This window comes from Netta rufina (genome assembly GCF_964035555.1).
Source record: "Netta rufina genome assembly, chromosome: 8".
Classification (NCBI taxonomy): domain Eukaryota; kingdom Metazoa; phylum Chordata; class Aves; order Anseriformes; family Anatidae; genus Netta; species Netta rufina.
The window spans coordinates 11,326,081-11,607,114 of NC_140131.1; the positions used below are offsets into that span (position 1 = coordinate 11,326,081).

The 281,034-nt window shown below is 48.7% G+C and overlaps 13 protein-coding genes across 22 annotated transcripts; 6 read left to right on the forward strand and 7 right to left on the reverse strand.

Annotated features, from left to right (window-relative positions):
* Positions 1 to 17,202: 17,202 nt before the first annotated feature.
* HYI (hydroxypyruvate isomerase (putative)) lies at positions 17,203 to 19,717 on the forward strand (the record flags this gene model as incomplete). The annotated part of the gene is made up of 8 exons (XM_084291553.1): positions 17,203 to 17,398; positions 17,488 to 17,599; positions 18,226 to 18,340; positions 18,478 to 18,556; positions 18,683 to 18,732; positions 19,067 to 19,136; positions 19,307 to 19,441; positions 19,599 to 19,717. The coding sequence occupies 8 exons, from the start codon at positions 17,203 to 17,205 to the stop codon at positions 19,685 to 19,687; spliced, it is 846 nt and encodes a 281-aa protein (XP_084147679.1). The 3' UTR covers positions 19,688 to 19,717.
* Positions 19,718 to 19,940: 223 nt separating this feature from the next.
* Positions 19,941 to 75,758, reverse strand: SZT2 (SZT2 subunit of KICSTOR complex). Of its 7 annotated transcripts, none has more exons than XM_084291035.1 (73): positions 75,715 to 75,758; positions 75,502 to 75,627; positions 75,221 to 75,394; positions 74,713 to 74,883; positions 72,656 to 72,787; positions 70,437 to 70,596; positions 69,823 to 69,929; positions 69,432 to 69,642; positions 68,096 to 68,266; positions 62,655 to 62,886; positions 61,906 to 62,035; positions 60,546 to 60,688; positions 59,800 to 59,952; positions 59,425 to 59,539; positions 57,532 to 57,737; positions 56,909 to 57,133; positions 56,466 to 56,544; positions 56,011 to 56,108; positions 55,618 to 55,786; positions 55,033 to 55,147; positions 53,422 to 53,535; positions 52,756 to 52,953; positions 52,526 to 52,638; positions 51,892 to 52,033; positions 51,343 to 51,507; positions 50,416 to 50,620; positions 50,066 to 50,178; positions 49,332 to 49,590; positions 47,855 to 48,020; positions 47,680 to 47,772; positions 47,418 to 47,499; positions 47,022 to 47,303; positions 46,521 to 46,659; positions 46,152 to 46,268; positions 45,992 to 46,055; positions 45,477 to 45,662; positions 45,068 to 45,406; positions 44,727 to 44,916; positions 44,284 to 44,358; positions 43,974 to 44,112; positions 43,662 to 43,773; positions 43,299 to 43,419; positions 43,019 to 43,171; positions 42,805 to 42,907; positions 42,315 to 42,432; positions 41,888 to 41,999; positions 41,334 to 41,452; positions 40,768 to 40,932; positions 40,058 to 40,142; positions 37,198 to 37,386; positions 36,897 to 37,094; positions 36,369 to 36,538; positions 36,012 to 36,178; positions 35,516 to 35,613; positions 34,798 to 34,930; positions 34,557 to 34,684; positions 33,856 to 33,986; positions 33,243 to 33,425; positions 32,740 to 33,010; positions 32,418 to 32,497; positions 31,972 to 32,097; positions 30,024 to 30,229; positions 29,812 to 29,905; positions 28,614 to 28,694; positions 28,096 to 28,170; positions 26,976 to 27,041; positions 25,612 to 25,825; positions 25,152 to 25,335; positions 24,699 to 24,821; positions 23,973 to 24,474; positions 23,566 to 23,682; positions 23,244 to 23,312; positions 19,941 to 20,721 (listed from the first exon to the last, which is right to left on the reverse strand). In XM_084291035.1, exons 1-73 carry the CDS (start codon positions 75,742 to 75,744, stop codon positions 20,578 to 20,580), a joined length of 10,965 nt encoding a protein of 3,654 aa, XP_084147161.1. In that variant the 5' UTR covers positions 75,745 to 75,758; the 3' UTR covers positions 19,941 to 20,577. The 7 variants fall into 7 exon arrangements, with proteins under 7 accessions (XP_084147161.1, XP_084147160.1, XP_084147159.1 ...); XM_084291034.1 differs by having other exon boundaries at positions 36,897 to 37,097; XM_084291033.1 differs by having other exon boundaries at positions 43,662 to 43,776.
* A 37-nt stretch (positions 75,759 to 75,795) lies between these two features.
* MED8 (mediator complex subunit 8) lies at positions 75,796 to 84,509 on the forward strand. Its single transcript, XM_084290835.1, has 7 exons — positions 75,796 to 75,835; positions 77,885 to 78,003; positions 79,040 to 79,184; positions 79,659 to 79,799; positions 80,195 to 80,276; positions 81,264 to 81,512; positions 84,045 to 84,509. Exons 1-7 carry the CDS (start codon positions 75,830 to 75,832, stop codon positions 84,107 to 84,109), a joined length of 807 nt encoding a protein of 268 aa, XP_084146961.1. The 5' UTR covers positions 75,796 to 75,829; the 3' UTR covers positions 84,110 to 84,509.
* An 11,202-nt stretch (positions 84,510 to 95,711) lies between these two features.
* Positions 95,712 to 106,763, forward strand: ELOVL1 (ELOVL fatty acid elongase 1). Of its 2 annotated transcripts, none has more exons than XM_084290918.1 (8): positions 95,712 to 95,755; positions 103,150 to 103,220; positions 103,606 to 103,796; positions 103,962 to 104,042; positions 104,210 to 104,266; positions 104,556 to 104,661; positions 104,814 to 104,950; positions 105,334 to 106,763. In XM_084290918.1, exons 2-8 carry the CDS (start codon positions 103,166 to 103,168, stop codon positions 105,586 to 105,588), a joined length of 882 nt encoding a protein of 293 aa, XP_084147044.1. In that variant the 5' UTR covers positions 95,712 to 95,755; positions 103,150 to 103,165; the 3' UTR covers positions 105,589 to 106,763. The 2 variants fall into 2 exon arrangements, with proteins under 2 accessions (XP_084147044.1, XP_084147043.1); XM_084290917.1 differs by lacking the exon at positions 95,712 to 95,755 and adding an exon at positions 97,544 to 97,611.
* Positions 106,764 to 110,194: 3,431 nt separating this feature from the next.
* On the reverse strand, positions 110,195 to 115,341 carry CDC20 (cell division cycle 20; the record flags this gene model as incomplete). Its single annotated transcript, XM_084290859.1, has 10 exons — positions 110,195 to 110,373; positions 110,705 to 110,822; positions 110,989 to 111,114; positions 111,303 to 111,534; positions 111,889 to 111,983; positions 112,661 to 112,857; positions 113,067 to 113,195; positions 113,648 to 113,744; positions 114,475 to 114,620; positions 115,143 to 115,341. 10 exons carry the CDS (start codon positions 115,339 to 115,341, stop codon positions 110,195 to 110,197), a joined length of 1,518 nt encoding a protein of 505 aa, XP_084146985.1.
* Positions 115,342 to 115,899: 558 nt separating this feature from the next.
* MPL (MPL proto-oncogene, thrombopoietin receptor) lies at positions 115,900 to 120,676 on the reverse strand (the record flags this gene model as incomplete). The annotated part of the gene is given in 12 exon segments (XM_084291514.1): positions 115,900 to 116,131; positions 116,222 to 116,309; positions 116,423 to 116,510; positions 116,590 to 116,970; positions 117,067 to 117,239; positions 117,525 to 117,654; positions 117,788 to 117,944; positions 118,011 to 118,264; positions 118,419 to 118,594; positions 118,688 to 118,817; positions 120,443 to 120,527; positions 120,530 to 120,676. Coding segments are annotated over 12 exon segments (2,010 nt in total). The 3' UTR covers positions 115,900 to 115,930.
* A 998-nt stretch (positions 120,677 to 121,674) lies between these two features.
* Positions 121,675 to 134,317, reverse strand: TIE1 (tyrosine kinase with immunoglobulin like and EGF like domains 1). Of its 3 annotated transcripts, none has more exons than XM_084291604.1 (23): positions 133,817 to 134,317; positions 133,061 to 133,348; positions 129,964 to 130,074; positions 129,687 to 129,842; positions 129,448 to 129,579; positions 129,062 to 129,202; positions 128,821 to 128,949; positions 128,294 to 128,439; positions 127,992 to 128,136; positions 127,606 to 127,764; positions 127,294 to 127,431; positions 126,898 to 127,188; positions 125,682 to 125,972; positions 124,833 to 125,146; positions 124,522 to 124,732; positions 124,251 to 124,361; positions 123,979 to 124,169; positions 123,795 to 123,908; positions 123,564 to 123,634; positions 123,307 to 123,347; positions 122,984 to 123,080; positions 122,683 to 122,782; positions 121,675 to 122,495 (listed from the first exon to the last, which is right to left on the reverse strand). In XM_084291604.1, exons 1-23 carry the CDS (start codon positions 133,860 to 133,862, stop codon positions 122,424 to 122,426), a joined length of 3,495 nt encoding a protein of 1,164 aa, XP_084147730.1. In that variant the 5' UTR covers positions 133,863 to 134,317; the 3' UTR covers positions 121,675 to 122,423. The 3 variants fall into 3 exon arrangements, with proteins under 3 accessions (XP_084147730.1, XP_084147731.1, XP_084147729.1); XM_084291605.1 differs by having other exon boundaries at positions 124,953 to 125,146; positions 133,061 to 133,363; XM_084291603.1 differs by having other exon boundaries at positions 133,061 to 133,363.
* A 3,072-nt stretch (positions 134,318 to 137,389) lies between these two features.
* On the forward strand, positions 137,390 to 140,602 carry LOC311212096 (leucine-rich repeat-containing protein 19; the record flags this gene model as incomplete). The annotated part of the gene is made up of 4 exons (XM_084291220.1): positions 137,390 to 137,479; positions 138,722 to 139,229; positions 139,941 to 140,087; positions 140,232 to 140,602. 4 exons carry the CDS (start codon positions 137,390 to 137,392, stop codon positions 140,600 to 140,602), a joined length of 1,116 nt encoding a protein of 371 aa, XP_084147346.1.
* A 5,830-nt stretch (positions 140,603 to 146,432) lies between these two features.
* TMEM125 (transmembrane protein 125) lies at positions 146,433 to 147,095 on the reverse strand (the record flags this gene model as incomplete). Its single annotated transcript, XM_084291520.1, has 1 exon — positions 146,433 to 147,095. The coding sequence occupies one exon, from the start codon at positions 147,093 to 147,095 to the stop codon at positions 146,433 to 146,435; it is 663 nt and encodes a 220-aa protein (XP_084147646.1).
* A 7,926-nt stretch (positions 147,096 to 155,021) lies between these two features.
* Positions 155,022 to 175,815, reverse strand: CFAP57 (cilia and flagella associated protein 57; the record flags this gene model as incomplete). Its single annotated transcript, XM_084291479.1, has 22 exons — positions 155,022 to 155,233; positions 155,516 to 155,642; positions 159,506 to 159,649; positions 159,772 to 159,906; positions 160,367 to 160,483; positions 161,603 to 161,746; positions 162,143 to 162,301; positions 163,088 to 163,261; positions 164,313 to 164,503; positions 165,411 to 165,504; positions 167,642 to 167,797; positions 168,273 to 168,434; positions 168,632 to 168,805; positions 169,432 to 169,644; positions 170,112 to 170,225; positions 170,603 to 170,768; positions 171,486 to 171,625; positions 172,353 to 172,505; positions 173,341 to 173,524; positions 173,678 to 173,961; positions 175,260 to 175,579; positions 175,659 to 175,815. The coding sequence occupies 22 exons, from the start codon at positions 175,813 to 175,815 to the stop codon at positions 155,022 to 155,024; spliced, it is 3,720 nt and encodes a 1,239-aa protein (XP_084147605.1).
* A 50-nt stretch (positions 175,816 to 175,865) lies between these two features.
* EBNA1BP2 (EBNA1 binding protein 2) lies at positions 175,866 to 180,570 on the forward strand. Its single transcript, XM_084291546.1, has 9 exons — positions 175,866 to 175,967; positions 176,055 to 176,138; positions 176,893 to 177,059; positions 177,368 to 177,491; positions 178,818 to 178,907; positions 179,089 to 179,164; positions 179,428 to 179,518; positions 179,814 to 179,976; positions 180,295 to 180,570. Exons 1-9 carry the CDS (start codon positions 175,893 to 175,895, stop codon positions 180,343 to 180,345), a joined length of 921 nt encoding a protein of 306 aa, XP_084147672.1. The 5' UTR covers positions 175,866 to 175,892; the 3' UTR covers positions 180,346 to 180,570.
* Positions 180,571 to 180,914: 344 nt separating this feature from the next.
* On the reverse strand, positions 180,915 to 182,011 carry CFAP144 (cilia and flagella associated protein 144; the record flags this gene model as incomplete). Its single annotated transcript, XM_084291562.1, has 4 exons — positions 180,915 to 181,102; positions 181,355 to 181,458; positions 181,653 to 181,712; positions 181,879 to 182,011. 4 exons carry the CDS (start codon positions 182,009 to 182,011, stop codon positions 181,013 to 181,015), a joined length of 387 nt encoding a protein of 128 aa, XP_084147688.1. The 3' UTR covers positions 180,915 to 181,012.
* Positions 182,012 to 182,156: 145 nt separating this feature from the next.
* Positions 182,157 to 188,803, forward strand: PIF1 (PIF1 5'-to-3' DNA helicase; the record flags this gene model as incomplete). The annotated part of the gene is made up of 12 exons (XM_084290677.1): positions 182,157 to 182,639; positions 182,716 to 182,821; positions 182,974 to 183,099; positions 183,195 to 183,348; positions 184,014 to 184,128; positions 184,199 to 184,305; positions 184,702 to 184,841; positions 185,526 to 185,632; positions 186,391 to 186,478; positions 187,079 to 187,224; positions 188,220 to 188,411; positions 188,747 to 188,803. The coding sequence occupies 12 exons, from the start codon at positions 182,157 to 182,159 to the stop codon at positions 188,801 to 188,803; spliced, it is 1,821 nt and encodes a 606-aa protein (XP_084146803.1).
* Between the last annotated feature and the right edge of the window lie 92,231 nt (positions 188,804 to 281,034).

The following is a 281,034-nucleotide window of genomic DNA, read 5'->3' on the forward strand; positions in this document are numbered from 1 at the left end:
GGTACCTGCAATCATTCCTGAGACTTCTGCGTCGCGGCTTTCCAAGCCCCGTCCTGGAGATAAGGGCAGCATGCCTCCCTCCCAGGTGCCTTGCACGCAGCTGTATGAAAATGCATTTAGTTGGATTACAGCCATTTCACCAGGCAATTGAGGCCATACTAGAGCTGCAGCCTGGCCTGCTCGTTATTAACATCCCTACCAGCCTCTGCATCACCTGCAGACCCTACAGCCCCTTCACAACCACCACAGCCCCTCCTGCTCATGGTGACCACCAGACAGAAACACGCACAGCATTACTGCAGGAGTAGGTTCCCCAAGGGACCCCAGGACCAAAACCCTGAAATCCCTCAGTAACCTTCACACTGTGAGGTCTGCCTGAGACAGGTGTGAGTCCTTCTAGCGTGTGCCTGGTAGTTCCTTATGTAGTGTGGGTTTTTTAATCCAATTTGCATGTGATAATAAGCAAAATGTTCTGAGGAAATCCAAGTTTGCTCTATTGGTACGCTTCCCTTTATCAGCCTGACCTATAATTCTGTCCAGAAAGGGACCCCACAAAAACACATAAGCAGCAGGGTTGATATGTGAGTCCCTGGGCTGCGCCTTTAAATTTTTCTAAATACTGAAACTACACTGACATTTCACCAATCTTTTGGAATTTGCCCACTTTTCTAAGATCTGATAAACCAAAGCATTGGCTTGAGCTAGTTCCTTCTAGACTCTTGAGCATCAGCTGTCCGGATGATCTGCAAATGCTGAATTCGAGGAGATCATGCCTCACATCCCCCATTGTTACAGATGGCAGGATTTATATTCCATCCACAGTATCATCTGGAGATGAATATATCCTCCTGCTTCATTCCAAATACAGAACAGAAATATCTACTAAACATTTCTGCCTTTCTGCACCAGTCACCATCTGGCAAGAGCAGGCAAGGAGCCGTGCTGAGCGCCAAGCTCGAGTGCTCCGTGGGGATGCTCGTGCCGTCCCCACCACCCGCACACACGTGGGGCACGGCGTGGTGCCTTACCCAGGGCTCTCCCCACTCCTTGGCCCTCCTCAGAAAGCAGGGACAGACCCCCGGCCCGAGTTCCCTGCCCCAAGGGCAAGCTTGCAGCCTGGCAATAGCACCAATTCCTGATTCAACCCCCAGCCAAAGGCCCCATTACCATGTAAATCACTGCGTGAGGGGGACCGGAGGGCGGGGAAAGGGGAGCTGCCCGATGGGGGAGGCTGAGATAAGGGTGCTCCGATTGAAATTCAGAAATCTTCTTTTCTTCTTTCCCTGGCTACTCAAAGAACAGATTAAAGCCAGACAGTCTTGCATGAAACGTGCTGGGGGAAAATACTGCAAGAATCACCCAAACAGTGACTTGAAGGTGCTTGCAATGCGAGTTACCTCTTTTATCTCTCCAAGGGGCTCCCTTGCTTGAGTCCCCACCACCATGGCACCGAGTGGCACCTGGTGCCATCACACACACAGGCACCAGCTGGGCTGCCCACCTGCAGGAAGGGCACACAGAGCAGGTGGCCACAGCCCCGGGCTGCTGCGAGTGAGAGCCCAGCAGAGGGAACCCAGCCTTTTCCTTCTTTTCTTTCAGTGTTCTTTATTTACTTTTTATTGCATATGGCAAAGCCAGGAGGAGAGAGGGTGAAAAGTGAATAAAATAAAATAAAATAAAATAAAATAAAATAAAATAAAATAAAATAAAATAAAATAAAATAAAATAAAATAAAATAAAATAAAATAAAATGGCACAAAGCCTGCAGGGGAGAAGGGAGGCATTCCTGTGAAGGTGTGCCATCCTCAGCCTTGGGACACCGTGGGACGCAGAATTCCCTGCTCCAACATCTGCGGTGCTGCTTTGCAGAGCGGGGCATGGGCTTAGCGCCAGTGCATGATCTGCTTCTCGCAGTGCTTGCTGCAAAGGATGGGGTCAGCCCAGCTGCACCCCCCTCAGCAGCACCGACCCCATCAATAATGGATGGCTGTGGAGCCAGGCAGTGCACTGCCAGAGCGGCGCGGACACCTGACACCCCCAGCAGCCCCCTCCGGCACAGTGCTGCTGGTTGATGCTGCCTGCAGGAGCCACTGCTCGTGAAGGTCACTTCTGCGTCCTTTTCCCAGTGTCTGGGCTGTGACACGGGGCGTTGGCACCCACCAACACCCAGTGCATGACCGATGCTGACTGGCACAGGAGGCACCATGCCTCGGGGGTCCCTCTGAAGAGGCCACCCTGCTGTCCCCGTGCACCGAGGTCAAAGTGAGCAAAAGTTCACTTGGAAACACAGAGGAATGCACTTTGTCCATCAGACTTCTCCCATCAGCAATAAGAATCCATTTTAAGCTCCATTTGATTTTAAAGAGCTGGAGTCTGCCTCCACCAGCCACTCCCGAGGGGGTGCAGACGCACCCTCCCCAAAGCTGGCGGTGCCCCTGTGCTGCCCTGTGCTCCAGCCTGCGGTGACGTCTGCCAGCTGTTTCTCTGATGTATTACAAATGCAGTGGCTGCTCCCCAGTGCTGGGGGCTCCTGCCTCCCCCTGAGCCCTCCCAGCACTGGGCTGAAGCTCTGCAGTGGGGTCGGTGCCACTTTGTGTTCACCACAGACCTCGCCGTAGTGGTGCCAGCGATGCTCGGCCCCCCAGGCTGGGGGCACGGCTCCTGCTGTGGCTTTGCTGTGCGTACACTGCCGAAGCATGTTTTGCTTTCTTTTTTTTTTTTTTTTTTTCCTTTCAGCATCCTTAAATCCCCCTCCTGTTTGCCTTTTTGAGCATCGCTAGCGCTTCAGCGAGGAACCCGCGGGGACGCAGAGGTCTGGTATCTGAATGGAAATGCAAAGCCTTGCAGCGCATGGAAACGCCGGGGTTGTTTTTTCACCGCGTGTGGCATTTTGCTGCATCTCACCCACCCCTGCCACCAGCCGTGTTGTGACCCGGCCGTGTCCCAGAGCCACTCCGGGGAGGGCTCCAGGGGGCTCCAGGCACCGAGGGGACGCCGGGGGGATGCGGGGGCGGCGCTCCCCCTGCACGGGGTTGCCATATCAACAGGTTCCCCGGCAGAGACCCTCGCTGCGGATGCAGCATTTTTGGAAGGCGTGGGAGCCCTGATGTGAGCCTGCCTGGCTGGCACCAAGCCCCTGAGCTGCTGCGGGCTCCACCCCAGCCCCACGTCCCCCTCAGGTGCCATTGCCACCCGGGTGGGCTGTGGGATCCTGAGCCCACAGCTGGTGCTCTCAGCATCCACATCAGCAGGGCATCAGGGTGCTGCCTGTCCTCACTTCAGGGTGGGGAGAGGAGTTTGTACCCACCTGCCCCTTGAACACCCACACTGTTACACTGTGGGGTTTTGTCTGAGCAGGAGGCTGAGGGAGCAAGGGGTGGTCACCGCGATCCGCCCAGGGCATGGGGTGCCCCAGGAGCCACCAGGATGACGGGAGGGAAGAAGGGAAGGAGGTCAATGTGTCCATGGGGTTAACACAGACCTGGGAGAGCTGCAGGGTGGTGAGGGGAGGCCACGTCCCCAGCCGAGGGCAGGGGCCCCGCAGTTGACTCAGGCGGCGGAGGGGAGGAATTTGCTGGTGAGGCACTTGCTGCCTCAGATAGTTGGGATGCCTGTGCCGAGGAGGGTGTTTGCATTCCCTCCCTTATCTGCTGCCCCGTGGGGCCCCTTCAGCCGCCGGGCAGGTTCTGGGGGTGGGGGAGCGGGGATCCAGGCGCCAGCGCTGCGGTGGCTGCAGACACCTGTGGGGCCAGGTACGGGGCAGGGATGGGGCCAGGGACAATGCCTGACCCCCAGCATCCTGGCTCTGCTCCCCACCCCTGCCCTCGTTACCCCAGGAGTGCCCCACGGGTCTGCATTCACCCCATGGGGACCCCCGCTGCTGCTGCCTCCTGCTCCCCATGCTCCCCACAGGTACACTGAGTGACACGGGGCCTGTGGGGAACCTGCCGGCCCCGCTGCTGCCCTGTGCTGGGATGACAACTGCCCGTTGATTCCTCCTCTGCTTTCTGGCTCTCCGTGAGCCTTTGATCCGTGGCAATACTTTGCCTCTCACTCCACGACAACTTAATTTCTATAGTAACCTCCTGTGCTGGAGCTTGTCGAAAGGCCTTTTGAAAATCTGAATAAACTATGTCGAGTGGTTTTTCTTCTACCCACTCTTTACTGGAGTATTAGAAGAACTCTAATACAACAAATGAGGCTGGATGCTCCTGTGCAGAAGCTGTGCTGGCTGACGCCGAGCACGTTGCAGTCTTCCAGCCGCTCTGCCTGCCCCAACCAACCCCACCAATTCGGCACGGCCACCCCTGCCCGACCCCACTCTGCTGAGCCCCCTGGTTCAGGACAGCACCGGCCCAGTCCTGGGTGAGCACAGAGGGGGGGCTGCAGCTAACTGCTCCAGCTCGTTACAAAAGTTTAATTAATCCACGGAAATTTCCTGTCTGCAAATAACTCAGACCTTATGAAATTCCAATAAAACCATTTATCACAGCTGGCAATTTGATGCTGCCAGCAAAGCTCTTGGACGCTCAGGGAGTAATTGATAGCCTAATATAATTTTAAATTAGGGTTTGTGTCATTAATTTCAGACCTCGGAAAACACCCCTTTGTTTGGAGTGACCCCCCCCCCATCTCCTGCTGCCTGTCCCACCGGTGCTGCCTGCGGAGGCTGGGGTCCCCCCGTGTCCCTGTGCAGGGCTGTGACACTGACCCTTTGCTTTTGGGATGGCCAGGTGGGGCCCAGAGCCCTGATCCCAGGCCCCATCCCACGGTTTCTGCTTGTGCAAGGAACAGTTAAGAGCACCTGCTCTGAGTAATTTCAAGTTAGGCATCCCTCACCTTGGGGCGGCGGTGGGATCCCTCACCCCAGCCCGTCCCTGCTGAGTAACGTCGCCACGTGTTGCCAAACACCACCGCAGCCTGCTCCGGGGCGGCTGCTTTTCGGAGGTGGGAGAGGGAAAATGATCCCTGTACTTACGTGGTCCTAACTCCACAACATGATCTAAACCTTGCAAAAGATGCTGAGGAAATGAATGCGTGATGACAGAGGCAGTGACAGGCGCAGTCCCCCTGCTACAGCGCTCACCGCTGATTCACAACGGAGCAGCACGGAGAGGAGCCCACGGCGGGGTGAGTCACGGGGAGCCCCCGCCCCGGGCAGGGCCACGGCCACGCAGAGCCCCCTGCCCCTTCAGGGGCTGGGGACAGCAGGGACGAGGGTGCAGGAGGGGCTGGGAGGCGAACGGAGAGGCTGGCGAGATGCAAGATGTGAGCATGTTTGATGTGGTTCATTAGTTAATGGGTGCGCCGGGGCTTTGAAAGTGCAAAGCACTGAACAGGTGCAAAGGAATTCGTGTTTTAAATTAGTTATCTATTTTTTTTTCCCCTCTTTTTCTAAGTCAATGCCACGAGGAGCAGCCGTGCGTGTCCGGCCATGAGCAGCCCGGCTGTGCCAGCGCTCAGTGTGGCCTCCAGAAATACCGTCGGGGCCATGCGTGGCTGGTGGCACCGCGGGGCCGCTGCACCCCGGGATGTCCCCAGCCCAGCCACATCCCCTCGCCCCGGCAGGACACGGGGTGCAGCTGCTTGGCCCCTTCCTGGGGACCATCGGGAGCACGCCAGTCCCGTAATTGAGCCGGGGAGCTATTACCATGTTAAAAATCTGGACACGACGCCGTAATGAGATTTGCAATTTGTCCCAGGCAGGCTGTAGCGTGCTCTCCCCATTAGGGGCCGCGTGCTGCTCGCAATCACATTAGTGGGGCTGGGATTTAGCAGCAGGAAATCAAAGTGCTCCCTGCAGACCCCAGTCAATAGCCGGGCAGCCGAGGGACCCAGGGAGCCGCTCATTCACCCGTGGCTGCAGGGGGCCGGGCTGTGCCGTGCCCACTCGCTGCCATTGCCCTGCAGGTGCTGGGCCCCCCAGGGATGCTGGCCAGGACCCGGCCATGCCATGCTCTGCTCTGAAGCCCCAAAAGCTCCAGGTCGCAGGGAGCTCCCCCCTGGCCACCTGGCCTCATTTATTTATTTATTTATTTATTTATTTATTTTTTTTTTTTTTTCCTTGGGATCTATCAGTTAAACAGATTTTAATCTACGCAGTCTGGAGCTATTGATACCATGCCGCGCTAATTTGTTAGCAGGCTGTCAAGTAGCTGAAACTAAATGCCAAATATTAAATGAAGTTGGTGTGGTGTGGAAGGGCCCAGCGCTGGGACCCGGCTTCCTGTGGCACCAGAGACCATTTGTGGGTCTCTCCTGCACACCCCAGCAACGTCCCATGCTCCCGGCTGCTCTGGGGATGTCTGACAGCAGCAGTGGGGCACCCACAGGACCCCCGGCCCCACAGGTTTAGGAGAGCAGGGGCTGCCCCACTCCCTGCCTCCACACGCTCCCTGATCTCTCCCCTCTCTGCCCCACGGCAGGGCTCTGTCCCCGCACCCCCAGGTGCCCCCTTTGCCCCCCGCACGGCTGCACCCTCGGCCTCACGGCACAGTGGCGGTGGCCGTGCAGGTGCGGGGGGCAGCGCTCCCCGAGCGCCGCGCCGAGGCGATTATTTATTCGGTGAGTTATGACTTTGTTTTCCCCTGTGTAAATATCTGGGAAGCGCAGCTAATGTTCTGTGCACAGCCGAGGCAATTACAGCCCTTATCAGAGCGCTGCCACCGCCCCCCCGGCCCCCTCAATGCAAATCAGCCCCGGCTCCCCCCACGCCCTGTGTGCAGGGAGCAATTCCCATGGATTCAGCCCTACAGAGCCAGCCCCGAGCTGCCCGCACCCCTCTGTCCCCCCAGCCCTGCTCAAGCCCCAGGTTGGCCAGAGGAGCTGGGGTGCCCTGCCTGCTGTGCTCGGGCTGCCCCCACCAGCTGGGCGCTGGGTTCCCTTCCAGCTGTGCTGGGGGCTGCAGATGTTGAGGGGTGAGCCTCCCGTGACGCGTGGGGAGCCCCTCCAGATGTTTAGGGACGGGATGGGGCTCCAGCCGTGCAGGGCTGCCCCCCCAGTCGTGCCTGCAAGGGGTGCTCCAGCTGTGCTGGGATGGCTCAAGCTGCCCCCGAGGAGCCCCACGGCCCAGTACAGATGGGTACAATCCCAGGCCGCTCTCCCACAGAGCAGAGCAGGGCTGCTGCTCCCATCCCAGGGCTGCTCGTTAGCCCTAACGAGGCGGGGAGCCAGGCAGCGGGGGCACCCGGCCCGCCACAGCCCGTGCCCGGCAGTGGAGACTGCGCGGCGGCCGAGCCTCCCGGCCCCAGCCCCTGGACGACAGGCAGCCCCGAATCAGCTTCATTAAGAGCCATTGATCTGTTTCCTGCTTAATATATTTTTCATTTCCAAATGTTTTTTTCCAGGCTCCACAGCGTTTGCAGCTTGTACCAATTAAGGCGGCAGCACAGAATGAGCGCTGCAGCCCATTAATTAAACTTATAGGGGGAGATTAAGTGCCCACTCCATCCTCCCTGGCAGCTCTCTCCGAGCAACAGGCGGGCAGGGGACTGGAGCACGGCCGAGCGCTCACGTGCCGCTCACCAGCCCTCCCTGCCCTCCCCCCAGCCCACCACGAGCCCCCAAAATGTGCAGACACCCATGGGTGCAGGTGTTGCCTGCGTGGGGGAACAGGGTGTGGGGCTCCTGTGCCCCGTGGCTCCGCTCCAAGGGGGGACACTGAGCCTTGGTGGTGCTGCATCCACTTGGGGAATGGGTGCAGGGCACGTGGGGATGCTGCCGTGCCCTCTGGCTGATGGAGAAGGGCACGTGGGTGGCCCCGCACACCCCCTGTCGGGATGAACACACCTTCGGGGATCACCCTGCCTGCAGCGAGGAGCCAGCCACCAGCACCAACCCCACAAGGCAGCCGCGCTCGCGCTGCCACACGCAGTTGCCATGGAAATGGTGACACTGTCACAAGCAGCCATCCTCCAGCCCCAGGCACCCGGGCACCATGCGGCCCCGCAGGCATGTGGGCTCCTGGGGATGCCGGCGGGATGCCCTGCCCCAACGGGAGGGGATGGAGCAGCGGCTCTTGGGCACAGCACGGGCAGGTGCAGGGGTACACGGGTGTGGATGGGCCACCCCATCGCCTGCTGATGAGTCCCCCAGGCACAAACCGCTCATTTGGAGAAATGCTGGAAAAATAGAGACGGGCCCAAAGCCTGCAGACCAACCCCGGCTGCTGGAGCAGGTGAGCTCCCCATGGGGGGGTCCTCCCGTGGGATCAGGCGGAGGCACCGGGGAGGTTTCGCCGTGTCTGGGATGTAGTTGGGGCCTCTCCCACGCTGGCTCTCCAGGTCTGGCAACCCGTGAGCATCTATGGCTGCTGCTCCCTGCTACAGCCTGTCCTCACAACTCTGTGTGCAAAAAGCATGGAGAAGGAGATCCCCATCAATGCAGACAAGGATGGTGATGGAAAAGTGACAGTGCAAACAGCAAAGGGCAGCTGGGGAGATGCTAAGCTCTGGCAAGCAGTGGGGCATTGATTGGGATTGTGTCAGCAAAGGGCTCGGAGGGACAGCGGGGCGCTTCCCAGCCCAGCACTGTCACACAGCCCCGCTGCCTCCTGGGCAGCAGCCGAGGCCGGACCGAAACTATTTGTACTTTCCATCAAAAGGCAAGCTAAGGATGCAGAAGCTTTGCTGGCTTGGCTTTGTGCGGGTGATACGGAGGCTTGCGAGATGATAGCCACAGAGATGTCTGCTGCAGCATCGCAGCCTGAGCTGGGGGCACAGCACAGCTCCCTGCACTGCAAGGGGTGGCACCACGGGGCTTTATGGGAAGAAATGGGGTCTCCTTCCTAACACACGCTGCTCTCAGAGGGGATGGAGGGGATGGCCCTGGGGGAAAACACCCCCAGTGGTAGCATTGGATGTCTGGTCTGGCCCTGAGGGCAGGGAGCAGCCTCAGCTGGGGTTAAGGCAGTGGGGTGAGGACTCTGGCAGTGAGCGGTGGGCTCAGAGGGGCTGGGGGCAGCAGAAGGCCCAGCCTGGCCGGGCACAGGGGCTGCAGGGAGCCGGCTGTGTGGCTACTCCCCGGGGTGAGCAGGGGCGAGGGCAGGATGCCCATGCCCAGCGTGGGGCACGCACCCAGCTGGGACCCCCGTGCAGCCCTCTGCAGCATCAGTGCAGCTGCTGGAGCACTGGCAGGCATTTTGGGACCCTCCTAAAGTCCAGACTTGGTGCACAGCCCCGAAAGGTGAGAGCTGGGAGCAGAGCGGGGCTGCAGGGCTGGGCTGGGCTCTGCTGCGCCCATGGCAGCAGTGCGGTGGCACCCGCTGCACAGCTCTGTTTCCCTGCCTCGTTGCTTTTGATTTAGCAGTTGCTAGAGAAACTAAAACTTGCAGTTTGGGGAGCATCTGCATTTTAATGAGCAATTACCAGCAGTGCTGCTCTGGCCCAGCTGTTGCTTGCAGGGTCCCCGCTGCTGCTCGGGGCTGCCCTCACTGGGGCCGGGTCGGGGCCATGGGGCTGTGCCCATGCCCTTTGGGGTGTCCCCAGACGGTGCTGGGTGGGACACCAGGGCTGGTGGCACTGTGGTGCCCTGGCCTCTGTGCTGCTCGGTGCCCCCTGAGCTCCTGGGGGCACCCCATGGCTCTGGGACCCACCAGCTGCACGGAGCAGTGGGGCCAGACAAAAGGGGGGTGCAGGGGCCCAGGGCAGGACTCCCACACTCCTTGCAGCCCCTCAGTGTCCCCTGTCCCCTCCCCGGCTCACTGGGCCAGCCTTTCATTTTAACAAGGCTTTCAAGCTTAAGTGCTGCTTGCCATGACTGGGAAAAATTGATATTTTGAGAATGAGCTTGCGAGGGGCCATGAATAATTCACAATGGGGCGGTTCCGTTCCCATAAACAGGTTGCTAAAAAAAAATAATACAAAACACGCAGCGCTTAACAAGGAAACAAATTACCATCCTGCAAACTCCAGGCCCCGCTCAGCCTCCCCTGAATATTTAATCTCCAGAAATGGGCTCTGGTGTGCAGGACTCATTGCCCAGGGAGGGCACAGCCCGGGGCGGTGGGACGGGACTCTTGTCTTCTGCACCACATCTGGGGGACCCCATGCAACACGGGAGCATCCCAAATCCTGCCCCAGTGCTGCGGTGAGGAGCCCAGGACCCCCATCCCCAGGCGGTGGGGACAGGATGGGGCCACCCGCTGCCCGGCGGTCCGGCTCCCCACGCCGAGCTGGCAGCCCACAGGCGAGCAGAGTCTGTTTGCTGCCACCCAGCTTCGCTCCCCGGCTGCTGGCTGCTGGCTGCCTTCCAAGCGAGGCGGCTCGGTGACACTGATCCAGCTGGCTTCCCAGCGGGGGGACCCCAGAGCACCCCGGGGACGGGATCCAGGGCTGGGAGCAGGTCAGGATGATGAGCATGATCTCATCCCCTCCATAGGCACCCCCCAAACCTGTCTGCCTGGGGATTCAAGCAGTGGTGTGGGAGCCCCCAGGTTCTCCACCATCACCCTGAGCCCCATGGACAGCGCCCAGGCCCTGGGGACAAGGGCACATGTCAGCTCTGTCCCCAGAGCCAAGGGCACGGCGCCGGGGCAGCAATGCTGAGGACGAGCCCCGCGGCCCTGCCACTGCGCCGGGAGAATTAGCGGTAATAAGTCATGATCATCCCCTGATGACGAGCACTTAATGTGTGCCAGTTCTGCTATCAAAGTGCCTCTTAAACCCCAATCGCCCTGTCGATAGCGATGGCAGAGGCTGATGGATCCCCAGCCGCCCGCTCGGGGCGCTCCCGGCATGCCCCAGGCGGGAGCATCGATTTCCCTCTGCTGCGAAGAGGCAAATATTTGAAAAGTGATAAATAAGGGGAGCTGCCGGCTCGGTTGCACGCGTCAGCGCCCGGGATTAAGGCAACGAGGTGAGACTGCCCAATTAAATCCCAATAAAAATGGCTGCAAATTCAATTTTTCCCCTCGTCCATATCCATTTCCAGTGCTGAGGGTGTGGGGGGGGAGCTGATAACACAGAGTTCATCGATTGTCACTGCCAGGAAGAAATCTCTCTGAATTCAATTAGCTTGGAAAACATGCTGGGCGGCGCGGGGAGGTGGCTGCCCTCTGTGAGCACCCACCGGGCACGGGGTGATGGCACCCACGGGTGCCCACAGCGCCCTGGAGGGGTGGAGGCATCGCCCTCGCCATGCACCGGTGTTTCTCCTGTACTGGGGAGGTCACCCCGGGTCTGGCACCCGCAGCTGGGAGTGAATTAAACGTGCCCTCTGTGTCCCCTGGGTGGACGGCAAGTGACCGGGAGCTGCCCACGTGTCCCCAAGTGTGGCTGCACTTCAGGAAGGTGCCCGGCCTGTGCTGACCCCATAAGCAGCAGGGCTGGCCCCGTGCACCCTGGCCTCAGGGGATGGGGAGGGCAGCAGGCCCTGACGGCATGGGGAGCTGGGGGGCTGGGGCTCTTCCCCAGCTCTGGGGCTTCAACGCGGCACGATGACCCTGCCGGGATGAACAGCCATCGTGTCTCATTGCCTTGGAAACCGAGCAGCAGCACTGCAAAGCCTTCCCTCTCCTCCTCCTCCTCCTCCGAGCTGGGCCCACAGGAAGGGGCCGGGGGGCTTGGGGACGTGGGGGCTGTGCCCCCGCTGTGCTGCCGTCCTCCCTGCTTCCTCCTGCCCAGGTTTGAGGAGAGATGCGAGACCCAGTGGACACTGAGCCCCCACGGGGAGGTGTGTGAGGGGCTGGGGGGCCCAGCTGGCTCAGAGGACAGCACCCACTGGGGTGGTCACAGTGGGGACGGTGACACCCGGTTGGGGTCTGCAGGCACGGGACAGTGGGGTCAGGGCAGGGCCCTGCCTGCCGCTGTTGTGTGCCTCCAGCGCTGCAGCACCAAGTTGCCTGGTAACCCTCCTCCTCCTCTTCCTCTTCCTTTTCCTCTCCTCCTCCTCCTCGCAGCCCAGGGATGTTCCTCTCACCAGGCACAACTGAGCTGCTCTTAGCAGCCTGGGCACTCAGAGCTGGTTTCAGCCTCACTGGCCCCGACTCCCAGGGAGGAAGGGAGCCCCCACTGCTGGCCCTGTGCTGCAGGGGTGGGCAGAGCCCCCAGGTGGGCACCCCTCAGGTGGGCACCCCCCAGGATGCCAGCCCCTGCCCCTGCCCCTGCCCTCCCACCGCACCCCAAAGTTCCTCCTGGGGCCCGGGCTGAGAGTTGATATTCTGCCCGCTCCCCTACACACATTGGCAATTAGATCATAATTGTAATATTTGCATATTCATAACAGCTGAAATTAATCGCATTTGCATAATGGTAATGAAAGGGACTTCATTAATTACCGCTTTTTTTTCTGGGGATTTTGCATATAAATGGCTTCCATTAGGCAGGTTCAGCGGGTGGGAAGGCAGCAGAGCTGTTTTGGGACGGGGCTGCCCCTGGTGCGGTGACTGTCCCATCCCTGGCTGCTGGCTCCTGCCCGTCCCCAGCCCCTAGCAGCCCAGCGGGAGCAAGGATGGGCACCAGGGCTGCTGCGGCCACAGCTGCTCGAGGGCCAGACCCGGGGGCACTCGGTTAGTGCAGGGCTGGGTTGATGCTGCTCGGGGCTGGGAGTCACCTAGTGCCGTCCTGGTGTCCCCATCCCATTGCCCTGCCTCTCCTCCAGGAGAGCCGTGCTGCCCAGAGGCTGTCACCGTCTCTCCCTCCTGCTGTCCCCAGGGCTGCCACCAAAAGGGGACACCAGCACCTCTGGGGTGTGGGATCACTCCCGTGTGACAAACTCGGGGAGTCCCTCTTGGGCAGCCCCACCACAGAGGGGATGTCCAGGGGCAGCACCAGGGCACCCGCGGGACCCCAGAGATGGGGATACGGGGACAAACGGTGCTGGCACCCCTTTGTCCCCAGATGAGACGCGAGAGAAGAGATGGCAGCTGAAGGTAGCACGTGGAGGCTGGAGAGCTGGGAGCAGGGAGTGAAAGCTGGCAGTCGGCAAATGCAGATGCTGAAAATATCAATGAGAGCCAGCGGCTGGCGGAGTTGCGGGGAGCAGGAGATAATTGTGGAAGCAAACTGAGATAAAATCAACTGCAGGCAGCAGCAGCCTGGTCTGGAGGTGAGGGAAAGGTGACAAAGCTGTGGCCTGGCAGAAACTCTGCTCTAGGTTGTGCTGAGTGCAGGACGATGGGTTCACCCTGGCATGAGAGGGAAGGGCAGCATCCTGCGCTGGTCCGGATGCCCCGGAGCTGGGGGCAGTGGGGAGCTCACATCCCATACAGAGCCGGGAACGTCTGACTGAGTGTGTTCAGGGCCTCTGCCTCGCAGGGAGGATGCTGCAGCTCCATCGGGGTGCAGGGGCACCTCTGCTCTGCTCTGCTGTGCCCCGGCCGGGGCCGCCTCCCGGCCCTCGTTGCCTCCTAATGAATGGCTCCGTTCCTCCTGCTCCCCTCTCGGAAGAGGCCTGCAGAATAAATCAGTGCAGGAGACAGATTATGGCAGCTAAAGACTCCAAATGAGATGATAATTGCCGTGGTAATGACAGCGAAGAAGACCTGATGCTGCGGATAAGGAAATATCTCCACTGCTCTTGGCTGGTGCCCGGCCCAGGGCTGGCACGGGTGGCACTGCAGGGACTGTCCCCAGGGCGCCATGACCGGGCACCGCTCCCCTCCCACGCTGCTGCTGGGGGGGCACGGGGCTGTCCCAGCACCGCCTTTGCCCCAGGAGCCCCCCGCAGCACCGGGGCACCCAGCGTCCATCCACGTAGCTCCCCAGCAGGCGCAGCGTGTCCCAGCAGAGGCGGGGATGCTGCAGCTTCGTGCGGTGCTGGGCTGTGCCTGGCACCCCAGGGTGCGGGACCAGGCACCGGCTGGGAGCACTCAGTACTTGTGGCTGGCCCTCTGCCACGGGGCCTGATCCTGCAGCCCACCATGTCCCCAGCACCTGCATCTGTAGGGGCACCGCTTGTGGGATGAGGCTCGGCAGGGGGCCAGGAGCTGGGGTCGGGGCGCTGGGCGCGAGGCGGGCGGCACTGCCGGGGCTGTTTGCCTGCCTCTCCCGCCGGCTGCGTGTCAGCTCTAATTAGGCAAACTTCTGTATTCATTGCGAGCCCAGCCAGCGGAGAATTCCACAATTGAATTTTAATGCCCTAAAAACACATTACAATCAGCCTGATTAATTAAGAGATGGCTTAACACGGTGACCGGGCTGCAGAGGGACACTTCAGGCAGGACCACGGGGCTGCAGCCTGCTGGGGGCCAGCAGGGCCAGTCCCATCCCCAAATCCCCACAGGGCTGCAGGAGGGGACGGGATTCCTCCCCGTGTCCCACCACCAGGACCACTGGTGCTGTGCACCCCGCAGCTGCTCCCCAGCCGATGGGTGATGGCACAAGCCCGCAGGTGCCCTGCAGCAGATTTGGGGCTGGTGGCAACGCTGGGCGTGCTCCCCGGGTGCAGGCAGCCGCCGACAGCGTGATTGCAGGCGTCTGCTTAAATATTTGTGTGGAGCGACAAAGCCCTGGGCTGGTGGGGAAATCGCTCCCCGCCGAGGTGGCTGTTACGGGGCTGATTGGCACCAAGATTACAGGGGTGCAGGGGAATCGCTCGGAGCTGACAAAATAGTTGTGACAAACATGCGTGTCGGGGGCGAGGGAGGCGGGCGCAGCCACGGCGCCGGCACAGGCGGCCCTGCAGAGGGGCAAAGCCCGGGGCAGAGCCTGCAGAGCCCAAAATTGGTGTCTGTGGGGGGCAACAGGGGGTGAACAGTGTAAAACGGGTGGGAAATGGGGAAATTCATAATCGTGGTAAAGGAGAAGTTACAAGCAGCAGCGCATAAATCAGGGGGAAATTGATAAAGGGAGCCTCTTGCTGGGAAGGGACCGGCAGAGGAGGGAGGAATGTCTAAGGCATAATAAGGCCAAAAGAAATCCTGGCAAGGCTATAAATCCTGCGCCCGCTGGAATTGTTCGAGCGCTAATGATCATGCAAAAACGCCAGACACGTTTAACAAATATTTCTGCTCTGTATTTGGAAAGAAGCGGGACGACATGTTTGAATCATACAAGAGTGATGAAGCCGTCTATTAATTACTGCCGGGAATGTTAAACAACATCTGCCAGCTCAGCAGGCCCAGGCACCGCCTGCACCGGCCTCCTCCAAGAGCTGGAGGAGAATTTGGCCTCCTCGTTAATTTCCCGTGAAATCTTGCGATGGCACGAAGAGCCCAGAGCCCCACGTGGGGCGAGCCCACCCGTGCTGCTGGGGCTGAGGCGGATGGACCAAAAGCGGCCAAATAGCAGGAAAATGATGCTGAGGGGCTGGGGGGTGAGTAGTGCTGGGCCTTCACCTCCTTGCCTTGGCCTTGCCGGGATCGATGTCACGTCCAGCCCCAGCTCTATGCTCGCTGATGAAGAATAGCCATAGCACCGGCGGCGGTGTGCGTTTGTTCCCCCGTGTGTGATGTATGGATTTTCATCTGAGCATTTTCGGAGGCTGCAACATGGCGAGCTCACTAAAGCACCCCGCAGAAATCCTCACCCAGGCTCTGTGGACAGGTTGGCAAGGTTCCCCATGTGGTGCCCAGCAGTGACACTATTACAGGTTACAGCTAAAAGCCAAAAAGTAAAATGACCCCCCAGCACTGCTGAATTAAAGGGGCTGTTAATCCAGCTGAACGAGAGCGAGTTTCCCCGATCCCAAGAGGAAACACCTCACATTTCTGGCAGGGGGCCAGCTGCTGGCTTTTTGTCTGCTGGTACCTCCTCATTCAGTCGGGATGGGTTTTGGGAGGACTGCCCACCCGGCAGGGTGATGGGCGCGGGTGGGACGTGCCACCCAGCCACCCCAGCCTGCAGTGGCGCAGCCCTCCTGGTCCCTGAGGGTGGCATCCAAGCCTGGGGACAGGTAGTTAAAAATCCAGAAACATCATTTTAAATTAAAACACGGCTTGTGAAGAGAGAGAGAGAGATGAAATCTTGCCCACAGCACAGCAAGCTGGGGGATTTAGGGGTGCTGTGAGGACGCTGTCCCCGTGGGCTCCGAGTTGGCTGCTGCTGGTGCCATGGGGCACCCCGAGGCACCGTGCCGGGGAGCAGGGCCCTGCCGCCTCCCCATCCCTGCCGTCACAGAGGCCACAGGCAGGTCTGCGCCAAAATGTCAGCTCGCTAATAAAACGAGCCGGAGCTGCGCTCTCCCCGGGACCATAAAGCTCATGGCAGGGATGCGTCCATGGCTGCCGGGGCGGGCAGGGCTGGGGGTGCCGGCGGCACAGTGCTGCCCCGGCCAGCCGAGCAGCGGTAAATCCTCAGCACCCTGTCAGGGTAAAGTGACAAAACACCCGACTGCAATGCAGGAACTGCAGTTATAACAAGAGAAAATCAATGAAATATATTACTGGAGATATAAAGATGCCATTAATTTGTAGAGCCCAGCAGATGCGCTCGGTGCCGGCAGGGCAGGTTTGATGTGCAGGCTGCCCAAATCTACGCCTCGTGCTCGCACCCATGGCCTCCTGGGGCCAGACCATGCCCCGTGCCTGACCTGGAGCCGTGGCTGTGGCCGGGTTTCCTGCAGCTGGAGCGGGCACGGCCTCAGCAGGAGCCTTGTGGCTCCACGGAGCAAGGGCCAGGCACAAGGGCCAGGAGCAAGGACTGGGGCAAGCACCAGGCTCGTTCAGGGGACGTGCCCCCGGGACACACAGCAGCCCCGTGCCTGCTGCTGTCCATCAGCGGGGACAGTTCTGATTATGGCTGAGAAGTCGAGTCAAGCTTCTCCTAATTGATTAATCAATAGCCTTAATTGAGTTGAGACTCTTTAACGGATAGCTTTGCTGCCACCTTCCCCTCTGCCTGATGTGCCCCGACCTCCTCCCAAGCCCTCCAGCCGCGGGTGGAGGCAGATGGGGACAGCAAGGCAGGGCCCTGGGGACACCTCAGGGGACAGCTCGGGTCCCCTGGCGGGTTTGTCACTGAGGGAGGCGATAGCTGGCTGTAGCCATATCCTTGTGCTGCTGTGATGGGGCTGGGAGCAGCGCCACATCTCCCATGGGTGCTGGGCTGGGGGCCAAGGATGAGGACAAGGATGGGGATGAGGACACGGACAAGGACAAGCACGGGGCTGGCCCTCAGCACCCGCCCCCCCCCCCAGCCCCAGCCCCAGCCTCGGGCGGGCTCCGGAGCCACGAGATGGCGGCGGCGCTGCCCCCTGCTCTGCATAACCCCGCCCCCTGCTCTGCATAGCCCCACCCCTACATTTGCATAGCCCCGCCCCGCCGCCATGTCGCTGCGCTTCTCGGCCAACGTCTCGTGGCTGTTCACGGAGCTGCCGGGGCTCCCGGCCCGCCTGGAGGCCGCGTCCCGCTGCGGCTTCGCGGCGGCGGAGCTGGGCTGGCCCGAGGGGTGCCCGGCCCCCGCCCTGCGCCGCGCCGCTCAGCGGGCGGGGCTGCGCCTCGTGCTGCTCAACGCCCCCCCCGGTACCGCCGCGGGGACGGGCACGGGGGGCACCGGGGGGGGCTCCGGGGAGCTGGCGGTGACCCCCCCTCTCCTCCCGTCTCTCTCCTAGGGGACCGGGAGCGGGGCGAGCTGGGGCTGGGCGCCGTGCCCGGCCGGCAGGACGCCTTCCGCCAGGGGCTGGCCGCCGCCGTGCAGTACGGCAGGGAGGTGGGCTGCAGCAGGTAGGTGCCCGCGGGGCTCCCGCAGCCGGGCTCGGGGTCCCGAGAGGAGCCAGCCCCGGTGGCGGCTGCCCCGGGCAGAGTCCGAAGTCTCCCGGCCCGGCTGTGCCCGCAGCGCCCTGTGCAGAGCGCCCCCGGGGCAGGACCCAAATCCACCCCCACAGGGTGCCCGGGGCTCTGCTCCAGCCCTGTGATAACCCCCGGGGGCTCTCATTCTCACAGCAGTCCCTATCATAACCCTCCTTTCCCCCCCTTGCCTCCAGTACCAGCCCTAATTTCCCCTCTGACACCAGAGTTGCTTTAGCAAAGTCCCTCTGACCCAACCCATGCAGCTGCCCCGAGCAGTTTGCGCTTTCCGTTAACAGGAGAGGGAAAGCCAGGGTGTGGGCACCATACCCCCTTCAGACAGTTTAAGCACCTTGCTGTCACCCTACAGTTGCTCTCTGCATGCAGGCTGTTGTGGCCCTGCAGCTGGCTGCCATCCCTAGGAGCTGGCCGTAGTGAGCAGTGACACAAATCCCCCCCTGCCCGCTCCCTTCACGGCCCCAGCAGTCAGACCCTGCTCCCCTGCACAAGGGGAGGTTGTGTTAGAGCCAGCAGCCACCTGGGGACTGGATCTGTGTCTGCAGGATCCACCTGATGGCCGGGCGGGTGCCTCAGGGTGCCGACCGTGCAGCAGTGGCAGGGGAGATGGAGGCCACCTTCATCGAGAACCTCAGATACGCCGCTGACCTCCTGGCACAGGTACTGAGGGAAGGAGCCCTCCATGGGGGCAGCTGTTAGGGTACCGAGGACAGGGATGCCCCAGCCTGGCAGGGGGAAGGAGAATTCCCCGCTGTGGAGGTGAGGGGCTGTGCTGCAGGGTGACACTGCTGTTCCAGGAGGACATGGTGGGGCTGGTGGAGCCTATTAACAGCCGCATCACCGACCCTCGCTACTTCCTCAACACCCCGCAGCAAGGTAAGGCGGGCACCTCTCCCACTGTCTCCTCCGAGGCAGACCCCCTGCTGTTACCTGGTTTGTACAGCAGAAAAGCCTGACGCTTCCAGCCCGGCAGTGACGGGCTCTCGCTTCTTGCCCCCGTAGCTGTTGCCATCCTGGAGAAGGTGGGACGGCCCAACCTGAAGCTGCAGCTGGTGAGTCTGCACTGACAGCTCCAGGGGCCACCTCCCACCAGGGAACCTTGCATCCCTTCTGCAAAACAACCCCAGTGCCTGGGCATAGCTGAGAACAGGAGGCAGGAGCCACCCAGCACAGCAGCGTGAGGGCCACAGGCAAGGGTTACACTTCAGGGCTGGGCAGCCCTGCTCCTGCAGCCCCAGAACACAGCACACAGGAGCACGGTGCCTGGCACCCCAGGGGAGTCCCAGTGGCTGGGGGCATGTTATCCCCTCCTGGGGACATGGGGAGGTCAGGGACCTGACACAGCCATCCCCAAACAGCTGCACCACCTTTTCTGTTCCTACACAGGACATCTTTCACTGCCAGATCATGGATGGGAACTTGTCCCGCAACCTGGAGACGTACCTCCCGCTCATTGGTAGAGCCCTGCTCCTGGACTGGCTCCTCTGCGACCAGGGGGCAGGAGGGACGGGGAGGGGACCCTCCTGCACACCAGCTGGGGATGCAGGGCTTCTCTCAGCTTACCTTGTACCTGCAGAAGGCTGCAGGCAGGGTTGCCTTGGGCACAGCCTCCCATTTCCTCTGTAGGTCATATCCAGATAGCACAGGTGCCAGGGCGGCATGAGCCCGACAGCCCCGGGGAGCTGAATTTCCCCTACATCTTTGAGCTCCTGGAGTCCCTCGGGTACAATGGCTACGTGGGGTGTGAGTACACTCCAAAAGGTGAGTAGGGCTGGGGGCAGCGTGTGGCCTGAGGCCTGCAGCAGATCCTAGCATGGACCAGCACTGGGGGACAGCACAGTCCCTACCTGGGGACAGCAGAGCAGAAGCTGTTCCAGCTCGCTTTGGGCTGCCAGCAGGACGCTGTCTGTCACTGCAGGAGACACGGTGGAAGGGCTGGGCTGGCTGCGCTCGTACTGGGAGAGCCGCGGTTTGCAGCCTGGTGGGACCAGCAAGGCAACGGAGTAAAGGAAATCACTGGAATAAAAAATCAAACCGATGGCCTAACCCAGGAGTGTGTCTGTCTTCTGGGGAAAGGAGGTAGGGAGGGAAGGTGTTGATACCTAGCATGAAGAGCATCTGTGTCCTGTTCCCCTTTCCCAGGCCATACTCAGCACCTTCACTTCTAGGGGGGGATCTAGGCAGAAGTTTCCAGGCCCCTGTGCTGAGGGAGCAGTGACTTCCAGGGAAATGAGTGAGTTTTCCCATTCCGCCTCGAGCTTGCTGCTCCTGCTCAGGTAGGAGTCTACAGAGAAAACCCAGCCTCCTCTGTTCCCAGGGAAAGCTTGCCACAAGTAGGGATCTGATTGAGTTTATTTCACAGATATGTCCATGGCTTTAATGTACACCTCCATAAAACCTTCCCCTGGTCCAGTTCACCCTTCCTGTCCCATTTGATGCTCTCTTGACGAAAGCAAAGGGCCCGGAGCAGGCCTCCCTGCCCAGCGGTGCAGTCTTTCCACGTGCAGTGCTGAGCAGTGCTGCCCGCTGTGCACCTCCAGCCCCTCCTGACAGGCAGAACTCACTGCAGGTGCCCAAGGCACATCCCTGAGAGCTGCTCTGCTCCAGCCAGGCTGCAGCAGCCGAGCTCCTGTCCTTGCGCTTTGGTTCAAGGTCACTCAAACCTGCACCCCGGGCCCCAGCAGGCAGCCAGAGACCAAGGTGCAGCCGGGGCTGGAGCCCCGAGGAGCAACCAGGCTGCCCGCACCCATCCGCAAGCTCCTGTTGGGTACCCATGCGTGCTGCCAGCAGTGCTGAGCACAGGTCCCGCCTGGCGGTCTGTCCTTCCCCCTCGTCACCCACGGCACAGGCGTGCAGAGATGCGGTACGTGTGTCCCTCCAGGACGCGGGTGCCAGCGCTAGAGCAGGCCTGTCCAGAGGTTGAAGCAGGCGGTGTTGATGACCGACTCCAGGTGGTGGTACGTGGACACGAGCTGTGGCAGGGGGCTCTCGCTGTTCTGGGGCTGCACTGGGAACGGCTCCCGGAAAACCACGGTGAGAGACTGCCGAGAGGAAGGAGCAGGTCAGGGGATAGGATCAGGAGGAGCACCGCGTAGCCCCTAGCGCAGGTGCGTGGGCACTCACTTGGCAGAGTCAGGCAGAGAGTTGGAGAAGTCCCAAAGTGCCAGCGGCACTAAGCTGTGCCTCCTCCTGTGACAGCATGTTTGAGCCTCCTCCCAATTTTCACGGGGGAAATTAGGTGCAAGGACGTGCCCACCCCCCGTCCCAGCCCCCGTGCATCTGCAGTTACACAAACCCCAGCAGCTGCCTCGGGAGAGGAGGGGATCCTACTGCCTCCACAGTAATAAGGGGTTCCAGGGAAATTAGAGGGAAATTTCTTCTACAAAGGCAAAGAGTAGGAGTGAAGCGAATGGGGAAGGGGAGGAGATTAGGTGTAATAACTGCAATCCTAAAAATAAATGCTAGCTGCTCTGTTCTCATTAATAACTGTACTGACAGGGTGGGGCAGGGGCAGAGGGGGGCAGAGAACAGGGTGCAGAAGAGAAGGTTGCAGGAACCAAAGCTGAAGAAACACCTGAGTGACTCAGTGCACTCAGAGCAGCACCGTGGGGGCAAGACACGGACTGGATGTTCTCCAGAGCTGAAGCAGAGCACACCTAGCAGCCAGGGCCTCCCAACAAACTTGTGAAGCCCTGAGAACAGCTACCTGACTGCAAAACAGCCACTGCACTGCTGCCACTTAGGAGGGAAGAGAAAGTGATTTGTGAGCCTAACTCCAGGAGTGTGCAAGGCTTTAAAGCAGGCTTGGAAAGAACAAGGGAAAGGCAGCTCTGTGGTACCAAAGCGATGTGCTAACAGGAGAGCTTTCTTTGATAAGGTCATATTTCTAGACAAAGGAATCATGGCACATCTTATCTGAGCTTCGGGAAGGATTTGATGTAGGGCCACATGGGAAATTTAGGTAAGCTGAAGATAGGAATTAATGCAAAAAAATTAAGGTGAAAAGGGTAGTGCTGGAAGGGGAAGTGGTTGGCTGGAGACGGGTTACAGATGGAGCTCCTCCAGAATGGGTTCATGGACTCACGTCGACGAGTACATTAGAGAGTGGCACAAAGATGAGGAGCACGTTGATAAAATTTGAGGCGCTAATTCAAAAGTGGATTGGGATAATACAAAAAAAAGCCCTAGAGATTTTTTGAGAGGCCACAGGAAAAAAGATGAAGGTTTAGTGGAAAATACACGGTTATAACAGAAATCAAATCCTTCATGTTCCTAAGATGGAGCTCACTGGGAGAGGTGGTGGAGGTGCGACAGGGGCTGGCTTGTCAGTGACCACGCGGTGGCACTACGAGCAGCAAGACAACCACGAAAAGGCAAAACCACCCCAGGTTGTACCAGAAGCAGCCAGCAGGGACAGACAGCAAAGCCTGTCTTGCGATTGCAGAAGGCTCTGCTGAGATTTCTCAGGCACACTGCGTGCAGTCCCAAACACCTGTGTTTACAGGGGCTGACCCGAGCCTTTCAGGCTGTGAAAGACAAGGAAGCTGTCAGGGAAGGGAGGCCTGAAGCTTGTGCAGCACAGGGCTAGCAGAAAATTCTGCCTTTAAACGTGGAGGTCAACATAGGGCTGGGAAGCAGCAGGTACATCTAAAGAGCTGTTTCAGCTCTGAGCTGCCGCTGGCTTCAGAAGTGGCAGATGAAAGTGGCTGCAACAAGAGCTCCAGCTCAAAATGGGAAGGAGGTGGCATCAGGTGGCAAGAAGCACTGAGCAGCCTTCCAGCAGGCACCACCTCTTCAGTCTCCCCTAGCCACGTAAGATGATGGTGTGCTGTTTGTTTCCAGAAGGATCAGATAGGCTGCAGTCCCTGCTAAAGCCTCACTGGACTGAAGCACCCTTTAGATCCCCTGCTCTCACACAGAGCTGCATTCCCTGTGACCCACCCGATGCCCTGCCTGCAGCACAGCTGATAACAGAATATTTTTTGCTTTCAAGTCCATTGAAGGCCAAGGCCCATGCAGCTTTGCTGTGACCCTTGCTCACAGTTCAGGTCCCCTTCCTTTTTGCTCAGGTAGGAGCAGCCTCCAATATTGCAGTTACGCGTGCTCTAGCTATGGACTGAATAGGAAGGACTCAGCCTGGACAGGATCTAAAAGCAACCCTGTGAAAGAAGAGGGGATCAACTGCTCACTGTTTCCCAATATAAGAACACAGGGGCATCAAATACAGAAAAAGCCTAAGTACGTCCAAAAAAAACAAGGCAGGGAAGCTCTTTACCCAGGCTGTAATTGCATCATGGAACTGCAAGTCAGGGGAAGTCACGGATATTAGAAATTAACCAAAAGAAATAAAGCCACTGAGGGCTATTAAATACAAGGCCTCTAGCTCAGGACAACCCTGTGCCAGATGGTCAGATGTTGGGACAGTATTTGGGAAAGGTGTCAAAAGCTTCTTGACTTGCTCTTATTCTTCCCACGGGCACTTGGTCTCAGCCACTGCTGGATGAATCCAAGCAGACTGCTGGCCTGAGCCAATAAAACTGCTCTTGTGTTTGTGAGTTCTTACCGTCTTTCCTGAATGAGAGTCGAGGAACACGAGAACGAAGCAATCTGTGAACTTCTGGTTGAGCACAACCTGTCAAGAAAGCCACAGCACACATTGGGAAGGAGACAGCACAAACCCCAGGGCAGGGCTACGCACTACACCCACCCAGGGACGTGCTGATGCGCAGGGTGAGGGGCCCGATCAGGAGCAGCAGAGAGCAACATGGCAGCACCCCAACTGTGCTGACAGCACTCACCAGGCCCCTTGCTGTGGGAAGCCACAGCAGGAGAGGGCCCTGGAAAAGGGGAGACAAGCCACAGATGGGCCACGGGCTGGATCTTACCAGGTACTGGGTGCCGGTTTCAGCGTTGTGGAAGTGCCGGCAGCTCTGGGGAAAGCGGCTCAACAGCACTTTGATGAGGCTCTGGTACCACGAGACCGTCATGGTGAGGAAGCAGCCCTGTGGGTGGAGAGGGGCAGATCTCAGCCGTACAACGCTACAGCAGCCTTCAAGAACCAAACCAGAAGCATCGCCCAGAGCCCACTGAGGCGTGCTGGCCCAGGGCCGGTAATTCTCCACAGACCGATCTGTGTGGCGTCCCCCTGCCAGCTAGGAGCCATGTTCCTGCCTCTGCTCCCCCATCAAGCAAGAAGAACCGTGCCCTGCAGGCCCTCCACCTGCAGCCCCACTCCATCCCCCAGCACAGGACGGCCACTGCTGGGCACCAGGATCACAGCCCTGCTGCTCACCAGCTGGGGATCCACGTCAGCGATGGATTTCCCATGCACGGCGTCGAGCAGCTCCTCCAGCTCCACCAGGGACAGCTTGCCCAGCTTCAGCTTGTCAGAGGCCAGCGGCTCCAGGAGGAAGAGGCGCTTCCAGAGGTTGTCCCTGCGGCAGTGGCACTTGGCCAGCTGCACCATGCTGCTGAGCTGCTTCTGGGCCGAGGCCACCTCTGAGGCCAGCAAGGGGAAGAGCGGCGAGGTGTAGAAGAGCCCGGGTCCCAGTTTCACTTGCTTGCCCCCCGCGTAGAACTCGCTGCTGTCCTCCACGTCCTGCCACAGCTCCTGCTCGGCCGGCTGCTGCCGTGCCAGGCTCGGCTCCGGCTCCGCGGCCTCCCAGGCCGCCCGTCCCACCACCGGCTCCAGCACCTCTCGCTGCAGGCGGGGCAGCTTCTTGAAGCGCCGCATATCGGCCGTCAGCCGGGGGAAGAGCTCCCGCTGGCTGGTCATGATGACGTAGAACCGCAAGCTGAGAGCAAGGAGACATTGTGAGCTGGGGAAGGGCAGCTCTGCCCCCACCAGCAAGGGTGTTCCTCTGCCCAGGGCAGGGCAGATACCCCACTGCCCTGTGAGGAATCTCCCGAGGTAGCACCACACCTGCCTGTGATGCCCCAGACAAGGCCAGTCCCTCCCAGAGCCCTCTTCCCTAGCCAGGAAGCTTCAGGGACATGCCTCCGAGCCCTCGCTTCTCACCGGAGCATGCGCCTCTCCGCCTCGCTCTGCTCCTCGAACGGTGCTGCGCTGTGACACACCAGCAGGGACACGTCAAAGTCATCATGATGACGCAGACCTTCAGAGTCCTTGTAGGAGCCCGAGCTGGGAGCAAAAGCACATCAGTGTGAAGGGGATCTCACCTGGTTCCCACAGAGCTCTTGGTCAGCACAGAGTTGCTGGGCATGCGAGATCTGACACAGTAGGACCCCTCAAAAGCACTGCAGGAAGCGGGTCAATCGCACGTGCATACACAAACACACATGGCCACCACCCCTGCTGGGCATCATCTCAAAAAGGCTGGGTAGAACCACTGCCTGGCGCTATGTAGGATAGAGTCAGCTTTGCTGGCACCTCTGAGGGCAAACTCCTCAAGACTGGGGTGGTGCCGGGCAACTTGAGGCAGCTCCAGGAGCTTGCAGCCGATGCACTCACCTGTTCCAGATAGAGACCAGCGCGTACTCGTTCTGCTCGGTGCCTGGCGTCCCCTTCTTGCTGTCACTGCCCGTAGCTGGCCGGGCCATGCGCAGGGGTTTCATGTGGTAGGTGTTGGCGTGGTCAGCAATGTAGTTGTAGAGCTGGTGGGCAGTGATCATGTTGGTGGGCAGGGCCAGCATGCCTGGTGGAGGAGGACATATTATCACCAAGGGAGTCACTCGGTGCCTGTTACCTGGGCAGAACACTGTCCTACAAACTGCTCTGGGGGACACAGCTCTAGAGCAACCAGCCTCCCTTCCATAGCGGGGCAGCAAGGACTTCCCCTAGAGGAGCACCTCATGTCACCCTCCTCCTGGATGTTTGCAGGGTCAGCTGTATTTGTAAAATACTTGGGAACCTTTTGCCAAGTCATGGGCTGGTGATCAACCCCTGACTGATTACCCGTTGAGCTACTTACCCTGGAAAACATGGTTGCGGCCAAATTTGGGGATGTCAGGGTGATGGGCGATGAAATCCTCCAGGAAGCTGGTGAGATGGTAGCCCTGGCGGAGAGTCATGTGGGAGCCCAGCAGGTACTGGTGGACTATACGCAAGTGGAAGTCGTAGCTGAATGAGTGCACGTGCATGAGGTCCCGCACCTTGTCACACTCCTCCGTGAAGAGCATGGAGAGCTGTGGAGGGATAAGGAATCAAGGCAGGCATGTTACCAGGCACCTCACACCCTTGTGCATGGCAGCACCAGTGCAGTCACCCCTGCCCTGACACCACAGCAGGATGCAGCCCAGAAGCTGTGTGCACAGTGCAAATAGCAGACGTGCAGACCTGGCCCCTGGGATCAAGGGAGCCAACTTGGTAGCAATTTCCAAACTTGACCCCATCACTGGTCTCCAGTAGCAGCACGGACTGATCAGCACTGCCTCCTTTTTGGCATTGGTACCTCTCCCCCTTAAACCAAAAGCCGTGTGGACGTGAAGGAGGACACAGCCTCCCTTCAGCCAAGTGCTGCTCTGCACTGCCTCGTCCCTGAGCAGGTACAGGATGCACCGGGGCTGGAGCCCCAGCAAGTTCTGGATCCCCAGGCAAGGACTGACTCACCGAGCAGCCCTGGGAGCAGGAGGCAGCACTGCAGCCTGGGCAGAGTGGCTGACCCAGAGATGGGCATCAGAGCTGCTAATGACCCATAAAGAACAGCGACCCAGCCGTGGCTGGTGTGTCACAGCCTCTCCAGCACTGCTGTCCCCTCTGCCCAGCATGCTGGACCTTCACCAAGGCAGCACCAACCTTCACACACACACGCCCTCAGCCATGCCCCCAGCACAGCTGCTGTGGCGGGGAATGGTGTTGGTGAAGCCTCAGCCTTGCCCTCATGCCAGGAGCCCACAGTGCCATTTTCATGTCTTTCAGCTCTTTGCCCTCTTTGGCAGTTATCCCACACCCTAATAACCTCTTGGCTTAAGGATGGGGCAAGCAGGGAAACCAGCAGGCAGGAGGCAGTGGCACAAGAACACATCTGCTCTCTGCCCCGTGAGCCAGAGGGCAGCCAGCACAGCCGGGACCAGCCCGGCAAGGAGCCTATAGCTCCGTCCCTGAAAGGGCAGGGTAAGGAGCAGGGAACACAAGGCGCTGCCCCATGCGAGCACCCAAGGCCCACCCCATCCTCCTCCCAAGCTGTGCTGCCCTCTGTGGCACACACTGCTCCGGCAGCAGGAGGTGAGAGGCTGGCTGCTGGGGCACAAAGGGTGAAAGCACAGCCCGTGGGTTCAGCCCTGCGCTGGGCAGGCCCTGCTGTGCCCAGCATGGCAGCGGGAGGAGAGGACGTACCGCGGACTCAGAGACGGAGCTGGGTCCCATGCAGCTCTTGCTGCGAGCTCTGGCTGCAAGAGTGCCCTGATGGAGAGAGATGCACAGCCAGTGGGAAGAAGGACAAAGCACTGCCCTGTTCCTGCTCCAGCCCGTCCTACACAGGCCCAGGGTGGGACATGGGGAGAGACGGGGCAGAGGAGCCCTGCCCCACCTGAGGGACCTCTGGGCTGGTTCCAGCACGTGGCAAGGCTGGCCAGCCCCCTGCAGCAAGCCCCGTACCTCTCACCCGCTGCTCCCAGCACCGTGCCCTCCCACTGCAGAACCCGGCAAAGCCTTTTCCCATGTGAGCCAGAGAGCCTGGACGATCCATGCAATGCCAGCTGCAGACTGGTAACCCTGCCCTATGCAATGCAGGCTTCCCAGGAAAGCCTCAGCCAACTCTCAGGGACTACAGCAAGGTCCTCGTAGGCTCTAAGCTTACACAGCTATTCTTGACATATGTAAGACAAAACATAGCTACAGAGCCACCCAGGAAAGGGAACTATGGTCGTATGTTTCTGCTGCCTCATACGGGCTGGAGGTAGCCAGCCTCTAGGCAGCAACCCAGTGCCCTGGGGTCAGGCAGGAGACACCCTAATGCACCAAAAGAGAAGGGTGCAGGCAGCCACGTGATGCTGTAGAACAAGGCACAGAGGTTTCAAGAACCAGGGCTCATGGTGTAGAAAGTGATCTGCTCCAGCAAAGGGCAGCCAGCCATGTTCACAGATCCCTGTTCCCATTCTGCTTCCCTCTTGCTCAATGGAAGCAGAAAGCTTCTGGCTTTCCATGCACTGGCTTTCTCTGGAGCAGCCATTTTTGGCCAAAATTGCTCCTGTTCCTTCCCAGCATGTTCTAAACTGCTCCCCAAAGCTAGGACAAGAGTCATCCTCTTGTCAAATCTCCCATCCCCTTGCACTGCACTCCAGGTCTGCTCAAGCAGCCTGCTACACAGGGCATGTGGCTGCAGAAAGCTCTGCATGGTTCTGCTTTTCCAGGAGGGAGCCGAGCATTCCAGAACTTGCTGCACCCGAAATGCCTGCTCTGTCCCACAGCAGCCCCTGACTCCAACGAGCACCAGCTGCGTTTGCAAAGCCATTACCTGGGAGTTGACAGACTGGCCCATGGGGATCCGCGAGCACTCCAGCGCGTACTGCTTCACACAGAAGTAATAGCCCTGGAGGAGAGAGCACACTGAGCACAGCACAGGCCTTGGGCCTCTCCGAGGAAGGAGAGCAGCTCCCACAAGGCTGGCTGCACTTCATACTCGTCAATTCACCCTCTGGGCTGGGTCCCTGACACTCTTGCTCCCTGTTTCATCTCCTCTCCTGTCTGAACTAAGCAGGCCTCAGGGAAGACCAGCCAACATGTGTCTGAAAACAGAGAGCACTACCTGGTGCTAAGTTCTTGCTTGTGTCAGTTCCACTCCAGGCAACTCTTACTGCTTCTCAGCCCTTCAGAACTGTCCCTAACTGATTCAAAGTCCTGCAGGACTGTGGAAGATGCAAGACCAGAAAGGACTAATCATATGTTCCTGCTGCACTCCTCATCTTTCACACTGCCTCCTCTTCAGACTGTCCCAGACTCCCACAGCCCATACTTTGTTTCTTGTTGTCTCACCTGGAAGGCCAGCTCCATCAGCACAATCCCGCCTGGAAGAGCTCTCTGCAGATGATAAGTGGCAACAGCAGGGCTTGTGCTCTGGGAAGAGAAAAACAAAGCTGGAGAAGCTCTCTGGCACAGGAGAGCAGCCCCCACACCAGGGCGCAGGGCTGCCATGAGGTTCTGTGGCAGAGGTGGAAACAGAGGAACCTCATCAACCAACCTCACTGGAGGCATGACAGAGCTGACTATGAGAAGAATTCTAACAAAGCTAATAAGCGGCCCTTGAGATGCTGCTCCCTTCACCTCCTGCCTACACTGGGGAGGTCTCCAGTTTGAAGGCTCTGTGAGCTGAGGGGTGATGCTGCCCACAGAGCCTCACTCCCACCTCTCCCTGCTGAGCACTCACCAGGTTATCACATCTGCCTCACACAGCAGTTATCAGAGGCATCCAACTGGGATTTAGAGCTTTGCTGCCAGAAAAATCACTTGCCCCTGCACTAAGCTGTTCCCGTGGATTGCTCTCTCCTTGTTTTAACTGCAAGGTGTTGTCTTGCCCAGTCCTGTACCAACTTGGGCCCCCAAGCATACCCCAAAAGCAGGTACCAGGAAAGGGTGACAATAGGGTCGGCAAATGCTGTGCTTCCATTCTCCCTGGGTTTCCTGACCCACAGGTGGATTCTGCCTACCTAGCAATTTTGATGGATTCCTCTTCCAGGTACTTACCTATTCTCTCTTTAACCCATATAAGCTCTTAACGTTCACAAAACCAGTGCCACCTGATGAATGAAGAAACACTTCCTTTCAACTTAGACTAGCCCCTAACATTCTCATTTGATAGTGAAAAAAGACAGCAGGTAGCCAATCCCTTTCCTGGCTAGCTATGCACACAAGAAGGCAGCATCTCCTGCCATCAAGTTGTCCTGCTGCACCTTCAAGCTGTTACTGTCCTCTTGAGATTTGCCCTGGTTCCACCCAGTCTCAGGAAGGGTTTCTGAGAGCTGCAGGAAGACAGGCAGGAAGGGAAGGAGGTCTCACCTGGCCCACCATCCCAAAGACGGTTCTGGTCTAGGTGGATTCTTTTCCTGCTTCAGTCCCCTCTCTACTCTCACACCTCCCTTCCATGAGAAACTGATTCAAAAGCCAACCATAAGTGCCCCACTCCACAGCCTGACTTCCATCCCAGTTCCACTTCTCTAGCAGCACAAGCACTCACCTTGGGACTCCCCTCTGCTTTTGGCTTTGTGTAGGAAAAGGATCCTCTCCCCTCCACACCCATTGCTGCCAGAGCTCGGATCCGACTTGTGCTACTGGAAGTGACAAGAGAGAGCCTTGAGCAGGGGAACCGACCCCTCCAGTTGTGCCAACCCAGGGCACGGCTCTGGGTCAGCCCTTCTCCACCAACAGCTCTCCCAGAACATCACTGACCTGCGAGTGGTGGGTGACGGTGGCCGCACCTGGACCAGGATGAAGCCCATGCTCTGCAGGTACTGGATGTATTGCTGCAAGAAGGCGTTGCACATCTCCTGCAGCCAGGGCTCCTCCTTCAGCTTGCAGGGCAGTCCTTCCGCCGAGTCACAGCTGTGGCTGCGGTCTCTCCCTGAAGCTGTGGAGTCATTTGAGCGGTGGCGCTTCTGGGAGAGAAAAATAATTTCCTGAGGAGAGCTGCTGTGACTGCTGTGCGAGGGGACGCTCGCTGGGAAACCACCAGCTGTGCTGGCTGAGCAGAGGGCAGATTTCCCGCTGCCAGAGAGCACTAACAGCTGACACTGCACGTGCTGGAACACAAGATCCAAGGCTTACCCAGCCCCTGCCTGACCTAACAGCACTGCAACCGACTGCCAGAAGAGGTGCACTGGCAGAAGGGGATAGATAATTCACATCTCCCCCCGCAGAATGGCTTACGCAAAGTCCTGCTTCACTCTCAGCTGGTTCACACAGAGCTCTGTGGTGCCTCAGCTTCTGCTGCCATGTAACAGTCCAATTCTTTTATGAATCCTGGTGACATCTCGGGTTTTTCTTACTGTGTTACTTCTAGTTCAGTAACACAGTATGAATAATGTTTCCTTTTAACCATTTTAAGTTCCCCTTTTGATGTATTTGAATACTACTTGTCTTTGTGCTATGAGACACTGAAGTTTCTTTTCTTGATCTCCCTCCTTTGAGCCTGTGGCTCTCTCACATATTTCTATCTGCCCTTTCATCCACCTGCCCCAGAAGTAGGTCTCTTTACCTAGAGTCTCTCCAGCTTCTCTCTAACCTTCTCCGAGTTGCTCTAGTTCAGTGCCTTAGCCACAAGATGCCTGGTGTCTCACTTGTCCAAACAAAGACATTCATCCACTAGTATTTTAGAAAAATATTAGAATATCATCCACAATAACACAATTTTCTGATGTATTCTAATTGGTTTGCCTTTTGTATCAAACTGTCCACGAATTGCAGAAACCCACTGGGCTGTCTACTCTGCTCACACAGGCTCTGCAGTTAGTGTGCAATATAGGAGGAATTAAAGTTTCTTCCCACATTGTGCTCTGCTTTCCTGGGAACCAGGTCCCAGCTCCAAAATACCCCTCATTTCACAGGCTTCTCAAGGGCGAGTTCCTTTCAGCCCTTCTGTTCGGAGCAATCTGAAGTGCTACACAGCATCTCCGAGCTTGGCATCTCATATGTGCTGCGATAACTTATCTGCAGATACAGAACCCAATACACAACCTTGAAACCCCTGCTGCCAGGCTCTTCAAATCAAATAGCCAATTTTCACTTTGCTCTGTTCCAAACACAAAGTTAAGATTTCATTGGGGTAATACTTTTCTTTTCTCTTTTGAGTGCTCAATTTCTGTAGCAACCTCTGCTTAAAGACCCTGTCAGAATCCTCTTGACATTTAGATAAATTACAACAGCTTTTTCTTCCCTTCTCACACATACAGACCATGAATGGCCAGTACAGGATCTGCACTGCTTAGACTCTATCAGGCTGCAACCTGCTCAGGATTCAGGCAGCTTGCTTTCAATTGTTCCAGCTATTTGCTGGGTCCAGGCAAGTTCTACCAAGTCTGGCTGCTGAATGCACAGGGGGAAGTTTTGTTTCCCCAACAGGTTAGAGCCAGACAGCTGGCTTTGCTAGACTCGCCCCTGGATTCCCTGGGTAGCCAAGTCTTCCTAGGGATGGTACAACAGCAGGAAAAAGGCTTTGATGACCCAATGATTTTCTCAGTCTCTGTCTTCACCATGGTGAAAGCCCTGGGCCAAGGGTGCAAATTCATCCTGTAATGCAGGGGTCAGCTCTCCTCTGAGCTATCTTGGAAAAAAGACTGCAAAGCCATCCTCTTTTTTCCAGTGCATAAAATCAAACCCACTGTCCCTTTCTGGCACTCACCTTCCCCTCTACCTTGCCCTGCTGGTCAGTCTGGATCTGCTGCCGGAAGGCTGGGTCGAAGAGCAAAGGGGTAGCACAGTAGTGAACAAGGCGTGAGGACTGCTTCAGGGTCTCCAGGTCTGCCAGCTGCATAGCACAAGAGGAACACAGTTACAAACATTACAAACACACATAACTCATCAAGACCAGGAACAAGCTGTCTGTAACATTACCGTGCTGCTCAAGTGGGGATCAAACTTTCTAGGCAACCACCCTGCTTTTACAGTTCTTCCAGTGCTGGGCAGCAAAGCCCCATTTGAAAATCCCAGCACTAGAGCCCAGCAGACCCAGAAGTTCAAGCAGAACACACTGCTCCACGGCCAGATACCACCCCCGGTACACAGCCCACTCCGAGCTCCGCTGCTCCTTTTTGGGCTCACTTTGCTGCCTGCCTGAGCTGCACTCACACTGATCGGCATGTTGGACTGCGCTGATCTCTGCTGCCAGGTCACAAAGAGATTCTCAATCTTCATCTGCTTCTCCAGCTCTGGAGGAAAGAGAGCAGCCATAGCTGTATCAAGCTACATCCCCAAATACTGTCACTGCATATCACTCCCATCCTCCCCACTCTACTTACACAGGCCACAACCCATCCCATTACCCCAAAGGAATAGCTCAGAACTGCCTCCTCTGCCAGAACTTCCAGTTTGCTCCTTCTGAGCTCCTTTTCCAGGAGCAGGGGTGGGAAGAGGCAGTTAGACTCCAGTGACAGCACGCCTCTTGCTTTACCTTTCCTCTCCATGCTCTTGATTTCCAGGAACTGGGCCCCATGCCAAGACACGGGGTCAAAAGGTCCCAGCTCGGGCCCATGGGGTATGTGTTTGACAGTGGTAACATCCCGCAGAGCTTCGTCGAAGGGCACCACATCGGGATGGAAGTGCAGAGGTGGCAGGCTGCGTGCGGAGCTGCTCAGCCGGCCTTGGTCCTTGCTGGGTGGGGGAGTGGGGCTCCGGATCAGTGCATCCACCTCCAGAGTGGAGTTCAGGAAAGGATTTGGCTCCTAAGCAAGGAGACACAGCCATGAAAGCCTCCTTACTGCCAGCCTCGGAGCAAAGACTCACAAGAACAGAGTAAACCCAGTTTCTGTCATCAGTTGGGCATGCAAGCTCCTGGGGATGCCTTCCAACTGGTGCACAAAAGCACAGAAGTGTCTGTAAACCTCCTCAGACCCCAGAGCTGCCAAGGCCCCTGCAGATGGGGAAAGGAGTGCCCTGCCGGGCAGGGTGCCCTACCTGCTTGCTGTCCTCATGCCACGGCGTGTCCATGAAGCAGTGGTGGTGGAAGAGTCCCAGCTTCTGGCTGATGAGGCAGTGCACGATGTGCGACCGGGCGTTCTGCCACTGCAGCAGGCGAATGAGTGAGCAGTTCAAGTTGGCTCCCAGGTCTGGGGACCAGTTGTAGGTGTAAAGTGTCAGCTGGAGAGAGAAGAGAGGGAGGAAGGGTGAAAGATCTGCTCAGTCCTGCACAGTGACACAGGCTGCTCCAGGTGCTTTGGGAGGGACTTGCTGCAGCTCCAGGTGGCTTCAGATGGTGAGGCTGGGACAGGAATAGTGACAGCCACCCATTTACACCACCCCATTAACAGCCACAGCAGAGAGTGTTGAACTGGCAGCACAAGTGCCATGGCTGATTTGGGCCCTGCTGTGGGCAACAGGCAACTGCAATCCACAGTGGGACAGCAGGAGCCAGGGACAGCTGCAGGGAACCACTGCTCTGCTTGTGGCACAGGGCTCCTGCCTGGGGCAGGCTGGTTGCCCACAGCAGCACTGTTCCTCTTTCTAGCCCTGGGCCAGCTGGGAAAAGGCTGGCTTTCAGCAGGCAGTATCACACAGGCATCATGGCTACCTTTTTGTCAATAATCTCCATGAAGAGAAACCTCTGCCGGGGTGCCAGGTCTCGTCCAGCGAGGCTTGGGTCAGAGCCTCTCTCTGCTGAGCTGAATTCCATGGCCTCGAAGCGCTGGAGCCCTTTGTGAGCTGGAAGAAGCCAGAGATGTCACCCTCAGTACCCAGAGCTGTCACCCTCAGTACCAGTCCATCCCAGGACAGCAGGATGTTGTGCCATGGTACTTACTGCTCAGCTCATCACTCCCAGAAGACATCTGAACAGAGTCCACACATCATCTAACCAAGACCCTGAGCAACAGCGTTGGTATTTTCCTCATCACAACCCAAAGCCTCCCCTCTTGGGGCCTTTGTTCACTTTTACCTTTATTACTTACGTTGCTGTGATAACCCTGTGTGATCACTCAGCTCACCCTGGCTCTGCTTCATCATGTCCAACCAAAGACCTCCCAGGCCCCACGATTTTCATCTCAATCCTATTTGCCCAGTTCTTCATATTTTTCCCTGCATACCTCCCCCTGAGATACCCCTTGAAATAGGCAGTTAAAAGCAAATCTGAGAATAAGATCCCAGCAGCTGACAACAGACACCTCACTGCCCACCTCTGGGCACAGGCAGCCCGTCCCAGCAAGGAGAGGCACCCTGCCCATACATCTCCCACCCCAAAAGTCCCCAGCACACAACCCCATGGAGCCTGCTCACCCTGCTCCGTGCTGCAGCGCCACTGGTGGAAGTTGCGCCCCAGCAGGATGAAGTGTCTGACGGCTGCGGGGCGAGGACTGGCACTCTGGCCGGGTTTATAGGGCAGGAAGGCAGTGCTCCCATGGCAGCTGCAGGGAAGAGCACCAAAGGTGTGTGACAAACAGAGCCATGGGAGCAGAGGCTGGCACAGCTGATGGGCTACTGCTGGTGCAGAACAGCCCCCGTGAGCCACGTAACTCACCTGATCTTTTCAAACACCTTGACGGTGGTGTCGCTTGCCAGGGCAGTGACCAGGTTCACCACTTCCACCAGAATGGAGGACAGGAGGAAGCGGGACACAATCTCTGCTGAGCACTGCTGCACGGACGGGCACCCTGTGGGGGAGAAGCACTATTGGACTCAGCCAGGACTCCCAAGCCCTGTCCTTGGCAGTGCAGAAGGCCAAGGGGGCCCCACTGCAGGGCTGCTGCCCAGGGCAGGCCAAGTTCCTGCCTCTCCTGAAGCAGAGGCAGAGCTGTAGAACAACGAATACAAAAAAGATAAAAGCTGAAATCATCCCTGTTTCAGGTTCCGGCCTGAAGTCAAGCCTGGAACAAAATTTCCACATGCCCTGAGCCTGGCACTTCATTCCTCCATACATTCCTTATTTCCTGCCTTATTCCTCATCTCTCTGATGAGGTGGACAGCTCTGCCTTGCCAGCGTAAGGTGTGAGGACAAATGCTGGAGTGCGCAGTATTCAGAGAGCAGCAACAGAGCAGCCACAAAGACCCAGATCCAGCCATCTGAAGGGCATCCCTCTTCCACTTTGCTACCTGCCTCCTCCTCTCCCTCCTTGCATGGGTGGGGGTTTTCCATGCAGCTTCTCAGTCCCAGAGTGTTTCAGAGGCTCAGATCCTTCCTCCCTGCTACATCTGGGAGCTCCATCATTTCCACAGCTGCTGTGGCCTGAGATACATACCCAGTTGGTTCATGAATGCCATCCACTGCTGGCAGGTTTGACTGAAAAGCGGGTGCATGGTGCCCACATCCCCTTCTTCCAACTGGCAGGCTCGGCGCCTGGGAAGAGGGAAGAGCAGCATCATTATACAAGATCAAAATCAAGACCAACAAAGGCAAAAAGGTGCAATGGTTCCCTCCCAGCTCCAGAGCAGAGCCCAGGGAATCCCCTTTTTGGGCTGCTATAGTGCTTGAGTTTTGTCCCCCTGGGTCTGCAGCCATAGGTGTTGTATGGGGAAGGGACCTCTGGCAGGGAGAGCCAGCTGTGCTCCCAGCAGCAATACAGATCACAGCTTTGTGTGTGGAAGGCAGCTCCCCTAGCTGGCTGCATAAGGGAGACACTTCAAGGAAAGGGGATGTTGTACAGAGGGTTGAGCTGCACAAAGAGCCAGGGGGATGTCAGGCCGGGGAGCTCTGCGCAGCGACACCCCAGCTGCCTGGCCACAGCCCATGCTCACCTCTGTGCCTGTTCCAGCTCAGCTGTGGCTGTGGCCCGATCCTGGCTCAAGTGCTGCTTGACGTTCTCCGTCTTGTGTCGCCGCCTTGTGCGAGCCTCTTCTGGCCTCTCCAGCACAATGTCATCAGTAGTCTTGGGGCTGCCCAGCTCTGAGGACTCTGCCTTGCTCTAGGAAGAAGCGGTGCAGGGTTAAGACTCTGCATATCCACAGCCCAGCTGTTGCCCTGATCTCAAACACCCGGGTTGCCGAGCCTGGCCTCCCTACCCCAGCCAGATCCCTCCCTTCTCTCCCTCCTGGCCTAACACCACCGTGAGGCCCTGCGGGCCCTGCTCCCCACCAGTCCCTCAGCAGTGTTACCAGCATATCCCAGAAGCTGCGGCGGCCCAGCTTGCTTGTGGGTGTCACTGGCTCCCCAGGGCTGGCTGAAGGGGCAGATGTGAACTGCAAGGGTGGAGGGCAGCTCTTGCCAGTCCCACTGGTACTCATGGCCAGGCCCTTGGTCTCTGACATGGTCCTCCTTAGGCCTCCTGTGGAGACAGAGCAAATGAGATGCCTCAGAGCCCCCCACTGTGACATCCACGTGCCCATGGCTTCTGTACACCACCATGGCTGGCCAGATGGAGAGAAGGGAGTGAGCCCTCAGCAACACCTGGCAAAGTTAATTCGGTCTTCTGGAGCAGAGATCAACCTCTAAAGATCTCTTCCAACCCTGTTTTTACGTTGCTTCTCCCCTGGGACATCACACAGCACAGCTGGCAGAGGGGACAGTGGATTCTTCCCTCCCCGGCCCAAATCCCCTCCCAGCACAAGCTGAGCTCCCACAGGGAGGACAAAAAAGGTTGGTGGGGGGCTCAGGGTGCCCGTCCCATCCCATCCCACTCTCACCTGCAGAGCTCAGCTCCTCCACGTCAGTGGCAGCCAGGGGGCAGGCGGCCTCCAGGCAGAGTGGGGCGGGCAGCACCAGGAACTCCATGACGGCGTCGCAGAGAGCGTGGCGCAGGGCCCCGCGCAGCTTCTCCGACAGCTGCAGCAGGCTGATGTTGCCCTTCTCCCAGATGTCCAGGCGCACCAGCACGCAGGGCTCTGCTGGGAAGAGGGTAGCCCTGTATAGTTCTGCACCCCCAACCTTCGGAGGCGCCCCAGGGGATGCAGAGGCAGCAGAGAATCAGCAATTTTCACTGCCTACCTGAAGGCAGGGTGCCGGCCTCAGGCTGGTGCTTGCTAACAGCAGTGAGACTTTCGAAGTCAGCTTCCTGCAGCAGGCCCACGATGGGTGAGGAAGCAGCTGTCCTCAGGTGGTCGGGCCTCTCCCCGTGGGGCAGCACCGTGGGGCTGCCGTTCTCATCCACAAACGTGAGGGCAATGCACGCGATCCCTGTGGGGAGAGCCCCAGACAGCCCCTGTCACCCTAAGGGGCACGGTGGCCACCCCACGCCTGCCCATCAGGGCTTGGGATTGTCCTCTGATCACTCGGGTTTCACAGTGCCACGGGTGCACACGGCAGGCAGAGCCCACGGGAAGGGAAGCAGCCAGGGGAGAGGTAACTAGCTGTGTTCATCAGGAGGCAGGGCAAGAAGCACGCTGCTTGGCACTGGGTGTCCCCATCACCCTGAGAATCTCCCTCCTGCATCCCTCTGGGATGGGGCTCACCATCCCTGTCCTCCCAAGGGACAGAGTACAGACAGAGCCCAGATATTCTCCAACAGCCCCCTCTGGGCTCACAGGACACTGACTCCCTGCAGAGCAACACTACAGGCAACACCTTGTTGCAGGTTACGCTCAGGGCCTGCTTCCCACTGCACATGCCTACAGACAGGGTGCCTTCCCCACACATCAGCACAGCTGGGGGACAAAACAAACCAGGAGCTCACCCCCTGCAGCCCATCTCCTGGCCAGGACACCAGGGGAACAGCAGCGGGGATGGAGCTGTAAGGTCCAAAGCCCCCCAGCCAATTGAGCCAGCACTCGGGTGACTGGATGGCAAAGCTGCCCCGAGGCGTGGATGGCAGGGTGTGCAGGGTGGGTGTTGTCACAGCCCTAGCAGCCTGTGCCCACATCTAACCAGCCGAACAACCTGGCTTCCATCCTGCCTAGAGAAGTGTAAACTCCTCAGCACCCTTTCCTCCAAGACATGCCAGGCGCAAGGGAGAGGGCACTGAGATGGAGAGCGCTGCTCCCAAAAGAGGGAGCTGGGCATTCAGGCAAGAGTGCAGCATCCCTGCATTCACGCTGAGGAAATCTTAATCTACAAGGCATTGGCAGAAGAATACAGAAGCTGCCTTATCTCATAGGTGCTCTGCACCAGACTGACATCTCTCTCCCCTAGCCAGGCACAGGAACAACCCTTTATCCAGCAAACAACGGAGAAATGTATCATTTCCTAAATATCAAAGCAAGAGGAAACCAGGACTTCACCCAGTCTCATCCCCCTTTGGAGCCTCGCTCAAGACCCTCCTGCCTCACGTGGCCTCTTGCTGCAGCAGGGCAGCTCTCTGGGATTTAGGTGTCAGTAAGTCTCTGGCAGGCCTCCAGACCACAGCCCTTCCTGGAGCTCCACTCTGCTTCAGTCCACCTGAAGCAAGGAGATAACAGCTGAGCACAACGTCCCATGTCCTCTTCATGCTAGGGACACGTGTTCCAGAAATGGGGGACCCACAGCAGTGCTTTCAAGCGGGCCAGGTCAGCAGCCACAGGAGCAGATGCTCGTTTGCACGTGCTCCCGAGAGGAGCTGGTTTGCCAAGCAAGCGCCAAGCACCGCAGCAGGCTCAGTCCCTTGGGGCAGAGCCGACGGCTGCTGCTGCCCTGCCAGCAGGGAACAAGGCTGCCAGTTCTGTCACAGGAGCACGGAGAAGCAGAAATGCAACAGGTAAGAAACAGCCCCGACAGGGTGGACACAGCCTGAGCTGTGTAGCTATGGGAAGAGGTAAGTTGGCGAGGGCTGCCAAAAACCTTCCGGCCCAGAGCCTTGGAGCTTGGCTACGCATTCATCCATCGCGCCCTGTGAAGATGTTGGGGTGCAAGTGACCTGCAAGCTCCCAGCTATGAAGGGCTCTCCAAGCCCCCTCCAACCCAGGCTCCCTGAAGGACAAAGTACACGCCTAGAGGTGCCCGGTCACTCCGGCCCTTCAGTGTGCAAGGCAGCCCCCAGCCCACACGCAGGGAGCATGATGGTGCTACGCCCTGAGGCTTGGGACTGCAACTGGAAGACTACAATCCCTGTCCTTCTCAGAGATGAGATGGCCATTTAGGCCTGTGGGGAAACGGGTTGTAGAACTTTGAAGCTCACTGCCTGCAAGCAGGTTGTTTGCTCATTTGTTCTGTTTGCTCATTTATTCTGTTTGCTCATTTACCCAGCCAGCAAGAAAAAGGCGACTCAGCTGGAAGGACACACACACAGACACACAGAGGAGTCAGAGCTGAAGCCACAGCACAAGGGGAACAAGAACAGCAGGGACCAGAGGGACCAGGGATCTGCATGAGAGGGGAAACTAGAGTAGTACTTGGAGCCAGAGGTGCTACCTTGGAAGTGGGAGAGTGGAAAGAGGTGCTGCACAAGGTCCGACATGGTACCTACACAACAGAAGAACATTCAGACTGTGCACAAGGGACACAACAAGACTCACGATGGCCAGGTAACAGACCACATGGCCTTGGCACAACACGACACAACAGCGTGCTGCAGGATTAGCCCTATCCAATCCTTCCTCCAGCAGTCCACAGGAAAGAGCAAAGGCATTGCCCCTACAGCTGTGCCCCAGGCTCTGTCTTGCCCCACAGCAGCTGCAATCTAGAGCTGCTTCCTACACCCACAAGCCAAGCTTAGCAAGTTGCTCTGGGGGACTCCTTAGCTCCGTTCTACCATCCATGCAGTTCTGCAGTCTCCCAGGCACATGCCCTGCACATCCCTTAGCCACTGCTCTGACACTGGCCCTCCTCAGTCATTCAGAGCTCTCCAACATGGGAAGTCGCTCCCCAATGCACAGCCCCATACCCTCCTTCAAAAAAAAAAAAAAAAAAAAAAAAAAAAAAGAGTTGAGCACAGTACCTTTGCCACCAGTGCCTTGGCCACCCGGCTTGTTGTACAGGTAGAGATCCTGGTCAGGGACACTGCCACTGTGGTTGAAGTAGTGCTGAGGGGCGCAAGAAAGAAAAAAGTGAGAGACGAGAGAACCTCCACTGACTGGAAGCAGAGGTCCACATGTGCAGAGCTCATTCCCCAGTATGTAGCAGGCAGTCCATACCTACTTAAAAACCACTTACCAGTGGAGTCTTGGCAACTGTTTGGCAGAAGGACCCTCCTACAGCTCTATGCAGTGTTACAAGGCACTGCACATCTGGCCTCACCTTCTATTCTTGCTATGGCCATGCTGAAGGAGTGGGTAGCTGCTCCCAAACTTTTATTAACCCCGATGTTTCAGTCTTTAGAGCTTGGCTGTGCAATGAACCAAGCTCAACTTTTCAAGTAGGTCTCTTCTTATGCTCCTGGGAGAAGACTAAAGCTCATAAAGCATGAGCTTTATGGCTGCTACGTTTTGCACAGCAAGCGACCACTTGAGACAAAGCGAGGCCTGTCCGGGTTTACACCAAGCCACACAGGATCTGCTTGCTGCCCTGCACAACTCCTCCAGACTTTACTATTCAGTGTCAATTCCTCCCTAACAACACACGGCAGAGCTGGGAACACAGCAGCTGAGCTGCCCCAGCAAGCACCCCCCAGCAGCAGGTGGAAGCTGGGCAGACAGTCACTCTCCTCACCTTGAAGTGGTGCTCCACGTTGCTGTCCGTGTACTTTGGGGTGTGCAGGAAGATGAGCAGGTTCTGGCGCAGGTAGTAGGCCACTGCATGCAGCCAAGGTAGAGCTGAAGGTGGCAGCACAAACTGCAGGACTTCTGTGGGTGGTGTCCCAGGGGGCTGGATAAACTGCAGAAAGAAGGCTTTAAAGCTCAGCTGAGTCTAGCAGGATGCCCTGGGGCATTGATATGCATCTGAATGACACCAGCTGGGTGCACAAAGGGAGAGCACAGTGTGCAGAGCTCAGACAGCACCCTGAGACAGACATGGGGCTAATGTTCCATGTGTATTCACAGGGAGGCCCTGCCATGCTGGGAACCCCAGCAGGGGTGATCCCACCAACTACCCTGGCACTCACACAGTGTGTATGTCTGTGAATGCCAGACTAAGCAACCACTGGAGCTGGGATGGGGTGCAGCAGACTGCCCTGGCCTTCTCCGCCCTGGGGCAGAGAAGGGCTGAGATGGGTCAAAAAGAAGGAAAAGAGTGATGTGCGACAGGATGAGCAGAGCTGTTATCCTGGTAGGTACCTCAACATCTGCCGGGGTCAACTTGCAGTTCCGCACCAGCATCACAGTGATGATATCCAGGGTGGCCTCATCCAGGCGCCTGCGCAGCACTTTCACCAACTCATCTGTGATCTCAGGCCCTAACAAGGAAGCAGAGGCACAAACAACTTTTTCACTTCATCCAGTAATGACCACAGCCACTTCCCTCTACCTGTCCAGATTGTACCACCCTCACAAACACCTCTCACAGGGAACTTATCTTTCCCCACCATCAACTTCTTCAAACATCATTTTCCACCTGTTCTTGAACACAAAAGGCTACTGACAAAGCAAAGACAAATGTACTTCTGCACAAGGAAAGCTGGCATAAGCCACCTGGTCTGCAAGAGGTCTCATCATGGGCACTGGGTACTTTCCTCACATTTCCACCCAGGCAGAACGGTCTAAGGAAGAGCAGCTTGCTCCGGAGGAATGTTCTCTCTTTGTTCTTCAAGCAAAGAGGGCAAGGACCAGAGCTTCATTCCTCTGCTTTGCAGCAGTACAGTTTATCTGCTGCCTGGTTTTGTAATGCTTACCTGCTGGGGCAACTCCATGGACCATCAGCTGGATGTGCCTGTCTACCTGTCCCACTGGACGAGCAGAGTCCACACTACGGCACGAGGCTGTGTCCAGAGAGGAACGAGAGCCCTGGAAAGGCAAAACAAACAAACAAACAAACAAAAAAAAAACAGATGCATGAAAGCAGTTCCCATGTGAATCCCAGAACCAGTACCAGCCATATCTGTCAGCATCTGTCAGCAAGGTCAGGCAGAGGCCCCTACTGCTGCCCCCCCCCCCCCCCCCCCCCCACACACACATCCGCAATATAAGTTTTACCCTACATAAAATCCAGGTAGCTGGAACTACCAAGTTTCCCCTTTTCCCCAAACACCCATCCTCCTCTACTCTACACACGCACTCTGTGACCAAAACCCACGTGCAGTCCCACAGAGCAGCACTCACTGTTAGATCCTCAGTGTAGATGGGCTCCTGACTGCGTGTCAGTGCCAGGGAGCGAGATGCTGGATTACCGGTGCTCTCTGCTTCCCACACCTTCCCGCTGTACGTGGTTTCAGTCAGCCTGAATATAGGAGGAAGACACGTCAGCCTCCCTTCCCAAGAATGGCAGCATCATACCAGAAGATATACATCCTCCTTACTCTCCCCCCTGAGGACTTCCCAGGAATCAGTCCTTACAGCACAGAGCTTGTACAAAAATGGGTCTGTTTCCCTCACATAACAACACTTTTCCTTCCAGGTAAAGATTTAGTGCAGGAAGAGCAGCAGGGGTCTGGTTTGGCATGACTCTGATTCATCAGAAACCAGACATTTGCTGCCTGGGTCACAGCAGGGTCCCTGAGGCTGGGTAGACACTTCCTGCCCCAAAGAGCTCTCCGCCTGGTGCAATATGTAGCAGGGCAGGGTTACACCAACACGTCAAGCTGACTCTTACCTGAGGTAGAAGACAGATTTAGTGGCACGCTCCTGGTAGACAAACATATTCTTCCTGTTCACCACAGAGAAGGCGTTGAGCACCGACCGAAGCGCCTGGATAGCTGTGAGCAACGTGGGATGTTAGCTACCCCACACCCCCTCCTGTCGTGCCAGTCCAGCCAGAAGCCAGACTCCTGACACACAAAGCGAGGAGGAACCCGGGCTGTACACACCTCGCGAGACCCCCATGTTGGGGCCCATCTTGAGGCGTGAATGCACGTGGATGAGCGTGCTCCACACCACGTCACAAGCAAAGTGCCCCGGCATGAACTGCATGGTGGCAGCCAGGTAGTCCCGGGGCTGGTAGCTCTCCTCTACTGAGTAATCTGCAAAGAAAATAGCACGTCCTTGGGGCCATCACACAATGGTGTTTTTTTTGTTTGTTTTTGTTTGTTTTTTGTTTTTAAGTCAGCTGCACTGCTGCTGAGGCAGAGCCAAAAGGAGTATTCGTACCATCTGTGGGCAAGACACGCTGCCTGTAGGGAGTTTCACTCTTCCAAATGTCCTCCTCGCTCTCTGCCACCAGCAACGAGTTGCATACGTGGCTGTCGTGCAGGTCTTGCAGCAGCAAGCGCTGCAACAGATGAGAAAAGACAAGTCCTATTGTTTCCACAGCCACACAAGACAGCAACGGGGAAGGCCTAGGGCCAGACAGAGTCCCTTTTCCTTTGACCCCCAAGCTGGGACTCCACCTGCTGAACTGGCTCCCACGCCCTGCTCAGAGCTGGGCCTGGACCAGCCAAACTCCAGAGGTCCCTTCTCATCTAAGCCATCTAATGACTGGCAGCTCTACCCCTGTCCTCTGCAATTTGTTACCTGATTGACAACCCTGCAGATTTCACTGATCTTCTTCACCACCATCTGGTTGAGACTCTGGCACTCCCCTGGCTGCTCTTCTTCTGTCTCTGCTGCCTTCTCCACGCTCAGGCTGCTTTACAGGGAAGGGGAGAGAGGCATCAGTAGGGCACCTGGACAGTGCCCATCTGTGTGTGCAGAAAGGATGGTGGCTTTCCCCACACAGAGCACCAGTCTAGTCCTGCAGCTCCCCACCCACACAGGGCAGGAAGGAGATCCTGCCCACAAAGATGAGCGAGCAACAATGAGGCCAGACAGCAGGACCCTCCTTACCGTGTGTGGTAATAGACTTCCACTCGGTCCTGCTCAATTTTTATGATGAGCCAGAAGTCCGGCATGAGGGGACACCTGGGTTCCTGGTCACTCATTAACGCCTCCTCGTACTCCGAGTCACTGCTCCCCCCATCGTAACCTGCAACGCATCCTCACTTCAGTCCCAGGCTGCAAGCTCTGGGAGGTTAAAGCCATTCCCAAGCCCTGTCCTCAGGGCTCAGCCCAGCCCAGACACACAGCCCCATGCCCTCTGCTACCGCCTCACTGTCAGCGCCTGGCTGCACGCTGCTGCTGTCAGCACCGAACTCACCCAGGTGGTCGGAGTCCATGCTGCCCTGGCTTGACACAAGGCTCTGCACGCGGCTGGGACGCTGCTTGCTGGAGCCTGCAAAGGGAAGAGGAGCTGATGAAAGCACCCGCTAAGCCCCTTCACATGCTCCACATATTAGAGAAGTGCTATGGGCAGGCAGTGCTGGGTACAGGCCTCAGGCAGCCATCACTGGTAACACCAGGAATTTCATGTCATTACGGCTATCAGTGCAGCAGCACAGACTACCCCAGGTAACATTAAACAGCAAATTGTCTGCACCCTGGCAAGGGAAGGGGAGACGAGTAGCTCTGAGTGCTGATTCTGGTGTTTGGGGACTGGAACAGGAATAACAGATGTGTTTCATGCACTACAGCCAAAATTGGGCCCTTCCCTTAAAAACTTCCAAGGCTGAGGTACACCCTGCCCACATTTGCAGCTCCTACCTTCCCTGCCCTGTGTTACAGACTCAACTAGGCTTGCTGCAGATGGTGTCACTAACGGTGATTTCTCACTGTTGCCCTTTTCAGAAGACGAGGATGGCAGGGACTGTATGGTTGTCTCCAGAGCTGTCTCCTCCAGGGAGTCATGGCCAGGTGCTCTGCTCTGCTCAAGGCTCAGTGCTTCTCCTGGGACCTGCACACAAGCCAAAGTCGCAAAAAATGACCAGAAAAACAGGCACAAAATCCAACCACACCCCTGCACATCACCCTCCTGCATCCCTCTACCTTCAGTTAGCAGAAGGTCCCACACCGTCCCACCACCAGACCACCTTAGTGTCCCTCACCTCATCCTGCACGTGGCTGCCTCCACCTACAGGGTTTCCAGCTTCTGGCACAACGCGCATCTCACTCTCTGGCCACCCCCAGAGACCCTGGGCTTCTTCTGGGAGGGCACAGCTTGCATGGTGCAGCGCAGAGCTCTCTGCCTCTGCCTCACTGCTCCCCTCCCGGCCCGCCTGGCCCAGGGCTGTCCTGGTGCTCCCTCCAGTTTGCTGCTGCACACACGGTGTCCCTGCTGGGTTTGGGGCTGCCTGTCTGGAGTGCAGGCGGCTGATGGAGATGTAGTGGTAGTCACTGCCTTCTGCATTCAGCACGTAGCCTGGTAGAGCCATTCTTCTGAACTCCTGCAACACAGGGAAGAATAAGCATCCCGCTAACTACGGGTAGGACGCTGCCTCAGGGCCCCCTCTTTACCTCCTTGAACTTCTCCAGCGAGTGCTCGGGTCCAAAGACGAACTGGAGCAGCACCACCTCGCTGTGGCAGCTGGGCCGCCCCTTGGAGTTGTAGATGTGGGTGGCCACCCGGTGCAGGATGGAGGTGCTGATGACCTGCGAGTGGCGCAGCGCAGACACGATCTCATCGTCCAGAAGCCAGCGAATCTGAGCAGAGCAGGGACACAGAGCAACCTAAGTCACCTCCAGCTGCAAGGCTGCCCCAGTTTTCACCCAAGTCCCATCATTATTAATTTCTTTCTTACTGTACCTAAGAAAAGGGTTCTGGAAGAGAGGCCCCCCTGTCCCACCCCAACTGGAGTAAGGATTTTACACATTTTTGGGCAGCACAAGGCCAACAGCCTGTGTGATACAAGCAAAGTCACTTCGGTTGACAGAGGCTACAGCCTGGAGCAGGCTAGGAAGCGTGGAGCAGCAACTGTGTGCTGTGGCAAATTGCTCCAGTTAGAAGCAAGCAACGGGCAAGGCTGCCTCACCTCATTCATAGTGGCTTCAATCGCCTGCCTGTGCACTCCAGGGAGGTTGGAAAGTGCAGGGTGCCTAGGGAATAGCACAAGAATAATCTATCAGTTGTTCTCATTCATGCAGCCACCACAGCGCAGCAAAAGGAGCCCACAGAAAGCTGCAGCACCATACCTCTCATCTCCTGTGGACGGGAGCCGGTCCAAGTTGTGCATGATATCCTCATCTGACCGGAAAGAGGATGGCTGCCCAGGAGAGCGGGTGAAGGACACGCTGCTCTCTGAGGTGCATCTGCCACAGGAGAGAGAGCGGGCTGAGCATCAGCTTCTGAGCCAAAGAGGATAAACAGACAGTCTCCAGAGGAAAAAGAAAGGATCCCTCTAAAAGGTGAGCCTATCCTGGAAAAACCTTAGTTTTCTAAGGGCTGTGGCAGGCCCTGTGAGGAAGATAATTCCCAGCCTCAGTACAGAGAGAGGACCTGAAACTGTCTTGCTGGGAAGGGCAGGCAGAGGATGGGTAAAGGCTGGGCCTCTCCCCACCCACCTGTTGTGGAGAATGTCTGTATTCACAACTTCTATCTCCAGGGGTAGCGTCAGCACAAAGATGTCCAGTGTCACACAGAGGTCCCCCAGATCAATCGTGTTCAAGCCCTGGCAGCTTTCCAGACAGCCCAGAACTTCCCCTGAGAAGAGATCCCAGATGAAGGACATCATACAACAAACAGCTCTGCTTGCACACACACACAGCCTGCTGGTAAGTAGAGAGATTGCAAGAGGTGGCTATTGTCCCACACCTGGACAGGCCCAAGAACATCACCATCCTCCATGGTAATTCCATAATTAAACCCACAGCAAGTGGGAGACCTGGTGAGAATGTCTCTCTCTGATGCTAGGAGACCGTGGGGGCTCCAGTACAGGGAGGGCTAGTCCATCGAGAGTGCTGTTCAGGACACAGCACGTTTATTTTATTCCAGGGGTGCTCCCCCAGCTGGGACTCCACAGATGCCCTGCTGCCCTGTAACTTCACAGCAAGGCTTGTGCTTACCTAGACAGGTTGGTAGGGATTGCACAGGCATGGAGCTGTGCTGGCTGCGCAGCTTCACGGAGCAGGTGAGGTGCACAAAGAGCGGGGGCATCTCCTGCTCCAGGAACTCTTGCTCGTTGAGCGAGTCCCCTCCCAGCACGCTGAAGGAGTCATCATCCTGGTTCACTGTGTTGGAATCTGAGAGGGAATCTGTGTCGGGGAACTCATGCTCCAGCTTCTCACGGTACTCCACCTCCAGCTCTGGGTCACTCTCTGTGGCAATGCAGCACCCAGACACAGCTCCTGTTGACACAGGATCCCTGTTAGCAAACAGACCCCACCAGACACAGCCAAGCTCTGACAGACATAACCACAGTGAGATATCTTCTTCTCCAGGACAGACCAAGCAAGTTTTACCTTCTTCACCTGCCAGTTCTGCCTCTGATCCCTCCATTTCCTCACTGCCTTTCCTGTCTGTCTGATCCCGGGATGCCTCTTCCTGGGGGGAGAGGAGAAGGGCAGGTACTAGAACCGTGCCAGGCAGCGAAGCAGGCTGTTGATGCCCTCCAAGGGCTCAGTCTGCCCAGGAGTCCACCAGCCCAAAATCCAGATCTGATGACAAGTAAAGCTACTTTGCTCCACAAAGACTGGGTGCCTGCCAGGGCAGCACCATGCCTACCTCCTTCTTGGCTGACGGTGGGCAGTAGAAGAAATAGTGAGGATTTGATGGCACTGGCTTGAAATGTAAACTTCCAATTTCCAGGAATTTTTCCTAAAACAGAAATCCCAAACATGAGGCAGACATTTCACTTCACTGTCCTGTGGGAGCCAAACCAAGCTCCCATGTTCCTCACCTGGATAATTTTATGCAGGTCAGGGTGTGCCTGGCAGGGCTGTCCAATTTCAAGCAGTGAAAGGGGAAACTCTGAACAGCAACTGGTGCCCACACTGCTCTTCGGCTCTTCTGTAGGGCTAGCAACATTATGGGAGTCCTGCTCACTGTAGTCCTCCATTTCCGCACTGAAAGGATTGCAGACAGGTCAGACAGGTGAGTCAAGAAGCAGTAGTTATATGTATTATCTACCCAGCAAGCATCCCACCTCACAGTTCCTCACATCTCATCTGTGTAAACACAAGGTGACTTGTATGTCCCCACAGTCCCCACCCGTGCAGCCCAAGAAGCCCTCCTCCCACCCACGAACCCAGATAAGCGCCCAGGCTGTCTGAAGCGAGGCCAGAGGCAGCCTAACCACACCAGTCCTGTGGTCACTTACTCTGCAGCACACTATCCCCTCCCTGGGGAACAGAGACAAGTGGCCGAGTATAAGATCAGCCTGGAGCAGTGTGAATTCCCAAAACCCAGTTCAAGGCGTTTCACAGCAAATATTGCCACGCCAGCATTCCTGATGTCTTGGCAGCACAGAGAGCACAAAGCTCAGGCCCACGCACACACATCGGCTCTGTGACAGAATCAGTCCCTACAACTCAGAGAAAGTGATCTGGGGAGTGCAATGAAGGTTGGTCGGAGTACTGCCAGGTGCCCAAAGTAGTAATACAGATGGCAGATACATCCTTCAGAAATGTTTATTATAAATCACCAGTCCCAACTCAGATTGTGTATTTTATAAACCAAGAAAAGTTCCCACAGCTTCTCTCTGTGAAAATTGCACTTGACGAAGTGACTGCACTATCCAAACACTGAGTATTCTTCAAAAACAGCCTCATCTCGCTGACTGACAACATGAGGAGAAATAGGGTTGGGGATTCCCAACAAATTCTAGTGAACTCACATGAAGGAACCAAGGATAGCCAAGAGCAAACAGAGGATGGAGAACTTAGAATGTTTCTTCAGCACACAGCATAGTGAGGCAGAGTATTTCTCCCTCCTTAGGTTTCCAGAGGCAACACAAAACTCAGAAATATCCTAGCAGGACAGACGTTTATGATCAAATGGTAAAGCTTGATGTCACCTGTCCTGTTCACCAGAGTCAACAGCAAATCTCTAATGAGTCAGGCAGCAGGAGACACATGCTCCAGAAACAACATATCTGAGAGTGTTACTTGCAGACAAACTGCCCTTCAGCCCAGGCCAGTTGGGACTTACGAGATAAGACTACAAGAGACAGGTAGAAGATGCATGTCACCAGAGATCATAAAAACAAGAAGGTCCTGGTAGACACCATACTAGGTGCATATTCCAGTGGAAATATCTTTCCCTACACACGTCTCTTAACACCTGCCCTATGACACCCTTCCTAGAAGCAGCAGCAGACTCTTGATCTGTCCCAGCCCAGCATTCAGAACACAAGCAAGACCAAGGCGGGCCCCTACCTGGATTCAGAGACCAAGACACCCCGCTCCCTAGAGCTCTGCTCCTCCTCTTGTTCTACGCTGCCCACTTGGAAACTGGCCGTCTTGGGGTGCATACGGAAGTGTTGGTGGCTCTCTCGGAAGGAGCGGACGTGGCTGCACACTGTCAGCAGGAAGTTGGTGATGTCGATCTCCTGGAGCAGCTCCTCGCAGTAGTCCATGGCTGTGAGCAGGTCCTGGGAACTGATGCTGTGTGACTGCTGAAGGCTCTTGAACAGCCCTATGGATCAAACACAGCTCTTGAGCCTACTGCACAGATGTGAGGCCATGAGAATCATGCAATAGGCACATTCTGGGGAGCAAAGACCAGGCTTTCACCAAGTGCCAGCACAGAGCTGCTGTCAATGCAGCCAGTGCTGGGAGACAAGACTCAGTCAGGACGTCTAACACTGTGCGTTAGCCTGGCTTTGGCCATGCCAAGAGTGGCCTAGGGACCTCTCACCCTGAAGGTGAGAGAAGAAGCCCAAGAAGGAATCCCACCACCACAGCACTGCACAGATCCAGGAACAGCCTGTGCAAGGCCTACATGGAATACACTGAGGCATCTTTAAATCCTTCCTGGTGAGAGAGCTGTCCCACAACATCTCCCTTTTTCCTCGGGGTAACATCACAGGAAAAATACAACATTGCTTTCTTAAAGGAGACCCAGGGCCCAGTCCCAACGCTGCCTCAAACCCCATCATGCTACTCCTCACCTTTCACGTAGCACTGGTGGGAGTGTTCCTGCAGCAGCGTGCAGTAACTCACCAGCTCCTTATGCTTGTGGTCTAACCAAGCAGCAGCAGGAGGACGCTCCAGAGACTGGGACCTGGGAAAAAAGGAGCCACAGAAGCCTTCAGCACCTGTAAAGCATGTTTTAGACTGTAAATGGCTCTGGCGCCAGTAAAGCAGAGCCATAACACATGCACAGGCAGTGGCTGCTCTAAGGTAGATAAGCCAAGCCAAAAGAAGAAGGCAGGGCTAGAGCCAGCCTCTTGTCAGGGGCACTCCTGACAAGGGATGCAGCTCTGCCCTCTGTCTAGGAGCCAAGTATGGTTGGCATTACCTGAAAAAGATGTCCCGGGGAGGACGATGTGTCCGTGGGCTGACAAGCTGCTCCCGTAACAACTCCAGAGAGCAGCTGTAGATATAAATGGGGCAGCGAAATCTGCGACACTCGCCAAGCTCATTTTGTGAGTTCTGGCGACAGAAGGAGATGTGGACATCTCTCCGTGAGGGGCCACCCTGTTCTCCAGTGTCACGGCTCACTTCTGCAAGAGAAAGAATCCTGAGACAAAGGCCTTCGACGGGCTCCTCATTCCTGGCCTGCAAGGTCATGGCTCCTACAGCAGCATCCACAGGCAGGTATTGGTTTTACAAGCTTCTCACCATGCAAACCCCTGTGCCGTTTCCCCCAGCCAGCACCCAACCACTCAGCACAGTGCCTCGGCCACACTGATGTCCTTCCTGGGCAGCTGTGACCTGTCACCACCGTCACCACCTCCTGCAGCAGCACAACCCGCCAACCCCAGTGCAGACCTGGCTGACTACACCAGGGGCTGATCACCCAAATGCCACACACCAAGACACCACCTGTGCCCTGCTCCCTAAGGCAATGCGCTGCTGGTAGTGCCAGCCTGGATCATAATGCGATAGTTGCTGACTTTCCTGTGCAAACCAGTGACTGCCATTCCTAGTAGCCTCTATAAGCCTGCAGCCTCCCGGTCCACAAGGAGCCAGCCTTGGGCCATGCTCACTTGGCTCATGTTGCTCTCCTTCACTCTCCCATAAACAGCATGAAAGTTGGCTGAGGTTTTGCTGTGCCCCTTGTCCTGATCCTGACTATGCTGACTGCCAGGCAGGAGCTGACAGGCTGCAGTGGGGCATTATTCCTGCTACCCAACCTGCCCACCAGCAGGAACTGGGGTGCTTGGGAATAGCCAAGGAAAGGCCTTGCCCTAATGTTAGCCGGGTGTAGTTGTGAGGGCAGTACCATGCGCTGGCGTTATGCTGAGGGTGGGTAACGGCACTGCAGCATCCCCTTCCTCAGGCTCAGCCCTGCCTCGCTCTGCAGGGACAGGTCTCAGAGTATCCTCTCCAGATCTACTCTCATCTTTTGGAGGTTTGTCCAATCCACACGCCATCAGCTTCTGCACATCTGGAAAAAAAACACACAACAATCCTCCTCTGTTCAGTGTGAGCAGCTTAACCCCTCCATGTACATCCCCAAGAGCGCAGAGGTTCCCGCTGCCTGTGTTCCAAAGAGTTCCTCCAGCTGAGCCTACCAGCCCCAATGCCCAGAAGCAGGGACTCTCCCAAACCATCCCATCAGCAGTGAGCGTCACCACGTCCAAGGAGAGAAGAAGACATTCATCACTTGGCACTGCTCTATTCTTGGCCATATAGCACAAGAACACTGGGTTTAGATTCTGCTGTTCAGTTTTCCCTCCATCCTAGAAGAGCTGATTCTGCTTTTATTGTTTTCCCGAGGAGGTGCTTGGGACTGCTGGATCTTCTCCCTCCCCACAACAGGGGGCCTCACCTGAGAAGGTGGCTGGCAGGAAGGTCAGGAAGACGTGCTGCGGGTTGACCAGCTTCGCGTAGCATCGCCACTGCGGGGGAAAGGGCCCCGAAGCATCACTGAGGGTCGCATCATCCTCAGGCAGCTCTGCGTTGCCAAGGCTCTGATGAAAGAGCAGAAGCTGGATAAGTTCACAGCACATGGCACAGCCTACCCCAGGGCAAGAAGCAACCACACAGAGCAAGTTCCTCCACGACTGCTGGTTGGCACGGTGCTGAAATCACTCTGTGGCGAGTCCACGCAGCATTCTCAGAGCAGCCTGGCTCCAGGAAGCACCGTGCACACAGTCACAAGACGCTTAACTCCAACCAGCTTTGCTGGGGCTGGTTCTGACCTCAAGGCAATGATTGCCTATGGTTTCTGAGCTCCTTGCAGCGCATCATCAGTGCTGCTCTAACAGGCTAGGCCCATGGTGAGTGCAACTGCCCACACATCTACTGGATACCTGCTTGACTTCAGCCACAGGCTGCAGATTAAACTGCTGCCAGTTGTGGAGAAAACAGCAGCCTCTCAATGCTCTCAACCCATTTGCTGACTCTCCTCATCCTCAACAGCTGCTGCCTTGCCCCAGAGAGGGACAGCAGCATAACAGTACCTGCAGAGTACTCGTGGAGCCAGTCATATCCCTGGTGCCATTGCTGCCAACCAGATGATAGGATGCAGAAGCATCCTGCTGCTCCCCGGTCCCAGAGGCTTTCAAGGTTTCTTCTGGAATGGAGCAGAGAAACCAACCTGAGGAACACCAGCTGAGGAAAAGACTAGAAAGCAAGGCTCCTGAGACACCCCAGCCGCCAGCGTCCCTGCTGCCATGCTCCTGGCCCTTACCTCGGATCACGGGCAGAGTGAAGGGTGGTTGATGGCCATCACGGTCCCGCTGCAGCACCTGCTCCATGAAAGCCACGTGATCAGCATCAGCCATGGGGATCTCCCGATCACTGAGGTCATGCTGCAGGCAGCCATGGAAGAGGTTTAGTAGCATTTCATTGGGCACAAATGAAGAGTCCTTGGTCACCTCCTCATTCTCTGCTCCAAAACAGAACCACGGCAACTTCAGAGACAGCATCTCCACAGCCACCACCAGCCCAGGCTCCCAGGAAGCAGCCCCTTGCAAAGTGACACTTGCACACAGCCACAAGTTTCCCCCAGCACCCCTGCAGGGCTGCCTTGGAGGATGCAGAGATGCAGTGCCAGCACCACGAGCTGCCCTGCCCTGACTCGCCATGCTACTGTAACTGTTCTGATGCCCAGGGAGAAGGACAAGAAACTGCCACACAGAGCAACTGCCTAGCTTGGATGCTTCCAAAAGCAGCTCAACAAAAATGCCATCCCAAGAAAGCCATGTATCTGCACAGCCCTCAGGCTGCAGAGCTGGGAAGAACAGAAGAGGCACAGCAGCCCCCCCAGCTGCTTCCCAGGGAGACAAGAACACACAGCGGGGTGCCCAAAGCCAGGCAGAGGACAGGAGAAGGCAGGCAGTGAAGAGGCACTTACCTTTCGTCAGCATCAGGAAGAACATTTCGACCTGCTGGCACCTGGGCAACAGCTTCATGAGGTTGAACTGGAACGGGATCTCATGCACTCGGAAACCAGACCCCATGTCCGGATCTAGAAGAAGAATTGGGAACACGACATTCCTCGTGGCATCACAGTCCCGCCCCCCAGGTCACCTGCACGTGCACGGCGCCAGCCCCAAACACAGCACACGAGCACAAGTGACAGCGAAGAGCAACGCTGCCCCAACTCCCCCGGCTTGGGAGGGCAGAGGAATACAAAGAATGAATGTGGGGGAAGATCAAAGCCTGCTGGAGCCTGGTTATGAGGTACCTGCAGAGAGGTACTTCCCTCTTGGAGTCCCCTGGACTTAGTGCCATCTTCATACAACGGCACTAAGCCCAGGGGACTGGGAAACCACAAGGCCCTACGCAGCCCAGGCCACCTGCAGCAGAGCCAGGCCCACAAAGAACCACACTTTAGTGTCACAGGAAACACTGCTGGAGGCCAACAGCCATGCTAGGACCCAGAGGCAGCCTCTGATGCCAAAGATGCCATGGACAAGGACACCTCTCTCTTCCCCCCAGCTCCTGCGAGCGATCTCCCAGCCGGCAGGCTCTGCACATCCCTGCAGACATTTCCTGTGCTTTTACTCAGGAAGGAGCCTCTGACCTCCTCCATGCCCTGAGCTTGCCTGGCCCTCTCCTCCTCCCACGGGACCAGTGAAATGACCCAATGGGGCTCCTTCAGGACTGCCCCTAGACTTTGGGATGATCTTAGCTCCCTCAAAACCACTCAACACCTGTTGTGTTATCCACTGGAAGGCAAGCAAACGGAAGATCCAGGATGGGATAAACTAGTGACAAGAAGCTTAACTAGCAGCAACATTAAGGCTAGATATTGGGGAAAAGCTTTAAAGCAAAAACAGTGAGATACCAGAACAGATTGCCTGGCAAGAGTGAACCCCCCCACACATTCCTGGATTTCTCAGTGAATTACGATAATCCTGTCAGATCAGAGTAGCACGATCCTACCCTGGAGGAAGAGGACAGACCAGACCTCCCAAGAGCTCTTTCCCTATTTTCATGTGATAATGGAACATTCACAGAGGGTTTAGAGATGAACAGGGCCACCACAACAAAAGTATCCCATGAGCTGCTCAGTTTCAAGAGTTTCCAGAGGACGGAGGAGCTCCTGCTTGCATCATTTGCGATTTCTGTACAACCACCTGCCCAGGCATCCCCTGCCCATCACTGCATGGGCGAGCTCATCTTCCTTCTGCTCCAGAAACCAGCCCCTCTCACAGAAGAGCTATGGTCACAAAGGACCTCTGTGGGTCATCTGGTCCAACCCCCTGTTCAAGCAGAGCCACCTCGTCACTTCCCCAGTCCGGGCAGAAAGTCTCGGTGCTTTCTTGGCCTTCCCAGGATGAAGCCACATCTCTGGTGGCTTAGCACAAGTGTGACAGTGACCCAGAGCCATCAAAGTCTAAGAAGTCATTGTAGAAATACATGTTCAACCTTGCAGAAGTGTCTAGTGTTCCCCAGTACGTTCAGGGCCTAGCTGCCTTTTGCTCCTTCAGAACTGCTAGGACATGTACGCTGTGCTCACCTTCAGTAGCTTTGGTGTCTGAAGGAGGGCAGACCCACTCCTTGTTCTGGCACAACTGGCTGATGTACTCAAATGTCAGCATGGTGGCAATGCACGCAAGGTCCCGTGGATAGAGCTGCAATAAGCAGTCAAGGCTCAGCTGTACGCAGCAGAATTTTGCTATCCCCAAATGCAGCAGAAAGCACTTTAAAGGCATGGAGAGGAAACACCCACGTTCCTGTTCCCTGACCCCTTTACTCTCAAAGCTCCCCACTGCTTCACCAGCCTGTCAGCTTCCCTTTGCCCTGCTCAGGGGGTACACAGGCAGTGCTGCCTGCAATCTGTTCTCTGACCCAGCCCGCTCCCCTCTACTGGAATGGCTCTTGAAACCACCTATCCCAGAGCACCCCCTGCCTTGCAGTTCAGAAGCCATTTCTGTCCAGCAGCCCAGTTCCTCTTCCAGAAATCTCAGCCTCTTGTTACCAGCACTTCTGGCCCATCTCTTCTGGCCCTCAGTGACTTACCTGCAGCGTTGTGGTGCACTTGCAACAAAGCCCTCTCTCTCTCCACAATAGAGCACATGCCCAAACCCTTCCAGGGACTCACCGCTTTGGGTATTTTCTGGTAGGGCAAGCCGTGGAGGTGCTTCCAGTTCTCAGCAGTACTGTGCACGTAGCCACTCTGTGGCTCTACCCAGCACTCAGTGACCAGGTTCAGCTCTGTGTCCACCTCAATGGCCTCCACCTCTGTATCATTGTCATCATCCGTGGAAAAGCTGTAGGGAAGACGTGTCTTATGAGATAGAACAGAGGCAGAAGCTTAGTGCAGCTCCTCTCAGAGCTGCGAGAAGAGCCACAAAAACTGCAGGTATGCAGGCAATGCCCCATCTGTGGTGAGCTATCTGTGACAGGTGTCTGTTCTGGTGCTACCTGTGAAGGGCAAGTCTGGAGCTGTGCCCCCTCTGCTGCCAGCCCTCCCCAGGAGGGGGGCCAGCCTCACCTGTCCTTGGTGGAAGTGGAATGCGGGGGGAAGAGGATGTACTGGACAACACAGGTGTGCTTCTCTCTGCCGCTGCTGCTCTCACTTGAGCCGTCGATCTGGAGGGGAGACACAGCATGAGCCTGGGCAGCAGCAACAGTCTGCACCTACCCAGAGCCCTGCTACACAGCACAGCCCCATCCTTCAGCTCATGGTGGTGGAGAGAGGGAGCCTGCACCAGCCCCAAGAACTCCTCAAGTACAGCCTGTCACTGCCAACAAGGCAGGTCTCTAACTGTCAATAAAGACAGGAAAAGACCCAACCCAAAGGCTGCTTTTCTTCAGGGGAAGAGGTCACTCTCCCTATACACACCAAGGGTACATGCTAGGAGCAGGTGGGAAGGTGAATCCCACACACCCACCACAGGAAGGTGAATCCACAAAGGATTGCATCCCCACTGCAGCCTCCAGGCTCACCTGTATAGGCAGCTCCAGCACCATGTTGATAATTCCATCCCCGCTGGATGCAAAGTGGAAACCCTCTGACAGACGGACCCTGGTAACAGAGAGGCAGTCAGCCAAAGAGGATTTCACTACCTGTACTGCAAGCCTTAAATACAAAATGACTCAACCCCTGACTCCATAACAACTCCCTTCCCAAGGGAGGGATTTGCACACAGAGAATGTGGCAAGGTGGCACTTTGCTCAGGACAGCCTGAGTGAAGCTCAACACTCTCCGGGCATAGTAACACCCCCTGCCCTTCTGTATGCCTTCCAGGACACTCCTTTTCCTCAACTGCAGATGCAGATCTGGGTAAAGCACTGGCCCAAGTAGCTCTGGAAGCTGTGTGCAGGACCAAAACTCTATGTCTCAGATCTGCACCCCAGAGAAAGCATTTTCACTGAGGTGTGCAACTTACTCTGTGAGTGTGGAAAGGAGCTGGGCTACAGCTGTGATGGGCACGGCTGGTGCCAGCCCCGACTGGACGCTCCATATCCATCGCTGGTGGTAGAAGTAGCGGGACAGCGAGGCCAGGGTGGAAGAGGCGGTACGATTGGCCACCATGGTGAGCGGGCCGGACACCGGAGGATGCTCCAGGTTGAGAATGAAGGGAGCTCGATAGTCAGAAGGCAGCTTCTCATACCTAGGAGAAAGAAAAGTTCGGCTTGCTGAGGAAGAACAGATGTTCTGCCCCGGACCAGAGCTGCCTGGATTCACAGCCTGCTTGCTGGGCCTGGGACGGAGCCCTCCAGCAGCAGAGTGTGGCTAGCCCAGCACAGTATCCCGCTCAGACAGTGGTACCTAAGGTTAATTCTGCATCATACTTGGTAAGAGTAACAAATCTGCCTGTCTAACAAGGCTCCCTGCAAGTCACAGCCCGCCAGACTACAGCCACCATTCCTGGCCACACAACCCAAAGCACCACAAGCCCAGGCTTCACAGCACTCCCATCCTGCCACCAGCACCACCACCCACGGCCCCTCTTCCTCTCACCGCCCAGGGCAAGGAGGCCGCACTGCCTGCCCGGCTCTCCATCGCTACCTGATGAGCAGCTTCTCCAGAGGCTTGTGCAGCACGACAAGGCAGGGTCTGTCCGACAGGGCTGACTGGGCCCCAGCCACAGGTGGAGACTTGGAGGGAGAACTGCTGCCAAGCATTTTCCTCTTCGCTTTCGGAGTTGCCTCCTTGCTCTGGACCCTGTGGGGAAAGCGGAGCTGCAAGATTCGGTCCCGTAACTCCTCCACTATCTGTCATGGCAGAAGCAAAAGGTAAACATGACCACCTTCATCTGGAGAAACAAGCTACGCAAAATGAACTTCCAGAACAAGAGCTTGACTAAAAGGAGTAACACACTCCTCGAATATGCTGAAGAAGAATTAAAGGTCATTCTATTTCTGAGGCCCTAGTAAGACCAAGACCAAAATGACACAAGGTTCTTAGGTCTGCATTTTAACAACCACAACAAATATTTTCTAAAAGCACAAAAAAGGTCAGAACAACCCAAAAAAGGTTTCAAGGCTGGAGAAATCACCTTCCATAACTCTAAGGAATAAATGAATTGCATGCTGGCCCCTCCACCGAAGCAGGCTAAATACCCACCCTCACTCCTCCTCCCATCAACAGCCTGTAGTAAATGTAAACTAGTACATTTAAGACAGGGCCACTGTTCCCACAGCTGATATATTCCCCCACTATCATATTCATTTGTCAAATCTCTACAGTAAAAGATTTCAACAGACTAACTGATTTTTTAAGGTAGGTTATTTTTTCCAAACTACTGTCCAAACGACCTTTGGCAGGTGAAAAGCGAATAGAAAAAGGATTGTGCATTATACAATTTATGATTTTCAGCTCCTGTTGCAATGCTCTGGAGCTTGCCCACAGCTGCAGGGTATGGTGCCTGGCTCACACCTTCTTCAAGAGGCAGGTTTTAACTTATACCTGCTAGAGAGAACTCCTTCATAAAACCTGTCCATGCAACCAGCACCCAAAGCCTGGATCTCCTAATGACTTGAAAGGGCAGGTCCCCCCGATTGCCAGAGCAGTCAGTGTTATCTAGGGTCATCATTATCTCAAAAAGCAGTGGTCCTTCATGTATGTCAGCTTCTCCTCAGACTAATCTAACTCTAAAGTTAAGTGAGACATACCAAAGATTTTTTTTCATGAAGCCCAAAGATCAAGGTTTAATGAACAACCCCTTGTTTATAACAAAAGGTTCACACAGATTACTAGTAGGACATCTCTGTCACACTTACTGTTTTACCTAGGAACACTTAGACTTGTCTCTGCCACTGGAGCTAGGGAAACAGTTCAGACAGTTACCCTACTTTCTGAATCTGACCGGGGCAGCCCGTTTCTTTGGGCACAAAGGGGTTATTAAAAGTCTATCTAGCAGACTTGCATCTCTCTAAAGCATTCTCTGTGTGCCACTTTTTTTCCATCCCTGTAGTGGTCACGCAGGGCATTGTTTGCATCTTAACTCCAACCCCTCCTTGCCTAGATTATACAATACATACTTGCACTTTACCACCTACTGCAGCAGATAGCCTAGGGAACATGTAATACATCCATCTTAGAGGTCTCCACATATGAGTCAGACAAGGATCTGCTGCTCCTGACAAACAGTATTGATTGTGCTTTGGTCACAGGGATAGTCTAGATAACCTGTGAGTCATTTCAAGGCCCACAATTCTATTAAGCAGTGGGAAGAGCATTCATGCGACCAGCTCTTTATTGATCTTCGAGTTTTTGGGTTTAGATCTTTTACAGACTTAACAAAGAAAGCTTTGTCCAAACTGTTCCTTCCTGTAACAGTAAATTCACACCTACCTAAGCCTTAATGTGTTAGAACGTTGCCTGTGATCTACCCACCACTTCCACATCCAAAACTACTTGCTTTGCTCCTACCCCAGGAGGCAGGCAGCCAGCTCTCACCTTGTTCCTGGCCTGTGCAGGTGTGCCAATGGGGAAGCCCAGTCGGAGAACCATGCATGGAGCTTTGGAGATGATCCGCACCACGTAGAATGAGGAAGGAGTAGGATCCTCAGAGCTAGGGAGGATGGATTAAGACAGGGCTGAACAAAATGTGACAGCAACTCATTAGTTCTAGCACACACACCCCAGCTACCTTCCCTCTCCCTCCAGGCTCTGCTGAAACCCCGTGGCAGCAGTTCAGAATATAGAGTTTTACATCCGTGTGCCTTGCTCTAGACATCAGCTTCTGGCCCACCACAGCACACTGGTCTAACTGGATCTCTGGCCTGGCCACGCGCCCAATTCCCCACACAGGACTGTCTCCGAGCCACTCACCCATGGATCAGTTTGACGTAGGAGTAGCCCTCCACCAGCACAAAGCTGCTCCAGTCCCGCAGCAGGGAGGTAAGGGCGGAGTGGGAGATGCGGCACTGGATGGTGCTGTAGCGGCCGTTGTTGCCCGGCGTGTGCAGGTGCTTGGGCACAGGCCTGCAGAGTGCAGCAAACAGTCATTTAAAAACCACAGTTTCTCTTCTCCTCCCGAAAGCTTAGAGAGACTTTGCTACATTCATTGCAACTCATCCAACCAGCACAGCCTTCTTGCGGCACATACCCTCCTTCCACCCATACCCAAACATATCCCATGCTCGTGAGCAAGAGCCACCCTCCCTGAGCACAGGGACCCCATTCTCCAGCTTGCAGAGAGCACACTCATACTGTTTCTAACTCCCTCCATACAAAAAGCAAACAAAAGCCTGTGGGATAGCTTTAACTGTATGGCCCACATCCCCTGCAGTCAGGCAATCCAAACCCAAGGACTTGAGAAACAATTTATACTCTCGAGAACAAACTCTCTCTCATCAAAAGCTGACCTCCCAACCACAGTCCCTCTCAGAGAAGCGAGGCTTTACCATCTGTCAGATCCAGATAGCAAAACTCTTCCCCTGGCCACAGACACCTGCAGCTCTGTAGCAGGACTGAATTGGCATGCAGTTTCCAGTGTTTGGCTGGACAATTCGAAGCTGTGCTTTCCCTGGCTGGCCTACCCTGTGCACGCAGGCTCAGCCCTGCCAGTTACATACGTGTCATGCTCCAGGAGGAGAACGATGCGATGCATGTGCAGCCAACGCTGCCAGAAGTTGGCATCCATGGAGAGGATAGGCTTCCAGTAGGAGGCAAACTGGGAATGGCTTGAGTCAGACCCGCTGTGCTGCAGGGACAGCACCTGAGAAAAATGACAGGATGGACAGGTTAGAGGCAATGGTCAGCAAGAACCTGTCTGGTTCCACCCAGAGAGCACAGGGATTTCTCTCGTGACCAGCTGTGTTGGTCTAGAAGGCTAGCCACATCCCTGGCTTTCAAAAACTGCCTCACAGAAAATAACGTGTTCACATTGAAACAGTACAACACAGGTAAAAATAAATAAGGCTTCTGAAATGTCAAGTTAATTAGGAATTTAGCTACTTAGCAGCAAGTAATTCAACTACAGAAGAGGTTGCATATGTAATGGTGCCTTTTCTGATAGCAGGATATTTGGCTTGTGTCAGCAGAACAGTTAAACACTGAGAAAACCCACCTGAGAGAGCACATGCAAATAGCGTACCAGCAATAGGTGGCACCTGGCAACTCTAGCATGCTTGTATGGTAACACTGTAGTTCCACCAACTACAGCAACACTGCTGACACAGGAATAAAGTGGTTAGCCATAAGATGGGATGCTCCAGACACACCGCGGGATGTATATTCATACAGAGAGTAAATTTATTACATAAAGCTTAAGGAGTAAAGGGCTTGAGCAATGAAATTTAAATGAAAGCTCTCCTAACTTTGATATCTGCTAGTCATCATCTTCCGCCAAAGCCAAGGACGCTACTAGCAAGGATCAGGTAGCATGTTAACACTTTTGCTCTGTGAACTTCACAGTGGAAACTTAGCTGATCATTTTTTGTTTCTGCTGTGCTGGTGACAAATATGTCTCTTTCACCCTTCACAAGTGCTCAGAGCAATGAGCCTATTAAATAAAAGCCATTTAGTAAAACCTATCTTCACCTTGTAATATATCACCAGGGTACAAGGCTGCCAGCAGCAACTCCATGCATATCATTGAAAAAAGCATGGCAGTAGTGTCAGCTTGCCCATCAGTCTCACACATCTCTGCAAGAGAAGGCCTTGCAGCATGCTTAGGAGACTTGCTGTGAGGCTTAGAGGTGTAGCTGCAGCTATAATGACAGAGTGATGTCGCAGAGGGGAAAAATCATGGGATGGGATGTTCACAGGTACTGAATTGTACTTGAGCTGTTACTGATTGGGAAAAAGAGCAAGAGATGAAGACTGAGTTACAGAACTTGGTTGCTTGTTGGGACTCAGCATGTCCGGGTGCAGTAGAGAACAGGCAGGAGAAACAACCTGCCCTACACTAAACAGCACAGAGAGGGGACGTACCGGAGTGGTGGAGCCTGGGGGGATGTAGAAGAGAGGCACCCCATTCTTGGTGCTCTCAGGAATGGTGAAGTGTTCTGGGACTGTGTCAAAAGACTGCAGATGAACCAACATCTGATCTGTCTGGTTGATGCTGAAAGAGAAGAGGCAGTTAGCCACACAAACCCATGTTCTCCCCTTCAATACCTCAGTCACCCAGTGGCTGTACGTGCAACACTCCCTGTGTCTTGGGAGCCCATCTGCCCCAACTCAAAAGACAGATGATCAAAGTTAGGAAAGAAATGCTAAGGAAGAAATGTGCAGAGCAGCAGGGAGCAATGGTCACCCTGGCCAGGAAATTGTTATAACACTCAGGCCTAGGAGACATGAGGGGTTTTCCTAGCATCACGGTGCAGCACAGCTACTGCATATAAACCTACTGCAGCACAAGCTTTCAGAGCAAGGCAGAGCTGTAGGAACACACCACCTCCATGGGATGGCAGTCAGACTTAAGGTTCACATCACAGCATCAGGACTCAGAAGAAGCAGTACCTTAGCCATGAAGCAACATTATGGACTAGGTCACAGGCCAGTTTGAACATTTTCCTTGGCCGGAAGACAAGCTTGTTGCCAGTGGTGCCTCTGCCTTGGAAGCACATTCCTTTGGGACCCTGGGCTGGGAAGGCCACCTGCATAACCCATGCCCACGCATGCCAAGGAGGGGATTTTTTGGTTACAATGGAGCCAGAACTGCTAGGGATGGTGCAGCTCACCTCTGCAAGGTGTTCCAGAAGCGCCGGATGACTGTCGTGCGGTACAGACTGGTGATGGGTTTCCTCATGGTGCAGCTGATATCGTGCAAGATGTCGTAGCTCCCCTCCATCGTCACCTCTACCCACGTGCTGCGCTTTGATGGGTCCAGCGGCCAGGGTGTCACAGCTAAGTACTCTATCCTCATGTTGTGCTTCCAAAGTAGCACGAGTTTTACCTCCAGCTGAGACCCACCTGCGTGAGAGCAGAGGAATAGTTAGGAGTGCTTGTTCTGCAAACAGCTGAGCTTTATCTCTGACCATGGGCTCCCAAGGACACAGAGATTGTTTATTGACCATGAGGAAGGCAAAGTCATCTAAAAACTGGCTGCTCCAACCAAAGTCATTCTCTCTCCTCTCCAACAGAGGGAGGCTTTGCTTGCTCAACAGCATTTGGTGAACAGTCTTTTACATGTACACATACTATCTAAACTACAGAAGGCAACCAAAACTTGGATGAGGTGCTGAAATTTGCAATGGGCTATCTTTACAGTCTCAGTTTTGTTTCCATGAAAACTTTTGCTTTGCACAGATGAGCAAGGCCTTTAAAACTTAACTCTGCAGACTGCACCTAAATCTATCCCACCGCAGAAACATGGACGTTTGGACATGATGGGACCTGATCAAAAAGGAAGGTCCTTGCCATGGAAGGTGAGGACCAATTCTTGATTCAAACTGCACATTCTTCCTGCACAGAGAGTATTTCATGCAATCTTCAAGAATCTTCAAGTATCAAGAGCTTCTCACCATGCTTACCTTCTCCTCTGCTGATCCCAAAGTGAATAAGTTAAGACAATATTCACCCACTCTTCACACTGCAGTTTTATCTGTCTTTCAGACAGCCGTTGCATCTCTAGCACAATTAACGCAAACACCCGACAGCAAGCCTCACTGAGCCAGAAGAGCAGAAAATGTCCCAGTCCTGCTGACTGTGCACATGTATTTGGTACCAAAACAACCCAGGGAACACATGATTTTCTACAGCAGCACCATGCTGCTGTTTCAACTGCTCGATCATCTGTTCTGATGTCCAGCCTGCTCTCCAGTTTGCCAGACCTGCAGAATTTGTGAGGTGAGCGATTAGATGTGCTGGAAACCATCCGAACAGGGCATCAGCCTAGATCTTGTTTCCTGCAAATTTGCATTTGCTGCTGTCACAGATACATCACGCCACCTCCTTCATGGGCTGATTACATGACACTTTAAAGCTATCTCGCTTTTTATTCCCCTGGTCCCTACTAGAAGGCTGCCTTAGAGCACCCACCAAAATTTAGAAGCAGCCTTTCAGAATACATGCCCAATTCATGCTTAGCTGCTGTTTTGCTGAAATTCTTTATATTCTGAGAAGTTTCGTTACCAGAAAATCGGTAAGAAGCATGTACTAGGAGGAGAAATCCTCATCCAGTTTCAGCTCTTACTGTGTAGGTTAAACTAAACCATAGCCAGCAGCCTATGATGAACTATCCACAAACAAGTATTTATAAATGGATGTATAAGCAAGAATTTATGAATGGATGTCTTCCCATTTCATGCTGCTAAAGTGCATCTTATTCCTACTGCTCATCCATTGCTTTCTGCACAATATTTTGGTTCTCATAACAAAGCCTTCCTACTTCATCAACAGCAAACATGATAAGTAAATTCCTACTTATTTTTCGTCTAGATCATTAATGAAAATATTTCCTCTTTACACTGTAGGAAACTTCCAACTGTTTCCATTAGTCATCCTGGCTTTGCTCTTACTATCCAACACAAGCAAAACTAAAATCACAGGCAAGAAACATTTACTTAGTTTGAAGTCATACCTAGATGGATCTTCAGCCTGTTCTTACTGCTCAGCAATCCATTTCTGTTTCCTGACTTTGTAGCTAATAAAGGTGTTTACTTCTTTGATTTCTTTCATGAGTCCAGCTCTGGTTTATGTTTTTTAGAAAAACAGAGATTTTTTAAAAAAAGAAAACACTGAGAACTGCTATTCTCACTGACCAGACTATGCCCAGCCATTTTTGGTGCTGGACTGGCTTCACAGAATATGAAGTTTAAAAAAAATGAAGTCCTCCAAGCTTTCCTTCTCTCCCCAGTGCTCAGCAACACAAAACAGTGTTTTTTTATTTATTTTTTTATTTTTATTTTTACAGACAGCAGTCCTCTGACACTGTCCCAGAAAGAAACAGGAGAGGAGCTGAGCTCTGTCACACCTTCTCAGGCCAAGCTTCTCTCTCTTCCATACTTCCCAGTTCTTCCCCTTTCATAAGCACTTCTGTATTCCCAACTAACTATAGTAGCCTTCTAAACACCTAAGTATCTGGAATTAAATCATGAGGGTAACCAGAGCACTTATAAACACCACAACCAACCTCTCGGGCACCTCTGAGCACAAAGCTAGCTATTTATTCTATTCTGCCTTTGGCAAAGTAAAGCAGAAAAGCGACAGTGTCAAAGTCCACAGCTGCACTCTTTCCTCTTGCTTCACAGCCAGGTTGGCTCTTTAACAACCTCTAGTTGGCAAGCTTTGGCAAAAGCTTTTGGCAATCCAGGTTAATTAACTGTTCTTTGTTAGACATTTCTCTACAGAATGGCCCAGAGAGCCCTGATTAGCCAAGCATGCTTTTACTTTGCAGAGGCAATGCTGGATGTCTAAATGTCTTGATCGTTTATAAATTCTACTTTAAGATGTTAGTTCAACAATTTTTTCTGATCAGAGCCAGCAATTCCCCGGGGCATTTAGCCTTTCCAAAGGCTAAGTAACATTATCTGCTACTATTCTGAAGGCTGGCATAGAAATACATGCTGTATTTTTGATAGTTCAGACATTTCGTTTTCAAACTCCTTCTAAAAAGATCTAATGGAAATACACAGGAAGTATTTTTGGCCCTGAGCTGCAGACAGATTGAGGGTGCTCAAAGGGAAAACAAAGGAAACGAGAACGGGAGTATCTACATTCACCCTATCCTTACTCCTCCCTGCCCTTAGCTACTCATCACCAAAGGCAACACCAACCCAGTGCAGCCACTCTTCTGCTCTCGTAAGAACCAACGACCAACTCGATGTCCAACAGCTGAAGGAAGGCAGGAAGATACCTAGAGAAAAGCACACGGAGCACGCTAAGCATGCGGTGATCTTTCTGACACATTCTTCCAGAGCCCAGGAATTTGCTGCCTTACAATATCATGAGCTAGAGGTTGTAGCTCCACCCTCGTGCAAAAAGGTACAGCGTGGATCTGTCTGACTGCTTTCGGAATGATTCACGCCCGCTGCCTCTTCCAGCATTTGGGGCTTCACTATCACCAGGAGCACTGCACCACTGTTGGCAGATCTAAGAAAGGCTCTCAGCAGTAAGCTGTGAGCGGGTGCACAAAAGGACAAAAGACGTAGTACTGAGCACAGCCTGGGCAGGAATTGACTTGTCGGGATGTTTCGTAGGCATTCATAGACAAGGAGAGCGCAATGGACCTAATCTGTCTGGATTTAACAGAAGCATCTCAGGCCACACCTACGGATTAGTGAAAGCAACCTGGGGACACTGTAAGGAGAAATGGAGCTTGTCAGTGGGAAACCTCCAGAGATTCTTAGTTTAAATAGAAAACTCCCAAAACAAGAAAGTTTGGGTGTTCCTTGAAGACCATCTTTAGGAATTACCCTATGTAATCTAACTGTTAGTAACATTCAAAAAAAAACAAACAACAAAACACACTGCTCAGAAAACAAAAAATAAACAAACCTCAAACAAACCAACACCAAAACAAAGCAAGGCCAACACCTTTCTACCCCCCCCCCCAGCTGGTTTCAGATTCATTCTGTTTGTAAAAAGCAACAGGCCAGAAGAACAACTCCCAGTCATCACGCAGGAAGAGTGAACTGACCACTGAGACTGAAACAAGAGATTAATTTAAGTCTACTGTGATGTGAAGAACAGCACATTTAGGGACTATTAAAAAGCAAACAAAACCGTAAGACTCAGCAGCTGGAAGCACAGGTACAGAAAAGATGTAGGCATTTCTGAGCTACCAATATAATACAATCATGGGGAAAGCTCATGCGATTCCAGATGGGGTATTTAACTTCAGAAGTACGAGCATTACTAAGCAAGGCACCGATAAAACCACATTTACAACACTCTTATCAACTGCTTCAAGAAATATGAAACCAAACTGAAAACGAATTGGAAAAAAAAAAAAAAAAACCTGTTAAGAAAAATAAACAGAACAGAAAGCCTGTCCTTGCAGAAGGAGACCGAAACATTGGCTTGCCTAACCTGCAGAAAGGAAGGTTAAATGGAGAAAGGCATTCTTCCTAAATAAGTGTGTGCTATGCCAGAGGAGGATAAACTTAATTAAGGATAATAAAGTCACACAAGTCTAATTTGGTCTGAGTAAGTTTAGAAAGGAAGCTAGAGAAAGAGCAAGGCAGCTCTGGGACAATCTTCCAAGCACAGCATGAAACCAACTTATATGGTCTTAAGGCAGAAGAACGTGCCATCACATGGCATGTTTGGAATTATTTTCAAATCATATCACAGACTTGATTCTCTCATACAAAATGTATTCTGTGTGCTAATATCCCAAAGAGGATAGTGAAGACACCGGATCACTAGGTGTCGTACATGTTTACACTGTGTAAACAAGTTTTATTCTACAATGACCAGCAGAAACCCTGAAGAAGTCAAAAGTAATTTGTTGCCTTGCTTGCAATTGATAACTTGCATTTACATTTTTCTCATCTCCCCTTCAGTTGAGGCTCTAGCCACCAGTCGCAGCTGGAGATGGAAAGTTCAGTAGGGCTTATGGGCACTCCTTGGGATACTCAAATCATTCACAGTCCCCTTATCAGTGGCTACTTCTCAAGGTGCCATAACAACTTCCAGCAAGTCAGACAGAATAGGACCACTGAACACTTTTGTGTTTTTCTAGCATTGGTCACAGTTCTGACTGATGGGACATTTTCACCAAACAATCTCTTTGGTTCTCCCAGTTTCTTTATTTGGAATGCTGTGGTTAGGAGGCTTTGAATCTTTTGTATTGAAGGGCTCAACTTCGTGTTAATATTTCGGAGTGCAATGAAAGAAATGGAGAGGAAAGCACAGAAAACTCTCCAACACAACAAGTTAGGTCACTAGTTTTCTTGCAGTCGTGAGGACTCATTACCAAGATAAAAAAGGTCAGTTTGTCTGTCCCTCCACACACACATAAAATAAGCAAGTACGCAACTGTGCAAACATCCTGAGCAATCTGTGTGTAACAATCTATGCCCCACAATTGTTACAGAAAAACTTTGTCACGGTTTGGGGAAAAAGGTTCCTCTCCCCCTGTACCAGCACTCTGCTAAGATGGCAGAGCCCACACTGTGCTGTGCACAGTTGGTACGGAGCCCTCTGCAAGCCTCCAGGCCCATTACAGAGCTGTCACCTTTTGTGATGTTGACCTCCCGGATGCTGTAGCCCTCGCGCAGCCGGACTGAGACAATGCTCACGAGGTCGGCGTGCACCTCCTTCTCCGTGTGCTTCTTCCTCCTCATAGCCAGAGCAGGGTTGCTGCTGGCAGACACCAGGTGCTCATTGAACAGTCGGTGCTGTGACACTGCGAACAACAGAGATGGGGTTTACGAGGGAGCAGATCCCCTGCTCCTCTTCCTACAGCAGCAGCCTTCCCCAGGTACTTTACAGGAGCTGCCTGGAACACCCAGTGGCCCGGAGAACAGTACATCCTTCAGGCACCACTTACACCTACTCCTGGTTCTGCAACACAGCAAACAGGTCTGCTGGCGTGGGGTGGGGTGTCAGGCCCTGCTTCCTATACGACAGCCTTTGTGACAAGGCATGTACATGTTTAGCCTAGACAAGCAGGAAATGCACTGCTGTTATAATAATCACACAGGAAGCTTTTGGGCTTTACCCCTTTCCCTGGAAAACCTCAAATTCCCAAGTACTTTCTGAAAGGTATCAGGCTGTGGGAGCTTTAAGTTTAAACCACTGCCACCTGATCCTTTTCAGATTCAACACCCCCCAGTCCCAGGCCAGCTCTCCTCAAACTTTTCGCTGTGTGGTTTCTGCTGGCAAGCTGCAGAAAGCACAGATGGCAGCAGCACTATAGCCGGGCACTAACCGGTGTCTTGTGCTTTATTGGTAACTAATCTCTTGGCATACTCCCAGCTGCTAACATACATAGCATGAGAACAATCAAGAGAGGCATTTGGGGTGGTTCTCAGGAGTTTAATCTTTCTATCCAAACCACCATCTGCAAGCCTGATGAGGACAAGCTTTCCAAGACGTCCCCATCTGTGAGCTAGCCAGTGTGGAGGAAGGCTTGGAAGAGAACTTCTCACCCCCTCCAAGTTCCAACATGTAAGGCCTAATGGCAGTTTGCTGAGTGAAGTCCAAAGGAAGGGGAATGGCACAAAATTCGGCATTAGTTTTCCCCAAACCACCCAATTCCTGGAACCAGGAGGGCAGTGACAGATTAGGCTGCATGGCCGCGTAGTGCCCAGAGCCTACAGGAGGCACGGAGCTCTGTGGAGTCGAAGACAGTGAGCACCCTCGGGGCCCTCTGTCTCACACAGGCACGAACTGCCCACGTGGGAAGGCAGCATTCCTGCCAAGCCACACAGACTGCTGCCTTTCCCTCACCTCCGTAATACTCACAAGGGCCCATAGAGGACAAGGGGGAACATCAGCATAACCAAGCCTGAAGACACTCCAAGCAGAAGACACTCTTCTGCTGGAAGGAAGACATGCATGCTCCTCACCACAGTAGTATTCTGGATTCAGAGACTCTCCGGTACGCAGGAAGGAGTACAGCAGAAATGCCTTGTGATACACGTTCAGATCCAGGCTCAGGGGATCCAACTCAGGGCACGTGGAGAGGTAAGCACCAAAAGTGGCCATGGCGATGAATTTCATCAGCTCCACATTGGGAACATGGCCAAAGCTGCAATCGTATGAGTAGACACCGCCCACCTAATGGAGGGATAAAGAAGAGACCTGAGCAAGCACAGCGCTGGACATGGGAGGACCAGTGAAGAGCTCAGGCAGCAAGGTCCCCTCTACCCCCTGGAGGGTGAACACTACCAGCAGTAACTCACCTTCCTCCGTCTGGCAGGAAGCAGCCCCCACAGTCCCTGCTAACAGCAGACATACCTGGACAAAGGAGCAGGCCACAGTGCCGCTGCGGAGCTGGTTGAGTAAAGTCTCACACACAGCCACATCGGGGACGCTGGTCACACCATCCGTAATTATTATTATACCTGTAAAGAAGGCATTATCTTAGCACATCTTCCACCTCAAGCAGCTACCACTCTCCTGGTATAGAATTTAGGCAGGGCAAAGGTAAAATGTAAAACCTTGGGATGTCTTGGAACACAAAAAAAAAAAAAAAACCAACAAAATCTTGGGACTGACACCAACAGCTTCCAAGGCATTCTAGAGCTGGCAAACTTCCCAACAAGGCACAGTGAAGCACTCAGCCTGGGCACAGCTCCGCACACCCTGTGTTATTCCAAGCAACAATCATGGCTATGCTACCTCACAAACTCTCCAATGCTGACACCTGGTGTGTGACAATGTTGTTTACCTCTCCACTCCACCACCACAATTAGCCCACAGAGCGCAGAGCAAAAGCTGCCTTTGGAATTTCATCCCTAACCGAAGTGTCCACGCACCAGCCCTTACAAAATTCATCTCAGCCTACAGCAAGAGGAATGCAGCCCTCTGCAAACAGCCGGGCACCCTGAAAGCCAGAGAACGAAGCCAACCTGCGCTGGAGTTGGAGGGCAGCAGCTGCAGTGCCAGTATTCCCTGCCGGACCATGCTGACCAGGCCAACGTCAGCAGTGACAACAGACACGCTGGGCTTCCTCCCTGATGGCTCCTGCACATCGCCAGGGCCCTCTTGGCTCAGAGGTGATAAATCCACCTGGGAGAGGAAAAAAGGAAATAAACAAACAAACAAACATCCCACTCTCCCAAACAGCCTTCAGCCTAGCAGCCCCATGGTACCACAGCCCTGTTGTGCTTTGGCAGACTCCACTTTTAGCTTAAATTTCCAAGTGCTCTTGAAGTCCTAGTTACTTGGGCCCCTTAAAACAGCTGGGAAAGGCTGCCTGGGGGTGGAGGAAGGGGACAACATGCTCAGAACTTTATTATAAGTTGATTTCTGACACTATGGGAAAGATGAGACACTTTGGGGTCACCCAAGCTCCTTTGTGGAGCAAAACAGCTCTCAATTAGAGATGCTGAATACCTTTATTTTTTTCCTTGTCATCTAGTAGAAGCTGCAGCCACTCAGCAATTCCTCAAGTAAAACCCAGAAAGGCAGAAGACACTCAAACAGCTGCATCTCACCTACGAAGCACAGCAGCAGAGTGTATAAGGAGCCTTGTAAGGACAAAGTCTAGTGCCTTCACATTTATCTGTTCAACCAGCACTAGTTATGCAGTGCTGATATAAGCAAATGCAAGTAGGCTTCTCCTGCATTTTCTATCAAAAGTATTCCCCAGGCAAAGGCTAAAATTTGTATAATTACAGTTGTGAGGAATTTATTGTGTTCATAGTCCCCTCATCTCCAGAAGGCTCTGACAGGGCAACCCTGTAATAAACTATTGCTTCATTTTTACTGCTAACACAGAGAATGGGTGAGACCCCCCCCCCTATACAGCTACAGGGATGACTGGAGCTTGGAAAACAAAAGTTAGAACAAACTGAACTTTTGTTCTGCACAAATGGGAGCAGCCTGCTGCTGTGAGCAAAAAACCTGACTATCCATCACTTCGGTTTGCTAGATGCCTTCAGTTCAGACTCTTGTTGACAGCCATACAGCTAATGCAACTTCAAAAGTTAAAAAAAAAAAAAAAAAAAAAAGTTTCAGTTCCTGCCTTTCCCCTGGGGCCTCCCACCTCCACCCCACAGCCTGTGGCAGAACTCGCCAGTTCCTCTGGCCTGCAAGTGCGTCTCTCTCTTGGATTTGCATGGCATTAGTTACAGGGTAGTTTGTTATGAGAGAAATACAGCAGCAAGGAGGAATGCATACAAAGCACTGCAAAACACCAGCTGGTCATGCCAGAAAACTGTTTACTTCCTGCAAGCCCCTTCCTATTCCAGTACTGACAGTCTTTGTATTCAGAGACAAATTTCAGCTAGAATGTGAGATTTTATGCACTTCCGATAGATAAATGCGAGGGGTCAGGAATAGTCTTTTGCTCATCTGACTGGAACCTTTTTTTTTTCCTGCCTTGAGCTCAAACACTAAAAACTAACACTAAGTAAGGACTAAATAACCTCAACCAGGCCAAAAATGCCTTTGACTGTGAGTAGAGTCCTCACAGATAAGATTCCAACTGCAGAGCAGCATGGCAGCACCCCAATGCACCCTCTCAGTGAGAAATTCGTAGACACCCCAAATTCCTACAAAGTCACACTTTTACCTTCCTCCTCAGCTGTAGTTTAAAGTTCTGTCATTAACTGGCTGACACCTGTATCCTTAGCTACTAAAGAGCATCTGCTTCAGATTTCAAGGAGTATCAGGAACTGCACCAGCTGCATATTCAGTTTCATGGTCAGTTTTTGTGGTGACAAGGAAGTATTTTCACTCAAGATTGTAATAAGGGCCAAGGGCATACTCACAGCTATTTATAGACTAATGATAGGGAAGTAATCACCTCTCCCACCATTTTCTTCAGAGAGAAAGCACATCCTACTGTCTGTCCCACGATGTCAAAGGAGTCAAGCTGCTTTACTGTACTTTAGTCAGGCCCTTTATTACAATAATCTTGAGGAAGGTAACTGCTTTCATCAGTCCTTCTCCTAAAAACTTACTGGTTCTGCTTTATTCAGTGTTCATTTCTTATTGCTGGATTCCAAAAAGTTTTCCTCCAAACTCCTGAGCTGCTCCTTCTCCAGACCTACACCACTCCTCCTCACCTCACAGAGCAGGCCTCCAGCGAGCAAGAAACCCCAACCACCCCTGCCCTCCTCACCTGCGGTTTGGGTTCATACTGCTGTTGGAGCATCTCTGCCACCTTGTTCTCAAAGGCACACAGCTGTGTGTAAACCTGGTGCAGGAAGGCTTCTCGCTTTGTCTCATCCAGCTGGCAGCCCTGGAACAGTACCTGGTCCGGGGACACACACGTCAGTCACCAAGTTCAGGTTTTATAGTGCCAGCTCCCACAATGGTACATGGGAACACAGTTCAGTGCAGCACAGTTCAGGCACGTCCCTGACAAAGGAGAGGTACAGCACAGGCCTCTTGTCCTGCCTGCGGCCAGCTGCCTGTGTGCACTGGTGTTTTGTGGCAACTGCAATGCACTCCGCAGCAGATGCTCACATCTGTCTCTGGGAAGTCTCCCTTTCGGGCAAGAAATTTCTACTTTTGCCTTCTTCTAAGATAAGCAGTAGGCAGGAAAAATTAACGTGATATCCTTGTTAGAAGGCATTAACTTTGGCCCGCCATTTCTAAGGAAGACCTGTTCACTCCAATCTAACCCAGCTACTGACTGATCCAATTATCTTCCAGTAAGTGGATGGATAAAAGAACAGTAAATTGAAATAATGGGGGAAAAAAGTTAAATCAGACATTACAGAAGAGGCTGTGAGACATAACAGAGGGAGCTTGCCACCAAAGAAACTCCCTAAGCTGACAGGAACAACGCTTGTATTTACAGCGACTTTGTACAGGCAAACCCCTGCCAAAATTAGGTATTGCAGAACAAGCCGGTGAAGAGGACACAATGTGTACACAAAGAATTCAACAGACAGCTGGGACATTGCACGTGATCCACATTCCCTCAACACCTCATAAAACTTGGGAAAAGTAAACAACTACAATATAGATGAGTTTTCTTGGATGAGTGATACGCCTACATGCCTTTTCCACCACAAAAGGCACACGCAGCTTCTCCACTTGTGCCCACAGATTACAGCCACCGGTCTCATACAAGAAACGGGTCTTTAGAGACATCCAGAGAAGAAAACCATAGCCACTTCTGTGCTCAATTTAGTGTAAATAGAGGTGATACTGAGCCAAAGCATGATGACACCTGGAAGAGAGCTGGACCAGACAACACACAGAAACATCGCTAGCAAATTGGAAAACTCTTGCTACACTTATTTTGGTAGTACCTATGACTAAAGCAAGAGCCCTTCAAGCAAATGCTCTTCAAGCAACATACAAACCAAGAGTTGGACTTGATGATCCTTAAGGGTCCCTTCCAACTCAGGATATTCTATGATTCTATGATTCTATGATTAAAGCCTGCAGACTGCCCAGAAGGCTTCAGTAGAGGTGAGCCAGGGGAGAGAGAGGGAGGAAGCAAGAAGAGACTTACAGGCTCATCCTGTTGCCACCAACTTTCCCTGGTTTTAGCAGAGGAACGAAACACACCATCAGAAATGTGAAAATACTGGGAGGTGGAAGGAAGCAACACAGGGAGGATAAACTTCAAAAACCCCTACAGACACTGTAAACCAGACTTCAGTTTACTAAACAGACCTGCCCTGGCTCAAGTAAGTGTGAGATTACTGGGGCTGGCTGCTCTCTCCACCAAGGAGAAATGCATTCATACCAATGCAAACAGAGAGCAAGATTTGCCAGAAGAGAAAATTATCATTGAATAAAGCATTGCTACACAGCTGGAGCAGGCAGTCAAGCTTTTAGGAACACAACCTCTTCCTGAATGCTTCAAACTAATTATCATAGGCCAAAAAGAATTAATCAACAGAGATTTAAAAAACAACAACAATCATGCAGTAAGCATGAAGGCAAGATGCGCTATGCCTTAACTCAGAGAACGCTGCCTGCAGGAGCCTTCTCAGAAGGGCCCTGCTCCCCCAAAAGAGACTCAGCTTCCTCCCAGAAAAGAGAAGTTGCTCACCTACACTCCGTCATCGCCCCAGGCTACACGTGAATCAAGGCTACAACATCCTAGTTAACAGGGCCTGGCTAACAGATGTCCCCTCTTTCCTCTGGGTTCACAGGAAAGCAGTGCTGCAAGCTGCTCGCACACCGAGATGCGCCAAGGGTGAGGCCAAGTTTTACCTGGTGGGACTGGAGGCCGATGATGGAGGAGTACGCCTGGATGGTGACGAAGATCTCTGGCCGATAAATGATGTCTGAGCCAGGGATGCGGAAGGGTCTCAACAATCCCACCAAGCATCGGGAAAGAGCGTGGAACACCTCATCAAAAATGATCTCCCCCGTTGAGTCATCCTGTGGAAACAGAGAAATGAGGCAGCTTTTGCATCTTCCAGGACTTTCCATCTCGCTGCACCACCACATGGAGCCAGCAACAAACTTTATTCTGCAGCAGCAGCTGCATCAAAACGACAGCTTCCTGCAAACCACGGGCACATACATGGCATTCAGCAGAGAAATGGAGCTGCCAAGGGGCTCTCTTACTAGGAGCATCCCATGCCTCGCTCCTAGGACATAAGGCAAGAGCCCTGCAGAAACAGAGGCTAACACAGAGAGAAGTAAGCCTGCTCAGCAGGGAGGCTGCTTCTCCTTTTTGGATGTACCACCCCGACAGCCCAGCCCCTGCGCTCACCACGATGCCCGTGGAGGGGCTCAGGTCCAGCTCGATCACGAAGCGGTACTGGCGGGCCAGGAAGGTGACGCGCGTGGAGGGCACGAGGAGGTAGGGCCGGGGCTGGACGGGCTCGTCGGGCTGCCAGCCGTGGGGCAGGATGCTCAGCACCTCCAGCTCGTTCTCCGACTGCACCTGCGGTGGGGGCACGGCGCTGAGACGGGGCCGGGGCTTCCCTGCACCCAGGGGACACCCCAGGGGACAGCACCCCAGGGGACAGCCCCAGACCCGTCCCCGCTCACCAGCTCGGGCTCGGGCAGCGCCCAGATGACCTGGTGCAGCCGGCTGAGCACCCACGCGAGCCGCACGTTGCGGGAGATGCGGTAATCCTTCTTCATCAGCAGGAACACGTGCCCGGCCTCCTCCACCTGCGGGGACAACCACGGCAGCCGCTCGGCTCAGCTCGGCCCGGCCCCCTTCGCCCCTCGCCCCCCTCCGCCCGCCGCCCCCCTCACCTCGCCCTCGGCCCTCTCGGCGGCCGCCATGTCCGCCCGCCCCCCTGCCCGGCCCCGCCGCCTTCCGCCATGACCCGGAAGCGCGGCGCTCCCCTAGCAACCGGCCCGCGCCGCCATGCAGGTGAGGGGCCGGGGCGGCGGGGACGGGCCGGGACGGGGCGGGTGGGAGAGGGACGGGACGGGACGGGTCGGGACGCCAAGCCGTAGCCCCAAGCCGTAGCCCCAAGCCGTAGCCCCAAGCCCCGCCGCCGTTCGCAGTCCGTCGAGGCCCGGCCCGCTGCGCTGTATCAGCAGCGGTCGCGGTTTGTTTCCAGGCGCGGTGCGTTCCCTCCACCCGCCCCGTTTGCCCCCGCAGCGCCCCCACAGCCCCGGGGCGGTGGCACGGCGGTGGCGAGGTGCCCGCGGCCCGTCACACCCAGCTCCCAGCGGCTTCGGAGACAGCCTGCAAAGCGAGGGGCCGGGGTCCCAGGGGTGCCGCAGGGCTGCGTGTGGTGGGTTTAACTCACCCTGCGGAGAGCTGCCGGGAGAAGCACGGGTGGTCGCAGGGACACAGACCCATCCAGGCTGGAAGAGGGCTCCAAGATCACCCAGTCCAGCCTCTGGCCTAGCACTATTCAGTCCTCCACTAAACCGTATCCCTAAGCTCTACATCTAAACGTCTTTTAAAGACCTCCAGGGATGGTGACTCCACCACTTCCCTGGGCAGCCTGTTCCAATGCCTCACAACCCTCTCAGTAAAGAAGTTCTTCCTAATATCCAACCTAAAACACCCCTGGTGCAAATTTAGCCCATTCCCTCTCATCCTGTCACCAGGCACATGGGAGAACTCGTAGTGCTGCCAGTGGTTAACCTTGCACAAACACAGTGCACACGAGAAGGTGCAGATTCATGGCTTCAGTGCAGCCAGGAGCTGACTGCCCCAGCACAGGACAGAGGGGAGTTGTGCTGCGCTCCTGAGGTGTAACAGCCCCCAGCCTGCTCCATGAAGCCACTCCGTGGACAGGGAGTGGATTTTAACAAAATGGACTCAGCCATTTCTTCTGAGATGGCTAAGTGAAGTCTGATCAGCAGTTTTTAAATAAACATAAAGCCTTTGCAGCCTAGCTACACTATAAATTAAGTAGAGTAGCTTTCTCGTGTACATGCAAAATACTTGATAGTCTCTCCCGTGAAGCTCGTGCTAGTTGAGTTTGTTTAAACAGTACAACGACTAACCCAACAGCAAGCATGCAAGCGGCCTGAGTCACCCCATCTGCTTTCCCAATCGGCATTCCCTTTCTATTATTTGATTGCTTTGTCCCACCCTCTTCATGGATTATTGTACAGTGCCTGACTTAAATTAGCAGTTCATTAGGGCTGGGACTTTAATTACATTTTGTGCAATTCTGTTTTATGAATAAGTAAGAATAGATAAGATTTTAGAAGGTTTTTGCAAGAGTCAAAGGTATGACGTGCTGCCTGTGGCAACAGATCACCAGACACCCCCTCACCCAGAGAAAAGGTGATTTAAGCAGTGTAGTCCAGAGGTAAAGGCAGGAGGTGATCTTTGCATGTGTCCAGCTACATACGGTCTGTCACCTCAGTGCTTCCCATAGCTGGGAAGGGAAAAGTAAAATAGGAATTCCCTGGTTTTTAGCAGCTGGTAGTGGCACTAGGGCAGGAAGAAAGTAACAAGTGAGGTTGAGGGTAGAAACTGGAATCTTTAGGCCACAGACCTGATTGATACTCGTTTTGCAAATGGCTGTGAACACATCACTGTGCCCACGTCTGCTGTCAGCAAGGGTTCAGAGAATCCTAATCTGCTTTGAGCTGGGTTAGCATAAATAGCTCACAAAGGTGGCGTGAGCCAACATTGATGACTTTGCCTGATGTGGTAAAAAAGCAGATGTAAGAGATAATGTCTTCTCTATTCTCATCTAGATCTTAAAAAGGACAGCTAGCCAGGGATTGGCACAGGTATGTGTCTCCTGCCTAAGTTTTTTTCCCAAGGAGACATGTTCCATGTGAAAATACAGTATTGTTTTCTGCAGGGTCTCTATTTCCTTCCCCTGCAAAGGAGTCTCTCTGTGGGAGAGATTGGACTATGGATGCGCGTGTGTGGACCGGAGTGGTCCTTGGAGAGGTGTTAAGCTTTGTCCTCATCCCTGTCTTTCCTGCCTTTTTTTTTTAGAGAGAAGAGAAGCAGCTGGAGCTGACCCTGGAGGCACTCATCAGCCAGGTGGCTGACCTGAAGAACTCACTGGTCAGCTTTATCTACAAGCTGGAGAATGAGTACGACCGGCTCACGTGGTAAGGCATCTCATGGAGACGGGGCACTCCTCATTCCTGCTGAAACTCTTCCAGGCTCTGCTCAAAGGACCACAAAGTATAATCAAAAACCACAAGCCTGTTGTCAGTAGACTTAAATTTGCTTTTCACATTTCTGCTGGAGGAGCCACTAAATGTCTGAACCAAAAAACAATTGAAAACCATTTGTTCCACACTATGCAGTAATGGTCATGCCAACACCCTGGGAGCTAGGCACTTAAGGGAGCTAGCGTAGATGCTTGCATCTGCAGTGAATGGAAACTCCTTGGATAAAATATCTTTTAAGACCCACATATGCTGTGAAATGAGCAATCATTCTTTCTGCATTTCTTGACCTTTTTGGCTTTCTCTGGCTCCAAAATAAATTGAGTTCTTATGCTTGTGGTTTGCTGCTTCAGCATGTTTTGCTAGACATTTTGAGAGGCTTTCAAGGTGGCATTCTTGTCCTGGTGGACCATAAGGATGATATATCTGCAGATTAATAACCTGTGCAGCATCTTATGCAGTAGCTGCCACTGAAGCAAAGCGTCACAGGCAGTTAGCATTAATGTTGCAGAAGGAAAGAGAGGTGATGAATTCCCCAGAGAAAACAAGCTGAGGGGGACCTCCTTGACAAGATTATCAGTTATTTTGCTTCATTATCCCCTAGTCTGGATAGCCAAGCTATAAATACTGTCTCTCCTGGCTGTATTGCTTAGGAGCTAAATTGTGTCTCAGACCTTGCTTTAGAATTTTACTGGGAGAGTTAGTGATAAGAAAAGCATTGCTTCTGTGTATGGTACGGAAATCCCAAACAACTGCCACTTCCAGTGGTACTTGTGATGTCCCTGGGCTGTTTGCAGCTTTGTGCGCAGGGATTTGTCCACACCTGCACACTCAGCCCTAGGTTTTACTCCTTAATGTCCAGAGTAGACTGATTGGAGGAATAATGTTATTTCCTCACTTTCCAGACGTTTGAGTGAGGAACAGATAAAAGCCATCTGTTTGCGTGCTCTGTCTTCTTTATTTGCTTTCCCAGGCCTTCCGTTCTGGACAGCTTCGCATTGCTCTCTGGACAGCTGAACACTTTAAATAAAGTGCTGAAGCATGAGAAGACCCCACTGTTGCGAAACCAGGTTATCATCCCCTTAGTGCTGTCTCCAGACCGCGATGAGGAGATCATGGTAAGAAACTTCCCAACGAGTGTCGGACTCATTGGAGTGTTACGATGTGCTTATGGACCCACTTCAGTTTGCTATTCTTGCACTTGGCATTCCTCAACTCTGGGTGTAAAGAAATAAAAGGTGATGAGTAGTTCTGCCTTGGAGCTGCTTTTCTCAGGGGCTTTCACCTTCCAAAGCTTGCTCTGGATATACTTTACAGGATGTGCTCTTCATAAATACTGTATTTTCATAAAGTCAGGGACAAAGGAGATGGTGTCTTAGTTTGTAGCTGGAAGGCCTCCTTGCCATCTTCTGATCTGACCAGACACAGTACAAATTCCTAGACAAAAGGTTGAAAGTTCCTCGTGCTCCCCAGTCAGGGTTTCCCCACAGCATGTGAGCAGCCTTGTTCCATGGCCTGTGCCCTCGTCTTGAGCTCTCTGAGCGCTTGGCTGGAGGAGGAGGCCCTGAGCGTGGCTTGTCCGACTATTGCAGCGGCAGACGGAGGGGCGCGTGCCCGTGTTCAGCCATGAGGTAGTGCCTGACCATCTTCGAACGAAGCCTGACCCCGAGGTGGAGGAGCAGGAAAAGCAACTGATCACAGATGCAGCTCGAATTAGCCCCGATGTGGCACAGGTAGGTGAAAAAGAGCTTGATAATTCTGCCTCTTAGCCCTGGGGCACAAATGCCATTTAACTCTGTTCCCTTCACTCTTCTATCTGACAGTTATCTTTTTTACTATGCCCTTTTCTGCCTGAGATTTCTCCAGATGACCTTAGCTGAGGTTTGGGTTCCTTCAGTCTCACAAAACAAGGGTGTCCAGCCCACTACCTGCTCACAAGAGGTACCATCACACCACAGAAACACGAAGGCTATCTCACCCCTGTAGTGCCCTCCTGCATGCATTGGAATTGGACTCTTTAGCTTTGCTAACAAAAGATTTGTTTGGTTACACAGACTGTTAATTTACCTTGCTGACTTGTACTGTGGTGGAGATACCCTGGCAGTTACTGTTGGTTTCCATTTTGCAGAAACAGATCCAAAGTCTGAATAAAATGTGCTCAAATCTGCTGGAGAAAATCAGCAAGGAGGAGCGGGAATCTGAAAGTGGAGGTATGTCATTGAGGTGGGAGTGGGGTGCAGGACCCAAGCAACAAACTTGAATGATGGTGGCAAAGTAGGTTAAGCAGAGAGCCTAAAACATGGGAAATGCAGGTTAGCACAGACAAAAACATTCAGCAACATGCAAGGCTGGCTGTCCTGGAGTCCCCTCATTGGGAAGGAGTCCTGTGGGTGCATGGAAAGGAGTAGGAAGTTCTGTGAAATGGAAAGGAGGGGCAGTTGTAGAAGCATACCTTAGTGTCTCCCCAAAACTACAATTTTTTTTTCTTGGAGTGTTGGATACATACAGAAGTGTATGTAAGCAATTATAAAATTGATGATGTGGGTATATATGAGTGGAGGCTGCAGAGGGCAGCCCTTTTGCTTAATAATGGCCTGCGACTCACTGCTACATCACTTCTCCCTTCACACACTGAGAGAAACGATAGCACTGTCACAGAGATATGCATGATTAGTCCTCTGTTGCTGAATCCAAAATTTTTTAAGCAGATAGCTCAGAGCTCTCAATAGGAAAGGGTCACTGCAGGCAGTATGAGACTCACTGTCACAGTCTAAATAAATACATCTGTAGAAAACAGGATTTAAGAACGTCATAGGACACTTACAGACACCATGCTGCGGCTGAGCCTTGCAACAGGGATGTTGCCATTGATTATTTAGAACCTAATGCTTGTTACCTGCCATAGGATTCAGTATGGAAAATAGTGGAGTTGGCTTCTTCTGACTCCCTTTCTTGAGCAGCATGCACCCAGCTCTCAGTGGAGAAGCTCTTGGGACACCACTGTCCTTGGACTTTGCAGCTTCTTTGGCCCTCCCAGAGCTCTTGTCGTACAACGTGTTAGAAGCTGATCTGTATTACATGCAGGAAACTATCAGAAAAGTAAATTCAGGACAAGCTATGCTAGCTTTTGGACTTGACAGCCAGAATGATCAAAAAAAAAATATATATATATATTTTTTTTTTTCTCTTTTCTACAGGATTACGGCAGAACAAGCAGACTTTCAACCCTGCAGATACCAATGCCCTGGTAGCAGCTGTGGCCTTTGGGAAAGGATTGTCAAACCGGCGCCCCCCTGGCTCTGGGGGATCTGTCCAGTCAGGGCAACCAGGAGCTGGTGCCATCATTGCAGGGGCTTCAGGCATGCAGCAGGTACCAATGTCAGGTGCACCAGCTCAGCAGCAGCCAATGCTGGCAGGAGTGCAGATGGCACAAGCAGGACAGCCAGGTAAATATGCTGCATATCTGAGAGTGGTTGAAAAGCTAGGAGCAAGAAAGATAAATGCAGGTGCAGAGATCCTTCCCCAGCCACCTTTTAAATACAACTGAGTAAGAGGGTCCTTTCTAGCCTTAATAATTTAAGTCAGATTGTAACAGTGGAGTAATACCTGCTTCAAATTGGCTCAGAGGTTGAAGTAGATCCCAGTCATTCAGCTTCCTAACTCACACTGCAATACCTGTTTAATAACAGAATTAGTGAACATAGGCTTTAGTATGGAGGGAGATCACAGTGTGGTTTTGTAAGGATCTATGCTGGGCGTTTTGCTGTCAAACTAGATTTCGAGGTAGGGAGTAAAGTAGAAAAGTTTGATGGTAATGAATTATTTAAGGTAGGTAAAAAAAAAGATGTCTGTAAAGAGTCACAGAAAGATTTCATATTCAAAGTGACTTCACTTAATTATAGTAGGTTACATTTGTATTAAATAGAAAGTGAAGCACAATGAGCAAAAGCAATTTGTCTTTACATGCCCAGTACCTAGACTCTAATTTAGTTGCCTGCATTTGGGAAATTAATACATGATACAATAGTTTTGTAAAATCATAAAGTAGCTGTTCAGCTGGGGCTAAAATGCAAACTGAATGTAAGGAATTACTAGGAGAGGAACAGGGAAACAGAGAATATTGTTAGGCCATTATATAATTCCATTGGGCACCCACATTTGCAATATTATGTGCAGTTCTGAAAAGTTCTGATAGTTCATCCTGGGGATAGCTACTGAGGTTAGGCTGGGAGTAAGAGGAGGAAAACATGAAAGCCTATAAAATCCCAAATTGTATAGAGGAAACAAATGGGGAATGATTACTCATGATTTCCCATGAAACAGAAGGATCAATGGAAGTGCACTAATGAGAATACTAGCTTGTGGGTTCACAACAAAAGGGAGACACTTTTCTGAATACTAGATAATCACAGTGTAGAGCACGTTGCCCAAGTGTGTGGTGGACACACAAAGTTTATATGGAATGGAAAAGTAAATTTCTGGATGAAAAATCAGTCAGTAGCTAATAATCCTGAAGACACCATCTCTGACTCAAAGTCTTAGAGCTACAATATTGGAAGCCAAGGGAAGTATCACTCTAGGCTTGCCCTGTTCTGGTATTCTTCCATAAATGTCCCCTGCTAGATTCTGTCAGAAATGGGTTTGGCTTGGGGGACTTGCAGGCCTAACCCTATATTGTCATTCTTGTGTTCATATTAATGGAGATTTTGGATATTGGATATTCTAATTGGTGTTTTTTTTTGCCTGCATAATGACCGTGTCGTTTAGAAATGAACTTGAGCAACGATATTAATCCTAAGTTAATTGGGTATTTATGTAAGACTTAGAAAGTAATTTCCACTGTAATTTTGAAACAAAGAAGCCTCCTGTGATTTCTGGCTGCATACCCACAAACACTGTCTCCATGATGGGAAGACATCCCCTCTTATACAGCATCTGCACACCGAGCTCCATGTGCTGGTAACAAGCACTTGTCCAGCTCGTGTTACCAGGGAGTTCCGATTTGATAAGAGCAGCTGTGCTGTTTGGCCAAAGGTCAATCCCCTTATCCTGGTCCTGATAGCGGCCCACAGTGGAGCCTGAAAGAGTTCAAGAATGAAGCGTATCCTGACAGGCACCTCCAGCAGCTGTTGTTTAGGCAAATTTTAAGCTGGAGTTTGGCTTCAGACCAGTGGGTGTAAGAACCATCAGTTTCTGCAGTTCCTTTCTGAACTACAGTTTTGACTCCTGCAAGGCTGGTGGCAAAATGTCCCACAGCATTACTGCATGAATTGCATAAAAGTTTCCTTTTTATGTTTAAGTCTTTTTCCCGATAATTTCATTCGATGATTCCTCTTTACCTGTGTAGTGAAAAACAGTGAATAATCATTCCTCGGTTACCTTCTCCATACTAGTTTTCATATTTTGGAATTCTGTCATGTTCTCCTCCCTGTGTACCCCATGTACAGTTATCCTGGGCTGCTAGGATCCCATGTGTGATTGGTGTCAGCAAAGAGTAATGCCCAAGAGTTGGTTGTGGTTAAGAGAAATTAAGAGACCTGAGAGGGGTTTAATAACGCAAATATATGCCCTGACTACAAATAATGCTACATGGAGGGGGATACAGCCAGTTGCATTTGTCTCTCTGAAATGAAGTGGAGATCAGTTTGATTTCTTGTGTCAGGGCTGTTGGTAGCAACTTCTGTCAAACTGAGCAAGCCCCACACTCCTGTAGAAGCCTCCTGACAAAGAGAAAAGCTTGTTTAAGGTGGAACAAGGACAGAGTTGGTAGGGAGACGCGGTACTTGATGTCAAGGAGATTTCTCAACAGAGAAAAGTGCTGATTTATAAGAGAGAGTGATTGAATTAGGTCAGAAGCTGAACGATGCTGTAGCTCATAAGCCTGATGTGGTGCCTGGGGTGGAAAAGGAGAAGCTTGGACAGGAAAGCAAATATTCTTTCTTACAGCTGATTTTGCACTGCTTGTTTTCTTTTTCTAGGAAAGATGCCAAGTGGCATAAAAACAAACATCAAATCTGCCTCAATGCATCCGTATCAGAGATGAGCCAACGCAAACCAGACCCAGGGAACAGCAGTTACCAACATTGTTCCTGCTGCAGCTACCACACACGGATTCCTTTTCGGACTTCTGAGTTCCTTCACACATCCATACACCATATCCACAGAGCTGGGAGTTATGACACCCTTCCCTGGGTTTTATTTAGTGCTGGGTGGCTTGTGTGGAGCTGCTAGGAGCCATGTCTCCTGGAGACAAGTACTCTGTTCAGCCAGAGCAGCTTTTTTTGTAGTAATAATCTCATTTTCTTCAGGTCTGGCCTGAAATGCACCTACCCTTTCTTGATACAGAACGTGAAGAGCAGCATGGATCATTCTGCTTCTTGTTTCTGTCTGTTGATTTGAGATGCTCCTAACTGTACTCCGTGTTGTTGAATAAAGACCTTGTTATGCACACTGTGAGATATTGGCGTCCATCTCTTGGGTTGCAAGTAGTCTCATTTCCCTTTGGGTGAGGCTACAGAGCAGCTCTGATCTGAAATAAACAATAAATTTTAGAGGCTGAGTGCTGGAGCTGCAGGCTTGTGTGTAAAGAGCTGTTATAAAGTGAATCAGCAGAGTACAAACATAAGTAGTAAACATCTTGTTCTTGTTCTTTGTAAACCCATTACAACTGTTCCCCGGAAAGCAAAATACCGGCAACGACTATTACAGGACCCACAGCAAGAAGGCAGCATTTCAGGAACAGAAGCACAGAGCTTTTGCACTCTGATGCTGCTGCAAATCCCATCTGGATCTGATTTCACTTCGATAATTCCCTGCTTCTGCATTCCTATAAAGTTCTGAATTAGCCAGGCCATGAGACCTGACCATTTCTGTTCAGAACCGGACGTTGTGAAGCCATCCCTGTTCTAATTTTGGCCCTTTAACTGTAACATGTAATCTGCTTAATGGAAGATTCCTCTGTGAATTAAGGGTGGGGACAGATGCCTACAGAGCACGTTGGTAAATACTAACGATCCAGAAGAGAGCCATCTTGCCTCTTGCTGCTCTTGCCTGGACTTCCCCTTTGACTTGTGGTGAAAGCCGGTGCTGTGCTTTACTCAATAGCATCTGTCAGCAATCTTAAGGGTGAGGAAATCTCCACTCAGCAGATACAGCCTGCAGCTGCTCCTGCACTGCTTGCCTCTGAGCTAATCAGATCCAGCTTATTTGTGGAGGCTGTTCTCCCAAAATGAAACCTTCCATAAAACTGTGACCAGGGCAGCTGCCAACCCATCTTGATGTGCAGAGCCTGGGCATTGTCCACCGGAGTTATGGACACTAATGAATTAAAACCTGTTCCTCAAAGAGGTGCTTTGCCGAGTTATTCTTTGTCGCTGCTTAGAAGTAGCCCTGTATCACTGAGGTTCTGCAGATGGCTTGCAAAGCACTGCGCTGGGAAGCAGAAAATTCAACTGGCAGCGCAGCCTGTGCGATAAGCAAAGCGGCTCCATTACAGACGAGCCCGGCTACGTGTCTGCAGCAACATCCTCCTGGCTGGGCTGATGGGGCTGCGTTCTGCCCCCAGCGAGCTGCTGGGAGGGCAGGGCCATGCTGCTGGCCCCGCTGTGAGGGCTTGGGGCAGCGCCGGGAGCTGGCTGATGGATGGGCTGCGTGTGCCCCGCGAGGGGCTGAGTGCCGCGGGGACGGCTGTTCCCTGCTCCAGCTCACGCCCCTGCTTAGGCTGAGAAGGAAGGCGGAAAAATGTCCGAGGAACTTGTGCCAGATGCGTGGCGCTCGTGGTCCTATGCAGAGCCCCAGCTCTGGGATGCTGCTTCGCTTTGTCCCCAGCCTGGCTTCCTTATAAAGCTAAAACATTTCAGGGCTGGGGCAGCCTGGGACATGGGCAGAGCGTGGCTGCCTGCCACCCGCGCTAACCTGGCTCTCCCAAAAACGCCTCCAGTGGGGCAGGCCAGACCTTTCACACACTTGGACAGGAGTAAGGGAAATACAGGCAGGGTTTTTTTTTTTTTTTTCCGTAGATTATAGAGCTGGGGAGGCCGGCAAGCTCGGCAGCGTAACTTCCTGTATGACACAGCCTGCCCTGAATTAGCGCTTGTGTAAATCGTTGTTAGGAAAACAGTTGATCCTGAGCTGATACAGCCCTGCAGCGGCTGGTTGGTTGTCGCAAAGGTTAATTTTCTTGACTTATTGCACCTTAAGTTGAGGCTGTATTGCTTTAATTCCCTTCAAGTTGCTGGATCCTGGCCAGGGAGTGAGCCCCTGAGTTGTTAGCCCCATGGAGAGGAGTCAGGGTGTTACACTCGAGCCTTCCTGATCCTTTTTTTACAACAAACTGAGCTGATGGAGGTCCCAGAGCCTTTTGCTTTAAGGCTTTTTTTTTTTTCTTTTTTTCTTTTTTTTTTTCTGGTTTCCAGCATTTGGCTCTCATCCAAATATTTTTATGCATTCGTGTCCTCTGGGACGTGGGACCAGGACACGCCATTCTAGCTGTGGGAATGGGAATTTCAAAGGCAGACTTTAACCCCTCACCCAGCCGCTGACAGTGCTCAGACGTGGACGCAGGGAACAGGAACGGGCCTTTCACCCACAAAGCCATGCTGGAAATACACGGTCCGCTGACTGTCCCTGTGGCCTGTCAGTCCAGGGGGGTTTCACCATTCCCAGTGCACCGTATCAGAATAAAAGCACAGCCCTGCATGGCCAGGGCCAAGCCCTGAGCCCTGCTGCAGCAGCAGCCCCAGCAGATGCTCGGGACCGGCTGTTCTCCCCGCCAGCACAGGGACGTGCAGCACGCAGAGCCCCTGGGACTCCTTCTCCTGCCTTGTCCCATCCCCCTGTGAGCCTGCCTCCTCCTAGCAGGATAATTTCGGCAGGGAGGAGGCTCACCCGACACACCAGGCGCTGCGGGGCTGTCTGGGCTGCTCTCCCCCAGCCCCAGGGCAGCAGGCCGGCCTGCAGCAGGCGATGGACACCTCTTGCCCTGGGGATCCCGAAGGCTCCACATTGCTGCCGTGCCCCCGGCTCCCAGGACAGCACGCTTTACCTGTCATCGCTTCGTCTCCTTCCAGGCCATCAGCTTTATGCTGTTTCGCATTCCCTGATAGAAGCAGGTCGGCGGTGCCAACTCCCCGGGGAGCATTGCCTCTGCTGCCTTGCGCCCGACCAGGTTGTCGGCAGCTTGTTCCTTGAGTGCTGTCATCCCAGCCAGCTCTCCCCTGGAGATTTAAGGCTACACGGTGCCAGAAGAATTATCATGTTAGTTTGACAGCTTTACTGCCTGATGATTGGTATTTATATTTTTCTGCTTTAAGCGTTTATTGATACGATCGCATATTTTCCTGTCATTGCTGTGCATGGAATGACTGTCGAACAGACACACCTGTTTACAAGGCCATGCTGTTTACTTTGCTAAAATGCTGGCATAACATCAGCTTTCTTGGCCTCCGGAGCTTCTCCAGTCCTCCTTGTCTCATTGAATGTCAGCATTTTAATAATTCATATATATATATTAATTCAGAATACGTATCTGTGTTTAAATTTAGAGGTGCAGGGTATGCGGACTTTCTGTATTTTTACCATTTTCCTTGTGCAAACGCTGTTGAAGATCTTCCTGAGTTACTGTCAGAGTGGAAAGTGTTTCACCCTTCTGACAGGAACACTTCATCTGCCTTCCTCCCGGGCACAGGACCGGGGGATTTATTGCCTTTCCTTCCTGCCCAGCTCACGCCAGTCCCACCGCTCCCACCACGTTCCCTGCAGCCTGTCCCACTGCTGCCCTGGGCTGCTCCTCCAGTTTGGAGGGGTTTTGGGAGGTTTGGAGGGGTTTGGGAAGGTTTGGAGGGGTTTGGGGAGGCTTGGCAGGGTGCCTCCACTTCCTGAGGTGCATCCTCTCCACATGCACCGAGCAGCACAGCTGACATCTGCTGTGTGTTTGTTCTCCTGGCACGTCCCCAGGCAGAGATGTGCCCGCAGGTGTCTCGTTTTCATTAAAAAAGAAAACACAGATGGGTTTTGGTGTTTGGTTTGTAACCTGCAGGTCTTTTTATGGAAAAGGGGAGGTACGTAAGGGTAGCAGAGATGTGACTGAAAAGGCCAGCGGGACAGCCAAGGGAAGGGAGCCTTTGCAGGACTTTACTCTCCATACTGAAGCCAAGGCAGGGACCCGCTGTCTGTGGGACTGGAGGTTTCTGCTGGTTGGGCTGAGGGAGCCTGAGTGCTTTCTCACTAAGACAGACAATGGGGTGTGTGCTGCCAGGATGCGATGAGCCAAGTTTTGCATCTGCATCATCCTCAAAGCAGCTTCACCTGCAGTCCACAGAGGCACAAACACATGGACACGGCAGCAAAACAAACTGGAAGCCAAACAGCTCGAAAACTGCTTGTAAGCCAAACATACAAACTGAGGAAAATGGCAGAGGTGGAAGCAGGGCCTGTGAGCTTGGTGGCCCCAGGAGAGCCAGGTCCTGTCCAAGTGACAGCCAGTGTCTAAAAATGAATATAGGGGCACTTTGGGAAAATCCCCCAGAGCCTTTCAACCCAGCACAATAAATCTTCATCTACCTTAGAGGTAAATGTTACCGCTTTGTGCCTCACATAGAGGCTGTAGAGGTAAAAGCATGCTCCGGAGGAGGATATTTGGAAATATTTGTAATACGTGCCGTAAGAATAGTTCAGACTGATGTGATCCCACAGTGTATTTATTGCCCTTACGACACTGTAGCTGTCTGGCTGGATCCATGAACGTCGCCTTGGTGGAAACCTGCACTTAGATATTAATAAAAACCTTCTGCAAAACATTTGGGGGCAACCCTGCACACAAGGGAATGCCGAAGGCCTACGCAAATTCTGTTGGCTGGCCTCCTGGAAGGAGAAGCGTTTGTCTTTTTTTGTCCGTGTGTCAATGTGGTTTTTGTTTTGTTTTTAAGAAAGGAAATTACTGTGTGTATTTTTCTGACGGAGACACATACTTTCCAAAGTCAGGGGATCAGGAGCTGGTTCCTGCAGTGGCTCTCTTGTCTGGGCTGCTCTGATCCTGTCCCTGGTTTGCAGGTTCTCTGTGAGGCTTCTTCCTCTGCTGCCTCCACGTCCCAGCAGCTTCTGCAGATCGGAGGTGGTGCTAAGGCCCTGCTGTGCTTTGTGGCATGGCAGCTCCATTTCTTCTGAGCAAGGACTGTGCCCCACTGTAATTCTGAACTTTTCTCATTGAGTATTCACGGGCCAATTTGGGGGCCAAAGGGCTGCGTGATGGGTGTCATTTCCTTGCTGAAGCTGCAGTATTCCCAGGATGTTGCTGATCTGACCCCAGACCTGTCCCTGCAATGCCTACTGCCAGGCTAAGAGAATGCCAAAAAATAAGAATAGACCTCGTGGCTGTGCTCCAACCCATGTCTTGAACATGCAGACCCCTCTCCTTTCCATCTTCATGCCCTGTGCTCTGTGTCTTTCCTGAGATCGAGTACAAAATGCTTGTCCCCACGCACTGTGCAGGCAGGAGGGCACCCGAGGAAGCCTGTGATGTTCGCCAGGAGCAAGACTTTTTTGGAGAGATGAGCATTTGCAAAAAGGAGGCTGCTATGTTCTCTGCCCACTATCTTGGAGCAGTTTACTGCGTATCTCTGTTTCCCTCCTGGTTGTATCTGTCCCTTCAAGGGAGGACGGTTGCTGCCAGCTATCTGGGAGAAACACTGCAGCCCCTCACGGTGGGAGCTGCCCTGCTGCTGCTCTCCTCTGTCCCTGTGCCCCTGGGCCCTGCCAGGCAGGTGTGGGAGCCCAGGACCCGCCATGGGCTCTCTTTTTCTCAATTTGCTTTTCCTCATCTCCCATTGTGGGTCTTGAGGGATGTGCTGTGCCACTGACTGCACCAGGGGAGAACATCAGAAGCAGAGAAGATGCCAGGAGGGCTGGGGAGGACAGCAGCCAGCGGGGAGCAGGCAGCGTCCCCCACCAGGCTGCAGCCCGGACAGGCAGGCAAAGCCCATCGCGGGCTGGAGCTCAAACACGGCCTCATTTCACAGCAAAACAATCCCTCTTTGTGCAGCCTGTTCTCCCAGAACAATCCCCCGTTCTGACAATGTCCTTTCTGTGACTTAGTCCCCGCAGAGCGAGCAGCAGTGCGCTCAGCCCAATGCCTGGCAGCTTGCAGCAGCGCCTGCCCACAGCCCCACGGCTGAGGTGCAGCACCCAGCACCGCTGTGGGGCCAGCCAGCCTGTGCACGAGGCTGTGCACACTGCAGGTAAAGGCAAAGGCTTCCCAGGAAAAGCCCCGGCACAGCTGAGGGCACCTGGGAGGTGTTTTTCTTCTGCTTTCACTCATTCCATGGCGATGCTGCAGCACGCGCTGGGAGGGCAGCCCTGGAGCATGGTTAGGGGTGGCAGTCACCACATCAGCCCAAATCCCCAACCACCCGTTGGGAGTGGAGAAGTGGCCGGGCTTTGAGGAGCAGCTCCCAGGCTCCAGGCAGTCTGGGACAGGTTGCTGGAGCCCATCCACCGCTGCGGGCTCTAAATCGCAGAGCCCAAATGAGATGGCTTCAGCGAGAGAGGGAGATGCTGGGGATGAGCAAGGCTGGGGCTTTCCCATCACCTGCATTTCCTCTCTTCCTGACCACGTGCCCGTGAGGCAGCTTTGGAAGCTCCCTGTGATGGGGCAGTTTTTTGGTTCCTACTGGGGGCAGAGCTCAGAGAGCTGCTGTGGTTTCCTGCTGCAGGTGGACACGTGTGAAGGTTGGCACTGGCAAGGAAGAAGAAGGGGGATGTTTTAGCAGGTCTGGCGGCTTCTGGCATGTCCTTAGAGGGTCCCAGGGTGTCATGTATTGCTGAAGTCATGTTGGCAGCCTATGATTGGGGTGTCAGGGCTCACGCCAGCAAGGCTGCTGGCTTCTATGCAGCTGATAAACAGTTCTCGTCATGGCAGGAAACCGCAGTCATGCATGCTGCCCACCCGGCCAGCAGGCAAAGTTCAGCAATTAAGCACAGCAGGGTGAAAGTCTGCTATCAAAGCACCCGAGCTCAGCCACCACAGTGCCCACAAGCTTTGCTTTTGTCTCACAGGACACCTTGTTCCAGGTGATGTTTTAAAGGGAAACGACAGCGCCATGCCACAGCTGGGATCTGAGCGGGGTCATTTCGTGGCTGCTGCCTCCAGGAACAGCGTGAGCTGTGTCCCGGTAGCTCAAGGGGCTTCCAGGCACTTGGGATGCTGAGGCTGATGGTATTTCGTTCCTCTGGCCAAAGGGAAGAGTGCAGTGCTGACAGTGCTGGGGTAATGGGCCTTTACTGCCAGGTTGATGTGATCAGCACGAAGAGAGGCAGGTTTGCAGAGATGAGTCACTTAATGCTGATAACAGCCCTGGAAGGAGGCAGCGTCTCAGCCACGCATGCGCACTGCACACAGCCTATCTGCCCATCCTCAGCTGTCGAAACCGTGAGTGGGCATTGTGGCATTTTGTAGTCTTTCAGGCTCCAAGCAGTGCGTATATCTCCGCTTTTAGTGACTACAAAAGCCCTGCTTTATTCTTTCAGTAGTAGACAGGTGATGTAGGAGCATCTCTTTGGGGCTCTCAACATAATCAGCCTCTCATTTCTCATCTTGAAGTTACAGAGAAAGTGTGCAGCAATGATACATGACTGATAGTGCTTTAGGATCCAACCTCAGGAGAAAGGGAGAAGGGTTAAACCACATTACAGAGCCAATTTACATGCAGGGTTTCTATCTGACTGCATGCATAATCCCTGGCTTTTCAGGATTAAAAAGAAAAAGATGGGGGAACCTGGACATCATCTTTTCAATCCCCAATTAGGTACGTGAATTTGCTAATTATGTGTGTCAAAAGTCACAGAAGAATTAGAGAGCCAAGAGTAGCTATGCTTACTTTTCACTTAATGTATCTTATCTATTATCTTTTATATTTTTTGAGTTGAATAATGTCAATATTTTGCTGACAAGAAACTCATGATTCAAGTTTTGAGTATTAAAAAAAAATATCATAGCTATAAATTCAGTAAATGATAAGAAAATATAAATGTATTATATAAATCAGACATGAGCTAGAAGGCATTTTAGATTCTTAGAAATCCAAGATCTTGAGGACTTCTACCTCTGCAGTAAAAACTGAAAAGCTATTAATGGAGAACATTGACTGATCTTAGTGCCTGGAGGGGCTCAGGCCCCACATATCCCCCCAGCTGCAGGGTGACTCCAAGCCATTTTCCCAGACTGGCAGGAGCAGAAAAGCTAAGAGACTTTGCTGTTTCTCCCACTGAGAAACCGCACCGGCATCTCTCATCACATACAGACGAAATTATTGTCACTAATCCCTAAGGTCATAACCCCTCATTGAACTTCATTCCTATTTTATTGCTCAGTTCCTCCAGACCTTCCCATCTGATAGTCCGATAATCCTCTGTGCTGAATACCTCCAGCCTTGCGCCTTCAGCAAGTTCCATTAGCACACACCTGCTTTTTGCACCAAGAGGAGGCAACGAGGAGAAGGAGAGCCACATCTGGCTGTGCGAGAGTGAAGGTAACAGCCGGGGGATGGCAAAACAGAAAGGCAGAGTGCAGAGACTCACACCCACATCCACCTGAGCGGACTCCCATGCTGAGAAGGATCAGCAGTCCCTCACTAAAACCAGTGTTGTGCCGTTCTCCCAGATGAGTGATGGAGGAAGAAGCCCAAATTCCCCAGAGCTGGTGCCCGGTGTGCCTCAGCCAGGCTGTACGCAGCCCATGCTGCTGCACGACAGCCAGGTTGTTTCTTGAATTGCAGGTGAAGAGTTAATGACCCGCAGGGCTTTGCCCACTGCAGGAGTGGTTGCACGTGTGCGACACGATCCTCTCTGTTTCGCAGTCCCGGCTGCTGCCAGGGACACGCTCGGCTGGCTGCTAACAGCCTCTCTCCATGCAGGCAGGGTTCCAGATCAAAGCAGATTATCCATTTATAAAAGTGTCTCTCCAGACACTCCGGGAATATCAGCCTGTGCATGACAGGCTGTGCCACTCTGTGGTTTTGCCTCCTTCATCCTCACCTCCCCCAGTTTTTGAGGGATTTTCTTTGCTCTGTGTGTTCAAGCTACCCCGCTCCCAAAGACGCCAGAAGGCAGGAGCTCCACAACACGCAGCAGATTAACCAAGTCCTTGCTGGAGACCTGACCCTAAGGGTTAGGAGGGGGCTCTACATCCCCCCAGTAACTGGGTGCTCTGGTGGACATGGGTCCTTGCACCTCCTGGAGCTCCTGCCCCGGCTGCTACAGCTTTGGGGACATGGTGGGAGAGGGACTCCAAGGAACTGCAGACACCCACAGAGCATGAGAAGTGCAAATGACACGCAGACAAGGGCAACCCATTAAGCAAATGACCATGAAAAGGAAACAAACAAACAAACAAACAAACACAACTAATAGAGGAGAAATAAAATGAAGAAATACATTTGCTGTGTTGGAGAGCTGACAACACAAACAGAAGATGAGGAAGCAAGGAAAATCTAAAGAGCAAATACCCCACAGGAATAGTGGTGGAGACAGCAGACGCAACCGGGAACTACAGGACTGAGAGAGAGGAGAAAGGAATTTAATTCAGAGCAGAAGACAGTGACCTGGAAATTTATTCCACCAGCAGGAAGAGGCTGGGCTGTGCAATTTGGGGCTCATTGTTAGAGCCTGACAAGCCTGCCAGCAAGGGTGGATCCAGAGGAGAGAAGGAATGCTTGGAGAAAGCTCTGAGATGTGGGATACAGGGCTGAAAAGTATCTGGTAGGGAATGGGAAGGAATCTGCTGGTGATGCCTCATCTCATGACAAACAACACAACAAGATTTCCACTTAACTGGACCAAGAAGCAACTAAAAGATTGATGGTTCAAATTAAAAGGAGGACAAGCTAACAAAAATATAAAATAAAAGGTGAACAGAACAAACAAGATTGATCCCTATACTTAACAGGGGAGAAAAAGTGATCCAGACAGCTGCAGGCCTGCCAGACTGATGTTAGCATTCAATTAAAGAGTAACTCAGCATATGGACAGGAAATGGAAAGTGGGATAAAATATGGTCTATTATGTCTGACTAACCTTTCTGCAAAGTAATTGGCCCTGTATAGGCTGCAGGGAAGCAGCTGATACAAGAGAAACCTTGGTAGATAGGTGGTGGGGGCAGAGGTGAGCACAGGAATTTCATGTGGGAAGGAGTGGTTAAGGTCAAGATGAAAGCAGAGCCTGGTGAAAGGGAGCATATCAGGACACGCTGAAGGTTACTGCTGAGGTACTTTGTGGATGTTCTTGTAAATTAATTTCCTTAAGGACCATCTCCTAAAAATATTAGGAGTATTTGGATGAAATCTGCTGGGATCCAGTGTCGTGAGGCATCGGCACTGCAGGAAAGGAACACGTACAAGGTGTGAAAGTCACCATGAGTGCAATTCTGTACTTCAGTTTTGGGATTTTGTGAGCTGCAAGCACCTGGAGCACAGTTACAAGTGCAGCACTGGTCTGTCCAAATGGGGAATTCTCACCAGGCGAGCACCAAGCGTGCCACCACGTCTGGTCACCCACCTTCAGGAGAGGGAGTCTGAACAGCAGCGTGACCAGAAGCACTGCCAGGCAGCAGGAGCACAGGCAGGCTGGCTAGCAAGAGGATGCTGGAAAAGCTTGTTTAGACTTCCATGAAATGGCCGAGAGGGAGGTGATTGCTGCCTACAAACACACTGGAGCACAAATACCCAGGTGAGGCCCTGTGTGAGATAAAAGACAGCGCTGGCACAGGAACAAATGGATATTAACTGGCCGTGAATCAATTTAAGCTGGAAAGGAGAAGATGATTCCTAACAACTAGAAAAGTGAATTCTGAAACTGCCTTCAGATCAGAGCGCGAGCCCAAGCCCAGACACTTTTATAGATCAAGCCTGATAAGCCTGTGAGGACAACACACGACGAAGCCGTGTGCGAGGCGAGGCAGCCAAACTCGATGTCTTTGAGGCCTCCCGCCCTGTGCTCCCCAGTGCTCAGCGTTGTGGTGTCACTGGAGGAGCAGCCAGGAGTGCAGGTGGCAGCGGGAGCTGGATGCTTCCCAAAAGCCTGACTGGAAGAGCCCCCCTAAAACAGTGAGCTGACACCCGGCTCTGCTGCAGGTGCACACTGCTGCCGGGGCGCTGTGGGTGTTGTGGGCGCTGTGGGTGCTGTGGGGGCTGCGGGTGCTGTGGGTGCCGTGGGCGCTGTGCTGGCTGCAGGCTGCGGTGTCCGGGTCCCTGCCCGCCATGACGGCCCCTGCGGGGGCAGCGCACCCTGGGGGTGCTGCGTGAGGTGCCACTGGAGGTACGTTCGGACAGCGCACTTTTACATTCTCCCCCCGCTTTAGCTGTCGGCAGCTCTCGCTGCTGCCCCTCGGGCTCCGCAGGGGGCTGCCTCGCCGCTCCCAATCACCCCAAACAGCCCCAAAATCCGCCCCCCCCCCCCCAAGGAACCCCCACAGCCCCTCAGCTCCCCGCGCAGCCCCAGCCCTGAGGTGCTGCCGGCGTGGGCGTGGCCACCACACGGGCGGGCTGCGGCTCCGCCGCCGATTGGCCTCGGGAGAGCACAGCCCCGCCCTAAAAGGCGGAGCTTTCCTCTGAGGACCAATCCGCGGCGGCGGAGGGGGCAGGGCGGCGCTATTTAAGCGCGGGGCGGCCGTGGCGGCGGGCAGAGCGGGGTGCGGCCGGCGGTGAGTGAGGGAGGCGGCGGGCGCCGCGCGCACGTGGGGGCGGCGGGGCTGGGGACGGGGGGAGCGGGGCGGGATCGGCGGGGGAGGGGGCTCTGGGCAGCGTCCGCCCGTCCCGGTGTGGAGGCGCTGCGCGGGCCGGGCGCCGCCGTCACCACGCGGGGCCGGGCGGGAAGGGCCGGGTGCCGCCGGGCAGGTGGCGGGGCCGCGGGGCGCGGCTGTCACCGCCCCGGGGAGGGCACGGCCGCGGGGTGACAGCGCCCGCCCCGCGCCGGGCTGGGGGCGCCGGGCCTCGGGTGCCCCCCTCAGCCCCCAGGGGCTGCCCCCGGGCCGGCGGCCTCCGCGCTTCCGGGGCTCGGGGCGGCCGCGCTAGGCCCCGGCCGGGCCCGGCCTCTCCCCGCCCCGCCGCGGGGCCCCGGCGCCGCCCGCTGCGCTGCGGGGCGGGAGGGGCCGGGGGGGGCCGGGCTGTCCCCGCCCGGTGCCGGCGGGGCTGGGGCTGCCCCCGGCCGGGTGCTGGGCGAGAGCGGCCTCCGCCGGCACCGTCCCCCGGCCGCCAGCATCAATGTGCCATTGAGAGGTGCCCCGGCCCTCCTCGGGCAGCATGGCACTGCCAGGCCTCCCCCGCGGCCGGCAGCACAATGTTGGCTTTGAGCGCCGGCTGCTGTAGGTGCTCGGCCGCCCGCCCCGGCGTGCCAGCGGCAGGGAGGGCCCCGTCAGTCTCCTGGGGGCCGCAGTGCTGCTGCTGGTGGGTTCATGCACGGGGCTGTGCCTGCTGGTGGCTGCAGGTGTGATGGACGTGGCCAGGTGCTCATCTGGCCTGCTGTAGGTGGTGCTGGGCTCTGCCTCTGGGTCCTGTGCAGGGGCAACCAGGGAAGCTGCTGCTCTGATCTTACAGTGCCTAATGGGACAGCATAAGCAAAGGGCATTGCAACAGGTGGGGAAGCAGACTGGACCTCAGTGTCTGGGCTGCTTCCCACAGCTGTACTTGGGGCAGCACAGAGGGGCTGCCTGATGCTGTCCCCATAAGTTTCTGCCTTGGTTCTGGAGTCCTAAGGGCAGGAAGAAGTGAGGGGAATGCCCCTTCCTATCCCAGCTGGAGGCTCACCGGTTCAGTGGATGGTGTGGGATCACACAGGCTGCTTTCACTGCTGCTGCATTCCTTTGGAGCATCTCATCCACTCAATTGCCATGTAGCAGTGCATCCATCCTGCTGTGCTGCCCCAGTGGCAGCTGTCCAAACCCCAAGGTGCTGTCCACCTTCTCTCCTGCCAGAATGCAGCCAGGGCAGATTCCTAGCTGGATGTAGCTGACCTTCCCACCAGACCTGCTGGGCGGCTTCTTAAGGATGGTTTAAAGAGTCAAACAGTTGGCTGAGCCCTTGGGGCTCGACTGAGGCTGCTGTGTCCTCATCTCCTTCCAGGGAAGCCCCTTCAGCTCCTCGGTGTTTGCTGCTGATGACAGCCTGTTCCTCTGAGAAGCAGCTCCGTGCCAGCTGTTGCAGCAGCCTCTTGCTGCATCTTGCTGTAGGGGTTAAGCCATGCCACCCACGCAGCCTGGGCCCCTGTGGTCCTTCCTTGTGTAGTAGTCTCACTTCTGTTTCCTGAAGTTCTGTTAGATATGCGGGGGGTGGATGGCCCTCTGGGACAGGAGCATGATAAAGGAGCCCTGGTGAAGCTGGGGAGGGAGGGGAGCAAAACTCATTCTGACCCAGAGGTGTCTTGAAGCCTGTTTTGTAGGTGAAGACAAGTGAGTTTATTCAAGGTGCATGGTGTCTGCAGCTTTTCCTGGTGGAGAAAAGCTTTTTATACCCAGGACACTACGAAGCTGCCTTTCTTGCCTGCCTGCTGCTGTGGGTGAAGGTGGGTGCCTCCCTTCTCTGCTGGGGCTGCAGCGCAGGCAGCTCTCAGGCTGAGGTCCTTCAGCAGGCACTCCCAGGCGGTATCGGCAGCCTGTGACAGCCTGGGAGATCTCGCCTGCGTTTCTGTGTTTTGTATTGGGTTTGTGCTAGCGTGCGCCCTGCTGGTTGTCAGATGGTGGGAGGACTTGGGCTGGAAAGTCTGGTTCCTGCCCGTCCAACAGGTGAGGCAGCCTGAGCTCCTGCAGGGAGGAGCTGGGCCCCAGGAGCCAGGGCTCGTCCCTGCAGGAGCTGTGGGGCTGCTGCTGCCCAGATGACAGGCTGCTGCAGTCACAGCCAGCTCCACACCTCGGCTGGGGACCTCAGTAGCTTGGGGCTGGTGGAGATAGCAACCGGCTCTGATTGCTCTGGAGTCTTCCTCAGTGCCTCAGTCTGCTTAATTTCGGCTTGATCCTTCCTGCGTGGGATGGATCAGGGTGGTGAGCTGTCGCAGCAGCAGCACATTCTCCAGTTTTGCTGCAAGGGGTGCTCTCAGCCTGCGAACCTTGTTCCAGTTACCACCTTGCTCATGGTTTGTTAACAGCTTGTTCTGGGAAAATGGAGTTGGATCCCATGCTGCTGCTACTTAATCCTGAGAGGCTTCCCCCTCTGTGCAGGAGCAGTGGGACAAGCAATAGCCCTGATCTTTCCCCTATGCCTGTGGAGATAACTAGGCCTAATGCTATGAGGTGCCTCTCTGTGGAGGGCTGAATGGACCCTGAGCTATCTGTGGTGCAGCTCTGCTGCTGCTGGAGTCTCTGGCACCTCTCATATTGCCAGCAAACATAACCTGTCTGAAGGTGGCTGTGTGACCGCTGCCTGCTCGGTGCAGAGGGCAGGGAGGCCCAAAGCTGCTGGTGTGGTGAGGTCTAGGCAGCGTCCCCTTGTCTTGATGAGAAGTGGCTCTGAGTCTGTACTCAGGCTTCTTGAGTGGTCAGAGCTGTTGGAGGGAGTTCAGGGGTCTCCTTTCTGCCTCTTGCTTTGTAGACTTCTCATGTCCATTTGTGTTAGTGTCTGTCCAGTTAATGCCCAGGCCTGGCTGGGACAGCACGCTGATCACCAAGTGAAGATACAGACACTGCTGTGGGAATGGGTTTGAAGCCTGTTGTGAGGTGTTTGCCTGATAAAACCACAGCTGGGTGCTCTGGTGCTGTCCCACGTACAGGCTGGGGTGATCCCCTCTGCTGGAGGGCTCTGAAAGACTCGAGTTATTTCTAGTGGCTGGCGTCAGGGTTAGACCAAGCAGGGCTGATCCCTGAGTTCTCTGTTACAGCTTAATCCTGCCCTCCCTAGGGGCCGTTTCCCAGGCGCCATGTGGGGCTGCCTCCACCTCCCTGCTACTCCAGTGAGCACAGGTTGCTCTCCAGCTTGGGGAGATGTTGGTTCTGCTTCTGTAGGTGTCTGGCCCCGTTTCTTTATTCCTTCACTTCATCAGTGCCCTGTTCCTTGTACTGCCAGGCTTCCCCTAGTATCCCATTTCCCTGGCAGCTCCTGCCTGTGCTGACAGCAGCTCCCTGAGCGTGCCGGCACAGTGCTGGACGTGACCAGGAGTGAGCCCATTCCAGCAGCTTGCCTGTGCAGCCTGGGGATGCTGTTTGTGGCAAAACACTGCTCGTGCTTGGGTGCAGTCCTCTCCCTGTGAGCTGCGTTCTTCTGGGCCCTCTGTACCCATTACCTGCTTCGTTTTGTACGAGGTTACCTGACCCTACTGCAGTGGGCTTGTTCCTTCCCCTGTAAGTTTGCGGTGGATGCAGTGGCTGCACAGAGCGCGCAGGGCTCGCCTGCTGATCTGGGAGTCTCTTCTTGCTCTTCCTTCCAGCGAGCTTGCAAAGGGGAGGACGTAATCTCTGTCGGATGCCATCCAAAGGCCTGAGGGTTTCACAGCTGCTGCCTGAGATAGTGGTGTGGTATTAACACCCACCTGCTCTGATGGAGAAACTGCTCTGCTCCAGACAGGTCACCTCCCGCACTGGGAGCAGCGCTGCCAGGAGCGGTGCCCAGCTCTGTCCCAGCCGCAGCCCTTGCAAGAGCTGCTGCATGGCAGGGGCTGGGGCTTGTCCCTGTAAGCTAAGGGGAGCTTCTCCCGGAGCTGTGACAGCTCTCGGTGACATCTGGAGGTGGCAGCCTTGGTGCTGCGTACAGCCCTGTCTGCAGTGGCTCCAGAGCCCCCAGAATGTTCGGGGTTGACCCATCCCGTTCAGCTGCCCCCAGCGGATCTCTCCCTGCTGGGGAGGGTGTCCCCCGAGTGCCTGGAGCTGTGGGGGCACCGCTGGCCCCCTGGGGGGTTTCTGGAGCTCAGGGAGGTGGGGCAGGGGCTGGTGCAGTGCTGGGAGGCCGCTGTGAAGGAGCTGGGCAGGGTGAGCTTGGTGGAGGCCTCCTGTGGAGCAGCGAGCCTTGCTGCCAGCTTGTAGGCCAGGGCTGCGGAGGGCTGGCACAGCCTCTGACCAGCCGCTTATCTTCTGACCTCTGAGGGCTGCTGCTCCCCCGGAGCCCCACGGGGCTGGACCTGCCCCAGCCAGCCGAGTGAGGACACGGTGCCAGCCCTCCCTGCGGCCAGACGGCTCTGGGGTCTGTAATTAAGCAGCGGGGAGTTCGGGTGGCTTCCTCCTCCCTTATTACAGGGCTGGTCCCCGGCCTGAATGCTGATGGGGCGGGAGGGCCGGGGCTGCTGCGTGCAGATAGCGTGCCTCTGCCCGGGGGAGTGGGCTGAGCTGGGCTGTCAGTGCTGGGGTCTGGCTGCTCTCGGGCTGCTGGGGCTTGTCAGAGGGGCTGGCTTCTTGCTGGAGTAGCACTAATTAGCTGTACAGCTCGTTTGGAAGGCTGTGGTGGACAAACTGCGTAGTGTGGGTATCGGGTGCTCAGCGTTGGTTATTGGGGCAGAATGTGGCCCACAGCTGGAACTTTCCCCTGGGAGGGCAGTGACACCCTATTGATGAGAGGTGCAGGTGTGTTGCAAGGCCTACAGATACTGTGTGGGGTGTGTTTGGGCCCCAAGGTGCTTTGGGATGCTTGAACCTGTTTGCTTAATTTCTCTTCAGCTAATCAAGGCTCATCTCCGGGTTCCCCCATCTCCTCCCAATCTCTTGCACAAGAGACTCAGGATCCTGGAGGAGTCTGAGGAGAGTTTCTCCTCTTCTGAGGGGGCAGGCACCAAGCAGGGAGCTGTAACCTGTGTTGTGATGTGCAGCATGTAAGAGCAGGTGCCTGGCGGAACGGTGATCCCCTCAACGTGCAGAGGAAATGGCAGGGGTGAGCTGAGGGTCCTGGAGATGTGCTGGAAAACCCCTGCCTGCAGCAGGAAGGCTGCCATGGAGCCCTCATGGCCCAGGCTGGCCAGTGCACTTGGCATCTTCCCGCGTGGTGGAAGGTAATGCCTGGGGCTGCTCTGTTGCTGCCCCTCTGCAGCTGCACAAGGGCAGGGGCTGCCCCGCAGGAGATGGCTGAGACACCTCTATCTGTGAGGTGGCCTTTGGTCTCTGCCTGCTGCAGGACCATGCAGTGTGCCAGGGTGGATACCAGGTCTTGTGGAGACCCAGGGACCTTGGGGAGGCCCTGCAGGTGTGGCTGCTGGTAGCTGAGTGCAGCAGGATGTTGTTCTGCCTAACAGAGCTGTGGGAAAGCTCAAATCCCTCTCATAAGGGTCTAGAGCGTAGCTGTGCCCTGGTAGAGGTCCTGGTGCCTGCCCAGAGCCCATGTTCAGGACAGGCCTTCCCTCGGTCTGCCAGGGCCAAACTGCAGCGAGCCCTCTGACCTGGGTCTGGACCGCCCTGGGACCCCTGAGCTGCTCTGAGCTGGGGTCCTGGGTGGTGCCGGAGCCTTGCTGGCATCAGGTTCAGAGGGACCTGTGGTGCCTGAGCGCTGTCCCTCTGCAGTGAGAGATGTAGGTCTGTAGGTGACTGATACTATCTCCTCATCCCAGCCTGTCCAAAATAGGCTCCTGTTCCACCCCAGATGTGTCTCTGCCCTGGCCCTGTAGTAAGACTGACTCACTGGCTTGATAAGATAAACACAGCTTGAGCAGTCCGGCACCAGTGCTGGGAACTGACTCTTGAGGGCTCCTCAATCTAGCAAATAAAGGTGTAGCTGGGTGTCGTGGCTGAAAGCTGCAACCCGACAGACAGGTCTGGAGCTCCCTCTCTGCCATTAGCACAGCGTAAAGCCTGGAGCTCTGTGCTGCCCATCCACAGCTGGGGCCTGAGCGGCTCTCAAGGGTGCTCCGGTTCCTGCTGCCTTCTTCAGGCTTCTGCTGGGTGTGTCTGGGACCTTAAATACTTCAGATCAGGGTGACGCTGCCAGTGAGTACTGGGGGATGGAGGTGAAGGGGCAGGTGTCGCACCTTGCCCCTGTTGCAGGGAGCTGGGTGTCACTGCCCGGTGCAGAGGAGTGGGGTCTGTGGGACGGCACGGGCTAGGACAGCTCTGCTGTTGGCTTGCATGGCGCCCTGGGAGGGTGCTTGTCCTCTGAGCGATGCTGCGGTGGTGCCTGGCAGCACCACATGGGTCCTCGGGCTGAAGGATAGACGCTGGCGATGGGTCAGGGTGGGTGGCTGCTCCCAGCTGGGACCTTGCTGGGCAGGAGGTTGCTCCAGCCTCAGCCTCCCACTGCCGGCCTGGCAGGAGCTGCACGCTTCCTGGTGGTGGCAGCAGCAATCCTCTGGAGCAGGCTGGGAGGGGGACCCGGTGGATGGGAAGCAATTCCTGTGCCCCTTCCTGGAGGGGCAGGTTGAGTGCCTGCTTGGCAGCAGCCCTGCAGGAAAATGCCTCCTGCTGCAGGGTCGGGAGGGGCTGGGGTCTGCACTGCCCCTGTCCTGCTGCCCTCTGGGCTGGGGGAGCAGGGGAGGCTGGGGTGAGGATGTGCCAAACTCCCCTGCCCGTTCCTCTGGGAGGCTGTGGCTGGGCTGCTCTGTGCTCCTAGCAAGGCTGAGCGAGTGTGGAGTGTGCCAGCCTTTGTGCCTGTGGTCATCAGCCTTCTCCTGGGGCTTTATCCCCAGCCTGGGAGTACTGCCCCTGTCTGGAAGGGAAGTGTCACTGCCTTGTAGGGCTTGCCTATCCCCTGAGGTGCTGGGTTATGGGATGGCAGTACTTGTCCGGAGCTGTTTGTGCCTGGCTGTGAAGCCAGGACCTCTGGGAGCAGCAAGCTGCTGTTGTGTTAGTTCTGCACTAACTGGCTTTGCTTCCGTGTGCAGCGGGTCCGGCAGTGATGCTGCAGTGCTACCTGCTGGCAGGAACCAGTGGGTGGGAGGCACAGCTCTGCACCACTCCTGGGGGCCTTGTGCCAGGGTGAGGCAGAGCAGTGTGCGGGGTGGGTGAGGCTCAGGGATGAGGGATGGGGAGCACGTGGCCTTGCTGCAGAGCGGGTGCTGGTGTGGAACTGGCTGGAAGCGATGCTGCCCAGATACTCAGGACCTGTGCAGCTGTGCTCACAGTGCCCTGTTGTGCAGGGCCGTGCTCCGCAGGCTGCCCTCCTGGAGCAGCTGCCTCATCTGCCCGTCCTCTCTCCACAGAGACAGTGCCACCACCATGGAGGGGATTGAGGGGATCGTGACCATGTATCAGGACTTCATGAAGAAAGCAGGTGGGTGTTCGGCTCTGCCCAGCTGCAGGGCAGGTGGCCCCGTGCTCTGCTGCCGCGGCTGTGGGGATGTACTTTTAGCCCTGAAGCAGTCGGGGTTTAGCTGCCTTCTGCCTCTGCCCTGGTGTAGATGCAGCTTTGTATTTTTGGGGACTGCCTGACAGTGTCTTGCCTCGGTGCCTGTTGGGGCACCTGTGCCCTCCTGCAGCTCAGCTCCAGGCTGTTCCTTCCCCAGTTTGGTTGGGCTCTCCAGCCTCTGTTACCAGGCTGCCCCCTGCCTGCGCTCCTGTCCTAGAACAGGATTTCCGTGTCCTTGCCTCCACTCCATGTGAGTGATGTTGGTGTAGCAGACTGGATGCTCACTGCTCTGCTCCGTGGCTCTCCACAGACCCCCGCATTGCTGATTACCCACTGATGCAGTCCCCGTTCCTCGTGATGGGCATCCTTCTGGCATATGTCTACTTTGTACTGTCCTTGGGTCCCCGGCTAATGGCAAACAGGAAGCCTTTAAACCTGAAGAAGTTCATGGTGCTATATAACTTCTTCCTGGTGGGACTCTCGATCTACATAGTCTATGAGGTGAGTTGCCAGCAGCAGGCTTTGCCTGGTGCGTGTATATAAAGCACTCCGTGCAGGCTGCGTGGGTGCTGGGGAGCTTTTGGGCTGTTCCCTGCCCTTCTGAGCAGGGCTGGGGAGATGCAGTGGCAGATATTGATCTTCACCCTGATGATGCTCTCGTTGCAGTTCCTGATGGCAGGGTGGCTCACTGGGTACACCTGGCGATGTGACCCTGTGGACTTCTCGCAGGACCCCAAGGCCCTCAGGGTGAGTTCTCTTCCCTCTCCTGATAAATGTCCGGGCAGCGGGATCGCAGCTACCTGCCTCTGCTCTGAGGCAGCTGACTCAGTAACTGGCTGATAGATGGAAGCATTCGGCCATGGGGCAGCATGTTCAGGTTGGGATGGGTCTCTTGTTACCCTCTTCTGTTGCAGATGGTCAGTGTTGCTTGGCTGTTTGTCTTCTCCAAGTTCATCGAGCTGACAGACACGGTGAGTGGGCAGGCCCTGTGCTGGGGGGAGGCTTGGTCTCTGCTTGTTGGACAGGGACTTGGAGTGGGTGCTTCCTTCAGCCCTTCCTGTCTGGGCTGCCAGTGCTTCTGTCTGGTGTCACTGCCAGGGAGGTCACTGGACTATGGCAGAAGCCACTTGCAGAGTGTTACAGCTCTGGAAGCTGTGGTGGCAGTGAGCTGCGGGATGGAGCAGCACTGAATGCGTGGTGCAGCCTGCTCTGGCTGCTGCTGGGGGTGCTGGTCCCTGATGCGTTGGGCTCTTGTTGCAGGTCATCTTTGTCCTGCGGAAGAAGAATGAACAGGTCACATTCCTGCACCTCTTCCACCACTCTGTTCTGCCTTGGAGCTGGTGGTGGGGAGCCAAGTTTGGACCAGGTAAGAAAGTAGCAGTGTGCCCAGCTGTGGGGAGGGTGGGGTTAGCACCAGCTAACCAGGGAAGGGTTTTTTGGCCCTGCTGGGCTCCTAGGAGCTGCTTGTACTGATTACTGCAGATGATTGACTTATGCTAATGTGAACTTGTCTAACAGGGGGAATGGGCTCATTCCATGCCATGATCAATTCCATGGTGCACGTTGTCATGTACCTCTACTACGGGCTCTCAGCAGCGGGCCCTGCCTTCCAGAAGTACCTATGGTGGAAGAAGCACATCACAGCCATCCAGCTGGTGAGTCCGCTGTGGGGTGGGGTGTGTGCCCTCACTTCTGATGTACATATCCTGGATGCAGCCAGGCGCTGTAGCTGTCTTTCCTACAGCCTCTCACCCTGGGTTTCTAGCAGCACTGCCCCATAGTAGCCTCCAACAGGGCATGGGTGCTGCTCAGCCTGCTGCCCCAGGGCCATGCTGGGAGGGTGATAGGCAAAAACTGCCTTGAGGCTTGTCCCTGTCTCTTCCAGCTGCTGCTGGCTGCTCCTCGTCTTCTCATCATGCTTGACCTGTACTGTAGGGTGGGCAAGGAGCCTTCTTCTTTAACTTATAAAGATCTGTGGTGGGAGATCCCTGGCCCTGATCCTATGAATAACTTGTCCCCACCTTTGCCTTATTCCCAGGCTCAGTTCGTGATCGTCTCTGTCCACATCTCCCAGTATTACTTCATGCCCAGCTGCCAGTACCAGTTCCCCATCTTCGTCCACCTTATCTGGATTTATGGGACCATCTTCTTCATCCTCTTCTCCAACTTCTGGTACCAGTCCTACACCAAGGGCAAACGGTTGCCTAGGGTGGCTCAGCAAGCAGCCCAGCACAACGGTAGCAGCATCCATGAGAATGGCACTGTCACCAACGGCAAGGTCAAAGCCAACTAGAGGGCAAGGCCCTCCCAGAGCCAATGAGAGCCCCAGGGCAGAGGCAGCTGGGACCTGTTCCCCTGCTCCTGGGTGCCACTAGCCAAGTCAAGTGCCTACAGACTGTTGTACCCCCGTGCCCAGCCCTGCTGTCCTCTGTCTGCATGCCCGGCCCCTCTGCTCTGAGCAGCCATGGGCAACTTCTCCTGCTCTCGGGAGGGCTCGTGCTGTTTGTAGCTGTTGCTGAGCAGAGAGGCAGCTGCCTGCATCACAGCTGTGGGGCTGCAGTCCCATTCCAGTGTTTTTCCAAAGGAACTTCCCCCCAAGTGCCTGCATCTGGCCCTTCTGCCTGGGGGCCATTTCCTTCTGAGTAGGACCAAAAAGAAGAGACTGGTCCCTGTCCTGGTGCCCTCTCCTCTTCCCAGGCTCATCAGAGCCTGTGTGGATGAACCGACTTGTCCCTGGCTGCTTGCTGCTGCCAGCTCCAGTGTGAGTGCTCTGCTCTACCATGCCTCGTGCCACCTTGTTCCGTGCCACAGTGCTGCGTGTCCCTTCTGGCCCCTGTGTGCCCAGGTGGGGGGTCCTGCCCTGCTGTCTGTGCTCAGGTGTGGCTGTGGAGAATGTAGGGGCAGCCAGTACCGGACTCGGGCCCGGAGCTGCCCAGTACAATACACATGCCCAGTGCCTGGTACGTAGTGGGGTGGTGACAGCCTGAAATGCCTCTGCCACATAAGCCCAGGTTGCCTTGCGTTGCCTTTCTGTGCCTGGGCTGGGTGCTGAGCGTGTGCTCAGCCTGCAGGATCCAGGGGGGCAGCTGGTGGCTTGCTCAGAGTGAGGGAGGCCGGGCTCATCTTGCATTGGACAACTTCCATTCCTGCAAACTCAAGACTTGAGCAATAATTGCCCTTAGAATTTGGCTGCTGTTGGGCCCAGCCCTCTGTCCTGGTGTGAAGGCAGTGGGGGATGGCAGTAGCGTGCCCCGCTGTGGTGTAACAGCGAGCGCCTCTTGCCCCCATCCATCCTGCTGGGCCTGGGTGAAGGTGCCCTCTGCCACTCTGCAGGGCAATGCAGCAGCTCTCTTGGGCCTGGTGCCCATCACCTGCTCTGGCTGTAACCAAAGCTGTAACAATGGCCTTGAGGATGAGGTGAAGGAGCCAGGCCCAGTCAGATTGGGCTGCTCTTCTATCATAAATAAACAGACAGAAGGAGAAAAGGCTCTGTCTTATTTTCTGGCTTGCTGTGCTCTGAAGCTGTTCCAGGTGCTTGGTCCTGCCCAGCGCGGTTGGAGGCAGGGCTGGGAGCAGCAGCTGGTGTAGCAGGTTTGTGTTGGGGGGAGAGGGTGATAGCAGGGTGCTGATGAAGCAGATGGCAGATTGTTTCCAAGTGCTTTGGTAGAGTGGTGCTGAGGGCAGGAAGTGTGTCAGGGCTCCTGTTGTGAAAGTGGCTCCACCCTGTGAAAGAATGGCTGGGGTGGAGCAGGGGTGCGGGCTGGGACCAGGGCCAGGAGAAGCTGCTGCTTTTCAGAAATCCTGTCCTGGCCCCAAGCGTGGAGCTGGGGGGATGCAGGTGAGGGGAAAGCAGGACCCTGGCCCTTTGCTTTCTGGAGGGAGAGGCAGGGGCAGTCTGCTTAGGCTGAAGGAGCTTCCATCCATAAAGTGCCATGGCAGTGTGGGGTGGTACAGAAAGCAGCCCAGGCTGGCTGTGGGGTGCATCTGCTTGCTCCTGATGCAGTGGTGCATCCTCCCCAGCTGTGTTCTGCTCTTCTCTACCAGCTGAGAGCCTGCTTCTCCTCAGGGCTGCCAGTGCTGCCTTCCCCATCACCGTGTGAGGAGCGGGGCAGGCCTTGGTGCTGATTCACAGCTGTGGGGTGAGGTGGAGCAGGTAACCAGCTCTGGCTGCTGCTCCTGGCTGTGAGGAACGGCTCAGCCCAGCAGGCTGCCAAAGCCGAGTTTCAGTGTAGGTTGGGTTGTGGTGTGGGAGGGCTGCAGTGGAAACACAGCCACAGCCCTGTGGCAGGGCTTGGTGTCAGAGAAAGCTCTGCACTGCCCAGTTAGACAGGGCTCATTGCCCTCCTATTAATTAAGCCCTGAAGGGGGGGGTGAGGCTACTGCCATGTGCAAGTGTTCTCCTAATTACTACTGCTCCGTGGGCCCGGGGAGGCAGGGGAGTTCTCATCCCTGCTGCACTCTGTATAGTGTTACTTGGGGTCTCAAGAGTCACAGCTTCAGGAGCTGGAGGAGGCAAGCCAGCCCCGATGGCTCTTTGCCATTGCTGAGCCTCCTTTCCCCTCCCTGCCCCTCCCAGTAAAGACAGGACTGTCTTTATTTTTGCCCAAAATAGTAACAGTGGTTTAAACTACTTGCACTTGGTATTTTAAAACAGGGGCTGTTCCTCCATGTGCTCTGCTCTCCCTTCCTCCCATTGTTCCAGTTCGCTGTGATCTTTCCATAGGCTGGCTGCAGCACTTGGTGATTTATTCCTGTCCCAGCCGTGACAGGGGTTGCTCCGAGCTGCGTTCACACCCTATATGGCCGGTTCCTGGGCTTGCTGTGTCAGAGCCCAGCGCCTTCCTCCTCTCACCCAGGGCACAGCGCTGCATGGCTGTCCCCTGCCAGCAATGCTCAGAGGGCTTTCAAGGGGTGGGTGAGGCAAAGTTTCTGGGGGTGTGTGTGTGCTGAGGACAGAGGCAAGATGAGCCCTGAGGAAGACAAACTGCTCTGACGTTGGGCTAGGTGGAAAAACTACACCAGCTTTTAGGCATGCAAAGCCTTTCTCCCAGAGACAGGCACCTATGACAAACACGGCTCAGCAGTGGATGCCACAGGGCAACTCTAACTTCCGGCACCACAGCTCTTAAATAAGCAGCCCAGGTCTGGGTTGGGACAGGCCAAACCTTTTATCTGGGTTCTTCCTCATGGGAACCAGCGTTTTGCTTCTCAAAGAGTCACCTTTTCCTCCACTGGCCTTTCTTTACGCTTCCAGGTGGCCAAAGTGGGGTGCCCCAACAGCCCCTTGAGGAAGGCACCTGGCTCAGGTGCTTGTCCTGCTGAGGCCGTGCCCTGTGCCCCCATCAGGTCCAGACCTCCCCTGGTGGGGGCAGAGGTGTGCTGGCTTGGCCCTGGCACAGCACAGATTGGTACCACTGCTGCGGTCCTGTGAAGGCTTTGGTCAGCTTAAACAGCAGAGGCAGAGCCTGGCACCCCATACAGCATGGTGCTGTGGTAAGAGGAAGGGGAAAACACTAATCCACCTGCAGCTAATTACAGGCCCATGGGTGGCACAGGCTTTGTTGTGTTGCTTTGCATGGGCCAAGGTGATAATCAGGCTGTGCAGTGCCTCAGGCTTCCCCAAACAACCCCTGGCTGTGCTGAGGCAGGTGCAGCTGAAGGACAGGCTTGATGGGGCTGGTGCAGCCCCACAGCCTCAGATAGCACAGCTCCAGCGTGCTGAGGAGCAGAGCAGCTCTGGGCAGGCTGCTCATTGCTCTGGTAAAGGTTCAATTATTCATCTACCCCAGCTGCAGCATAGCTAAGCATGGGATTTTAAGCGTTGGGAGGTCAAGTTTTGCACCTAGTCCCAGCTGACCACTGCTGCCTTGTGCCCAGGCTCTGCTTGGCACTAGGTCTTACCCCCAGAGCAATGAGGGCTGCTATAAGAGACAACCCAGTGCAGTGAACTGGACTGATGGCACATGGCAACCAGGCTGGCTGTGACAATGTAAACTAACAGCACCTGTGTTTTACATCAGGCATCACAGTTAATGGATTGAGTACAGCTGCATTTCTACCCCACCTTCTGCAACAGGAACATTGTGCTCATAAATCCCAGTACCTGATATTTCTTGAACTCTGCAGGAACAGGTATTTCTGCCCCTGTGGACCTCCCCGCTCCAGCACACAGGCAGCAGAACCAGCGTACAGGCTTACAGTGCCAAGGTCAAGGCCCCAGAGTGCTCCCCTCTGGTGGGCAACTTCTGCCCCGGCTGTGTGTGGAGGCACAAGCACACCAAGGCCCATCTCACCCAAGAGGCAGGATACAGAAGCTGTGCTTTTGCTTTTAACTGAAGCCTCGCTGCTACCCATCACAGCTGACTACCAGAGCAGGCAGCAGCAGGTCCCCAGCCCTGCGGAAGCTGACAAGGCCGGGGTATTCCCTCTTCCACCCTAGGGCTGGAAGTAGGGCTCAGTTTGATACTAGACAGTAACTTCAGCTGAAGAAGTTACTGCTGCAAAAGCAGAGCCACAAGCTGCCGTCTTTCATTGTTACAGCGTCCCCATGTGGGGTGCAAGCAAGCTGCAGACCCACAGGTGAAACTGCACAGTGTCAGCTCAAGAATGTGGCAGGTGACACACCCACCCTACCTGAGGGACAGAAGCACAGCCTCCCCGCAGCATCTGCCACAGCTTCAGGGCTGTGCTGGGCTCAGGCTGCCTGCACCCTGTCTTTATAGACAGAGAGCTCCACAGCTTGCCCAGAAAACAAAACCTTGGGGAAGAGTTGGATGCTCTTTGCTTCCAGGAAACTCCATAAGAAAAAAGCAAACTGAAGCCGTTTATTAACATTACCACTTAAAATACTGTACAGTGTATAAGCTCATTTACCCCCCTCCCACAACAACCCTGTGCACTCATCGGATGCCCTGGTGAATGATGCTGGTTTTGGCACTGTTTGCCTTCTCTTTTTCCTTCTTCTTTATGGGGTCCATCTCAAAACAGCGCCAGAACCGCAGCGTTTCATCAGCAGCTGCCGATGCCACCATTGAGCCATCAGGGCTCATGGTCAAGTTCAGGACTCTTGCAGTGTGACCTGAGGAGGTGTGCAGTCAGGGCTGTGTTTTGAACACAACCACATTTGCTCCCCTTCTCCTCCCCATTTTGCTCCCATGCATCCCATAAGCCCCACCAGTCCGCATCACTGTCCCCACATCAGGCTGAGGCCCTCTGAATTGATATCCTAGGTATGCATTTGGAGTGCTTGAACATCCCCCAGGCACGCCTCCCTCTAGCAGCACATCCCTCAGCACCATTCTCTACCACCAGTACTTCAGACCAGACCTACAGCAGGCTGCTCGAGCTGAGGGTTACACCCACCCTCCCCCTGACAGCCCTCCCTTCCCCAGGCAAAGGGCCCAGCCTACCTCGGAGCTCAGTGACCTTGGTCATCGTTGGGTACTTCCATATCACCAGCTGATTCTGTACAAAGCCATGGCCTGAAATGAACTCCTTGTAGTTTGTTGACCACAGGATAGAACAGACCTGGGAAGAGGCAGAAGTGCAGGTAAGCTACAAGCCACTTGTGCCAAAGCTCACCACCAAGGGATGAGCCCCTGATGGCTCCCCCTGCCCTGGGAATCAGGAGCCAGTACGTGTGTAGGGGCCCTGCCAGAAGGAACTTGTCACCGAGCTGATGCCTGTGTCTCACCTGGGAATGAGCATCAACAGCGCTGAGACAGGCGCCAGAACACACATTCCAGATGCGGATGTGTCTGTCGCTCGTTCCACCCCCAGTGGCTAGAACATTTGACTGCCACGGACACCAGGCCACCGCCTGAGAAAGAAAGGGTTCGTTGTAAGAGGCACAAGAGGCAGCCTGTTCCCTAGCTGCACATCCCAGCGCCCAGGCCACAACAGCTCCACAGCAGCCTCTGCACACAGCAGCCTCCCTCCCACAAGGCAAGGGGTACAGCGAGTGCTGCACACAGACATACACCCAACCCACAGCAGAACCACACTCACCTTGACAGCGCCCTGGTGCTGAGTGAAGGTCTGTACAGGAGCATAGTCACCGCTGTCCCCCTGGGTGGCTGGCCAGATGTTCACTAGGTTGTCATTGCCGCCGCTGGCCAGGTAGCGGCCATCTAGGGACCACTTGAGCCCACACACCTCCTGTGTGTGGCCGGAAAGTGTGGCCACGTGGTGCTCCGCCACTCTGACGTCATGGTGGTGGATGTGACCAGTCCGTGCCCCGCTGTAGGGAGGAGTTTTGCAGGGTCAGAGAGGCACATTTTCACCAAAAGCCATTTCTGTGCTGTTCCAAGACTGCCCTTCCTGCTGCTGGGTTTCAGCCTGCACAACCAGCACTACTGGCCTCCTGACATGAGTGAGGCAGCCACAGAAACTTCATAACTTCAGCACAGAGGGCAAAAAGCAGAGGCCTCCCCAAAATCCCAACAGAACAGGCTGAGTAAGAGCCTTGAGAGAGGAGGTAAGAACCCCTGAGCCCAGAGCAGCTCCTGTAGTCGCTAATCCACAGCGCTGACAGATCTAGAACAGGAAGCTCCAGCAGCTGAATGCTGTCCTTCAGCGCCACACACAGCTTTACCTGGAGAGGATGTAGCTGTTCCAGCTGAGGGAGCCCACACGGGAAGAATGGCTGACCATATTTCGGAGACGTTTCTGCTGCTGTATGTCCCACAGCTAGAGAGACAGAGCAATGAGTTCTCCAAAGGATAAGGAAACTCAGCCCTGTTGCTTTGCCCAGGGAACCTTACTACACAGGCTCTGGTATTCAACCTTTTCAGTATGGAAACTGAAATTTATCTCATGTACACAGAATAGTTATTGCAGGTATTGGAAGCTCTGCCTTGCTGCTGCAGTTGGTCACCAGCCACAGCTGGATGGGAACACTTCTACCCTGTAATGGTCTTTGCACCCTCAGCATCACAGGACAGAGGCTACGACCACTGGTGGTCCCAGGGCTGCAGAAAGGATTCGTTGCAGTGAAGGGCCCTTAAAGCCTTTTGGAGAGTGGCAGCACATGACAGCTGGTAAAACAATTTGAATTTGTGCTACTTCCTGATGACATGAACACGAGGACACCTTCAGACAATACTTATTGTTGCTGACATGGCAGGGCACACTGTCCTGAGATGCTCCCTACAGGCCTCTGTTAAGTCACCCACTTCACCCCTCAGTTCTCCACCAAGAGCTGCAGCTCACTGAACTCCAGCCAGTCCTAGAGTACTCCCTCCTCCAGCCTCAGGGTACAGGCAAGTAGAGTACACCATATCCTGCTTGTGCTAGCCAAGCCTGTGTTCCAAGGCCCCACAGCTCCAGCAACCCTTAGACAGCCCCTCTGGTTCCACTGCACTCACCTGGACCTCAGCATTACTTGTACCCACAGCAAGGTAGTTTCCTTCTTTAACCCATGACACAGAGGACACGTAATCGTCTGGATGCTCCATCTGCAGCAGATGGATGATTTCCCCAGAAGTACAATTCCACAGATAGACGGAGTTGTCCAGAGCCACCGCCAGGAAGTTCTGAGAGCTCCAGTCGATGAGATTCAGATCTGCATTTTGGAAGAGAATGCAGGTCACACAGTGCTGACCCACAGAGCCCTGCCTACACACAGGCTACACCTCAGAAACAGTCAGTGCCAGTCTGGGTGCATGAGAAACTGCAACAGCCCAGTTAGAGATGTCCAGTTCAGATCACACTGACCCTAGGAACTGCACTCCTGTGCAGTGATCCCAGCACTCAGCACTGCAGGCTACTCACAATAGTCATTGCGAATCTCAGGTGCATCCAGGATCCGGTCTGGCATTGAGGGAATGTATCTACCGTTCTTCCTGCTGGAAGTAGGTGTAGTCTTCTGGCTGTAGAGCACTTTCAGGTTATTCTGATAGCCTGCGTGCAGAGAAACAGCTTGGTTATCCTGAGCTAGTTTCCTCCTGACCACCCACTCAACTAGAAAACCCCTTCAGTGAAAATGAAGTCCTAGAGAACAGAACTACTCAGAACAGCACTGTGTGCTACCATCACTGACAGAATTAACTGCTGAGCTAAGGTGGGTTCCAGTTCCTTAATCCCAGTGTGTTCAGTGACCATTGCTGCACACTTTCTGGCCTAGGGAGTCTAAAGCTTCTGCAGACATCAGGAAGATTTGTCACCCATATGACATGTTAACAGCTGGCAGTCATCAGCTGACCTCAGGAAACCTGGATGGGAGACCCAGTGTGCACAGAACTCTGAGAAGCAGGCAGCTGATCCCTCCCATGGCCAAACACAGGGCCTCTATGTTGCAGCCCCCCAGCCCAGACCTCCCCAGTGGACCCACTTGCATAGACCCTGCATCGTACCTTCAGGAGCATTCTGTGGCTTCCCACTGAGGCGAAGGATCTTCGCCTCTTCTACATCAAAGCCATTAAGATTCACTGCCCAGGCTTTCTGTTGCTCCTAGAGAGAGAAACCACCCTCAGCAAGACTCACTTCAAATGCAAAGCCCATGCCACCCCTTAGACAGAACTGCAGCTAGTAGAAAATACACCCAAGCCCTCTTCCTTCTCCTGGAATCAGGTATTGGGCTGTGCTGTGGGAGTCAGCTGCACACAGGCAGCTCAAAGCAGATTTAGCACATTTTTTCTTCAGACACTAGCACTGTATCTTGCTCAGATTTTCATGTTGAGGTGTGGCAAATTCAGTGTCTCATGGCCAGTGGGGAAAGCCACAGCCACAAGGGACCAAATGCTTCATAAACACATTGCAGAGCACAGCATACACATTCCAGAACAGCTCTCCATGCAGCCATTGTCCTAGAACAGCTACCACCAGCAGTTTCACTGTGCACAGGCTCTCAGCTTTGGTCTCTGTAACATGCCCTATTTAAAAGAATCAATAGCCCAAACTTTGCTACCAGAATCCACACAGACTGCAACAGAAGCAGAGGTCTAAGGCTCTACATTCTTCTTCCCTGTGCATAAGCAAAGATCCTTAGAGAGCAGCTGTGTACCTGTCCCATTTGCAGGCACTACAGCTTCCACCTCACCCCAGGCTCCTGAAGCCCAGTAGCAGCAAGTGCCTGGTGCTGTCACCCCCGTATGTTTACTTTTGGAGCCTGCTTACCCATGAAAGGTCATGGAGGTCAAGGTGTTTGGCAACAGTCATGATCCTAAAGCAATGTGCTCACCTTCTTGGTAGGGGAGTCTTCAGCAGGGTCATTCTCTTTGGTTAGGAGGAAATTGGCCATGTCCATCTGCATCGTGCTGCGGTTAGGAATGTAACGGTCCCCCCCAGCTTTTGTTGGAGTGCTCTGGATTTTGGATCCAGATTTACCTGCATTCACACACACACATTGTCTTAGAGGTATTGAACAGTTTGTATTCAAGCTTTCCACAAAACCAAGCCAGCACTCCACCAGCACAGCCTGTGTTACATCCAACCTGACAAGTCCCACGACCTTATCAAGGCTCAGAGCACACAACCCATCCGAGTCACAGCTATCTCCTATTTCTCGCCTCCTCCCTGCAGAGCAGGCACTGAGCTCTGCTCAGGGACTCACAGGAGATAACACCTTGAGCTGTAGTGAAACAACATCTCCGGAGCCCAGAGCTGAGGGAGGGCAGGGGCCGCTGCGGCAGCGCAGGAGGCAGCCAGCAGGCGCAGCCCTCCCACACGAGCCCCAGCAGGGAGCCGCAGCTCACACCTCACGGGGCTCGGCTGATCCCAGCCCCACCACGCGGCTCTGCCCGCCCAGCGAGACGGGGGCGACCCCAGGGGCCGTGCCCAAGCCCCCATCCAGGCCGGGAGCCCCCGGCCGCAGCCAGCAGCCCCCCCACCCCTCCCACCGCCTCTCACCGGGGGTCCTGCCCGGCGTCTTGCTGCCGCTGGGCAGGCGGTTGGCCGGCTTCATGGGTGACACGCCGGCATCCGCGCCGGGCCCGGGGGCTCCGCTCTCCTTGGCCTTGCGCTGCCAGCGGGCGAGCGGCGCGTTGGGGATCGGCGTGTCCAGCTTCAGCAGCCCGTGCAGGTCCGCCTCGAACACCAGGTGCGCCATGGCGCTGCGGGGTGGCAGCGGCCTGATGGGGGGGGGCTCAGCGAAGGGACCCCCCCCCCCCCCAGGCCCAGGAACCCCTCCTCAGCACCCCCCATCCCCTCAAGGACCCCTCCTCAGCCCCCCGGCCCCCTCAGCCCCCCCCCCCATCCCCTCAGGATCCCCTCAGCGCCCCCCCCCCCCCCCCATCCCCTCAGGGCCCTCCCGGTCCCCTCAGCGCCCCCTCAGCCCGTCCCCTCACCTCCCCGTCCGTTGGCGGCTCGCGCCCCGCCGCGCCCCTCAGCCTTTAAATCCCCCCTCCGCCGCCCTCCCCCTCCCATTGGCCCTTTCAAACCCAAACCGCCGCCCGTCGCCATGGCGACCCCTCCCGCGCGCCGCGCCGCCATTGGTGGAGCCGCGCGAAAGTGGGCGGGGAAAGGAGGCGGGGAAAGGAGGCGGGGAAAGGAGGCGGGTCTGCCCCCCGGCTCGGCAGTCGGTGGGTGGTGGGGGACGGGGTGGAAGGGTGTTGCTGTCGCTGCGGGGGGCGGCGCGAAGGAAGGAGGAGGCGGGGAGGCGGTGCAGCGGTGGTCGTGGTTTATGGGGAGGGGGCGGCTCAGGGCGGCCCGCGCGGCTCCCAGCCGCTGACGAGCAGGTAGGACTGGTTGGCGATGTCCGTGCTGGGCGCCCCGGCGCGGGGCAGAGGCCGGCCGGCGGCGGGCTCCGGCGCTGGCGGCGTCAGGGCGGCCGCGGGGGCGGGCAGCACCTCCAGCAGGCAGGGCAGCACCGCCTCCTCCGCCGGCTGCTTGTACAGGGCCTGCGGGGGGCGGCCGGCACGGTTGGGGCGGCCCGGGGTGGGGGGAGCCGGGGGGGCTCCAGCCCAGCCCCGTCCCTCCCCGCCCCTCACCTGCCCCTGCTTGCCGCCGTCGTGCAGGAAGCTGCCCAGGGCGCGCTGCAGGTCCGGGACGGGCGGCCACAGCCGCTGCTTCACGGTGCTGGGCGCGGGGAGAGGCGGGCGTGGAGGGCAGGGCAGGGCAGGGCACGGCAGGCACCAGGCGCTGCCCCTGCCCCCGCTGCCCCCCCTGCCCGCGTCCCGCCCCGTCCTTACCTGCAGAGCGCGGGGAAGGCGCAGCGCAGCCCCAGCAGCGCCCCCGCGAGCCCCAGCGGCAGCAGCGTGGCGCTCGGCACGACCCAGCCTGCCCCGGGGAGCGGCGGCCGTGGGACGGGCGCTCCCCGGGCCCCGTCGTGCCCCCGGCCCCCGTCCCCGGCCCTTACCGGCGTCGGGCGAGGCGTCCACCGCCACGGGCTCGGACCAGGCGCTCCAGCTGCCCCGGTACCGCGGCCCCACGGGCCGGGCCCGCACCTGGGCGCGGTAGCGGGCGCCCGGCCGCAGGTCCAGGACTTGTCCCCGGGCCGCCCGCGGGACCTGCAGGACCTGCGGGATGAGCCCGGCTGGGGACGGGGCTGCTCCGGCCCCCGGCTGCCGCGGGGTGCAGGGCTGCGTGCTGGGTACCTTCCAGTCCGGGCTGCTCTCGGCCGTGTAGCGGACCTGGTAATCCAGCTGCTCCGCCAGCTGCTCCAGGGGCGGCAGCCACTGCAGGCTCAGCTGGCCCTGTGCCACCGCCGCCTCCACCAGCTGCGGGGCCTCCGTGAGCACTGCGGGGATGGTGGATGTGTTACTGGCACCCTACCCCAGCACCTTGTACCCAGCCACCGAGTGAGGGCCGGGGCTGTGCTGGCACTGGGACTGACCGGCCTGGTGCAGCCAGAAGGGCTCCTGGAAGTAGCTGAGCCCGGGCAGCCCGTGGGGCCGGGTGACGTTCAGCAGGACGGCGATGGCACTGGCATTGCTGGGCTGGAAGGTACAGGAGTGGGCTCCCTGCGTCCCCACGCTGGCCTCCTCGCAGCGCAGCCACATGTCTTCCCTGCACGGTGAGCGAGCAGGCTGTGAGCCCTGCCCTGGTGGCACCGCTGCCATCACCCTCTGCCAGCCCCACTCTGGGGCAGAGCCCCCTGTCCCCCAGCCGGCGCTGCCTCCCTCCTGCTCTTGCCCAGGAAAGTTGGTGTCGGAGCAGCAGCGTGGCCAGGGGAGGTGGCGGGGAGGTGTGAGGCTGATGCTGGTGGAGCAGGGCACAGTGCCTGGTGGCATGGTGCGGGATGGGGGACACCACTGCTCCATGCCAGCACCGCGTCCCCACCGTGCCCCTCACCTTATGCCAGCCCCACGTGGAGTCTCCTGGTAGAAGAGCTCGTGGAAGCTGCTGTGCTCTGCGGGGTCCCAGCTCCACTCGCAGCGCACGTGCTGCAGGTCAGGGGTGCTGCAGCACAGCCCGATGTCCCCTGGGCAGGCGAGAGCCGGGGCAGGGAGGAGGCTGCTTCCCCTGCCCTGGCCCCTCAAAACCCAGCTGCTGCACCTCACCTACCCCAGGACCTACTCCTGGGTGTGGGTGCTTGGCAGCCCCCGGCCTCTCACCGGAGGAGTGGGGTGTCTCTGCAGCCACCGCCTGCGACCAGGGCCCCCACACGCCATCCATGGAGGTGCCGTCGGGCTTGGTGCGCACCTGGATGTGGTACCTCACCCCCGGCCGCAGGTGCTGGAGAACCACCCAGGTGTTGGCCAGCACCAGGTCCTGCAGGAGAGGTGTGAGGCTTTGGGGGGCCGCTGTGTCCCTGAGCACCCCAGCCCCTGCACCTACCTGCCCTGCTTGCAGGGAGACTGCGGCTTCCCCGGCCGTGGGTGGGTGGGTGCTACTGCTCAGAGGGGTGCGGGGATCCCCAGTGTGCTGCTTGCTGGGGTCCCATGCCGTGCTGTGGGGGCTCGTGGTGCTATAGCGCACCTCGTAGAGGAAGAAGTTGGGGTAGTCAGGGAGTGGTGTCTGCCACGACACGTGGAGCTGCCCCGTGGCTCCGGCCCAGCGGGCACTGATGTTCACCGGGGGGCCGATGAGACCTGCAGGGAGCGTGCCATCGCGGTCCCCTCCTGCGGCAGCCCTGCACAGGCACCCCCGGCCCTGCTGAGGCTCAAGGTGCTGCCAGCCCCTGGAAGGGGCCCAGCTGTAGGGACGGTCCCGGTGCCCTGGTGTTGTGCCGCGGGAGGGACTCACCCACCACGTCCACACTGAGCTCCCGCTGGTGCCTGGTCTGGTTGGTGGCGGCGTCCAGGACGAGGACGTGGAGCTGGGCGAAGAGCCGCACGTCCTGGCTGGGGAAGGCGCAGATGTGCCGCGTCCCGCCGGCCTCGCGGCGCTGCGTGGAGACTGCGCACGCTGTGGGCACGTCCCTGAGGAACAGACGGGGTCCTCCAGCACCCTGGGCCTGGGGCCAGGTGGAGGACCCCACAGCACTCTGTGTGCCGGGCCGGGCCACGTCCTACCTGCTGTACCAGTAGTAGAAGTGGCTCATCCCGCTCGCCTCCTCTTCCTCATCCCAGAAGCACGTGAGGTCCTCGAAGGAGCGGGAGAAGCAGAGGATGTCCTCGCGCACCTCCTCCAGCAGCGCAGCGTCTGGCAGGAGGGTGGGCATGAAGGCACCCCCGGGCACAGCACCGTCCCCATCCCACTGAGCCCCTGCCAGCGTGGCACCGCAGGGAGGGACACGCACATCACTGCGACCCGGGCTGGCGGCCCCGCTCCCCCCTCCCCAGCACACAGGGTCCTTCGGGACAAACAACCATCCCGAAATAGCCCTGCGGTCGGAGGGGGCTCGGCCGGGCCCTGGAGATCAGCGGGAAGCACCCCTGCCCCGCTCACGCCGGAAGGCGCGCGGAAGTGCGATAAGGAGGAGCAGCGCCCCAGGGGCCTGGGGCTGGCGTGGGGGCGCACGGCGCTGAGCATGGGGGGTGTCAGCCCCAGCCCGGGGTCTGCGGGGGGCTCTGGGGCTCTGCACCGCTTCCTCCCGGTTGTTGCAGGGGTAAACTGGAGCGTCGCTCCCCTGCGCTGCCAGCGGAGCCCTCCCCAGGAGAAGGGAGTGACCGTAAGAGTACTGCAGTCCCCCGATGTCGTTGCCAGGTGTCCCCTCGCTCTCCCTGCCCCTTACCTTGCCCTGACCCCTGGCCCTGTTCCTCCTTTCCCAGCTCAGCATCGCCTTCCTCCCCCAGCCCACGTCCCCTGGCCACAGACCACAGCCACTCCCCACCAGCCTCCCTCCTACCTGCTCTTCCCTTTTCACACCCTCCCGGCCCCCCCGGCCTGCTCTGGCCTCCTGCCAGCACCGCGCCTCCCCCAGCCCCGGGGAATGGGATGGGACATGGGACGGGGTGGCACATGGTGCCTGGTGGCGCAGAGACCTGTGTCCCCCTGCTCCGGCTGCATCCCACGGTGCCGCGGTACCAGAGCATCTCTGCTCAGTGCTCAGTTTCCTAGGAAAGCTCAGTGCTCCGCAGCCAGCACGGAGCACCCTCAGGCATCGCACTGGCAGCGCTGCAGTGGTATCGGGGTGTAGAGGCTGCAGGCAGAGCATGATCCCAAACCCCTTCCTCCCACTGCCCCTATGGGAGAGACTTAAAGAGCCTACCCTGCTGTAGGAGGGTGGGCAGAGACCCTGAGTGGGTGTGAAAAGATGAAGCATGAGATCTACCGTTCAGTTAATCTGTTAATGCTTTTTATGGTGTTACAGAACGGATTAGAAGACCTACAGAGGGGCTCAAAGGCCATGCGGGTGGACCTGAGGCTAACAGAGCTGTGCAGCGGGCAGCAAAGCAGCAGAGAGCCCGGTGGGGCCAGCTCAGGGCTGGGTGGGAGCATCCCACCGGGGAGGTAAGGTCACGGCGCTCAGAGCTGCGAGGCTGGCACAGGAGCAGCGCGGTGAGCCAGCAGTGCTGCTGCTGCGCTGCAGAGCCGTGCCCTGGGATTTTGCTCACACCTTGTCATCGGGAGCCCAACATGATGCCACACGGCTGGCAGCTGCCACCCCAAAACTGTTCCTAAGGGCTGCCAGGTCCTTTCTGCAGTGAGGGAGGCACCCCACAGGTGAGTGGGGGCTCCATTGCCCACCCCGAGCACACCTGGGTGCCCCCTCCCCGATCCCACACCTTCCTGCCCGCTGCGGGGGTCTCTCTGCACCCTGCCAGGCCAGCACGCCAGCTCCCCTCTGACCCTCCTGGGGGGTTAAGAAGGCCCCCAGGTCCTACCTTGGGATGTCACCAGCTCGGGGGCCACCGTGGGGCTGCGGAGGCTCAGCAGGACCACGGCGAGCAGCGAGGGCAGCCAGCCCCGGGGCAGGCGGGCCACCACCATCCCGCGTGCTGTGCTCGGTGCTTCCCAGCGCCCCGGCTGCTGCTGCAGCTCCTCGGGGCGATACCTTTATCTGGGAAGTGTCGGCTGTGCTGCTCAGGAAGCCTGGCTGGAGGCTCCCCCCGCCCCATCGCCGGCACTTCCCCGTGCCCAAAACCACCGTGCTGCGGCCCCTGCGCCGCCAGCCGCAGTGCCAAGAGAGACTGCTCCCATCAGATAGGCAGCACGTCCTGCCCTTGTGGCTACCGGCACGCCGGGAGGCTGGGGTGGGAAGAAAAACAACCCCGAGAAAGCAGGGAGGCCCCTGCTCGGGGCTGGGCAGGCTGCTGGGTGCTCTGCGACACTCGTGTCCTTGCTGGCATGTCGGAGCATGGGGCATCAGGCAGCGGCTCCGGCTCCATCCCACCCCACGCTGCCTCTCGCAGCTCTGCACGGACCCGCTCTGCCTTGCAGCACCATCCAGGGCTGGGGAGCTGCTGGCACACGTCCACACTGTGCCACGGGAGGGTCAGCGTCTCCTTACCCCGCAGGGGATGGGGGCAGCATCGCCAGCCAGGGGGCACGGAGGGAAGGGGGGGAACAGCCAGCACCAGTTTGTCACAGTCAAGTTCTGTCAAACCAATCCCACTTCCTTCTCCATCTGGCGACTGGGCTTTGCAGTCAGAGAGGCAAAAAACTCAAAACTCAAAAAAAAACCACTTGAAACTTGGTTTCAGCACGGCTGGTGATGCAGCCCCATGTGCCATTCCCAGCAGCAGCCTCAGTGCAATGAGGGGCACACAGCACCGGGCTGCCTGCAGGGGCTGGTCCTGGTCACTTGGTCACTGGGCACCTCGGTGACAGAGCAGAGATCAGAGAGTCACAGAACCGTCCAGGTTGGAAGAGACCTCCAAGATCACCAAGTCCCACCTCTGACTTAACACTAACCAGTCCCCCACTAAACCATATCACTCAGCTCTACATCTAAATGTCTTTTAAAGACCTCCAGGGATGGTGACTCCACCACTTCCCTGGGCAGCCCATTCCAATGCCCAACAACCCTTTCAGTAAAGAAGTTCCTCCTAATAGCCAACCTAGAAGATGCTCACTGATGGCTACAGTTGACACCAAACAGCACTGGAGGCCAGAATAGGAAATCAAAATGGTATTGATATGCAGGTGGGTGCCAGCAGTGCCCGGGGACGTGCCCTGCGCCATGGGGATGAGCTGGGGGCCAGGCTCACCCCCACGGAGAGCCAGCAGAGGGGACGCTGGGGCAGCCCTGGGGCAGAGGACCAGGATGGTGGCAGAAGTCACTGCTGCGGCAGCAGAGCAGCAGACACCCTCCCCTCTGCCAGAGCCGGCTGCCCATTGCACTATGTTTATTGACCATAAAGCATAGCTGTTGATTTCCGAGGGGCTGGTGCTGAGCTGGAGGCCACGCACAGTCCTTCCTCCTGCACCGGGGCTGCCGTGTCCCACACCCACAGCGACGCTCGCAGCCCCGCTGGCACCAGAGCACGCCGAGAGCTGCGGGGCAGGGAGCTGCCAGGACTCTGCTTCCTTCTCTCACCCCAAAATTCGGGTCTTTGTGTCCTGCCAGGGCTGCGGCGTCCCCTGGCTCCTGGGGGCAGAGCCCCTCTCCTGCCCTCTGCTACATGCAGCTGGCGTTTGTCCTTCAGGGCCATCCTCGCGTGTCCTCCAGCAGTGTCGGTGCTGGGCCAGCGCTGCCGACACACGGGGAGGTACCCGGAGGGGATGGCACCGTCCTGCTGCCAGGAGGGCACTCACTGGGCCGCTGTCACCTGGCGGGGACAGGCAGCCTCTTGTCCCCGCGGTGCTGTCCCAGCAGGCTGGGGGCCGGCGTTGTCCCCCTGCGGCATGGAGCCGGGCGCAGCCTCATGCCTCCTCGGCGGTGGCGTCGATCCCTGCGTAGGTGAAGTTCTCGAACAGGGCCATGTTCACGTAGGCCTGCGTGGGAACCCGAGTCAGGAGCGGGACGTGACAGTGTCCCCGTCCCCGCTTCCTCCTGTACCCGCTGCTCACGGGCACGGGGCTGGAGCCCGCAGAGCTGCCGGGGGGAGGTGCTGGGGTGCTCTTGGTGGGGTCGCACGGGGATGGAGGGTGGGTGGTCCCCCCGTGCCCCATGTCCACTCACCTTCCGGGCCTCCAGCATGCGGATGAGCTGCATGGAGATCTGGGCGAAGGGCGGCCGCTCGTAGGGGCGGTCACGCCAGCACTGCCGCATCAGCTCGTACCTGGGGACAGAGCCCGGGTGGTCAGTGTGTGCGGAGCAGAGCGGGTGGAAAAGCTGCTGGGGGAGACGGGGAGGAGCAGGTGGGAGGCTAAAGCAAGGGGAAGGAGGTTTGGGGTGCACAGGAGACCATCCGGGAGCTGACAGAAGCCAGTGAGAGCTCCCAGGAGTGGCAGGGGGGACGCGGGGCACTCTGCCCACTTACACCTCATCATCACAGTTGCGGGGCTTCTCCATGCGGTAGCCCTGGGGCAGCTTCTCGTAGAGCTCAGCACACGTCATCCCGCAGTACGGAGTCCCCCCTGCGGCCACAGACATGTGAGGCTGTGGTGGGGCATGGGGTGTCCTCATCCCCCTGACCCAGAGCCCCGGGGAGGTCCCATGCGGTGATGTTCACCCAGTCCCTGGGACAGTGCCCAGGCCCCCGGCCACCACCCCTTTGGGTTTTCCCCTCCAGGGCTGCAGGACGAGGGCTGTGCAGACCTACAAGGGACCCGAGCAGGCACGGTGGACAAGGAAGAGCCTTACCCAAGCTGACAATCTCCCAGAGCAGGACACCAAAGGACCACCTGAAACAGCAGGAGGTGAGGCTGGGACAGAGCCGGTGGCAGTGTCCCACTTGCGGGTAGGGGGACATGCAGACAGGGTTCGTGGTAGGACTGGATAGGGCAAAGAGGGCAACCAGGGCTTGGGCAGATCCCACAGCTCCCCAGGGATGTACCCACTGCCCTGGAGGGACAGAGGTGGCCACGTCTGTGCCCCGACACCGGTGCCTATGGACTTACACGTCGCTCTTGGTGGTGTACACGCTGTAGTTCAGGGACTCGATGGCCATCCAGCGAACCGGCAGGCGGCCCTGGGGAAACGGAGGGTGACTGTCAGGGGACATCCCATGGAGGGAGGTGTGGGCAGCTGGCATCCAGCTGGTCCCAGCATGGTGGGACATTCCCGATGCCAGGGGGTCCTGCCCACCACATCTGTGCAGGCCCCGTGGAGCCCCCTAACCCCTGCCTCACCATCGTCTTCTTCACATAGACCTCCTCCCCTCTGGAGAGGCCAAAGTCGGCGATCTTGGAGGCCAGGTTTTCCCCCACCAGGATATTCCTGGCTGCCAGGTCCCTGTGGATGAACTGGGAGAGGCCAGCAGTGAGCCATGGTGGCATGGGAGCACACCCCTGCCCTTGCATCCCTGGGACATACCTGCTTCTCGCTCAGGTACTGCATCCCCTTGGCCACATCCGAAGCAAACTGGAGGAGCTGCTGGGAGGTGAGGGTGGACGCGGTGCCGTGCTCCTTGGCAAAGGCCGGGTCGGTCTCCAGGACTCGGCTTTTGCGGAGGAAGTCGAGGAGGTTTCCGTAGGGGGCATACTCGATGGCAATGTACAGGTAGCCTGCGGGCAGGGGAGGCAGGGCTCGTGGGGCTGTCCCCAGGAGCAGGGAACACCCAGCAGGGAGCAGGGGACAGCCCTCACCCTTGTTCTCGCAGGCCCCCAGCAAGTTGATGATGTTGGGGTGATGGCCCAGCTTGCACAGCACCTCCAGCTCCCCGGCAAAGTCCCGGTGGTCGTTCTCTGAGGCAAACTCTGGAAGCAAAGCAGGGATGCACTCCTTGGTCCTACAGGAGGGACCCTTCCTCCGCTCCTCCATGGGCATCTCCCGCCCCTCCTCAGCCCCAAGTGCTGCTCAAGACCCAGCCGTGTCCCCCCACGCCCTCTGCCCTGCCCGCCCCATGGCAGCACTCACCCTTCAGCATCTTGATGGCTGCGTTCATCTTCAGGCCATCCTTCTTGATCATGGCCCTGATGACCTGCCCAAAGTTCCCCTCCCCAATCATGTCCTCGAACTTGATGTCCTCCCACTCCAGGATGGGGTAGCTGAGGGGCTCGGGCTGCGGCTTGGGGCGGCGCGTCAGGGTCAGGGTCCCCGAGTTGAACTGCAGGATGGTCTCTTCGCCCTGCCAGACGGGAGCGGGTGAGGTTAGGGGCACCGGGCACCCCTCTGCCCCGCGGCGGGGCCAGCAGGGCAGGCGTCGTGGGCAAGGGTGGGCTCCGCACCCTCTCCACGTGGAGGTGAGGCCTGGCTGCATCCGGACTGGAGGCTACGGAGCGTGACCTGGATCGGGCCGGGACGTGGGGAGCTGGGGACACCGTCCTGGCAGGGCAGGCAGCACTCACCGAGCCAGACTGGTACGTGAAGGTGCGGCGCCGGTGGAAAAAGTTCTTCTTGATGAGGAAGAGCGCCAGGAGGGCAAAGAGGATGGTGAGGCAGGTGACGGACACAGAGCCGACGATGGCCAAGAGCAGCTGCTGGTCTATTCCCGACTGCTCGGTGCTCTGGCTGCCCAGGCTGGGCGGCACGCTCAGCGCTCCTGCCGAGGGGAGGGAGGGAGGATCGTGGGCCACGGCTGAGCCCTGCATCGTGGGGCTGCACAGATGGCTGAGCACCGGGACCTCGGCCCTGTCCCAGCTCCCTGGGAGCCCATGAAGGCACCAGAGCCCACCCCCAGCTCCCAGTGGCACAGGGGGAGGCTGGTACTGCCTGGACCCTGCCAGCAACTCATCGGTTTCTGGACCTGCAACCAGCTCTGGTTCCTCCCTGTGTTTCCACAGCCATCAGCCCCTTTTGTGCCAGCTCTGCCCTGCCCCTTGCACACCGTGCCACCCTCTGACCAAGGCAGAGCCACTCAGGAGGAGCAGGAGGTCTGAAGACAGACACAAGTGTTTGGGCTTGGGTTGCTGCTCCAGAGGTTACCACGAGCAGCCCGGCCTCTCTCTGCTGCCCCAGACACTGACACCGAGCTCCAGCAGAGAGCTCCAAGCTCCTGGGGCGAGGTGGGCAGAGGCTGCAGAGGTGACACCTCCTGCCGAGGGGCTGTGGGGACACCCAGGGGACACCCCACTCACCGTCCCCCAGGGTCTTGGCTTTCACAGGCTGGCTCCACTCCCCTGGGACGTGGGAGTTGGCCCGGACACGAAACTGGTAGGTGGTGCTGGCGTTGAGGCCCCCAACGATCTTGGTGGTCTCGGCGCCGTTGTCGGTGTCAATCCACTGGGGCTCGCTGGTGCCCCCCACCTGCTGCAGCTCCACGATGTACTTGGTGATGCCCCCGTTGGGGTACTCGGGGACCTGCCAGGACAGCCTGACGGCCGTGTCGGACACGGACTCTGCTGACAGTGCCCGTGGGGAGGAGGGCCCTGGGAGGAGGAGAGGAGAGCGTCAGTCCCAGCACGGGGCTCCCACTGCTGCAGGGGCTGGGCGCTGGACCTCTCGTCCATCCCTTTGCCATCACGAGCCCCAGCAGGTCTCTGTCCCCTTCCTGATGACCCTGTGTGGGCTGGGAGCTGGCTTTCCAGCCACCTTTCAGCCTCACCTTCTTCCCTGGATCTGCCCCTTGGTCAGACCACCTCCCCAGTGTCCTGCCTCCGGCGGTGGCCAGAGGTGGGTGGGGATGGGAGGGCACAACAGGGGGACAGGGCTGCACCCCCTTTTCCCAGCCTCAGGCACCCTCAAGCTAAATGTCTCTGTACCGAACACCTCTTGGGATATTTTCTTTCTTCAACCCTTCCTCACACATGATGTTTTTTTCTTTCCCACTTCCTCCTCTGTGCCTTGCCCACATCCTAAAGCACACATCCCACAGCTACCCAAGCCTCTCACAAGCACGGAGCAGAGGCGGCACTACATCCCCCGGGCCTGACACGCAAGAAGCCTTCCCAGCAGGTACCAGGCTGTGCTGAACCTCACCGAAGTCACACCTTGTGCGCTCCTTCCCCCTCGTTTACCAGAAGGGATCGCCAGGCTGACGGGATGTGACCACCCAGTGAGATCACCGGGGTGAACGCAAACAAAAGAAAATTTTTTTTTTTTTTACACAGAATATAATTATATTGAGGAACTTGTCACTACGGGGTGTTGTAAGGGCAGCAAGCATAGGCAAGCCCAGCAAGGCTTGGGTGAGGGCATGCAGGACAGATCTGTCTGCAGGCATCACACATTGCTGCACTTCACCTCCCTGTTTCCTGCCCCTTTCTCCATGAGGTGCAGGTAGGAGATGGCTCCCCCAAAGCCCCCCATGCTCTGGGGGTAATGAGCCTGCGCCCGGCCCCGCGCGGTGCCCACCTTTGCTGTTGATCATGACCTTGTAGAGGTCGGAGGGGGGCCCCAGGCTGGTGCAGTGGTACACCAGCACCTCCAGCCCGTACTCCTTGTTGAACTCCAGGTCCGCGATGCGGGCGGAGAGCACGGAGATGGACGTGATGTTTTTCTCCCAGACCAGCCGCCTCGCAGAGTCGAAGAGATGGACGATGAACCCGTGTGCCGGCTCGTGGTTACTTGGCAATTTCCAGTTGACGTGAAGTGTGTTTTTATCCTCGATGGACCAGCCTTCAATCACGGGCTTGACTGTGGGCTCTGTGAACAAAAAGGCAACGAAAAGTGACCAGACGCCAGCCCTGAGGGTTGGCGGACCCCGTGCCATGCAGTGTCGGGTTCGGGGTCAGAGGGATGGGGGCCCACCTAGGCACTCGGTCACCATGACGGCCTCGGGTCCTTTGCTGCCCTCCCCGCCGTCCCCCGGCCGGCTCAGCTGCACCTTAACGACATATGCGGTCACCGGCCGGAGGTTCATCAGGGTGATGTTCTCACTGTTGTCAACTGTTGGCCAAGAGCACATGTCAAAGCCATGACCCCCTCCCACAACCTGCCCCACCACCGGTGTCCTCCTTGGCATCACCACAGAGGGTCCCGGGGGTCGTGCTGAGCAGGATGGAGACCTCTGCCCACCCCAGACCCCTCCACCAGGTCCTACCTGTGAGGACAGGCACATACCCACAATAGAGGACCACACCGAGGTGTCATCCTTGGGCTTGTAGAGCAGCTTGACGGAGACGATGGGTCCATCGCCAGAGAAGCAGTCCACAGGTGACACCACGAGCTGGCGGCTCTGCTTGGCCAGCAGCCGGGGCGGGCTCAGGGGCGCTGGGGGCACTGGGTGTGAAGGAAGGGACAATATGAGTGGCACCAGGAGCAACGAGGAGCAGAGTGTGGGGACATCCACCACCTCTTGGCTCTTTCCAGCTTTGTCAGGAAAGAGAGGACCCCAACAAGTGTCTTATCATCCCCCAAACCTGTCTGCTGGCACTGTGACACATGATGGGCGGTATCTAGTCCAGTGGGGGGGTCACACTGCCACACCATGCCCCACCAACCCTCACCTCGGATGTTGACCTTGACTTTCCGGCTGTCCTGGCCCCCGGTGGTGGAGACTCTGCACTCCCAGAGCCCCGCGTCGTCCTTCATCAGGTGCCTCACCTGGAACTCGCAGGTGATCTGCCCCGGCTCGATGATGGCTTTGACCAGCTGTGGGCACAGAGGAGCCATCCATCACTGCCTGCGGCAGCACAGGCCAGTGGGGAGACCGCTGATTTTGGGGGAACCTGCAACATGGGTACAGGACCAGTGCCCAGGGATGGCGGTGGGGCGAGGACATGGGGTGGACATGGGGGGTGTGCGGCACCTTGAGCACGGTGCCGTCAGCCTTGCGCAGCTCCACGCCGTCGCTTGCGGGCAGCGGGTTGCCGGTGGCCACGCAGCTGATGATGGGCTCCGAGCCCAGGTTGAACTCCAGCTCCGAGGCCAGTTTGATGATCTGGGGGAAGCGGTCTGGTGTGGAGAAATCAGCGTTAGGGCTGGTCGTGCTTTGCGCTATGTACAGGAGATGCTCAGACCTTTCCCCAGTCATGTCTGCAGTGGAGCTGGTGCTGGGGGTCATGGCTGAGCTCTGGACTCCATCTCAGATCCCGCCCCATGCTCCAGGCTCAGCGACACTCTCAGCACAGCTAGTTCATGAGAGCTGGAGTACACACTACCCTTGCAGAGCAGCACCGTGTTTTTTATGGGGCTGGGAGCTATTTCCTCCCCCAGGGTGGGCTGCCCACCCAGCTGCATAGGCTGGCACCAGCTCCTGCCATGTCCCCAGTGAGGAAGGAGCTGGAGCCCCCCTGCAGGGGACAGAGACCCATCGCAGCCCCGTGCCAGCCTCACCTGACTTCTCGCAGTGCTGCCCGTGCCAGCCCGCGGGGCAGACGCAGCCGCTGAAGCGGTTACAGCTGCCCCCGTTGCGGCAGGCGCATGCCAGGGCGCAGTCAGGGCCGTAGTATCCCGGGGGACAGGCTGTGGGAAGAGAAATCCTCGCTGCTATCCCCAGCCACGGTGTGCCGATGGTCCCACATGGGGGCTGGGACCCCCATGCAGGGCCGGGTGGCGGATGCCCATATCCCCATACCTTGGTTGCAGCGGGAGCCGCTCCACCCCGAGGCACAGGAGCAGCCGTAGGGGTCCGGCAGGCAGAAGCTCAGCCCCCTGCAGCCCTGGGCTCTCTGGCACGTCTCCTGGCAGTTGCGGCCAAATTGGCCTTCCCGGCAGGCTGGAAAATAAGCAGTGCACAGCGTGGTGCTGGCTTGGGGTCCTGAAGCCCCCATCACCACCCCAAGCAGGCAAGGAGCCCCCACCCCTAAGCTTGTTCCGATGAGGTGGATGGTCCTGCTCGAGAAGCAGGGGGCTGGGGATGCAGGCACAGTTTCTGGCCATGGTGCCCAGATCTGGGGGTGCAGCAGGGAACCCCCTGGGCACAGCTCATCCCTGCAGAGCAGAGGCAGCCGGGCGCCCTACCTCTCTCACAGCGGGTTCCCGTGAAGCCGGGAGGACAGATGCATTCACCAACGTGGTCGTGGCAGATGCCCCCGTTCAGGCAGTCGGGACAGTCCTTCTCGCAGGACGGTCCCCACTTCTTTGCGGTGCACGCTGCGGGGAGAGCAGAGGGGCTGTGGGGTGGCACTGGTCTATCAGGGCCACCTGTCCCCGTGGGACGGGAAGGGACAGCAGGGTGCCACCTCCCCAGCCCCGCTCACCTCTCACGATCAGCCTGTAGAAGGCACTCCACAGAGGGCTGTCCCCCATGAATGTGGCGCTGTAGACACCGTTTTCGCTCACGCTGACGTTGGGGAGGGTCAGGGTGAAGAGGTCGCCCCGCACCTCGCCCCGGTCTGTGGTCTGGTAGTAGGTACCTGCGAGGGGATGGAGGGTGACCCGGGGACACCGCACCCTGGGGTGGGGGAGTGAGCGGGGCTGGGAGCAGGGCTGGCGCAAGGCACCGTGTGGGAGCAGCCCTGCTGCGGGGCCACTTGCCATTTCTTTTCCACATCACGTCTGTCTCCTTCCTCTTGAGGACCCTGGCAGAGAAGGTGGCCGTCTCGGCGATGTTCACGGACTGTGTGGCCCTCACCGGGAAGAGGTGGGCTGTGGAGGAGGAGGAGGAGCAGCTGAGGGCAGCACCGGCACCCCATGACCAGCCACCCCAAAACACAGCCCAAGCCCAGCTTTCCATGGGGACATCACCACGCACTTCCCCATTCGCCCCTCTGGCAGATGAGCTGCAAGAGGGCTGTCAGCCCAGGGATGGGGTGTCCTGCCCTCCCGTGAGCATGGGATGTTGGTGACAGCAGCCTGGGGAGATGTGACAGCCTGGGACGCCTCGCTTGCTGCCAGGTCAGGGAGGTGCGGAGCCGTGCAGACAGGCAAGGGGCAGCAAGGGGCAGGAGCAGCGGCTGTCCCTGCCTGCAGCAGAGCACTCAGCCACGGCACAGCCACATTTTCCTGATTTCCCAAGTGTCAGGGTATGCAACAGCGATGAACTTCCATAGCTATGCCGTGAGTCAGCCAGAGCGCAGCTTTGAGCCTAAACCAGGCTATAAATATGTTAAGGACTGGGAAGCCAAGCCCTGGGCGTGCCAGGGCAGACACAAAGAAGGGCACACTCAGGTGCCGGCTCCCAGGGCGCCAGATCGCACACCCGGACACCGGCTGTGCTGGGTGGGAGCAGAGCACATCCAGCCCCGCATCCTGCCCCCAGCGCGGGCCAGCGGCACACGCCGCAGACACCCGGGGAAGGGCACAGCAGGTCGAGCATCCCGGTAATTCCCCAGGAGAGCCTCTCCGCCTGCACCACCTGCAGCCCGGCAGCTTCCTGAGTCAGCTCTTATCTCTCTTTTTGTTCTGCCCCACTCAAAATTGGTCTTCCACAGGTTTTGTTCTTGTCAAAGGCATGCAGATTTAGCCCTGGTCCTACCCAAGGCACGAAGTGCAAGGAACCACCTCCTTGTCCCCTCTTCACCTGCCTGTTGCCAGTTTTCTCCTGTGCTTGCAGTGGGAGAGATAACATCAGATAACTGACCGCTCTGCGGTGCTCCCAGGCATGCAGGATCTCACACAGCTCTGCACGTCCCCCTGCCTGCCTCTGGACCTTCCTCTGGTCCGATGCCCCAAATGAAAGCCCAGCATCTAGCCCTGCAAATCAGGGTCCCCATGGGCATCTTTGCCTTTGAAAGGGAATTTTCTTACAAGCCCCCACCTAGAGAGCTCGTAACGCAGGGCGGTGGCACACCAGCAGCCTGCTGGCACCAATACAAGCTAAGGAGAGGTCCTGGCAACGCGGCACAGCTCGTTCATGCTATTTATTGCCTGTCTTCTCTTATCAGCCCTGTAATTTTAGACAGATCCTCTGACAAATTTCCTGAACTTCCCTATTGTGTTCACAGACACAAAAATAAAATAAATTCATTTTTCTGCAGCAGCCTTTCTGGGCATCTTTCTGCTCTGGATTTCTAAAAAAATAGTTTATTGTCAGGTTTAAACCCTTCATCAGATTGCTTTTTGGGATCTTTTTGGTCTGTTTTACTGTGCTTTTACAGCAAAACTTTCAAAGTTTCAAATCCTTCCTGTGTTGCCACTTGTGCACAGCCTCTTGGAAGATACCAGCTCTCCTCTGACAGCACTCCCTACCTGCTGCTTATCAATACTGCTTTTGTGCACGCTCAGCCCCCCAGGGAGAGCCAATGCAATATGCACTTTAGTCTCCAAGGTGGTTTCTTTATACAGCCCTCACTCCCTTGGCAAGATTTACTTTTTTTGTTATTTTTTTCCTTTGATCAATCTTCCTCATTTTTTTTCTAAGCTTCTTCTTCTCTAAATTAAACGGAGCAACAGCAGCGTTTTGGTCACCTGTGACTCCTGCAGGGGCTTTGGACCAGACCAGTGGTCCCAGCCACCACCTCGTCCACGCAATATAGGGGTGCAGATCTCACTCCCCCTTAATATACCACGTGCTCACGACCTCCCTGTGCACCTCTGTTATCCCTGTGCCTTCCCTCACCACCTCCCAGCACTCTGCCCTCCTCTCTCAGCTCCTCCCCAGCACTCTGTTTGCCCAGACTGTTCGTCTCTGTTCCTGATAAGACTGCTGCCATTTTCAGTGCAAGCCCCTGGTGGAGGACACAGACCAGCCCTTGCTCCTCGGAGGATGCTCGTGCCCCACCAGCACAGTCCTTATCGCAGTCTGTTCCCCAGCTTGAGATACTGGAGCAGCTCAAAACAGTGTGGTGGAGCTGAATTTTAACACGGGCAGGGAAATGTGTTGTTTTAGCCAAATCTTTCTAACAAAGAGCTAGAAAACACCCAGAAGAAAACACCTATGGCAGAAAATTTCAGTTCCAATAGCTCCATGAAGTCTCAAGAGCCACAAGGAGAGGAGGTCAGCAAGGGCAGTGCCAGAGACTGGGCATCCCTGGGTGTTATGCCCAGCTTGGGGAGGCCCTTTTGGGCTCTCTGGCCCTGCAGAGGAGCAGGGGCAGGAGACAAGCCTCGTGCTGCCTCCTGCACCCTGCCCTCCCCAGCAGCCCGGCTGGGGCAGAGCCAGCCCCACCGGGACCCCTCAGCAGGGCCCTGGGGCTGGCCCTGACACTGGCCCCTCTGCCTGGTTGATGATTGCCAGACCTCCCCACCTCCTCCAGCTTCCCTCCGCTCGGACCTTGCCCGGCTCCTGCGCACTGCTCCCGCCCCAGGCGGCTGCCGCCGGCCGCCCTGCCCACACACCGCCTTGGCAGGAGGCCACCAAGTGCCCTTGGGGCCAGGCCACGCTCCTCCAGCTGAAAATCCCTCTGCTCTCATGCCTTCACGGGGTGCAAACGCTACTTCATCACACCAGATGCCATCTCCTGCATGCCGTGGGTTGATCCACAGCACCCTACACACATCAAAATGGCTGCTGCTCATGTCCAGTGCTTGACCAGACAAGACCTTGTGGTGGTGGTGGTTCACCACCTCACCCACGTTCTGCACAAGAACCAGAGCTGCCTGCTGACCCGAGAGCTGCCACCCCCAGTGCCAGCAGAGCCCAAACCTAGGCTCAGTGACTGGGTCACGCTGCCCTAGCACCCCATCCGCTCACCGTTGTGGCTGTTGTGCACGTAGACCACCTGGGCCTGCTCTGTCGGGGTGCGCCCCATGCAGTACAGGATCCCCACCAGGTCGGGCATGGAGAAGCCCCTGGCCTGGACGTGGTTGCTGCGGTTGCGGTAGTTTTGGAAGCCCGTCTTGGGGTGCGTCATCACGATCTTGTTCTCCCGCTCGATCTGCAGGTAGCTCACGTCACGCTCGCCCATGACGCAGGAGAGGAAGAAGTCGGAGTGGGACAGGCTCTGCACGTTGGCGATCAGGGTGATGTCCAGGATGGCCCCTGAGGGGGGGAGCACTGGGGCACATCATGGCAGGACCAGGGTTTGAGCCCACCCAGGTCAGTCACAGTAACGGACCCCAATACCCAAATATGACTAATTTTCCAGAACCTTCTTGCCCCCAGCCCAACAGCATGGCACAGTGGGAATTTCCAGTCTCCTTCTGGAGACCCTCATGGGCTCAGGTCCCTGTGTGAGCCAAGCATGCAGCAGAATGGGATCCCCCTCTTGTTCCATGTGCTGCCTGTGCCCCAGCCCCATGCTGGCGTGCAGCGGAGGGCAGCTCAGCCCCGGCACCACCAGCATCCGAGGTCTCCAAGCCACGGATCTCACAGGGCTGTTTCCTCCCTCCGTGCCCCCCTTGAGACCCCACTCCACCAGCACCACTGAGCTGCCACGGCTGCCTTGTCCCACCAAAGCTCCCTGAGCAAGGGGCTGCCCCCCAGGGCAGAGGGAAAGGGGAGATTTACCTGCCAGCCACGGGAAGAGAAGCAGAAGATAAACTCGGAGTTCCATGTCCCAGCGGCGTGTCCTGAATCTGGCACAGGTCAGAAAATCCCCACCGTGCCCCAGCCACGGGGGATGGAGCCGGCAGTGGCAGTTGCCTACAGAATCCACATGAGCGGGGGCTCAGGACCCCTGCCCCCTGTCTGTGCCCCCCATCTTGTCCCTGTAGTGCTGGTTGGCGTCTGGGGGAGCCTGGACCCCCTCCTCTGGCTCATAGCCTGGGCATGGTGACGAAGATGCCCTTGTCCTTGCCCGCTCAGCAGCTGCCTGGCTGCTTGGCAAAGGGGCTGCCCGGTGGGGGCTCTCCCCCTGGGGTTAGGGCTGCGTGCTCAAGGTGTCCCCAGCCATGCTGAGACCCAGCCAGGCTAGGTGGTGTCCCAGTCACTTCCTCGCCTGTGATGGTGAGGGTCTTACGCCCAAGCCCGCTCGGGCGGCAGCATCCTCATCCCCTTGGTGTGCCCCCGCGGCTGTGGGAAGGGCTCTGTGGAGCAGGGAAAGGAAGGGGGCCAAGGGGCTGCGGCTGGCGGCGGCGGCGGAGCCAAATCCTGTTTCCCATGCGGCGTTTCCTGCTCTCCACCCATTGTTTGGAGCCGGCCCTGACTCCAGGAGCTGCGGGCGGGAGCTGCCCTGTGCTGGATCTGCCCCATGGTGCTGAGGCTGTGCACAGCACAGGACCCCTTGGCCACCATGAGCCCAGCCGGGCCATCTGGCCCCTTTCTGCCCCCATCCCCAATGCTGGCTGAGAGGTGTCCAAGCACCCCTCTGGTAGGGAAGTCCTAACGCTGCTCCTTCCCTTGCCACTCACCCCTTCACTTCTGTGTGCCAGATTTTGGTACTGCGGTGTGTATGAGCAGCCCCACCAGCGTGCCACCATCCCCTGCCCCATTTGAGTCCCTGCAGGGCTGGGTGGCAGCACAGGGGGTATTGCAGAGCTGCTCTGCCTGCAGAGACCCATATCGGGGCAGAGGACTGGTTTGACAGCAGATGAGCCATGGCCAGCCAGCCCAAGCAGGAGGGCAGCAGCTGCTGGGGGGAGAAAAAAGCCCTCCTCATGGCCATAAACACGTCTGGGAGGAAGCTGGAAGCAGCCGAAAGCCTGGCTTTCCTTGACCGCCTTCCAGCCCGTCTCCCTCTTTCCTGTTTCAGAAACCGCCCGTCCTTGGGCTACACCCAGGGGAAAGCTCTGGGCCCTGACACGGCGGCAGCCGCTCCGTGCTCCTGCCTGGACCTGCAAGGCCATGCTGGCCTCAGGTGGGTGCTGGGCACTGGCTGTTAGCCAGGTAAATTCGCGGCATTCCCGAGGAAATTGCCGCAATCTTCACCCGCTCAATCACAGGCTGTTTTGCAAGCAGCACACTGAGTTGTTCCCATGTGAAAGCCTAGGCTGCTGGGGCACGAGCCTCGTGTTTTGGTGTGTCCCAAACCCATGCTGTATCCGGCCAAAAATCTAAAGCACACATGGAGAGGAAGGGGAAATCCATTCATCGTTTCCGACTATTTACAGCGTGCTCTGGGGCCGTGCGGGGCCCAAGGAGTGCTGAGTGATGGCAGCGGACAGGGACACTGCTGCGCCACCTCTGCGCCCAGCTCCCACCCTCTCCTGCCAGCACAGCCATCGGCCACCCCAGTGGGAGCGATGGAGACACCCCGAAAAATGGGTGCTGGGTGCAGCTGCCTACATTTGCCTGGAAAACAAATTATGTTGCTTCCTCGGTTGGTGGGCTGTGGGTAGGTGAGGGGCTATGTCTTTGGGAGATCCTGGGGCATGTCTCTAATTTAAATTACGAGTGCATGTCCAGAAGCCTGGCTGCCCCACGTGGGCTGGGCAACTGCAGCCAGTTCCTCCTGCAGTGGGTGCTGCCTCTCCACACTCACAGGGATTGCCTTTGCTAGCTTTGCCTGTCAAACCCAAAGCTGATTTGCAAAAACTCTGGGTCAGAGATTCATCCACACACTCAGTACAGCTGCAGGAAGGGGGATAGGCAGATGAAAACAAATAAATGGCTGCTTCCCGTAGTTTACTGGCAGTAGAGGTCAGTCACGCTCAGGACTGTGATTGCCATTGTGCCACCTTGTGCTTATCTGTGTTGGAGACAGGCAGCACGCTCTGCGGTCACAGCAGCGTGGCCGTGCAGGCAGAACAATCATCTATGAAGCACTTTGTGAAATGCTGTCTGACGTGAGGAACCACTGTGATGAAGGGATTATTGACGTGGAACAAGCACACTTTGTGGGGTCACTGCAAACATGGGCCTTGCAGCGCTCTCCTCCGAGGAGCAAAGCACGGCTCCTCTTACTGCAGGAAGGGGATCCTGGGTTTTGCTCTGGTTGTTTGGGGAGTCGGATCCATTTAGCCACCAGCTCTCACACCAGGCGATGAACACATCTTAGGGATCCACCAAGGGATCAAACCCAAACTCATTTGTTCCTTTGCATTTTTTCTGGAGAAGAGGTTTCTATCTGCACAGATCCCCCAGGTCAGAGGCAGGGTAGGAGACCTCTCTGGGAGGTTTCGTGGGGACGCTCAGCAAGGACTCTGCAGCTTCAGACAAGGAACCAGCAAGCCTGGTGCAGCCTTGCCCATCACACTTGCTGTCCTCTAACACAGAGCCATAGGACCACAGGGTGGTTCCACAGCACCTCGGTTTCTATTGGATTCACAGACTCGAACGTTTTTGCTGAATCATAATGGACTAAAAAAAATAGTGACAAAAATACCCCTTTCTGTTATCATTTGCACATTCTAATCCAAGGCAACGCATGCCAGAAACCATAATGCACTGATACGTTTCCTGATAGGAAACGCAAACACCCTGCGAGTCCACCTACAGGCCGCCTCAGCAGCATTTCCTAGCCCTGCCTTTCGGGCGGTTTGCTCTGTTCTCTGCACACAGCGGGCCCTGGGGATGCCCTGCAAGGCCAGGTTCAAGGCTGCCGCCAGCACTGGGGCTGCTGCGTGATGCTGCTGCTGTGTGACGATGCCTCCGTGTGACGGTGCCTCTGCGTGACGATGCCGCTGGCATCCCCAGCCTGCCCATTGCATCGGCAGAGCAGGAGGAGGCAGGGTGCCCGTCTGTGTTGCATTTACCCCACACTGATGAGATCAGGGACAGGTGGCTGGGAAACCCTTTCCCCGAGGATCATTTCCCTGTTTTTCGCTGACTCCAGGGCACGGCTGGTGGGCAGCCCCAAGGTCAGCCGTCCTCAAGCCGCTCTCCTGAGCGCGACCCTCCTGAGGTGCCACCTCCATGCCCACCTCCCGCTCTGCCCCAGCCACCCGGCCAGGAGCCTGCCTCTGCCCGGAGCAGCCCCCGGGGCGGCGAGGCGCGGTGGTTAATGTGTAACCCAGCCGCCGCCTTGCCCTGTGCCGCACGGCCGCCGGGCTGGCCCCGGGTGAGCGGCACCGCGGGGCGTCGTGGTGGCCGTGGCCTGGCCGGGGGTGGGCGTCCCCCGTCACCACCGCGCCTCACCGGCACGGTCGGCTCCGCCACCCGCCCTCAAACTTGTTTTTCTGCCCGGCAGCTTCCTGGAGCCACATGGCTCCTGCCGGCCTGCTCCCTGTCTGCGGCCTGCTCTGCACCTGGGCGGCCGCGGTGGCGGGACACCCCTGCAGCCTCCACAGCCAGGTAGGGGATGGGGGCTTGGGGGTGGGCTCGGGGTGGCCTTGTCCCTGCTGGTTGCTGGAGCACGCCGGGGCTGGCAGGGACTTGCCCGGGCTGCCGTGTTGTTGGCTCTGGGGATTGCTCAGCTGCAGCACCGCAGCTGCCCCCGAGCAGCGGCAGGCAGGGACACCTGAGGGGCTCCCAGCCAAAATCTGGTCTGTACAGGGTGTGTGCAACCTCCCGGGAGCCCCTCGGTCCCTGCTGCCGTGTATGGTGACGCAGGGACTGACTGAGGCTGCAGCATGGCAGATAGGGAGCTCTCGCAGCGGGACCCTTGTCCCCAGCAGCCCCAAGCCTGCACTGTGCGAGCTCAGCACTGTGCCTGTGCGGTGCCACCGCGGCTCGGCCCCAGCACCATCCAGTCCTTGTCAGTCCGGGTTTGTAAGTGCCTGTCCATGTCTCTGGCAAGCAGGGGTGGAAGGGGCTGGCAGGAGATCTGGGAGAATGGGAGGATGGAAGGAGAGGTGGCCATGAGGGAGGTGAAGGAATGGAAATTCCTGCTAGCTGGAGAGCAGCCGGACTGGAAACCTGGCACCAAGGGCTACAGCAAGTGTCCAGCACGGGACACCCGCACGTGGCTCCTATAGTAAAGAGCAGCAGTGCCTTGACAGTTTTACATCTCCGGCAGCTTCCCTCCCAGCCAGCCCTGTCCCAGGTAATGCCCAGGCAGGAGTAACGTGTGCTGGGACTGCTCCCCAAACCAGCTTGAATTTGACCATGTCATTTTTTGGAGGGAAACGGAAATCCATCTGCTTGGGTCAATGGATCTATCCAGCACGGACTGCTGGCCTTCTGGGACAGAGAGCAGCCTCCAGTCTGTTTTATTCTCTAGTACAGATGTAGGCAACCTGCACTAAGCCACTATTTGCTGTGTGGCTACAGGAGCAGGCAGGTGTGGGTGCTGTTTCCCTGCATAGGGCCCGGGGAGCAGCTCCTGGCATGGGCTGCAGAGCCCATGGAGCCTGCTGCAAGGTGACCCCAGGTGGCAACTACCCCAGGAGTGGGGACAGGCTAATTTCTGTCTATCTCCGCTTAGCCTGGCTCACATCAAACTGGCAGCTCATGTATTTTTGCACCCACTTGTGTCTTTGTTTTTCTAAGCTCTGCAAGCATAGTTAATTAACACATTTGAACTTCTGGGCAGTCTCAGTCCAGAGATCCTCCTCAGTACAGAGAGCCCATCACAGACAGCAGCTCTTTCCCCAGGGATGGGCCAACTGCAATGGGAAGAACCTTCTGTATGCTCCGAGCTCTCTTCCAAGAAATATCACTGGCTTGGACCTCTCCTTCAACAGCTTGGTCATGCCTCGTCATGGGACACTTTTGATGCATTTTCCTTCCCTGCACTCCCTCAACCTCTCTGGCAATGCCCTGCTCACACTGAGCCCCGCTGTCTTCTCCAACCTGGGGGCACTACGGCTGCTGGACGTGAGCAGCTGCAGCATCACCTCTCTACATACAGACACTTTCAAGGGCTTGGAAAGCTTGCACACACTGCTCCTAAGAAACAACAGTCTGCAAGAGCTGGAGATCCCGTTCTTCCTGCCACTGAGAGGTCTTCTCCACCTGGACCTGCGGAGCAACGCGCTGCTGTCCGTGGATGCTTCGATGTTGCAGCTGATGGAGGCTGTCCCTGAGGTCCAGCTGGATGGGAACCCCTGGGTCTGTGACTGTGCTGCTCACCCCTTGCATCAGTGGCTAAGGCGCAGACAAGGTGAGTCAGGGGACAGGTGACAGGAGAGGTTTCAGACAGGAGGAATTGTGTGTGGGGAGTTTGATCATTTTCTCCAGCCTCTCTGCAGGCTCTGAGGCTGCTGCCCAGGGATTTCTCACCTCCCTGCTGAGGGACACAGAACTGAGCTGTGGTGTCAGTTCCTCACTTGCGGCTACAGACAGTATCAAAGATTTTGAGGAATGACAGACAGAAGGAAAATATTCAGTGAGCTGTAATTTATCCAATTTTCTGGGAAATGAGCAGCACATACATTTCGGCTCCTAAATCTATATATATGTATCTGCATGAAGGGACCAGATTTTTACAACCTGCTGAGCATTCAGCATCTCCACCTGAGGAGCAGGATCAGGCTTCAACCCCCTGAGCTCAGCTCCCAGGCAAGAACAGCCCTATGTCTGTGGGGTTTCTGTCAGTGTCTGTGAATTTGGCACTGCCCAGTTAAGTAGAGCCTGCTAACCATGGACACACACTTGCGCAGCTCTGCTTGTTGCTGACAGCTCCATGATTAGGGATTTTTAACTCTGGTTGTGCCTTACACCGAGCTGGGGACCATCTAGGCTGGATGGCAGTGCTGGGACAGCCTCGTGAGGCACCCCATCAAGCCAGGAGCAAGCAGGGAGCACTTTCCCTGAGCAGGAGAGGGAACAGATGAGGACCCTCACGTCTCACCTTGGCCTGTGTGTCTCCCAGCCATGCAGGTCACCTGCGCATCACCCCCAGAGCTGTGGGGACAGGACATCGCAGCTCTGGACTCCCAGGACCTGGGCTGCCAAAAAAAGCAGCGGTTTCCGCGGGATGTCAGCCCGGAGCAGCTGACCACAGCCACCCTCAATGACAGTAAGTTGTGTCAGTAAGAACCAGCTCCCTCCTGCCCATCCCCATGGGTGATGTCCCCATGGTGGAGAGCCCCCGCTCTCCCCTGCAGCTCGCGGTGCTGCAGCCTGGCCTGTGGTGCCCTGACGTGCCTGTTCTCTGCTGCAGCCACCACCGTGCCTGTGGGGAAGGGAGGAAGGAGCTGGCCGTACCTGGTGGGCTTCCTGGTGACAGCCATCAGCATCTCCATCCTGGTGGCGCTGGTGGCCAAGTGCAAGCTCTGCCACAAGAACTTCGTCAGCTACCACCACCGGCCGCTGCCTGAGACCAGCTCGATTGGAGGCAACCCCATGGAGGAGGGCCTGGGCTGGGACAGGGGCTCCTCAGGCTGGGGTGGTGGCGAGAGCCACCCCATGCCCAATGTCACCGGCCTGCAAGCTGAGGATGACGACGGCTTCATCGAGGACAACTACATCCAGCCCAGTGAGCAGCTGCGGGAGGAGGAGGAGGAGGAGAGGCAGTCACACCTCTCCATCTGAGGCTGCTGCCCCTCTCCATCCCCACGCCCCCATCTCCTTCCTGCCTTTTCCACTCACCCTTGGCTTTTGTCCCCATGCGGAGGGGAACAGGAAGGAAGGAGTGGGGAGAAGGGGTCCCCGTGCCCCAGTGTGATGCCAGCGGGGCTGCACTGGTTTGGAGACACCAGACACGCTGCTGCTCTCCCAGCCCTGCTCGGGTGCTGAGGAGGAGCAGGATGGTGCTGACTGCAGCTGGACGAGGAGGATTAAAATGTGATTAAAGTGTGATTCAACCCTGCCTCTGCCTGCGATGGTTTTCTGGGGCTCTCCCTGTGGCTCCATAGCTGACCAGGGGTGTGGGGCTGCCTGGCAGGGTCTCTGGACCCCTCCTGGCATGAGGGATATGTCACGCCAGCACTGCTGGTAGCTTTGCTGGGTCTCTGGCAAAGGAGAGTTACTCACCTGGGCTTTCCTCTCCTGTGGTAGGGACAGTGTGTGTCACTGCACTCTGCCACAGGTTGAAGCATCGTTGTGCGTTCAGCAAACCTTTACCAGCCCACAGGAGAAAAGTTTAGGGCTGTAACAGCTGCTTAATTGTTAATTGTCTGACTAAAGTTGTTAATTATCTGACTAAACTTGTGTAGTTTTAGCAATATCTTTTTATATTCCCTTTCACAGAAGTCCATACCTGGAGTATGGCCGCTTCCCTTGCAGCGCCAGCTGAAGGGCGCCGTACCAGCACGCGTCCAGCTGCCAAACCTGCCTTTTTGTCAACAGCCTCCTGCAGCCAACTGGGTGAAACCACGCCAGGAGTTGGCCTATACGTTTGGCTCTGATGGCTGAGTGTTTTGTCAGCCAGCTCACTGCTTAGATTGCAAACACTTCACGTGTCGGCCCTGTGTGTGCCAGCACGGCTCCTGTCCCACTCACGGAGCTGCGAGGGGCAGGCAGTGCTGGGACGCTGGCATGTCCCATGGAGTGGTGCTGCCGGGCCCCCCAGCAGCCATGTCCGCAGCTCCCCGTGCTCTGCCATGACTTGCTGCTGTCAGGAAGCTGGGTCTGAGCCTCCCTCTGTGCTGGCATCACGTTCATTCCTCCCGCCACCATGTGGTGTTCATGCCGATGCTGCCAGCAGCACGTGCGGTTGATCAGCTCGCTGGGTGGTAGAACAGGGAAAGCGAGGCTGAACAGCTAGGGAGAGCTGGAAGGATCCCGTGTCCTCGCTGCGGACGGCAGGAGTGTGCTCTCCTCGTGTGGGAAGGCTGCTCTGGCAGCAGGGGCCACTTCCAGCACCACGTGAGGCACCGGGGCCGGGTGCCCCAGGAACCAGCTCCTCAGCTGCCTGCCGGCCAGAGCAGTCCCTCTGCCCTCTGCCGCTCCCTCCAGCTGTATTAACGCCCAGACAGCGAGACATTAAGGAACCGGAGTCTTTGGGGGCTACAGGTTAAAGCATGAAAATAATTAGGAAAAATGGGAGACAAAGCGAGGTCCCAGTTGCCAGGCATATTCCCCCATCCCACGTACGCTGCTTGTTAGGGCTCTGGCGGGCTGGCACTGGTGGGTGACAGGGGCCTTTCCAGGTGTCTTTGACCAAGCAACCACTGTGAAAAATCTCCCTCCTACCCCAGTAACTCCTCCTGGTGGCAGCAGGACCTCAGCTCATCTCCCTGTGCTTCCTCCCTCGGGGCTGGAGCCCCCCACTCCCCAGCAGGGCCGTGGGGTACTGTGAGGTCGAGGGGCTCACTGCTTGCCCACGAGGATGGAGTAGGAAAGCCAGGAACTACAAGACCCTCAGCAGGGACCCCAGCCCATGGTGCTTGGCCCCACCACAGACTCTGCCCGGGCTGGGACATGGATGCTGCCTCGGGTTTGCTCAGGCGTTGCTGTGCACTTTGTGCCCTGAGAGAAGAGATTTGCGGCGTAACTTCTGTTCCTGTGCAAACAAACCTGTTGCGTGATCTCGTGCACACCGTCCTGGCGTGTCGCTGCAGGGTTCCTGTGTACTTTTCTCCAGAATTGTTTCCTGCTGTCTTCCTTCTCTATTTTCTCTCCCACCTTTACAGCAAGATGTGCTACAAAGGCACCTGGAAAGGCTGTGGTGCCAGGCAGGCACGTGCGCTGGGGCAAAATGACCCCATCTCACGGGACTGATTGCATCTCCAACCCTGAATTATGCAAATGTTATAATTTTTGCATTCCTGTCATCTCTGTTATGAGATGACACAGCCCAGTCCTTGCTGTCCCTGAAAGCTGGGGAACCTCCGCCCTGCTCTGAGGGTGCCTGGTCATGCGGAATGCCTTTCTCACAGCCCTGCCACGCTGCTGAGTCCCCTGTGCCCTCCAGACCTCCCTTTTGTTGTAAACCATCTTCTCCTTTGGCACATATTAAGGTATTTATACAGCGCAGTGTATACAGAGGCAGATAACACACGTCAGAGAATGTAAAACAAAGGGCACAACCGGATCAGGTGTCTGATGCAGGGTGGTAGCTTAAAGCATCTTCCGGGGAGGGAAAGTCTTTTCTGAAACCACGAGGAGATGCAAAACCTGGTGGCTTGTTTTAGTGGTCCCTCAGTTTTCTTTCTTAAATGGCACAGCTCTGAACTGAACTCGTCCTGGCTTTAGTTTTGCAGTTTTGCTTTCTGGGCTCACCTTAAGAGCCCTCTTCTACCTCTGCCCCTCACTCTGAAGATACACTATATGCTGTGATTTTAGGAAATTCCTAACGTATTTCACGTAACATAGAAAACTTAAATATGAGGGCTGGGAAAATACATTTAATTTATCTTTAGGAGGCTATTTTCTGAGATGTTCAATATGCTTTTTACAATAAGAACTCATACTAGATGCAGTAGTTTACTTTTTGTCTCAGTGATGTCTTAAAAGAGATTAAACACACAACTGCTTTTTTTTTTTTTTTTTTTTACCTCAGGATCTCACTTACTCTCATTCCTCAGTACCAAGTGGTTACTTACTTGTCTACTTTGACCCTGCTCGGATGCCCACCTGTTTATTCTTTAACCGACCAGCACGGATGCTTTCCCGTCACGCGGGGCGCCCAGCACCTCTCCACCACCCCCAGGCAGCTCCAGTGCCAGGGGCAAGCACCTGGCAGCTCGCCTGTGCCGGGGAAAAATGCATGTGGCCGCAGAGCTGGGGACACAAGAGGGTCAGAGCAGGAAAGGAGGAGCCTTCTCGTCCAGGGGTCATCCCTGGGAGCTGCCCAGAGGACGGAGGTTTAGGCTGGCGGATGTGAGCAGCAGCAGGTATGCAGCAGGACTGGTTCCAGGCTCCCCGGAGGCAGCAGCTGCCACCGCGAGGCTCGAGGCTGAGCCCCACCGCAGGGCAAAGCAGCTTCTCTGTAAACAACCCGGCCAGCACCGTCACGTTCAGGTGGCTCTGTCTGCTTAATGAGCTCCTGCCGGGGACATGGCCGGCTCTTAGGCTCATGGGGCAGTGCTAAGGGGGACCTGTTGTGGCAAGGTCCTTGAGCAGAGGGAGATGTGTGAGCTTCGGGAGGTGGGAGTCACGTACCAGGAGATAAGTACAGGCATCTGGGGGAGTGTGTCAGCGTTGCCCTGCTAGCTGATGAGCTGAAACCACAGCCAAAGGATGGACCCCAGGCAGTCGTGATTCCAGCCCCAAGCAGAGGTCAGATCTGCACAGCCCTGCAATCTCCTGCTCTGGAGAAGAGCCCACGCTGAAGCACCAGCCTTCGGCACAGCCAACTTCTGCAACACTTTATTATGTTTTTCCATGCACAACACAGGAAATGAGAAAGGAACAAAACAGTAATGCTGCTGCAGGAGGTGAGTCAGTGACAGGCTCCATCCATCTGGGCAGCCTGATACCCAAACCTCGCTCTGCACAGCCAGCCTGTTCTTATCTCTTTCTTCCTTGGGCTGGGACGTGGTCCCCTGGCATCCTTTCCTGGCACAGTTCCTGTGCATTGGGGCACATTTTGCAGGGGTTATGGAGGGAAGGATTCACATTGACAGGCGGGCAGCACAGAGCTGCGAGCTGGGCACAGACGTGCGTCTTCACAGAAGTGCCCAGGTGTGCAAAACAGCTGGCACGCAGGTCCCTGCGACCTGTCCACGCGTGCAGGGCGGGGAAGCTGGGAGCAACAGGAAAAGCACTGCTGCAGGCAGAGCCTGTGCAGCTCGGTGTCCCTGCACGTGCACCTGCACAGACGTGCACAGCAGCAGCTGCGGGAGGTGCAGAACTTCTGTCCTGCTGTGGCCGTCCCTCCACGCGTGCACACAGCCGTCCCTGCTGAACCTGGGGCTAAGCAGCCCTGTGGGGAAGGACTGCTCTTTGCTACACAAACACAGAACATTTAGCACAAAAGGACCCGAGCTTAGCAGCACAGGATCAGTTCTTGGGTGCATTAAGGGAAGTGGTGCAGAGAGGGGAGAAAACATCAGTTTAGTAAGTTGTATGGATGATATGAAAGTGGCAGAGAAAAAAAAAAAAAAAAAAAAGAAGAAGAAGAAACAGAGATCCAGAAAAGAAAAAACAAAACAATGTTCCCATACTTTGGGGAAAACAATCCCAGGCTTCAGGGGGAAGGAATGTCAGTAGGAAAGGGGAAAGGGCAGATGAAGACAGAAGTGCCCTCATGATCTGAGTGCGTCATGGATGGTGTGGTCTGGAGCTGCACAGGGATGAAGTCCTCCTTGTCCAGCTGCACCTCATGGGGCTCACAGATGCTGAACCTCCAGCACTGCTTCCAGGTGTAATACAGGCAGTGATAAGGGAACGAGCTATCAACCTCTTCAAAATAAATTTGCTACCAGGCACCAAAAAGAAAAAGGTTGATCTTTTTCTATTACAGGGACCCTAGTTCTCAGGGGGAACTTGGAAAATAAAGATCAAAAAGGGCAGAGCAGCTCAGGTCAAGGGAGATGGGAGTAGATGGGAAGGTGGAGAGAAAAAGAGAGGGTTGCAGGGAAACAGCTTGGCTAAGAAGGTTGGATGGAAAGGGCAGAAGCAGTGAAATGGTTCATGGGTCCATGGAGGAAATAAAAATGTTGACAGGTAGATTAGCCTCAATTGACAGGAAAATTTTCTGAGAGTGAGCTGTTAGCCTGCCCCTAGGAAAGGCACCTCAGTGGTAGATACCTCACAGACAAAACCAGCAAAGCTCAGGGTACGGCCCATATGGTAACGGAGCAGCTGCCCTGCTGTGCACAGAACTGTGCACCCCGGAGGGGACTGGGCTGAGCCGCAGCACTCGGGGTGTCTCTGCAGGGGTTGCTGAGGTCGGACACCTCTCGCCTCTCTGGCAGAGCAGCAGCTCTCCACGCACAGCAGCCCCAGGCCTGAGATGGTGGGGCTGCAGCAAGGGAATAGTGGGAAAGATCTTGGCACTGCAGAATCAAGAGGCATTTCAGGGGCTCTGGCACACAGACTCCCCCTCAAATCCCCCCACAAGAACTCTCTCAGAGGCCGGGCTGGGATTACACCACCAGTGGTCGCAGCCTCTCCTGCCAGGAGCAGCATGGCCCAGGGAATGGCAGGAGCCTTGTCTTGGGGTCCCCCGAGCTGCAGGACAGGCTCACCTGGCTCTGTGACAGTGGGACACGGCCAGTGGGGCAGGCAGCAGCTGTCGCAGGAAGCTTTGCTGAGATAAAAAGCAGAACAGGCCAGTGCCATGCTTGTAAAGCTCCAGATCACAAAGCCTGTCCAGGCAACTCAAAGTCCCTGCCGCGCTGTTAGCCCAGGTGCAGCAAATGCCAGTCATCTCTGAAGGAAATCCGAGGCACAAATCGCGCCCTTCGTTTGGGAAAGGCCAGCAAAAGCCCTGAGAGGGGCCGTATGCAGCGAGCGCAGGCGGAGTGTCTGCGGGTCAGATGAGGTTGGCCATGCTGGAGGTGGGAGGAAGGCGCCTGTTGGCAGCGAGGCGGCCGGAGATGGTGAAGACCCGGATCTCACCTGTCTCCAGGCCCCGCGGGGCAGCCTGGCAGCAGGAGGTGCAGAGCAGGTAGAGCAGCAGGCAGAGGAGGATGACGCTGCCGGCGACCAGGAGGACGATCCCGCTGGTGAACATGCTGGCCAGCGGCCGCGCCGGGCTGAGCTGCATGGTGGTGGTGGAGAGGATGGTGAGCACCACCCCGCAGACCAGCAGCACCAGGGCGCTGAGCAGCAGCACCAGGCAGTCCGATAAGCCCCCGCTCTTCAGGAGCTCAATCTGGTCCCGGCTACGGATGCAGTTCATGTCCTGGATCGCGGAGCTCAGCAGCTGCTTCAGCAGCACGAGCAGGGCCAGGAGGCAGAGCGTGGTGCCCACCGCCAGCCGCCACTCCCCGGACCGGCTGCTGGTGCTGTACAGCAGGATGATGCCCCCGATGCCGCAGGCCAGGATCAGCACCACCGCCACCCCGTAGCACAGGATGGACTTCTTGGGGTCCTGGAACCACCACAGCTCCACGTGCTCCTCCAGGATGTTCCTCTGGATGTGGTCAGCGTCCGCGGGCGTGCGGGGGGTGCTCAGCTCTGCCAGCTCCGGCATGGTGGGCGGCTGGGTGGGGACGGAATGGGGGGGGTCGCACAGAGGAACTAGACCCTCACAGCAAAGGGGGGCGTCAAAGCAGCGGTGGCTGTGAAGGCAGCAACATGTCTCAAGCACAGAGGGTTCAGTCTTGTTCCTTGGAGCCTGGCGGAGCTCCCTTCTGTGGCAGTGCCACTTGCAGAGCTACGGTCCGTGTGCCGGGGCTGAGCCCACCCTCCAAGCAGGGTTGCAGGACATGGTAGAGCATCCCCACAGCAGCGCAGTACCAGAACGTCCAGGGCTGTGTCCTTCCTTTCCTGTGAATTTCATCTGAAAGCCAAGAAGAGAAGATAGCGTTAAACAGAGATCCTGCTTCCCTGTTTTGAACAGTCCCCAGCTGAACCCCAGACCTCAGTTGCTCGGGGCTGGCCTGCTGACCTTCCCCTGCTGTCCTCACAAAAGCCCCATGCCTTGGGCCGCTCGTGTCCTCCCAGGAGACCTCTGCATGCTGCAGGGAGACCTCAGCCTGCCCTGACCTGGCCAGTTCCCCTTGCAAAGCCCTTGCCCGAGAGAGTCTCCAGCTCCCCAGCCCCGCGTATCCCACTCGGAGGCTACTGGCACGTCACTGCCCGCGGGGCCCTGCCTGCAGCTGGTGCTGGCAGCGGGGCAGGACGGAGCAGAGGCCAGTCCCTCCGGGGATAAAGCCCCATTCACAGCTCCGGCTTCACATGCTCCCTCATCAGCATCAGCCTCTTGTCACCAACTGGCTCTGCTGCCCAGAGTGACAGCAGGAGGTGGGGGTCTGGGCTGGGGCTTAACCCTTCCAGTCCAGCTGCTGGAACAGGGCGAGCTGCCCTTGCTGCATGTCCTCAGCCCCATCCCTGCCCCTGCCCCACTGGCAGTCCCCTTCCCATGTTTCCTGCAGAAACCTGATGGTTGTGTCTCAGCACTTGTATGGAAAGAGCAGAAGCAGCTGGGACCTGGTAAAGCTCAGGTAGGGCTGAGCCCTAGGGACATGTGTCAGACCCTGGAGACCATGAGCTGCCTCCCAGGCAGGATGGTGCACCCTCAGCCATCTCAGACCCGCACACAGGAATTGCTTGGAGTCCCACAGGAGCCCAGGGCAGGGACAGGAACTGATGCAGATCCCTTGAGTTCCAGCTCTCTCCAGGAGACCACCAGCCTAACGTGCTGAGTTTGTCTTTGTGCTGCACTCAGCACAGTGCTGGGACTCTGGGCTCATTCTGGCTGGCTGGAGAGCATTGGTGACCTCCATGCATAGCAGCCCTGCACGCAGCAGGGACCTTTTCTCCCCAGACACCTCTCACAGACCATATCCCCCCATGCCCAGGCCTCATCTTGGCATCTCCAGCAGGGACAAACCACCGCGGGGAGGGGGAAGAGGGAGGACAATGGTGGGGGTGCCCGAACCAGTCACCGCCTGACAGCGTCAGGCCCAGCTCCCCCTGAGTCACTGTGGCGGCGCAGCGTGAGCTCAGCCTGGACGTGGCTCGGGGCTCACTGCCAGCTGCTGCCACGTGTCCAGGAAGCCTCAGCTGCTGCTGGTGTGCCGGCCTAGGACCTGCCATGCCTCCGCGACTGAGCACCGTGCGGTTCCCCTGCACTGCTGCTCGGCGGGGCCTGGGCTGGGATGCAGTGGGTCGCACTGCCGACGCTCACCCGCAGGCCCACTGGGGACTTGCGGCTCCTGGCTATAGCCAGGACAACCAGAAAACATCAGTCGGAGGGGAACAAAAAAAAAAGCAGTGGTTGAGCATACTGATCTGTGCCCACTGGGACCATTTGATTCTGTACAAGATGGCAAAGATACCTCAGGCTGGCAGCATGGCTGCGTGTGCCTGGGGCACAGGTCCCCAAGCAGGTGAGGGTTTCATGGGGTGCTTTGAAAGCAGAGGGGCGAGAAGACACCAGGCCTGGCACCACTTCCCCAGCCTAGGCAAACAGCTCAGCTTGCCCTGTGTAAGCACGACTTCCTCCTGCCTTTCCTTCTCCAAGCACGGAGGTGCCTTATCTCATCCTTACCAGAGAACGGGTGAGTTTAGTAGATAGCAGGTCGGTAGATAAGATCAAGATTCTGGACTGAAGAAACGTAAAGCTTGAAGAAGTGCAAAGGCTGTGGCCTTCTGTCACCTGACTGCAGTTGTGCACACAATCAAGCTGAGTCAAACAGTAAGCAAAAGCAACACAGCAACAGAAACCATGAGGAGGGAAAACACCACCAAAAACCAAGCTACAGAACTGCATTCTTATGCTGCTTTTTAAACTTTAGCTGTTTTATTTGCTCAGAATACGGTCAGGGAGCAAGATAAAGCTGTTAGAGTACCTTGCTGCAGAACAAAACATGGTATGTATTTTCTAGTGTTATGTTAACCTATATTAAAAGAATGATTTGGAGAAGCAGGGACTTCCACTAAAGCGTGCCTCCACATTTCCTTGCATCTGACTGAAAATGTTCAGGGAATACATTCTTTTGCTTCATGAGCATCCACTCTTGTTTGGGCTTCTCCAAATTGCAAGGGTTTGTATCCCTGGTGTAATTATTTTTACACTTAGAATCACGGAGTAATTTAGGTGGGATGGGACCTTGTGAACTCATCTGGTCCAAACACCTGCTTAAAGCAGACAACCTCAGAGTCAGACTAGGAGGCTCCAGATCTGGAGCAGGGATGAAACTAGATCTCACATCAACTTTGCTGATGGGTTTCTTTGTGTGGAAGTAAAAAAGGAGAAGAGCAGCCCAACCACACACTGCTTTCTGACTGAAGGTCACATTTCAGACAAAAAATGACAGGCTGTCTCATTCCCCACCGCTGTCTGGCAGGTGGACAAAGAACAGGAAAGCACTGGGAACTCAGGAAAAAACAAAATGTTAGAAAATGTGAGTCTTTCCTTTTTTTTTTTTTTTTTTTTTTTTTTTTTTGCTTTTTGCTTTTTTTTTTCCTGCTCTGGCAATGTTTAACTGGGAAATGAGTCGTCACCACCAGGTTTCTGACCACTTCTGGCGGCAGGCATGAGAGACACATGCCTGCCAACCACCAGGGAACAATATGAGCATTTATTTATTTACTTACAGACTTTTTATGTCTGATTGATATCTGATAGGTGGATCATAGACTGAGTGTTAATTGACATGTTCATTTCAGAGTCACATACAGGTCAGCTGTTGAAATATACCTGACTTTCCTCCTCTCCCTGAACCTAGGGTACCACGTAAGACGTTGCGTACCCACAGCGTTCAGGAAGGGAAGCCTGGAGGTGGGACAGGCTCCTGCAGCACCCCCAGCTTTTGGAAGGGTTTGATGCAGCTACGTGGATAATGCCAGCCTCATGGAGACTGGGGAGCCTGGCAAGTTTTGCTATGAAATAAACAACAATACATAAAACGTTTTGCATTGGCAGTCTAGATGCCAACAGAGCCTCACAATCTCAAACAGATACAAGCCATCTCCTTCCCCTGTTTCTCCAGTCCACCACAATTTATTTTCTTTTGGGCCAGTCCAGCCAAAATCCATTTGGGATGGACTTGTCACTGCTCTGTGCTTCGTATTACCCCTCATCAAGCCCCATGGAAACCTACAGTCCCGAAAAGGCATACAAATTTTCTATCCTTTCAAGCAATTTTCCAGTTCCATGTAGGCTTAAAGAGAATGAAGCTCATATATGTTGCTTTATGCCGGAGTTACTGCTGACAAACCAAGCAGAAGCTCAGAGCCCATCTGTGCCACTGGGATCAGGGACACTGCTGCCCTGGGACATCTCATCCTTGAGAATTTGGGAGAGGGGACAGAGGAACACATGAGGAATGGGAGTACTGAGGCTTTTATGGGGCACCTCTCTGTCTTTCCCAAAATCCTGGCAAGAGATCTGCACTCTTTTGGCTGCCACAGCAGGCACTGATTCCCAATGCTTCTCCTTCCTGGGGCTGCTCAAGCCCTAGGATAACACCTATCTCCTATTGAATACCATAGGCTAGAACACCTCTCTCTTGGAGAGCCCACCCTCTCTCCCCAGCAGTGAGCATCCCTCCCTGCAGACACCATTTGGCTGGTCCTCCACCAGCCTGGTGGAGGACCATCCCTTCCTCCCACCAGGTCAAGGGGCTCTGGGCACACGGGTGGTGGAGAGCTGGTTGTAGCAGGGTCAGCAGGCAGCTGCTTTTTACAGAAATCTTGATAGCTTTGGCACGCTCTGTTACACAGATTTGTGCCTCCCCTCCTCTCTGTGTGTGCAGCAGGCATCCAGCTTCCCGAGCCCGCAGGGCCTGTCCTGAGGCACCCCTGCCAAGGGCTGGCTGCGGGTCCTGGAGACCAAGAGGCTCCGGTGCCTTACGTGCCAAGGAGAAGTGTGACGGTGAGGAGGGGTGAAGTGGAGGCAGAAGGCAGGATCTGCTACGAAGCACCTGTGGAGCAGCCCACGGACCTGCCGGCAGCTACTGGGGGAGTAGGGCCCTTCCCACACACACGGGTCGGGAGCGGGGCCCTTCCCGGGAAGCCAGGCTCACTCACCTGCTGCTGACACCTCGCCCACACCGCTCCTTGCTCCCGGCTGTTTTTTCCAGGCTTTTCATCCACTGGATCAAGCTAAGAAGGGACCTCGCGGGGAAAAAATCTCTTCCCTTCCTCTGGCACCTGCCAAGAAACAGGTACTCCTGCCGGCTCTCCTTCCTGGTCCGGCGCGGGCAGCACCGGCGACAGGCTGCGAGCCCTCGCGGGGCAGGTGCATTCCCCAGCAGGGTGGCGGCTCAGCAAACCTGCTGCTGGCCTTGGCCAGGCTCCAGAGTCACGCAGGCACCACCTCGCCCTCCCTCCCGCCCCGATCCTGGCGGGCGGCTCATTTCCTCCCGGCTGCTGCGAGCAAAGGGGGTCCAGGGCTAAGGAGAGGCTGCAGGTGAGGGAAGTGTGCAGCCAAGTTGGCAGCGCCAGGGAGGATTTATTAAGCGAGTGTTTGCTGTTGTGTGGTGTTAAATAAAGCAGCTCCTGCTGTCCTGTAAAGGCTAGGGCCGTCTGATCGCGTCGGGGCTGGATATTTGTGGAGTGTTAGTCCGGGCGGGTGGTTGAACCAGGCAAGATGTCACAGTGCTTTTCCAGAACTCTGTGCCACCTCCCGTCACCAGGCAGCCACAGGACCCCCTCCCTGGGAGACAGCAGCAGCAGAGCCCACCATGCTGCAGATCTGACTTCCAAGCAATCCAGGGGGGAAGAAAAGGGCAACGAATTTGAGGGGGATCAGGGAAGCAGAAAAGGTCTCACTTGAGAGAGGATGGGGGAAAAGGGAGTAGCAGGAGTCTTGGAGCCAGTAGGGGAATCAGGCTCCTGGATGGAGCACAGGTCCCCTCCCTTGTGGCTGGGCTTAGTGATAGGAGAGGGCTACAGAGAGATCACTGCCATGGGTCTGAGCAGCCAGAAAATCTCCTGTGAGATGCAGAAAGAAGCAAAGAGGGCTGAACAACAGTTCTTACCTGAGCAATGGAAAGAGACTCAGTTATTAAGATACATGGTAGTTTTTTGGCAGGCTGTAAGATGAGAAGCTTATGACATGCTAATACTTAGACACCAGTTAGTACGACAGCTGTGACAGGATCTTTTGAACCTTGTGAAATATAATTTCTCCAGTGGTTGGTGAAAACTTAAAATAACAAATGGGATGTGGTGGACATCTCTATAGAAATGCTCTTGAATAACGAGGTTAAATACCCAGAAAAAATTGTCCTTTTCGTGGGCCAGTTAACAAACACATCATCGAAGAGGAAGCCTTGTTCAGCTCTAAAGATGGCCATGTATTCACTTTAAAAAGTGGCCTCTAACTTTATAAAAGCATGAGATGCTCATCAGAGAACACAGACCAAGAGAGGATGAAAGCAGAAAGCACCTTTGCACCCTGAGAAATTCAGAAGACCATCAGAATACCAAACCATAATCGAGTTAAATCTTAATTCTGAAAGCATTTCTACAGCACATGCGTAGGAGATTGATCATGGCCTTGTTTTCCCAGTACAGAGGGAAAATATTTTTTTTCCCAGTGAATCTCTGATAAACCCCAGCTGTAACATTTTGCTATGCCTGACCTTTAATGTTCTCCTTTGACAAACAATGTTTTAGTCACCTCTTACCCACCATGAGCAAGTTCAAAATCCTCTTGAACCGAGTTTGCCAGCTGTCTATGTAGGCTTCATCCATCAGGCTTTGTATCATCTTTAAAATGACATCTTTTTAATGAGGGTGACACACAGGCATACTTTTAAGCATATTAATCACCACTTAGAAATCATTCTTCACCTGCATATGCTTCTTCCTCTTATTAGGACAAGGTTCTTTTTCTTCAGAAAGATTGATTCCATTTCTCTAAACCACATCCATTAAAGTAGTGGCTGCTACCACTCAATTTATTCTACAAAGTGAGGGGAAAATTATACCACATGGGAGTCTAGCAAATTATATGGGTGTGTTCTGAAAATTTAAGAGGGAACTAGTTTCTAAAATATTTGCTAATTACATTAATTACATCCTCTTTCTGTACAGGAAGTATCAAGATGATTATATTGGGGGGGAGGGAGGAAAAAAGGGTGTTAAGCTAGCACGTTAAGAGACCAATTCCATCATAACTTCTTCCTTCTGTTCCTGTAAAAATTACACTTCACACAGGTTAAAGCTACAAAATGAAAGAAGTAAGACTAAGGAAGCTTTATTCAACATTCAAGGACAAGGCACTCAGCTGAAGTCTCCTAGGTCATAGGTGCTCATGGAACCATCTGTTTTACCATGGAGTTAGCCTGGAATTGTCTAGCATCCCAAATATTAATACAGGTTACATGTTATCCAGCCTTGGCACCTTGATCTTCAGTGTAATAATATTAGTAGCATTTAGAAAGCACTTGTCACTTCTCTATACTTCAGGATAAAAAACAGAAACAATAATGTAGTGGCTGTTATAACACGATATAGCTCCCATACTCAATCAGTAGCTAAAAACTTCTGAAGCATGCACAGAATTCTTCAGTGAGGCAGGCATGTATCCGTGTACTGACAACAAAGGATGAAATATTTACTTTTTCTCTAATGATTAGAGAAATGACTCCTTGTTTATTTTCTATGCATCAGTATTTTCAAAAGTGTTTTATTAAGAATAATTTCACTGAAAAAAAAAAAAAAGAACTAAAGCAGTTACAGATGTTGGAAAATAGACAAAACAAAGGTGAAATTATCTAAGTTATAGGTGAGGTATGACATAAGATTTGGACTTTATTGGAGATTTTGGAGTCTGAAACTGGGCAATGTTTTTGTCCTGCTGAAATGATTTTAATAGAGGAGACAACACATCCAAAGACATCAGGCAGAGGCTTAAAGAAGGGCTCCAGTTCAAGTGTGCTTGACCACTAGGTAAAGGTTGCCTTTACGGTGTGACTGATTTTTAGTCAGGGACTGGACACTTCCTTGGAATAAGAGACATTATTCCTGTCTAAATACAGGCAGCCCTTTGTATGGATATACAAAATACTGGAAAACAGAAGGTTGATGGTGATTTTTGTAGCACAATACAATTAGAATTCTAGTAGAAATGTTTACAGAGTTACCAGCAGTCCTGAACTAGGACACATTTTTCAAGACACATGAGGACACATTATCTTTCAAGTGTATACCTGCCCAATTATGAAGGCACAAAGATCAGTTTTGCACTAACACAAATATATTTATTTTTTATCTTGACTCCTTGGCAGAAAGACTTCAGAACACGCGTTCTTAAATGAGAGGAAAGAACAGTTTACAGGAAAGGAGGAGGGGAGTAAGACTGATGCCTTGTGTCCTCAGCAATGTGTGCTGCACAAACGCTTCTAGTGGAAGAGTATATGATCACGGAAGTCTAATCTATGCTGTTGTATTTCTTATGTTGCCAGGAGAATATAATAACATAAAGTGTCCTTGAGCCAGGTCACTGTTGCTGTGTCTTGTGGCTTCTTTCCAGATTCAGCTTAGGAAACATTCCATCCAACAGAGGCTGACCTGCAAGGCTTTGCCCCTTCTCCTTGATTTGGTCTCGTAGGTATTGAATTTCCAGCTGCTGCATTTCTATGATTTTCTCATTTTCCTTCTGTGCATTCAACCTCAGCACAGCTGGGCTGGACAGCAGTTCACTGGAGGGAGCTAGAAGATAAAAACAGAGAATAAAGAGCACAGAAACAAAGGTCTAGCTTACAGTTCTTTGGAATAAGGAAGGAAAGGAATAAGCATCTTTCAGAACTGAAGAGTAAAGCCAAATAGTAAGATTTTGCAGTATTCACCAGAATGTTACATACAATATAACAGGTGCCATCAGGCAAGACAAGCTGCTCCAATACAAGGGCAGTAACAGAATTGCTCACTAAGGACAAAGAGGGCTTCTGGAATGAGCCCTGACAATATGGAAACACAAGAAGCACTATTCACCTGGGTCTTGAATTGCTTGCTTCTTCTTGGTTAACCTTAGTTTTGACTGGAGGTCATGTACCTGGGTATAGGCCGCCTTCAGTTCTTGCCGCAAGTCATTAATTTCCTTAATCAGACTTACATTTTCCTGCAAAAATAATGTGCTTTATAAGGAAAAGTACATGTACAGGACTATATCAATAGCTCAGCAATATGTATCCTCATTTCCTTTGGAAGGACACTGGAGAGCGTAGAATCAGCATAAGAAGCAGAACATACTATATGCGTGTGGAGCTAGAGCAGTCAGTACTTTATGCATTTCAGACAAAAGCAACAGTACATCTGGTATAAAACATGACAGTACTCTAATCACGTTACCTCAATAAGCTAATTTTTGTTTTGCTTTTCTGACTGCAGCTTCACTTTAAGACATCATCTTCTCTGACAATTCAACAGGGAAGCTCAGGTCCTGTTCTGGGATTGATCCAATTAATCCAGAATCAATGTGAAGAAATCCCATTCCTCCCTCCAGGGTGCATTATTTTGCTTTTCACTTGCCACCATGTGCCTGTTCACTTAAATGATCCATATCTCCTTGTAGTTCTTCAAAGACTTTTTCATTAGTTATGACTGACATCACTTTCCAACACCCCTTCCACATTACTAAGAAATACATAAAGCGGATGTAGACTTGAGACACCTACTGTTAACATTTTGTAATTAGGAAAAGTTGGCCATGTATTCAACTTTTGTTCTTTTTTAATCAGTTTTCAATCTGTAAAAGTTCAGCTCTAATTTTTTAACAGCATACCACAAAGAATCTTGCTGAAGGTGTTGTGATGGTACACATGAATGCAATATCATTCTCCTGTACTCACTGTATTAACAGGTTCAAAGACCTCAGCATAAACAATATGGGCTAATACTAGTGAAGGATGATAAAATTGTTGCTCATGACTCATAAACAGGAGAATCACTAGCTAAATATTTCTTTTCTAATTCAAGAGGAGTGAAATTGTATATGTGCTTCTGTTCATTTGACAGTGAAATCACATCAACAGCTAGTATGAAAAGCATTAGTGATTTCAGTTATCTGTAATGGTTTTTCAGAAGTTTTGGAAAACAGCACCATTTCAGCTCCTGGAACTTCACTATAAACAGCAATATTTGTGAAAGATAGGTGGCCAAAAGGTACACTTTTAATAACAGTCTCATACAACAGGAAACACAGTTAAACAGCAGGTGATACAAACAAGGATTACTGATATTTCAATATTGAAAAGATATTTTCAAGTCTTGATTCTTTTTGATTAGATGGTAATTTTGGTTGATAAAGAAAACTATGTTGCCATGAGAGACATATGGAAAGCATGTGATTTGGTTCCTTATGATATATTAGACATACTAGCATCACACAAGCGTCAATGCAGTAGAAACAGACAACTCGGGACAGGTTAGTAACAAAGTACCACACTTACAGCAGTTTTCTGTATGCAGATGCATTCAAGGAGTTCAAGTTGGCAGCAATAACTCAAGGTGCATGTATCTGGCAAGATTTTTAATAGCTCAAACGAAGACATGTATACCAACTATGCTATAGTTTCCCTTCATCTGAAAATCAATGACGCAGAGGCAGATTGTGGAACGTGTTAAGGTTTGAAGTTGTTGGGCAGGAACAGTTGGTCTTGCACTGGTTGTGTTGGACTCTAAATGCAGCATGAACTAGTGACCCAATGCAGACTGCTCTGAAAATATAGTATTTTGTAGACTCTGACCTGTTTAATTCAACTCTTTAAACACCGATGAAATTTAGCTGCTATATGTTTATGCCAGAGCTTGATCCTGAATAGGATAGCTTCAGAGAATCAATCACAGAAATTTTCTGATGAACAGCTTTCAGGGTTATGTCATGCTATTTCTGTTAAGGTGCACTTTGGCATGAATACATTCATAAATTCACTCCAAGTGGCTGAATGCTGTTATCTATTGAAGATCGTACTTTTGTCCTATTAGCATAATGCATAGTATCCTGTACGAGGTAATCTGGGCTATGTAGAAATGTTTGGCTTGCTGGGTGCTAAAAAGACTGCTGGCTGATGCTGATAATATTCTTCTGAAGAGGCATGCTATAAAGAGAGAGTAGCTTTTAACTCAGTCTTTGCATTCTGACAGTAAGCTTGCACTGCATTGAAATGATCATGCAACGGATTAAAAAAAATGTTCACTGCAAAACTCATTGTCATAGGATGATGTGGAAATGTGAAAAATAGATCAGAAAAGAGATTGATCAAATGCATAGAGGATGAGGACACCAGGAACAACTGCAGATCGCGTCAGGATGCAATCTACAATCTCCTACGTCCTTACAGTGCTGACTGTCAGAGAACAGTATGACACATCATAGAAAAGATCATCCTATACATGCTTCAGTTCAAGCAGTCTTACTTTGAGATTGTTCAGTATGTCTGTTCTTACATATCCACACGACCAAAGACGTCATTACAAATACAGAGGCTGGAGGGAAAGCTAACAGTCCAACAACAAGCAACTTGTCAATTGGTAAGAATAATTAAAATTATCTTGACATTTCTAATCATCTGTTGCAGCAGTCACTAACGGAATGTACCTATGAACAGTCACTCAAAGAGGAATGCACAGCTCTGAAAATGTAAGCACAACTAAGGAATTACAGAAATACAGAGCTAGAAGGCCATCAAAATGTCATTTACTTGTTCAAAGCAAGCCCTGACAGAAGTTTGTCTAAACTAGTCTTAAAAGCCTCCTGTGATGGACTGGAAGACCATGATAATTCCTCCTGGCTGTAAAGTCTCGTTAATCTACTAGACTTCAGAGAACTGCTTTTTCTTTGAAGAAACTAGGCTGGTTAGAACCTTTGATATCTTCATCTTCCAGATGTTTTATTAATTAATTTTTAATCATCATTTCACGTTAAGCTTACCGGTCCAAGACATCAAGTATTATCATTATGAGCACCATCTGTCACCCTATTCCAGAAAGGAAATTCTTCAGTTTCTTTTCTGCAGCCATCTCATTTTGTGTGAAAAGGAAGCATCTAATTCACAGAAGGAATAAAAAAAAAAATAAATCAAGGCCAAAGAAGATCACTGCTGCCTGGGCCTGAAGGAACACTATGAATATATAACAAAGGACAGATGATTTAGGAGAGGACTGAGGTCTAGAGATCCTGAGGAAGGATAATAAGCTAACAATGAAGAAAGAGCTAGTGAGGGGAAAAGGAAATGCTGACTGAGCAAAGGGAGACCAGGGCAAGAAGAGACTGTACAAGTGCTGTCCTCCCAGGATGTTGGTTGTGGGCCTTTAGATCCTCTCATTCCAGATGAAAACAAATTAGGTCTTTGGCCCCAGCAGTCACAAGTTTATCCTTCCTTGTAAAGAACAAATATTCTGAGAGGTCTTGGTACAAATAGGCTTATTTATCATTTGTTTCTGAACTTCCTTGGAAAACACGGATGTGAGCAGCAGAAAGTTCTTCTGAATTCAGACCAGTAGGCATGGGACTATGCGGCCAAAGAAAGCCAATCCTCTCTTCCTCCAAAATTACTTCCTAAACACCACCACACAGCAAGCGCAGCTTGGTACTCAGGTGCAAATTGACTATGATGGCAATTCTAAATGCCCCTCAAAATAAAATAAGTCCATCAATGGCTTAAAAAAAAAATAAATCCGGGCAGCAGAGATCCCTATCTCCTCTAACATTGGGAAGTGGCAGACAAAGGAAAGCATCCACACACAGCATTGTTTTCTGGCTTCAGAGATCTTGCTCTTTCTGTCCAGAAGACTGTTGAGCACTAGAGCTCAATGAATATTACCTTTGAATAGAAACTCTTGAAAGTCTTAGGCATTTCTGGCAAGGAAGCAAATCAAAACTGTTTCAAAGTCCTAACAAATTATATCAGTATGGTGACTGAAGTCTATTCTGTGCAACTGCTTCATTCTTACCTCCCTTAACATAAGGAAAAAGCTTGTTACCTGCATGATGCGCACGTAAGCAGCTTGATGGACTTCCTGATCCTTCACCACCTTCTTTTTTAAAGCTGCCAAATTCCTCTCAAGATACTCTCGTTGTCTTGTGTACTCCTTCTGCAAATCTACATCTACCTCTTCAGTCTCCACCTGAGAGGGCACAAAGTTTTGCCTCAATATGCTACCACATAATTTTGCCTCAGTATACTACCACATAAATTCACCTGCAAGGAGAAGGCAAAAGCAACTCACCGTGTGAGAAGGTAACTCACCATGTCCAATTGCTGCACATACTTGGTGTAGAGTTCGCGGATCCCATACTTCAGTTTTTTGTAATCCTGAATGAAGCCCACACAATTATGAAGATCCATTTTAAACCGTTTGATCAAATCTTCCATATTTTGTTTCTGCAAGAATACAGTTAACATTTAATGTAAATACATTCTTATTTGGCTCATCAGAGCACTCTCTCACATGCAATCTTCTAGAAAGTCTAGCAGAACAGGTAAAAGCTCTCATATACTTTTACTTTCCTTTAGTGTTTTAAAATACTTCATTAAAATCAAAACAAACAAACAAACAAAAAACCACAACTGATAGGGCACTGACTCAGGCTTCTGCCTCACTGCTCTGTTAAACCTGGGAAAACCAACAAACGAGAAACTTTTTTAGTATCAAATACATGTAGCTAACCTGGTTTCAGATTTGGAAGTTTTCTGTCACTGTTCCCACTTAACCAGAGAATCTCCTGTTCCCTGGTCCTTGTACACAGTATCCCTGAAGGACCTCTTTGCCCAGATTAATGTTTCTGCAGTGTTTCATCCCCCCTGTTTCATTATGCAGGACCTGTGGACTGCTACCTCATACCTTCTGCCTCTCTCTGTGCATGCTGTGATCAGTTGCCTTTAGTTTCTGCTGCAGTTGTGTGATGTTCAGTTTCAAATGTGTGCTCTCCTTCTGGAATCGTTCCAGTTCCCCCTCCATCTGAAAGGAAGCAGGGGGGAAATCAAGATTAAGAGAAGACATTACGAGAAAAACAACACACAACAGGAGAACCAGAGACAAGAAACACAGACTTGAGGGAGTAGATCCCTCTTCAGGTAGAATTACATACAACATGAACCAAGACGATTTTGGAACAACACTGCCCTCTGCCAGAGCACAGAGAAAACGCGCAAAAAATGCCTAGCCTATTCAATCCCATTTTGAGTTAGAGTTACAGTTATTTAACTGTTGTGATTCCTCTTCATTTCCTTGACTTGGACTGAAGCTGTACTGTTCCACCTGAATAAAAATGGGTGTGGTATAAATTAATAGTAAATACAGGAAAAAGCAAGTACAACGATAAGAGCCAACTGATACTGAAAGGAAACGAATGAAAAGCTGTGATGACATATGTAGAATACAGGGGAAAAAAGCACTAATGCTTCAGCATTTACTGACGTGAGATGGTGACCAGAGAAGAGGCTAAGGCTTTCATCATGATAGTCTGACATGCACATAAAATGTTCATTAGTTATTTAAAAGGCTTTCATTCTGAATAAACAGACTTATGAAAACTAACAGGTCACTGATTAGCTATTGAGAAATCACAGTGAGATCCTATCATGGATAAGTCGCCTCAAAAAAATTTGCTGCAAGCTAATTATGAACACATGGAAAATTTCCATGGATTAGGTGACGAACCTAATTCCTAAATTGGGTTATGTTTGCATAAATCTGTTACTTTGTAAGAGAAGTTCACTCTCTCTTCCTCCACATCAGTAAAGGCAATGTCTTGCAAACTCTACAGGGTACATGCAGGACAACTACACAAGCATGAGATATATTTTTAAGCAAAAATTTTATTACTCAAAGTCTAGAACAAAATACTGAAAGAGGAGCTTAAGTAACTGTATTGATCATTGATAAAATGTGACACAAAAATAAATAGCAAGTATTGTGTATAGATATTTTTATTAGCTGTAAAGATACTGAATCAATGCTGTGTATCCTTGAAAGAAGTTAAGGAACAAACAGGTCAACCTCCAAGGGACTTGCCTGGTCATCTCTGTATTCAGCCAAAGGGTTTAGCAGCAGAGGCCAAATGACAGTGTTACCCACCTCATGGATCTGCCCATTCATCGTTTCAATGTCATTTTCACGTGATTCTATTTGCTTCTTACACTGCTCTATTCTGTGGTCCAGTACAAACTTGAACTTTTCCAGTTCCTGATTTTTCTTTTTCAGGTCATTTATATGCTTCTCCTGGGAGAAATGTGTAAAGAGTTATGAATCAGCCACAGCACTCTCAAACAGACAATGTACAAACATGGCAGAGGCCAAAACCGTAGTCATAGATCTAATGGAAAACTAGGCTTCATATACTTCACACAGACTGGGTGAGTAGGAAGGGGACAAATAATGCAGAGATAATGTGTAATCCTACACATCCCAGAATGGGGGGTGAGAAACTCAACACTTGAGCTCCCAAAAGCTTAGAATGTCAGTAAAACACTGAGGACTCAAACTAAAGACTGCAAATTCTTCAAATTAAAATTGAGCTTCCAGTCATGTGATATTAACACAATACTGTCAAAATAATTACTTGTATTAAATTAAGGGAGGGTGACTTTGATATCAGCCACTTGTCCAGTTTCTCACCTTGTCCTGGATAGTGTTAGCTCTCTCTTCAATTTCTGTCTTCAGCGCCACAATGTCCTTTTCCAGTGACTTAATTACGTCTTGCAGCTTCTGCTGTTCCAGTTTCATTTCCTCAATGTCATTGTTTCGTTCCTTGAGCTCTTTCTGTAAGCTGCTCAACTAGAGAGGCAAACAGGTAAGAGTTTAAAAATCTTCAGGAGCTGTGCTCCACTTAACTACCATACTTTCTAAGTTACTTTGAAGACAGTGTAAGATAAAGGTTATCAAATTAAGACAGTACAGGATTTAGATATCACTTCAAGAAGAGCATTTAATGTGCTGGTGTCTAAAAAACATCAGAACTTAAAGCAATACCATGATAAAAAGACTGCAGGAAGGTAGAGAACCTCTATGCCTCCAAAATAGATACTGAATAAACTTAAAGAAAAAATGCCCATCGAACATCCTTAGGCAAATGTAATGCCCAGCTAGTAACAGAGCTAAAAGGTTTTATGCCTCCTTAAAAACTCAAGGAGTAAGAACAATAAAAAATGATGATGTGTACAAAACACAAAGTGTATTGCATTAAATGAAGCAGTAGAAGTATTTTTCTAATGTAGTAGTACATTGGATCTTGGAAAAATGAAAAGGTTCATTTCTTTCCCACTATAGGATGGATAATATTATTATTTATGATTTCAAACTACATAAGATACAAAAAGTGTACTAAAAATAACACACACACATCTGTCTATAACTGTATCAACAACACAATCAGAACACTTCTTTTTCACAAATACCCTGAAATATTCAAACTGATATAAAAAGGGACGAATATTCTCATATGAAATGCCAAATATTTACAGACTAAATATTATTAGGCCTTAACATGCCATTAATCATATTCAATACTTGGCTATAGGTCTCCATGTTACAGGTGTGATCCTATCACAGAATAAGAGATACCCTTTTATTCATGACTCCTATTTCTCCCTTCAGTTGCAGATTTGATTCTTTCTCTTCTACAAGTCGCTTCTCATACTTGATTTTGATATCTAGAATTTCTTGGTCTTCATCTTCTTCAATCTGTTTCCTAATTTCTTCATGTGCTTGAAGCTGCTGCCTTATATCCTCCTCTGCCTGCAGTTAGGAGAAGTAAATATTAGAGAACACAAAAGTAAGAGATCAATAAAGAGGATAATTCTTTATCTGTAATGGTCCTTCTCCTGGGAGGGCCTATATTTAGTGGATTCTTCAACAACAATATAATTTAAGCTAACAATTTCTTAAGGGATTAAAATCACTTAAAAAACTTAAGACAGATACAAAAAAAATCTTAACTGAAAGCATCCAAGTCTTAAGAACACTGCAATATTAAAAAAAATAATTATCTGAAATCTAGCTCAAATCAGCAAAATTGTCCAGGCAGAAGCAAACGCAAACATGAGAAACACTTCAAAAAATCTTTTTAAGTTGCTGTTTCTGATGCATTAATAACCAACAAACATTAATTAATAACATTAATAACCAATAAACACTCAGTTTTCCATTGGTCTCTTTATCACTCCCTTCTCATGTTCTTTCCTCTCATTCTTTCCATATTGGTGTTGCAACATAGGGCTGCAGTCGGTGATGTTGATCGAATTTATTGGTACTAGATGTATGAGCATTGGTTATCTGGCTACCCTATCTGGCCAAGTCTTTGACCTCAATGTGCAGGATTTTTTCAAGTACTCAGGGTATTCCCCAAATTATGGGGACAGGAACCCCAGGGACTTAGTGTCAGTGGTGATTTCAGCAAATAGGAATTGATCTGTCACAGAATTCACCATTTTAGATATGCTATCTCTTCATTAGAACAAGGTGATTGAATCTTTCTCCAACTGCCGTTAAGTGTATTATCTAACACACATTAAATAGGAATTCTTAGATATAGGAGAAAGAGGCAAATAGAATGCCCAAGGATATTCTCCTTCACAGGTTACTTCCTGAATGTATGAAGCCCAGAAAAAGCTGGTAACTCAGCTGGGGTTTTCCTCATTACTATTCTACTTGTCGACATATTTCCCCAAGGTTACAGGCAGATTAGGATTTGCATGAAGGGAGACAACTTTCCTTCCTCTAGGGAACATTTCATCACAGTTTGAAATAAACATAGTCAATAATTCAAGCTGTCAATCAAGTTTCCTACCTCTTCCAACAGAACAGTTTTCTCATTAAGTTTTTCCTCATAATATACTGTTAGCTCCTCCACAGTCCTGCTTTTGCTTTCCTCCAAATTGTGCAGTTGTTTCTCATATTCCTCCTGCATCCTCTGGGATTTTACTTGCAGCTCCTGGTATTTCTCATTTTCCATTAAGAGTTTCTGATTACTTTCAGATTCTGGTAACAGGAAACATATGGAACTGATAAAACTAATAGAAAAGAGAGATGTATCCTATCCTTTTGCAGTTATCAATGTCTTATTTCCTACTGTCTTTTTGGCACCTGGTTGCAATAAGTTACACTAGAAGCACCTCATCACTTTCTTCATCAGATATACAGGGGTTTTAGGCTCTGTGGCCATACAAAATTCTACATCAGAAAACCATCTCTTGGGTTTCCTGCTCTTCCTTTTACTTATTGCTTCACTAATAATGCCCACTACAAAGCTGTCATTCACCCTTCTCAGTTTTGTTTCTGAATATTCCATTGTATCCCTGCTCACTGCAACAGAAAAAAAAAAAAAAAAAAAAGTTCTGTTCCAGCTTGAACAAGTGCAAAACCTGCACTGAAATCTCCTAGTTTGCCATAACAATAAATGAATAATAGCCACTCTAAGCATTTTCTTGAGAATGTCAACAATGACAGAACTGTAAAAGTACAACTGCTACAGAGGATGAGTAAGCAATGGCCTCTCTTATGGGTGGACTTGATTTTTTGTACTAATTTGCAGTATTTCTGCTTTATCTTAAGAATCTGGGGTTCAGGTATTTCCATGTTGTGCACCCTGTACATTAATTAGCCTGCTTGCTGAACTGTATGGTATCACTATTATTGTACAATGAGCTATAGTATAAATAAGGAAATTACTAATCTCAGGAACAGAACATAAAAGATACAGTGCCCACATGCACATTTTCTTGCTTGTGCATGCTGTTAAGACAAATATTTGGTTTGCGATAACTGTATGACATACATGCATTTTTTCCTTGTGCTTTGCACTCTAGTAATCTCTTCCCATCATGTTAGTTGCTAGCAATCTAATGCAAGTCCTTCACATTCTAGTTATAAATATTTAACATCTAACCTAGGTCTTGCATCTCCTTGGCCTGTTTATTCATCAGCTCAGACAGTTGAGACTGGTGTTGCAGCTCCTGTTTTTCTTTTTCTGCCTGCAAAATCTGGTAAAGAATAAGAAAAATAAATTTTAATTCAAAATTAGGCAAAGCAGTGTCCTAATTCTTTGAGTTCTTGCCCATGATGGGGAACACATACACAACAGATTTATGTTTGAAATCTCTCACCAAAAAAGGCAGATAACAGGCATTACAAAAATGAGTTTTCCCAGAGATTAATTCACTACAACAAATTACAAAACTAAGGAAGCTAATGGAAAGTAGCAAATGGACTTCATACAATACAAGGCATTGTATAACCCTAATTTAACAAGAAAAGTTTGTAAGCCACAAAAACCTCCACTTCTTTGAGTGTGTCTGTTTGAGGAGAATTTGCAGTTCTGCAAATTGCTGTCAAGATAACAAAATTCAAGCTACTTCCTTTCTCCTTGGAGCAACTTTGCGATCCTAAAACACTGACATTCAAACTGAGGCTTGAACACCATTTTCTTGGAATGTTCTACTACCACTACAAATGACTTAATCTAAAAAAGCACTAAGAATTGGAAAAAGAAGATGGGTGAGAAATTTCCCAGAAAATTTGGAGAGAACTGCCATGCATACAACTTTATGACCTTCTTCTCATAACTACTGTATGGGTCTTGCATAAACAGAAATACTCTCTTTGCCTACTCGTTACAAAAACTAGAAAGGCTAGCCCCAAACCTGCCTAAATCTGTCATTCCGTTTAATCTTAACACATACTGATACTTATACAGGAAGTACAACTTCCCTGCCTAGGACTTTTATTCACTTTCAAAGACATTTGCTTGCAAGCTTATAATCACCAAGCCATAAAAAGTTTCAGTGTAGCTGAGATTAGTAAAACTCTATAGCCAAGCACTACCTACGAAAAGACCTGAAGAACAGCAGAATAAAACTGGCACAGGTAAAACACAGGTAGAGGAATCTATAAGAAGCGAAAAGGTTTTCTTCTGAAAGGTCAAGCTGTACAAAAGTGAGAAAAAACAGAAAGGTTAAAACTCTGGTTAGTTAAATAATTAATTAAATAAATAATAGTAAAAAAAAAAAAAAACACACAAAAACCACCAAAACCCACCAGAAACACCAAAGAGCCTAAGGATCAACCTGAAAACATTAAAACGAATAATTAAATTTCTCAAAAAAAAAAAAAAAAAAAAAATCAGAAGTAGAAACCTGTCAGACTATCTGCAGAACCAAAAGACGAGAAAGATATAAAAGGAGCACTTGAAAATGAAAAGACCATAAAAATAATAGAATTAATTAGTAACTTAGCAAGCTTTCACTCTGGAATCCTTTTTTATGTGGAGTCAAAATACTGTTTGAAATGGCTATATAAAACTCAACAAAATAAGTGCTGACAAATCATCAGGACAGGATATTATTCATTAAAAATATTGAAAAGAACATACGGATGACAGAATTGAATAGTGATATACGGTGGACAATCTCTCACTTCAAGCCATCTGACAGTGAAATTGCTATTGCATCACTTGCATTCTAACTTTAAAAAGGGTCCAGAAATATCCCAAAATAATACAAATGCAATAAATCATAAAGCTGGTGTGTACACCAGACAGATGGACAGAATAGAATTAGTGGACACAGATAAATAAGACACTGGGAATAATTCTTATGGCTTTTGCCTTTCAGGAACATGACCACAGAGAAATCAGTAAGTACGTGAACAGGAGAAATCCAGGGAATATATTTTACTCCTGTTTTCAAAAAGCATACAAGACACATCACTGAGTACTCTTAAAAATGCTAAGCAGCCAAAGCATAAAGAAGAAGGCATTAAGAAGAACAATTTTTGGATCCTGCAGCAGGTGCAACTTGCACTTGATGGAGGTTTTAAAGCACAGTCCCATTTCTACTCAAGGGTGATATAGCTTACTGGTCCCTGGTCTTTGGCAGCACTTACTGCAGAAACTGCTGAAACTGTTTTCTCCCAGGCTACCTGGGAGATCTCTTGCTTCCCCTCAGTACCTATAAGATACGTTCATGCTTTACAGATATCAAGAACATCTTTATTGGAAAGGAATATTTCACTTTTCAGATGCCTTATGGCATTCATACATATTTAATGCAAGTTTGAATTTAACACAAAAAGGGAAAGGGAAAGATTTCTTGGTATTTGGCACTGCATTATAAATCATACCTGGTGTTTCGTTTTAAGGGAGCCTATTTCCTTACTGAAAATGTCTTTTAATTCCTTCATTTTTTCATTATAGTTCATGTCCTTGAGACGTAACTGGTAATCATTTTCTGTCTGTAGCTCTTTCACACGAATCTGCAGGTCTAGCATTGCTTGACTCTGTTAGGACATGGATGAGAAAATATTTCTTTTAATAGAGAGATTATTTACCACTAGCAACAACTTATTAAGGATGTTTTATCTATATGCACATATTTATGAAAAAGACAGCCTTTGCAGAGAATTTTCAGCAAGACAGACCAAGAAGTTCCAGAAGTAAAATTCCTTTCTTATTTTACAAGATGGTTTATAAAACGCAGTTCCTGACTTTTTCACCACATTAAAACTGCTCACAAGTGATTGGGTGAAGTATTAGAGAAAAGCCTAAACTTTTATCTGCATTTGCTGCAAATACAACACTGTTTGCATATTAACAAGCAGCTGCAGCTACTTGCTGTAGCCTCTTCTTATGAAGAAAGTCATGAAAACCCTCCTAAACAAATAGGCATTGCTAGTCACAAAAATCTTGAATACGTAATTCATAAGCTGTAGACCAGGAATTCTATGGTTCATACGCACAGGTTGCTCCTCCTACCTTCTCTTCTATATCTGATCTCATGATCAGCACTTCCTCAGCATATTCCACTTCCTTTTCCCGTTTCAGGACCCCACCTTCCTTGTCATACACCTTCCAGATCAATATAGAGCCATCCTCTGAGGCAGTCAGCAGAAATTGGTCATCGTTCGTTACAGACATCTTAGAAGAAAGAGAAAGTAAAATAGTCGAGACTTTTATTTCTAAAGACAGGACTTCTGTGAATGCTCTAATCTCCATTATCCACATGCAGGCTCAGACTTCGTTTTAACGTATTATGCTATGAAATGGGAAGGACAATCAATGCTAAATGAGACGTGCAACTGGCACAGTAGGGAAAAGAATGTATTCCATGTTACCTTTGTAACAGCCCCTGCATGGGCCTGATACTCATTGAAATCCCTGCGCAAAGGCAAGGGGTACTTCATAGCTCGAATTGTCCCCAGAGATGTACCAACAAATACCATGTTCTTGGAATGAGAAACAGCTACTGCAGTATATTCAACATCAAAAGCAGGCACTTCATGCTGGATCTAAAAAAGAATAACAAAAAACTAAACAACCAAAACACACAGAAAAACACCATGTTACATAAAGTTCCCCCAAATTATTTGATTACTTATTACATGAGCAATTGTCATATCACTGCCTGCAGCAAATTAAGCAGTTTAAAGAATCTACATGCCTATAGAAAAACAAACAAGCATTAACAGTAATTAGTATTAAGCTTTATGCACATGTGCACTCTTAAAATTTTAAGCCAAGTTCCATAAATCAATCTCTTCTGAAAAATGTAATGATTACCATGTACAATTTAATATTGTTCTGGATTTAAAATATATATATATATGCATGTAGCCTACAGAGGTAGATCCAATACCCTGATATTTCAGCAAAACAGTCAATACCATATTGCAAAGTTAGTACATTAGTGGGGTTAGAAGATTTCTGGGTAAATCCAAGTAAGGTTATAAAGATGCAAAACTACAACAGAATCTCAGGTTTCATGATAAAGGACATAAGAACACAAGAAAAGTGTCACTAAATACTGCAGCTATCAAAAAATCACTGATTTCTACTTACCAAACAGATAAGAAAACCTAAGCAGTAAACCCTCCCCAGAGAACTTAGTTAACATCCAGAGCACATGTTAGCTCACCGAAGACTCTGAAATTTCTTTGAGAGTTTGGTCTGATCCAACAGCAAAGATGATTTTGGCATCAGAAGAAAGAGAAATGCTGCTGTAGATGCAGGACCTGAGCACACACTCCGTCTCCCTTTTACCTGTCAATAAATTCCACTCATACACAGCACCGTGTGTGTCACAGGAGACAAATTTTGCATCATCTGCACTCCATTTTACTGCACGTATCTGGCAAAAGCAAAACACACCAAGGACCCCAATGTGCAAATTATACAGTAGAGAGTCATTTTACTGGTAAAACCACGACAACTTTGGAACCGCATTTCTAAGTTTTACTTACGTAGCTTAGGTACGTTTCAGATAATTCCATTTCAGCATTCAAAAAGAATCAATACAAATTACCTCATGACCACACTAACAGAAAAAGCTAATTTCTGTAATAAGCAGTACATTTTATTTTTATAATTTACTGTTGGGATATTTCCCCTAGTTCAGCTATCTGAAAATCATTCTCATTTAACTTAAGGACTGACTCTAGATGTATGTAGTGAACACATACACTAAGTAGCGAAATTGACTTTTGTATTCCTTGTTCTAATTTTTGTGTCACAGGTTGTACTTCACCTTTTCAAAATGCATCTTATGAACTAGTCCACACTTTAATGAGTTGTACTGTTCAAGATTTGTTTACTGACCTTCCCACTGTGTCCTTTTAGATTATTAGTATTCTCAAAGGTGATGCTGGAATAAATTTGAATCACATTTCCATTAGCTGCAGCAAAAAGATGGCCTCCATTACTGAATGAGCACTACAAAAAGAATATAGCCAACTGTTACTGTAGATGCTGTGGATATAAAAATTCATGCATTGAATTCCAATGACATCATGTAACATCTGAATGCTACGTAAGGAGTATAATCAGCCTCTTACCACTTTCTTAGTTGGTGCTTTCCCCTGTAAAATCCAATCCTCTAACATTTCTGAAATGACCCCTTCAGTGGTTCCCAAGCCCACAGTTACACATGGTTCCCGAGGCTCCTTTTCCAGAAGTCAGAAACCTTTTCTCTCTGCTTTGATATCCTAACTCTTACTAGGATCTAACAGACAGGACGCTATCTTCTGTCATTTTTTTTCACCCCTCTGCTCCCTGTAACTCCCCAGTTTCATTCTTGCATCATTCCTTACCTCCTCGCACCTTCTCACAGCAAACTCCTTGAAAACATGCATGTCCTCATATAGTATACTTAGAAATCGTAGTTTGTCAGAAAACCCAACCAAACAGAAAAGGCCAGTGGGGTGAAGTGATACTGCGTGTGCCTCCTCCTGAAATTCCTTATACAGCTCCAAAGTGCTGAAAGACAAAACCACTGTGCAGTATGGAACAGTACAAAATCCCTTTGCACACCTGACAAGACAACATCTGGCCCAGCAGATGCAACTGCAGGTACAATCTGACTTTGCCTTATCCTTGAGGAAATCTGTAAGTATTTGGTTAAGTAATGATCACAGATATTACAGGAACAAGGGCAAATATGAACTTTCTGGTTCACAGAAAAGGTGGGGAAAGTGCAGCAGCAAATCCTTTCTTACTGTAATACAACAAAGAAGGTAGGTGAAGCTCTGTTTGAGAACCTGCACAAATGTGTCCTCTAAGATTTGTTTTCCTTCCCTTCGCCCCCACTGAACCTTAAAAGTTGGATTCATTTTGCTTCAGAACTACAGCCATGAAGCAGGAGATGGGACAACAATATCTTAAGTTTATTGTCTGTAGTCTTAAGGACAACTGATCTCAAGCTGAATGAAACGTTCCTCAAGATTCTTTTTCCAAAACACATGAGAAGTTAAACACAAATTTGGCTTAATAGAAAAGGCTATGGATTCTATCAACACTGTCTTTATAGGAACTGCATATATACATTGACCAAATCATGTCAGTAAGGCCATTTGTATCCCACACCACACAAGAATTTTAGTGGAACACTGTCATTCATATGAGATTGTGCTGTCACCTGCCCAGTACAAAATACAAAAAAGCAGGAGATAGTAACAAACAAAAGCAACTCTTTACTTTGTCTTGTAATTCCAGATGCGAACAGATCTGTCCAGGGAACAAGTAGCAATAATGGGTCTCCGAATACAGATGTCCAGACCCGTGATCGAAGCAGAATGTAATGGAAAATGCAGATATGCAAAATGACTTGATTGCTCCTGAGAACAAATGAGAACATTCAAAAAATATCAAGTATTTCACTGCAGGCAGTAAGTCAGGTAAGAAATCTATCATAGCTCTTTGTGTATAGCTGATTTGAGGAAGCCACTTAACCCTGTCACTGCACCAGTCTGAACATAGCCCTAGAAACACAGAAGAGTTAGGATCAGCTTCAACTTTGTAATTAATAATCAAGAGAAGTGATGCAGGGAAGATGCAGGCACCATAGTTCTCATGCACTACAGAGAGCACAACATAATTGTAGGTACCGAGAGAAGTACAAGTTAGATAAATAAATAGAACTGGACCACCAAGAACACAGTTAAGACGTTATGGTCAGCCAGATATTTAGAAGTGTTCAAGTGCTGAATGATAAGCAAATTAATCAGGATGTTAGCTGTTACATGCTGGAAATGCAGCAACAGTAACTTTTTAGGCTACATGTAGAAAAAGGTCCCATAACTACAAAACCCTTTCATGTAAATATTTTTTTGTATTGCTGTACACAGGTTAGGTATTTAGCCCCATACAAGTTGAAATGCTGCTGAAATAGAGCCCTTAGAGAAGCGTGCAGAGCACTTCATATCATGAGGTTTAAGGGTTCAGACTCTAGCTAACAGATTGCATGAGAACACATCACAGAAAGTGACACTGAATAGCCTGTGCCATTACTATACAGCCCTTACTGGGCATGCTGGTTGTGGAATGTGGAAAGGTTGCACTCACCTTCAGAAGATCTGTGGAGGGCATAGTAAATATGTAAAGCTGATTTTTATTTGTATGAACAACCATTGTTTCCTCAGAGGGGCTGAAGCATATACATGTAATATCCTGGCCATGTGACTGCTTTGGCACAGTGGTGAACAGGTCCTGAGGAACCTGCACAAGAAAAGTACCCTATGGGATATTCCACATTCCAGTAGGCATATGTGCACACATACACACATGCTTCTGCTGCAATGCTACCCTAATAAGTACATACATACTTATATACAATGTAAGACCAGGAGTTCCCTCAGTAAGAGAACTTGGATAGTAAACAGAACACAAGTTCTGCCAGGCAGGGAAGAGCATTCAAGATAACATAACTGTACCTACAACAATGAAGCTGAAAAAAGCATCAAAGGACATTTCAGCAGGAATCTTAAAGGTTTGACCAGATCACCAGAGTTAAATGTTCTTATCCTGGGACCACAGGAAGTCAGTGCAAACTGCTTCTTATAGAACGGTTAGAAATCTTACTAGCTTACTTAAAAGTGCATTGTCTCAATCTATACTGAATATCTGAAGGAAAAAAAAAAAAAAAAAAAAAAAAGCTTTGCCTTGGGGAAAAAAAGCAGCTGCCCCCCCCCCCCCCCAAAAAAAAAAAAAGCAGAAAAAAGGCAAAAAAAAGTTTTCAGAACTGATGGAGACTATTTCTTAGCTCCCAAGTCTCCATAAATACAAGTTTCTTAAAGGTCTCCCGAACTTTAGCAACCTGAAAGCATACTGAACACGTAGAACACGCAGAGCTGCCTTGCAAAAGGCTGTCACTGACTTTCAGCATGACCTCTGGCAAATCCCTGACTTTCTACCTCACCAGGACACTTAGCCAATGCTTATAATGTGTTTTAAAGATGCATTTAAAATTATTAATAACTGACTCAGAAGCAACCCTCCCACCTTTCAAAGTGGATCTCTGCTGCATAATTGTTTAGTAAAGCAATCCCCCTACCCAGATTTCTTGACTCTCCTTGTAGACTTCCTTTTCCTCAGTTTTCTCAAACAGAAGAACAACTCCTGGGCTACATGAACATGCAAAGCCTTTAGTATAGGCTGCAACTGCAGATATTCGAGGCACAGGATCCTGTTGTGAACCATTATCTTCAGAAGCCAGTTCACAAGAGACTTCAGAATATCTGCAAGAAGTAAATGCATAAAGACTTAAGTATACAAAAGACAAAACAAAAATGTTTCTCATCAGCAACAAAAATATAACACATTCATAAACAGGACAAGAAGAAATCTTCATGCACAAGTATGAACCTACCAGTAATTCTGCAAAGATTTACCTCTCATATTCTTTTGTTGTTGTGCTACCTTCTTTTTTGGGTGGTTTTCTGTACTCTACACTTGTCTGCCAGCACAGCTCTCCATTTTCAAACAACATAAGCTTGCCTGTGTCAGTACCACATACAACTTCTTCCTCAGACAGCCAGGCATGGCACAAGTAGTTTTGTGGCTTTCCCTTTTGTAAATTCATCTGCTTCAAAGTTCCCTCACTGTATTTAAAAACTTTAAAAAAGCCATTTCCAGTGATACAAATACGTGTATTGTCTTGAGGACTAAAGCTTACCTATGGAACAAAGGAGAGAGAAATTACTTCACATAGCTTTGTTCACTTTCAGAACTTACAAGAAAAAAAAAAAAAAAAAAAAGTTCTAGAAAGGTTCTAGATGCAGGAAATAAAATGAGTAAAATGAGGGAAAAAGGCTTACAGAAACATATAGGAATACAGAAGAGAGTAAAAAAATCCTAACTATATAATTTAGTTTTCCCCCTTTCAGAACTGTGTATATCAATTTTACACCATGTTACAGATCCTATAATTCTATTAAGCTGAGAAGCCATCTGAATCACAATGTAATATGGAAGTTGTCTCTTCCCTTCAGAATCACACAACAATGGCAAAAATACATCTTTACTACAGATTAGCAAGTTTTTCAGATAGCCAGCTACCTGAAAAGTGAGACCATCCATTCTTAAGGGCGAGGAAGAACTTAAGGGAGAGGCAAACCTTATTCATGCATTTTAGTTTGTAGAATTAGGGATGTATGGATGAAAACAGTGGAGTAACCACCTCAGTACTCAAGAAGGACAGCAGGGGTAGTTAGACCTGTTTTTCATTCTTAATGGGACCTTAGACAGAGGTCATCTTCACACTTCTCTCTTCAGGAGCTGAGCTCTTGAAGCTAGTCACCCCACCTCTGCTTGCAGCTGTACCCCAGAAAAAAATAGCAGCTAGGGCCCAATCAACCCACGTAATGAAAGCCTCTTGCCTCCCTGCAAGAAAGATACTCAAACAGGGCAACCTAAGCAGGATGCAGGAACTGTTTGAGTGGCATCATCCTGCTCCCAGCCACTCTTTCTGAGATACTCTTCTGATCTGGACATAGAATAGACTGCGGGAAGAAAAAGGTGCCCAACCACACCGAGAGCTCCCAAGATGTGTGTTAAGCCTACTTAGTGCAGCCACTGTATTTCATGAGTGTTTCTGTGGTTACACAATGGACACGTTGCACCTGCACTGGCCAACTATGCCGGCCACACACCATAGGTGTCCTGTGATATAAGGACATGACAATGTCCTCATTTAGCTGCGTGCTGCTGCTGAGAGGGGCCAATATGAGATCCCAAGAAAGGTGACAGAAACCCTGTAGAGTCTGCAGAGCCCTCTCCTCTCTGCCTTGCCCTGCACAGATGCCACAGGAAAACATCAGCTGCACTTGTCCCTTGGGCCGGGCTCTTTTCGGGCACTGCCGTTCCCGAGCAGCACGGTGTAAGGGCCACATTCTCTCAGCTGCCGGGTTGCCCATCGGCAGCCTCCCTCGGCAGCTGGCTCTCAGGGCGCTGTCCCGCCCCCGGTGCCGTTACCTGGCAGCCGCCGCCCGGGGCCTGCAGGCTCACGGTCGCCAGCAGCCGCCGCTTGTCCCACAGCCAGTAGGCCAGCAGCACCTCGGGCGGGCCGGTGGCGGCCGCCAGGCCCCGGCAGTCGGGGGAGAAGGCGAGGGACACGGGCGCCTCCCGCGCCGGGAGCTCGGCGGCCACCAGCGCCCTCCTCCTCCGCGGCGGCTGCCCCGCCGGCAGCTCGTACACCGTCAGCACCGGCTCCTCCGCCGCCGTCTCGGACACGGCCAGGAACCGCCGGTCGGGGCTGACGGCCAGCGCCTGCACGCCCCGGCTCTTCTCGCGGCCTGCGGGGAGGAGAGCGGTCAGCAAGGCGGGGCGGGCACCGGCACCGGCACCGGGCACGGGGAGCGGGGCCGAGGCCACCTGGGAAGAAGGCCTGCTGCCTGTGCTCGGTGTGCAGCCGGGCGCAGCCCGTGCCGGCGGCGTGCAGCACCTCCCGCTCGCCCACGAAGCAGACGCCGCCGCCCACCCGCGGCCGGCAGCCGAAGACGGCGACCGGCTCCGCCACCGCGGCCGCCATGACGCCGTCGGCCCGGCAACCGCGGCCCCGGCGGAAGGGGCGGTGGCGAGCGCGTGCCCGCGGGCGGCGGCGAGAAGATGGCGCCGCTGGGGGAGCTGAGCGAGGGCTTCTCGGACTCCGGCTCGGAGGATTCCTCCCTCTCGGACTCGGAGGTGAGCCCGGAGCCGGCCCCGCGGGGCGGCCTGGCCCCGGCCCCGCTCCTGACGCTGCTCCTGACCCTGTTCCCGTTCTCTCCGCAGCTCCAGGAGGCCTTCGCCAAGGGCGCGCTGAAGCCGGGGCTCAACGTGGTGCTGGAGGCGCGGCCGAAGAAGCCCAACGATGTGGTGAGCGCGTTGGCCGGAAAGCCGGTCAAAGAAGCTTTCAGGCTGGATTTGGGGTTTTAGAAATCGGGCGTGCTGTAATTGCGGTGCCAGACACCCAGGGGATCTCCCCACCATGTGTGCGTGCCGAACTGGCCAGGCTACGGGGGTTATTTACTATCAAAATCGATTTAAAAACGAAAGATAACTAACATATCCACACTATTTCCTGAAACCCATTAAAGTATCTAAGTATCCCTGACGCATGATCATTTGTTTCTGCTGGTGGTGGTCTTTGGGGCTCTCCCGATGTTTGCTGATAGGTAACTTGGGCACGCGTGCTGAGCTCAGTCACTGACACGTCCCAGCATGCGTCCACACCATGGGCTCCTCACCTTGTCTTTTCAGACACATCCTTTAAGGCTGGGTCCTCCTTTACACTTAAATTTCTAAGCTTCTATTTAAGCATGGTAAAGGTTTGGCCTACCTGTTCGTCAGACATCTCAGATTTGGCCCTATAATTCTATCAGGGAGAGAACCATACATCCTGCTGACTTGGTGTCAAGTGGGGCTGGGGTCATGCTGGAGCCAGAGCCCTCTGGGGTGGGGTATGAGCCAGGGAAGGAGATGTGGGTGGTCTGCATTGCTCTGGTAAATTGGGGGATGACCAAACTGCTACTGAGGAGCAGTCCATTTTGTGACCTGGATATTCATTTGTGGTGAGCTTGAATTGTAGTTTTTGTGTCTCGTTGCTCAGAGCTGTGTTTCCTTTTCACAGGAAGGTTTGAAGCAGTGTCTGGCTGAATTCAGGCAGCAGCTAGCTTGGGTGGAAAGGCTGGACGTGACTTTGGGTCAGGTTACAAACGTTGTGGAATCCGTCTCACAGAATACTACTGACAAAGATGCTGTGGACCCTGAGAATGATTTTCAGAGAGAGATGAGCTTGTAAGTATAAAAAAGAGATTTCTTTTAGGGTCAGCATGCTTATACATGATATGCACTTCATACAGTGTATAAAACTGTAGCTGGAAACTAGGTAAATGTCTGTGCGGAAGATGTCAGCATCAATATTGTACTAGAACCTAAATTGCTTTTAGGAGCACTGAATGCTGTAGCGTATGAATGTTGATATAATTCTAGATTATTTTTTGTTAGATCCCAGTAATCAGCTAGCTTATGTGATGAGAGCTTAGATCAGCGCTCTGCAATGCTTGGTACCCTCTGACAGAGCTGCTGTTGTGCTGTCTCCCTAGCTACCGCCAGGCTCAGGCAGCAGTCCTGGAAGCCCTCCCTAGGCTGCGGAAGCTCAAAGTTCCTACTAGAAGGCCAGATGATTACTTTGCAGAGATGGCCAAATCAGACCAACAGATGCAGAAGGTATGTGCAGTGAAAAATAGCTTTCTTTCCTGTGCTGTGTGTGGGTTTTAGCCTACTTTATTTATTAACTGTGTGGTTTGTCAATAGTTAACCTTCACCTCTTTGACAAAGATCTGTGACAATGTTCAAGTCTGGTATTTTTTTTTTGTGGTAGGAAATGTCTTCCTGCTTAGGTATTTCTGTGCAATGTAGGGGCTTCCATAACAGGCTGGAATGTAGAGTAGAAGAGTGTGATTTATATTCTGTCCTGAATGTAATTAGTATTAAAAATGGAGATTTCTTCTCCATATATGTAACAGCGGTCGTAAAGTTGGCTGTGTTTGTGCTGTCTGTCCTAAAACTTGCAGTGAACAGGGGCATTAACGTGATCCTTTTTCCAAATTTATGTATCATCCTTCATTTATACTCAGCATATTTGGTCTCTGATTTTAAACTGTGTGGTACTGAATTAAACTGTCATGGATAGTCAGATTTGTGTTGGAAATGATAGTTTCGTAAAGTTGCTTGTTGATTGTGGTCTTTGTTCAAAATGGAGCCCTAATTCTTGGAAGAATCTGCATAGTATAAGTGAAACATGAGCTGGAGTTCATATGTGGTCATTGTTCTGATGCTGATAGGATCTTCTTAGAGAAGATATTCATTAATAGTTTGTGCTGAGGTTTAACTCAACTCTACACATTAGGGTTACTTTCTTTTGCTGGCTGCTGTTTGAAGAACAGAGGCTTTTATCTCCTACTGCAGTCACAGCCTTAGAAGATCTGTGTTGGAATCTTTGTAATCCCTTGTAAAAGAAATTCCTTAGAGAAATGTTTGTGTACAATGAATGAATAGAAAATCAGTTTTCTGTTGCATGAAAGGATTTTTGACTCTTCTATAGAGCTTTTTTTTTTTTTTTTTTTTTTTTTTAAATAATGGCAAGAAAGAAACTATCAAGTCTTCTTTATGCACCCAAGTATATTGACAGTATGTGACAAGATACCCTTGTTTAGGTATTCCAGTAGAGCCCATTTGTATAAGCATTTGTTTTGTCTGTGTGAATTTTGTCTTCTGAATAAGGTTTTGGCTACAGATCAGGATTTTTTTTTGTAGTAACTTCCAGCCTTGAATTGAAAGTAAGTTATGTCTTATTATCAGTGCATATACCAGAGAAAAATAATACTGTATCAAAGAGGTAGCCAGTGAGTAACTTTGGAGATAAATTAAATACTGTCTGACTGAGAGGTATTTTGGCGTTCAGTGATGCTCACATGATTATTGATTTCAGGACTGCACAGCATTACTTTTGCATTACTGATCAGTTTTGTTTGTTTATTTATTTTCCCCCAGATTCGTCAGAAGCTTAAGAGCAAACAGGAAGCAATGGAGAAGTCTGAAAAAGCAAAACAGCTCCGTGCAATGAGAAAATATGGAAAGAAGGTGAGGAGGAGCTTAGAAAGTGAGATCCCAGGAGGCAGGCTAAAACATATGGAATCTGGCTAGTCTTTTGTATAGATACTTTGACAGGAGACAAAGCAAAACATGGGATACCTTTAAAAAAAATAAAAGTATGGGGCACTAGAAGAAACAATACTAATATTCTGTCTTCTAATGTTCTCAGGTACAAATAGAAATTCTCCAGAGGAGGCAAAAGGAGAAGAAAAATATGTTGAACGCAGTCAAGAAATACCAGAAAGGTACAGTTAACTTGTCTTAGGGAGTAAATGTGTAATGGAAATAGTGTAAATGCGTGAGGAATGTATGGTACTGTGATGTGTGGTGTCAACATCTACTGCTGGGCAGTTAGCTTGAAAGGCTGCTACTGCATGGAATCGTATGCCTGTGGCAGTGAAAATCCTTCCAAGTAGCTGGTCTTCAGTGAGGGTGACTTGTTGCTATTGCTTGGACTGAAAACTCATCTTCTGTGATGGTAGCTGAGCATTTGCCTTTGCTCTTGCAGGTCTCTCTGACAAGCTGGATTTTCTAGATGAAGAGCAGACTTCGTCTAAGGGGAATAAAAAAGGTGGTGCAAATCAACGGACAAAGAAAGGGTGAGATTACAAAAGAAAGATATTTAACGTCAGAATCTTTTTTTTTCATTTTGTGAGACAAGAAAGCTGTTTGAATTAATATTGGTGAAAAATATGTCCAAGTGTCTTTCTGTCCTTAGAGATAACTGTGGCCCAATAGAGTGGAGGCTGAAAGGTGCTAATTTCTGCCTCTTCAATAAGAGAGGAAAGGTTTACAATGGCTGATAGGAGTCCCTCAGCAGATACATGTACTTCCTTCTCAGGTACTTCCTAAGGCAAGGTTTCTAAGCAGCGATGTTGCTGGATTGTTTTTCAGACCAAATGCCAAAAGACGATACAAAAACCAGAAGTTTGGTTTTGGTGGGAAGAAAAAGGGCTCAAAGTGGAACACAAAGGACAGCTTTAACGATGTATCCAGCTTCAAGTCAAAAGTCGCTCACAATAAAGGCCCAGGAAAAGGAGGAAAAAAAGCCCTCAATGTAAGTACAATGTTGTGTGCAAGTGATCCTTTTTTGTTAGGAAGCCAGCTGTTGCCTTGGAGGGAGACCTGAGATCAGTGCCTCCAGCATCTGGAAGTAACAGTTCAGTTGCAGACAGGACTGATGGTGGTGGTTGGGTGTCTGAGCAGGGAAATAAGTGGGGAATTAGCATGTATTGTTTGTTGCTGCCTGTGTCCCCAAACCTTCTTCACCCAAGGTACTGCCACACGATTTCTCTTGAGTATCTTCCCCACGCTATAGAGCTAGAATGGAGTTAAGATGTCAAAATAAAAATCTGAATTTATCCTCTTTTTGCAGAAGAGACCTGGCAAGAGAGCACGGCAGAAAATGAAGAGCCGAGCACGCTAAGAGGATTGTGCTCCGCAGTGGGGCTCTTTTGTCTCTGTGTGTTGGAAGGTGGTTCTGCTGTCTCCAGGCAGCTAACTATGGAGCAAGCTGGATGCTTCCAAGTGGCAAGAAAAAAGTCAGTGGAAACTAGTGCCTTATCACTAATTTCTTAGTGTCTGTTCTGCTGAATGATTGCTTGCTACCTAAACCTTTGGTGTGTGAACGCATTAAATAGTTTACACTGAACTCCTATGTCTAATTCATATTTAGTTGTTGTGAATGGCAGCTGAAATCTGCTGTGTTCCCCTCATTCTGACAGCTTTTTCAACAGCTGCTGTTGATACGTACTTTGTGAACTTGAATTCTGGGTCATGTTGCTCATGTCAAAATGAGAAGTCTGAAGCCTGTCAAGAAGTTGAAGGGTTTTCTTAAACTACTTGTGTAGATGGTTTTGGAAACAGCAGCAAGACAAATGCAAAAGTCTTATTAATAGGTTTATTTCTATAACTATTGTTAGGCTGCAAATCTGGACAGATGGGTTCTCTCCTCCATTTTCTTGCAATCTTCTGGTGCCAGAAATCTACCACATTCACTTAACAACAAACAAAATCTAATACATTATACGTCATTAACTGTCTACGTTGTGTGGCATTGCCATTCTCCTGCTGTAACTTCTCATTCTGCTCCTTCAAGGTGCCACACGGCAGCTGCCTAGTTTAGTGATCTCCGTTTTCCGACGTGGGAAGTAGAGTCTGCGATCAGTGCGGTCTACGTCAATCTGGAAAACAATTATAGGCTGAAGAGTCACGTGCCTTTCTAGAATGAGTAGTAGTCCCTCCTGAGAAGAGTGATATGCTAAAAAATGCTAATGAGTAAAGTACCACTTAGTATATACTGTTCACTATTTCAGTACAGTAGAACCTGGTGAAAAAGGACAATTTCATTTTTGAAACAGTATTAGGAATCCTGGCTAAATAAACTCACTTCCCCCACTTATGCAAAGAGCTGAATCCTTAAGCGCTCTACTCACCAAAGGAGTTGTGTTCCAGCCTATTTCCTGGCTTTCAGTTTGTGGCTCTGAATATTTCTTTGTTGGCTCCAGGACAGCATGGTGAATAACATTCAGAAACTTTTCTGTTGATTAAGAGACATAAATACAAAGGAAAGGGAGGTAGTATGTTTAAAACCTAACAAAATACAAATCAGTCCTGGGGCTGTACACCGGCGTGGGATGACTCAACCCCATCCAAACAACAGCAAGGCAGCCAAGGTGGGAGGCAGGTGGTTGTTTTCTCTTAGCTATCACAAGTGGGTCAGAGCTTCCTTACCATCTGCAGGCTCTTCTATATTGTCATGCCACGACATAGGCTTCTTGGTGACCGTGTGAACTGAAAAAGAAATTAAGAAATTAATGAAAAAGAAATTAATGGCTTTAACGCGCGTTTAGCATCACAACCAGGTATCTATCCCTGCAAACGTTCCATGCTGAAGGCGAGCTGCCGGGGGCCCCTCACCGCCCGCTGAGCCCCGGGGGGGCCGGGCCGGGCGCCTCACCGCGTCGGAGCGGGTTGAGGCCGTACTGGGTGAGCAGCCGCAGGCAGCGCAGCTCCTTGCGCACGCGCTCGCCCAGCAGCCGGTCCAGCTGCACCGCGTCCGGCCGCTCCCTCGCCCCGCCGCGGGCCGCCATGGCTCCGCGCGGCGTCCCGCCGCCTAGCAACGCGTGACGCAACGCGGGGCCGCCCCCCGCCCGCCTCCTACTGGCCGCCGAGTTAAAGCCCCCGGCGCTGATTGGCGGCGGCGCCACGCGGCCGGTTTGAACGAGCGGTGGTGAGATGGCGGCGGCGGAGCTGCGCTGCACCGTGGCCGTGGAGGAGCCGCTGCCGGGCGAGGCGGCCCCGCGGCGCCGCGTGGTGCGGGGCGCGCTGGTGCTGCTGGGCCGCAACGAGCTGCGGCAGCCGGTGCTGCGGGTGCTCGGCGGTACCGGCAGCGGCACCGGCGCGGCGCTGAGCTTCCCGCTGAGCGGTGATGCCGTGCGGCTCTTCACCCGGTTCGCCGGCGAGGGGCGGGCGGCGGTGCGGCTCGGCCCGGGCGGCGCCCAGCTGCTGCTGTCCGACTGCCCGCCCGACGCCCTGCGCCGCTTCCTGCGCCTGCTGCGGCACAAGCTGGCCGCCGGGCCCCGGGGCGCCCCGCGCTGCCCCCGCCTGCTGGCCCGCCCGCCGCCCGCCTTCGCCATCATCAGCCCGCTGCGGGAGCGGGACGCGCTGCGCAGCCCCCGGGGGGGTGCCGGTGAGGAGCCGGGGCAGCGCCCGGCGGAGGTGAGGCCCTGGGGTGGGACGGGGCGGGGCGGTCTCGGTGGGCCGCCGCCGCCCTCACGGTGCTGCCGTCCCGCAGGTGCCCCGAGCGGAGCGGCGGCCCCCGGCGAGGCTGTCGGCGGAGCAGGAGGCGGTGCTGGGCGCGGTGCGCAGCGGGCAGGGCGTCTTCTTCACCGGCTGCGCGGGTGAGCAACGGGAGGGGCCGTCCCCGGGGGGCAGCCTCGGCCCCGAGCCGCTGCTGCTGCCTCTTCCCGCACCCCTGCGGTGCCGGCCCTGCTCCGGGAGCGAGCGCAGCCCCCGGGGGGAGCAGGGGGTGAAAGGGGTTTGCTCTGCCCAGGGACCGGGAAGTCGTTCCTGCTGAAGAAGATCGTGGGCTCCCTCCCTCCCAACAGCACCTATGCCACGGCCAGCACCGGGGTGGCAGCTTGCCACATCGGCGGCACGACGCTCCACGCCTTTGCAGGTAATGGTCGGCCAAGCAGCAAGGAGCTGAGGGCTCCCGCTCCCTTCCCAGGGAGTTCGGAGCTTCCCCAAGCTTGCTTTCTTCTCCCCTGCTAGGGATCGGCTCCGGGAAGGCACCGCTAGAGCAGTGTATCCAGCTGGCAGAGAGACCTGGTGTGCGCCAGCACTGGCTGGCCTGCCAGCACTTAATTATCGATGAGATCTCAATGGTGGATGGCAACTTCTTTGACAAGCTAGAGGCGGTGGCGAGGTGAGTGATTGTCAGGTCAAACACCTAACAAAAGTGAGTTTTCCTACACTTTCTGGTTGCTCCTTTTATGAAAGGAAAGCCTGATATCATAACCAGCATTAGGACAGACCTTTAGCTTGAGATAAGTTGTGATTGTGTCCACATCTTCCCAGCTGTGGCTGTTCTGGTTGCAGTTTCCATCTCCAGAGAGAGATGCTGTCTATAGAAAGCTGAGTCTAGAACACAGTTGTCTATTTATTCTGCTCCTAGGAGTTATTTCTTGTTTCCTGGACTGAGCTTGCTGTGTTTATCCCAAGTCCAAACTGGATTTCAGCTTAGGTTCCCAGAACTTTCTGACTCCATGTCACAGTACAGGAGCTTTACTGTGAACCAATAAACTCATCTTGATACTGAACATTGAGGAGCAGGAGGCAGCTGTAGTATAACAGCTACTGAAGAAGCAAGACTGGCAATGACATTTTGGGTGGATAGGCAGAGAAAAATGAATGTACTGCAATAACATTGCTTAATTATTTCAACTGTTCTGACATGGCCAAGGATAACCATATTTTAATGTGGTTGTTTGAACATACTAACAGAGAAGTAATTTCAGAGAAGAAACTTTTAAGACTTGACTATGGTCATGTCCTGGAAGGCATTCAGAACTTCTCTTCCTTTCCTTTCAGAGCAGTGAGGAAACGGGATGAGCCTTTTGGAGGAATTCAGCTGATCATCTGTGGGGACTTCTTGCAGCTACCCCCAGTGTGCAAGGCTAATGAAGAAATCAAGTTCTGCTTCCAGGTAGAAAGCTGTCTGTAAGCTCACCCTCGTACTTTGTCCTTCCTTTCTTAACAAGAAAATGATTTTCCAGGCAAAAAGCTGGAGGAAATGCATCCACATAAACATGGAGCTCACTGAAGTGCGGAGACAGACTGATAAGACGTTTATCTCGCTCCTGAGTGCAGTCCGTTTAGGCAGGTGAGGAGAAACTCAGCTCTTTCTGTTCCCTGCTGATGGAGCAGAAGGAAGAGCCATTTGTCACCTCTTCCTCATGTTCTCTCAGGGGTGTGTGGCTGGGGGCAATAGCTATGAATGCGTTAGTTAAGGTAAGGCAGTTTACTGTATGCTGCTATGGTAAGGAAGGACCATTTCTAGGGTCCCTCTTTGCAACTTTTGCTAGGGAATGCAATAGGTATCAAGCTGCCAGTGGCTGGGAACGGACTGGGGCACACACTTGTGTGGCTCTCCAACTTTGTGTAGTTACCTCTTTCCGCCCTTCTTGCTTGAGGCTTGGGCTTGCAAAGCCTGATGTAGTTACGTGGGAGTTGCTGTTGCTCAAGATGTGTTCCTGATCACCTTTTTTTGGATCCCCAGGTGCACACAGGAGGTTACCAGTCTGCTGATGCAGACAGCTACTAACAGGTCTGAGCGTGATGGGATCCTGGCTACACGGCTCTGCACTCACAAAGATGATGTAGAACTAACTAATAAGAAACGCTTGCAACAGCTATCAGGTGAGCTTTGTGCAGGAAGCTGCTGGCTTCAGGGTTGAGCTCTAAGGGGATGCAATGGGGATATTGTAGTGACAGGAGGAATCGGTGTTCTGTCACGCACAGCAGTGCTAGTCTGAGCTGTGCGCGTAGGAGTTGAGCTGCCTGGAGAGAAATTTCACAAATTTCTTTTAAATCCACCTTGTTACTTCTTAGTGTGCAACAGTCAGTGAACCCATTGCTTGCAATGGGATAGGGTGGGTCACTAGCGTCTCCACACCTCTGCTTCTTCCTTCTGTAGCATCTCAGGCCATGGTCTAACCAGTGCTGCTTGAGTTATTGGCCTATTTCATTTTTGCCTCCTTGTCAGGCCCAAGGATTCCTCCTTAGTCCTCTTTGGAGATCTGGTGTTGGCAGCAAGTGAAACTGGTCCTATGCTCAAAATGGCAACTGATCAGTTCCAGTTTAATTGCTGGTCTTCAATTCCTGAGCTTTCTCGTGCTCTGGGAGGTGTGCTGGGAGGAGAGGTACCAATGAGCTTTTCACTGTTGGGTGTGTAACAGAGCTTGTGTGAAAGTGTCAGACCAGCAGGGGAGGATGGATATTAAAAGAGGAATCGCTGTAAGAAATAAAAGCTGAGCCTCCTGCAAACACCACATAGCTTATGTCCAATGGCTGTAATTTGTGACTTCTTTCTTTCCTTAACAGGAGAAGTGCACACTTTTGAGGCTTTGGACAGTGACCCAATGCTCGTGAAGTTAATTGATGCTCAGTGTCCTGTCGGTAGTAAAATTGTGTTAAAGGTTGGAGCTCAGGTGAGTGTGTGTACGTATGCTTGTTTGGGAAAGTCCAGCAGATCACGTGGTGTAAGAAAACTAAACAGCAGATAAATATATACAGTAGATTAATGTATACAATGTAGATTATGTATGGAAAAACCATACCAACAGAAGACTAGCCCAATCTTTGCATCCTTTCTGCTTGGAATCCAAACAGAAAGTTGATTTGAGCTCAGGTCCCTGTCCCATGGACAGTGGTGAGCACTAGGACTTTGACACACATTTCCCATCAGGCACAGAAGCTTCCAGGAAGCAGAGGGTATAGGCAGTCCTTGCCTGCAGTCTCAGCTTCAGATATAGCAGCCTTCCAGACCTGTAAGAGCAAGACACAGATTGCCAAATGTGAAGGCTCTTTGGAGGGCTCTTTGCTGTGTGCTGGGGCTGTCAAAGCAGAATGGGTTGCATTAAAGCAGCACCGCTGGGGGCCTTTGGAAAGCGTTCCTCAGCTGTTCCCAGAAACTATATGTGTCTAAGCTTGTTGTTGTTTGGGAGGAGGAAATCTGTTCCCTGGATCTGACATTGCAGCTGTGGACAGAAGCAGCTCAAGGGAAAAGTGTTCAGTGCTACAGAATGATGTAGCTGGGAATCCTAGGAAGGGAAGACTGTGCAATAAATTCAGTTTAATCAGAGATTATGCTCTATTCTGCAATAGCCATGTTTATGCTTTCAGGCTAGAAGCTTAGCTGGAGGTGGCTAAACAAGGCTAAAAAGGGATTTTTTTTTTTCTCCTGTAGGTGATGCTAGCTAAGAATCTGGATGTGTCTCAAGGGCTGGTGAATGGAGCACGAGGAGTAGTTGTGGGATTTGAAAGTGATCAGAAGGGTAAAGTAAATTATTTTCTTAAAAAAATAAAATAATGGACTACAGATGACTTGTTAATTTTCTTTATTGTTTAAGAATAATCTGAGGGAAAGCAGGGAAGAGATCTCTGCAGCAAGAGGTTTGTGGTTTTCATGGGCTGTCATGTCATGTCATCTGCTGCATCAGCTGCAGCCTAATCTGTAAGGCCTCCCATATTTGCTTCTCTTTATTCTCTGGATACGTTTGCTCATTTTGTATTTCTTTCTGTGCTGTTGAAACAAGTCTTGGTTGTTTTCATTTTCCTCAGAATAATGTTCTGTTACCTGCAACATGTATTTCTCTGCATCTCAACTGATAAATTATCTGACTTTTAATTCTCTTGCTTAGGTAAGCCCCAAATTTAATTTCAGGACATCCTACTTAACATGTGTGGGCTTTTTTTTTTTTTTATGACGTTTTCTAATGTAGCCCTAAAACTAATGAAAGACTGCTATGAGACTTAAAAAAAAAAAAAAAAAAAAAAAAAAAAAAAGCTCTTAAGGCTGCTGGCTTCCTGCTGTTGAGTGTCCCTTTTTTTTTTTTTTTTTTTTTTTATATTCCTTTTCCTTTCTATTCCTACAGGGCTGCCCAAGGTGAGGTTTCTCTGCGGGGTCACACAAATCATCAAAATGGAGAGGTGGGTCTTCAAAGGACCATCTGGAGTTCATCTGAGTCGCCAACAGTTGCCCCTAAAACTGGCATGGGCCATTTCCATTCACAAGAGTCAGGTGGGTGTTCTTATACAACTCTCTATAGGCTTGTATACTGTTATATGCCTTCTTTCCTGGGTGAGCTCGTGTTGCTGGTAAAATGGGAAGGAAAAATGAAAGGCCCTTGTGGGGAAGCTCTGGGATATATATGTCTCCAGTTGCAGGGAAGGCAGCATCTCTTCTGTTCATGATACTTGTCTATAAGCCTAGTTTAGTAGTCAGTAGTATTGCTAGCCTGTCTTTGATCCTAGAGTTTCCATAATGGTGCTGCTGTCTACACACTTGGTGTTGGACTGTAAATCGTCAGTACTTAACTGCTGTGGGCTGGTCAGGATTGTGTATCCTTATTAGTTATCAGCATTCATGACCCTGAGATTTGCTTTGTGTACCCGAGGAAGCTGCAGTAGTCACAGCTGTGCTATTTGGGCTAAACTGTCCATTTGATGCATGTCTTTTTTATTTTATTTTATTTTATTTTTTAATGTAACTCTCACAGTTACTACCTCTCTGGAATACTTCATACAGTCTGATAGATCTCTTATTGAGAGGAGTTTATGAGCTTGTTTCCAAGCAATGCTGTAAATTCTGCCGTCTCCTGGGATTTCTCTTGATGCAGGCAAGGTGTGCCAGGACTAACCCAAACCCTCTCTCAAATGGACTGCTTGAGAATGATGGCTCCCCCAGTTAATTACTCGGAGTGGAAACTGTGGGACTTCTTTCCCTGCTGTGTTGGGTTCATAGGATTTGTAGAATTTCACACAATAACAGGGTTGTAAGAGTTAGTGGATCCTACTGTCTGATAGCAATTTACTGACATTAGAAAGCTGTCCTTTTTACTGTTTCCCATCCTTTAATCAGTTAAATATATAGTCAAACAAGGGACCTCCTTTCTCATCAGGCTTGTACCCTGAGGATGGTACAGCCTTGGACAAACTCAAAGGATAGGTTAGTATTGATGCAATGTGGTGGTCTTTGTGTGTGTTGTATAACAGATTTCTCTCTGTCTTTGGTAGGGCATGTCTCTAGATTGTGTGGAAATCTCCCTGTCTCGTGTCTTTGAAAGTGGGCAGGCGTACGTAGCCCTTTCCCGAGCCCGTAGCCTTGCAGGTCTCCGTGTTCTGGATTTTGACCCAAAAGTAGTGAGAGCTGATCCTTCTGTGTTGCAGTTTTATAGACAACTGAGACGTCATCATCTTCTAACCCAGGTAAAGAAAAATCCTGTGCCAGCAAAGAGTGCCTTGTGTAATCAGGATTATATGTGTCTGGGCTGTGATGCTTTATTTTACTTCTTAAGCAAAGTCATTCAAACTAAAACTTGTAATGGCAGGAGAAATGAAACTGCAGGGAGGGGGAATGTAGCAGGACAGCTCGCAGCAGCAAAATCTCCTGCAGTGTTGGGGTTATATAATGCTTCCTGGCCACATGGGTGGAAAAGGGGGGTGGGTGGGATTCTTTGATCCTCCTGCTGGAGTAAGGAGTAAAGGGAAACAAGAGGAAGTGGCAAACAAGGAATATCTCATATTTTTTTTTTCCTCCTCAGGATTCACTACACACCCGTTCGGATGCTGATGAGAAAGAGAACTGGAAAAGCAGCTGAGAATGCACTTCTGGCCTCTGTGAGGCATCAACACAAATGGTTGAGTTGCAGTGATCTTGCTGTTGAGTATATTAGATAATGTAGATGAAGTCAGAAGATTTTTTTTAATGTTTGTTTCATTTAGCTGACTCTGGATGTATAGAAGCGTTCCTGTCTTGTGCCTCAGAAATTTAGAAGTCCTCTGCAGTCCCTTTTTGGGTCCACAGTCCCAAGCACTTGTGTCTCCAGTGTGACTCTAGCAAGCAAAATGACTGAATGAGGATGTTGCTGAGGGACCTTCCTATGGTTCTATCCTGTCTGCCTAGCTGCGTTTTTATCCTGCACGTATATGGACTGCAAAACTTGTATTTTTCAAGTATACCACAGCTGGGAGTTGGGATGTGTGTGTCCACTTTGCCTGAATGAACTGGATCTGTTCACTAGAGCTGCAGACATGAGGGAAAGCAATGCAAAGTATCTGGAATACATGTGATTCTCCTGCAAGTGTCGAGCTGCCAGGAGCCAGACTATTGCTTCATATTCTGTGTTGAGATGTTTTTGTGTTTCAAATGTTTAACACTAGTAGGCTTCTCACAACTTCATCCACAAACAAAACTGTAAAAAATTGTGCATTCTATGATGCTGATACACATTCGTTTTGTTAGCCTGCTGTGTACAGTAACGCATGATTTTATTTTTTTTAATCCTTCTAAGATGAGATGGCACTGTTAAAGTTAGGAGCAAGTCCTACATTTTCTACCCATAATCACGGAACTACAGGAATTGGGAAGATCCATTACACCTAGAGCAAGAAGGGAGTGAGCAGAGAGAGGTGCAGATGGGACTCCTGTTTGTTTAAACACATGAAGCTCTTTCAAGGGGAGGGTGTTTGTTAGAAACAATGTACAGCTAGTGAGGTAGAAGTTGAATGTATAATAGGGAAATGGCCAAGGATCTGGAAGTGAACTGTAACTACTTATTTCAGCAAAAAGAGGGCTGAACAGAACTAATATACTGTCTTTTTAAAGCCTTAATAAAGGGGATGATTTGCCCTTTGTATTTCAGCATATTGCTTATAGTGTAAGTAACTTGTATATTTTTAAATGTTTAATATGCAGAAATAATGTGAAATAACAATGTCCGTTAAAATGATGTTTACTCATGGGTTAGACTGTTATAAAGGATATCCCAGCCATTTCCTCTCATATACAATACAGCGATTTATTGACAGATGAAAATAGTAATGAGCTGAGAGATTTTAAATGATTTTAATTTGCATTAAAGTTCTGTAATAACAAGATAACTTAGAGTTTAAGATAAGTGGTTATGCACAATGCGAATAAACTATTGTGATCTTCTTGAAGCAGCTGACTTAACTGCAGCTCTCATGGGTTAAGGACTGACATTACTAGTTGTATGTTTTTTTTTTGTTTTTGTTTTGTTTTTGTGCTGATTTGAGTTTAGAGATAAAAAACCAGAACTTAAAGCTGGTATGGATAATAACTTTCATGTTAATATTAAATGTATGTGAAATATTAGGGTTGCCCTTTCGGGGGTGAAGCATTGGAAACAGAATAGAAGTGAGTTATGACGGCTTGGCAGTTGACCTGAGGCTGAAAGGGGTTTGTCTCTAAATTTTGGATGTTCTCACTCACTTCCAGCTAAAGCAGGTGTAGGCTGCAGTTGAAGACTGCTATTCAAGTCCTGAAAGGGGCAGTTAAGACAAATACGAGCTGTCAGCCTCTGTCATGGCTCCAATGCAGTCAGGACTGTGCTGTGATGAGGCTTTTTTAATAGAATAAAGCACCCATCTCTATGAAGTAAAAATCTTCTAGCAATTAAACTGTTTGCCAAGTACCTTCACAGGCGAAACAGACACAAGTTGAGGAAAATAAATGTAATTTGTTACCAGTTAAAATATATTTGGATAGTGAGAAACAGACAAAAAATAAACAGAAAAATACTTTGCTGCCACTTTTATTTATTTATTTATTTTTTTCAGACAACTTCCCTCCTTTGCTACCACCTCCTCTACCCTCCTGTCCACTGTGATACAGGAAGAGAGGGAACAGGAGCTGGGGTGGGTCCCTAACAGCTCCCCTCTGCTGCTGCACCAGGGGCTGTCCCTGCAGGCTGCTCTCCCTCAGGACCAGCTGCTCGGCTGTGATCCCCTCACCGGCCTGGAGGGAGCCCCAGCTGCAGCGGGGAGCACCTCTTCCCCGTCCTCCTCCTCTGTCCTTGCTGTCTACAGAGCTGTTTCTCACACTTTTTCCCCTCACATCTCACTGCCATGAGATATTTTGCCCTTTCTTCAAAAAATTATCACAGGGGCACCATCAGCGTTAGGGCTGGGCTGCTGTGGGTCTGCTGTGGAGTTGGCTTGACCCAGTCCTGTCAGGCCCCGCACAGCCCCGGCCTCCCCTCACAGAGGCCCCTGCAGAGACACCCCCACACCAAGCACCAAGTGTGTTGGTTTCTTTTGAAACTGCATCTCTGCCCTGTCCTGTAGCTGCTTGTACCATCTGCACCCTTGAATACACTGGGTAAGTCTGGAGGGGCTGTGTTGTGGCAAAGGGGAAAGGGCCTAAGATGGAGGAGACAGACATCTCTGCGTGGTGGGTGGCAGGGGAGCGGTGCAAGGCCTCTGGAGCACCGCCAAAACAAGAGACAAGCTGAGAGGGTGTGTGGCACTATGGTGAATAGCTGGGGTTTATTATACGCTCATAAATATGAGGGAATGAACATTGTCTCCCCACTTTCACAAACTGAGGAGAAAGTATTTAAACACACCTTAACAACCACAGCTATAACAAAGTGAATTAAACTACGTGTTTGATTCATAATTGGTATTTCTGTTACCACAAGTACAGCCATTCTCTTTTCAAATACGTTAAGCCGTAGGAAACTGCTTTATGTTGCCTAAAGTTTCATAATACATTTACGTGTTATTGGAAACATAATTCACATGCAGAGTGTTATTAAAACCCAACCGGCTTCCAGTTTAAATCTTTGTACAGTGATTTAACTCCCTTCTCATTTTTATGTGACATTTTCATAATAATTAAACATGAGTATGTCCTTGCAGCCTGTACCCAGAAGTTCTGTGGTGAGCAGCAAAGGGAGCAATATTCCTCTTGGTCTCAGATGCTGTAACGTTATTGAGTCCATGAATTAGACTCCCCTATCCAGAATTGCTCTGAATAGATCAAACAAATGCTACTCTTAAGTAATGGAAATACGGTACATTAAAGGCTCTGCTATGAATGCTAATAACATCGTTTTTTCTCACAGATATTAAAAGTTTCTCATTTTGTATTATACCACTTGGTGACATGCAATTGTCTTCTGCTGCTAAATCTCAGCAATTGAATTATTAGCATGAGAAAAGACCTGAATTACTAGAGATTGCATTTAGATGTGTAAAATCTCTATCTCGCTATTTCCTGTGTGATTATTTTGTGCTTATTTCTCTTACAAATTATAAGGATTCTGAAAAGAATTTTTACTAATTTATGAAATCTGGTTGTACAAGCAAAATAAGTTGATAACAAGTCCAATGGTAAACGCCACTTATAATTATTGAATATTCTGCTACCTAAACTTAAAAAATAGAAAAACAAAAAAATGGTGTCAATGCAGGAGGCTATCAGATGTGACAAAGAACCTATGAGAAGCCTTTGGAATGGCAGCTGAAAGTCAGGTAGGCACCTAGAACACCTTAAATAGTACCAACAACCTATTGGCAACTGAGTTAAGCTCAAAATATTCCAAATGTAACCTCAATGTGTGTTTTTACTGAATTGTTGCTGTAATCTTTTTGCAAGAATATAGAACTATGATAATAAATGCCTCCAGTAGAAATTTGAATGTTTTTTTGTGTGTGTGTGTGTGTGTGTGTTTTTTCCTAACCATATGAAATCTGGCACTTTATGGGGTTTTCCTCTTCTTATTTACAATAAAGAAATAGGCACGCAGGTTGATACGCGCATGAATCACATCTTCCATATACTTTTCCTAAGCCACTGAACTGTATCAATTTTCTGTAGATATACAGCATTTTTTTTCTCCTTTTTTCAAAATATTATGAACACCTTGAGATTTATAGGGTCATTTGCCCAGCCTTTCAGTTGGGGGCTAGAAGCTAGTCTAGGTCTTCAATGATTCTGGATCCTGCTTTGCTTATGGAAAGTTCTGTGATTCCATCCTATCGAATATCAGCTTAGAGAGGATTTAATGTATTTTGCAGACGAAGCTAGACAATCAGTGTAGGTAAAACTTAATATTGTAACAGCTAATTTTTCGCAAAGGAGAGGCAACAAAAACATCTTTTAATATCTCCAGATGAAGACTGGATGGTCTTATATTAAATGAAAATCATTTATGTGGATTAATATGAGAATAACTTAGTTTAAAAAATAGCTTTTAAATTTTAAAATGCATCTTGGAAGTCATGTGTAGTGATCATCTTGGTCCTTAACTTGTTCTGTAAAAACATTGTAGGCAAGTTCCCTTCATGTTTGTGCTGGATTATTGGGGCACCCTGAAAACAAGTACTTGATTATAATTACACCAGATACTTTCAACTGACATTTTGCAATAAAAGATAAATAAAAAAAAAATAAATCTGTCAATGAGCTAATATCTAATTGCCAGAAATTCAATGTATTCTGCATTAGGCAAAGGGATGCTAACAGAAAAAAATTAATAATAAGGTGCAGTTTGAAACAGTTTTTTTTTTTTTTTTAACTGCATCTTCTAACCAGGTGACAGTGATCTTGAAATAATCTAAACCATTTTACTTGTGGCGGAAAAAACTTTTTAGCATGAAGTTCGCACTGAAAACAAAACATAATTCAGTCAGATCACAATGACAAATTTCCACAAAATAGTGTCTCTGCTGTTTTCATTAGCCATAGCTATCATTGTCAGCTACACTTCTGGACAAATATTATGCACGGCCTTAGTTTTTAAAACAAAGGATAAAAATTACTCAGTGTACAAACAATTTCCATTTCATGTTATAGGTCGAATATTATTTTGACAGATTGCTGTGTAGTACTGTGCACTCTCAGATCTCAAAAAAGTGCAAGGTCAAAAATATTGTCTCTGACCTATCATCTATTTTAATAAAAATATTGTCAAAATAAATGATAATCATATTTTGACATTTGTCCTAGGAATGTCTTCCAGGGCCTCAAAAAATATAACACATCAAAAGCATTGGGCAAAAAGTCATAAAAGTAATGCTTATTCAATATTTCTATAAGATCATACTTATGGTGGTAAGTTTGGGGATCAAGAAATAACGCAGAAAAGAAGCATCAACCTCCCTGACATACTTTGCTGTGGGCTTTGGGAAGCATTCCTCAAACAAACAAACAAAAACCAGCAGCATGAGACCTGAAAGAAGGGAGAATTCAACATGTTGCCAGGTTGTAACAACTCCAAGTACAGAACAGAATATCAAGCTAAGCTGAGAAAAACTGAAGGTGTGGAGAATGTGGCATCTGGAGGAGTCTAGAATTGAAGAAACTGAATCATGAGGAATGCAGACAGCTCGAGGATGCATAAAGGCAGTACCTTGATTTAGAACAGTTACTGAGTATGTTTCCATATATCCATATATGATGCACTTACAGGCTATTGTGAACGTTAAGAGAATTAGCATGGTCAAAAGGATACCTGAAAGAGCAGGGAAAGTTGCAAGACCAGTACCATCCTAGCACCTTTAGTCTTATTGTGGAAGGTGAAAGTGTGATAATAGAGGTAATGAGTCCTAGTAAGGATGCAGTGAGGCAAAGCCGGCTCTGTAGAGCTTGCAGTGCTTTGATGGGCAAAGAAGGGAGATAAGCTCGAGTTGAAAAGGAGCTGCTGTCTGTTCTCTGCTGTAGAATGAGTTTGTCAGTTCATCTTGGGGCACCAGCTGTACTTGCAGTCTGTTCGGAAGCCATCAGGAAGCATTATGATGAAGCTAGTGCTGAATGCAGCCAAATGACTCTAACCCACGTTAGACACATACCAGCCCAATGAAGTGATGATAGGGTACCCCCCAGGGAAGTCATGGCTAGTGGCAGATACATCATGCGAGGCACACTGGCCAGACTGCAGTGTAGACAACTTTTTGGAACAGAAGAAAACCTACAAATGTGCTATAATATATCTTTTTTGTCATTCATCAACTAGAGCTGTGGTGTGCTATGATGGAATGTTTGAAGGGGAAAAATAGTAATTCCAGGACATTTAAGAGGTGACATAAGATAGATGTTCCACGTATGTATATAGAATACATGCTATGATGATGGAATGTCCCCAAGGTGGTTGTGTGTTAATAGATTTCAGCCCCAACAAGTAGAAAAAGACACAAGACTTCATAAAACTTCCTGAAAAGGAACTAACAGCTAATATGGAGCCTGAATAGAGAAGATATTGCAAAGAAAATGGGATTACATTCTGTACTGCTGCTGTATGAAGCCCTTTCATGGTATTTCCAGAGCTTGGTAGGTGGAGCATGTTCCTTCTTTACTTCTCAGTTCATAAAGACCTCGTCTTGCTTGCACTAAAATATTTTCAGGAAAGCAAGGGTGAATCCTTTGCTTAGCATGCTGACAGGGAAGATAACTGCTTCATCTCTGGTTTTCTTCATTTCTTTACAGTTTGACTGGGGTTTGCTTTTTTATTTCAGAATTCTAATCAGAGACATCTCAGTATTTCAGAGTTGTGCTTAAAACAGAAATGAGCAACCAAAAAAAAAGTCCGTATACTTTCTAGAGTTAAAAGAAAGCTACATTTTTTCCAATATTTCTTTTGCACATTTTCCAACAACTGAGAAAAAATGCTAACTAACAACAAATATTTTGGTAGAAGTGCTGCTCAGGGTGCTCTTTAAAAAACAGCTTTTCTTTTGGAGAGGGACAGAAGTTGATTGGATGTTGTTGAACTTTCCAAAGTAAACAGCTGTTGTTCTGCTCATTTTTTTTGGTAAAAAGAATAGGATTATTTCCTGTCTATAATTTGCAGTTTCATTGAAGAGAAGATAATTGATGATGAAAACATGTGATGAGTGCACATTTTGATTTTAAATGCTATGTAAGCGACAAAAACTGTCAGAAAAAAACCACATTGCCTCCTTTATTTGTCCGTATAAACTTTGATGGCAGGCTGGAAGTGCCTGTTATTTTCTGTCAAATAAGATATGGCAGATTTTCAAGGATCAGTTCTACAGCTTATAAGCAATATGGAGGCTTAATTGTTTCCTTATGCTCCATTTTACAAATATACTAAACATTAACAATCAATTACCTACCGGTGTGCCAGACTGTTCCTTAATACAGTACGTCTGTTGTGTCTTAATTTTTGCCTTGAAAATTAAGGAACTAAGTCATAACATCTTACGGCTTCTACACAGTCCCAACTAACCACATTGTGGCCTTTGACCACCTCTTAAAGCCCCTTTGTCAAGGGATTCCTTCATAGCTTCTCAGAATACCATATGCACCTGGGTCTGTACCAATGCCAGCATGAGACAAGTCATGTGGGATGCCTGAAGGATGTAATAAATGTTGTATGTGATGCAAATTCTTTTGACAGAGGTATCTGAGGGAGAGTGGAATTCTTGTCTAGCTATTTGAAGGATTTTGTATGGAAATGAACTACTAGGAGTGATGATGTAGGAATTGCCACATTGCATCAGGCCATTAAGCTTGATTTTTTGCCCTTGGTAATGCCCATAGTTTTATAGTCTAGTTATTCAGAGAATGAGGGACTGCCTTCTATCAGTGTGCCCATCTAAGGCACTCAGAGGAGGGAGACTTGTTTAGGGAGGGGGGTAGACTCCTTGTAGATTTTTGCAAAAACTGTAACCTCCTTCCCTGAAAGATAAGATTGTTATCCTTGAAACACACACATCAACAAAGTTAGTAGCAGGTATAAATTATTGCCTTTAAAAAGAAAAAAGGCATCTGTGCAAATATTTTTTTTGTGTGTGTGTGCAGTTTTTTAGCTACAGTTGGAAGAGCTTTTACCTGATCCATCTTAAATGCCATCATCTTCAATTTGTCAGATATTTTCTCTGTACATTAAATATACCAGCTGAGGAAGAGCATAATTTCCTTATCACATTTCATTTCCAAACGCACCGGTTAAAACCTCTTATTTAATTTGTTAGATTTGACTACTGTCTAGAAAGACATATGCATTCTCCTGAGCTTGGCTGGCCTTCTCTTGAGATTCAGTTGGGACCCTGGCTGCTTAGCAAGGTGGATCAGGCTTGTGCAGACTCAAGCTGGGAGCCTGTATGCACAGAGTAAGCTCCTTTATCCTCAGTCTGGTGACATATTTACCTCTTTTATTTTAAACTAACCAAGAACAGTCTCAGTGTAGTGCCAATTCACTGATTAGTTCCTCTGTGAATGTTCTGGCTAAATGACACGTGAACATTGCCTGTAGATGTCAATGGAGTCTTGCAGAAATGTTTGCATGCCATTTTAAGATCCACCGTGAACATTAGTCACATGCAAAGTGTAGTGGCACCAATATCGAGTTCCCTTTTATTGTAGAAAGCTGTATGTTCTAAATACCTTTACTTATATTTGTTTTCTAAGTATTCATTTTCCTCCAATTTCTTACAAGGAATAATCAGGACACATAGGACCTATACTCCATTTCATCCTGATTTATGTCAAAGCACATGAGGAGCTATGTGTATGAGTTAGACTACCAAAATATAGTTTAAACTTGGAATTGTCATTAAGAGCTGTTTGAAAACAGTAGCAGCCAGTGAAAATATGCAGTCATGTGGAACTTGGGGCCCACTAACAACGATGATTAAATTCATAACTAGATTACTTCGTATTCATGCGAGGTTGCCCAGGCAGTCACAGAAAAGAGGAAGAGACATAAATATCCACCCTGTGTGTATTTTCAGCTCTCAAGCCTTGTGCATTTAGTTGTCAAGGTTCAGCAGTGTGTTTATACTGGAGTTTTATTGGAATCTGCATTACTGAACATTACAAGCCTGTCCTGGAGAGAAGCTCACACCATGTTACCACAGAAATCACCCCTGGCAGAGGAAACTTAAATGCAGTTTAATTACATAAATATAGGCAGAACTCAAGGCATCTATACACTGACAGCAGGGTAGCTTAAAATAACGCATTCAAAAACTATTGAGTTCTGTTAACAACTGGTAACAGCACAAATGCACAACATGGCAAAACAATTATATACATTTATATCCATCCCTTCTCCATGAGGAACCAAAAATATTGTTCTTTCAAATGTTCTACTGAGTATATGAGACTTAACTAGACATTAGAGTGATTTGAAAAACGACTTGAGGACTTAGTAAACTAACAAACTAGAACTAGGGATCCAGTGATCAAGGAACCATTACAGATTATCTTTTCTGAAGAACTCCTTGAAAATGGCACGTCCTTTCCACCTGCTTTCCTCTAAGCCACCTCTTCTGAATATCCTATTTACCTTTTGGAAACTCCTTGTTCTTCTCTGAGTCCAGTCTCCAAGGGGAAGCTTATCTTCTCCCGGGTTAAATACATTGCCTTCATCTATCTCTCTAGCCAGATGAAAGCCTCTACCTATCCAAAAGGGTCTGAGGCTGCATTAACTTGTGCTTTTTCTCCCTCTGCAGTACTCTAACTGCATTCAGAAGGCGTCTACCATCAGGGAAGTCTGGCGAGTTTATTGCTTGAAGGGTCTACAGTGTGGGTCGTGTTGCTAAAGGAAAGTTTTATGTGGACTTCTAGTGATTTTTACAGGCTCTGGGAGCATCCCACTCTCCAGATGTCTGTTTTCCAACTTTTCCCATTAAGTGATAAGAGTTATTATCTTTCTTATTGAGGCAGAGACTCTTATCTTAAATTAAAAAAAATCTAAAGAGGTGCCGACTAGTTCTCTCTCCCAGGTTTACGTTCTGCATCCAGTAGAATGGGGCACTTCATTACTGCTGCATGCTGGTTACAGTCCAGCTCACTGAGACAAGGTCTGCATTTGCAGAGCTGGTAAAAAAAAAGGATCACATCAGAAAAACAACAGCAGGATACAGCTGAGAGAAATGCCTGCTGTGATATGGACTTGAGGATGAGGAAGGGTAAAGGAAAGGTTAAAAAAGAAGCTAAGCATTGAATGCCTCCTGTCTGACAATGTAGTCTGAAATACGGCGCTTCACTTCCCTGTTTGCAGAGATTGTTGATCCAGTCCTGAGCCTGCAGTTTGACACAGCTGGGAATGTGCTGATTTACAAACTGCAAGCACTTGTATTGTAATTTTTTGCTCGTGTTTGATAAACGTGTCTTCAATTCCTTTTTCCTGATTACCAAAAATACCAAACTTTATTCACATTTCCCTCCTGGCTTGTAAGAGAAGTACGTGTGTGACATGTTTTTAGTATTTAGTAGGTGTTTAGTATTTTAATACTGTACATGTTGCATAATGTATATCACTGGGATCCTCTTCATGTAGCTGTCAGTGGAAGAGGCAATTACAAAGTGAGAGCATAGAAATCCACTTGAATCAAGGCTCTGCAATAAGATGACATATTTATAGGTACTAGAGAGAATATGTTTCATAGTAAAATGTAATTCATGATATTTATGCAGATTTGGAAATTGCTGAACAGCTGGGCATGCAGGCTACAGGGTTGTTTGTGTGGGTACCTGCTTGTGTTTTATCTTCTGCATTAGTGGAAGGATTTCTAACCATCCATTTGCAGAGATGGGTTTCATCAATTGGAGAACATAATAGTCTTCCCTTAGGTACTCTCATCAAATATCCGTTCAGCAGTCACCCTAAAACCAGCTCTGAAACTTTTATGGCTTTTTTCCTCTCCACAGACATCTCACCCCTGGATTCTTAAAGTACTCAGTTTTATACCTTTCTGAGGAGTCTGGCATAGAGGAGATTATTTTTGCTGGCTTCCACTTGTTTTCCCAGAATGCTTGACTCTTACTGACAGTCATTGTCTTCCTTCTTTCATCCCACTAGTAGGCTTTCTGTGCCTCAGGATAGTCTTTAAACCAACGAGCCTGATCTTCTGATGTGCTGATCTCCTACCATCCCACCTGGCTTCCGCTGGCATTGTGAGTGCTCAGCACTACTGAAAATTAGCTTCCAAATGTATATAGCTGGTAGCATGTGTTCTTTGTTAGCACTGGCTCCAACCCACTTGTGCTGATTTGCTGTTTTAATAGCTTTGAACTTTCTTAGGTCAGAGTCACAATTCATTTTCTGTTGGAGTTTGTGATTGTATGGGAAAAACTACATCTGGTGGGAGACAATGGGAAAGGTTAGATTGGTTCTGAGTTCCTATTTGATTTACCCTTTCCTTCCCGTCACTCTCTAAGTTAGTGACCTGAAGGAAAAAGGTAAACTACTATACATCAGAAGAAAACTATTTTGCTTTAAATTCCATTTCCACAGCGTGGTGAGCTGATCACTGGTATTTGTACAGGCTTGTTGCATTTGAATTCAGAGTACTAATCAGGGGTTGCAACTTTCATCCTGTCTTCCCCCTGACATAATTGTCTTAACATGTGTCCAGTCAGCCACATCACCACCATGTATGACCTGTAATCTAAGGCTGACCAGGACACTTTCTGAATCATATTGGCTCAGCTGCGTAACTGCTTATGTGGCATTACCAATGCCATTCTGCAGCGGAGAGGCCTTGTGTGTCAAGAGCAGTTCTCTGCAGTTCTCTGGTCACACAGTGAGGTTAAATAAGCTGAAAGCTATCCCTAGGTCTAAGCTGCCTGAGCCAGGTATGCAAGATTCAAAGGAAAGCTACCAGACTGATTTGAGAAATTTCTTCTTGACCAGTTAGGACACTGGATGTCAGCCTCAAATCACACTGGTAACCAGAGGCAGCGGTGCTGGCTGCAGCTATCTGTGCTTGTTTGTGGGGGCCAGCTTACCTCAAAAAGTTGGAAATTTGATGCAGTGACAACTGCTGAGGGATAAAAAGGGATCCTACTGAACGTCTGGAGATAATGCTGATGAGAGCAGAAGAGCACTCGGGTATTATCATTTTACGAGGCTATTTGGAACACTGAATTCAGCACAAGGAGCAATTTTAATCCATATAGCTTACCACAGCAGCCTTCTGTGACACACGGGAGATGTCATTGAACTCCTGAAATTGACCCAGGACAGATAAATTTTCTGGTCTTTGAACAGACCTTTTTAATACAATACCAAAGCTGTTGTCCAGCAGATTGTTTCCTTCAGAACAACCAGTACACCCAATCATGGAATTGGCATGGTAAAAATTATTTCTCATCTGTGCTTTTAGATAATCATTGACATTTAAGAGCACAAATGACAAGAACACAGCAGCCCATTATTAGCCTTCCTAGGTTCTTCTCAGCAAAGGCTGCCCATGAAGTGTTCCCGCTTGTGTGTTTATCTGCCTGTCTCATCTATATTCCCTTGTAATCCAGCTCTGCTGTTCCTGCAGGAGTTAGTTGTTTTACCGTGCTATATAACTGCAGTATTTCAATCACGTAGCATAGAGGACATAAACTAATGGGATTTGATATTCTTTCAGTAAGGTGTTGCTGAAATTGGAAGAGTATAGCAAAATGGCAGTGGGCAACTGTTGGTAGCTGTATAAAAGAGAGGTCAGGATTACAGCACTGTGGCTGTAATGATTGCCTCCTTAGTGCACATAAATATAATTAATTCTCACAACTTTGCCCTGTGATGAAGGCAGGTTAAATGATGTTGCAAACACTGCTCAGAAAGAGAGATGGCACTGTAGTCTTCTAGCTGTGACTAGTGCCTGTAAGGACCAACTGTGTGTGTTGAAGATGGGGGAAAAAACAACCTTTAATTACAATCTTATCCTTTGTGTTTATCTATTTCAGCCGAGAGCAGTGCCTTCTAACTGAACCAAGATAATTTCAGAATGGAATGAAACCAGCATGGACTCAAGTGAATACATAAAAGGTGGGTTGGGGTTCCTACACCATAGAAACATATTAGAAAAAAAACGCTCTGTTTCTGCCCTCTGTTAATCTCCCCAAACATCCTTTATCTGCACCAGAAGAGCTTTCTGTTGTAGTATTGTGTGGAGTGTGATTATCTATTGAAAGAAAAGTCCACAGAACACTGAAGTTGGAATCTAAAATCAATGCATCAAGTGTATTGGTCTGACTATTTCTTATCCTCCATGACAGTTTGCGGTGGTAATGATAATAAAAATTTGGCTTTTCCAAAGCAATTAATGTCATCATTTTGCCATAAAAACAATTAATTAAGCTTCTCCAGAAAAAAAACACATCTGTGTCTTTTGCCTCCTACATCCTTCCCTTTTGCAGTCAAGTATTCAGCCCTGCAGACCTGGGAAACAGTTTGTACGAAAGATGTGAGAAATTCTCTTTTGTGAAAGGTACAACAGGTAGGGAGGGTAAAAAAAATCATCAGTAATTTCCCACTCATATTTTCACAATCTAATGGACCAAAATAAACTAAGCTGGAGGTTAGTTTGGTGTATGTCTCACTCCACAGCATTTTCCTCTGGGTGGCTTTGTGATTAAGAGCAGTATTCAGGACTACAAATGCAGACCCAGCTGTTCCAGCTCTGACCAGTACCTATCCCTTCCTGCCTGTGGCAGGAACTGCTTAGGCTTGTTTTATCTGTCGCCACTGTCTCATTTATCAGGGACATTTCCTCTTTTGTGGTTGAAGTTCCTCAGACACCCTGTTACCTTTCCAGAGGGATATGTAAGGGAGTGAGTTGGTGAGTATGTACAACAAAGTTTTATTTGTTAAACTAGGCAATTTCTGGGCTTGAATTTGGAGTTCCTCACAGTATCTATAGGAAAGCGGTAAGCTAATGGCATTGTTGATAAAGTTTGATTACCTAGATTAGATTCCAGTTGTCCATCTTGGTTTTCTAGCATCTATTTTAAAATTAAATTTAAGGTGAAATGAGATACTGAATAGAGTCCCAGCAGCCACTGCAGTAAATGGGGATGGATCTTTTTTATGCAAGTCTAACATGATGGAAAGAAGAAACCATGTACCTAGAGCAAGAGCCAGTGGAGGAAAAAGGGTCCTTCATTTGAGGAAGTGACCTAAGTGAGCCCTTTGTGCCCCAATCCTCAAATTAACTTTAAGTGGAACTGTGAAGATGATAGATTACACAGAATTAAGACACAGTGCCACAAAGATAGATGTCTGAATCTGGCTGTAGTAACTGAGTTCTATGCATAAATACCTTTGAAAATCTGTTCCTTAAAATGCTTAATGTGCATAGGTGTTGTAGAATTGCAAACCTTCCATAGCTACTAAAGAAGTAAATGGGTAGAAGGTGCCAAATACATTGGCTTTGGCAAGACAGTTGCAGAACAGAAGCTCTGGCCAAGTCAGTCACAGCTGCCTTCTAGCATCTATCAAAGATGGGTAGAATTTCTTTACTGCTTGATGAGCTCATTGACTACCATGGCCAATATTGCTTTAGCCCAGGTGAGAGAACTGCTTTTTAAATAGGATAGCTTTTTATTCAGGGCTTGCATTAAGAAGAGAGTTGAGAGCTTGTAAATCAGGGGAAGCGTGGATGATGTAGTATGTGCTTATCAAGGTTAGTTGATAAATGGAGCTGTGTGGATGAGCTGTTATTAGTAGTGTTTCTGTTCTGAAAACATTGCGTGTGCAGTGCTGACTTTCTAATGCTGCCACATTTCAGAGTGTCCTTGTTTGTGTGGACTTTGGTCTCCATAAAGCAGGCCTAACTGTTTATGATACCTAACTGTTTATGATAAAGGATAGCAAATGCATGCTATGTTTATTTCTATTTTCAGAACTACTTTGCTCTTCGTTCCAGGTATAAATCCTTTATTCATTTTAAATTAGTCAACTAATGTTGAATTTTAAATGTTATGAGGATTAGTTTCAATATTTACATAGCACATGCTTTAAAGATGAATATAAGATGCTCTATAAGTGTTAAGATTCAAATATGGGCTGGGAAAAAAGTGCTGCTGACTGAATTTTCAGAGGCAACACGTTAGGTAACACTGAGTCTGTGATGTAAAGGTAAAATAAGAGCCATGGAAAACTTTCCCAAAGCATGAACAATTGAGAAAACTTGTTAATGACTTTGCAGAAAATAATATACCTCTGTTTGGTTTATGAATACTCAAAAACACTTAGGGCCTGATATAGACTAGTAAAGATTAAGAATACTTAAAATTTTGTGACATGATGGAAACAGTATTTGAAGCACATCATTTAGCCTGGGACTATTTCTTGTATTACTGTTGATGCAAATAATAATTCATGTTTAATCTTTATTATTGCTTTTAATTTTGAACAATGTGTGCAAAACAATAAAAAAACAAACAAAAAAAACATTATTACGTGCATTGCAACACAAAAGACAAGGAAATGGAGATAGATAGGCCTTGGATAGAAGTGTGATATTTTTTCTTTTAAATTAATACTGGTCTGTAGAACTCTATTGCCCAGTTATGAATGGGATAAGGTGTTCTGCTAAACGTATTGCCAAGGATCCAGGAAAACAACGCAGCTTAATTCAAATATCCTTTGGAAAGGAATGCATGCATGTATGTAGATTCTGGTGTTGGGTTCTATGCAGCAGGTATAAAAGCTATGCTGCAAATTTCCCTTCACTAATAAATAATAGAAACTTAGTATAGGTGCATAAAGCTTGATGTGTTTCTAGTTTTTCTCTTTAAACAACAACTGTTTGAAAGCCTGCCTGGAGAGCTGTGTTAATTACTCTTTTGCAAAATGAGCAATAAACATTTAAAACTTTTTTTCTTCCATTTGCTTCGTACACAGATGCATTTCAGAAGCTTAGAAACTTTGTGTGAAATTCTGTATTTCAGATTGAAGGCTTTTTTTTTTTTTTTTTTTTTTTATCCCCAAGTACTAAGAATATTTCAGATTAAACTGAAATGAGGTTATTTGTGTTCACCAAGCAAACTGCAAAATCAATTATTTGTGTGGCTCTGGTGTTAATGTGTATCATCTGCTCTTGTATTCTCAGGAAGACAGTACTTCGTCTCTGAGGTGCCAGCACTTTTTCAAATAGCTAAAGTGACAGCTTATATCAATTTGTTTCTGTGATTTACTATTTCAGCATAAAAACAGAAGCAAATCTATTTTTTATCTGTTTCAGCAAAAAAAGCTTTGCTTCACATAGCTGTATTTTACTACACTTCATCTGACATAGAATAATCCTTGTAACGCGTTCTGAGGAGGCTGCTGTAAAGATCTTTTAAAAGAAAGGAAAAAATATGCTCTCAAAGGGACCGGCACTTCTGAAGAGAATGAAAGGCCAATGAATAGTTGGTTAGTATTTCTGCCTCCTCTTTGGTCTACCTTTCCTGAGAGATTTTACAAACTCATTTTGTTAGAATATAGTTATCAGCACTGTGAAACACAGAATACCCGTAGCTTGTTAAAAATGTGGTGGTATAGTGCAAAAGCTGTCAATAATAAGGCATAGTTTGCATTTTGCAAGACTTCTTAAATCATGAAATGGAGTGAAAAGTTACATTTTTGATTCAATGCAGGCCTAGGCATGACTTAAACACTAATTTGCATGATTAGCCAGGGAAACAGATGTATCACGTCAGAGCGTGCTGGATGCAGAGAACTTGTAACTGAGAAAAGAATATTGCTGCATGAAAACATCTAGAGACAGCCAACACTGTGCAGAAAGCATTATATTTGCCAACAAAGTCAAGTATCAAAATAAGAACTACATATAGCATATATATATATTTGTAGGCTGATCTTTTATTTTTATGGTATAATGGATATTTTTGGATCTGTAGAGATCAGGGGCTTGGACTCCCCCTTAGTTTCACTGTAAGGTTCCAGTTTGAAGTTGCCAGTAGAAACAAATGATCTAGCATGCTGTGCCCTGCATCTGGCAGGGAGGCGTACTCCTTATGAGGCTTTGGCAAGGGGCATCTGCAAAAGGTGGTCAGTGTTAGAAGTCCATTTTATGTACTGCCAAGCAACTCATTCAGAAACTGATTGAAACAGGCTGCTCCATGGCCTGAAGCAATGACAGGAGAGCACTGTTGTGGGGGAACAGTGCAATTATTTGTTTTTCCAGGGTCTTGCCTGCATTGATAGCCTTGGTATTTGAGTGTTTCCCAAACATTAAGTGACTTGTATGCAGCACACACTGCTTTGCCAGCTGGAGCCAACAATAAAAGCCTCTATGGGAAGTGCTTGGAGGAGAAGAGCGCTGTCCAAGCTTTCCTGATGCACGTGGGTGACTTTTACACGCATGTGAAATGTGAAGGGGAGCAGAGTGGGAGGCACTGATCTCTTGTTTCTGCTGACCAGTGATAGGACTCAAGGAAATGGCATAGAGCTTTGCCAGGGGACTGTCAGGCTAGGTGTTAGGAAAAGGCTGTTCCACAGAAGGGTGGTCGGGCACTGGAACAGGCTCCCTGGGGAAGTCGAGCCTTACACAGTTCATGAAGTGTTTGGTCAGCACTCTCAGACATATGGTCTAGTTTTTGGGTGGTCCTGTGCAGAGCCAGGAGTTGGACTTGATCCTTGTGGGTCCCTTCCAACTCAGGATAGTACATGGTTCTGTTTTATCTTAGCTTTTCTGGGTAAAGCACATCTTTAAAGCTTATAGAAATATGTAACCACCTTAATATGCACAAAGAAGCATAATAGATTTGAAAAGGGACTGAATTTTGATTTCTTCTGTTCATTTGCTTATTCCAATGCAATTCTTGCTCTTTACTTTCCAGTAGTGTTTTGCATGATGACCAGTGAACATCACTGCCGCTAATTTGCTGCATGAGATTTATCTGTCTGTATTCCTATTAAAGTTTAGGTGATATTGAACTAGTTATCCCAATATTTAGTCATATGAATTTGTAGACTCACTTATGCAAATATTTGTGCTCTGGTACACGTCAGACAAATAATGTGTTAAGATTTGTGTAGTGAAGACCCTTGGAAGGTAAATATATGTTACAGAAGAGATGTTGTTTAATGGCAAGACTGAGAAAGTAGTTAGGATGATTTATTGTGAAATCCTAAGCTGCCTGGGGAAAAGAGAACTGATGAATAGTGACACCTAGGAGCCAGAGTTGCTTTGATTTGAAACGGAGAGACTTCAGTATTAAAGAGAATGCTGCTAAGCTATGGGTGTACACCCGTGTGGAATACAGTGCAGCTGTTTGTAATCCTGGATATGAAGTACTCTATAAATTGCTTTAGTGATGAATGGCCTTAAGTTAAAAAAGAAAGTATGAAGGTAAATGTCAAATCAAACTGGCAGTGGCTTGTATAGACGAGCATTGGAACAGGCTGCCCAGGTCAGTGGTAGAGTCTCCATCACTTGATTAGAGGAATAGAAGTGCTATAAAGGTAGAGGCAGGCATCCTTCCAAAGGAGAAGAAAAAAACAAAAACAAAAACAAACTCTTAGGGAAGTGTGTGACAGAACTTGGGTGGTAAATTGAGGGGAGAATGAATTACTTCCAGAACTCTATGATTAGATATATAAGCATATGTTGCTATTTATTCTCTTCCTGTAGGGAGTATGCTGTAAATAGTTATCCAGCATGTCTCATGAAGGTGTTTTCTTTTTTCTTGTTGGCTCTCCACTACTTCCTCCCTAGATTGCAAGGGTCACTTGTGCTGGATGGGAACTGAGAGCTTCAGAGCAATTGCCTGGAGGTTGTCTTTGGCAAGTGATGATAAAACACAGCTCACAAATCTAAAAACACTCATCAAAGTCTGTTTCCGATCTGTTCCCTAAAAGGAATCATCAACTAATTTCCAGTTTCCCTCAGCAGAGTGTGTGAAGGAAGTCAGCAGGGGAAGCAGACACAGTATTCCTCTCAAAGATTTCTGGGGAAGATGACAAAATTTATTTCTAAGAACAGCAATTCCAGGGAAGTAATGAGCTGTTTTCCAAGGGGTTATCTATGCATACATTATGACCTGCTGTTACACCAGGAATGAGGGTGATAGTTGGGACAGGGCTCTGGCTCCATGTTTGATGTTACTGATACTTGTTCTGTGACATGTGATACCTGTCTGTGCTGTATTTTATCTCCTCTTGAGACTGATTCCTAAGTAAGACAATACAAACCGGGGTGATCCTGCTCATCTTGGTGTGGCCCAGTTTTTCCTTTGTGATCTAGCTATATGGCACAACCCGGTCCATACCATTAAACCTCTTGTAACCCTTTTTTATTGGGTTGGGCCACAGGTAATGTAGGAATGCAAATGCAATGTCTGATTTAATTATCGTCATTCTCTAGTTTTGTGTAATGGTTTCTAAATATGTTGCATATAACGTTTGGATAAATCAGGCTGAGTTCCAATCTGTGCTATTGGAAAGCTGCATTTGAGACTAGGTTGGAAAGGAGAGCAGCGAGGTTACAAAGGGCAAGTTAGAAAGCTCTGACTCAGAAAAGTAATTCAGTCTTCTCACCTGGGGAGCCTCGGTTAAGTACCAGCTATGAATTGCACTGTTGTCATTCTGAACGGTATTTAAATCTGCAGTGAGCTGTTATACCCAACCAAACACCATGAAGGGGAAGAGAGGTCAGTGTATTTGCATGGGTGCCTCTTAAATTTGTTCGCTTTAGAACTGTAGTTTCTCTGAATACTGCCACATGCATGCTCCTCTGAAGAAGTCTTTAGTGGGAATTGGAGGGTACGATGCTAACAAGCTTATTCTCCAATGTTATTTTATGTTTCATTGCACTTTGCTGAAGTTTTGACAAAATATACGACTTTTTCCATGGCAGTGGTTTGCCTTTGAATCCAAAAGAGGAATTTCTTTAGTCAGTGGCTACATGAATTTAGGTTAGAGCACTCTGTCTAAAAGCACAGCACAACCCAGTCACAGTCTTCCTTGGAAATTATTGTTTCATTAATTGTTTAATTGTAAGTATTGTTTTCATGCTCTGCTATTGCTGGAGTGCTAGCTGACTACACATTCTGTGGTACTTTCAGTGAGGTCTCTTCTCATGCTTTCCAATGCAAAATCTATGTTCAGTATTTCTTACTTAATCAGCTATCTAAGCCATGAGAGTCTGTCAGACATACTGTAAAATGATTTTGAAAGCCAATGTGATGAAAAAGACATGTCAGAAAATAAGCTAATAATGAACAAAGTGTCTTTTAAATGTACTGATGCATAAGAATGCGTGCACACATGTACACACACTGGTGGCTAACTGTTACAAGTAAGCTCAACTCTTTTGGAACTTGCTCCAGTTCTTGATTTCAGTGTCCGTATAGGAATATCTGATGTGAAATTTGCCACTTCATGGTGAGCCCTTCTAGCTTGTCAATACATTTATATTTAGAATTACACAATCATAAATGGCAAATCTCAAGACCTTTCTCATTAAGAAAAGGGAACAAAAGATTTATAATATCTTTTTTTCCCCCCCATAGTTCTTACTGTCTGCAGAACAACACTGGTCATGGTGTTGTGTAAATGCAGGTGTTGGGCTTACAGAGCCATGTTTAATGTATCTGCCACGTACTGTGTTGCACCACATAGCCATAGCAGCCTGTTCAGTCTGTGGTCAGGAGTCTCTGCACTGTGCCCCCGAGTAGTACAAAAACCTATTACAGTGCTATTTTTTATTTTCCAGTTATTTTTCTGGTTCTTTTCAGCTGACAGATGGGATTTTAACTGTGAGTGTTATGGCTTGTTTCTTGTTTTCTTGAAATCTATACACTAGCATTTTCTGCTGTGTGATGTTGAGTCCTTGCACAGATGAACATCTTGGTTGTATTGCTGTGATCCTACTGTTAGCTTAACAGTAAAATGTGCTCTACTTATTTTCAAAAGCAAACAAGGAGATAGCAATAATATCTGACAGTGGTGGCTGATATTCTCAGTTCTAGTAGATTTAAGTGAAACTTAGGCCAGCATAATTTTTTTCCTTGTAATTTGCCTCATCCCTGTGGTTTAACTATCATGCCAGCATTTATCTTGGATGGGTGACTGCTTCCTTCTCTTGCATAATGCTGATAAAGTCTTTGTAGTTATTATATCATATTCCCTGACATCTTCATGCCTATTTTACATCCAATTTTCTATCTGTCTGCAAAGGTCATATCTTGGCCCTTATCTGTGTATTAAATATATTTTGCTGGCTTGCACTGTGCATTTCTCTTACATACAGAACGCCGCCTGTTGAATTATTGTGAAACTCCTTTATACATCCCTCTTATCTGTCGCTCAGATGTCCCTGTACTCAGAACACTTTCCATTATTGTGGTTCTCTGCATAACTCCCATGAGTGCCACTTTGCATGTAGGTTTACCTCCTCTGCATTATATTTGCAGTTTTGCATTACATTTTGCACTGTTGTATTTTTGTCTTCATTTTTTTCCCTTAGAGTTTGTCATATTTGATAAATTAAATATCTGCTCTATTTATGCTATTTACTTGGAATGTGAGCTTTAAGCTTTGCATATTTCTTGATTAAACTTTTGTGATCACTCTAAGAATTCACGACATCTTAAGCAAACCTAAACAGTCACTGCCCTGTCCTCATAGCCTTTACTCTGTGTTCTACCTTCCCCTTACACACGTGCACTGTTTCCCTTGCTAGGGATATCATTTATGCAGTTAGCTGCAAGCTCCTGGAGTTCATTTAGTGATAATTTAATCCAGAAGAATGAAGGATTTGAGACTAGGTCAAGATGTAGCAGAGTTGCAGTTTGACTGTCCCTGTACAAAGAGGTAATGAAGTTGGTTCATCTTGTACCTACGGGTAGGCAGTTCTGTGCAGTTTGCCACTGCACTCTGTGAATGGAGAGAGCTATTTACTGTAAATACAACTTTGGAGTGAAAGCAAATTTTTCTTTTTCTTTTTTTTTTTTTTCTCCCCTAAAATGGATTGTGCTGCTGTCCTGTTCAAGTGCGGTGAACATGAGACGTGGTGCAACTGCTCTTTCTTGCATCTTCTCTGTCTGCAGTTCTGTGCCCCTTACGTGGCCCTCTAAGGGCTTTCTAGCATCTCTTTGGTGTTCACAGGCCTGGATCAGAACTCTAATCGATACCTACTGCTCTCTGGGTGAAGTGGCAGCTCTTCAGGGGTCATCTCATCCTAGGGTGTGCTTAGATCCCAGAGCAGGTGACGACTAGCTTAATGATGTTGCAGATGAAAAGGATGAGCAGTGCAGTGTTTCTCTTTCACCATTTGTCTTTGCAGTTCTTGGAGTAATGACAAGAAGGGATGACTTGGATCAATAGGAGGCTTTCCCTGATGCTCTTTACTTATAAAAATTTCTTTTTTTTTAAAAAAAAAAAAGAAAGTAAATGGTTTGGTTTATAACTAATTGTTGGTAGCAGTATGTGCAAGAAACAGGAAAGGAAGGTCCTGTTATGCCTGGGTATGAAGGATAATCCCAAAGAAGAACATTGCATGGGATGGAGAGTCTGAGGCTAAAGCAGAATAATCTCTTAATGAGGGCATTTGCTGTGGAAGGCTCTCCTGAAGATAATCTAACTAAGAGGTTTTTGTAGTAACCAATACTGTCAACCTTAGACTTGGTAGAAGAACTGGTCCTTATACAAAGCATATTGCAGGTCTGTGAAAGTACTTGCTTTGAATCGTACCTTTGCTTGAATCGCTTCAGGTGCCGTGCAGGTTTGCATCTCAAGCAGCCCTGCTTTTCAGCCATGGCTTGAATAATCTGTTTGGGATAGAAGAAGGTTAAATAACTTTATTATGACAGAATTATGTTCTAGCAATACTAACAAAAAGATTCATTATTCCTATGTCACTTACCTCACTATAAATGCATGCACATGTTGTGGAATGGATGACTGCCTGATAGAGCTTATTTTTTCTTGCAGTTTGTAGATCTGAAACTTGGCTGTGCTTTTGGACTCAAATGTTCCAGTACAGCCACTGTACCCTTAAACAAGAGCTGAAAGAGCCGAAATGAACCTGATCTCCAGGAGGTCTTTTATGCTGGATGTGATGAAATCATAATTGGCTACTAATTAGTGTCCTCTGTTCCCAAATGCTTTGTGAACAGATCCTGACTTCTGTGAGAAGTTGCTTCACATTACAGGGTGTGCTTAGCAGCTCGTTCTCCTGAGCAGTACTCGGTGTTTGTTCTTGGTGTATCACATAGCGTTTACTTGCATTTCAGCCTCAGATAGGAGGCTTTCTGACTAATCCTGAAATGGATGAATTTACGCTCTTCCTGTAAACAGCTTTGTTTTGTTTGAGAATATTTTCCAGAGATTCTCACACATTATTGAAAACTCTTGCATGATTTTCGAAGCAAACTGCAAATATGTGCTAAACACTTGAGCAAATACCTCCTGGAAAATGAAAATAATGAATGCAGAAAAGATTTAAAGCTTAAAATCTCCATCTGTGTTGTGATGAGATCTGGGTGTTAACAACCTTCCCTTTCATTCTGCTGTCTCTCAGGTTCTTTCTCTCAGGCTTGCAGAGTCCTGAGCTAGTCTTGTTTTGCCTCTTGAAAGTTGCTTCACTTTTTTTTTTTTTTTTTTGGTGAACTTTAGCATGCAGACAGTGAAGCAGAAATGTTTTGTAGATTATTATTTGATTTCCAGCTGAAATAATTCCCTCTGAGGATCCATCTCCCCTTGCTTTAACAAAATTACTATTTTTATCAGTTATTTACCTGCCTATGTTACTGCAATGCTACCTGGGCGATCTACAATGCTATCTTAGCTTGCCTGTGGTCAGTTATCCTTGATACTGCTTTGAGCTGGTTTGTGGAGAAAAGCATGGGGGAAGGAGAGCAGAAGAGGCAGGAGGGGTCCTGCATCTCTGCCTCTGCAGCAGTTCCCAATGAGACACAAAATAACATGATGTAATTCTAAAGGCTTTGTTCAAAGCAAAGCAGGGACAGCATCTGAAATGCATTCAAAGCTGAATTCTCGTGCCCCTCAAGTGAACTTACTTTGTGTAACGGTGTTTCTTTTGACTGAGGGTAAGAAAAGCTTCAAGCAATGCTAATGATGGCCACCTTCAGAAACACAGCTAGAAAGAAACTGGGCACATTGTAGAAATGTAAATTTCACGGAAATCTCAAGTGGGTTTAAGATACTGGTTTGAAAATTCTTGAATAAGCTGTTTGGGCTTATTCTCTGAAGGCTATGTTAAAATGAATTTCACTGAAGAAAAACGGTTGCTATTTCTATTTGTAAAAACAGAATTAGACACAAATCTGTCTGCTTTTTACCTGCAGACCTAACCTGATATCAATCTATTTAACTAGGATGTTAGTCAGTGTCCTGGTACCTTTACCAAAGAGTACAAGGTAAATTAAATGTTAATCTTCAAAGCTAATTGACCAAGAAGGCAAATGATATGATAGAAATGACCAAAAAAGCTGTCCTTCTGAACCAGTTGTCTTTCAGTTGTTCATGACCTCACCTACAAGTCCTGCCTGTATTTTCCTTCTCATGGAAAAATCTCCAATGTTTTTTTTTTTTTTTTTTTTTTTTTTTCCAGGGAGAACAAATATTGTCCTGGGCAAAAAGGCCAGTGGATCTGGCACTATATTTGACCAATTATCCCATGACATTGACTTTCTGGAATGGCACTTTAGGATAGGGTTAGCCTAATATAATCAGATCTCAACCTCTCTCCTCAGCTCCAAAGTTATGGTGCTTTAGGAGTTTTCTGTTTAAATTATGACTATTTATGCTCAACTTATTCCCCCCTTGGTGTACGTACAACATCACTTTCATTTTTGTTGCAAGAGAATTACGGTGTTATGTGATCTCCAAACATTAGTGGGTAAACTATCAATAACAGGAACAGACAGAAATGATAGGCTGATGATAATCTTGAAAACTATGAGGATGGGAAAGCTCTCTAATTGCGCAGTAACACTAAAAATCTGCATTATGATCCCTTTAATGCATCTCACTCAGATGTTCTCAAATGGTTTTGGCTCCAAGTTTCAATTTCTTTGCTATAGGAAAGTAGGCTGCGATTACAGGGCAGTGTTAGTACGCATGTACTGAAATTGCTGAGCATGTTTTTACAGGTGTCTTTAAATTAAAATGAGAGAGGTTAATATCCAGTGTAATATTAGGCATTTGATTAGCAGGAGGGATGAGAATTATCAAGGTTGTAAATGATTGCGACTGAAGACGTGGTAAATTTCTCATGGAGCCATACAATTTACTTCCAGTGAAAACTTGACCAGTTTTAGCGAGGATAATTCAACATGCATTTTACACCAAAGACTGGTGAATCAATAAAGTCTCTCAGTGGCTTCAGAATGATGAATGGTAGGATTAAATTGCTTTAAAAATTAGTGTTTAAAAATAGGCCACCCTATCTTTGTGTTTAATCACTATAATGGATGTGTGCATCTTCCATTTTCAGTCTGGAAAACTGTTAACAAAAGAGCTAATGCTCTCTTGAAAATTCTAAAAGACTTAACAAATCATCAGCATCATCAGAAGTCATAAATCACCCAAATTAACAAAGATACCATTTTTACAGTGGTACAGGGACCATTGTTTGGACTTCGTGTGAACCACTGAAAGGGCTTACTCTAAAACTCCTTGTTTGCTAAGGTATTGGGATTCTTAAACACTTTAACACTTTCTTTTTCAAAGTTAGCATAAAAATGGCATACATTCTTTCTGTAGCTTTTCTTAGAGAAAATCATCTTAATATATCCTTAGGTTGCATCCTAGTAAATGGTGGTGTTTGTGGACCCAGCAGTTGGTATTAATTGGGTTAGGGTTTGTCACAGGCCAGCATCTTGCTTTCTTTGCTGTTACCTAGAAGTAACCACTTTCACATGAGCTGCTCATTTGTGGGGAGTGGTGTCACAAACAGTCTTGTAAGATAGAAAACTTTATGGGCAACCCCACTGAATGCCACTGTAACAGCAGGAGATGGAATCTATCTGATTTCTCGATATTACCATAAAAAATATTAAATAACAAACCTAAGATTTCAAAAGTTTAAAGTGCCAAGCTGACTATCTCTGCCGTCTTGACTTAGTCAAATTTTGTGCTAAGCATCATACATAACTTTAAATCAAATGATCACAACCTGTTTTCAGTTTTAATGCTCACAACCTGTTTATGGGCATAGGTTGGCCAGATGCACGTAGAGAGCAGCTATTTCATTGTTGGCTCCTCCCTGTCCAAATGTGGCTACCCTCTGCCACATGTTGCTTCACGACAATGAACGGGTTGTCCTGTAGACAGGATGCCTAATTTCCTAATTAGATTCTCTAACTGCACGCTCTTACCCAGTGTAATATCCACATTGAACAGCAGGTATATATTGCTGTTGTGTAGGAAAGAAGTTGAGTCAGGAAAAAAAGTGTCCATTTATGTTGTTGTCTGATATAGGGTGTTTGGGATTTTTTTTTTCTCTCAAGCATTAGCATTATGTGCTGATAAATCTGCTCAGAATAGAACTCCCGTTACCTTCAATTGCAGCTGCAAGCACCCACTGCATTTGTGAATAAGACCTTATGGTGTCAAACTGGGAACCCAGAAAAGGAGGGACAAGCATATTAGTTCCTAGCTATTCCTTCAGAAGGCACTGCAGAGGATTTGTTAGAGACAAGTACAGAATCCACCTCTTCACAGCTGCTTTCAAAGACTTCTCATCAGAAAATGGATGTGGGTTTTCTTTATGACCTCTTTCTCATTCACTGTATAACTTCTAATTTTTCCAGTAAGTGAGGCAGTTATCCTGTAGGAAATAGCATTTCTGTGTGATGCTGATTCTCATCTTTTTCAAGTCCTTCTATTGAACTACAAAAAGGAAGAAAAATGGGGGAAGAAAAAAACAACTTCCTTTGGGGAAAGAATAGTGTGATCATATTAATTCTGGGACACATACACAGGCTGAATTTAAGTTGCACATACAAACTGAATTCTTTTATTTCTTTATTCTTGCGTTTGATGGTACAACTTGAATAGTGCTTTTAACAGTATCATTCGTTTGTAAATCAGTTTTTGTTTGTAACCTTAAACCCTCAAACTCAGGGCTGCTGATTATTCTAATAAAGGCAATATACAAAGATCTCTAACTCATTAGCCACCTCAAATCCCCTTATAACTGCATCTTTTTATCTTTTAGCTCACTGTTACACAGCAGTGTAGAAAACTGTTAGAGGGAAGCTTGCTGGTAATATACCGGTAACACTGCCTCTGTTAATTAAAAGGATTGCGTTAAATATATTTTTATGAAAAGTCTGGTACAATAGCTACCAGATGTTACAAAAGACATAAAAGCTTTTGCCTTGAGAATGTATGTTTATAGTTTGAGATGGACTCTACAAGGTACAGCAGGGTTTTGCCACTGGCAGTTTTCATGGATGACAGTGGTTTTAATGAACAGGTAGACATCTTGTTCTCTTCAGATCCAGCAGAACAAACTCTGACCTTAGGATACTGCATGATGCCTAGTGCCTCTAAAGGCTTCAAGAATAGTGTGAATTTAATAGGGGACTAGAATATCAGTTTGTTTGGGTTCAGGGGAGGAAAAGCTCATGATCCAAGATCTGTAAGAAGCTTTTACTGCTTGTGTTTCTTGAGTTGTGGCTAAGTAAGATTTTAAATTTTTCAGGAATGGAATTTCTTTGAGATAATTTTAATGGAAGATGTTGGATTTCATTATAATAATTTGATTGCTGTCATAACTCAAATCAGGTACATAATGAGGTTTAAAAATGGAAATACGTGGGTTCTAGTGAGTTTCTGACCTTCTCCGTAAATCTTTTCATATGACACCTATGTTAAGCAAGAAAATGTTGCTCAGTTTTCCTGTATATAAATCATATTTCTGCATCCTGTTTAAACATTGGAGCCATAACTTAAAAAAATAACTCCAAGCCAGACTACATATGCAAAACACTTTTTGTTGGTTCCTAAAATGACTGTCATTGTGTTACTGACCATTTATAGCATGCTGAAATAATTCTAGTTCAACAAGACCATGAGTTAAACACAGTGCTAGTTTATATCCTGTGGGAGCTTTGGTAGAATAGGTGGAGATGATAAACTGTTGCAGGGTTGGACCTTTATTGCATCTGTCTATTTTCTGTTGAAATTTTGTAACCATAGAGAGCTACAAAACCTAAGACTGAGATTAGAAAATATCCTTTTGATTGCTTTTGTCTTGCTGTTGTGCTGTTTACAGAAAGAAGTTTCTATTTCTAAAGAGAGAAAATTCTGGACTACGGCACAAATCTGGCTTCAGGATCTTATTTTTTTTTCTGGACCCAGGCCCTGAGCAGCCTCTGTCCTGCACTCTGTTCTGGCTGTCATGCTGCCCTGTTTCTGAAGATGTGAGGCAGACAATGGTGGCATGCTCCGTTCTCTGGCTTTCTGTGCATGGCAGAGCATGTTGTGCAGTGGCTGCTGCTGTCTCTCCTCAGTCCTACTGCTGTCAGCCAGAGCAGGGGAAGACCTCCTGAAGTCCTCAGAGGATGCTGCTGCTGGGCTCTCCACTGAACTTACAATAACATTGTATGAGATGCTGGGTAGGCAAAGTGAGTGGTGGGCGCTCTTTTCCCCGTTTTCCTACTATCCAGGCAGTGAAGTAGAGATGGATTCCTGTTCTTCACAAGACCAACAACAAAAACCAAGATTCTCAAGTTCCTATCTCAGCCCCAGAATTTATATATATGTGTATATATACATTTTTTTTCAATTTTCTTTACATCAGTTTTACATATAAACATTTTTTTTCAGTGTTCTTCCCTGGAGGACAGCTTCCCATTCAAACCCGAGATGGGGCTTTGGGATTCCCTGAGTTTTGTGATGCCATGAAGCAAAGCAGGATGTCATTGAGCAAGGTGGCTCAGATCCAACTTTATTGGTGCCCTTCTTAGTATGCTATATTAGAGTGGTCATAAGAAAACACTACTCTTCTTTGTCTTGAACTTAAATTAACTCACTCCTGCATTTAGAATAATAAATCTTTACTGATGTGTTTTCAAGTGCAGTGGAACATGAGATAAAGTGTCAAGAATGGATGGGGACAGTGTATTTATTTATTTATTTTTTTTTTAAGAACAACTTTTTCCTCTTTCCCTAAGCCCCCAAAAGAGAGGCACTTTGTATAATAAAACCAGTATCTGCCTGGATCTTTGGAGGGAGCACGGCAGGGGAAGAGTCTTCATTTCTGCAGCTCAGGAGAAAGCGTTCCCCTGAAATGCTGGATTTAAATTTTCTGTTCAAATTTCAGGCCTTCAGTACTGTAATTGAAGAAGTTGCTGGTTCTTCCTGACGCTGCTTTTATGTGAACAGCTGTATACTCAGAGATAAAATCTTGTTAGAGGGCAAATTGGCACAAGCCTATCTAAGTGTGAAATAGCTTTAATATTTTTGTGATGTTAGAATTCTATGTTATAAAAATACTGGGAGTGTAAGGTTTTGATAATACGAGCAAAGAATGTAAATCATTAACAGTGGAAAAAACAAATGTGTCCTTGGCTGAAGAACTTGCTAGAAAGGCCTATTAACCAACCGTATTCTGTAGTCAGCAACATTACCTTTAAATGGCAGTACTTTTTTTGAACAGATCATTTAGCTTTTGAATGCCTTCAGAATTTTATTGATGGCTTTTCTTCTTTGGGTGACTACGGTGAGTTATACATTTTGTTTGTCCTTACTTATTTTTACACGGGCAAAACATCTGGAGGTATAGCTGAACACAGCACTCTTCAGAGTTTAGTCTGCTTTAACTAGAGGTAAGCTACCTAGAAAGATGGGCAGTTTCTTCTCTGAGCACGTTTTTTATCCATTTTAAATTCCATTTGTTCTGTTAAAACAAATTTTATAAATAAGATTACACAAGCTTTTCTGTTTAAAACAAACAAACAAAAAACTAGTTCAGTGTAAACTGGTTGCTGTTAAATGAGCAACTTCAAAAACAGACACCTAAAGTTCTCATCTAAGTTTGGATTGGAAATAAAAGAACAATCATCTGAAAAGTTGTTACTGATTTGTAGGGTTTGCTTTTTCCTTCTTCCAGTATTTCTATGGATGCTTGCATTTTGATCCCTGGAAGTTCATGCATTTAAATATTTAACTTTTCTTTCTAAATAGTAAATGTTTCGTGACAACACTGTGCTTTGTATGAAAGCCATATACTGTGTAAGACAGGCTATATCATAGAATGGCTTGGGTTGGGTAAAGGATATATATCCTTTATATCCTATAGATATAAAATACTGTAACAGCTTATTCAAGGTTTATTTCATCTTGGAGAAGAAAGAAAAAGTTTTCCTAAAACGTTAGGTCTGGACAACACTTGATTAACACTTGATTTTTTATTTATTTATTTATTTATTTTTTTTTTTTAGAATTTCTTTGAAAGAAAGTTGAGAGGTGTGGATTTGAGTGTTTCTAAGTGTGCATTTGAAATGGATGGGGAGAGACTCCAGAACATGTGAGGCTGTGTGGCCATGCTAAATTGTTACCATGACACTGAATAATAGCGAGGTGGTGAGCTGAATTTCTAACAGTATTAATGGTGCCAAGCAATCATTGTCTCCTGGTAAAATGTGCAGAAGTACTCCACAACTCAACTTTTTTCTTTTTTTTTTTTATATGCAGTGTGGTTGTCTTGCAGCTGAGTAAGGTTTAGATTAATTGCACCGAGAAGTAAGCTGAGTAGGGCAATATATACTTCCCATTGGGCTCTTTCACTTACTTGTATGGCACTCTTGTTTGAAGCTGTAAGGTTTTCCTGAAAAGTAATAGTAGAATTCAGACTATACCACGACTCAGGTGTTCTCCTCAGTGGTGAGAGGGGCTGAGGAGCTTGCAGGGCCTGTGTTGAAGAAGAGAGGAGGAAAACAAAATAAACCTGCGTGGGTCTGGAGGGACAGTGCAAAGGCCAAACACAAATGGGCATTTTCTTTGGAAGTGCACAGGACTGCAACCAGGGAGCATGAGCTGCAGAAAGCCTCCACAGTCCCTTTCTGTTCTACTCTTGGGGATGATTTGCCTCTGTATGGAAATGAGGAGGGCTAATAATGCCTTTAGTGTCAATCTACCTGTTGCCTAAAGGGATTGTGCCTGGTTAGGAGCAGCTTGCCAGGTAGGAGCAGTATCAGTTACTAAATGGGTGGCACAGTACTAACCCCTTCTGGATACCACATACTAAGAGTCTGGGTTCCAGATGCAGTGCAGAGAGGATGACTGCATCAATTTCAAGGAATTTTGTGTTTATCACACAAAATCACAGGAGTGAAGCAATATAGCACACAAAGTATACAGAGGTGTCAAGTGCAGAAAATGAGAAGAGTTACAAGGTGTAGTACTGAGCAATGCTGGGACAGCGTGGAAGTGGAAGAAAGACTGCAGGAGAAGCAACAAATAAGAAGTAAGACCTTTATGATATACAGAGTGCGGTACCGGGAAGTTTGAGTATGGTGAGATGATGTAGAAAAACCACAGGCAAAAACTAACTGCAATAAGAATTTCACGAGTGAATTCATTAATCCGCAGGTAACACCACTTCAGTGTAGTTAACCCCAGAGGAAGTTCAGAGCCTTTTTCAGACCTGCACCAAAAAGCTTTCCCTTCCCTGTGACGTGTGGCAGCCTTTTGCAGGGCAAGGCAGCACAGCACAGCACAGGCACCCTTGGTGGGGTACTTGTGTTGCTTGCTGATAACGATGAGCTCACCAAAGGAAGCTGGCCGAACACAAAACAATACTTCATTCTCACAGGCAGTGTAAGGGTTTTCAGAGCCCAAATAACAAAGAACTTGGACCAACTGGCAGCAACTGTCTCCTGGGAACACTTAGGGAGTTGCACAGGGACTAATTATAAAGACGTGGCTTGATTTTGGAGCATCACGGACCGCCTGTGAGCCGTAGATTGCTGTCTGTCCGTGCACTTGATGGTGAGCGCGTCCTGGGGCTCACAAACACGCTGGAGCCATGAATCAAACGCGGTCATGTGATGGAGGGGAGGTACCGGGCTGGCGCCCAGCCAGTGGCAGGAGCTGATGGGTGGAACAAACGGGGCATAAAAAGACTAATATGACTAACGGATCCTGGCTGCGTGGTACCCTTATTTGGATCTACAGGAATGTGGGCTCTAGCAGTTCTGCGGCTCTACCAGCCTTTTGCCTGACACTGGAACTGCTGCTCACAAAGTAGAATCCTGCTGCTCTGTGGTAGGAAGGCTAGAGAAAGAACATGGCCTGCATTCTGAAGGTAAATCTCTATCTGTTGCTTGAATGCATTGTTAGAGAGCCCCTCGCTGCTCAGAGGCATGGATTCGGTATGGTCCTATTGCATCTTCGTTGTCTCTTTTGAATACTGGTTTTGTTTGCAAATGAATATGGAGAGATTCTGCAACGTACAGCTGTGCTCTGCTTCCCTCTGCCATTCTTTTCCTCTTTCCCTGCATTGTCAGAACAGCGAGCTATCAGCTAGTGGGAAGGGAACTGTGTGCCGAGTAATAGGAGGGGGGTGAGGGGCTCTGGTTTGTCTCAGTTGACTTTGTTGGAGCTGAATTCCTTCCTGAGCTATAGCATTCGGGCAACAGACTCCCAGTACAAAGGACAAAACGGGAAGTTATTTTCTTTTCTGACTGTGCAGCATTCACTGCTTTTAAAGCAGAGGTTGCAGATGTACACAGCTGCCCCAGTTGCTCCTTAAGCACACACTTCCCTGCTGAATTTACCCAACACCCACATACTCCACAAATTATATTTAGCATTTAATTGTGATCCCTAATTAAGGGACCTATTTGATGCAGGGTTTTTTCCCCTTTCACGCCAGCAAATACAACTGCAAACTTACCGTGTGCTCATATGCTTTCTCCAGCCTGCTTTCCTCAGATAAAAGTACTTGCAAGCAGCATGTCATGGAGATGGAGGGAGCATCGCTAGCACTGAGTCCTGAATGAAAGGGGAGGAGGCGGAAGTGCAGCCAGTTGGGAACAAACGGCGTTTGTTCCCTTACGGCATTGTCACTTGCAGGCAGCCCCTCTCCTGCGCCTGGCTCCAAAGTGATTTGTTTGCGATTTGTTGGTTATCTCCCTTGCTCCTTTCTGTGTATATTTTGAATAGGTTTGTGCTCTGTTCCTTTTAGTAAATAAAACCTATCTGGGAATACTTTGTTATTTTCAGTCTGACCTCCTAACGAAGGGCTGATTATCCCAAACTTTGGGATGGCCTCTCACAGCAGTTGCCTTCAGCGTATCAGCTGAATGGGTGAATTGCAAAGCTTCAAAACAGCCCCCAAATAATAAACAGTCCTGTGTCACCTGGAATCCAATTCTTATCACTTTCCTCAGTGTTGAACTCTAAAAATAACTGCTTATTTCACTGCACTGTTTTTCCCTCTAATTCTTTCCCTAGTAGTAGGTCTGTAGTGCATGGATTAGTTTTTACTTTTGTGAGCGCAGATCTTGTGGCAGTTTTTTAAATAAATATGGTGAAGTCTACCTCAAGTGCTGGAACTTCCTTGAACTCAGAGGTTCTGCATGGAGGTGGATGGTAACAGAATCCCTTAAGCAGACAGCACTGACGCAAGTGAGAGTTAAGTTGCAACTTGGGATGGGGCGGTAGGAGCTCTGTGGATGGAGCCTGGCTTCGCAGAGATAAGCAGATGCACCCCTTTTTTAAACACTCCCTAGACTTGGCTTGGATCTGTAGGTTCCAGAAGAAGGGAAACTTTTTTTTGACAATGTTAAAAGATCACATACAAAATCTTCCTTCTGGCACTGACAGTTAAAAGAGAATATCATTCTAGAAGAAAGCTGCAGTGTGTTCCCCCAGCCTCCTCCTGCACAGTCTGATGGCACAATGTCTCCCAGCATGACTTCTGCAGGGCCTGCCTTTAGAGTTTGAATCATAACACACTAAATGCCTCCCCTCTGCCCAGCCCTGCAGCTCCATTTGGTTGTAGTTCCGATGATTAAATCAATAGATACATTGGTGTTCCTTGACAGGGAGCCTGCTGCCAGCCTGGTTCTTAATCTTGTTAACACAAGCAGGTGCAAGGATAAAAAGTGAAACAGATAAGAGAAGATTAGCTTTGTCATAAGGCAGGCTGGACTTCTTTAGTCAGACATCCCACAGGAGTAATCTAAATGTATAGATCTAGATACTTAACTGTGTATGAGTTCTTAATGTAATGCCTGTACTTCATATAAATATGAGTAGTTGTGTAATTTCTGGATCTGACAGAAACAAAAGCAGCAATTGCCCAAAGGGGATCACAAATATTCTTCAAACTTGTACCATAGCAAGGAAGTTGAGAATAGTATGTATCTCTTAATGTGACGCTTAGTTCTTTCCTGAAATTACAAACCTGTTACCCTCATCCTCCTCCGTTCTCTTAGGTTTGTTCCAGCTCCCTAGTCTGTTTGGTCAGTAGCCTGTGTGGAACCATACCTATAGCAAATACTTTTATATACATAAAAACTTTGAATAGGTAGTGACACAGTGTATAGGGAGGCAGACAAACTGTGTTTCCCTGCCACATCTGTTCTGAGTAGCTTTGTGGAGCTGCCTTGTGGCTCTACCTGCCTTAGTTCCTAGATTTTATTTTTAGTTTTTCCTTCTTGCTCATTCCTTTCACAAAGATATTGGGGCTTGTGAATACTGGAGTTCTGTATGTGTAAAAGCTTAATATAAATGATGTTTGATGGCGATGTATTTAATAGCCACTCATCTCTGTTCTTTGTAGTTAATAATTAACCAAAGTTAACTTGCAGTTTACTTAAATATATTGGAAAAACTGTACAACTGTATAATGTCTGATACCAAGACACCCCCCTTTGCTGTAATTACTGCAAGAAATCATCTCTGTATGTAGCACTTGTATGAGTGCTTGGGAAGGTGATTTTTCCTAAAATGTGTGTTGTCTCTGGGGTGTTCCTTTGTGTACTCTCTAGTTAAAATAATCAGGACTGTTGCTTGTTGTGGCCCCAGAAAGTCTGTATCCCAATCACTGGTGGGACATTCTGAATTATAACTACTGAAACCCTCTTCTGAGAAATTCTCTCCTCTGTTGAGGAAATGCAGAGAAAGAGGCAAGTTCTAATACACAAGATCTTTTTTTTTTTTTTTTTTTTTCCTCACCACCATGTCTTTTAAAATCATAGCAGAATAGCTGAGTGAAGTGTAGGCTTTTCTTGGAAGAAAACAGTTGATCTTCTGCTTGTTACTATGGCAGCTACGTGCCACCTTGCTGATTACTAGATTAACAGAGTGATTACTACTTATGTAATCACTGTTAACTCTGCAGATGTTGAACTCCCTGACTTCTGCTGTATCAGCCACTGGCTCTTCAAAATGTTATTAAATACATTATTTCAAAGGGACCCCGGTTTTTGATTAATTGAAAAATGACACTTCAGTGCACCTGTCTTCCTACAGCAAACACATGAATGATGATGGTACCCTGTAAAATGTTAATATCCCCCACTGAGGATTGGGCAGTGATACTTTAAAACAGATAGAATGGGTAATGTTACTTCATAAATACCACGCTTTGCAATGGATTATGCCTTCTCATATTCAGATTCTTCTTTTTAAGTTGAGGTTTTGAAGGAGATGATGAAGGTGAATTATGCTGTCATCACAGGGCAGTTTTAACTGTGTAGCTTTTAGTGTGGTAGAATTTAACAAAAAATGTACTTGACAGGCCTGAGAAGACTAAGTATGAAGTCTAGAAGGATGTTTATTTCTGTTTTGTGTGTTGTGTATTTACTCTGAACAAAAGTGATTTCATGTGTCTGTAGACTGGATGTAACCTTCTATCTGCAGAGATCACCAATGAAACCTTCAGTGAAATTGTGTTGTAAGTAGTGTTATGCCGTATCCCTGGAAATGCTCAAGGCCAGCTTGGATGGGGCCTTGGGCAGCCTGGTCCAGTGGGAGGTGTCCCTGCCATGGCAGGGGGTTGGAACTGGGTGGTCTTTGAGGTCCTTTCCATCCCAAACTACTGTAGAATTTTGTACAACCTCAGGCAATGCTGTTGTGACCACAAATGACTTTGAGTTATTCTTTCCAAAGTAAGCAGGTGGCTAGCTAAAATCCATAGCTTCTTTAATATTTTCCTTATCTAATTACAAAACTGAAAAAACAATATCACAAACTGTAACTTGCAGTTTTTAACCCAACCCCTTAGCACTGCCAGTAGCAGTGTTTTGAAGGATGCTATAAAAGATCTTGTGTCTCAGCATAAATCTGTGTACTGCTAGGGGTTTGCAGAGTGCAGGGCTGTCCGTGGAGGCAATGTGTATATCCTGCTTGAATGAGGTCCAAGATCATTCACATGCCTCTTGACTGCTAAATTGACTGCAGTAATTTTTATGCAAAAAAAATGGGACCTATCTATTTTCCTGTGCTGAGAATTATACTTTGGTCTCATTTGATTCTCACGGTGTCCTCTATCCTTTGCCATGATGACAAATAGAGATTCTAATGAAAAGAACAAAGGTAGCCCTCCTTGTGGGAGGATGCCCACCTGATGGGTCATTTCCCAGCAACTGCTGAATTTGCTGCAAGTTGACTGTAATCTGGGTGCTCAACTCAGCCTATGGTGGTTTGCTGATCAACAGTTCTGTGGGCTGAGCTATTTTTATTGTGGCTGGGATAATTTCTGTGAACATACCATTGTATCTTTAGGGATGGAAAGTGTCATGTAAATACAAGAGATCAGTCTTCTGAACTTCCGTTTCCTGCCATTTTTCACACTTTGTGGCTTCTGCAAGGTTTCTTTTTATTTCTATTTTTAATTATAAAGTGCTTGAGGGGGAGAAATTTTCTGTGAGGAAAATACAAGAGGAGTTGTACCCATTTCAAGAGTCCTGAAAATGTTTCATTGCAAATGTAGTTAATAGCAAAAAGCACATAGTTTGCTGCAAGACTGCTTTGAAAAATCTCTTCCAAGAGTAGCAGGCTGTGTAACATTAGTGCTCTGTTTTTGTATAGTACCTGTATTCTGTGTTTTGGAAACTCACGTTTCTACAGTATGGGTCATGTGCCTTAAAGGCATTGTAATAGCAAGCAACCTTCCAGATAACAATTGCAGTGTAAATGCATAAAGGTGCCCCTTATGAGGTATGCAAGTGAGCTGGAAAGTTAGCAGGCAGATGCAACAAAGCGTTACAGAGCAGAATCAGCATTTTTGAGGCAGTAACCAGGTCTCTTGTTGAATCAGCCCATCCTTTATTTGCTGTGGCTGACTTCCCCCACCCCCACTGCCTTCCAAAAAATAAAAATGCTTTTGTAGACAGTGAGAGATGTTCTAATGGATCCTAGCAAAACTCCACAGCTGCTTCTTTCTGATGCTCCTTTTGTTGGTCATTTCTATTTTAAATGCCTTACAGTTATTCTGTTACTAACTAGAAGACTTCATTTCTGTAGGTCTATATTGTTTGCTTCTAATTTGCTCCAGTGAATGAAGTTGCATTAATTAATCTGGCAATGTGTAGGGCTATGATTTGCTGTATTATGGTCTAGTGGTGCTTAATTACCATGTCAGATTTTTTTATAGGGTGTAGCACAAGAAATTTAGTAATGTTTTTTGTGTTGGATTCTTGAAAAAAATGAGGAAAATTAAATTCTAAGTATAAAACATTCTTGTTCTCATTTGCAATGATATTTAAGTAATTATACTTTAAAGATTATATACTAGTCCACTCCCAAGCACAAGGAGACAGAAGTGTAGTCGGGCTGAGTCCTACAGAAGGCTTTCCTTTGGTTGAATGAACTTAATTTTGATGCCTACGTAGCTAAAACAAGACAACCTCCAGTATAAGCATGCTTGAATTAGTTTAAAATTGGACTTCTGTTGTCCTAATTCAGCAGAGGTGTGAAAACCCAAACTGCAAAATCAGCACAAAATTAGGACCTGTCTCAGTTCTGCTTTTAAGTATTACATGATAAACCAGTAATGGGGCAAAAGGTTTTTGGTTTGCAGTTCATCTTTAAGCAATGAAGCATATGTCATCCAGATGTTCTGCCCCCTTCTCTCTCCCCCTTTAGGCTATGTGTGTTTTATGCATAATTGTGGGTATGGACTATTAAATTCCTATATTAAAGGTCAAGTAGTCCTCTCAAAATACAGCCTCTTTATAGACTTGTGCGTGAGCTTCGGTGATATGTCTTGTTCTTTTGTTTTTTTAAATTCTCATTTTGGTACATAATGAATGCCAAATAATGGTAGATTACAGCATTGCACACATCACAGGAAGCAGCAGGTTCTTATACTTTGTAATATATCAAAACGCTTGAAATAGAGGTCAGATGTGCTCTTCAATATTTGTAGTGAGATGGCAGGCAGAACAAAGCAGATCTGGTGTCAGAATAAATAAACATGCACCATCAATTAAAGGGGACCTGAAATGCAGCTTAAAATATCACTAAAAAAAGTAGTCTTAGGTTTTAGTCACAAATATCACAGCATCTGCTCATCTAATTCAAAAAGGCAATTTTCAGTAATCTGTTGTTTCATTCCAGTAGTATCTGTGCACCTTCCAGAAGTGTAGTCCCAGACACCAATCTGTCCAGGGCTTGTTCTTCACCTTTTCCCAGAGAAGTGATATTTGTGCAGCGCAGGTTGACTTCATTTAGAGGGATTTGTTTGTGTGAGACTTTTTAAAGAAAAATAAATAAATCCTTGTGTGTATTAGAGGTGGAAAGGAAAGGTCAAATGCTCACATACCCAGAGCAGCTCTTGCCATAAAATAGCTATTTTGTGCAAGAGACTTGAAATTACTGGTTTTAAACTTATTACAGAGTTTTAGTTTGATTTTCAATTATTATGGGCCTGAGCCATGCAGCCAACTGCAATTCAATGGCTGACACCTTGAACAGGATTGGGAATTCTGTGGGAAGAGTGGGAGGTCTTGGTTTGCGTGTTACTGTTTGATCCCTTAATTGCTGAAGATAGGTGCTGATGTGTGGAAAGTTAGTTGTACCCAAGAACATTTCCAGCCTATGAACTAAATAGATTTTGTTATTGTTGTCCATAACCTGTTCCCAATACTTTCTTCTGCCCAACAGCTGCTCTCCATCCATGGCCCAATTTGTAGCACAGATGGTTGGGAATATGCAAATATGACAGAGGTGGAGGTGCGTTAACTTGGTAGTGTTGGAATCCGAGCCCTGTCTCAAGGGGTTAGGAAAAACGGACCTTTATGGGGATCTGTGAACAAGGTGTGTAAAGGAAGCCCTAATTATAGGGTGCAGTCCCAAGAAATAAGGCAAAACTTTGCCTTGAGCCCTATCATTCCTCAAAGCTAACGGAGCAGTTGCCTTATGGTTGTCAGCAATGTGGGTTGTTTGCTATTCCTGGTGGAAGAAATCTGCATCTACTGCATTTTCTGTGGTTCTTCTTGCAAATAATCCATGCATCACTTGAGCTGAGTTAAGAGACCTGCACTTTTTCTTTGGGTTCATGGGTTTCTGCATACTGGGAACTCTGGAATAAAAAAAGACAATGTGATTGTGTTGTGCATCATGTGTTCTGGAGACCAGAGTCATTCACATGCTTTTTAGGAAGTGCATGGCTATATCATTTTTAATTTTTTAATCAGTCAACCAACTGAAATTATCAGTACAAAATCTGTAAAAGTGGGGCATTGTGTTTAAAATAATGACAGTTATTTTGTTTCTGATCGCTTTAGCAGAACCATCTGGAAAATGATCATTCTTAGCTTTATATATTTGATATTGGATAAAATACCACACAGGATATTCTATTTCTTCCTTACTATTGAGAAGAGCAAAGGTGAGGCAGGAACTGAAATGGAAGGGTTTAGGATATGAAATCTTGTAAGTGATGCTGTTCAGGAGTAATGGATTATGTTGTCTAAAGGCAATCCTATTAAGTATTTCTTGTATACCTGTGCAGCATGTGTGACGTTTTAAAATTGCTGTGGGAGCACCACACTTGCTAGTAATTAAATGAAGTGTAGCTTCTTATGAAAGATGTATTTTAGAGCAATTTGCATTACCAATAGGCAGTGGAATACTAGCATAGGCTGGTAAGATCCAGGTGTGGAGCAGTTGGAAGTCAGCAGAAAAACATGTTTATTTCATGGGAATAGCAATTTGCGTAGAAGAAATGCGGAATGAATTATTTATAGATCCTGTTTCTTCTAATGAGGCATTGCTTGCATGCTGGTTTGCAGGATTAGGTATCTTCTCTTTTCAAAAATTCTCTTCCTTAAAATACAAATAACCTCACTTCTAGCAAAAGTTTGCTAGGTCTTTAGTGAAGGGAATGACCTCCTGAGTATGTGACAACAGTTAAGACATCATTTTGTGGTACTTGGTGTTTTAATTCTAGAAAAGCCAAAACCAAAATACCATATTATCCACAGTATCACTTTTCTGTACACTTCCCAACCTTTTGTTTATAATGAACTTTATTTTCTTTCAAATCTGTTGTTCGCTCAGATTTTAGCCATTTCCTTCTGAGAAAGATAGGATGATACAACAATTAACAAAAAACAATGTGTATTTACTAGCTGTTTAATATTCACATTAGTATCATTACAAACCTATTTAGGCCAGTAGAGCACCACCTTGAATATTTTTGAATAATCACTATTCTATTGTTTTATACTAGATTGTGAAATTATGATCCCGTAGTTTCTATATGTGCTTCTCCAAATTCCTAAGACATGTCCCCTTCTCATAACTGGAACTCAATTTATTTTTTTGGATTCATCCGTGCTAGGTTTTGATGTTTTACTGTGTTGTATTCCGCTGTGGGATGCAGATATTCTAGAATAATTTCCTCTCCTATTTACATTTGTTCTGATTTGGCAGGTGAATAAAGGTTTCAAATCTCAGTAGATGATTATTGGGGCTTATGATACTACTGAAATTCACAATAGTTTTACTAAAATTTTCTACCTTAGCGCACTCAGCCATGTGAGTGAATGAGTTACAAGTTAGTGTGTCAGCTGATCTATGGTAATTGTCCTGTGTTTGCATTTGTCTGTGGCAGTCTGGTCAGGTAATAAAGTATTAACAGAAGAGAACTTTCTCTTAGTGCTTCATATGTGGAGACAGAAGGAAGATTTTTGCATTAAAAAAAAAAAAAAAAAAAAAAAAAAAAAAAAAAAAAAAAAAAAAAAAAAACAGAATGAAGAAGGAGACTGACTCACGGTCCTGTGGGATTGATCCTTGGAGCTCTGGAATGTGTAAGTGGGGGAAAAATGCTTGAAGACGTATCTTTTATGGAATTTTTGTAGAGAAAAAACTTTAACTTTTTTTCTGTATGGTTAATAAGGGAATTTCAGACAGCTGTCTCTGAAGGTCTCCTTATCTCTCTCTTTTTATTTCCTTCCACAGGGCATAAAAATACTTTCACAGAAAAAAATAGATTTACCCTACTAAATGTTTTTCTTCTTAAGCAGGGGAATGGGAAGAGAAAAGCCACTGAACATCTCAGACAAGCTCCAAGAAATGGCAGTTTTGGAATACTCTGCAAATAGACCCTGTACTACAGTGCGTGTGTTCTCTCAGCTAGAGCTGGCTGCTCTGCTGCATGCTCTTAAGGCCTGGCAGCCTGTCTCTGCAGCTCTGTTATAAACTGTAGTTCATATATATGTATTTTTTCCTTTGCATTCACTGCCACTTGTGCATTTGCATTTTTTTTTTTTTAAACCAGTTAAGATATCTTAGTGGTTTTATCAGGTCACTTCAAATCAACTAAGATCTGAAGACCTTAAATGACATAGCTTTCCCCCCATCTAACCACACTTCCTCTTGAGAATACTAAATATAGTGTCCCAGGAACCCACTGTCCTCTCGCCCTTTCCTTGGAGTAGTTCTGGCTTTGTAGGCTGCCCATTGCTACTCACTTCCCCTCTGTTGTGCCAGCACAGCTGTATAAATGTGGTAACATAACCACACCTACAATACTAGAATACACATTATAGTATTCTATACAAAAACATATAGTATTTTTTATATATAAAAATATATTTTTATAATATATAAAATACATTTTTTGTAAATTTTTTTTTTGTATAGAATACTAGAATACAACTGGAATACACTTTTTTATTTTTAGTTTTCCAGGCTTGCGTTTAAGATTGTTTCTTGAATATTACAGACATTGCACTGTGCCTAGCTGAGGGCCAGCACACATGCAAAGGGGTGGCCTACATGGGGACAAATCTTTATGCGGGTGGTACTACCTAAAAAGCTTCCAGCAGTGTGAATTGTTTGCACTTAAGTGAGGGGCTGGTTGCCAGTGTCTAGACAATAACCAGATCTAGCCACCATTTAAATGGGGGAAGAATCTATATGGGAAGTTTTGTAGCAGAAGCGCAGCTTTATCATGTGTGTGCCCCACTGCCCTGAGTTAGAGAGGTGACAAATGCTCTTGTCCACTGTGTTGAATCAGTGTCTCTGAGCAATGCAATCTGGTTTTAGTGCACCTAGAATGGAAAAAAGAAGTGGTCCCTCCTTCATCTAGTCATGACAGCAGCCAACATTTTTCCTGGACTTGTAGATACCCCTGTGACCTTGTCCAGCTACGCTCAGCTGAGTAGGTTGCACGCTATCTAGCTTTGTTACCTTTGAACAATGCGCATGGGTCACCTGTCTCCTTGTCTCTATGTGCCACTACTACTCATCTGTAATCCTGCAGAAACTCTGGGTACCACAAAATATCTGCATTGATTAATTTCTACATTTTAACAGTGGGTGAAAGGGGTAGGTAGCTGAATTATTTAAGAAGTAGTACTGTATTTGAGTAGCACTAATGCTATAGTTTGAGATGGTAATTGTACTTAAATAGTATAATAGAGTTGATGACCATGTATGTTGGACTTATGCTCTTAGGCCCTTTATTGCCCTAGATGTGTTCTGATAACTCAGTGTGTGTGTATGTACACTTCTGTCTAGAGGGTGGTGTGTGAATTCAGCTGGTGTCCCCATGGAGTGCTTGTACTCAAGGTACATTGTGTGAAGCTCAGCTGTTGTTTTGTTTAAGCTTTGTCTGCGTAGTTTTCTTTGCCTCTTGGTCTGTCTGGTATTTCAGATGGTGGTTGGAAAATAAATGCTTCCAAAAAGTCAGCTTTAGATATTTGCCAAAACCAATGTTAACCAGAAGTATTAGAAGAACCAGATTGGCTGTGCTTTTTTCACTACTGAGATCTTACATGAGACCTTATTACTACTAGCCATTCATTGATTCCAGTGGGAGAGGCTGACTTTGGTGTGCTTGTTCTGAATGCTAATTGCAAGAGCTTTTAGAGCTACAGACTCTTACTTTACCTCTTACCTCTGATCATCAGTTTCAAATCTGCCTGAGGCCATTGCAATGAAGAACGATCACACAGTGAAAAGTGCATCTCCCAAAAGGTAGATATCATGCAGGTCACAGATATGTGGAGATGTATTGTAACTACCTTTCAGCTTCAAAGTCTGCAGCAAAACATTCAGTGACAGTGAAAAGAAAATGGAATTTAACACATTTGCTGCTTTTTAATTTTTGTCTGTCTGCCAAATCTTGCCCTTTAAGGGAAGTTCTCAGCCCCTTGTGAATAAGGCCTGAAGAACTGACTTGTGGGCCTCAAAGCTAAGTACCATCTCTTGTCACGATTTGCTAATGGCACCATTAAGTCACTGGTGTTTTATTTGTAAAGTGTCTTGTGAAGCATTGCATGAAAGTGCTCTAAAGCAAATTATGGGAAAGAGTAATCCATTTATGGAAATAAGCATCCTTGTAGGAAGGAAAATGGAGAACTCATCAGTTGTTTAGATAAAACTGCAGTAAGTCTACTTGGAGAGAAAAACAAGATAAAAACCCGAATGTTGAATTGATAATAAAATTATTTACTGGGCGGAAACTTTTTGTACCAAATGAAAATGTGTTTTGAAATTGGGGTTGAGACCTGAAGAGAACTGTGGCTTTAACAGCCTTAGATATGTGACAGCTATTTGGCATTGTGTTTTTGCTCAGTAAAAACTTACATAAACAGCTGTGTGCTTTATTAATTGCTGGTTGTTTCTCACTGTTTTATTAGTAACAGAAAAATGGCTGTTTTGAAACAGGTTATTTTGGTGCTTGGAACAGAAACGGTAGGATAACGTTGTTCCACTCTTTCTCTTTAGTGGATGTAAGATTGTTTTAACCTTGGATCAAAATAGTCATTGCCAACTATAATATATGAACTATGCCTATAAAAAAAAATAATAAAAAATCCTTGAGGCTTTCTCATCCAAAAGAAATAGGAAGAATTGCTATGCTTACATGCTAGTACTACCATTGCTTTACCTCGCCTCTTGCTCTGATTAAAACCCAATCCTTGTTTGTATGCTTCCTCATACCTCTGAAGACGGGGGGGAAACCAAAGTGAGATTACAGGATTCATATTGAATCGTGTGTGGTATTCAAGGTGACTGGAAAGGACAGTTATTTTACATGTTTCTGGGACTACTAGACAAACAGGATAAAGAGGAATATAATTAGTAGCCAGCTTGCTGCCTAGATGCTATTTTTCAATATACTATTATTGAGTAAAAAGTATAAAGTAACTGTGTTTTAATAGGCTTGTTTGCTTTCAGGAATTTAAAAACTCTTTATAAATTAGGTAAGAAAGGTATTATAAACTTCAAAGGATGAGCCTGGTTTTGCTGATCTTGTGTGAAAAGTTCCCTCTTACTGTTCCATTTGTGTGATTGCAGACTATGACAATAACTTAATTAGTGTAATACATGTACACTATTGCTGTGTATATGTAATGTATTTGCTTAATAGTTTTTGTTTTTGTACTTCTATTAGTCATTTATTTGCCACGCAGTCTGTGAGAGAAATGAAATATAGTAAAAGCTGTATCCAAAGCTATGGAAGGAAGTAATTAAGTTTAATTGAAGTCATTTCTTTGAAGTATAATAGCAGATGCAAAGGCCTAATTCAAAGCAGATTTAGGCAACACATGCTTTGAAATGCTAGCTTGCAAATAGACGAGTATTACCATTTTTAAAATTTATGTAAAGCTGTCTCCTGAAACCTCAGTCTGGAGATCAGGTCCAATAATAGACACTTGGGCTAAGTTTTGATGAGGGTTGTTACTTCTGTTTCTTAATATATTACACTCTTAGGGTGAAAAAAAAATCCCGGAAGTGCTGTCCACAACATAACAAACAACTACGATAGAACTGGGAATTAGGTCGGGCTACTTCTTCATCAGCTGTGTTAAGACATCCATTGGAAATTACAGGAAAAACTATATTAATAATTCTGAAATGTAATTACATTATATATATCAAATGTTACTTGCAAGAAACTTTATACCTTCTCATCTTCATTTTCTAATATTTGTATGGACTTTAAAGGTTCAGTTGTTTTTATATCAGGACTTGAAATTGAATTTTCTGAAATAAATGCAAAAACGTACAGGCTTCTGTTGCATGAGGGACTGATTATGAAATCTGCATAAAAAAAAAAAAAAAAAACAACAAACAACAATCAGGTAACACTTAGTTTTCACAGCACACATCCTTTATTTCTTTGCAGAACTGATGCAAACAAGAGAATCTTAAACATAAAGATGAAAACTTTTCTTACTCTAGTGTTTCTGAATTGCTGAATAACAGAATGTTTTATATATATATATTTATATATAAAAAATGTTAACTTCCTTCCACCTGCACAATGATATTAAATAAAAAAGTTTTCAAATACCTCAATTAACTGCTCTATCCAATTCCAGAGAGGCTGAGTCTATCCTTCCCTTCCCAGACTCACGAAGGGGGAAAGACCTAGGAGTAACAGCTGTGGAAGGCAACTGTCCCTCTGTGGATTTGGCTGGTGGTGGAATTACTGATGGGCAGAGTCTGGTGGTAGCAATGCAGAGGAAAGCAGGGTCTGTCTCTGGCCCCATATGGATGGGCACATAGCCTTCTCCAGCACTGAAGTAGTAAAATATATTTGTGGACAGATTAGAAGATCACAGAATTGTAGGGGTTGGAAGGGACCTCGAAAGATCACTGGGTCCAGCCCCGCTGCCAAATCAGGTTCCCTAGAGCAGGCTGCCCAGGGAGGCGTCCAGACGGGCCTTGAATATCCCCAGAGAAGGAGCCCCCCCAGCCTCCCTGGGCAGCCTGTCCCAGCGCTCCAGCACCCTCCCCGGGAAGAAGTCCTTTTGTGTGTTGGTGCAGAACTGCCTGGGCTCCATTTGGTGGCCACTGCCCCTTGTCCTGCCCCCACAGAGCCCTGAGAAGAGGTTGGCCATGTCCCTCTGTCTGCCACACCTCAAGTATTTACAGACATTGATCAGATCCCATCTCAGCCTTCTCTTCTCAAGGCTGACCAGACCCAGGTCTTTCAGGCTCTCCTCCAGGCCCCGTATCATCTTTGTAAGATGCTGCATATTATTGCTTTTTTTTCTGTCTACCATTAGGAAGAAGTAACAGATGAGTAGACTAGGCTTTTCTGTGTCTTAATTTCATTGCTGCTACTAAAGCACTAAATAAATGTGGTAAGTAGAATAAGATTTACTGCAGAACTGTGAGAGGGACTGCATTTTAAATGTTTTCTTGGGTTTAATTTGTATCTTAGACTGGCGATTCATACTGCGGGTAGGGATTTTATGGCAATGTATGCATAATACAGTAGGCTGTATCACCAGGTGTTCCTGATGTCCTTCTGAGAGGAAGGCAAAGCTTGGTGTTTTTTTGTTATTACACTAGATTTTTGTGTGTGCTGATAGGAAAAAACAAAACAAACAACAACAACAAAAACAACAACAACAAAAAAAAAACACAAACAAAACAAAAACAAAACGGATCCAAACAATTGTTTTTCTTGCTCTGCTGAGAGAAACATTGTTCCTTGAAAGCCAGCTGCAAGAGGTCTGGAGGGGCGACATAAAATGGCTGCCACCCCGGCTAGGCGTGGTAGTGCTGGCTGCCTACGGGAGCAGGACCATGGGGGTACTGGCATTTTTCTGAAAGCCAACAGTGGATTGCACCTGGCTGGACTGCAGAGATGAGGTGCCTGAAGATGCTTCTTGTAATGACAGCCTGTCATCTGGCTTAATTGGGGCCTGTTTTCAAAAGAGACCTCTGTGGGGATTTTCAAAGCTTTTCTCTGGTAAATACAGGCACCCAGTGGAGATTAGGCCTTGGTCCTGTTTTTTCCCTGTTGCAGGCTAAGAATTATTGAAGTGTGACAAATAAGACAGAAAAGCGTTGTTGAATGGACTTGTGAGCATGTTTACCTCTGTGATCGTTGCCTAGAACAAGAAGCAAATATGTCCGTGTGTGTGGGAAGCTGGTGTGCGTATGCATTCTCTCTACAGAAAAAGCATAATTAAAAGCAAAAAATCCTGAAGTCTGGGGTTTCTCCTTTGAGAAGAACAGTGGAAGGCCGGTAACCACCCACTAATGCATGTGCAAGTTTTTAGAAAAGAAAAATGTTATGAGAAGAGTCTGAGGGAGCTGGGCTTGCTAGGCCTGGAAAAGACTTGAGCAGTAGCTACTAGCGGTCTTCTGCTACCTCAGCGCAGGGAAGATGGAGGTGGGCTCTTCACGGAGGTGCACTCTGGAAAGAGTCAGCAGCCTCAACTTGAAGCAAGAACAGTTCCAAAGAAACATAATGAGAAAAAAATCCCACAAAGACTGGAATAACACTGGTACAGAGGCTTGGCATATCCACCCTTGGAAACTTTTGAAACTGACCAGGCCGAGGCCTGAGGCAGTGTGAGGTAAGTGACTAAAGCTAGGCCTACTTGAGGCAGGAGTTGGAGACCTGACCTCTAGAGATAACTTAGTCCAAGTCTTAATTATTCTGTTAATGATTTCTACAATGCTGCTGCTATTGATAATGTTAATTATAGTACACCATATGTAGCAGGTTTATTGAAGCATGTCTAATAGCTGTGTCAACAGAATCATCCTCAGCTATGTGCAGGTCAAACACTTTGCTTCTCTCTTTAATCTTGCTAAGTTGGCGTACTGGAGGTGATACCTCCAGAAGGTGAAAACCATAAAGAGTTTGTTTCTACTTAGAGTACATTGAAGAGCTGGAAATGGCGGCCCTTCAGATGAGGTGGAGGATTCTTTTACCAATTGGCTGGGGGGATGAATAAATTACTGTCTAGTAGTCTTGAATGTAGTCTTCGTGATCCTTTATTAAGGTCACTGCAATTAAATACAGGCTTTTATTGAAAGGAATTGCACTTTGCAATACTTGTAAGAGATCCTGAAGAATTGTATTTGGCAGCAAACTTTAATGTGGCAGATCTATTTATTTAGCTGTCCTATAGCTTTTTTCTTTTTTCCATGCAAAAGGCACTTCAGGTTTTTTTTGTTTGTTTGTTTTATTGAAGTGGTGGAATGTAACTGCTTTTGCCGCATGTTTTCAACTAGACAGAAAAACCTGGCTAAACCAATAGGGTGTTGGAACTAGATAATCTTTAAGGTCCCTTCCAACCTAAACCATTCAGATTCCATAAGTCTGCTGTAATTTGATGGTATGTGAGAGTGCAAGTGCAAAAGTCCATCTTTCAGCTTTTTTCTGCAGTTTGCTGATTCATCTGGCCTTTTTTTCCCAAAGGCCCTATTTAAAACCCACATTCAGGGTTATTATCACTTTCACCAAGAGAATAAGCTTTATGTAATTATACAAGAGAGACTGATCTGGAATGAGGTTTATAGCTTGCTACTAGTATGAAAATTCTTCTTTACAAATTTATTTTTTTAATTAAGGGTAAGTGAAGGAATGCTTGATACATATGCCCTTATTGCAGCTAAGTAAAGTGAACAGAAGTGATGTATTCCAGCTGTTTCTGCTGAAATCCTGTCTTGAACAACAACCTTTTCTTGTTGCTCAAGGGCTATAGTGTAGGCACAGAAAATGTTGAGTTTTGCCCAACCAAATTGTGTATGGTTAGACTGCTACTTGAATTTCACACCATTATTTTTACTGGAATGTTAGAGCATACAATGTAGTTCATGGGTGGTGTCTGCTAGATATACAGAAACCTAATCCTATAGGATTCAGGGGAGGTAAGGAATTGTTTTGCTTTGTTCTCATTACCTTATGTTTTTGTGAGGATTATGATGCTAATGTATTGTCAAAGTATTCACAACCTCCCTACTCCCCGGCCCATTCTGCCATTTAATTTACCATAGCTTAAAATCAACAGCCTGCTAAAACACTTACTGGTAAGCGTTATTCTAGAATGCTTGTAGGAAACAAAGGTCAATCCACTGGTGCCTGTACACTGAATGCATTCTAACATTATGGTCACAGATCTTTGCTTTAGTGTGGCTTTGGTCCTCCTGCTAGCTGTGCTTACTTGTCATCCAGGAAGATTCAAATGAGTTTATGCCTTAACACCCTGCCATGATCTTCGCCTTGAATCTAAAAGCTGAAACAACTGAAACAGTCCAGGTTCCCGGTCAAATTGCATATTAATAGTGGGTGTCATATGCTTCACATCTAGAAGGACAGACTTCACCTAACAGATTTATGATACTCTGACTCCTGAACTAAACTGGAGTCTTTTTCTGGTACAAGGATGGAAACAAAACATAGCTTACTGCAAGCATGCCACAGAGTGGATTTTGCATTACTAGGAATGTTATTGTAGGTCTGCTATCATTGGCAAATATGCACATCTTTAAATAGCTGCTGGCAAGACTGGATTGGAGCATGTGTGTTTTTGTATGCACATTCATGTTCAGGTGGACAGAGGATAAAGGCAAATATGACTGCTGATTTTGGATCTCATCCTGTCTTTCTTGATGTAGTTTCTGGCTTTTCAAGACTTCTTCCAGCTCCAAAATGTTATTTCTTAGACACTGTAAGGTATGAATATAGTATTTTTAGTATATTGTGGGTTAGTTTGAGACAGACTGGAGGACATTAGTAGATTATTGTGCATGACTTGAGTAGTTTCATTTTCAGTTATTCAGACCTCCATATACAATAGGAACAAAACATTCTGGCTTTTCCAACTGAGATGTATGTATGGAATCTGTAAATAAACAGTCCTTTCTGTTAGCGTGTAGTTCTGGTTGGTGTTACCAACCTTCAAAGATCAGAATTTTTCAGGTTAGGTTTAATGCAAAACTGCCTGTTGGACTCTATCCTCCAGACCTATAATCAGAGATTTTGATACTGGCTTTCCTCTTGCAAAAATCTTTTAATAGCTCCTTTTAATAAAGAATATAAACTAAGGCTAACTGTAACAACTCTGCCTTTAATACACACCTGCATTGAACAATTACTGTTGTATTTTTCAACACCCTCTCGTATTTTAAGGGATAATAACTTAACAGAAGTCTGCCAAAATAATAAGCAGAGACTGAACATAAGCCAGAATAATGTTCTGTCTTAAATCCAGTTTGTTTCTTGCTTGGCTTCATCTAAGCAAAACAACAGTGTGGTGTAATTTGCCAAATGGTTGTATCAAGTTTACGTCTACCTTGGCTATCACAAAGGGGTCTTATCTGCTAACTTCTTAGCCATCTAGTTAAGTCTGGTATCTAAGAAAACAGGATGCTGCGGGTATTTTATCATTTTTTTCTAATGGAAAGAGGTATTGTTTTCATAGCAGATAGCTCAACAACAACAAAGTTCTGAGCAGACGGAAGAGCTTGAAGTTCTAGTTTCTTTTAATTTGAATTTTTCTTGTTTAGGCTTTTGCATATTTCTCTATAACTTGTACAAGGTCAGCTCTAACTGTACTCAAATGGGATTAATTAGCTTGCTCTCTGTGGGGCTTGACCTGTAACTGCTGAAGAAAGGATCTAATTTCTTGCAGAATAAGCAATGTTTTTTTTTTTTTTTTTTTTTTTTTTTTTTTTTACAGGAGTGTTGTAACAGAGCAGTCATTTTGTTTTTTGCTTTTTAATCAGAACAACAATATATTTATTATAATTACTCAAGAACTGCTAAGGCATCAGAATTTTTTTCCTGTGTCCATGGGTTTCCAGGACAAATATATGGATTTTATTAGTTTCGGTGATGAGACTGAAACTGTTCTGGTCTTGATGTAGGGAATGTGTTCTGGTCATGGTGTAGGGGACTGGTTTTGCTTTAACCTTTTTACTAGCTGTACTGGAGTCTGAAGCTATTTTATGTTGCTGCGTTGCTTTTGAAGTAAGCTGTGTTCTCCAGAACACAGTTAAAAACTTTATTGAAATGGAGGAAAAAAAAAGAGAATGATACTGGGACAGAAGAAGACAGGAGAGGTATTTTAAGCAGTCACATATCACCCTGCAGAGGTGTTACAAACAATCTTGGGTGCTTCAGTAAACCAGAACACATTTCCATATTATAAATGGTGCAGCACTAAATTCCTTAAAAATGTAGAAAAACTTGTGGTGTTTTACATATTTTATCTGCATAGCAATAATCAAATTCCTGGATGAAGTAGTACAACTTCATTACTATCAGCAAGGGTTCACTGGAGTAAGAAAGAACTGAATCAAATCCCACAGAGCTCCTGTCATGTAAAGTAACAAGCTAATGCTTTGCATGGTACTTCAAAGAAAAAGGCAGAGCTTAATTGAAATCAGATGGAGTGACAAAGCTATATCCCCAAGCCAAAGTGAGCAGTGGTCAGTCGGACTCATGAATGTTCATGAAAAAGCAATAGTTTGCTGAAACTCTACATGGGTTTGGTATGTATTTTTTTTTTTTTTTTTTTAAAAAGGTCAGGAAACATTGTAGTGGCTGCATCTTCATTTTTGTTTTTGATTTGGGACATGAATGAGATTGGAATAAAGAAGAATCAACTCTTACCTGCAAATCATGTTCTTATGAAATAGAGAAAAGATGCCTTGATGAAGAAAAATGTTTTCCTGCTTAACTTTTTAAGCTGTTTGAAGAAGTTGGGATCTTGATCTGCTAATTGTAATGTAAGTGTCCTGCTTAAAGGAACTGCACCAGCTGCCTTTCTTATACAGAGTCCAAGACTCTGTGCTCACTGCTAGGGCAGAAATACATGGTGTAAACAAGAAAGTAAGGTAAACTTTGAAAATCTGTGATTCTAGCAAGTCTTAATGTTAGTTCAAAAATTCAAAGACCTGTAACAATCAGCCCCTTTAGAGGATGTTTTAGAGGATCCTTCCAGGACCAAAGAAAGCAGGGATTTTACTCTGCAAGTCCCCAAGGGCATGTTGCTCATGTATTGTTTGTGTTCCTCCTCTTCCATTCTGGTAGATACCAAATGTTTGTCCTCTAACGGTTTTCTGTCTGAGCTCCAGGTAGCCCTACACTGTTAATACGTTCACCATAATCTATGAAGTAGTTACTGCATAGAAGATCAGTACTATTTCAGCAGCTGTGAAAATGTGCTCTGAGGGCTGCATAACTTGGAATAAATGTTTCACTAAACTTGTTATGAATGATGTATTTAACTACTAGAGCAAGTCAATAATATTTAGAATTAATTTAGTGTTCTTTTTATTATTAAAGTTTGCTTGCTTCCGTGGTGAATAGTCTAGTAAGCATGTGGTACTATAGAAATATGATATGGTCTGAGTGCTTTATTAAATAGCTAGTCAATAACTGCATTTACCAAATGAACTTAATTTATTGCATTTATCTTTTTCTGAGGAGTTCACAGTTCATTACAAATGATTTATTGAACACGCGTAAACCAGTTTAGTAAGCTGTGTTCTGTCTTGAGTGAATGCATTGCTTGTAGTATTGCTAATGTTTTATAAATTTTAAGCAGCGTTTTAAGTTTCTGAAACATCTGAAAATGGTGATGTATGCATAGTTAGAAGTCTTCATAGGTCTTTAAAACGTTAGATTCCACCTGTAGCATATGGTGCTTCACAGTTATTGGTAAAAGTAGTACGTGGGGATTTGTCCCATATCCTGGGGTATTGTTTTCTTAAGCAGCAGCAGCGAATGCAACACTGCATGAGGAAAAGACAACTGTAAAGCCTACTTCAAAGAAGCCATCCACCTAGGAAGTCCTGACTTACGTTCTGTCCTAAGAGATTAATCACAGTATGGGGTGCTTGTCTGAAGGGGTTTGGAGGTGGGTTGCTACCTCTCTCTGAGAGTCGTTCCCTTTTTCATTTTTGTGTGGTATGTCTGTCAGCAAAGAAAACAGTCCCTCTGCCTTAGTGGCTGGAGTGATCTGTAGTTAGAAAAAAAAAAATAGGGCATATGCCTACATTAAAGCTGACTTTCATGGGTGTTGCAAATGTTTTTAGTATCTGAGCTGTGAATAACAAAGCTATTCTGTTTGGTAGAGTTTCAGCGGCGAAGAGAATGGGAACCTTTATCAGTGAAACCACCTCTAGACACTCAGAAACGTAGGGGGGAAAATAGGGCTGGGAGCTGCCTGGGGACTGTTTTGAGCCAAAGTCTTTTACTCATTTCCAGCATTCATGCTTTTTCACTTCCTTTTCCAACGCTGTCATGAGCTCATGTTCAATTTTTACTTTTCTTGGCCAACCCTCAAACTATTTTGCTCCTCAGCCAGTAGGTCTCAGCACCGTGCCAGCATGCCCTTATCTCACTGTGGGTACTTAACCGGCTCTGATAAAGCTCCACGAACGGGATTTTGTATGTGGGGCTGGCATCTCCAATAGAGCTTGTATGCATACTGTGGATGCAGAAAGCATTTTTGTGGATGTCATAAAACCCAATGAAAGGCTTTGACTGATTCAAAGATAAGGGATTGCAGAGCTGAGAACATCTTTTTAAGAAGCCTCTAAAAAAAGTGGGATATCTTTTCCATTTTGATTGTTTTTCTGCAAAATGGTGTTATATCACAAATAGTAATGTCAGAGAGCTTAGCTGAAAGTACCTTCCGAATGTGCAAGTGCATGTGTATTTTGTTTTTAATCAAAGAATGATGAAAAATTCCTTCACGCTTGAAATATGGAAACAAAAATTGTCAAAATATTTTCCCCAAGACTCTATCTGGGGAGAGCACACAAGAAGAAGTGTAATGTTTCCTTTCTTTAAAACTGCATTGAAAGAGAAGAGAGCCAGCAGGCAGCAATGGTTTTGGAAGCATCGTGTCATCGTGTTACTGAGAGAGCATGGAAGAGGTTGCTCCTCCTTTGCAGTCAGATAAAAGTGAAGATGAACGGAACAGAAGAGTTCAGTGTGAAGGGACTCTTCAAAGATCATCAAGTCCAACCGCCTGACTTCTTCAGGGCTAACCAAAAGTGAAGCGTATTAATGAGGGCACTATCCAAATGCCTCGATCGCTGACAGGCATGGGGCATCAACCACCTTGCCAGGAAGCCTGTTCCGGTGTCTGACCACCCTCACAGTATAGAATTTTTTCCTAACATTCAGTCTGAACCTCCCCTGGAGCAGCTTTGTGCTGTTCCTGCCCGTTCTGTGCTTGCCTTGGCAGTTTATGATAGAATATCAAGCCCAGCTGGGCAAGAAGAGTCCATTTCTGGACACTACTAGGTGTTCAAAAAGCAGCTTAAAATCCATAGGTTTAAGTAGAATAGTGAGGTATTTGAGACTTTTTGCCTCCATCCTGTGGTTTCTAAAAAAGACTCAGAACTGTGTTAACTAAATGCTGTGTGTTTGTAGGGGCTTCTTCAGGAGCTTTTGCTTTCCTTTTTATTGTTCTTTTGTTTTGCATTTCCCATTGCCCAGTTAGGCCGTTGCTCTTCAACATTGTGAGTTTTTCGCAGCCTTTGTTGAACTAATGATTTGGTCTGTGAAGCCCTGAAATCTATGCACAGAAAACAAAAGGCTTGGGGCTTAATTTTTTTCCCCTCTAAGTTAATGAGTTAACACAAGCATGAAGGAGGAATACGTTACCTTGCACGCACTTCTGAATTCTGGTTTAGCTGCACTACATCATGGCCTGTTCTCTTTGTAGCTTTTTAAGAACATGGGAAATTATTAGACCTGTTGCTGTCTTTATTAGTCATAATTTGAATTAATCTGTGGCATCCTTTTCCACTTCTGGTATGCTAAAACTGTACAGGCTTAAAGAGAATCTGATACCATGTCTGGTTCTATATATAAGGCTGGATTCTTCTGTCCTGAATCCCTTTCTTGTGTCCCCCCCTGCAACCTGGAGGCTGTGTGAGGTGACCTGGGTGCATTCAGAGCCTTTAGGAACCCTTCCTAGATTCCAGCATTTCAATTAGCGACTGAATAGCTCGGTAATTTGGCTTGTTAAGGTCCGAAATTAATTCTGCCTCTTCTCCTCCAAGCTATTTTCTACTGCTGTTAGCAAAATCTGCTTTCTCCCTGATTCAGCAAATGGATATGCAAAACACTGAAATAATTTTCTTTTTGGACAGTGACAAGACAAATACTGTGAAACATCCATTGGCCATGACAAGTATGGGCTTAAGCCAGAGCTCACAAAAATCGATGGAAAGAATCTCATTGACTGGACTGGATCTGAACTCAATCCTCCTGCTAGCAGAAAAGGGAATGAAATCACTGGGATAAGAAGTCATGCATGTCTGATATTGCATGAACAAATATTTCTGCCTAATATATTAGGATATTTGTCAGTTTGTGTTATCAGCAGTGTCAATGCTACTGTGTGCGCACCATTCTTCTCAATGCATTGATGTGATTTGTGATGCTTTACGTTAGACTTAGCCTTGTGCATTAGATTAATTTCTTTGCATCCATTTCAGGAGCCTCTGATCCTTGTTTTATGCTCCTGCCTTGCTTTCTCCCTCTGTATATGACTGTGTGGTATTGACAGATGTAACAATAACATTCCCATTTGCTACAGACCTATCTTTCTTGAAACTGTTCTCACTTTTCCATTTGATTTTTCAGTCACCTTGCTCTTCTCAGTGGATCTGTTTTGTGTATAGGTCACCAGACTTCTCCCCCCCAAAAAAAAAGGCAACAAAAGCTTCCTTCTCCCCCCCCCCCCCCACTCCCCACAAGGATAAAAAGCCAAACATAAACCTGTCAGTCACCACATGGGAATTAACCAGGTTGGTGATGGCTTGAAGAAAAGGCACTTTGATTCCTGATGACAGATGTGGTGACATCCCGCATGTGAAAGCTCCCGGGCCCCATTCCATACAGGATAATAAAATCTACGCTGTCCCCATCTGTCCAGTGTCTAGTAGACTTGTGCGCATGTCATGACAGCTTCCATTCTGCTTTTGAATGGCCCAGAAGAAGGCTGGCAGTGGCATTGGTCTTTTGGGGCTATGTAGGACATGTCTCATAGCAACTACAGTCGCAGGCTTTTTTTTTCCCCCTCATCCCAGTCATCTGTCAGCCATTTTTGGCACACTGTCTTGGAGTCTTGATACCAGATAACGGATGGAAAGAGTTGCAGGTACAGTGAGGGGAGCAGACTTATTTTTTCCTTATTTGTGAACCTGCTTCTGTCACTCATGCATCCATTGCTGTCAGCAGAACTGGAGTCCAGGTCCTGAATCTTACAACTAAGGAATATTGACTGAAAAGGCTAATCGGTTCCAGTGTCTGCTCTACGGATGTTTTTTGTGGCTTGCTGCTATCCTTCCCCTGGGAGTCAGGTTAGAGGCATAAGGAGGTGCCTGACTTAGTGGCGATCCCGACCCAGCGTGAGCTGTTAATCAGCAGCTGAAGAGGAGCCACATCCAGATTGCTGCCAGATGTTTGTCTCTGCACAGATTTTCAAGCTGTGAAGCCGGGCCCCTGCCAGCACTGATAATGCTAGGCATAAAATATTGGAGATGGCATCATGTGGCCCAAAGGCTAACATTTCAAAAGCTTGTCAGGCACAGGATTTAAAGAATTCTTGCAGGATTGTGAGGGCTAAGTCTCTTTTTTTGAAAAGGGATTTAAGCATTTGGGCGCACAACAAGAAATGTACTTGGTGCCTGATTTCTGCTTCTTTGATATTAGTGAGAATTTAGGTCATAGGAGTGTTTGCATTATTTCATAAGGATCCCAAGGCTTCTGAGTTGCTTTTTAAGTATCTTACCTGATGTGGTGTTTATTTTGAGTGAGATAGTTTACAGATACTCATAGATAAGACAAAATGTTTTACAGATGCTGCGTGGGGTGTGAGCCCTCCCATCCCCACCTCTGTGCAGGTGCTTTAGGACTACCAGCACAGTATCGATCCCTTTCACTGTAAGCGTTTCCAGACCTTTGCTCCCTCAGCACGATGCTCTGATCCTAATAAGGACTTCTGAATATCATTGTAGTAATAAAGATGTAAATGATACTACTACAAACCAGAGACTGGCAGCGATAGGTGAGACCAAAGCCCACTTGACAGAAGCAAAAGATCAGAGCAAGCATTGGATGATGCTCCCTTGTTGTCTTCCATCTCCCTGCAGAGCAGGGAGAGGTCTGTAGTTATGTGTAATGAAGCTCTTTGACCAAAAAGACTTGGGAGTTTGGAAATGCATATTCAGCTGGTTTCTGATTGTGAAGGCACTGCTGTAGTAATCAGTATGAGTAAATATGGCATTCAAGTGGATATCATCTAAATGTTATATAGATCTCTTAGGTTTAAAGAGGTCACTGCTCTTTGAAGCTACAAATACGACTACTAGAGACTTGAAGTTTTGTAGCTGTCTTAATAAAATGTTTTCATTATCGAGTGTTATACTGGGAGGCAGAAATTCTTCCATTTCATCCTGTATGCAGGTTGTTTTCCCACGTGTGATCCGGGGTGCTTGTATTCACTTTCCTTGCCTTTTAAAAAATGAAAATACCATTTAAAGAATAATATTCTTTGTGGGAACTAATCAGCCAGCATTTTGTAAACATGGGAAAGCATGCCTTAAGTAATCTTGTTCTTACTATTTTTTTTTTGTTTTGTTTTTGAATGTTAGTGTTTTTAACAATGCTGTGTGTTTAAACTATGCATGTGCATGCCTGCGTTCAGGAGACCTTTCAGTAAATAGACCGCTGCAGAGCTGCTGAATTGCACTTCAGTACCGGTGAGCACTTTAGAAGTTATTTCTTGAAGTTACTTCTCTATTGAACTCTTTAACAAGGAGTGTCCACAACCTTGAAGCAGTCTCTTCAAGTCCCTTTTTAGCTGGGAAGATGAAATTGTGATGTCTAACTGTTTAGATGCTTTAGTGCTGGACATCATAAATAAAGAGAGAAACATCAATATCTGTTGTCTGTTAGCAGTGGTTCATAGCCTCCTGTTGTCGAGAAAATATATTTATACTTTCTCATCCCTTAAAGTATGTCTTTGACCTCTTTCTAAGTATTCTGAAACTGTAAGGTTTATGGACAGCACCGACATTATTGGGTATATAAGGAAAATGAATCTGTTCTGCTATGAAATCAATCTTTGGTACTATACCCACTAGTTTTGGGTCACGTCTATGGTGGAAGAGGTTTATTGATGAGAAATACGGCCCAGAAACAAGGATGGCATGAGTGCCTGTGAAATAATGCAGAAGGGCTGTCGTTAACTGAGCAGGTCAGTCTGTTTGAAGGCCCCTTGTCCACACCACGTTTTCTGTTCCATTTTCATAACCCTATATAGCTGTGTATTTACTATAAAGCAAGGGCAAGTTTGGCTTAATGAAAACAGCTGAAGATGAAGGAGAGGTATCTTCTGTTCCCACCTCTGTGGATGGGGTCAAGTGATTTGACCTTTCTTGGTCTCAAAATTTCTATTTTCTGTCCTTGCTAGAGGACAATGCTGAGCTGAAGAAAACAACCAAAAACCAAACAACTAAAAATGCCCCCAACCTGTTTTAGAAAAACGTTGATAGAATAGGGCAAGATTAGTGCAAAGTAATAACTTCTTTCCTTCTTGCTTGTGAGGAGGCTGAAGATCCTTTTCACAGAAGTACATACAGACTGGGACACTTTTTTTTTTTTTTAAGTATGAAACACATCACAGTCTTTCCTATAACTTATGTCTCTAAACATTGCATTGCAAGGCACGACCTAGATTTTTCCTTTCTTCCCTACTCCAAAGGGTTTCCCAGCTGAAAATAAAATAGGGGTTCAAGAAAAGCTGCCCTTTAACCTGCCTCTGTGATGCTCCTCACTTGGAGTTGCTCTGAAGGTGTCACAGGTCTGATAAGGAACAGTCGTCATGAGTCTGCTTCATGCTATAAAGAAACAGAAGGAGCACAACAAGAGTGCCCCCCAAGATAAACAAACAAAAAAAAACACAACACAAACAGTGAACTCTAACTTCTAGGTTTGGAGTGGGGGGATGCCCATATGGTGTTGAAGAATTGTTAAAGGGCTGTGGGTCATAACTGGGATTTTCAGTTTCCTCATTCACATTCTAGGACAGGGACCTTCAGGTGCTCAGAGCATGAGCAGAACTTGAGGGATGATGCCGTGATGCTCTGCATGCAGTCCCGAGGGAAGTCCCGACTCACGCAGCTGTGAGCAGCGCAGGGCCTGTGCTGCCCATGCAGCATCGTGGGGCAGCCGGGGCCTCGTGCGCAGAGAAGCTGAGCAGAGCCTGCTCCGAGTGGCTCCGCAGAGCGCGCTGCAATCCCTTACGTGACACAGCTGGAAGGGGAAGGCTTTGCATTCCTGCTGCAGCAGGAAGGGAAATGAAGTAATGCGTGTTCCTTTCGCTTACGGTAGTGTGTCTTGACCAGAAGTGCTCTTAGACTTGCAAGTTGTTTTGTAAGGCTAGGGCAGACCTGTCTGTCACGGCAACCCTTTTCTGTTCTACTAGGAGAGATCTCCTAACACCTTAATAGAATTCAACCCAATATTTTAATCTTGAGATGATGTCAAAGAAGGCCTTGGTGAAGTCTGTGGTCGCTGCAAAAAACACTTACTTTTAGTTCCAAGATGGCTGCATTTATTTCTTTTCTTCTGCAAAGCCTCATTTTTGTTGCTTCAAGGCAAGCTCTCCAAAATAATTTGCTACACTTAGGATTTGGAAGGGGGGTTATTTTCCAGATAACTTGTTTTTCCACTTGGCAGCTTTAACGTGACCTTTGTCCTAACCAGATCTGCAGCTTTTCCACAATTCCTTACAATTGAGTGTTTCATTCTTTGGAGCCTTCTGACTCCCATTCAGTTTTACTGACCTACATTTTGCTGGTTGGGATTGATTGCTGGGATGATCTAAGCTGCTGTCTGCTAAAGCCTTAAATTCCCCGATTTGAATAAAGGGAAAATTATTTCTTAACTCCTTGTTTAGAGTGATGTCAGGAGAGACAAATTCAAGTGACTTTTAACATCAGTCTTCCTTTCTGGTGAAGTGATCCAGCTTGGATCTTGCTTAGAAAACAGACAAATAGAAGTGTAAATTGAATTTGCTGAGGCAGCAGACCTACAAGAGATGTGACAGCTCAGTGCCTTGTGCTGCGAGAGACCTGAGGCCAGGGAAATTGTTCTTCAGGCGATTGGGATGTTAGCGGGTGACAGTGGCGCTGCAGGGCTTTAAAAACGTTAGAGGAAAACGCAGTGGGTGCTGGTTGCAGCGTGCTGTCTGTCAATCCCCTAAGTCCCGGAGGAATGTTTTGGGGGATCTGGAGATGTTCCAGAAGTGCTGTGTGTTGGAAAGCGATTCCTCCGCCCTCCTTTTGCTACAGCGGGAGCTGTGAGGGGAATGCAAACTCTCAGCAGCTGAAGCTGACAGCGACAAGCTGCTGTCTGCTGGAAACCCCCTGCTTTTCTTGCTATGGGGGGGGATGTTGCTGGGTTTTGTTTTGTTTCCTGGTGTTTGTCCTTTGTCTCACCCTGTAAGCAAAAGCAGGAAGCCATTTTCTGAGGCATGTTAAAATATTGCTATGGCTCTCAGGTGACTAAATACCTCTGCAAATAAATGTGAAAGTTCTGGGGATGTGATTTACTGTTTTGTAAATGGATCGAATTTCTGCCTTGTGGAAAAAAGCGAGACAATAAATTATAAATTCACTAATAAAAAGTGAAGTTTTTCTGTTTCTGTCAAAAATAATTTACATATGCTATTATTTGTCTCTGTGTTCACATAAGGAACACTAAATGTAAATATAACCGTGGTCTGGAGAAGAAGCATGTGGTAGAGGAGGAAGGATGTGTGTGTGAAAGAAATATAATTGAGCCTATTGCCTGATCCCAGCCCACCTGTGGCTGACACACAGTGCTGAGGAAGGACCTGGGTTGGGAGAAAAGATTGTTCATGGGTTAACGTGTTCATTAGGAACCGTTCCTTTGCAGGATGAGGGGAATGTCTTCGTGCCTTGGCTTGTGGCCAGCATTGCCAGCACTTAGAAAACTTCATTAAATCTTTGTCTTATGAAAGCAGGACTTTGTTGGAAAGGTAGTGAGTAGGCCTGGTATATGGAGACACTTGTAAAATGGATATTGCTTTTTGTAATAGATAGTTCTTAATGCACATTGGTATTTACACATATTCTCTGGGCACCCCACTGGTGAAAGACATGCCGATATAGCAACATATTCTGGGGAAAATCTGAGTTATTTTCATTAGATCCAGTCTGTGTGGTAATTCTGATCTTGGCCTGGCTTCGTTATCGTTTCACAAACACGAATGCTGACAGTCACGGAATTTGCATTTTCGTTTAGCCTTTTGTAACCCTTTGCCTGTGCTCTGCAGCACGAGAGCACATTTTCCTCTGCCAAGGAGAATTAAAGTTAAAAGTCCTGATTTTCATATTTGGTTTTATGTCTAGTTTTGCAATTTTTTGTTTTGCATTTTTTAAACTATCTCCTTTAGAAGCCACTTTACGCAGAAGGCAACAATAAAGCTAGTTGCCATTGAGGAGGACAGGAGAGGAGGAGATAGAGGACATTCTAGTTCCTACGTCTTAAGGTTCCTATGCCTTAAGAATTCTCTTTAAGACACAATGAACGATTGTCACAATGGCCAGTAACATTTCTTGTAACAGTAGATTCTCAATCACATCAAGGTTTTTTAGTTTTGTCAACATATACACAGAACTAATCACATGAAGACTTGCTTTATCTGAGAAGAGATAGAGCATAATTTTTTAAAATAAATCTGCTGGAAAGATCCTAAGCTTACTTCAGGACCCCTTGACATGCCTCTATGTAGGGAAAGATGTCATCAATGCCATAAAGTCTTTTCAATCAAACCTGGTCTCATGGTGCAATTTAGTCTGCTGTTAATAGCATCTGATGTAACAGCGTGGTGGCAGGTAAACTTTTGAGTGACATCTGTTCCTAAGGATCCTGTGTTTTTGAAGACTTAGACATTTGGATCCTAATTCTACTGTATTTTCAATTGTTTCTCCATTCATATGATAATCAGGCTGCTTAGTTGCTAATTATTATCACTGTTTAAAGAATGCAGAGAGCAAAAGCATGTGTATGGCCAGACGCTTTTAAAGATTTAAGCAGTAAGATGATAAAGCTAAAAATTCACAGCCCATCATGTGCTGCATAATGATTAGAAAGCAGCTAAGCCCTTCTTGTCAACCTTTTAGCTAAAAGAAGAAAAAGTCTGTGTTTGTAAGCAACATGCTAGCATTTTAACCACGAGATGAATGTCAGCATTTCCATAAATCTCCAATTTAGAAAATTAAAATACTATAGGGACCATAAAGCGCTGAAGCTGATGTCTACTTGCAGTTCTGTGCTGCTGTAGAAGACAGACTGTCAAGGACGTTCGGTTTAATTGCTGGGGAAGGCAAGCACACAATTAAAAGAATGAATAATGTGAGTGGTAAGGGTTTCATGTTCTACGTGGAGTCGACTTGTAAACTCCTTCCCTCTCCCTTTCCTCTTTCATCTTTCTACCTTTGCTTTAGGTCTTTCCATCAGTCTCTCTCCCCACCTGCTCTTACCCACTCTTCCTCGGTAGCTCTGAGTCTACTCTACTGCAGGTAATTATGACAGCAGGGACAGGCAACCTGCATCTTCCCCAGTGAACCTGGCTTCGCTGGGGCTGCTTGCATTTGTGCCTTTTAATGAGAACCTGTCGATTTGAAATCTGTGGCCTTAGTCAATATGTTACCTCGGGGTGAGTGTTTGTGATGCCTTTCAGTTTTCATCTTCCCCTGTGCCAAACGATGCTTTCCTACTGACACCGCAGCGTAAATAGGCCATTATTTTCTGGAACTTTCCCATTACAAACTGTCTGATTTGAAGATGGACAAGGAAAAGCAAGCTGACTCCTGCCTGCTCACCTCTATTCTGGTTATGTTTTTGCAGCTTTTCCCTATCAGCTTAAAAGTGTTGGTTCATACTTATTATTTTTGTTAGTCTGCTGTGTGCGAATGTTTCAGCCTGGAGGAAGTATGATTCCCACAGAGCTGAGCAAAGAAGCATTGGAGGAAACTGCATTTATGAGACAAGATAGGGAATAGATTATTCTGCCCCGATTTGACTTTGGCTTTCCCTGCTTGTGTGTCCATGAAAATAAAAATTCAGTGAAACAGGCTGGAAGAAAAAAATTAAATGTCAGAATCAGGTGAAGTTAAGAGGTGATAAGAAAGAATGTAATTATGTTGTTGCCGACTTTAAAACATGTTACGTGCCTCACCATCGCAGAGTAGTAATATCAGTTTTCACACAAGAGGGCACTCTTGGAATTTTAAAAGATCCTCGGCTCTGGTAGGGCTCTTTATTTTTTAAACATGCATGTATATTTTAATATGCCATTTTCAAAGCTCTCATGATTTTCTAAGGCTCAGTCTGCTGCCTGGAGAAGTGCCCCTTTCCTTCTGTATTTACCTTCACACTGATTAGGACGGACACCTATTCATGTTATACCTTCTAACCACTCAATCCGCTGGGTGGGGAGGGATGATTGGCAAGGAATTCGAGCAGCGCAACCAGGAAGATTTTGATAAGAGTTATGTAAATGGCAGGTGATCAGTTCTGTGTTAGATGTGATATTTGAATGCTGTCAGTCAGTGATGTGACCTAGTTGCAGGTTACTGACAAAGGAAATCCTCGTATTGGCAAAGTACTTATTACATTCTCAGTATCTGGAGAAAAGGATCTGCTTTTAGGGTACAAGGGGGAAGAACACAACTAAAAACCAGAATCTCTCCAGAAAATCTCTGTGGGACAGTAGTTTTGCAAGGGATTTTTTATACAGAAAGCAGTGTGTTCAGTTGTGGTCGCTATGTTGGGTACGGTCAAAGCACAGCATAGGAGATGTGGCCGGTAGCTGAAGAACTTGCAACGCACTAATCGAGGATGGTGACAGCTGGGAAAGGTGGAAATGCCATTTCCTGCTGAGTTCATCTCATCTGTTGTCACCTGGGTATGAGGATTTTTGAATGCTCACTGGCCTGGTTACGATTCAGACTGGATACCATAAAGCTCAAAGGCTGTGTAGGTCATTGGCATGGCCTGTTGATATGTTCTTTGGCACACAAACTGGGTTTTATGTTGGTGAGAGAAGGTCCAGCTTTCTGGGAAGGTACATATATTAAATTTGGTTCTGGCTTTTTGGAGCTTATGGGATCGGGTTCTTCCACTGTCCTGAACTGCAATGTTTTTTTCAGGAGTTTCTTATCTCCTACAGTTTGCAAAGGGAGAACGCTTACTATATGACGTACAAACCAGACTAAATCATGTTAATGCATTTGTTTTGGCATGCAATATTCTGGGTTTCTTGTGAGTGTCGAGGCAGGCAGTGTTTTCTCCTACTGCCTCCATATGCAGCTTGGTGCCCTCTCTTTCAGAACAGCAAACTGTGGAGGGCAGCCCTCTCCCATATCCTCACTTTACCTTCTGACTGAGTTATTCTTCCTATTGCAGAATTACCACATAAATAGCCATAAATAATCACATTACTAGTGCTATAGCTGCATAGTTCTGGTAAGTTTGAGGATATTTTTCAGTGTCTATAAAAATGAATGATTGCTTTTAGTAAGGTATTTAACATTCAACCTCTATTTTTCCCTGGTAATGAATTCGGTGGCCCAGCAAGCTAATGTGTTAAAGAGTATTTGCTGTTAATTCACTTGCTTTGCTTCTTATCTTCTGTCTTTCAGAATCAGTGACTACTCTTCTTCTATTCACACACTTACAGGTCTGGAAAGGACTTGTCATCACCTCTGTGATCCTTGCCCTAGGGCACGGTCAGCTATATTGGTCATCTTGGACAGGTGATTGTCTAGTTTTGGACACCTTCAATAAGGCAGACTTTGCAGGCTAAACTTCATTACTCTTAGAAAATGCTGCCCTTGTCAGTCTTGCTGAAACTTAATCCCTTTACTGCTTGTGCTATCCACCTGGCATGAAGAACAATAGCCTGTTAAGTATTTGAAGCATATCGCCTTGTCATCTCTCCTTTGAATTAATTGACGTATTTACCCTAGCCTTCCTCAGATTTCTTTAAGATTTCTGATCTGATCATTCTGATTGTTGTCTGGATTCCCTATTTAGTTCCCATTTTTTTTGATATGTGATGCTCAGAAGTGGGACTATTACTTTACTTGATACATTACAGTTGCAGTAGAACAAAAGTATTTTGCAGCTGTTTCTGTATATAGCTCCTATAAGATGCGTACTTTCCTTTAGAAGGCAAAGAGAGGCTTCTTTTTTTAATTCCAGAGTAATCTTCTGATCTTTTCCAGATGTGCATTTCAGTTTTGCTGCTTTCTTGCTCTTCATCAAACTACCCATCTGATGAATCTAGTCTTAGGTTTCCTTAAACTTCTATTTTTTTCTATGTGCTTGAGTCATAAAAATCCAATTCTTCTATTTGTTCTAAAATTGGAATATCATAAATGACTTTACCATTTGTCACTTTAATAGCATCTTAACACTTCCAATATTTGTCACTTCGCACAATGTAAATTGATCTCTTTATTTGATCATCAATCCACCTTGACTGTAAAATCTAGTGTTGTGTGTGGCTTTTTTTTTTTTTTTTTTTTTTTTATATTTGAGGCCCAGGCAAGAACAACAGATGAGAAGCAGTCAAAATGTTAATGTAATTTTAATTTACTTTAAGTTCAGCCCTAGTGAGATCTCTTTCTAGAGAATGACCTTAATTTTGGTCCCTGATGGAAGAAATCTTTCTTATGCGACTATAGGCTGTAATATACCACTGATTTTTAAGCAGAATTCCCCACTGATTTCTTCAGGGAGTTTCTCTTAAAATGCGACATCACAGCAGAGCTCACTCTAGTTACGTGTACCAAATGAGAGGATGCAGTTCACTTACATTTTTGAGTCTGTTGTCTAAGCTCTAGTGGCCACTAGAGGGAACGAGAGATCCCAGGCTGTTTCCATTTCAAAAGAAACATTTTTTTTCCTCATTAGTTTCAGATTCATCTCTAAGAAATAACTGCTAATCTATATTACCTCATCTTTTTTATGATAAGAACATTTAGTGTGTGTGTAAATGTTTCAAATTCTCAACTCCACTGTGTGTTTGATAGCTCTTCTGCAGAAGTCAGGTTGGTCCCACAAACAAAACAACAATAAAAAACATTACAGGATTTTTTTTTTTTTTAAATCTGGTGTCTGATTAGAGAGGTGCGTTTTTCTTTTCTTTTCTTTTCTTTTCTTTTCTTTTCTTTTCTTTTCTTTTCTTTTCTTTTCTTTTCTTTTCTTTTCTTTTCTTTTCTTTTCTTTTCTTTTCTTTTCTTTTCTTTTCTTTTCTTTTCTTTTCTTTTCTTTTCTTTTCTTTTCTTTTCTTTTCTTTTCTTTTCTTTTTTCTTTTTTTTTTTTTCTTTTTTTTTATTTTTTTCTCCCTCAGAGAGCATTAGAGCTACTGGCAAAATATTGGATTAGTGTTGCAAACTGTCAGGGCCTTCATTTATAATACTGTCAGACTGTTTATGCCAGCCACTAATGACTGCAGAAGAGTAGGCATTTTATGCTACTGAAAAATCTAAATTACATTCCAGACAGGTTGACACTGATGCTCCAAAGTGCAGGTTTGCAAGATGATAATTCCTAATCTCAATAGAAAAGAGGTGTCAAATTCAATTTTACTGAGGGACTGATTGTAATTTGCCTTTTAACTCTAGGATGCTACAGAAACAATCCACTTGATTCAGCTCTTAGTGTTTTCTCTTCACTTTTTGTTCTGCCTGCACATAAGCAAGTGTACCTAAGCTCATGTGTTCCTCTGAGTTACTAGTTACCCATTCTCTGTAAGCATGATTTAATCTTACACAAGCTCAATATCTTATTACTTTTAGCTGTCATTAATCCTGAAGATGCATCAGATGCATGGGGATGTTTGAAATAAATCCATATTTCACGAAATGGGGGCTTCCCTTATAAAGAAATATGCATAATCTAGGCTTGTGAAAGGGATAACAGGACAGGAAACAAAAAAAATCCTCCTTGATTGAAATAGGTCATAAGACTCAGTAAAGTCTCTGTTTATTTGTTTGAAGAAACCTGGGGAAAAACTCAGTTTTGAAGAGTAGAGATCCTACGTGTATTTCACCAGAAGCCAAGAGGCCTGCTTGTTTGAATAGGAATTGAGATGGGCCATTCATCAGGGGTTTGTGTGTCCTTCGCGTGTCCAGAACCACATTATGCTAAGTGGTTTAGGATCGTAAAATAAATAAATAAATGAAAATCGAGTGTTACGTACTACAACATCTGTTGAAGCTTATACATATTCTGATCTCAAAGTGCTTCAAAGAACAAACATCCTGAGTGTCTCATACAGCCTACACAATAAATCTAAAAGCTTGTTTTAATGCCAGTTTTGATGGGGGAGGAGGAGTAAAATCAGGGGAAGTCCCAACAAGAAATCTGAATAATGAGAGATTTGGGGGTGTTTTGGTAGCAGCTAGTGTAATCATGGGAAGTGGTTAGCATGCTGTTACAGCCTGTTCAGGATGAATAATGTTACACTTAATAAGAGGCTTAGGATGAATTTACTGATAAAAACAAGCTTTTATAAGGTCTTCAGTGTACACAGTGCTTACTGGCACTGGACCAAACAATCTAAAAGAAATATGTGCATGCCCCAAAATAAATAACTTTGAGCTGTCTTATGACTTTCAAAATACATACTAATTTAAGAAGAATAGATCTAGACATCTCTTGCCCTGAAATAACTCACCTAGCCTCAGTATTTGCACAGTGTATGTTTGGATCACTTCTGAATATTAGCATGATCCAAATTGTTACCCTGTGCAAACATTTACTAAGGCAGTGTGAGGTATATTCTGTAGTTTGACGGAACTTAAAATGCCAATTAAAAATGATGACTTATTTAATGTCAACAGGCCATACCCTGCAGTGCTTACTCAAGCAAAATTCTAATTGACTCCAGTGGGAGGTTTGCTGAAGTAGGAACAGCAGAGAGGAGAGGAAGAGGCATAAGGAGAGGCACGACCTCAAATATTACCCCAGGCATCATAAGGAGAAGCGTTTTGTATTCCCTAGAACTGATGGGGAACCTGCCTCCCTTAGGGATGAGGATTGAAGGAGTGGGGATTTCTGTACGTATCCAAAATTCCCTGCAATTGCTATTCCCTTTAGGAAATATTTTCGTTGAAAGATGACTTTTCATCAAAACGATGGATTTAATGACAATGAAATAACTCATGAGCTTGTATTTGTTTTCCCAAATGAAAACAAGCCAATGAAATGGGGAGGAGGAAAGGAGATGAGGTAGCATTAAAATGTATGCACAAGAAGTCAAAATGTTTAATTCAGACACATTTCACAAGAATCTTTTTCTTTTTAAAGTGCCTACATCTAGAAAATTTCTTCCAATTTTATAAAATGAAAGCCCTTAAATATTTGATATTTAAAAGAAAAATGAAGTGGCAAATGAACAAAAACAACAAAGATTGTTTCCATCTCTATTAGGCTTTATTTAGGGGCCTTCTGGTTCTCACTGTCCTACTCCCACTAGCCAGAGAAAAATGTTCTTTTTTCTTGTGACACAAGAAAATATAGGAAACATCTTTCAAGTGATTGTTCATCTCTATCCATTGTTCTTCTCTGTTCATTGTTTGAATATTATTTTGTGCTTTTTGAACTCAAAGAAACTTTGTGCAAGTCTTTGGTTGTTACTACTTGAGACGTGTTCTCTAGACAGACAGTTTGGAAGGGTTCATCAGTGGCTTTATTCCTAAATGCTTTTGACATAACCAAAAACACTGGAGAGCAAACTGGATTGATTACTATTGACTGATAGATTAGTCTTTATTTATTTATTTTTTTTTTGCAGGTAATGAGTTACTCTGTATTCAGCGTGTAAGTATAAATTACAGTGGTTTGGTTACCTTTATTTTATTAAATGCATCTTGACATTTTGAAAAATAACAGAATTTCATAAATTTGACCTTCTCTTTGTAGATGTACATATATAAATTTTACATTTACATACGTGGCTAACTAATTTGTAATGGGTTATATATGTCTTTAGTAACTTCTGTTCTACCTTCTCCACCTAGTTCTCATGCAGCAGGAATGTTTTAAGAACAAAGGAAATGAAAGCTGTATTGTCCTTTTGCAGAACTTTGCCATTTATTGCCAGAGGTCCTGGCTCTTCTGCTAATTTACTACCTCATTGTCATCAAGTGATGTCTTGCTTGGTTTTATCATTTCTATGGCTTTACCTTAAAAAAAAAAAAAAGTCTTCTGGATTTTCCTGCTGCCTTTTGAATTTTCCTGATTATCCTGAGGATAATTAGATGATCTACATATGGAACAAAAAAATACTGTTTAAGTGCAGCTATTGTTTTGGTGGTAGAGGACCTAAGCAGTGTGGAGATAGGCATGCCAAAGGAACAGAACGGTTACAGACACGTGTTCAGTGCAGGTTCCTCTCTATCCTTTCTGTTCTCCACACAGAGAATAGAATGATTCCATTACCCAACACTTTTCACTGAATAACTTAAGGAGGACTGGCAAGCTGCTCATTGCATAGAGGCTTGTAACTTGGTTTTAACTTGACCGCTGTGGTTTTGCTCTGTCATGAGCGCATGTCTTTAGCGTGGAGTTGTCAGGAGAGCTGATGTTCATTTAGGTGCCTGGTAGTCAGGGAACATTTCATGTAACAGATGCGTTTTTGGAGATCAATTTTCTATTGGATTTTTGCATCTTGTATCTGAAAATTTAATTTATTCTATCAAGAACTGATTTAAATAGACTTTCTGACTAGGGCCAACTTTGATCTGTCATTGACTTAAAACCTAAACAGGTTTCTCTTTCTATCATATTTTTTCACAGATGTACGGTAGCTTCAAGTGCTTAAAAAAACCCACTGATTTAAATATTCTCTTACTCCTAATCTTTCTGTTGGTTCCTTTAATTCAGCAGTGCAAGAGAAATGATGAGAACTCTGCACTACTTTTCTCTTTTTTAATGGTTGACTTCAGCATAAAGTGAGATTTTTTTTTGCCTTTAGCCCCTGGTTGTAGCTGACTTCCACTAGAGCTGTGTGTGGAGATTGTCTGAGTGCATATTCAAAGTCTTAATTGTGTGCATGGATGTCTGTAGGGCAACTTACTGCTGCAGTGCTTTTGCTGACTTTTTTTTTTTTCCCCCTAGTATTTTTGAGATCATAAAATCAAGGGTGTTCGGAAGTGCGTTCTAGATGGTTCTGGGGGGGTTAAAATATTTCCAGTTAAAACATGTGCCCACTATAGCTGTATCCTACAGAAGGTCTTATGGCCATTCAGTCAGGAAATTCTATTAGCTCAACTAATAACAAAGATGATTGGACAGTATTTTTTTTTTTTTTTTTTTGGTAAGGAATATCTTCTTCTTGGTCACTATCTTGTGTGTGGACCCTGTAAAGGATGTATGTATTAACAGAAATGCCTTTAAATGAGTTTTGTTCTCCTGAAGTGCAGCCTGTTTCCAATACCTATGCCAAGTGGAAGGCATCCTTCCAGTAACGACTGTAGGGAGAACAAACAAACAAAAGATTGAACTCTGCTTGTGACAGTCACTCCTCACAAAGGAGGAATGTGGAATTTTTTTCTCCATGTTGTTTTTACAGCGTGGGCACTGGTGGCTGTTCTCTTGTGCTCTGGGTGTTCACTTCTGCTGTTTGCTTTCATCTTTTGAGCGTGCATCCTTCTATGTTTCTTCGAGTGGAAATTTTTATATTCTAGATTTGTTCAGTTTAAAGAATAATTATTATATTTGCTTCATAGTGGCTCTGCCATCTAATCCATATTAAACATTGCAACTAAACATGTGGACTAGTTTCCAAGGAAACAGCATTCCCTCCTCTGCCCCTGAACCCCTCGTGGAAATTTTGAAAGTGAAGTGTCTCCCTTTAATCGCACTCTGTTGTTGCCATCCTAATCCTGAACTTGGATTCCCAACAAAATTATAGCTTTTTAAATGTTTGCAATGCTGTCGTGAAGTTTACCATGCATTCCAAATGATTTAAGATACTTAAATGGTATTGGAACAAATTACTGCCTTCATTATGACAGACAACAGATGAGTACATTATACAACTTAGTCGCAGCTTCTTTAACTAAAATACTGTGATTGTTTTCCATCCAGTAGTTCTGTAATTACTCTTTCTTTATGTTCACTGTAAGAATCAAGCTGGCCTTTTTTTTTTCCTCTTCCCTTTAAATGGCAAAATATAATTTTTGGCCTTTTTCAGGAGAAGGATTGATTAATTTATGTTTCAACATGAGTGGAACGTTGGTCTAAACCGGCTAAAATTTGGCAAACATGCTTTGCTACCTTCTAGTACTACCTTCTTAGCACCCACTTTTTTTTTCTTTCTTTTTTTTTTTTTCATTCTACTGAAAGTTTTCATGTAGTAAGTTTAAAGAAGTCAGCATATTTGCTAGATTGCTGATAGGATCTAAGCCTGTAATTCTGAAGAGTGTTGAATGCCTAACACATTCATTGCTGAACACCTACTTTGGCATACAGGTTAACAAAGAACAAACTTGATGCCTTTGTTGAATAAAGGATCAGCCAGGGTTTTAATTAAAAGGTGTTGGTACGTGATTCTCCCTCTGAGGTAAACAAGGATCAGAAATGATGTTGCAGTTTCCCACCATCCAGAAGGGCATCTGCACAAATCTGTACTGCATGTGTCGGCCAGCCTGCTCCCAGGTGGCGGTTGTTCCAGCTGTGCTACCTTGCTGGACATGCCAGGTGGATGTTCAGCAGTTGGATCTGAAATGTGGGAGGTTGTCCTCTCCTAGCAGCTCTATTTCGATAGGTATACTGACCAACATCACGTTCATTTCAGATCAACTACCAATACGCTAGCAAATTCTGTGTACGATACTCTTTTGTGAGAGCCAGTGAAGGCACTGTCTAGAGTGCTTCCATATTTAATTGTTTTTTTAAAAAAGAAGGCATAAAATTAGTGCACTGATAAAAGATGATGTTTACAAGAATTGTGATCTGTATTAGCTACTGTGCAAGAAAAGATTTGTAAAGGAAATTTTTTGGATACCTTCATGTTGCTGATGAAGTGTTTGGAGTAACGAGTGGAGGAGAGCAGAGCATGCTTGTGCAAAGTTTCAGCATTTAGTCAGAGTTTTATATATATGGGATCAGATAACTTTGTGAAGACAGATATCCAATGACGTACTGCTGGTATTTTATCAGTGTTTTGCTTTTGAAGGAGCTCTCAATGTAGTATGGCACCGGCATACAGATGCAGATGCCGTGGCTGTCTGAAGCAGTTGAGTCTGGGACCTGCTGCTCCTCTCCCTTGATGCATGGCTGTGTTTCTGCTTGAGCCACCTTCTGAGGATGTAAGCTGGGGAGGACGTGGGGGAGATGTGGATGGTATTCTCCTCAGATACTGAAATGATCCCACATTGTCAAAAGAGGATTGTTTTTGCAGAATTGCCAAGAAAAGAAACTGGTACTTAATGTAAGCAAGCGCTATATAGGCTGTAGAATATGCTGATAAATATCTGGGCTTAGCTTACAAGTCTCCAGAAGTCAAAGTTAAGCATACTTTTCCAAGGACTCTTTGCCATTGCTTTGAATTACTCCTAAGGAAATTACTTAAAGGGCTTGGAGAACTGAGGTGGTAAAGAATGTAACACAGAAATAATTGATCCTTCTGGTTTATTAGGTTGTGTCCCTGTTGTGGAAGTTTTGTCAATAACAATAACACTGTGGAGATGTCTGTCTGCAGTTAGTCTGCAACTAGATCAAACATTTCATGGAGTTCTAGCAACATGATTTCTCCTTGAAGAAGGTGATGTATTATTTAATTTGTAACTAAGTCCTGGGATATCTTGAAGCACAGCACTGTTATTTATCTTTTCGATTCCAGGCGAAAGTCCACTGGTTACGTACAGCACTAACCTGAGTCTGTCAATATTTGGCTTGCATGCAGTTGACAATGATTTTGGAATATTTTCAGTGCAGAATTAAAGACATCACTTTTTAATTTGATTTGAAAGGATAGGGTGTTTGAAGGATCCCTTTCAATATGGTGTTTACTGAGTTCTTAAGCAGGTGTTTCTTTTGTATTTTGTAACATTTAAGATGTATTAATTTTCAAATACTAGTCTAGCACATGGAAAATACTTCCTCAGCAGGTACCAAAATTACACCACTCCTTTTTGTTTCTGCAGTGATAATAGAAGTCCATTTGCCTGGTGACAGTCTTAAGTCACATAACAAGCCATCCTGCTCAGGATTGCTCTTGATAACTGGATGCTGAACAGTTAAATTGGTGCTGTGTTGGCACTCTAAATGTTGCAGCAACCCTATGCGAAAATCTGTTGGTGTGGTGCTATGCAAGCTTTTCTTCATTAGTAACATCATGCTAAGTAGTCTCTGATGGTTTCTTTTACTAACCTTCATACAGTGAGGTAAACCTTGAGTTTTAAGTATCTGATTGTGCTGACCTTCACTTCAAGGAGGCTTTTTAGTTAAGCTTTTAGCCTTCCATCGGACAGAAACATTATCATCAATAAAAATAAAATAAGCATCTAGTCTTGCATTCTCTGCTTACTCAAACCGAACTATTCATAAACATCTAGCTCTTAGTTTGGCAACTATGGGCAGTCTGATGACTGCATTTACACCTAAAAATTTACTGCAGTGAGGGTCATTCCATTTCAAAAGAAACTACTTGGTAGATGAGTTGGCAAACAGAATGACTTTGTCGTGTTTAAAGCAGCTCTGCCAAGAATTGGCTGGAAAATGCTTGTTGTCTGTTTGTACCTTTGGAAATGAGAGGCACAGAAGAGGTTTGACTTTAGTCAAATAAAATATATGAGTCTGTCTTGGTCAATGAAGGAGCTGACATATTCTGGGATTTTATTCTTCGTAGCTTCTGCCTTTAAAACGTGACTGAAAAGGGAAGAAATTTGATGACCAGTGGCAGTCAGTGCCAAATTGTCTGATGAGGGATGCAGCCATAAAATGAGGTTACTTTTATGAGTTACTTTTATGAAAGTTCAAAACATTTTTCTTGAAATGCCAATGTGGGGTAGCCCACATAGCATATTCAAAATATACCATGAACAGTCTAGGACAATAGTAAGGAAAAACATCCTGAAAATTAGGAGGTCCAAGTACGGTGATGGACCTGGAATTTTATTTCTCCCTCTCTTAATCACTCAAGCGTGGGCTGCCAGTGTTTTTACCAAAATGCTTCTCTTTCCAGTTTGGGCTCTTGCGAATGGGCTCCACTGAGCTATGCTTAGTGCATCACATTCACAATGTATTGATGCTTCAAGTGGGCCCCTGGCATAATGTTTGTATGGAACTAGTAAAAGTAAAGCAAAGAAACCCTTTGAACTGCATGCAATTTAGATCTTTCTTGTTGGAACTGAAGACTGGAGGTAATTATTTACATTTGTTTCAGATTAACTGTTTCCCGTCCTTCCCAAAGGGAATAATCTTTCCTTGCTTCTTCCTTTGTACAGCAATTTATTTTACTTACTCCTGCACTTTCTAAAAGGAAAAGAACAGTAGGAAGGAAAGGGAAACAACCTTTGCTTTACAAATGCTTGGGGCATGATACCGTCTGTTTTACTATGGCTGAGAAACACTTCCTGGTTATAACTGCTCAGGATCTACATCCAAAGCAATAGAAGGGGCCCAGAGGATAAAACTTCAAGGCTGTTCTGAACTGGAGAAGATAGCATGATCCAGAACTGAAAAACCTTCCTAGAAATTTCCGTGTGAAACTCCTCTGCCACTTGCAGTAAAGGAGATCTGGTTCTAGTCTTCCACTGTGTGAGGTTCTTTTTGTTTTTGTTGTTAGTGAGAAGTTTAGACCCACATAGTCTCAAATTTGTGTCAGGTTCAGCGATATTTGTGTGGTCACATTGGCAAATTACTCAGGGTGAGATTAAGTTTTCAGTTGGTAGGATTGCCTTTTTATGAATTAAAACAAGGGAGGACATTTCTGAGAAGAGGGGTAAAAACAAACACTAAACCCAGCCCACGTTCTTAGCTGTGTTGTCCAATCCTGATGATTTTCATGCCTGAAGGTGTTGCAAATTACTACCTGGCAGCACACAGTAAATCTGTGTGTGGTAGTTGACGGATTAAGCACTAGGGATTCCAGCAGGGATTAGGCCACACGTTCTGGAAGTGCAGATGTCACTCCTGGTTTACATCACAGAGCTGAGTTCAGCTGCCGTATGTTTCACATAAAAACAGGGGCTGTTTTATCATCCCAGTCCTCCCTTTTTTTCCACCCCATCCCATTTTCTCTTTTTATTTGCTTCACATTGGTGTTTTTGGCAGCGTTTGTCCTCGTGGAGGTTGAGTGCTAACTGCTGCAGTAGCCATGTGGAAGCAATGTCAGGCTGCGAGCCCACTGCACGAGCTGGGGAGGTGGCCTCTTGGTTGAGTCTGAGAGGAGGAGAAAGAGCTGAGAGGATTTGAGAAAGGGAGCTGAAGTGAGGCAATTCAATGGCAGAATGAAAGTAGGAAAGCAGAAATGGAGAACTGAATGAGACATAAGTTTGGGAAAGTTGTCTTGTCTCTGATACTTGTCAGAGCTGCCATCTTTCATTCAGCTTGCTTGTAGCTTGCTCGCACTCGTGTAGCTTACCAGATAATGTGTTTGTGTATTCATCTCAGATGCACTTTACAAGTATGCATATGAATTCATGTAGAACAATTAAAAGTCATGAAAGAAATATGTCCTGCCCTGAGGTCTTAAAATCAATGTGGGGAGAATTGAGCTACATGCGTAGATGCAGCAAAGGGAGAGAACGAATTCACTTTCACCAACTGAAAGCAAGACTGCAGCCAAGTCAGAACAGAAGCAGCCGCATGTAACTGATTGCTGCTAGTCAGCAGTGCAGCAGGACCTACTGAACAGTAACAAATACTGCTAATAAGTCTAGTAATACCATCAGGAACAGGCCTACACTTCGTAGCAAATATGTCATTAGTGATTCTTGTTAGTTTTCACTGTGCTCAAGGGATGGAGCATTGGAACAGTGCCCTAGGGAGACAGTGGGCTTACATCACCACAGGTGTTTAAGGAGAAATGGGCTGCTTCTCTTGAAATACATGCTTTGCTCCAGTTTTGGGAGATACTCTTTAATGTGTAGGTACTGGCTGCGTGGAATTAAAGGCTCCTCAGGCTGTTTCTTTCCTTCAGGGAAACCTTGAAATAAAATAGGAGTGGTTTTTGTTACATGGAGCTCTGTGTTAATATGACAATTATGTTATATTTCTTGCATCAGGGTTTCTGCTAATTGCCTGCCAGGAATGAATTCCTCTTCTGCACTCTGCCCTTTCCCCGTACATATTTTAACTTTGGTGAGAGCAGGGTTCCTTGTGAGCATCAAACCCAGGATGTAACTGGCTTCTGGATAAGAAGTAGGTCAGGTCAGTGTAATCACCAGGAAGCTGGTACAGAGAATTCCCTTGTGTGTCTCGGCACAGATTTGCTTGCAGGCCTGTCATCATTCAGATTTCTCCTCTGGCTTAGCCTGGCAGGGGCTCTGGGAGCATTTCAACCTTGTGCTGCAGGTGTGGTGTGGAACTCCCTGGGCTTCCCTCCGCTCCTTAGTTCCTGGCCATTGCAAAGGTGGTGTGTGCCACAGGTGCTTTGGCGGCTTCTTCTTTCCAGTTACAGCAGACCAAGTATTTCACTACTAAATTAAATTGTGTACCTTGGGTCTTTCAGCTTGATGTAACTTGTTTGGGTGCAACCTGGTTGTGTATCACGCAGACGTCAGGCTGGATCAGTGGCCAGAAGGATGGATCTGCTTTGCCTTAGCCATCTGTGTGTCCTGCTATGCATGGAGGGCTGAACACTTCAAGTCTGACTCTGTTTGGGGAACTGAAATTAGCATTGTTTCCTCCCAAGTAGCCCCCTATGTCCAATCGTTATCATGATTCCAAGGACAAACTGGATGTTTTGCCAGTGTTTTCTCCAGACCGAGATGTCTTTGAAGAATTAGTGTTTTCCACCTGGCTGTAACAGGTGGGAGCAGAACAACTCTTCCAGCAACTTACCCACAAATGTCTGCCAGGAGAGCTTAAATTACTCAGCAAAGAGGCTGAGAAAGATATATAAGTTTTTCAAATAGAAAAACATTTCTTACTCCTATGAAAGCATCCCCATTGCTTCTGAAGATGGACTTTTCTTTCTTCAAGCACTGCAGAAGCAATTCTGAATGGGAAGGTCCTCTAACATTGTAATAATATTAAAGGGATAGGAAGCGTGATATTTTCAGCTTCTACTCTGCTCAAACTCTAAAAACTGGTCCTGTCTTGCAGTTCTGAAGCATGCATAAGATGGAAGAATTATTAGAAAGTACTTCTGCCTCAACTCGTGCTTTTCCCTGACCTGTTTTATTTAGGTATAATTAGGAGGCATGGGTTGCTGTGGTGGTGGTGGTGTTGTCATTGTTTGGTTGTGTTTTTTCCTTCTTACTTGGCTTTCCACAGACAGTAGGTTCCTTGATTAACAAATGACATTCTGATGTTGTGAAATAGCTTTGGAAAAGACTTCAGATTTCCTCACTTGTGGACTGCAGTATTTATTTAATCTAGTACTTAGAAGATGAGATTTTAAACTAGGTAGCTCTCGTGCTGTAAGCACATTCTCGGGTCACAGCCAGACTTCATAGTTTCCCCACAACATTTACAAATGCACAGAGCAAATCTGTGTGTGATTAATACTGTTTTTATCCAAAGCAGTGAAGTCCATTTTCTTGCAAATCTTCCATATTAGTGTGCTTTAATAGTTAGTCAGGGATGCAAACGGAAGAACCCTGTAGCCTGATGAGTAACGAGACACGATGCAAGTCAGCAGGGATTGAAGGGGGACCTCTGGCACCCAACCCCTGTCTGTGTCATTTGAACAAAAGGGGAGCTCCTCTAGCAGAAGTGAGCTCTCAGCACAAACACCAGCTGCCAGCAGAGGATGGCAATGCACAGGCCTTTCTGTTCCTGGGAACTCAAATTGCTGGGAAGGAAGATCATCCTGAAAAGATGCTGGGTGCAAGAGCGAGTAAACTTTTCTGTTCTGTGATTTCTTTGATTCTGTCTAGCATCTCCTCTGATATGGGCATAAAGCTGGTTCAGCTGAGTCTGACAAACCGAAGACTTAATATTACTGAATATTACTGCCAGGCTGCCGTATTTTGATGCAGCAAGGGTGTTCTGGATGGGAAGTCAGTTAGGTGTACATCACTCTTTTCTTCCTGTCATTATTATTATTTAAAAAAAAAACAAAAAAAAAAAAAAAAAAAAAAACCACAAAACACAAAAAAAGTCTCTGGTGATTTATGATCTCTTTCCACTAGAATAGATTCTTGTCCTTGAACCAAACTTTTCACACACCAACACTATTGCAAGGCATTTCTTTTCAATCAGGTGCGTATTTTTCCTCTGGCGATGGTGACCTTCACACACAAGGTACCGGCTGTCCCTTTTATAGGAATGATGCTTCAAGCCCCATCTCACTGGCATCACCTTCTGCGATTGCCTTTTTGTTCACGTAGTGCTTCAAGGTGGGATGATTGGTAATAAGCTTCATGCTATCTCTGATGGCTGTATCAAGCTGAAATAGACGTATCCAGGCTGCATCTTTATTTCGCATCTGATGCGTGTGTCATAGGAATCCTTGGCTTGTTTTAGCACTGCGAGGAGCACCCGTTCACTTGCTTTGACTGAGGGCAGTAATTGTGTTGTCTGTGTACTTTCTGAAATTTCATAATTTATATTTATTCTTTGGTGTTCTTATAGAAAACTATAACCCTTGTTTCAGTTTCACTAGTATTTAATTTGGTTTGTTGGACAGTAGCTTTGCATCATTTTCCTCAGGATTATGCATGAAAACAGCATGGTGCAGTACATGGAGTAAGGTTCATGTTGCATTTAATTGTCTGGACTTAGTGCATGTCTCATTCATTCTCTTGACTGAGTGCTGTATTGCTTTGTGAATGGGGCACTGTATTCGTGTCCTACATGCAGAACGTTACCACTGATCCACTGAGCCACTGATCCCTGCTGCTCCCTACTTCAGTGTGGTGCATTATTGTCTTGTCTGGGAGCTGTGACATAATTATTCACCTACCTGAGTTGCTGCACATGACCATTTATACAAAACATTGCCCTACTGTCTTGAGTATTCTTCTTCCCTGTCTTCATAGGGCCTTGTATGAAGCTCGTCTGTGTTTTGTACTTGTGCATTTGCTTTCTGCTTGCTTTTGCACCTTCTGAGTGCTGGATGAACAGACATGGAGCCCGTACCACTGGTCTCCTATTTGCATGGGGCCTTGCTCACTAGCTTTGCATCTATCTGTAGGTCTTAACAGACTTCCTAAGCATTCTTGCTTTTCCTACGTTTTTACTTCGCCTTATTAATCTGTTGCACAATAATTTATCTTTTTAAGCTTGACTTGGCCATTTAATGCAGATTGGCAATCTATCAAGGTTCTCTTTCTCCAGATTTCAGGTTATGCTTTGTTGGCATACGACAGCCATTGTGGGTTGAAAAATGCTTCTAAAATTTTGTGTAGGTCCTCCTGGTTTATGCTGAAAAAATCCCAACACTGTTTGGAGCCTGTGGCAGCCATTGCCTATTAGACGGTAATGTGGCTGCTCTTGTTCTCGCTCTCTTTCTGTCTAGCTTCACTGCAATTTTTCATTGTGATCAGAAGGATTCCCAATTTCTGACTAAATTCTTTTCATGCCCATCTGCCTGGGGACAGGACTCCAGTACATTGCCACGGTCATTATTTGTTCTCTGTGTGCAGGAGCAGGGGGATTTGGTATTCTTAGCTTCTGCTCTTAGGTACCTGAAGGAGCTAATTTCTCTCTAGCACCATGTTCACTGCAGAAGAATAAAGGGAGACAGAGCCAAGAAGTCTAACACTTGACCTTTTTTTCCTTTCTGTTCATGTATTATCCCAGCTCATCAAGCAGTTTCTAAATGCAGAGCTTTCTAGATGTTGCCTTAGATGTGAATATGCCATAAAATCTCCTATTGGGTAGCAGTTTAATTGTAAAACAGCAAGCTTGGGAAACTGGCTTTTATCTTTTTTTTTAGTTAACTCATCTGAGTTGGAAAGAGATTGGTTACCTCATTAATGAACATTTGTATAATCCTTGGAGAGTTGTGAATGAAAAACTTGATTGAACTGCAAAATTAGTAGTGGTGATGGCTGTCTTTGTTCACACTCAGCTTTATTATTGCAGCTGCACACTGAACTCTTTCCCCTCCTCGCATGTACTTAGGCACTTTCTTCTCTACACACAACAGTGTTTTTTTTTTTTTTTTTTTTTTTTTTTCTCATTTTAAGAACAATTACATTTCTAGGTTAGACTAATGATCTCTCTAAGCCCATCACTCTGCTCCTACAGCAGCAGCACTCCCCTGTAATCCCCAGCACCCACCGTCTCTGCTATGGGGACATTAGAGGTACTTCCCTGCTTCTTTCCTTTATCATCTGCTTATGGGCAGGTTCTGCCAAGAATTTCTTCTCCTTTCTCTGTAAGATATATTGGTTGAAGCTTATCAGTATTGAACTGCTTTACTATCTGTTAGCCTGCGCACCTGCACTTAAATGATCTGCTGCCTTCTGCATTTGATATCGTTTGCAGTGCTCACTTATTTATGACCACCGAGTATTTTAAAAGTCAAATCTTCTCCTGCACCTACTTGTTATCTGTCTAACGCTGGTATCCCACCTGACAGTATTGATCCTAATTCCTCGGACCTGCTGGATCGTGTTGCGCATGGTTTAGTCTCCAGAAAGCTCCAAGGTTCCCCAGCAGTTCACCTGAAGAGCGTGAATTCAAATCTGTTCCCACACCGGTGTCCGCTGCCCTTGGCAGGCCCCCAGGACCCTGTGCCTGGGGGTTGTCCCCTCCCCTGCCCTCAGCAGCTCCCAGGCACTGTGCCTTCACTCTGTTGCAACCACAGCTCTCACCAAGTTCAGCTTCAGCTCTTGGTGTGGAGGCTGAGGTGGCCCTGTGATCACAAAAGCTGTTCTCCAAGGGTCCTCATGCCCTGATTTAAAGCAGGGCATCCATAACAACTGCAGTGTGTGCTGGAAGATGCACAGCTTCTGCTGATGGGTATGGTCCAAAGTGTGTGCTCCACGTGTTGAGGTCCTGATCATTGTGCGGCGGGGGGGAGAGAACACAATGGCTCTGCTTTCCTATACTAAATCTTACTTTGCTGCTTCACTGCTCTCCACTGACTTAATTTCTGTCTCTGTAGCAGGGCTGATTCTGGGTAGGTTGTATTCTACTTGTGGTCACAGGCAGAAATGGGAAAGGAAGAGATGCTGCTTTTTCTGAAAGTTTAGTTACTATGTAACCTTTGACTCATTCTTCAAATTTTCGAGTTAGTTCTTCCAAAAGATAATTTCTCATCCCTGTAATTAAGCCCTCACCTTAGAGCTCACCTTAGCGATGTGCTTCCTTTACCATCTCTCTGTCTTCGTTAAAAACGAGGAGGCTGAATTATGCTGTGATTTTCATCTTGGCAGTATCCTCAAAGAATCTCAATTGATCAGAGATGAGCTTTTTTTCCCCCTGCAAATAGATCAAATTTGTTTTAATCAAGCAAATTCAATTTCGTTGTTCCTCTTTTTGATCTTAAGAGAGCACTTATCCTTGATGCAAGTTTGTCTAAACTGTGTGGTTCCCCAGGGCACATATGTAAGCTCATGATGGAAGTACACTCATCGCTAGCTCTAGGAATCTTCCTTGACCTAAGCCTGATCAGAAAAATGTCTTCTGGATTGTATGAGTGTTCTGGGGGTCCTGGCTTAGTGCCCTTCTAGGCAGGTATCCCCCGATTATAATTAATATTTTCAGTATTGTGTTAGAAATGAACTGGGATGGACTTCCTTCCTGAAGGCATTTGCGTAACCGAACCTCGTTGTGTAAGTACTTGTGTTTTGTGTAGATGTCTTAGTTAAAAAGCCTCATTCATCGTGGCTGCAAAGCTTGGGCATAATTGCGAGCATGTAAATGTTGTTCATAATTTTCTGGATTTCTCTTATTGTCTACTACACAAAGGCTTATGTTTTAATGATATTACCTTTAGATTCTAGACTGTAGGGTAAAGTTCTTTACTAATTTCATAATGCTAAGGCTTTATCCATCTAAGCTGAGGTGGTGGTAAAAATTATTTTTTCTCAAGAGGCTTAAGAAGCTTAATTAAGGAAGGGAGTCTTGCTCTAAGTGGCCTTCAAATAAAAAGCAAGGAGTGCAGTGTTTGTTTCAGGAAGCCTAATGGCAAACTTCATATTCCATTAAAAAATTTTTTTTTTCTTTTTTTTTTTTCTTCCCCTGTAGATCTTGATGGAGAAAACAGTCACTTCATGCCCACTGAAGAGTATTGCCTGGACTGGGCCACTTAGTTCCATGCAAACATTTAATATTTATTATTTCAGATTTGATTATAGCTTATTTATATTGTCGGAAAAGTTGCATGCTGTCACTTTGGGGTTTGGCCCTATGACAGGTTGAGCAATCCAGTGCATGCAGGCAAAGATAGCCTTTGATTTGTGTAGATGACATTGGACATAACCTTGAAAATTGCAGTTTGGTGTTGGTTTTTGTTAACATTTTTGTAAATTAAGATCATCTCAAACTCTGACAGAAAGCAGAAGCAGCAAGGGAGGTGAAGTGGGGCTGAATGACTCTAATAAGTGAAACTGAAGGGCTGGCCCAGCTTAATTATGCAGGGGGGTCAGAGGGTGCGTCTTCACCATTGGAACTGTGTGTGAAGGCAGAGCAAGGACTGCCAGGCTGGGAGTACTGGGAAGAGAAGGAAGATGATGTACTTCGTTTCTATCAGACCAGGTTCGTGGGTCTCACAGCTCACCGAGTCCTGAAGAGCAGGAAGCAGTGGCCAGGTCGTTGCATTGAGATGAGCCGTAAGCAGTAACAGGCCAGGGGGGCTCTGACAGAAAGGCTGGGGCGAGTACTGAAAGGAGAAGGTGAAGCTGAGTTCTGCAGGGCCTGACAATAGTGTTTTTTATTTTTTTAGTTGGATGGAAGGGGATCCAATGGAAATAATCAAAGGAAGAAAAGCTGTGGGGAAAACTAGAAGACAAATTTAGCAGCAGCTTTTTTTGGATATTTGAAATGAATAAATTCAGAGCAGCTGTGGGAAAGAAAATGTCAAAACTTAAATAATGGGGACCCAAATTAGTTGTGCTGATGTCCACACAACTCAAGATTGTGCTTTGGAAATGTTACATGGGAAGTAGCTTTGAGACACTAAAAAGGTTTTTTGAGAGGGAAGAATCGAAGGTGACCCCCTGACTATGGGCCCGACTATAACAACTGCAGCGATTATTTACAGAAATACTCTGCAGTATTATGCGACATCTATTGATCATTTCTCACACATATACTGTTGGTTCAGAGAGCAAGATGAGCAAATCCTTGTTTTTCTTCTCAGCAGAAATGTCAGGGAACAAACACTGGCTACCTTTACCAGAATTTCTGCTGGCAAAAAAAAAAAAAAAAGTGCTTTAGTGGAAGTAAACTAACTAAAAGGAAAATGATTTTTTTTATTATTTTTTTTTTTTTTTCTTTTGGGAAGGGGTGGGGGTAAGGCTTGTTTTATGTTTTATATGCCTCTAGCAGTATTATTTTTTTTTCCAAAATTACAAATAACAAATTCTCAACATTGAAAAATGAGTTTAAAAACACATTTTTCTGGCCGTATGTTATATTATCCAGCCATTTTCCTCCACGAATACTCATGTTCCAAAGAAAGGTTATATTAATTGGTTGATGGTATGTAGCAGAGGTATTCAGGGTGGAAGTTAAAAGTAATCCAGAACTTGACTGTAGATCATAACGTTATTATTCCAAGTGACTTGGGTACAATAAAGGCCAATAATGTGCTAAAATATGTTGTTTAATTTTTCTTTTAAAAAAAGTATGTAGTGCTTTGTCATCAATTAACTGCGGGAAGGCAAATTATAGTTACAGTAAACTATGCTTGCTCTATAAATCACAAAGAATTAGCAAAGAATTAACATAACTGGTAATTTAGAAACTGCCTTTAGCTCTGAGTAAGGATTGGCTGCAGCCATATTTTAATGTAGTTGAAGAAGTAAAAATAGGTCTCCTAAAGAGCATTTCTGGAATTAATTATCTGCTCTCTTATGAAGTGGTGGTATCTTTTGTAGTCTTAGTTGTGAAAGGGTAATGTGCTATGGAAAAGCCTGGTTATCTTTTCATGGACCCACTTCTAGGTTGGTTTTGGAATGGCAAGGCTTGTTATTGCCACCAAAGGGCAGAGGCAGCTACTTTTCCCATTTCCACTGGCTGGTAGGGTGCAAATGCATGAAAACTGCCTGACTTCTCAAATGCAGATTAATAAGAAGAAATTCAAGGAGAGACCTTGGTATTATGTTTTTTTTTTTTTTTTTTTCCCCTGCATATCAAATACGTTTGGTATGTTTCTGAGACAACAGACAAATTGCTCAGTTGCACGCTCCAAGACTTTACTCCTGCTGGCTAATGAAGTAGAACAAGACCTAGAAGAAAAATACACCTTTCTCATTGGTTTGCAATATCACATTAATTTTCTTGTGGAGTCTTTCAGTGTATTGACAACCTCAAAATGAAGCTTATGCAAATTGAAAAATGCTGTTGGTGGTTTTTGTCTCTCTCTCTTTTTTTTTTTTTTTTTTTTTTCTGAGGTGGTGGGAGTGGTGTTGAGCTTGTCATAAATGCAAATTAAAGGCAGTCCACTCATGCTGAAGATATCCCCCTCCTCCTGTATTCCCTCTGTGATTACACTCGGTCAATCTCCTTCTCTTATGCTCTTCCCTCTCTCCTTGTCCTCACAAAAGATTGGGAAATGCTACACAAAGACCATATTAATCTTCAGTAGTAGTTTATTTTAGAATGAGCCTGAGCTTGTTGCATCCTCTCTCACCCAGATACTTAAGTCAATTCATGCTCTTCACTGTGAGATCTTCAAAAACAGCTTCAGATTTCTTCCCTTAATACTGCTGGTAGCTTTGGTCTGCGAGAAATATGTTATGCAAATATTTTGGTCTTTCGTAATAATGCAGCTAATTACTACTTAAAGACTCTTCCTAATTTGTTGCAGTTAGGCTTGATCAAAGACTGATATAAACAGACATTATAGCTGGACACTTGTGTTTATTTAAACTCTTATAGCTTAGAGGACTCAATTAGAACAGAAGAACACAAAATGATTGTGTGCAGTGCAAAAGAATAAAACAAATAATTTCCACAACCTCTTTAATTTTTTAGATACTTTCCATTTGCTTAACAGATGTGTTGTTCGGTGGTTCTTAAAGCTATTTCAAATGCTGTTTATACATTTTTAATGCTTCTGTTAAGCCACAATGTGTAGGCATTAGATATAAAACTCATATTCTTGATGTTTTAAAGAAAAAAAAATATTTTTTATGTCTTGTTTTTTGTTTTGCTTTACCTGTTTGGCTTCTTATTAGGCATGCATTTAATGCAGCCTTTTTAGGGATGAGAGCAAAGCTGTGAAGAAACCTTCCAGTGACTTGGACCTGTATTCTTTGGAACAGCAAGGAGATCCATAACACAGAGCATTCCTGCTTGCATCTGTTGGGTTTAGTTTGAGGCAAGGAAAAAGAAATTTTGATCTTGATTGATCAATCCCAGACAGACATAGTGTGTTACGCTGGAGGTATGGTATCGCAGAGTTAAAACTATATTCCAAGTAGATCTGAGAAGAATTTAGTTACTTAAAATACCTCGTTATGCTATGTCTCACTTTTCTTGGCTGTGGCTGTGATGTATCAAGTTGTTTTTTTGGTATGATCTTGTGGTACATAAAATTGCTTTCCCAAAGCTGTATAACAGAAAGAAGTGATAGCATTGAAAAAGACATTAATCCCTAAACTGCTAAAGTAAGTGGATATTGAATACTAAATTAGGTTGGAACAGGATTAGCCTAAGTGAACTTTGACATGTCCTAGAACTGTTTCAAAATCTGTGTTCACTTGTGGAAGATGTATTGAAACTTTTTTTATACTGAGTTCCCTAGACAGGGGTGGCGTCTATCTGGAAATTAATGTGATCCTATCCCCACCAAAAGTTTTAAAAAGTGGCAAAATACTTTCTTGGTATTCTTTGGTGACACTTAAGTGCCATAGTGATATAATGGAGTGAATGTTAGGGAGAACATTATCATAGCATTGAATAAATTACAACATTTTGGCATTTAATGTTCGTAATGCAGATCTCTGATGCCTTTGTGTTCCTCCTCCCTAGCCTACCATAGGGTTTTTATTCTCTTTCCTGAAGCTCCCTGGGCTGGGCACCAAAATGAGGTGTACAGGACAAAGTTGCAACATCCTCTGCAAAATGATAGACTTTTTTTTTTCTGTTTTCCAGCGTATTACTACTCAGTGTACTGGCCTGTATTGTGTGTTGTGTACTTGTTTTGCATGAATTAGTTTTCACACTTGTTGTATAGCACACATGCAAGTATGTACACACATATTTGTCTACTACAAAATTTGAGATGCATAGCACCTAAGAAGCTTACAGCTACCACTGATCCTAGAATAAAATGGATGGTGTTTACAATGCAGTTTAATGGCAAGCACTCTGGAACAAAAAATTGAAGTTGCCTAAACAGCATGGGCATAAGTGGGACTTTGATACTTAAATATTTTTGTGGACCAGAGACCTTTTATTCACTGTAAACCTGTCCGATTTCTGTTTATTATTTTTTTACTTTTGAATGTCAGAGCAAATGTTGATGAATGTTCTTCATTCAAACAGCAAATTATTTGCCCTGAAATTTTCAACTCTAGGTCACTTCCAAAATGCTATTAGGCTTTCAGTCTTTTGTGTGCCTCATCCTTTGGTCTTTATTTTCTGTTGGTGAACCAAGCATAAAACTAAAGATAGGACCTAATGCCCCAGACCCTCCTCAGGGGCTTCTGCCAAGGGCTGGCACCCGGCGGTTTTTGCCACCCCGTGGGCTAAGAAAGCTCTTTGTGTGTGAGCAAGATGGAGTGCGTGGGGTCCCTCCTGAAGGAACATGAACTTCTATTGCCGTTGGTCAATTTCCAGTTGTGCAGTTCTCAGAACTGGTCAAGTTATGTTTACTTATTTCTTATCTATGTTTCCTACCTTTCAGCTCTTGGTCTTGATGGAACAACTAATGATGCAGAGCGTCTTTGCTAGAGCCATATTCTTGTGATGTGGTTGATGAAGGTGGTTTTATTTTTTATTGCTTTGTAATTTTGTCTATCAGTTTATCACACAGAGCTACCAGTTAGGCTCACAATGACACTTTCCTTAGAAGTTGTCGCAAAATTTAACGTAAGGCATTATATTTAGCAAGGGTTTTGACAGTATCATAGGGATGTCAGAGCTAGACCTGCACAACATGTGTTATATTGAAATGTAGCCTTAAGCTGTGAGTTTGGCTGCCATTAAAATAAAGGAGTTATTTATGCATGCAAGCAGCATTTTGTCCTATGAATATGCGGAAACCAATTAACGAACCTTAGCTTTTTAGGAGTCCTAATATGATACTATTTGACAGATGAACCAACATGCTTTAAAGAGACCTGGTAGTACTCGGCACTCAAGATATTTCCCATTTGGGAGAATGTTCTTTTTAACTTTTTAAACTTTTTTTTTCTTTGTTCTTCCAGAGACAGAAAACCTTCAGCAGAGACTTCTTCAGGTTATTTTTTGTATTATTTTTTGGTTTTAACTCTAGTCAAACTAGCTAAATGGGAAAATGGACTGGATGTCATTGATCAAGTTGCAAAGTGATTTGGGAACAGCTAGAAAAAAGGTAGTGAGTGACTTATGCTGCTTTGTGGGTTGTCTGCTCTGCCAGGATGTGTATCTGTGCTTCACACACATCATTCCTTTCTAGCTATTTTATTGCTGAATTTACTGACAGTGTTAGCCATAGGAATAAGCTGACTTCATAGATCTTCGACATTGACACTGTTATTTATGATCCCACATTAACAAACCGGGGCAAGAAAGTTTAAATGATTCTGTCAAGGCCAGAAAAGGAACTGAACATTTCTGGTTACTGCTCTGTAGCCTAAGCTTGTTGTTCCCCCTGTAGGATCCCTGGCTGGAAGTCATCCAGTAATCCTTTGCTTTAAAAATCCAGGTTTAATTCTAGTGAAGGTTACTAAAGCCTTTTTCTATTTTCTGTTTAAGAAGAAAAACAAAAAAAGACATAACAGATGACTTTATTGGCGCACATGTGTTATAGCTGCTTTCAGATTTATGTTTTCCATGCAGATAGATGAATGATTTCTGTGGAAGTAAATCAATTGCACTGAAGCTAGTAGTACAAAGCACCAGGGTTCAATTCCTAGTCTAAGACAATAGAGGTTCTGAAATAATTTGAAATATGATTTAACACATTTCTCTTCTAGAAGAATTTACTAGCATTGTTTGGTCCTAAAACACACACATGACAAATTGCAACTTGGTGTAGTGTAAATGTGCATTAAAATTTTGAAGAGCTGCAGAGTATTTCTCAGCAGGAGATTGAGGCTCCTCTGGCTTCTCCTTCCCAGACATTTTGTTTTCCCTTCTTTTCTAATTGACTCATCTTTCTTCTGCCAGGTACTGCACCTAATTGTGAATATTGTCATCCAAGCTTCATTTCAGCTGTCAGTCAAATAGTTATGTTTTCCAGCCAGCAGGAAGTGGTCATTGGTTATTCTTATCAAACTTGTTTTCTATGTAATGCATTTTTTTAATCTTTCCATGCAATCATTTGCTTTTAAAGCACAAAGGCAAATCTCCTGTAAAAGAATGTACTAAGCACCTTAAAGATTTCTGAGAAATCATTAGGTAATTCAATGATTAATTTCATGTTTGGGAGTCAGGAGAAAACATTATTATGTATTATGGCAAAGCTTATAGGAGAGGTATTTAAAGAGACTTTGAAAAATCTATACCACCACTCTTGATGAAAAATCCTGCTTTCACACTACAATCTGAATAGCAAAACATTTACTTGGCTTCACTAGCCCCCTGTGGATTCCTAGCTGATTCTTCTATCTTCCCTAACTGTGCAACAATATGAAATACTATTATTATAACCATTTACTGTTATGAAATAGCAGCGGCTAATATGTAAACCTAAGTGTGTAGTAAATTTATAGGATACACCTCTCTTAAATCTATAAACTCAATATGTTCCTAGGGGAATCTGTCCTTTAAAACACCTTAAAACAACTGCATATTGAAAGTAGCTGAAGCTCCAAAGTTTCTTTTCGTCTGTTCTCAAGCAGGTGTTGAGGAATTTGGAATAGATGTTACATGTGGGATTCAGTTGCATAAACATAGGTGTCTAATGCCATTTCATGTGCCCAGGGACAGCAAAAGCGTGCGCCCTCAGGGGGAGGTGTGAGGCACACCTTCCTAGAAAGTCAGCTGGAGACGTCCAGCTCATTTGTCTAGAGTGTTTGTCAGAAAAAAAGGTAATGGGCTCTTGGTAGGAAAGAGTTTGCCAAAAAGTCAAAGCTAATCAGTCAGCTTTGGTGCAGTTGTAGCATCAGGCAGCGCTATTCTGAGAAGACAAAAAACAGATTTTGATTTCTTCTGTGGAGGGAGATAAAAAGAATAAGAATAAAGAAGTGCCTTTAGTAATTATTTTCAGCAGAAGCACTTTTCTCCTAGAGGCAGTTTTTCATTCACCCTTCTTAAGGTCTCCCCTACAGAAACAGAGCTCTAGGAAATACAGTGCGGTCCCCATGGATCCCCATGGAGATTGGTGGGAGTTCTGCTGATTTCAAGGAAGAATGTGTTCTTCACTACACGTGTAAATGACCTACCTAGAATTAAGAAGTCTGTGCCTTGCTGTAGCGTGTGCCCTCACGTTGTATGTTCATTGCATACTTTAAGGACTGTTTTTCTCTTTATGAAATTGACATCCCTATGACTCGCTTTTATGTTTTTCTCCCCTCCGGATAAAGTTTGTTCTGACAGCTTTTCCATCAGCTTGCTCCTGAAGTATCGCTGGGCTTGGGTGCTGGATGGGTAGTTCCTCTGTTACAGGGATGGCTGGGTTTCAATATGCTGTAAGAATGTAGTCTTTGAAGCAGTTTGGTTAAAGATAAATTAAAAATTAACGTATAATATTTGTTTTTCTCATGGAAGACTGCTCAGTGATGCAATGTTCTGCTTGTAAGATCAGTTTTGAGGAATATGAAAATATCTGGCTATGCATGTGTGTTTTTGATAGCTATTTTTTTTACCCTAGCTAAATGTTACCAGTCAAAGAAGTAACAAAAAGAATGATTCTTAAGCTAAGACTCTCTGAAGTTTCTCTGTGTGTTCTGTCTTACATAGATTCCTTCAAAATAAGTGCTGCAGATTTCAGAGAATCTTGTTTACAACCACATTATTTTCAGAATTAACTTCCTGCAAAATCTATTGTTGCCTTAAAAGCAGTGCCACCGGAGCTCTCTTCTATAGGCCATTGTTACGTGTGGCCCCATTGGAAGCAATAAGGTCATTTCTGAAGGGAGCTGACACCAAAAGCAATGAGCTGCCTTGTGTTGTTACTGTTATTCACAACCTTTAATTCAAAGGCTCTGCAGTAAGAATGTGATAGCATCAGCTCAAATAGCATTTTGCTTATTCCCTTCTTAGAAGTATCATTGACCTGTGGGGAAGCTGTGGGACAACTGGGCAGTTGCAATACAACATACTCAAAGGCCAGAGCAGTAAAAACATTACTAAATGTCAATGAATACATTTAGGCATTGGGATTCAGAAAAGGTACCTTGTTTTCAGGGGTTGTATTGAAGAGAACAGAAAGCAGCACACAAATCTACAGCAGAGACATAGATCAATGGAGGACACTTCTTAAAAACATATAGGTCTAAAAATCTTTTAAAATGTCTTTTGGAGGAATGGGCAAGTTAGTAATTAATTTTGCATTGACTGGTTGTAAAATATACACAATTAAAGAAGTGTCTTCAGCCCCCAGGTGACTAGCATTCGGGAACTGGAAGAGGTACGAATACAGGCCTGTTTCCCATCGCCGATCGTGTGAGCAGAGCAGCTGCTCCTCTGCACGGCGTCCTTGCGTCAGCACAGAGCTGTTGGAAGGCAATTGCTAGGTATGGAACTGGAGCATGGTTCCAGTTTTACTGAACCCTTTCAGGGGATTATATTCTGTCTCTTAGTGGGTCAGCCAAGGATTAAGGCCGTGAGACGGTTTTATTTGCCAAACAATGGCAAAAATAGTCTTCCTTTATTCTTTTAGATTAAATAAAAGGGTTTATTTATGTATTATTTGATGCCCCAAACTTGTAAGTGTTATGGTCAAAATAAATAGCAGTCCAAGAGTTTATATAATGATGTATTTTGATGTGGTGGGTAAGAGTGGCTCAAGTAGAAGGAAAGAAAAACTTTCCAAACTACTCATTTTTGCTGCAGAATTTTTTATTTTCCAGGGTAGTGTGAGGAATCGCTTATTTGTTAGGCAGTGATCTAAGCCTTGGTATTTAAATAAGTTTCACTTACTCTCAAAGTTTGACAGAGGAAGAGCTGGAGTTCCGTTTTTGGTGTTGTTTCTGGATTATATTGGTAATGTCACATCCTAATTAAAGGTGAGACTAACTTTCAACAGTGCTGTTTCTTCATTACTTTAAAAAGAAGTTGGCGTTTTACCAAAAGTTAATGACAGCTAAATTTTGTTTTTCTAGTTTTTGAATGTTATTGTCTCAACTTCTAGCTCCAATTTTTTCTTACACTCGTAAACGTCATACCAGCTTCTTTCTAAAACCCAGAAATTTTCTTCCTGATATTTTTCCAAGGAACACACTTGAATAGGAACAGATGGCATCTAATGCTTTCAAACACGAGGGCCTTTTCTATAAGTGACTTTAGTTGTGTCTCTTTCTACATTTTTGGCATGTAGCTTTGCAACTTTGATGCTATATAAATTCATCACCTTAGGACCCACTGCGTGGCCACGCTGTCCAAGCCATTGTTTGAATACGTGCAGAGATACAGACACTGCTCTGAAGTTCTAAAGCTTCTTGCTATA

Bases quoted from the DNA above. Each gene is read 5' to 3' on its own strand.
- SZT2 (XM_084291032.1), bottom strand. From the start codon at position 75,744: ATGGCGGCCGCCGAGAGGGCCGAGGGCGAG. The intron at 44,113-44,283 runs GTGAGTTCGGTG...GATGCGTTGCAG, and splicing joins CATGGACTCCGACCACCTGG to GTTACGATGGGGGGAGCAGT. The intron at 43,420-43,661 runs GTAACAAATTGC...CATCTGTTGCAG, and splicing joins TCTGCAGGGTTGTCAATCAG to CGCTTGCTGCTGCAAGACCT.
- MED8 (XM_084290835.1), top strand. The intron at 79,800-80,194 runs GTAGGTGAAAAA...TCCATTTTGCAG, and splicing joins TTAGCCCCGATGTGGCACAG to AAACAGATCCAAAGTCTGAA. The intron at 80,277-81,263 runs GTATGTCATTGA...TCTTTTCTACAG, and splicing joins GCGGGAATCTGAAAGTGGAG to GATTACGGCAGAACAAGCAG.
- ELOVL1 (XM_084290918.1), top strand. From the start codon at position 103,166: ATGGAGGGGATTGAGGGGATCGTGACCATGTATCAGGACTTCATGAAG. The intron at 104,267-104,555 runs GTGAGTGGGCAG...CTCTTGTTGCAG, and splicing joins TCATCGAGCTGACAGACACG to GTCATCTTTGTCCTGCGGAA. The intron at 104,662-104,813 runs GTAAGAAAGTAG...CTTGTCTAACAG, and splicing joins GGGAGCCAAGTTTGGACCAG to GGGGAATGGGCTCATTCCAT.
- TIE1 (XM_084291603.1), bottom strand. From the start codon at position 133,862: ATGGAACTCCGAGTTTATCTTCTGCTTCTCTTCCCGTGGCTGGCAG. The intron at 127,432-127,605 runs GTATGTGCCTGT...CTTGGCCAACAG, and splicing joins GGTGTGGTCCTCTATTGTGG to TTGACAACAGTGAGAACATC. The intron at 125,147-125,681 runs GTGAGTGGGGTG...TCCCCTCGGCAG, and splicing joins AGCCAAGACCCTGGGGGACG to GAGCGCTGAGCGTGCCGCCC.
- EBNA1BP2 (XM_084291546.1), top strand. From the start codon at position 175,893: ATGGCGCCGCTGGGGGAGCTGAGCGAGGGCTTCTCGGACTCCGGCTCG. The intron at 177,492-178,817 runs GTATGTGCAGTG...ATTTTCCCCCAG, and splicing joins CAGACCAACAGATGCAGAAG to ATTCGTCAGAAGCTTAAGAG. The intron at 179,519-179,813 runs GTGAGATTACAA...ATTGTTTTTCAG, and splicing joins AATCAACGGACAAAGAAAGG to ACCAAATGCCAAAAGACGAT.